General features: G+C 41.7%; 11 protein-coding genes across 23 annotated transcripts; 5 read left to right on the plus strand and 6 right to left on the minus strand.

Annotated features, from left to right (window-relative positions):
- Positions 1–6,688: 6,688 nt before the first annotated feature.
- Positions 6,689–74,006, minus strand: rgs12b (regulator of G protein signaling 12b). 3 transcript variants are annotated; one of them, XM_080442919.1, is made up of 19 exons: positions 73,887–74,006; positions 69,636–70,952; positions 68,946–69,185; positions 67,492–68,481; positions 56,596–56,715; positions 31,643–31,664; positions 25,240–25,409; positions 22,340–22,432; positions 21,000–21,143; positions 19,990–20,172; positions 18,914–19,064; positions 18,495–18,589; positions 16,960–17,178; positions 15,550–15,623; positions 15,068–15,194; positions 14,399–14,495; positions 14,104–14,171; positions 10,191–10,356; positions 6,689–9,785 (listed from the first exon to the last, which is right to left on the minus strand). In XM_080442919.1, exons 2-19 carry the CDS (start codon positions 70,671–70,673, stop codon positions 9,202–9,204), a joined length of 4,581 nt encoding a protein of 1,526 aa, XP_080299045.1. In that variant the 5' UTR covers positions 70,674–70,952; positions 73,887–74,006; the 3' UTR covers positions 6,689–9,201. The 3 variants fall into 3 exon arrangements, with proteins under 3 accessions (XP_080299045.1, XP_080299046.1, XP_080299047.1); XM_080442920.1 differs by lacking the exon at positions 73,887–74,006 and adding an exon at positions 72,386–72,445; XM_080442921.1 differs by lacking the exon at positions 10,191–10,356 and having other exon boundaries at positions 9,587–9,785.
- On the plus strand, positions 23,377–24,591 carry LOC308106027 (tyrosine-protein kinase yes-like; the record flags this gene model as incomplete). Its single annotated transcript, XM_080457023.1, has 1 exon — positions 23,377–24,591. One exon carries the CDS (start codon positions 23,377–23,379, stop codon positions 24,589–24,591), a length of 1,215 nt encoding a protein of 404 aa, XP_080313149.1.
- A 3,985-nt stretch (positions 74,007–77,991) lies between the features above and the next one.
- On the minus strand, positions 77,992–124,299 carry htt (huntingtin). 7 transcript variants are annotated; one of them, XM_080416802.1, is made up of 67 exons: positions 123,892–124,299; positions 120,869–120,952; positions 120,039–120,159; positions 119,823–119,882; positions 119,611–119,690; positions 119,282–119,420; positions 118,791–118,932; positions 116,794–116,972; positions 115,355–115,559; positions 113,601–113,648; positions 113,378–113,455; positions 112,853–113,244; positions 110,301–110,424; positions 109,777–109,892; positions 109,410–109,521; positions 108,476–108,613; positions 107,285–107,443; positions 106,769–106,866; positions 105,891–106,030; positions 105,705–105,768; positions 105,424–105,524; positions 105,042–105,188; positions 103,868–103,988; positions 103,590–103,735; positions 102,988–103,169; positions 101,841–102,064; positions 101,298–101,424; positions 101,078–101,205; positions 100,679–100,789; positions 99,340–99,417; positions 98,592–98,815; positions 98,350–98,428; positions 97,689–97,850; positions 97,532–97,587; positions 97,266–97,414; positions 96,557–96,693; positions 96,313–96,429; positions 95,964–96,086; positions 95,598–95,854; positions 95,063–95,205; positions 94,481–94,709; positions 94,240–94,381; positions 93,502–93,684; positions 93,099–93,275; positions 92,873–92,949; positions 92,383–92,521; positions 92,059–92,181; positions 91,648–91,855; positions 91,353–91,498; positions 89,397–89,574; positions 89,086–89,193; positions 88,609–88,790; positions 88,063–88,189; positions 87,717–87,820; positions 86,860–87,014; positions 86,508–86,647; positions 86,167–86,252; positions 85,820–85,950; positions 85,572–85,704; positions 85,272–85,427; positions 84,571–84,761; positions 83,397–83,511; positions 83,080–83,293; positions 81,356–81,467; positions 80,884–81,046; positions 80,183–80,343; positions 77,992–79,808 (listed from the first exon to the last, which is right to left on the minus strand). In XM_080416802.1, exons 1-67 carry the CDS (start codon positions 123,987–123,989, stop codon positions 79,595–79,597), a joined length of 9,483 nt encoding a protein of 3,160 aa, XP_080272928.1. In that variant the 5' UTR covers positions 123,990–124,299; the 3' UTR covers positions 77,992–79,594. The 7 variants fall into 7 exon arrangements, with proteins under 7 accessions (XP_080272928.1, XP_080272923.1, XP_080272926.1 ...); XM_080416797.1 differs by having other exon boundaries at positions 81,356–81,572; XM_080416800.1 differs by having other exon boundaries at positions 120,039–120,171.
- A 3,653-nt stretch (positions 124,300–127,952) lies between these two features.
- On the minus strand, positions 127,953–184,245 carry grk4 (G protein-coupled receptor kinase 4). 2 transcript variants are annotated; one of them, XM_080416289.1, is made up of 16 exons: positions 183,921–184,245; positions 165,318–165,413; positions 157,555–157,667; positions 155,731–155,808; positions 155,097–155,197; positions 145,038–145,130; positions 144,365–144,428; positions 143,348–143,488; positions 140,209–140,399; positions 137,601–137,638; positions 136,254–136,343; positions 134,906–135,114; positions 133,147–133,284; positions 132,132–132,269; positions 130,502–130,679; positions 127,953–129,076 (listed from the first exon to the last, which is right to left on the minus strand). In XM_080416289.1, exons 1-15 carry the CDS (start codon positions 183,970–183,972, stop codon positions 130,503–130,505), a joined length of 1,719 nt encoding a protein of 572 aa, XP_080272415.1. In that variant the 5' UTR covers positions 183,973–184,245; the 3' UTR covers positions 127,953–129,076; position 130,502. The 2 variants fall into 2 exon arrangements, with proteins under 2 accessions (XP_080272415.1, XP_080272414.1); XM_080416288.1 differs by having other exon boundaries at positions 130,548–130,679; positions 183,921–184,244.
- A 2,967-nt stretch (positions 184,246–187,212) lies between these two features.
- Positions 187,213–201,368, plus strand: LOC308075079 (target of Myb1 membrane trafficking protein). Of its 2 annotated transcripts, none has more exons than XM_080414692.1 (15): positions 187,213–187,400; positions 188,884–188,968; positions 189,589–189,667; positions 189,764–189,913; positions 192,054–192,188; positions 192,899–193,048; positions 195,312–195,428; positions 195,633–195,766; positions 195,904–195,946; positions 196,252–196,387; positions 197,917–197,989; positions 198,557–198,632; positions 199,224–199,277; positions 199,382–199,424; positions 199,633–201,368. In XM_080414692.1, exons 1-15 carry the CDS (start codon positions 187,328–187,330, stop codon positions 199,776–199,778), a joined length of 1,494 nt encoding a protein of 497 aa, XP_080270818.1. In that variant the 5' UTR covers positions 187,213–187,327; the 3' UTR covers positions 199,779–201,368. The 2 variants fall into 2 exon arrangements, with proteins under 2 accessions (XP_080270818.1, XP_080270819.1); XM_080414693.1 differs by having other exon boundaries at positions 196,255–196,387.
- Positions 201,369–202,340: 972 nt separating this feature from the next.
- LOC308095226 (noggin-2-like) lies at positions 202,341–203,197 on the plus strand (the record flags this gene model as incomplete). Its single annotated transcript, XM_080442202.1, has 2 exons — positions 202,341–203,076; positions 203,178–203,197. The coding sequence occupies 2 exons, from the start codon at positions 202,341–202,343 to the stop codon at positions 203,195–203,197; spliced, it is 756 nt and encodes a 251-aa protein (XP_080298328.1).
- A 2,587-nt stretch (positions 203,198–205,784) lies between these two features.
- get3 (guided entry of tail-anchored proteins factor 3, ATPase) lies at positions 205,785–211,855 on the plus strand. The gene is made up of 7 exons (XM_080450639.1): positions 205,785–205,946; positions 207,141–207,288; positions 207,671–207,819; positions 209,011–209,161; positions 209,438–209,545; positions 210,431–210,628; positions 211,139–211,855. Exons 1-7 carry the CDS (start codon positions 205,804–205,806, stop codon positions 211,265–211,267), a joined length of 1,026 nt encoding a protein of 341 aa, XP_080306765.1. The 5' UTR covers positions 205,785–205,803; the 3' UTR covers positions 211,268–211,855.
- A 19,782-nt stretch (positions 211,856–231,637) lies between these two features.
- On the minus strand, positions 231,638–235,546 carry ptger1a (prostaglandin E receptor 1a (subtype EP1)). The gene is made up of 3 exons (XM_080420118.1): positions 235,317–235,546; positions 233,606–234,516; positions 231,638–232,135 (listed from the first exon to the last, which is right to left on the minus strand). Exons 2-3 carry the CDS (start codon positions 234,473–234,475, stop codon positions 231,860–231,862), a joined length of 1,146 nt encoding a protein of 381 aa, XP_080276244.1. The 5' UTR covers positions 234,476–234,516; positions 235,317–235,546; the 3' UTR covers positions 231,638–231,859.
- A 33,284-nt stretch (positions 235,547–268,830) lies between these two features.
- wiza (WIZ zinc finger a) lies at positions 268,831–280,082 on the minus strand. Its single transcript, XM_080452954.1, has 9 exons — positions 279,997–280,082; positions 279,413–279,466; positions 278,422–278,904; positions 277,152–277,964; positions 276,508–276,846; positions 275,920–276,143; positions 275,538–275,739; positions 274,506–274,653; positions 268,831–270,165 (listed from the first exon to the last, which is right to left on the minus strand). Exons 2-9 carry the CDS (start codon positions 279,420–279,422, stop codon positions 270,009–270,011), a joined length of 2,376 nt encoding a protein of 791 aa, XP_080309080.1. The 5' UTR covers positions 279,423–279,466; positions 279,997–280,082; the 3' UTR covers positions 268,831–270,008.
- Positions 280,083–280,863: 781 nt separating this feature from the next.
- On the plus strand, positions 280,864–284,442 carry prdx2 (peroxiredoxin 2). The gene is made up of 6 exons (XM_080450176.1): positions 280,864–280,999; positions 281,988–282,108; positions 282,311–282,464; positions 283,093–283,215; positions 283,666–283,796; positions 284,034–284,442. The coding sequence occupies exons 2-6, from the start codon at positions 282,006–282,008 to the stop codon at positions 284,114–284,116; spliced, it is 594 nt and encodes a 197-aa protein (XP_080306302.1). The 5' UTR covers positions 280,864–280,999; positions 281,988–282,005; the 3' UTR covers positions 284,117–284,442.
- Positions 284,443–285,652: 1,210 nt separating this feature from the next.
- LOC308105124 (transcription factor JunB-like) lies at positions 285,653–287,368 on the minus strand. Of its 3 annotated transcripts, none has more exons than XM_080455757.1 (2): positions 287,229–287,365; positions 285,653–286,993 (listed from the first exon to the last, which is right to left on the minus strand). In XM_080455757.1, exon 2 carries the CDS (start codon positions 286,953–286,955, stop codon positions 286,065–286,067), a length of 891 nt encoding a protein of 296 aa, XP_080311883.1. In that variant the 5' UTR covers positions 286,956–286,993; positions 287,229–287,365; the 3' UTR covers positions 285,653–286,064. The 3 variants fall into 3 exon arrangements, with proteins under 3 accessions (XP_080311883.1, XP_080311884.1, XP_080311882.1); XM_080455758.1 differs by having other exon boundaries at positions 287,233–287,361; XM_080455756.1 differs by having other exon boundaries at positions 285,653–287,368.
- Between the last annotated feature and the right edge of the window lie 990 nt (positions 287,369–288,358).

Here is a 288,358-nt window from a genome sequence, read left to right on the forward strand (position 1 = left end):
CTGTCATTTTAAGATTTCTTTGGCTATTCAAAAATAGTAGATATACAAGCTCATAGTGTGGCATCGAGTGCCGCGCTGAGCTTGTAGATCTGCTATGACATTTTGTGCAAATCTTTGAATATGTATTTTTAAAGCGAACATTTGTAAAATATTTATTTCCAGGGATCCCCAGAAGCAAAGATTTGAGTTACAAATGTTCGCTTTAAAAGTATATATTCAAAGATAAGCACAAAATCTTCAAAATAAAAAAAAAATATTAATAGCCAAAGAAATCTAAAATGACACAGATGCATTACCGGTCTTAATGGGTTCAAATATATATATATATATTTGAAATCTTGTTTGAAATTGCCAAACCTGCCCTACCGATGAGGTCACTGGTAGGCAAGTTCCTGAACTGTCCACAGCTCTCGACTGAGACACAGACTGAATAGACAAATGGTGCCAACCTATGAACATAGGTTGAAAATGGGTGTGGTCCTTTACATATAGGCAAGTCCAGGAGAGGTCCTCTGTGGGTCCTTAATCTAAGGCAGTGTTGAACATTTCTAGATGACTGTAGAGAATGTGAGGTCTCAAAGTGGGGTCCAGGGACTCTCAAGGTTCCTACTGAAATGAACCTTTACAAGTATAACTCTGACAGTATACAAATGGAACCAAATGGACCTGTTTAACACTGTCAGAGTTAAGGGGGTCCTTGAATTGTAAAAGTTAGATTTTTAATTAAGTAATGCAGATGTTTAACAATGATTTAACTCTTGAGATCGTAAAATGAAACCAAATGGACCCGTAAGGGTTTTACGCTCTCAAGAGTTAAAGATCTATAAGGGTCCATTTGGTTACCAACGCTCCATCATTTAGCTGGGGACCACCTGGAACCCCCTCAAGGACCACTGGTGGTCCCCGGACCACTGGTTGAGAACCGTGAAGGCAATCAGCGGGTGCAGGAGAACGACTCTGCCTTAGACAAGGGAGGTAAAGATTCTAAAGATGGCGTTTTTTCAAACGAAGGTCGCCTTACACTTGCTCCGGTCAATTTGACCTTTGCCTAGTCCTTTGCCCTGGTCCCCGCCCTGCTCAGACCGCCCCTTGGCGGCGACCAGGGAGGGCAGGTCCGACACCTGGTACACCGCCGACCTCATCCTGCTGCCGCGGCAACGCAGTTCAGAGGCCACGCCCTCCCACTTCCTGTCCAGTTCCGAATCGCGAGATTCCCCCCGCAGGGCTTTCCCAGAATCCTCCGGGTCGGAGATGACTCCGATTTTGTCCAGGTCCAGGGCTTGGCTGCGGGCCGCGCGGTTGAAGCGGGAGGTAGGGGACTTTGACTTGCGCCGCCGCGACTGTGGCGGAGGGCGTGGGGGCGGGGCAGGAGGCGGGGGGAGAGACGTGGGCTTGGAGGGCGGCGTTCTTCTGTTGGGCATTCTGAAGCTGCCTCCTCTCTCCCGCCCTCTCCTGTCTCTGTTGTTGCCTCTACCTGGGAAACAAGAGGCTGCTTTAACATAAAAAGAGACGGACAATAACAAGACCTTCACCGTCACCGCAAACAGATGATAATCACACAATAGGAGCATCCATCAGATGCACAAAAAAACACATGCTAATGCACTGCAGATGAAAACGACTGATGGATGTCTATCTGACGAATTACTATAATTCAGTCCATTTACTGGAATTCATTATTTTTACTGGGAAGAGGTCCTCGTCTCCTACTGTGACTGAGTGTGTGCATGTGTGCATGCGGTGTGCACGAGCGCACTTTTGTGTGTGCCTAATTTATACTATACATCGTATGACCACAACAGATTTTTTAGCTCATTTTATTTTCGGCAAGTAATGACGAAGTTGGCTATAAATTGGATTAAGCTTATATATTCCCATTGTTTCACTTTTAGTCTGATATCACAGCTTCAGCCAACTGAACAGTTGGCACCAACTGTTCTGAGGTCACTGGCACATCAACAACTCACTGATTTGTGTTCAGGCACAGACAGTCAGGCACCACACACAGACACATTGACACACACACACGTGCACACATCCGCGCGTGCACACACAGACAGCTGGGTGGCAGCAGTAGACAAAGTGGATGTGACAGATATTCCCGTGCAGGCTGCTGGGTATGACATCATGGGAAAGTGGCTTTAATGGTGCTCTGTGTGTGTGTGTGTGTGTGTGTGTGTGTGTGTGTGTGTGTGTGTGTGTGTGTGTGTGTGTGTGTGTGTGTGTACTACAGGGTGAGGTGGAGGACTGTGCTCCCGTTATTAATGTAGGCTGCCATCTACTGGATGAGTGAGAACCAGGGTACAGCAACAGATAAGAGGGACAGATAAATAGAAGAGAGAAATGCTAGGGATCACCATAATACAGAATCAACCTAAATATTGTACCAGCTATTCTGATCTCAGTGATTTTTCGCAAATGAATAATGTTTTCAGTCTAACCTGAATCCGGGAGGGCTAAAAGACTTAAAATAAAAGAGGGGGGTTTCTCCCCATCTTTTATTCTTACAGATAGATTCATTCCTTTAGTTTTTTCTACTCTCTGCACCTTTCAGTTGGTTCCTTCTCTGGCCAACAGATGGCGCCATTTGAGATGAGAAATGAAAAACCGTGATAATGGAAGATGTACAATTTCCTCAACATTAACCCGTCAAAACCAGGAAAGCAAGAAATCCGTGCCATTTTATATTTTAGCGTTGGCTATTCAAAAATAGCAGATATACAAGCTCGCAGCGCGGCACAAAGCGATGCGAGCTTGTATATCTGCAATTTTTGAACATTTTCGAAAAATCTTGAAAGTGTAAGAACTACTGAAGGCAAAAGAAGGCATTTTTAGAATCGGCCTCAGGTCTTAATGGATTTTAACCCATTAAAACCGGGAAAGCATCGGTGTCACAATTATTCAAAAATAGCAGATCTACAAGCTCATAGCGCGTCACTTCATGCGCTATGAGCTTGTAGATCTGCAATTTTTTAAAATTCTTGAACATTTGTGAAAATCTTTGAATATATAAAAGTTTGAGCACCACTGAAACAGCAACATAGGTTTTTCAGAAAACTGTTAGGATTTAGAAGACATGTGTAGAATCGGCCTCAGGTCTTAATGCATGAGCTCCTTTCAGTGTTGTAGCCCTCCCATGTCTATTTGGGAACATACACTGAGTTAAATGACTACAGCACTGAGACAATGAGTCATGTTTCCCTCCAATACCAGAACAAAGAGCATATGAAGAGTTAAACCACTTAAACCCTATGTACTTAGTTGACAGGGCTCTCCCAGGGGTTAGTCTCACCAAGCCAGACGATCAGAGATCTCAGCCTACTGATAAGTCTGGGGAAATATAAATGCATTACATGGGCTTGCTGCGGACGCCGGAGAAAACCAGCAGTAAACAAACCTACGGCCGCTGCATTGAAAGCCAATCCTGATACCATCCAGTGGTGGAAGAAGTACTCACATTTTGTACTTATAAGTAAAAGTATCAATGCCACAATGTAGAAATACTCTGTTACAAGTAAAAGTACCAGTATGCAAAATGTACTTGAGTAAAAGTACAACAGTATTGGCATCAAAATTATAATTACGAACTAAAAGTAAAAGTACTCATTATGCACAATGACATGCCTCCTGCAGGGATGGTAGGCTAGCTTATGTGTATTGTGTACAGTGGTGGAAAAAGTACTCAAATTCTTTACTTAAGTAAAAGTACCAATACTGCAAAATAAAAATACTCTGTTACAAGTAAAAGTCCAGAATTAAAAATTTACTTGAGTAAAAGTACAAAAGTATTGGCATCAAAATGTACTTAAAGTACCAAAAGTAAAAGTACTAAAATGTTTGAAAATAGCAGATCTACAAGCTCACACTCGCGACGCGTTGTGAGCTTGTAGATCGGCTATTTTCAAATAGCCTATGTATAAAACAGGGCTAAAGTGGTTAATGTATGTTTCATAATATCATAATTTATATCTGAAAAGTAACTAGTAACTAGTAACTAATGTTCTCAAATAATAGTGGAGTAAAAGTACAATATTTGCCTCTGAGATGTAGTGGAGTAGAAGTAAAAGTATTGGAAATTGGAAATACTCAAGTAAAGTACAAATACCTCAAAATTGTACTTAAGTACAGTACTTAAGTAAATGTACTTAGTTACTTTCCACCACTGATTGTGTATATATGTGTGTTAGTGTACATGTGTACTGTATATATTGTACAGCAGTGGTGTAAAGTAACTAAGTACATGTACTCAAGTACTATACTTAAGTACAATTTTGAGGTATTTTTTACTTTACTGGACTATTTCCAATAATTTTACTTTTACTCCACTACATCTCAGAGACAAACATTGTACTTTTTACTCCACTACAATTATTTGAAAACTTTAGTTAGTTACTTCGTAGATTTTAATTATTATTACAAAGTATACATCAGCCCCATTTAAACTTCTACAAGCTCACAACGCGTCTCGATGCGATGCGTAAAAATGCGTTGAGTTTGCAGATCTGCTATTTTCAAAAGATGTTAATACATTTTATACATACGATACTTTGTGAAACGCGACAGTCTGCATAATGAGTACTTTTACTTTTGATACTTTATTTTGATGCCATTACTTTTGTACTTTTACTCTGTACTTTGTACTTTTAAGTACATTTTGATTACCAGACTTTTACTTGTAACAGTGTTTCTGCATTGCAGTATTGATTAAATAAATGTAGTACTTCTTTCATCACTGCTGTACAGTATGTGGTAGTGTTTGTGTACAGTACATGTACAGCATAGTAAGTAAGTATGTGTGTGTGTTAGTGTACATGAGTGTATTCAGTAGATGTGTTAGTACTGTAGGACAGAGACAGAGCTGTTCACTGAGCCGTGAACAGTTCCATCATGAATTTCATCACTCAAGTTCCCCTGCTCTTACACCACGCTGTAAAATGCTACGTGTAAAATCAGAGTGCACAAATTAAACCAAATTGATAAATTAACAGAGGGCTTTACTGTGCACCCAAAACCAGACTCTAGACAAGTTTTTGCACAGAAACATTCATTTAAAATGTTTCCTCTCTCTCAAACACATACATACAGATTGTCATTGAACATAGTCAGTAAGTTATTGCTGTTGTCATATCATTCCTGAGGGAAATCACAGACATGGATTTATCCTAGAGAAAACCACTTAATATAATTGTGTAATTACAGTTAATACACACATACAGTACCATGTGAATGTGTGTGTTTGTTTATGTGTGCTGTAAGGAAAAGATGGAAATGAGCTATGCTGAACTGCTTTCTGGCTTCATAACACTGTGTGTGTGTGTGTGTGTGTGTGTGTGTGTGTGTGTGTGTGTGTGTGTGTGTGTGTGTGTGTGTGTGTGTGTGTGTGTGTGTGTAAACAGAGCGTTCTTGTGTTTTTGGGCTACCAATAAGCCCAGTATGACAGCTTGCCTAACTAGGCGTTGCACAGAGGGGAGACCATGCATAGCTAATGGCCCAGTCCCCTCAAAGCCTTTCTACTCCCACACAAAAGACTGGTTCTGCATATGGGTAACACACACACACACACACACACACACACACACACACAGTGAGAGAGAATTAAAAGAGGTGACAGGGAAGTCCAGCTAGAGGAATATCAAGTGAGCTAGCATATGCGGCAGAAAAACAACACAATATGCAAAACAAATTACGGTAAACAAAAACACAAAACCATTCAAACTATTTGGCAAAAATAAATTCGTATCTAGAATCGATTCTGGAATCAACTTGAAAATGTTATATGCCATTGAGTGTTTTTTAAGGTACTGTACTTACTGTAAAGGGGCAATAGACAACATTCAGCCACTAGATGTCGCACTTTTACAACACCTGTCGCACAAGGTTCGCAATTTCCAAGTCACATCCATAGACCCCTTACCAGACCACTTCCCACTGATATCACTCAGGCATGCGCACGCAGGCAGGTTGCAAAAGAACCCGACCGCTCATAAGACACAGTTCAGAGGAAGGCTTAGGATGTTTACTGTAACTTTCAACACACTCCATGGGTTCTGTTGTGTGTAAGCGATTCAAAACCCTGCCTCCAGTCTCTGCGATTATCCGTGATACGCACGGAGGAAGCGCTCATCGGCACGCGACTGCTCACCCAGTGGGCACTCGCTCATGAGCCTCAGGCTGCACAGGATGTTGAGTGAATCAAAATGAGTGATCCTCAAAACAGGTTTGGGAATCTGTTGGCAATCGCTTACATGCAACCCGCATGTGCAGTCTCAATGTTAATAAATGTGGAGTACAACGAGTTACAAATGGATGAATGCAGTGTGAGAATTTTACTGTGTATCACGTTCATAACAGTGGGGATACGCTTATACAGACACTGTCACAAATCGAAATATGATATGTCATGATCATATCATATTTAGATTTTTTATACGGTGTAAAAACACCATTATCCAAGTACGGGGAGATTTCAAATATGAAAAGAGTTTTGAAATGAAGATCTGAAGATAGATACAGTACATACTAATAGTTTATAATTGACCCATACTTGTACCAACATTCTTTATTTCCCTTTATGTGAACATAGCCTATACTAACTGATCCTAGTTCAACACCACTAAACTGCATAGAAAATGAAGTGAATGCAGATAAATGACAAGAGGAAATTCTACAATGACAAAAAAGGAGTCTGTTCACATGAGGCTCTACAGAGTGACTTACACCTCTAGAACATTTATTAGATCTATTTACAGATAGTACAGTCAATCTTTAACTGAACAGAATATATGGCAACTCTCAAAGTGAAGAAACATCGTGACTGAGATGCAATTCAACAATGGCTACAGTAAAACGGTGCGTTCCAAAATAAGTTGACTATATACAAATTAATACTTTTCATCGAAACAGTATAATAAAAAAAAGAAGAGTCGTGGGATAAATTAATGTTTTCTTTGTAATATATTACACAACAAATTTACATTTTGATTTGTTAGTCCGGTTCTCTTTGTCGAGGCATCGTAAGGATGAGCAGTTTCGATGCATTGTTGAATTGCTAAAGACTGAAAAAGAGATACCTAACGAGAAGCTTAAAGGTTAGAATGTGATAGAATGTAATTAACAGTGTTGCAGTAAGGCTAAGGAGATTTCTCCATTAAGAAGGAACTGGACGGAGGATTGTCTGAGATGAATGGCACCAGACCAAGCCCTGTTGTGTTGTGCTGTGCAGAAAGGTGCAGAAAAGAGTCAAATAAATGTGGAGGGATGGACCAACATAGGCCTTGGCGATAGGGGTAATTGAATCCACCATCAACGATAGTTGGCATATGTGATAAATCATCCAAGAATTAATGTGGGGGGGAAAACCATTGATGCAAAGCTAATTCATCTTTGCAACATCCTATCTCAATTTGTTCATGACAGTGTTCCTTATGCTGCACGGCTGAGCAGACAAGTTGAAAAACTAAAATATAATTTCGGGATGAGCTAAAAAAAAATGTCCCCAAACTAATGTAGGTTTATTTTTTTCGTAACTGTACAGCAGGGCCACATTCTGTCTGTCAGCAGTGTGTGGGTGAATCACATATTATACACTTAACACCGATTAATCTGTCACACTTAGGCGAGCGTCCAGTGATCAAAACTTCTTCTGAAGCATGCCTTAAACAAAATGCTTTATAGTAAAAAAGCTGTGAATAGTCGATGACGCTTTTCTTTGTGTGTGCTTGTCTAAAATGTGCACGTGTGTGTGTGTGTGTGTGTGTGTGTGTGTGTGTGTGTGTGTGTGTGTGTGTGTACACGCTACGCACGATACATACGCGCCACGCGTGATATACATTTTTATAAATATCGCCCAGCCCACACCAATGTGCACATTTAACTGGACGTACATTTCAAAGTCTGTGCAGAAAGGTCTGCTGTGTGTGGAGACATTGTGCATGTCTATGCATGTGTGGTTTTATGCGAGTGATTGCAAGCGCATGCAATGTATTTCTGTTTTAACCGCTGACATGAGAAATGCCTGAGGCAAGAACACAATAGTGAAAACAAAAAAGTTCTGCCCTCAGGTGACTGAAGGGCGTGTGTGTGTGTGTGTGTGTGTGTGTGTGTGTGTGTGTGTGTGTGTGTGTGTGTGTGTGTGTGTGTGTGTGTGTGTGTGTGTGTGTGTGTGTGTGTGTGTGTGTGTGTGTGTCTGTACGCGCCCGCGAGAGAGCCAGAAGCAGCATGGAAACATGGGTCACTTGGTTCAAAATCTGTAGCAAGCTAAAATTATACATTTACACCCCTAAGCAGAATCCACTAAAAAGCGCACTAATGTGGCTTTAGAACCCAAGGTAAAATTCCATGACGTTTTAGGATTGGAAAAGCTTGTGACTGTTGGAGAGTCTATGAAAACCTAATTGTCTGTAGCACAGAACAGGGCTGAGTTCAAAGAACAAGACAAAAAATAATAATAAGGGGAAGGGGGGGATCAAATATAGGTCATGTACAAAGAAATCTCTTTTTATAATTGACTAAAGTGCATTTTTAGGTTCTGTACACTAGGGACAAAGGAGGGAGTTTGTTTGAACTGATCTTCAGAAACTCACCAACTAGTTTTGAGCTAGTCTGAAGAAAAAAAACACAAATCCACAGCAAGTTCACTTCAGAGTTCACACAGAAACAGAGCACACCAGGAAGGGTACGAAATATTCAGTTTTAGTTTAACTAACACTGAGGATTTCACTGCATCTTTGAATGCATCCTTTCCCTCCTGCCTTTGTGTCATATATCTTAACAAGCTAACACTTTACGCCTGTTTCCCAGTTAGTCTCTAAGACATGTGCCTATTAGAAATGTGGCTATGCCGAGCGTTGGACAAACCTTCGTTAGTCTGTTGAGCTCCACTGGAAAACATAGCCAGCATTTGTTGAAAGTGATACCTAATACTATAATGTGATCACCAGTATAAAACTAGAAATATGATTTCGGTTGAAATGCAAACAAGTTAAGCTTTAGAGAGCAGGATGCAGTCTGGGAGCCGCTGAACAGGAACACAGACCAGGGTCTGCCCTGAGCCCTCAGGGAAAAGGGGACTTCACACTGACTTTTGCCCAATTTATTGGGTTTCCCCATCGCCTTTTTTCTACCCACGAGTGACTCAGGGAGAAGAGCTTAATACAGTATGGCCACGTGGATGCAGGAGGGAAAGGTGATGAAGTTCAGAGTTCACACAGGGGAAGTACCTGAGTTGGGCCAGCCATGGCATGCTTGCTGTTGCTGAGGTTTGGACGGAAGGGGCGAGGGAGTGACATAGGTGAGGCTGGGGCTGTTAATGTCTCCCTCTCCCACCAGAGTTAAATCAGACAGGGTGTCCTCCTGCAGCATCCTGTCTGAGTCCTGGGGGAGGCCGCGCTGGGACGGGTCGATGGGGGAAAGAGCGCCAGGGAACGGGGGAGGGGGCCTGGCTCTCCTGCACCCTCCCCCCCCACCGCCGCCCAGCGGAGAGTCCAAGCTCTGTGATAGGTGGCCTGCGCTGAGCGAGTGGGAGTGGCTTCCCCCTCCTCGGTCGTTGTCGTTTTCCTTGCTGTTGCCCCGGCGACTGTTGCTCGGGAAGCCGCCGCTGCCAGCCTTGCAGGAGGTGGGGGTGGAGGACGTTGGTTCGGGGTCATAGGGAGAAGGACCAGCCTGGTTCGTTGCCACCGGCGATGTCAGGCGCAGGAATTCTGGGAGCTGTAAATCGCTCTTGTTTAGCAAACCTCGCTGGTCGTCTGCTCGCTTGCTCTGAGCTTTGGATATGAGGTTGAAGAACTCTGCAGGTGAACATGCATACATATGCACACATACACACACACACACACACACACAAATATACACACAAACAGCATTTGCACAAGTGCAATATGCACACATGCACGCACACACATAAACAAATGAATAATTTGACAAAAACAAATCTGACTGCTACAATTCTACGTCAGAGCATGCAGAAGAATAGGGTGTGCATAAATCAGTTAGGACAAATCAAAGCTACATTCAGTGTGAGAGTGGGTGACTTGTGCTACATGTAGCTAGCTAGCACTGAAAGCATTGGTGCTGCTTCTGCAATACTGCAGACAGGCAAACAGGGTTAGTGTGGCCACAGCGGCCCAGCTACAGGTCTACAGGAAGAAGAGGATCACACAAGAGAAAAGAGAGGGAAGGCGTTTGTTCTTTACCTTCAGCTTCGTCTATATTAATCTTTTTCTGCTTTCTCTTTTCCGGCGCCTTATGGAGAGAGACAGAATGGTTGGGTAAGGGCTGAGCACTCTTGTCTGGGCCGGAGCCAGCCTTGCCGTTCTCCCCACGGGGGTGAGCCGAGCCGGCTTTCTCAGATGGCCCGTCCTGAAGGCCACAAGGAGAGCGGAGCGGGACGTTAAGACCCTGGCGGTCAAGGGTCATGATGTTCTTGGTATGGGGGACAGGTTATGACGAGGCATTTTATGACAATGCTTGGCTGGGTGTCCTTGTGAGAATTTTGTATAGAGTATTATGCTGATGTGGGTGCAGGTGAAACATGTGATTGTAGTGCATATGAAGGACTCGGGTTGTCTTTTTCTGGTTTAAGTCACAAATATAGGATCCAGCGAGCATCATGGTTACATCAAGATAGCGCTAGCAAAACCTTTCTTGCGTTTATATGTTGGGTAATTGATTTAATTTGAGGCACTTCATAACTACTAGCCCCGTCTGTGAAGCCACCCATTGCTGTAGCTCGGGACTCGGTCACATAGCATTGCCACCCAGACCTGGGCGAATAGGGGCATTTTTAACTATTTTCCAACATTGCATCGCAAATTTGAAGGTACTGACATGGTCCTAGGAATGTAAAATTCCTGGAAGCGTGCTCCCCATCAGCAGTAGTGTCCAGGCACTGATGAAGAGCTTGCTTCTGTGTTTTTATTTTGGAAATCTGGCACAGGCTTTCCCGAGCTACAGTGACGGGGCAAGGTCAAAGATGGGGCTACTATGAGACTAGAAAAGTTTTCCTAGATGCTGGAGATACTGTAATGCTCATAAAAGGTTTTTATTTTCAATACAAAATGTTCCAGAATATGAATAGCATTCCTTAATGGTAATGTTTGGCAAATGACCATGATATTACATGGGATAATGCACTCAGAGGTGTCTGGTTATTGAAAGGTAATGGTCTACACAAAACTCGAATCTGCCTCAACCGATTGGAGTTTGCAAACTCACTGGCCCTCATTTATCAACGCAGCGTATAAACCGGCTTATATTTTTCCATATATTCGGCGTACACCAACGTCAAAGTCACATTTATCAACGGATCCTACACAGCCAATCCTGGCGTACATCAGGTCGGAGCTTTGATAAATCTCACGTCTGAAAACGAGCGTCATTTAAATAACACGCCCTTAAATATTCTCAAAACGCCCCGATTTTACGACATGAAGAAGAATCAGAATACGACCAAAGACATCAAAAGCCAATAAGAAAGAGTTTCCCCCGATCGCCTCGCCGCCTGTCAAGTCACACACACACACACACACACACGCACACGCACACGCCTCACCTCTCTCTCTCTCTCTCTCACACACTCACACACACACACACACACACACACACACACACGCCCAACTGTGTCTTTCATGTAATCCGTAGCGGTACAATCTTTGTCACGTAGGCTTGTAGCCTACATGAATGACATATTATGATACCAATCACATCGCCATGAATGGAATACGTTTGTATATTAATTTATTTAACCCATACCGAGCAGTGCACAAGCAGTCATGTAGGATATTCCCCGTGAGACTCGGACGGGCGGCAGTCATTCCGCGGCAGTGATTCCGCCACGTTAATAAGAGATTGGAGCGTCGGGTTTATATCGTTAACCCAGCAAGGTTGTAGTCTTCATAACTCTCTATGACATAACTCCCTAACATAGGACAAGCTACTGTAAGTTTGTACACCTCACTGTCCATGAAAAGATCGTCGGGAGTCCCGAAAATGCGCTCGCAGAAGCGCTGTATATTTTGAAAATAGCAGATCTACAAGCTCACAACGAGTGGCGATGCGACCCGTTTTTGAGCTTAGATCTGCTATTTTAACATAGCCAATGCAACTGAATGACTGTTAAAGCAGTTTGTATAAATTAATTTATAAAATGTTATATTTTCACAGGGATTATTTATTAGTGTAGATATACATTTAGGAGTGGATTATGTGTCCAGATGCCTGTCAGACAGTCAGACAATGCTGCTCCGCATGTCTGGAATGGAATAAACGGGCGCAGCCAACGTCAACAACTGGTCTCGACCAGACGTGAGATTTCAGCTTACGGTAGGATGAAGCCCAAGTCAGGATATATTGATAAATGCCGAAAGGTGCGGTGATCTCGCCGTACGCCCATTATTTGGGCTGCACCGCGTTGATAAATGAGGGCCACTGTGTTTTTCACTTCCACCAGTCAAGAATTTGTAAAATGTGATAGGAATCTCGTTTGTGGACGGAAAGGAGAGGGAGTGAACTGTTATAATGAGAACAAATAATTACGATGGGAATGGGGGAGGGGGGAGGGGGGCGGGGGGCGGGTTTAACAAGGACCACCTTTCGTTTTGATGTTGTGAAGGACAAACTCAATCTAGAACTAGAAAAAGTGCTCCTCGGAGCACAGGTCTCCGCCAGGTCAGGTAGGTTATTGTGGGCCAGCAATGTTTGGAATTCGCCAACCAGATTTTTTAAAAATCTGTCAGATCCGTCTTGATCACATGACTATAGAGATAATGTGTACTGATTTGCATGATGTTTGAACAAAATCTGTAGGAGTAATATAATTTGTGTTTAGCAAAAATCGGCCTCCTAGTGGCGCTATAACAGGGTGATGTGAAAAATTTGGCGCAGAGGTTTTGCTCTGGCATCCAGGGAGTGTGTATGCACAGTTTCACGTCGATCGGGCCAACGGTGCCGGAGATTAGCTGCTCACAGACGGACGGACAGACAGGGTGCAAAACATAGTCTTGGCCACACCTTCGGCCTGGCGGAGACAACAATGATGATGGTTCATGTTAAGTGAACGATAGTGAAACATACTGGCTGGATTTTACTCATCCAATCAAAAGAGATCAAAGAGATGTCATTCAATTTCACTGAAATATATCACAACTAGCATTTGTTTTTCGATAAAACACTAAAATCCTCAGTGTCAAAGTATCCCTTTGTAACTCAGTGTGTACAAATGTAACCAAATGGACCTGTAAGGGTCCATTTAGTTACATTTCTACACTCTCAGAGTTAAATTAACACTGATGACGTCATACTAAGTGTAGACATAAGGGAAAATAAATGTTCCAATCCATTCAGACAATGAAAACATCCACCAATGAAGGTTGACAGCAACAGCACACTGTCCCTGATAAAGCCTAATTATACTGCATTGAGTATGAATTAGGCTGAAAGACTGACACCACAACACCACAGACGACCACATTAACCTCCAACCACACTATAACCCCCAAAGTGGGAAATGACACCATTTTAGGCAAATCCGTTTAGATTCAACAGACATGTCAAAGCCTTTACAGATGGCCGTTAAGAACCCCACTGATAAGGAATCAAATTCCCACAGCATTCCAAAAGGTCTACCACCACCAGCTGACTTCCATTTATCCAGATACATAAAAGGAGGGCTTTTGGAAGTTGGGAGACCCAGCAAAGACTCTCCCTCGCTGGGCTTGTACCCCCGGCAGTGTGGGGGTTGTTAGGGAGGAAAAACCAAGAAACCAGAGAGGAAAGTTAACATTGCTCTCAGCCACAGGCAGATCACAGTAACAGAACATTAGGAACACTTGGGAGAGTGTGACAGGACTGTTGGCCAGCGCTGGCGTTGCACACATACACAATCACACAAAGTCCAGTCCCACCCCAAGACAAACATCATACAGTACATGGGTGCACAGTGATTTAAACACATGGCAAAGAGACATGGGTGACTGAAGACAAGGCAAAAGAGACACTTAGTAGTAGCGTGACATCATCCACCAGCAAGTACATACATTCGGTGAGTGGTGGAACATTCCAGAGTCATGACAAACAGGAAGTGCAGTGCGAAGTGGGTTAAGGTCTTACTGTTGCTGATTGGCTCCTGCTCGTAGAGGCGGGGTTATGACTCTTGGACGGGGTGACTTTCTGTTTGTCTGTTGGAGGAAGCACAGGGAAATGCATGTGATGACCCACTGATGACAGCTAATCAATGTTATTGCTAAGAAACATAATACTCATTGGTGATACGGCAGTATCCCAGCCAAGTTTCAAACTGGGATTTATATTTAATATCCTCAGGTGTGTTAATCATGTCTAATTATCAGCCACCATTGAAATAAGTAGTGTTTTAAAATTTATTTTGTGTGTGTGTGCGCCTTACCTTTTCCAGAAATGTGGTCTGCTATGTCTAATACTACTCTGAGCCCATCCAGGTTTGATATAGGAAGACCCAGATCTAGTGGTTCTGATTCTCCACTCTGCAACACACACACACACACACACACACACACACACACACACACACACACACACACACACACGATTAATATTAGAACAATTATAACTACTGTAAGTCCCTTTCCCATTGGCAAAGAAACACACCAACACCAGGCTTTTGTCTTTAGAGAGAAAGGTTACAATCAGCATTCATTGCTGGGAGAAAGGACTCTGCAGTAGTCCCCGCCGGACTAATGAACTCCTCACTGTACATACACTGACTTTTTATTGTTTATTTATTAGTACCTATGCTGCTACCAACATCTATGCATTCTATCGCTCTTTTTGCATTGGATTGATGCCATCACGATAATTCCGTATAAAACACTTGTGTTCAAAGACAAAATAAAATCATCCATCATATTGGCTTCAGGTCTGATCGGCAGTGATGGAAACATGACACCGAGGTAGACATGCTAATTTTCCACAAAAAAATTGGGTTTATGCACATTTAAAACCCCTGCATATAAGCGCAAATTTTGGTGGAGAAAGGGTATTGAACCCTCCTCTTTCACAAACACACTTAAAGACATTCAAAGGGAGGCGGACATACGATGCGTGCCACAAGGTCAGGCAGGTGCAGGCCATATTTGGCCACCACAGGCCGAAGAACTTCAGTCACTGGCTTGGTGGGTTTGGCCTTCAGACCCACTGAACGGTTGATAGGAACCAGGTCCAGTCTGGGAAGGAGCGGGGAGAACATATAATACAATGAGCCTTTACTCCCACCAGTCTTGGAAGCAGTCAGTGGATGGGGGCCATTTTGATTCATAGGTTTAATTTACTTGCAGATATATGCATCTCTCAGGAATAGACATGCTATCTTTTTCAGTTTAAAAATAGCTCCGATGTGGATCCAGTCATGCCATAAATTATGAAAAGAATTATACAGTTGTGACATTTCACTTCTGTCTGTCTGTTTGCTTTCCGCATAAAGAGAAGGATTAATAGTTTACAATAAAAGCTAGTACAAATACCTAAACTGACACAGAATATCTATAATATCAAGCTGACAATAACTTCATGTCATTGTACCTGAAGAGAGTGCGCTTCTCCAGTCTGAGATCCCGAGAACACAGAGTCATACAGTCCTGATCCAGAACCAGGGGCTGAGGGGGGAGAGAGAGAGAGAGAGAGATTGGATTAATGTCAGCCAGTCATCTAGTGTATTCCCTGCAGCACCTACAGTATTTAATGGCACCGACTCTTGATGTACATACTGTATACAGTACAGTAAAGATTTGTACCCTTATGTAACATGATGCAACAATAAAGAAACCTTGATCCTTGAGTATACACATACAGTAAATGCATGCCTGCAGCCATTGAGTTATATGAAAGGGGTGTGTGTGTGTGTGTGTGTGTGTGTGTGTGTGTGTGTGTGTGTGTGTGTGTGTGTGTGTGTGAGAGAGAGAGACTGACTGTGTGTGTGACTGTGTGTGGGAGAGAGAAAGAGAGAGAGACCGTGTATCAGTGGCGCCGGCGCCTGTTTAATTAAAGGACACATGTCTCCCCCCACTATTCAGTCCAGCCAAAAAAAATATAATTAAAAAATAATAATAATAATAATGTTTTTTTCCTTTTTTTTTTAAATAAATAATAGAATCAGTCCAGTCCCCCGCACCTCGCGACCACCGCGAGGCGAACCGAACCGAATTAACCGAAATAACCAAATTATCCCCCCCAAAAATCAACAAACCCACCCGAAATAACCCGTACGGTCCACATGCACGCGCGCTTCGCGTGCGTGCATGTGTCCCTGATGTGTCCCCCCAGGTCATATTCCATTCCGGCCAGGGGCGTCACAGGGGGGGGTGTAAGTGGGACTGAGTTACTAGGCCCCCCCCCAAAAAAATAATAATAATATATATATATTCTTTTTTGGTATTTTTTAAAGAAAGAAAATCATAGGGGGGCCCACAGTGAATCTTTGTCCCCAGGGCCCAGAATTTGGTGCTACGCCCCTGATTCCGGCGCCTCTGCCATGTATTTGTGTACTGGACGTGGACAACTGGGCATAAGAAAGCATCTCTGTGTGTCGTGTGACTGTGAGCCAGTGATATTGAAAAGTGTGTCCGTTACAGAACACATTTCAGTGCTGTATATTTAATCCCCCAGTGTGTTGCAGCATAACTTGGTGTAAATGCAGGCTCATGCGGTATCAAAAGAACAACGTCAATCAATGGTATAGAAAAATATCCCATAAGGTTTTAGCACTGTATTAACCGCGTTGTGACATGTTGTGAGCTTGCAGATCGGCTATTTTCGAAAAAGGATAGTATAGACTCCTGTAGGAGCTTGATCAACGAAGGATATAGGGATTTAAGTGGTTAACTCAGGGCCTGATGCAGTACAGTCAACATGCTTCCAATAACTTGCCACCTGGGCTAATGACATTCATGTGCAATCTACTTCCAGGGTGGAACATCCATCTTTGTGCTCTACCTTCTCCCCTCCGACCAGGAAGAGGTCCACGGCTGCCAGGTTGATGCAGAGTTTCTCGCAGAGGCCAAGCAGGAGGTCTCTGATGGACACCCCCGCCCGCAGCGGCACAGAGCAGCACGAGCCGTCCGGGAGGTTGATGTTACACTGCCTCAGGGGGGTGCTGCCACCGCTGCCACGGTCCGCCGCCGCCGAGGCGGTGCTGCGGGACTGGGGGTCTCCCTGCGGGGAGGAACGATGGACGGCAGGAGAAGAGAAGAGGGAGGAAATAAAGGATGTTAAAATATGGGTTTGAGAGAAGAAAGAATTAATCCATTAAGACCTGAGGTCGATTCTACAAATGCCTAGTAGATCAGTAGTTCTCACACAAGATTTTTCAAAAGAAAATCAAAAATAGCAGATGTACAAGCTCGCAGTGCGACACCAAGTGACGCGCTAAAATCGCGCTAAAATCTAAAACGACACAGATGCTTTACCGCTTTTAATGGGTTAAGAGAGATGAGGTGAAGAAAACCGAGAGGGACAGCTGTGAGGGGAGAACCGGTCTGATTGTACCGCGTGCTGACTCGGTATATCGACCATAGTGGTCGTTATTCAGAGTCAGCTAAACAAGAACCTGACCTTTAAGACCTTTATGGTCATCTTGACATGCTGGAGGCGATTCCAGCACCATTCCTCATGTTATGAAAGGGAGGATGAGCGTGGCGATACAGAAAAGTGGAAAGGGATGACGGTGGACAAGAGCAGGTTGTGTTATAGCAGTAATAAAGAAGGAAGCCATCTGCCGTGACAGATGTGTTTGTTTAAGTAGACCCATGACGCTAGCCTGACACTCAGCCTTGAATTTCCATTTCGTTTCACTTCATTATTCAGTCTTTAAGTGCTCCCATTGCAGCCGTTTCCCCGAGATGGCCATTGCCGAAGAGGGAGTCCACAATGATTAGTTCATCCCCCATAACTCACTGGTTCTCAACGTCCGGTCTGGGGATCACCAGCGGTCCAAATGGACCCTTATGGGTACGTCCAAGTCCAAGTCCAGACCTAGTTTTTAAATGTTTATTAGTTTAAAACATTTCAATGGGTTTGCTAGTTTAGCTATTTTGTATTTATTTATTTTTTATAAGTTTTATTTTTATTTATTGTAATATGGGGTACTCGGGCAAGATTCCAAAAGCTCAGAATATAGCTCATCTACAAGCTGAAAACGTGTCGCATCACGATGTGTCGTGACTCGTGAGCTTGTAGATCTATTTTCTCTATTTTTGAAGAACTTTTACAGCTTTTCACAACAGAGCTTAGAACTGGCACAGATAAATGACTCATGTATGAAATATTGACAAAGACTAAAACTAAGGCCATTTTCTCTGATGATTTCAGTTCGTTTTAGTTTGTTTTGTAAACACAAAATACAGTTGGTTATCTTTTCTGTAAAACCTAATTTTTATTTGTATTTCTGTTAACAACTGTCAATTCTAGATTTGGTTATTTCGTTAGTTTTAGTATAGTATTTAACTCTAAAAACCCTGGTTCACACTGACCTCGTTCTTCCCTGACCCTGGCGTCCCCAGCTCCAGACTGGCTCCAGAAGACAGGGAACCCTGGGATTCCCGGCGGCCATTGCTGCCCGAGAAATCTGACCACAAAAAAAGAAAAAGAAGTAGCTCATTAGCATTGTGTGGACTGAAATGGCCCAGCTGCTAAGCTTACGAAGACAGAATTTTAAAGGGTTTAAATTCCACAATGCTACAAAATCATTCAATTTTCCAAGGTATCAAAAAAGACACCTAGTAGCATCTAATGGGATATTATTTAATAGGCAAATCTTTATAGGATAATTTCAGTTCTGACTTTCAGTTCTGACTCAACTCTGCAATTTTATTGTTTGAGAATGGTGGAATTAAAACCCTTTCTTTGAAGAAAATCGTGCAATGCTCAAAACCGAGAATTTATAACTGACTGTAGTTGAAATCGGCCAGGTCTCGTTTCTTGGGGCCTTTGCCAAAGCTCCTGTTGCGGGACCAGGAAAAGAACATGCCCTTCTTCCTGTCCCCGGAGTCATCCCGGCACTCATTGTCCAGAGAACGACCTGACTTGGTCTTCTTGTCCTCCTACAAAACATACAGGCACAAACATGAAGGGAACACAGCTGCAATAAAAATGGATTTGTTTGCTGCCAAAGGCAGTTAGGAAGTTTGTGTTCAACTAAGAGATAAAAATGACAAGATGCAGCACACACTCCAGTGTGTGCATATGAGGGTGTAGTGTGCGTGTGTGTGTGGGGCTGTGTGTGTGTGTGTGTGTGTGTGTGTGTGTGTGTGTGTGTGTGTGTGTGTGTGTGTGTGTGTGTGTGTGAGAGACACGCAAGCACACCCACACACACAAACAGCCGTATGCTATCAGATGTGGCGTCTTTTGTCGAACGTAAAGACTCTAAATGAATGGTTGTATATAATCAGGGTGATCCATTACTTTTACAACAAATAGCTGGAGCTTTATGTTGCTTATATTTAAGAACAGTAAGAATTATCACCTGTGTGATAGCCTGTGTCTCACTGCTGACGCAAAAACAACTTTGATGAAGAGCAGTTGCATTCCTGATCACCCTGTTCTTGTAATAACTGGCACATGTATTCAAATCTGCACATGTTCATTTACAGTAGCTATTTTAACTCTGCCACCCTATTCTATTCTTTTGGGGAATACATTTTTATTTGGACCAATCTGTATGGTAGAATATGTTATATAATAGAACTAACACAACTGAGGTGGTTGTACTTGGTCAACCTGCTGTTTTATTGAGAAATGTAGATCCTGTGGTAGTGTAGGACCACTACCGGTTAACATAGTACGAAGGTCAAAATTCTACAGCACTTCTTCCCTGAGTAATTAAGTGTGTGGTAACAATGTCAGCACGTACGCGGGGGACCCAGGTTCGAATCTTGGGTAGGACATGAAAACAGTTAACTGTGAGTGTGAAAAATGTAGGGTCCATCTGGGTCCATTTCTTACAAAATTGGGATTTTGCCGTTTTACCTTCTTGGGCGTGGAGAGGTTGGATCGGTCAGAGCCTGTGGTACTGTGTTTGGAGGTGGGGCTGCTGGGGACGTGGTAGGGGTCCGGCAGGGGCCGACCCTCCACCTCCGCCAGCATACACTCCTGATAGAGCAGAGACTTGAGAAACCGTGTGTAGCTGTCAAACTTCATCAGGTTGAAGATCTGGAGAAGCAGCGGGTGAGGACCAGGAGTGAAAGGGGGGAAGGAAGGAAGGAAGGAAGTACAAGGTTCAGAAAGAATCCAAAAACTCAATGTTGATCTTCACAGTTCCGTATGTATTAGGTGTTAATCTGGTGACAATGGCGCCACAAGATCTCAGCAAAGTCAGCAAGATTCTAAGAAAGCCTCTGTGTGTGTGTGTGCGTGTGTGCGTGTGCGTGTGCGTGTGTGTGTGTGTTTTTGTGGAACTGCTGCTCTGACAGTATTGTGACCCTTTTTTATAATAATATTTTTTGTTGTCATTTCTGCTTTATTTCCGATAACAGTGAGAGAGAGACATGGATGACATGCAGCAAAGAGCCTCGGGTCAGAAAGAATCAAACCTGGGTCAGCTGCATGAAGGATTATAGCATTATTTAAGTGGTATGCGCTGACTTGTGGATCGCCCCAGACTTGTGACTCTTATCAGAGTTTGAACATTTGAGCTGCTGCAATCAATGCAGCTATTCAGCCAGTAAACAAACCAATCCCCTCACACCACAAATAAACAAAAATGTATCTACAGTATGCAGCCATTCTGAGCCGTCATGCCATTCGAGATGATACTGCAGATACATGGGAGACATCACACCGTGTCAACAACTAGAGTGTTGAGATATAACTGCATCTTGAGTCGGATTTAGAACACCATCATATATCAACACTTGTTGATGTTGAGTGATTGTTCATCACTAACTTAATTCTAGCATGTACGTGTGTGCCTGTTTGTATGTTTGATGGTTGTGCGTGCATGCATCTGTGCGTGTGTGGGTGTGTGCGCTCCATGCCACCTGCAGCTGTTGTTCCTTGAACATATCAGGGCGGGGGGCGTTCAAAATGTCATCAGCCAGCTGCGCCTGGCTGTCGATGTTGACTGGTGTTGTGGCCTTGCTGGACAGGAAACTGTTGTAGATCTCCCTGGCACGTTGAGACAACTGGAAGAACAGATAACAGAGGGAGAGAGAGAGAAAGAGAGAGAGGGGAGGGAGAGGGGGGGGGGGGAGATGGAGAGAGGTCAAGAGAGGGATGTGGAGACGAGACAAGTATGAAAGAGAGTTGGACGTGCAGAAAGACAAAGGAGACGGCGATCGGAGGATGAAAGAGAGAGAAGAAAATGAGACAAAAACATATGAGAGCGAAAGATGAAGGGGTTGTTCTATCATCTGTATAGCACCTGGAGTCAGATTCATGCATCTATGCCAAACAATGTGATTGGCCTCTGTAGTACAGTATGTGTATGTAATTACAGTCAAATCTGCAATGTTTCATAGTTAAATTAACACCAGATTGTGTGTGTGTGTGTGTGTGTGTGTGTGTGTGTGTGTGTGTGTGTGTGTGTGTGTGTGTGTGTGTGTGTGTGTGTGTGTGTGTGTGTGTGTGTGTGTGTGTGTGTGTGTGTGTGTGTATATAAGGTATTATGTTTAATACAATCCTCAATTTCTCGCAAAACTTAACATTTTATTGTGCTTCGTCCTCCGTTTCATCAGTTGGGTATCGTTTTAAAGGTTGGCTTACTCCTTGTAAATGTCGCCACAAAATAGCTAGTTAACAACTTAAGCCCCATTTCAAAAATAGCAAACATAGCCGATCGACAAGATCACAACGCGTCACAACATGTAAGCAAGTAGATCTACTACTTTGGATTGTTTTTAAAGAAAAAAGCAGGCCGACCTTTTAACCCTTTAATACCTGGAATGCATATGTGTCACTTTAGATTTCTTTGGCTATTCAAAAATAGCAGATATACAAGCTCATAGCGCGGCACCGAGTGCCGCGCTATGAGCTTGTAGATCTGCTATTTTTGAAAAATCGTGATTTCTTTTTTTCTTTTCTTTTTTTAACTTTTAGGATTTAGAAAACATTTTTAAGAATCGCCTCAGGTCTCAATGGGTTAAAAAAAGAAAATTCTGCTTTTTTTAAGTTTATCACCTATGATGACATGCCCAAAACTGGGGACACCAGAGTTAAAGTGGGTAATTAATGGTAGGTGGTGGCAGACTGGTGGCGAGTGACTGTTGAGCAGAGAGCTGCGATGGAGAGTAGCTGATGTCAGAACGGAAAATGTAGCTGCATTTGGCGCAGTTGGCGGGTGTTAATTAGAGACCCTGGTCCACCGTACTGTAGGTGTTACCTGTTTCTTGTCATTCTCCGGGACATGGCTGAAGAACTCACAGGCCTGCCAGAACACTATGTTCTCTTCACTGAACTCTTTCTTCAGAAACTCCTGCGGCACAAACACACACACACACACACAAGACAAAAACAAAAAAAAAGAGAAAAGGATCAGAGAAGAATATATGAGACAAAAATAGAATAGACCCTGATATACAAGGACCCAGTTGAGAGATAAATTAGAATAGAAGCAGCACATACTTTATTTTTATTTTTTGACTTGTTTTCATTTTTCATTGCAATGGTGTCTTATTTGTCTGTATTGTCCTTTGTTTTAATGGTACAAGGAGATACCAGGGTTGTGGCTCTTTCGGAGCGGGAACTTTGGGGGGGTGGGAGGGGTAACATACATTCACTGTTTTTTTTTGTATGCCCTTTATTATAGACCTGTATGTGAAAATATAAAATAAAAAAACCTTGAACAATTGTGTTCGCATCGAAGTCCGACAAAGCCGGATGCATGCGGTAGATTCGAATCCACAACCTCCGTTGTGGTGGGCAGGGACTTTACCACTGCGCCACCCGAAAGCCCACTTTTGTAGTATAATTTGTTGGGTTTCTTTGACGTAGTAATGTTCTCATTATTTGGTCTCATTTGTTTGTTTTTCATTTTAGAGTTATTAAAAGGTCTTCTTAACATTATGGTGATATGGTCACGAAAAACAAACAAACATGAGAACGAATGATCAAGATGATCAACTCATCATCCAATAATCCAATCATCAATCAGTTTACAATGACAATGACCATTGTCTTTGTGGCACTGATGAAGCTAACACACCTACACTCACAGACTGTGGGGGGAGCTTCATTTGTTTAGGGTTTGCTCTTTAAAGAGCAACTTTGAATTCCCTGATAGTCATTCATTCCCGGGGCCAGTCCACGACACATCTCTCTGAAGCCAGTTGGTGTGCTAACGTTCTCTGTGGCCTTGAAGTACAAGGATCTATCTGTCTGTCGTTCAAAAAAGGAGACCGCTTGCAGATCATCAACAAAATGGCGGTAAATGACTTTGCTGTGAAGCTGATGGTGGAGAAGCTCATCATCAATCTCATGAGTGGCGACAACATTGTACCCCCTGATGACTCCCTCCAGACAGAAAAGTGGTTCTTTGGCAAAATGAGCCGTAAGGAGGCTGAGAGGCTGCTGCTGAGTGACGGGAACCAACAAGGCACTTTCCTGGTCCGAGAAAGTGAAAAAGCTGAAGGTGCCTACTCCCTCTTCATCAGACACTGGGACGATACCAAAAGAGACCATGTGAGCCAGCTACAGATCCGTAGGATCGGTGCAAGCGGGGGTTACTTCATCACGTCCAGGAAGTTTGGCTCACTGCAGGAGCTGATCACATACTATACAGAGCACATAAGCACAACGGTGCCCAGGCTGACCACAGTGTGTCCCACGGCCATCCCTGAGACCCTCAGTGCCTTGAAGATCCCCCGTGACTCCCTCCGCCTGGAGTCCATAGTGGCCGAGGGCCACTTTGGAGTGGTCTATAAGGGCACATGGAATGGCAGCACTGAGGTGGCCATAAAGAAGATGAAACCGGGCAGCATGTCGTCGGAGGCCTTCCTCCTGGAGGCTCAGATCATGATGAGACTCAGACACGACAACCTGGTGCCTCTGCTGGCTGTGGTCTCTGAGGAGCCCATCTACATAGTCACACCGTTCATGACCAGAGGAAGTTTACTGGACTTTGTCAAAGGGACCTCCCTTAACGCTCCCATGATGGTCCAAATGGCTGCACAGATTGCAGACGGTATGGCTTTCATCGAAAGGATGAATTACATCCACAGGGACCTGAGAGCCGCCAATGTCCTGGTGAGTGACGACTTGGTGTGCAAGATCGCAGACTTTGGCCTGGCCAGGCTGATAGAGAACAATGAGTACATGGCCAGAGAAGGTGCTATGTTTCCCATTAAGTGGACTGCACCAGAGGCCCTTCTGGAGTCACGATTCACCATAAAGTCAGACGTTTGGTCTTTTGGCATTCTGCTCACTGAGATTGCTACCAAAGGGGAAACCCCCTATCCAGGCTGGACCATCGGACGGATGATGAGGCAGCTGGAGCGAGGATACCGTATGCCGCGCCCCGAGGGCTGCCCCGACTCCCTGTACCACATGATGCTGCTGTGCTGGATGCAGGAGCCGGAGGACAGGCCCACTTTTGAGCACATACGGTCCAACTTAAGGGCCGCAGAAGAGAAGTAAAGCCCAGTACATGCTGACCCTTCCGACGTCCCGAAGGGAGGTGATATGAATACAAATATAGGCTCTATGCAACAGCAGCCATATTGGAAAGAAGATGAAGGCTCTGTTCCATTCTGAGAAAAATAAATGAGTTCAAAACAGTTTACTGTGATTTAGTTTTTTATGTTGATTAATTTTCTTTGTTTACTGTGGATATTTCCTGCATACTTACAGAGGTGCATTTATTTTGTGTGGATATATTTGATGCTGCCAAGTAATGCAGATGTTTTAATTACCAATGCACATTTGAAAGCATTTTTGGTTCAAATAATGACAATGACAATGACAATGTTTGAAAAAATAAAATAAAAAAAAGAATAGAAGCAGCACAATTCATTCTGGTGTCAGATAAACAAAACACAAACTAGATCACAGCCAGCACTGCAGAATATAAGAATGATAGAATGGGTCAGGTAATCAGGTCAGATCCTGTAATTGAAATGGAATAACCCCCTAGGCAACATTTTGTTCAGTACCATCAACATAAAATGCACAGCAAGCATTATTGTCTAGAATGTGTCTAGTATGGAGCATATGTATGGATCGTCTGTTTGTTTGTGTGTGTGTGCGTGCGTGCGCATGAGTGCCTGCCGATTGCAATCATCGTACCGAGAAGTAGCGCACTCCCACAGGGTCCTGCAGCAGCCTCTCGAAGCAGACGGCCCAGCTGGCCACCCTGCGCTCCGTGTGCCGCCGGTGGCTCTGGACGCTGGGCAGGCTGGCATTACTGTTCAGACTGTTGTCACTGCCACAGCCCTGCAGTTCCACACTGTTCAGCTCTGCACAGGGGGATCACACACACACACAGGATCAGATTAATTAGTATCCGTGTGTCCATGTTATCATGGTTGGACGGACAGACAGACGGACAGACAGACAGACAGACAGACAGACAGACAGACAGACAGACAGACAGACAGACAGACAGACAGACAGACAGACAGACAGACAGACAGACAGACAGACAGACAGAGTAGTGGAAGAAGCACTCTGATCATTTTACTTAAGTAAAAGTAGCAATACCACTAACATAGAAATACTCTGTAACAAGTAAAAGGATACTCTGTAACAAGTAAAAGGCCTGTATATAAAATGTTACGCCAAAAGTATTGGCATCAAAACATTCTTGCAGTACAAAAGTACTCAAACTTTTTCGACAAACAGAGATACTACTGTACTACTGTAGAGCACCACACACAATAATCCTCAGTGTTCATTTAACTCTGGGTGTACAAATGTACATTTGTACACTCTCTGAGTTACAAATGGATACATTAATGGATAAATTAACACAGGCTGAGCTGCTGGTCAGGTGTCAATCGTACACGGCCGTTTAAATATATATACATCATATTGAAGCCCTTCATGTACGCAACTACCAAAAACGAACAGCCGTTATGATTGTGTTTCAGCAGCTGAATGAGCTCTTTAAGAATCAACTCGTTCACAGCGATGGCTTCAGATTAAAAGCTGACGTGCAAAGAAAAGGGCATATTTTAAAATGAGCTGATCACATTTCAGATGCAAAATGTTTAAAGTAATGGACAGTACAGTATACAGTTTTTTTTAAAGATTCAGAGTTCAATACTCCAGAAAGTACTCTAATACTCTGTCAGTCTAGGATAATAGTAATAACGACCTTCATTGTCTTCCATTATAAACTTATTAAGTTTTTGTCTTTTTGTGAGTTTATCCCCAGGCACAGTAATAATAATATGTTAAACCAACAGAGCATTCCAGTGTTATTTAGCATAGCCAGTGTTAGCTTGTAGTATTATAGATGGCTCTTTGTAGCCTCAAACATGATGAATATCCAAAACAAAGAAAACAGACAATTTTACTAAACAATGTATTCTGTAATACAGCCCAGTGTCGGAAATTATGACAAATTCCAAATATATTTAAATCCAGGCAAAGATAAGTTTAAGAACTCCCATTCATGTCAACACAGTCCATTGTGAAAGTCATTTTCCAGAGCTTAACTACTTGTGGGAGAATGTATATGATGGTGTGGGTCCCATTCGTCTCTTATAATCCTAGCTGTTGGTTAACTGGGAGAAGAATGGCTGTCAGCACCAAAGATCAATCACATTGATCAGCATAGCACATCATGAAGATAAACACTAGTATGAGACATATTAACCATTTTAGTTTTCCTGAAGGTGAATGAACACAATGGGACGGGTGGTCTTAAAAGCAAGCCATTTTGAGGAGGCATTTTCTGTCAAGGTGTGTGTTTTGTAGCCCATGTACAGCCATCTTGGAAAGGTTATTTTGCTTGGGGGTGTTTTGTTACCTGCAGAGTTCAGTGACAGTATGCCCTCGAAGAACAGCCTACACAACAGCTATGGAAGTACAGTACAGTGCCACAACACAAGTGAAATATGATGAGATAAGCTGGTTCTCCATGTCAATATACTGCCCAGCCAATCACTTAAACCATTACTTAATTCACCGGGGTCGCCCAGGGAACTATACTTGGTCCTCTCCTTTTTTCCCAGCTACATCAAATCTCTTTACCGAAAATAGCTTATCTATGAGCTCCCAACATGACGCAATGTGCAAAGCAATGCAAGCTATTTTCAGTGATTGTTTGCATCAGAATAGGGACAACAATAAGGTTCATTTGGTTAAATCAACCATTAACAATGCTGGCTAGTTCGTACAGGAGCTACAATGCTGTCTCATATTGCAGATAATCAGAGCAAGTTTATGTGCAACAATTCTGCCATTATCAAACGTTTTAGCCCTACTACTACTGTATGTCCTCACAGACACCATGTAAAGTTTAAACCATGTATCCATAAACAAAACCGCATGCGACATAATTCAACCAAAGAGGCAAACAAGATAATCCCATCAATGCCACCCGGACAGCTGATAGTCACCTGTTCTGTTGGTCGATCTACTCGTGTAGCAGCTCAACAGCATTATCTTTCAGCATCAATCCATTGACAATAGGTCAACTTCGAGATGAGATACATTTTCGTCATTCAAAAACAGGGAAGACACAAAATGCCTCTAGCTGCACCCTGCACTGCAGACTACTGAGGACTGTAAGCAGACAGCAGTAAAGAAGGTCTGTGTCTCTGTCTTACCTGGATAGAGCTGGTAGGAGCCTGTATGATGCCAACGGGGCAGATAGCGCATCCTCAGAGGGAACCAGGCCCCTCCATCCATACTCTCTCACCCAGGACCCCCCTCACTATCTCACTCACGCCACGGGAGGGCACAGACCCCGACAGGGCGCACACACACATACACACACATCCAGCTGACAGCATCAAAGAGAGGAAGAGAAACACGGCGAACAAGAAGAGGGAGAGAGCAGCCGTCGGCAAGGAGAAGCTTCCTGACAAGAGGAGAGCGTGGCTTCATGTGCATGCACGTACATTCACACATAGATGTGCACGCACGTACATTCACACAAGATGTGCACACTTCAACAAGCATCCAAATGGGTAAGTGATACAGGCAAACACAGGGCTCCGATTGGTGAATAATTTAAAGCACAGGTAGGGGGGAACTAAAACCGCTTTGTGTGCGTGCGTGCGCGTGCGCAAATACACACACAGACCTGGTAAAGTATTGATGAGGGTCTTGTAAAGGGAAGGCCACTACTGAAACTAATGAGGCCTGCCGGCCACATACCGCTACCCTGACACACACACACAAACACTAGTGGACTTTTGACATTTCCACCTACAAAATGAATACCCTAACCTTAAGTCCAAACCTTAAACATCAGAAATATAAATTTAGCTATTATTGTATCCGTAATTCCAATTCAAAACTTAGCTGTAAAGGAGTAGTTCACCCCCAAAAAATTACTTATTTTCTATCAATTACACACCCCATGAAGCCTTGAATTCATGGAGATTTTTTGGTTTTTCTCTTTGCTCCGGAGGTCAAATTATTGACTCAGGAATGCGACAAAAACAAAAACAAATCCCTGAATTGAAGGCTTCATGGGGTGTGTAATTGATAGAAAATAAGCCAATATTTTGGGTGAACTACTCCTTATAACCTGTGACTAGCTTTAACCCTAAAATAGCCCATTGGAAAGTGAGGTCCAACAGAATGTCCTCACTTTCCAGGTTTTTCATGATCTTTCTACACTTGTGGGGACATCTGGCCCTCACAAAGATAGAAGCAACGGTGTGCACACACAGACAACACACACACAAACTGACTGTAAGGGGTGTAAGGACTGCTTGGGTGGCACAGGTGTGAACTAAGTATCTGTCCACCACAGGTCTAGAGGCTCAAATTCACCGCAGTGCATCCGGCTTGGCCAAGCATTTATATAACACAATTGGCTGTGGTTGGGGAGAGAAGCCGGGCAGGGAGGGTGAGTTTTGTTGATGCCGTAGTAGTGACTCCTATGGCTTGGGTGGCACCTATGAGCAGGGGGTGTTGAACTGTTTTTAATATATTTTGACACTTGCTTTGGCAATGTAAACGTATGCTTTCTCATGCCAATAAAGCTCCTTTGAATTGAATTGAAATTGAATGGGAGTATGACGGAGGCGCTACATCCTGCCGATGGAGACTCCTCACTGGCAGTTGAACCAGAAAAGTGTGGGGAGGGTTAATTGGTGTAATGACAAAATTTTAAAAAAAAAGTATTGGTTACTCTAAATAAAAAATAGAAATAAGCATTAGATTCTTCGTCACCTGCTGCATTTCGTTTCTTTACGTCTTATTTGCGGCAGCCTTGTGAGAATTTTACAAACTAATAAACAGCCCCAAAAGTGTCCCATCATAAAATCCAGATTTTATTCAATACTGAACTTCAGAAAGGGATCTTTGATATCAAATAAAGAGGTCCCGCACACTGTCTGGAACTTGCAAAAAGGGTCCTTCCTGGCTGTCCTACGCACCTGTCACTAACCTTTGAGGTGTGCATCAGCCTTCTTTTAAAAGTTAATACTGGACTTAATAGATACGGTCACAGTCAAATTCACTCGAAAAGTGTAAAAATTGGTACATTTTCCAGAGTTGAATTCTACTGTGTTTACGTGGGTTGTATAGTAAGTAACAGTTAAAAACTGACACCACTCAAGCTGGAGAATGCAGAGGTGCCACATTTTGTGCGTAAAGTTTATGCTTCAGAGGAAAAAAAGTGTTGTGTGACATTTGTGTTTGTCGAGTGACACTTTTTTGCCAAAGCATAAATTAGCCTTAAGTGGCCATAAACACCAAAGTGCTTTGTAGTCCACAACAACCCTTTTCTCTTGTACGGCCCCGGGCCCCAAATCCACAGGGGCTCTGATGCGTTTGGCAGACGTTAAAGCAACACTTGTGCTTTCTTACTTCAGAGAGTCCTTTTGCTAACGTTAGCACATGGTAATTGAGACACATGGAGAGGGGAAGTGGTAAGCTACTGTGTGTTGGCAAAGCTCTATGTGGAAAAACCTGAACACACACCTTTCTTAAGTGTACCGCACAGACAGGGTTAGCAGACATGCTTCTTGTTGTTTTTAGCATACTGTAGCTCTGCTGTCGGGCAGAAACCAGCCATGTCCAAAATATAAACTTTTCAGAATATGAAAAAAACAACATGTTTTTTTACTGCCTCATCAAAGTCGGTATGGTGACTTTATACATTGTCAGATACTTGAATGTGTCCTTATATTATCATCACTTTACCCAAATACAGCTCAAGTGGAGTCGTATGTGTTTTTTCCATCATTGATTAGAATAACGAAGTCGGACAGAAAAGAAATCCACATTAATGGTCAAAAACCTCCTACTGTATCTCCAAAGTTGGAGTTAATTGGTTTGACCGACAGTTTTGAGGATCCAATGGAGTTAAGAGGTTTAGTCAGAAGTGCTTTTTAATACTTTTTATTGGTTCAATATTTGTAAAACCCACACACAAGGGTGTTCAATAGCACTGATTTATGAAAAAATAAAGGTTGAAAAATTGAGATTCTGCCCCACAGTGACGATAGGCACTAATGGCAAGGAGACAGCATACAAAGTAAAATCTTGAGTGTTCATTTACATTTTTAGTTAGATATGCCCTGATATTGAGAAACAGTTAACAGTTTATGTAAAATGGAATAGCACAGAAAAAAATAAAATAGATCAAGATAGACACGTATCAGGCAGACACAGATCATCAGTGCTGGAGTAGTCAGTAGAATACCTATGTTATCAGTCAGAACTGCAGCAGAGGCGTTGTTAAATTAAATGAGGACAGTCTTGCTGCTTTATACTGCCCTGTTTTTACTCGACTCTTAAAAACAGCACCTCTAGCTTTGGCTTGCCAGTGCAAAATTCCAGACTGCCACTGCAGCTAATATGTTAAAACCATATGGGACCAGCTTTGTTTAGCAGCTCGCCAGCGGTACTACGTCGTACCGCTTGCCAGTGTTATGACGGGTGGGGCTGAGGTTGAGCAAGTAGAACCTGACTGTCCGTCTGTTTAAGTGAATTTAGCCGGTTAAAGCAGCCAGACAATAATAGGGTGTCGATCTTGACAATGTCAACGACAGTGACACAACATTTACAGAAGAACAAGGCAGCTGGGGTCTGACACAGTAATCTAAACATATAGTCCTGACTATAAACTCTGTTTGAAACAGATACCGGAAACAAAAGGCAAATGATAAATGTGTCAATTGATTATGCTCAAAAGGGGAGTCTTTTGTCAGCTTTTTAGGCATGTGAAGGTGGTTTCGTACATACATACAGTATAATTGTAACTTTACAAGAAGCAAAACACAATGAAAAGGAACCTGGATGTTGTGTTCCAACTGGACTTCTGACAACGGAAACGGGGACAAATGTACACTGTATGTATCAGCCTCTGTAATGATCAGGGGACAATAAAAAGAAAGGAAAAACTAAAGTAAAGACAAGATGTCTGTCCTTACTGCAGTCAAGTGATAGCCAAGGATAAACTAATAAACTAATGTACAAGCCGGAAAAGAGAAGTGTTTCCTAGACCGGAGATAAAACGGTCATGTCAGTGAAAAATAAAATGTGAAAGATATCTACTCACCTCCATCGGATACTGCAGCGGACTGTAAGAGAACACAGAGAGACATGGGTCAGGATCTGCCCTCATCACATAGATAACACACACACACACACACCAGAGCTATGTGGCCATATGGACACAAACCTCGTCCACTCAAACACATTCATAACAATAGAAACCATAAGTGTTAGCGTGGGTGGATGGAATCATCTGTGAACTGGCTTTGCTTGCTCTGCAAGGATGCCTCTGGAAGGCGGTGTGTGTGTGTGTGTGTGTGTGTGTGTGTGTGTGTGTGTGTGTGTGTGTGTGTGTGTGTGTGTGTGTGTGTGTGTGTGTGTGTGTGTGTGTGTGTGTGTGTGTGTGTGTGTGTGTGTGTGTGTGTGTGTGTAAACCCCAAACCCTTCCTTGAAGATATAATATTTGCTCACACAACAGGGTAGGATTAACACACACAGTCTTCAATGCATCACTCGTCACAACATGTTCACACTCATTTTTCACTCGCTCTTCACTCACTCACTCTCACTCACCTATTTGCACCCACTAACTCTCTCTTGCTCCCTACACACACACTCAGAGGTGCTTTGGCCCAGACATGCTGAGCTGGGATTACAGTAGATGATAACATGAGTAGTCTAGCCTAATGCAGCTATTGTAAAACAGCTCTATAGAGGTTATTTTCTACCTTAGACCATACATGGGTGGAGGAGACATAATCAAAGTGAAGAGTGAAGCGATTAGGTGAGAGACAGTTGGACTGTTGGAGATTAAATACAATAATTTGTATTTGAGTCATATGAAATTGGTTCAAGCATGATGTGTACAAATGTAACGAAACAAAATGACATGTGAGGCTACATACTCTAAGTGATCAAAGAGTAGTAGTGCACATCCAACCTCTTGAAGGCAGGTGTTGGCCCCGAGGTGAACTAAGATCAAAGAATAAAAATTCTACAGTGTGCTACAGTGTGCGAGCCACATATTGTAACTCCCTTTGACAGTTCTTTTATTTTGTTTTGCAGTTGCAGAAAGTGCTGTTCCCATTCTCTTCTTCAGACTCAAGGTACACATGTACACTCGGAGGTACAAATGGATAAATTAACAGTGAGGATTTTACTGTGTGTACTGCAACATAGAAGCCTGTTAAAACGAGACATGGATGCACGCGGACAACACCACAGGGAAATGCCATTGGTTGCTTGTGTCTGGTGTGTGGTAAAGTTGCTAAATTCTCCGCCTTCACCTCTGCAGAAATGCACGGATGCACACATTATGAACACACAAAATGCTTTGCATAGCCAACCTCAACACAACGCTCAAAATGCACACACACAAACACTTTATACTTCGTTGACCGGAGTCTTTTTCCCCTCTAAACCGAATCTCTTTGCCGAAAATAAATAACCAATCTACAAGCTCACAAAGCCTTGTGACCAGATGTGAGCTTGTAGATCTGTATTTTTTGCAGAATGTTTACCATTTTTTACCAAATGTTCACCTATTATAGGGACAATAGCATTAATTTGGTTAAGATGATCTTTACTCATTTTCATGCTATATTCTAAATCCTGACTCTAGTATTTATATAACAATAGTGCATGCATTTATAGGAAACAGGCAAAGATTGGGATCATTCTAAATCAAATCAGGGAATTGGGCTCTCTTCAAAAGTCAAAAACCTTGACATTTCTGAACTTGAACCAGACGTTTCACATCACATTTTGAAACGCTGAAGAGTTAGACAATTGTTCTCCTCAGCTGAACTGAACTGTCCCGGCTACATCCCAAAGCCCCCGTGCTCACTGGAATTATGTGGCCAGGCCGGCACGTCTCTGGTAGGCTACAGGTTGGCACCATGGTGCGAAGGGGGATTTGACATGAGTTTGCAACAGTTGGTTTGGTTGTGGTCTTAACCACTACAGAGAACAAGAGAACACCCCTACACACACACACACACACATTACCATATGGAAACTGTAGTTAGCACTGGACCACTCTTTCCTCTCGTCATACACATTTCAACAGCATTATGTCTTCCCTGACATGCTATAGGAGTGTGTGTGTGTGCGTGCGTGTGTGTGTGTGTGTGTGTGTGTGTGTGTGTGTGTGTGTGTGCGTGTGTGCGTGTGCGCGCGTGCATGCGTATATATGATACTTTGCATGAGAGCAGCATATGCAATCATGTGGTCAACATCTGTTAGAGGTACCCTTTGTGTGTAAGTATGCGTTCTTTTGCTTGTGCAAAAGCATGTGCGAGTGTGCGTGTGTGCGTGTGTGTGTGTGTGTGTGTGTGTGTGTGTGTCACCCCCATCCCCGTGTGATCACTTCCAGACCTCATCTGTGGTGGAGTGGTTTGGTCCCGGGGCTGGGGGGCCCCCAGTCCCCTGTCTTCCCTCTCTTTTCTCTCTCTCAGCCCATTTCCCCTCACTATGTATTCCTATTTCCCCCTTTTGCTGGGCCCCTTCCTCCCAAACTCTTCATCTGTCCATCTCTCCTCCGACTTCCTTCGTGTATCCTCCTTTCTCACCATCACACATTCCCAGTGATGCAAAGTAATGTACCTTTACTCAAGTACCGTACTACTTCCGTAAATACAAGGTTGAGGTACTTTCACTTTACTTGATTGTGTACTTTTTTCAATGCTTTATACTTCTACTCCACTACCCTTCAGAGGCAAATATTGTACTTTTTACTCCACTACAATTAGTTGAAAACTTTAGTTGCAAGTAACTTTGCAGATTTAGAGTACTACAAAACATACATTCACCAGTTAAGCCCTATTTTATACTTTGTCTATTCAAAAATAGCCGATCTACAAGCTCACAACACGTGGTGAGATTGTAGTTCTAGTATTTTCAAAAAGGTTTTGACAAATGTTGAAAAACGTTAGCTCTTTTTACTTTGGTACTTTAACGCTTTTGCACTAGAGTAAAAAATTGAACGCAGGACTGTTACTTGTACAGTATTCTATATTGTGGTATTGCTACTTTTACTTTGGTAAAACATCTGCGTACTTCTCCCACCACCGCTCCTTTCTCACCATCACACATTCCATCCATCTCATTACAAGTCCTTCTCTCCCTGTCCATCCATCTGTTAATCCTTTGCTTCAGTATTCCCTCTCTCATTCATTCCAGCGGCGTCCTGGCAGATCCTGGTCATTCCTGACAGCCCACAGAGGAATGAGTGGGGTTTTCCAAACCTTCCCTCCGTTCCACCACAAGCCTTTCTGCCCCGAACATCCATTACACTATAGTCACATTAAAGAAGTCATACTGAATATTAATGTGGTAGTATCATTCATATTAAAGACACAATATGACCGTCAAGTCCATTCACGCCGTGGCCTACTGTAAAAGTAGCCCAAAGGTGAAAGACAGCCTTTCTTCATAACTTCCTCGAGCCAAAGGTAGTAGAACAAGTCAGTGGATTCTAGTCTGTGTGAATGAGAAGGCAAGTACTATACTTATCAAGCTACTAGATAGATATTCAACATTTGTCACATTATGTGCAGTGAAATGTTGGGGCGGCATATTCCATCCTGTGCTACAAATGTCCAAAATCTATAACAACAAACAAGGCATACTACTAGTAGGCAATGAGGCATTAAGGTTATAAAACAATAGGTAATACTTTACTTAAAAGGTCGGGTCTAGAAATGCATTGTAATCGCATTTATAATACGTTATAATGCACTTATAAAGGCTTCATGACACTCATCATTTCTTTATGTATAAAGACACTTCATAACTGACTATGTTTGGTACTTATACTGTCATGTGCTATTCCGCTGAACTTATAATAAATTATGACCAGCACTTATAATACTTCATTAACCTTGTTATAAGTTATGCATAATTATTAACATTTATAATGAGTGTTATGAAGCCTTATAAGTGAATTGTAATGCATTATAAATGTGATTATAATGCATTATAGACCCGATCACGATTTAAGTGAAGTGTTACCATACAGTATAACTAATACAATATAACTGTATCTTCCCTGGGTTACTTAGGTAGGATATATAAATATTGCAGCCAAAGGAAAATATACAGAATATAAATTGGAGAATAAATTAGGAGCCGGTTTATGTTCACCTATTTTCACAGAATGTTCGCCTATCATGACATACCCAGAATAGGGACACTAAGGTTCAATCAGTGGTGGAAAAAGTAATCAAATGTTTTACTCAAGTAAAAGTATCAATACTGCAATGTAGAAATACTCTGTTACAAGTAAAAGTCTGGAATAAAAAAATTACTTGAGTAAAAGTACAAAAGTATTGGTATCAAAATGTACTTAAAGTACAAAAGTAGAAAGTACTCATTCTGCAGAATGTCCCATTTCACAAGTTTTCAAATGTATAAAACTAGAGGTTCGGGCCGCTGCGCGGCACTCCCGTCTCGACACTGCGCGGGGCTCCCGTCTAGTAGCCTCGGCCGCACATCGGAGACGGAGACAGAGCGTGTTGACGTTCATTGCAACACGGGTGTTTGTGTCGACACACAAATGGAAAGCGAAACCAAACTGCAGCATGCAAACCGAAAGCGACGCGAAACCTAACTTGTTGGAGAGGCAGACAGACAAACGGCTTGGAGACGCAGACAGCCACGCATGCGCAGACCTAACTTGTTGGAGACCCAGACACGCAAACAGCTTGGAGACGCAGACACACAGCCACACATGCACGCAACTCTCCATTGTATATTAGGATGTATAAAACTCAGAGAATGCATTGTGAGCTTGTAGATCGGCTATTTGCAAATGGCCGAAATGTATAAAGGGCTGGGTAATGTATGTTTGGTAATAATAATCAAAATCTACAAAGTAACTAGTAACTAAAGTTTTCAAATAATTGTTGAAGTACAATATTTGTCTCTGAGATGTAGTGGAGTAGAAGTAAAAGTACAGAACATTTGAAATACTCGAGTAAAGTAAAGAATACCTCAAAATTGTACTTAAGTACAGTACTTGAGTAAATGTACTTAGTTACTTTACACCACTAGGTTCAAGTGGTTAACCCTTGTTTGAATTGCAAAGTTTCACAATTACATAACAGTGAAACATAAAATCATTTTCTATCATGTTCGATTGATTGTGGAGCCCTAGTAGCAGTAGTATGTGTGTGTGCATGTGTGTGCTCTTGCCAATAACGCAACCAATAATATTATTGTGCCTGTGAGTGTCGATGACGAGACGGAACTAGTTTTAAACAGAGATTTGTGGGGAACTTTGGGTGTGGCTTCACAGTGAGGATCGTTAGCTTAAACATGTCGTACTGTGCGTTTATCTACGACAGGTCGGAACGTGTTTACCTACCGACACCATCGACCTGTGAATGTTGCGTTCTCAGGTCCATGTGAAATGTCACACACTGGCCACACGGACGGCCTGTTTACGTTGGAGTTTATGAGAGGCTGTCTATGACTGTGTGTGTGTGTGTGTGTGTGTGTGTGTGTGTGTGTGTGTGTGTGTGTGTGTGTGTGTGTGTGTGTGGTGGCACACTAGTAAAATCCTAATTTGTTCATTTAACTCTCCTAACATTTGGCTGCATTTGTACACTCTCTGAGTTACACATGGGTAAATTAACACTGACGATTTTACTGTGTATGTATGTGCAGATCATGCAGGTACGTCATTAACTGTAATGGGCTCTGCATCATTTGTTATGAAGTGTGGAATGGGTGGTTAAAATGAAAGCTAAACACGGTACAATTTACAACCCCGCTCTCTCCCGGTTATCATAACATTAATACTTTAAAAGCCATGGAAGTCTCGTAAACTTTCCTAAATTGTTCCTGATGCATGCATGTGTGTGCTCACATGTCTGCACGGTGGTGTGTGTATTCCTGGAAAAGGACATTGTGTGTGAGAAGATGTGACACAGAGCAGGCACTGACACTTAGCAGGGTCAGTATGAAATGTCTATCGGAGAGAGATGCTGCTGTCAGGGATGGCATACTCGTGCTCTCCATCTCTCCCACACACACACACACACACACACACACACACACACAAAGACAACTCTGTTAACACGATGGGAACCTATTCCTGGCTCCTTCACAAGAGCTGTAACTGCCACATTTGGTAAGGAATGAGATTCTAGACTCAACTGTGTGTCTGTGTTCATTATTAACCGGAAGATGACTGAACAGGTAGAAATGATTATGCAGAACCTACAGGGATGTGACCTACGTTTATTAAAACTACAGTGACTCCAGGAGGCCACGCCTATGACTGAACAACTGACGTACACATACTCACTGTCCTTACAAGGTGGCTCACACTTGGCTGCAGTGATTTCTCAACTGTGAGCGCATACGCACGCACGCACGCACACATGCGGCCAGCTGAGGAGGAAGCTGTTGCGCCAGCAGTCTAGATGTGTGCGTGCTGACGTGTTTACTTTTAAATGTGAGGTGAATAGTGGCTTCTATTGACCAGACCAGAGTCACTCCTGGGCAGGCCTGGCAACTCTGAAAAACATTTGGCTCAGTCCCGGGGAGGAAAACGGATTCAGTTCAAATAATATCAAAGTTTCTTCTGTGTAAATAAAATAAAGCTCTGCATGTCTCATTTAAAGTGATGATGTCCCATACCGTGGTGGGATACAGTTTTTTTTACACTCTGCTTTCTACAAGCCATTGCAACAAAAAACCTTCCTGACTTCTGAAGAAAAAAAAGCTTGGAGACTTAAAGGAATTCGACTTCATATCCCTGTGATGTCATCAGGTTGCCCAATTTATGGTTGGTTGCGCGCCATGTCGTACATCGAAAATAGCAGATCTACAAGCTCACAAGGCGTCATGTATAAATCACCCTTTAAAATCAATAAGCACCTTGGATAAAAGAATGGAATGCAGACTTCTATTTGTTCCACCACAGCCCGGAGCTATATGGGGGGCCAGTGGGTGAAAGCTGGTGACAAATGTGTGTTTGCCTTGGCTGATTGCCAGAAACACACCACAGCAAGGAGGAGAGGAGGGAATAGCCATACCATCTGATAAAACACTTCTGAACACGCACCCACAGTTACACATCATTTCAAATAAATCGACACTAAACTCAGACACTGTAGCAAACAAATTCGACTAACAGACAAATGTTTTCATTGTTATGTCTGTCTCTCTCCTTTCCAGACTCTTTCACATTCTGACCCACACACTCACACACACACGGAGACCCCGAGATGATGTAAAAACCATCTGACTCACAAAGAAAGAAAAAGAAGAAAGAAAGAAAAAAGAAAAGTACAGTAAGAACAGCTCCTGGCTCTTCCTGTGGTTTTGTTTTGTCTCTTGTCTAGCCCCCCACTCAAGCCCTAAATGCTTAGACATGAGGGGAAACAGCCTGAAGACATCACCACCTCCTTTTGTTTCATTATCCTTCTAATGCTTGATACTGTATATACAGTGTGGTTGCTCTCCGTGTTGCACACTGAAAATATCTGATCTATAAGCTCACAACGTGTTGCAGCACGATGCTTCGTGAGCTTGTAGATAGGATATTTTCAGCGCACGAAACTGGCATGCAACTAAGTATAAACCACCCTAAGTGCCTTCTTCTTACAAAAAAACATCCATACAAGAAAAGTATTTTTCTGTTCCTGTCAAAAACGGCCTGTATTCTCTGCATCAATTCTATCACTTAGTTCCTCCTCATTTGTCTTTCCATCCATCCATCCATCACTCTCTGTGGTCTCCCGTCACTTTCTCTCTTGTGCGGTAAGAATGCAATCTACTCTTTCTCCCCGTGTACCCTTTGCTGTAGATATTAACACACACCCTGCTCTCCCCTCTTCTTTCCCATCTTTTCACCTCTTCCCCAGGTATTTGGAAGGTACACAGACAAATCCTGAGTTACTTTTAATGGAAAGTTTAGCGTTGCCCATCTTCTATTCTACTCTCTTATCTTCTCTAAGAAGGATGCAGACCCTGTTCATTACGCCCCGTAGGAAAGCTTCTACTGTATGTATGTGTGTATGTATGTGTGTATAGTGCTACTCACTGTGTTGAAGTTCCACACCCGCTTGAAGGAGAGCCTTTTCCGTAAGCTCATCCTGTGCTCCTCTCAAAGAGGACACCAGTGTCTGCTCAGCCTACATACCTGACACGCTCACACACCTAAACTGCTTCCTTGGAAAATGACTAAGATTCATACACACACACTTGGCTTATAAAACATTCAAATGCCTCTACCTAGACAAACACACACCGGTCAAATGACACACTCTGAAACAGTGTGCTCCAGTTTTCAGAAATAACCAAAAAGTTAATAAAAACACAGACACACCTACTGGTAACTTTCTATGCAATGCAGAACTCCCAAATGAACTCACACTCTCTCACACACACACACTGTCTGAAACGCTCCCTCACACACAAACACTCACACACACACACACACACACACACACACACAGCTGACACCACTGACTAGGAAGTTCCATTCTCCAGCACACGCACACAGCTCCGTTTCCATAGTGACACGCCCCCACCAGGAAGCAGTTGGAGAGGAGGGGCGGGGACAAAGTTCAAGCTGCCAATCACAGAACAGCCCTGAACTTAACTTCACCGACCTCCCCCTCTCCTCCACCCATCATGCTGCTCCTACTGTACATTAAAAATGTTATTTCTGAAAAGTCCCCCCCCCTCTTTACTTTACTCTTTAATTTCAAGCACCCCCCTAACACCAAATGGTTCCATTTGTAACAGACCTGTAAGGGTGCTTTTAGAACCCCCTCAAGGAACACTGAGGGTCCTTGGAACCCACTTTGAGAACCACTGCTCCAAGTATCATGTTCAACCCAGATTTGGCACAAACAAGGGAATGAACTCTTTCTCCTGCTATACAACAAAAATGTGGAATGCCCTACCTAAAGGAGTGTAAAACCCTACTCACTTTCAAAACTGTCCTAAAGAATCACCTTCAGGAGGCTGCAATTCCAAAAGTCTTAACCCCCCCCCCCCTCCTCCTAAAACTGTCTATTGTACATATTTCTTGTTTTTCATACCAGTAACCTGTAAGCTGATTGTATGACGTTCTGCATAGTAGTGTATATTTTTATGTCTTCTTAAATGTCATCATGATTTGAGTGCACGGGGATCTCATTTTAAATAAGCCAAGTGCTTTTATGAGTGATCCAGTTTAGAGGACCTTGTATTGTGAATTGTACTTCCATGTACTGTTACCATGTCTTTCTAAATAAAGTATTCAATCAATCAAAGTATAAACAAATGAAAAAATATGTCCAACATATTTAAGTGTCTGTATGTATGGAGTGATACTGATCTTGATCATATTATGATCAAATTATAAAAGGTAGAGATACTAGAGAATAGGTCAAAACTAAATCTGGCGTAATGCATCAACCTAATGAGATAAGGGTTGAGGACATTTTCTCGGGTTTGTTAAAAGTTTATTAGAAGCAATGGACAACTGTAGCGTGCCTTGCACACGGATGCATGTGACACGGGTCCAGTGTGTGTGCGCGCACACACACACACACACACACACACACACACACACACACACACACACACAAAGGCTGCAATTGAATTTGTACAGTCTTTAGTCTAAAGCCCTAATTTCCTGTTGAAGTAAAAAGAAAGTCTTTCTTCTACCTCAACTCTCTGGTTCAATGACTTCTTTTTCACCTGCAGTGAGTCAATCACAACCTGGTAGACAAAATACATAAATGACTCAGAGAGTGTGTGTGTGTGGGGGGGGGGGGGTATGAGTGCGTGCGTGCGTGCGTGCGTGCGTGCGTGTGTGCGTCCACATAGTCTTTTGTTCTACACAATGCTATTCTCCTACTGTACTAATGTTATGAAATCATTACCAAAACCTCAGTTCAGTAGTTATGAATGTCCAGTCTCTTTCTCTCTGGATCTATGTGACAGCCAGATGTTATTACTCAACACCAGGCTGGTCCAGACAATGGAATATTGTCAGTGTTATCAAAATATAAAAAAAATATAAAATACTACAAAAACAGTCCACTTCTTTTGCTTTTTGCTTTGCTTTCTTTGAGAACTCTTTCATTTTAGGATGTGAAGCATGCCAAAGGCACCTTCCCTCTAGACCCTGAAAATATATGAAGTAAAATAATCAAATCATGCAGACCTCAGGAATCATGAGAGCGGCGTGGCTCCAATGTGGATCTCAGACTTCATGTAGCCTGTGACATCGGCCATCTACTGTATGAGCGTCAGTTGTCTATGACAGAACTACGATGTATGACTCCAAGTTTTCAGCACGATCGGGGCCCCATTGACTTCATCATAAAATTCAAGTGAAATATCTCAAAAAGTGGGCTCTAACATGTGTGAAAGAAATTGCGCCATGCACAAATTCAAGCCACCCAAGTGCCTAAAGCAGCAAAGCAACGCCAAAACATCTTTCAGGGAATGGTGTCTTTATTTTGTTTTCTGTGAACAGAGTTGCTGTGATTTGGTTTCATCTGTTCAGTCTGGTTTGTTAGCGTTTCCCTTTTAGAAGTGGGGTCTTCCTGGGTCTTCTGTCATGGGAGCCCATTTTCATTCAGACAGAGACAGATGGTGCAACTTGAAAACTGTTGACTGTTGTTTTCCTTGGTTGTTTTTCCGACCACTTCAACAATCTTTCAGCACAAATCTTGTGCCAATCCTCTTGCAACCGCGTCCACAGATGTTGGCTACAATCCCAAACAATCCTTAAACATCTTAATAATAGTGCTATAATTATATAGCGATTATGTGCATTACATTCACCCATTCTCTCACACATTCACACACCGATGGGCGGAGGAAACCATACATGGCACCAACCTGCTCATCAGGAGCAGTTAGGGGTTAAGTGACTACTTTTGCCAGGTTCTCCTGTCATTATAAATTAGGTAACTTTCACCCTGTTGGCATGGGGCTTCTATAAATATGTCCAATGGACACCACCTGTGTTCTGAGTTTGTGTTGTCTGTATCAGTGGAGGAGAGGACAACTAAGTATGACCTATCCACACAAGGAGAATGGGACATCATGACCATCACAGGGTGTTTTTGATTGATTGATTGATTTGATTAATTGATTACTTTATTAACAGTTTTCAAAAGAAAGCACAGAAAGTACAGTTCAATACAAAGGGATGCTAAAAGGATTAAACCCAAGAAAGCTCTATGGCTTGTTTCCATTGGGGTCCTGTTTAAGTTATAATTGTGAAAATAGCCGATCTACAAGCTCACAACGCATCTGCGTTGTAAGCTTGTAGATCTGCAATTTTCGCTGTGCGATACTGGCATGCAATCAAGTATACCTCAGGGTTAAGGAGAAGAGAAGCACAAAGCCAACAGAAGAGTGTCATCTCTCTCACCAGTCTAATTCCTGTGGTCTAGACAGTTGAGCTTAGCTCGGTGTGTGTGTGCGTGTGCGTGTCTCTCTTTCTCTCTCTCTGCTGGCTCAGGGTTTCCAGAGACAGTAAAACATTCAAGAACAAATCTTTCTCTAGGGGGATCTGATGACAGCACAATTCCAGGCCTACGCACACATCCATGCATGCGAACAAAACACACACACACACACACACACACACACACACACACACACACACACACACACACACACACACACACACACACACACACACACACACACACACACACACACACACACACACACACACACACACACACACACACACACACACACACACACACATCCTCTATACCCCACCAGACAGCATTTTGTTATAGGCAGCTGGATTCTCTATTTCAGAGCTTCTGAATGAAACATGCTTCAGAGTGACAATGATTAATATCCAGCTGCTTGGAAGATAGAGGGAATGGTGATGTACTGAAGCTGACTGGATGGAAGAGACAGCAAGGTAGAGACAGAGAATGGCATTCCCTTTACCTTTGAAAACTAAAGAACAAATGGAATACACAGAGAACCGTGAATGCTTCCAGCAGTTTTATGAATACATTTACATTTTAATCAAGACTAACTGCTTTAACTTCCAGCAGTTTTTTGAATAAATAAAATAAATCAATTAAAGAACGACTGCTTCAACTTCCAGCAGTTTTCTGAATTAATTAAAAATGTAATTAAAAGAAAACATGACAGATGTGCATTTCTGTTACAGGGAGTTCACCCAACACCCACACCCATATATATCCTACACAACAGTGCCCTCTACTGTCAAAGAGATGAAGAGGAGAGGCAACAGAACAGAAGGCTAAAGTTTTTTCGATTCATTTTTTTATGAATTCCTGATGTTGTGAGAGACACAGTTTACATCATTAGCGTCACCATTGATCTAGAATTAAATCAGCCAATTAGCCTCATCGTCGGTCGCTAATGGGTCTGAAATCTATCAGCAGGGTTCTCTGCCCAGCAGGCAAACGGATACACAGGTCACCAGCTGAGGGTAGACCTTACTTAACTAGCACTCAAACGTGCATGCACTGCAGTGCACACACACTCCATATGCATTAATTCAGCTTGTTACGATCCCGTCTAGGGGAAATGAAAGGACTGTGACATAAGGTTGACAAGTGAATTGTTGTTTTATTAATGACCTTGTTTTGGTTTACTAAATATAAATAAATATACGCTGCTGATGTTGTTTTCATCGCTTTCTTCTTCCACACACACACACACACACACACACACACACACACACACACACACACACACACACACACACACACACACACACACACACACACACACACACACACACACACACACACACACACACACACACACACACACACACACACCTTCCTCCTTTCATTACAATTACTTCTTTTATACCTCTACTATGGTATTGCTGCTTCATTTTGCAACGTTTCAATTTAATTCTTGAATTATTTTGTTAATATTTCATGACTAATATTGTTGTCAAATTTTATTTGGTATTAGTAAGTAAAAAAAGTTAAGTTTATAGCGTCATAGGAGTGATAACAAATGTTATTGGAGGCTATTTTGCACGGATATGAATACAGGTGTGCCTCGACTTGCCCTTTGCTGTGCCTTGGGCACCAAACATTTGAGAACCACTACTGTACACAGACCTGTTAGTTTATATTGAAGAAATGTGTGAGACAAGGGCCAAAAACAATTAGCAAATACTTGAATGGTTCATTAACCCATTAAAACCGGGAAAGCATCTGTCATTTTAGATTTTAGCCGTATGTTATGTTATTATTATTAAATATTCAAAAATAGCAGATATACAAACACATAGCAGCTTTATGATCGCTATAGCTATATGATCGCTATAGCTATTTTTTTTAAATTGTGAACATTTGTGCAAATCTTTTAATATATATTTTTAAAGCGAAACTTTTTAACTCAATCTGGGGGTCCCTGGAACAACATGTTTTGAGATGCAGGTCCAAATACATATCATTTTGGGGGTCCTTGACATGTAAAAGTTTGAGAATCGGCCTCAGGTCTTAATGGGTTAATAGCTTGTGGAGTTTGCCAGATACAGCTGGAGCCAGGTGGCTCACAGGAAGATCAAAGCAAAGTATGTAGTAACTCTACTGTTTGGGTGATTTATCTGACACTTTCTGAATAGTTCTGGCGGGACCGTACCTATGTTCCCTGGGTCCTATGTTCCCCGCTTTCCTAGGGAGAGCGGGGAATATAGGACCTAACCTAAACCTAACCCTAACCTTAGTGGGGAACATAGAACCCGGGGAACATAGGGATGACCCCGTTCTGGAACCGTTCTGGCTTGGTAAACCCTACAAACCTGGCCCTCAAAGGTGATTACAACAAGCGAACCACTTGAACCCTCTATACTTGTTAAACTTGACTTGTCTTTTTTCCTCTACATCAAATCCCTTCGCCCGTGTGTGAGGTGGTAGAGCGTCTATTTTCGGCGAACGTCCCCCCACAGAACAGGGTGCTAGGGTTCAAGTAGTTAAGAATTCTTTGCAGCCACCGTTTGAGCTGCGAGGGCCTGGTTGTGACTGTTCTCCTGAGGCATTTCATGAAGAAACACTTTCTTGACGCTATCTGATCATCTGACCCTCCAAACACACTCTTCCCCCTGGAGATACCACGAGGACTTCACACACGCACACAAAACCCACGCGCACACATGCCCGCAGACACACATGCACCCATTTGCATACACACACACACACACATGAAGAAATGTCTGTACAGGATATGGCATGTATTGTTGTTATGAATTTGAGTGTGTGTTGGTTCCTCTTATTCTATCTGGGTATGTTCTCTGTGTGAATGCATTGGTGGTGCATTATGCATGTTTGCGCCTTACATTTTATGTATGCCTTGTGCATCTGTGTGTGTGTGTGTGTGTGTGTGTGTGTGTGTGTGTGTGTGTGTGTGTGTGTGTGTGTGTGTGTGTGTGTGTGTGTGTGTGTGTGTGTGTGTGTGTGTGTGTTGGGGGGAGGTCCGGGGTCAGAGTGCTAGTGGGGCGTTCTCTGCCCTTATTTCTCACTGATGTGTTTAGTGAAACAATGTCCTATGCTACTCCGCACCACAGTGACACACACACATGCTCAACTACTGTACAGACCTGTTGGAATGTATACCATAATGAAAAACACGGCTGGGCAGCACAATAACCTGACATACTGTAACATGCTACTGCTTAGTAGTGGCATAAATACACTTCTGTTAAGTGATCTATAAAAGTAAAACTACCATTGTTTCAATTAAACGTGGCTAATGATTATGATTACTAGCGTAATCACGTAATGTGACAGGAGCTCACTGTGCCCAGAATGATTTATGTAAACAGCCCACATAATGTGTGAGGCTTACAATTGTCAGTACACACAATAGCATCAAAGCTACAGCATCATCATATTGGAAACTCAAACTACATGAGGCGTTCTTCAAAGAGCTCCTTGTAGAGACCCAGACTGGATCATGTCATTATGCTCAGGAACAAAAGTAGGGATGGGGATCGTTAATTTTAATAGATTTTGGTCACCTTATCGATCCTTCTTATCGGTCCAATTCCTATTTCCTAATAGATCCCACCAACAATCCTTTTCTATTATTGATAGCAAATTGGTGCTAATCGTGGCCACTATCACTTTCATTTCCGCAGACAATCAAATGTAGAGCGTGTTGACTTCAACTGATGCACAACACTCAAGCGATATGCGCATGCAAGCCATTAAATTCATGTTACTTGTTTTTACTGGTCAAAAGTCAAAAGCTTTATTAGAACGGCATGACTCGCTTCTCGAGACTTGAGCTCTCCAAAACCTTATTGATTTCCAATTCTCAATAACTTCGGAATCGATTCCGTGATAGAATCGGTTCTCGATCCCTATCCCTAAACAAAAGACAACTCAAACAATCAACAGGTTGCCTCTCCAATCAAAAGGGAAATACAAAAGCCTCTGATTGGCTCATGCTCGCCACATGAAATGTGCCTTGTTTAATAGCCATCCCCACGAGCCTCAATCAACTTAATAGAGGACTATAAGAGCCGTTACAGGTAGTGTTGGACAGATGGATTATTTGCCTTATATTTGAGATTGACCACTTACAGTAAGCCCTATAAACAATAAAAAATAAATAGCCGATATACCACACGCTGTAAAATGTCAAGTGTTCATTTAACCTGAGCGAGAACAAATGGAACCAAATGAACTTATTAGGATACACTTTGAGTTAAATTAACACATCGTTATGAGACAGCCAGAAGGGAGCGATCAGCTGAAACTGGTCGACCACAGCATTCCTTTACATGACCATACAGGCACCGTCCACAGTGGAGTGGAGGCACATGTGTATTGTGCGCGCACACGCACACGCACACACACACACACACACACACACACACACAGACACACACACACACATTACTCACTCCTTCAGTGGTTGTTTCAGAATCCACGCTCAAAGTTTGCTGCTCCATGAAGGGAGAGACAAGTAATCCTCAGTACTGCATGTGAGAGCACTGTCAAAACAGAGCCACCAACTGCTTAATGCGCGTGTGTGTCTGTGTCTATGTGCGCGTGTGTGTGTCGTAGAGAGAAAGCTTGATGATAGTGAGGGCTCCACACTGTTCCACAATGTCACTGTTGCTGCTGCTAGATTCTCCTCGTCTCTCCCTCTCTCTCTCTCTCTCTCTCTCTCTTATCCCCCTCCTCTTCCCTCTCTATCGTCTCCCTTGCCCTGCCTCTCCGCTAGCTCGCCCCCTCCTCTCGTCTCCTCTCTATCTCTAGAACACTTGCTCTTACTTGCGCTCCGTTTTTTTTTCCCACCCACCCTGGTGTCATTTCTATTCCTCCCACACGGCTGTAGGATGAAACACACACAAACGCAGAGGCATGACTCTCTACAGAGGGCAGACCCTGGGCACTAAGGAACACACACAATCCATGTGGAGTGAATGTGCTGCTGTCCATTCTGGTCTGTCATCTAATTAGTATGCCTTAAGCAAGTGTTTGGAGAGCAAACTGAGATTTGAGCAGATGGGTCGTCTTTTACTTTGTTGGGTGGCAGGCATTTAAAGGAGTAGTTCAGCCAAAAAATGATCAATTACACACCCCATGAAGCCTTGAATTCATGGAGATTTTAGTTTTTTGTCCCATTCCTGAGCCAATAATTTGATGACTGGCGGAGTCACTCTATTGAGACTCTCCTACCGGAGACATTGGCATCTTTCCGCCGGTCATCAAATTATTGGCTTAGGAATGTGACAAAAACTAAAAATCGCCATGAATTCAAGGCTTCATGGGGTGTGTAATTGATAGAAAATACGATTTTTTTGGGGGGGGTGAACTACTCCTTTTAGGGTGAAATCTATGGCAGCGCTAAAGCAGCATAGCACAGGGAAATACATTCTTCAAAGCCAGCACCAGAAAACCTATTCTTCATATTCAATAGTAGGCCCAACCAGCCCAGGTAATTGTTTTCATTCAGTCCCTCGGCTAACTGTTCAACAAGCATTCTTTCATGCCTGAAACTAATGAGATTGAGTGCTGCAGGAGAAACCATGATGATGGTTGATTCCATTATGATGGCGGAACCATCCTCGCATGGACCTCTCTGTACATGCTGAAATTTCTGAATGTTCCATGAAAGTCACTCTGAGGTGAGTTGGAACTTAAAGTCGATTTTCGGGGATGTGGAATTTCAGCAGCATAATGTGACTGAGAATCTTGCCATGGTGTGTATTTGTGCGTGTTCTGTCCAATACCCGTGGACTAGGAGAAAGACACGTCGTCTCTATGGGGATGATGATACAGTATTAGAACTCTCTCGCTCAAAACGAACAGTCTAATGTGCACACATACACAAGCATGTGATGGTCGGACATGTCTGTTCATGTATTGTGCATGTACACACACGCGGACATACACACAGCACACATAGACAGACACCAGATTTGTGGATAGTAGACAGTCATCTATACTACAATCCGCAAACTGGCTGTACCAGGGAACGAACTGGGAAATTGTCAGTTTGTCTGTTTGTCAGTTGCATGTTAGGTTTCGCTTTTGGTTTGCATGATGCAGTTAGGTTTCGCTTTCGGTTTGCATGCTGCAGTTAGGTTTCGCTTTCGTTTTGCGCATTGCCAAATCATGTGCGAGAAACAAGCACCGGTGTTGCAAGGAACGTCTACACGCTCTTCTGTCTCCGTCTCCGATGTGCGGGCCAGGCTACTAGACGGCCCGACCTTCTAGTACTGTACATAGCAGTATAAATCAGGGGTAGGCAACCTTAGGCACGGGTGCCAACATTGGAACAGGGGAGGGATATCACTGGCACCCTGGCGTAAGTGTGAGAGAGGTTTTTTATTTTCTTTTAAAGAAAAAAAAAAAGTCCCCTCACATCTGTATGCAAATTACATCCTGCACATCATTTTACATTCATTCAAAATCCTAACTCTGACTGGGGAGGGAGTCTGGGAGTCTAATGGTCATTACATCCTGATGTGAAAGAAAATATTTCTAAATAAGAAGAAACAAAATAAACGGGTTGTTATGTATATGGACAATCCAAATATTTTATTTTGATGTGGTGTCATAATCAAACTTAATGTTGATATGGGACACTGACTATGAAGAAAATAAAACGAGGCACTTCATGTCAAAAAGGTTGCTGACCCCTGGTATAAATACTCAAATAAACATACAGTATAAATATATACTATAATTAACCACTTGAACTCTGGCATCTTGTGTAATTGTACTGCTGTACTGTTTGTAATTTGTTAAAGTATTCAATCAATCAATCTCTATTCTGGTGGGAACATTTGCCGAAAAGAGCAGCTATTGTCAGCGAAGAGGATTTTGTGTATTGGGAAGAAAGCCGACTCTGGTCAACTAAGTATCAGTTCGCTAAGAATAAAGGGTCTAAATGGTTAAAAGTAAACTGATCCTGGTTTTGACTATTTCAAAATCACATTTATAGATTACTACCCGGGCATTCATCACTGCCCAATCTTACCCAACCGAGGGCAGGTGCTCAAGGTTGAATAAGAGGGGCAACAACAAAATCCAGGCGATACATTAGTTTATCACACATACTCATAGTCTTATTTATTCTCAAAAGACAATTGTTCTATGATTGACCTTTGCAACCCAACTGCCGGTAACCACTTTAACCCTGGCATCCCTATTTTGGGCAAATATTTAAATTTGATTTTTATTTGATTTTGAGCAAAAATAGCAGATCTACAGGCTCTTTGAGCCAATTGTGAGCTATTCTCGCCCATTTGTTGTACAAAGTATATAGGGTAAGTGGTAAATCATCTCTTCGGGCAGGCTATCATTCCCACCACGTTTCATGAAAATCCGCCCATCCATTCTCGATTTTGACCTTGACTTTTTCAACCGAAACGTTAATCAATACACAGACAGACAGGACCGATGACAATACCCTGCCACACAGGCTGCAGGAAGGGTAATATATGCAGCTGACTGCTGGTGGGGTTAAATCAACATAAGGGTCAGAAACAGTCTGAACAAGCCTGTGAAGAAGGCAGCTCTAGTTATAGAAGGAAGTTAGTACAAGGAAGATCATATGGAAAACCCCTCCCAGCCCCTCCAGAAGGAAATAATGGAGCGGCTGAGTACTCACGGCATATGCAAATTCAGCCTCCCACCACGGAGGATCAATGGACTCGTTCAGTCCTGCGTGCCTGTAGCCATGAAGCTGTACAATGACGGTTGCTCCACTACCAAGGATTCCACCCAGTCTGCGGACTAATTAATGACCATTGTGACTGTGCCTTTTTTCTGTTTTCATGTTGTTATGACTGGGATTTACTTTGCCTCGTGCAGTTTGGGCTTGTGATTAGCATGCTCTAAATGAATGAATCAGTGCATTCACAATTGTCTATGTATTCTGTAACTGATTTTGTCACTTGGAAGAACAACGCTTTCCAAGAATAAGCAAGCGTTATATCCACCAAAATGTAAGATCATGAACCCAATCCAGGTCATCCAACTCAACGACTGGCTTCAACTTGGCCTTTCTCGTTCGTGAATGGTCCAATTTCTGCATTTAGCCTAATTGTAAGTAACATTTGAACACAGCATTGTGGTAGAGAAGGGTGTGTCCAATATTATTTTCAGTCAATACGGTTAATATGTTTAGAACCAAGGGACTCAAGTTAATAGGCAATTTGGCACTCTTAGTTAAAGGTAGGGTAAGTGATATTTTTTGGTTAAAACAAAAAGTATTTTGTTAAAAGGTTAAAGCACTATATTCTGATAGTAATCATTGCTATAGAGTGTTTGTTCAGTAACAGGAGTCTCCCCGTCTCTCCAGCTCTTTAATAAACAGAAAATACATTTTTCGGTAGGTGTCAATCTCAGCCAATCAGGAGAAAGTACCCATTTTTAAGCTTCATTTTTATAGTGTTCCAGTTCAATTTTTTTCTGCTCATTTCTTTGTGTCATCACTTCAAATTTCACTTGTTTAATCTATATCCTGACTGAGTTCTCTATCCTGATTGGATAAAATTGAAAATGAAACTGAAACTGAAACGAAAATCTATTTTGTGTTTAATAAAGAGCTGGAGAGACAAGGAGACTCCTTTTACTGAACAAACACTCTATAGCAATGAGTACTATCAGAATATAGAGCTATTTAACACTTATTTTAACCAAAGAAAATCACTTACCCTACCTTTAAGACATGAAGAAGCAGAATACGGCCAAGAAAGATCAACTTCTCCGACGTGGAAATTTCCCCATCAATCATCTGTGTCCTCCTCACGCACAACTATTTGCATATACAGCACACACTGACACACACCCATACCTCACAAAGACACAAATAGAAGAAAAATATGACAGCAAAAATTCAATACGTGTCATAGGAAGTCAGAACAATACATTCTGGGGGGGGGGGGGTCACTGACATGTCAACAGCGCCAGAGATGGTAATAAATAACTAACGCCTAGCCATCAATGACACTTTAAAAGATATATCCTAAATTAAAGGAGAGATCCGGACATTTTAAGTGTTATCTTTGATGTGTCGCTAATCACTCACCATCATTGAAAGGGACGTTGAGTTATTTCAGAGAGTCCCGTGTCGTCATTTTTTCGACCCCCTCCGTTGGCATAATGGGAGCCTGTGTAAGAGTGAAAATCGTCTATTATAACCGATGTAAAGTTAGTATTTTCTCTACTACTGCTCATTGTGGACTCTCATGATACTCAAACATGCACTGAAAGTCGCGCATGAGTTATCGTTCGTGCAGAACTAGACGCTGGTTGCTTACTTCTTCCACAGAACCTGGCGTCTGTGGAAGAAGTAAGCAACCAAGCATCATATCGTTCTGCATTAACGATAGCTCGTTCGCGACATTCAGTGCACGTTTGAGTATCATGAGAGTCCACAATGAGGTGGACTGTTGCATCGGTTATAATAGACGATTTTCACTCTTACACGGGCTCCAATTATGCCAACGGAGGGGGTCGAAAAAATTACGACACGGGACTCTCTGAAATAACTCAACGTCCCTTTCAATGATGGTGAGTGATAAGCGACACATCAAAGATAACACTTAAAATGGGCGGATCTCTCCTTTAAATGAGAGCCTGAAATGTGCATTACATAAATTACAAATATTTGTGTTGTCTGTTAAGCGTAGGCCTAACATAGCCAACTTGCCAACATCCAATCAATTACACCCCTGTTGACGCAATAATATTATCGTAGTATTGTGCAGAACCCCACAGCCACAGGCCAGAATAATGTCTGACACTTTCCCCTTGGTGTGGCATGTACAGTGGAGTGGAGTCGACACCCCCATCCATGCAGTGGAGCCTGACGGCAGCATTCCATCGTGGTGGGCCGTGTGTGTGTGTGTGTGTTTTGGCACAACCTGCACTCCTGTTGCACAGTTTGCCGGTGGGATTATCAGGTGTTCCCTGAGGCCAGTTTCAGGAGAGCTTTTGTTTTTGTTTTTGTCAAGTTGTCCCTGTTTATGTATGCATGGATGTATTTGTTGTATTGTTCTGTCTATTGTACTCTGTATTTTTGTGATAAGGACCCTCTCAAAAACGAGATGATACATTTCAAGGGGTTATCCTTTCAATAAAGGTACTATATGTGCATTATGTTTAGATGCCTGTAATATTTTGCTTATTATGACATGCCTAGAAAGTAATAATAAGTTAGGTAATATGATACTCCCAATAAGACTTCATATTGACACTCACACACACACACACACACACACACACACACACACAGGGGGGCAGATATGCCCGCTTTGCTTACCCTTCCTGTTGTCACAAGACAGTGTGTGGGTGTGCACAAGACGAGTGGTTTTGTGTTACGACCAAGCTTTCCAAATCAGACACATCACAAGACGAGTAGCAAGCCGCCACTTAGCCTCAAGCATGCAGATTGCAGAGTGGTGATACAGCTAAGATGGCATCTATAAGGGAACCAGTAGCTAACAAGATGGCAGTATGACCACTAAAGGTTGGGATCCGGAGGAACCTGAGGAATCGGAGGAACCGGATTTGGTTGGAACAGTTTCTGGAACCGGTTCTGATCACACTGTCAGAGCTGGCATGTGGATTTCACATCGGCTATACAGTCACAATACCGGTGCTTCTCAAACTTTTACATTTCAGGGCCCACCATAACTCTGATGTGTGTACAAATGGAACCAAATGGACCTGTAACCTCTTAGGGTCCATTTGGAACCCCCTATAGGAAAGGCCTATAACCCTTTAAGACCTGAGGCGATTCTTAAAAATGTTTTCCAAATCCAAACAGTTTTTTGAAAAAAAATCGAAACATATTTTTTTCAAGATTTCTCAAAAATAGCAGATCTACAAGCTCATAGCGCGGCACTCTGTGCCGCGCTATGAGCTTGTATATCTGCTATTTTTGAATAGCCAAAGAAATCTAAAGTGACACATATGCGTTCCAGGTCTCAAAGGCCTTTCAATAATAGACATATTGATAGTATACAGTAGACTGACAGGAAATGGGGAGATTGGGAGTGACACGCAGCAAAGGTTGCCGGGATCGGGATTCGAACCCACGACACCCTCATTAGCAGCCTAGGTGCCCTGGACCGCTACGCCAGCCGCCCCGGCCCGGGAACCATTAAGGAATCGGACCGTTAAGAGGTATTCGTTAAGGAACCGGAATCGTTAGAATCCTAAAAGGATCCCAACCCTAATGACCACAGACCGTAGGAGTGCAGTGCACCCTGATTGCAAGATAATTATAGCTTCTGCGTGTGCATACGTTAGTGTGCTTCAGAGCAGTAATTAGTTATGTGTATGTGTGAGGCCTCCCTCACTAACGAGTGGAATGTCAGCTCGTTGCTCATCAGAGCTCATTAGAAACACTTCCACCACCACCCCACACCCCTCTCTCTCTCTCACTGACACACACACACACACACACACACACACACACACACACACAAAGACCTCTCTGTTTGAAGACATCACTGCATGTGCAGCAAGAGAAAGGGGCCTAATGACCGGAAGAAAATGGTAGGGGGTAGACTCCCTGCCATGGGATGTATGGCAATGAGAGGGTAACATCCCCATGTATTAAACACACAAACTGTACATACACAAATAGGCAGGTGTTTTTGTCCTTTACATGCTGTGACTCTTAAAGGACCACACACGGTTGGTCAACCAAAATCACAACACATACAAATCCCATTTCTGTTGTTCTGTGGGTTTCTCTAAGCTCTGGTCCATAGCGTTAGGAGTTCTCGTTAACGCTATGTTACTTTTCAGCCGTTGCCCGCACACCCCCGGTAGTGCAGCCTCTTGTCTCTAGTAAAAAATGTAAATACACTTTCGCTGCTCACCAAAACAAAGACGGTTTTAGCTTACTTTCCTTTCCTAGATTTCTCTGTGGTATTCAACCATGGAAAACCAATGGTTATGTGATACAGGAAATTCTGTGTTTTCTGCGTTTAGTATCTATATATGTAATGTAATGTAAAATGTAATATATATCTATAACATGTACCATGTGAAACAGTATGCCATCTATATCTATATATCTATATATCTCTGCTTTGCGGCATGGTAGGGACATTACTTTTAAGTACTGAACTTTGCTTTTGGGGAACTTAATCTAGACATTTTTGCAATAGTGTCAAAAGTTAGAAAATCGAACTTTTGACACTATTGTGAGGCGCAAGTTGAAATATGGATATATAAGGTTTCTGCTTTAGTTATTAAACAAATGGAATGGATTTCATATACAACCAAAATGCTAGGCTTACAGTACGTATGGAATGAACTGACAAAGACTAAAACTAAGGACATTTTTAGTTTTCATTAGTTTTGTAAACACTCAATACAATTTCATTTAATTATCGTTTTTTCATAAAAGCCTTTTTTTCAGTTAACTAAACAAATGTTTTCCTAGTTTTAGTTATTTTGTTAGTATTAGAGTGAACTATAATAGCCTTGAGACTTACACATAAATAAACTGTTGACCTGTATTTCCCCAGCTCCTAAACACTACAGTGAATACAACACGCTGTCACTGTGTTAGAATCCTGGCTCCTTCCCATTCTGAAGCAGCGGTGTGGAATCTGCTTATCTGCTGTGTGCGCGCCCTGGTAGCCTCTAAACAGCGGAAACATTTAGCCTGGGTCTGATCTCTATCACATGAGGACAGAGGAGACAAACCAACTAGTACTGTAAGTAAACTGCAGGGCCGTGCGGGCATAGTGTGTCCTGCCAGAAGCCATGACCAGCACAATGGACACTACATGTCTCACAGTCACCGCAGAATTTCACTGAATGTAACCACGTTATTTAACCACTTAAAACCCTCTAGTCATAGTGAAACAGACCTGAGTTGTAACTGTACTTGGACCAGCCCCCCCCCCATCTACACCAAATCTCTTCACCAATATTAAAAGTAGCAAATATAGGCAATCTACAAGCTCAGTTGTGAACTTAACCACTCAGACAGCCAGTCAGCCAATCAGCTTTCAGGACACTCACTACAAGCTTTCGACAGCCGCTCGGTGAGACTGATGCGTACGGTTACCACGGTGACGAGAGAGGAGGGCTCTGCGCTTCACGTGTCACCTGTGGATGTATGATGTGCGGCTGGCGGCTATTATTAGAACTGGAGGGTATGGGGCACGTGTCACTTAAATGTGCTATCAGACTGTGCTGAGCAAGGTTAGAATCTGGTGTGTGTGTGTGTGTGTGTGTGTGTGTGTGTGTGTGTGTGTGTGTGTGTGGACTTGTTGCTACACTTGTGAGGGCCAAGTGTCCCCAAAAGTATAGAAGAATGTGATATTCTTTACCCCTTTTTTTGCCAATGGGTTCCCAGATTGGGGTTGGAGTTATGCCTGATTTATACTTAGTTGCATGCCAGTGTCATGCATCAAAAATAGCAGATCTATAAGCTCTACTAAAAATCGCCATTCTAAAATGTTTATAGTAATGCGTGTGTGTGTGTGTGTGTGTGTGTGTGTGTGTGTGTGTGTGTGTGTGTGTGTGTGTGTGTGTGTTTTCCTACCTCCAGGTCGTCCAGGGAACGGGCCAGGCTGAGGCGCTTGGATCGACCAAAGGAGCGTCTGGCTGAAGAGCGCTGGGGGATGGGTGGGAACCCCATGGTCAGTCCACGAAACCGGCCTCCCTATGGGGGGGGGGGGGGGGACAGGGGACATACATGTTCACATACACCTGCTGATACAATACATACTGCATGCATGCACAATTCTGTTTTCAACCATAAACAGAGACATGCATGTTAGAGACATACCCGTAATTTCCGGACTATAAGCCGCTACTTTTTTCCCATGCTTTGAACCCTGCGGCCTATACAACGGTGCGGCTAATCTATGGATTTTTACAGCTAACGGCCACTAGGTGACCTTCTAAATCTAAGGATTTTACACCTGCGGCATATAGTCCAGTGCGTCTTGTATATGTACACATTTGGGTTTTTCCCTAAATTTGTCTGGTGCGGCTTATATTCAGGTGCGCTTTATAGTCCGGAAATTACGGTACTGGTAACTGGCCTTAGCTAATATAGAGTTGGGCCACGGGCACTACTCCATACTCCAAGTGATGTAGTTAGCATGGGTTAACCACTCTGGGGTCCCTATTTTGGGCATGTCATTGTAAGTGAACATTTTAAAATCATTTCTAAAAATTTCTATTTTCAATCTGTTCAAAAAGAGCAAATTTGTATATTGTCCATTTCATCAGCTATGTTTTGTCATACAACGAAATATACAGTATAGGGCTTAAGTAGCTTAATGCATACACAAATCCTGTGTATGTGAAAAATGTACTGTAAATGAAATAAACAAACAAATGAACAATAAGAGGATGTTTAAGTATTCACGTATAACAAGTTGGATCAGGGTTCCAAGGCTGAGCTAACCGGAAGTGTGGGCAACTACACATTATGGGAACCCTGGCAATTTGTTCCTAAATGTACAAAAGAATATACGGTATGCATGCTTTGGGAAATGGTGTGAAATTTTGAACATTTAAGGCCTATTATTTCTACAATTGCTACAAAACATGTGGATAGCCAGTCATTATGGGCATAAACAATAACATATAGGTTTGATAATGACGTACAGTGCAAGTTCAAATCATATATATACACACGTTACATGATTTCAGACCATTTTTCAAAGCATAAGTGTATTCTTTATATTTGTACTGGGGGGGGGGGGGGGGGGGGGTAGCCATCCAGGAACGCATAACTGTGTCATTTTAGATTTTTAGCTATAACCATTATTTTATACTTTGGGCTTTTATTAATTTTTTATCGTTAAAGTTTGTGCAAATCTTTGAATATATATATATTTTTAAAGCGAACATTTCTAACTCAAATCTTTGCTTCTGGGGAATCTACAAATGTCTTCAAAATCCTATGCTTATGTCGCTATAATATCGGTGGTTCTCAAAAAAAAAATCATGTGAAGGACCACCGAAAATCCCCCCCCCCCATCTCAAAATATTTTGTTCCAGGGACCCCCAGAAGCAAAGACTTTTTTTCAAAGATTTGCACAAATGTTCACGATTTTTATTAAAAAAATAGCAGATCTACAAGCTCATAGCGCTATGGGCTTGTATATAAAAGAAAATAAATAAAAAAATGACACAGATGCGTTCTTGGATTGAACGGGTTAAAAAGCAGGATCCTTGCTGAACTTTAGCGGTCCTGGCCAGTGCTGGTGGCTCAGTGTGTGCTGCTGAATGTTAAAGTGGTGGCATTCAACCAGTCAGTCCCCTGCTGATAGGAATAGATCTGTGTGCAGCTTGGCAGAGCACTTCCGTCTTTCTACAGCTCATGACTTTTTCATATCATCGCCGTCGGTCAGAAACCTTGTATATCAGGCATGTAACGATGCACTCAACTCACCATACGATTCGAATCACGATACTAGGATACAAAATGATTTTCCATACAAATGACGGATTTTTTTGGTGTGTTATTTCTCTTACACAAATCCAGTGTTTTCTTTTATTTTTATTTACAACACTGTGTTGTCTCTTATCCTCTTTTCAATACAGTAGCAAATGACTGAAAACTCTAAACAATTCTCTCACAAAGATCCTGTATTTTCTTCTCCTTTTTGTTTACGTTTGCATCACGATAAATGTATTAAATCAATTTAAATTGTCACCAGTTTGAATGGTTGACATGGTTTAAATGGATTTACGATAAATCGTTACATGCCTATTGTATATCCAAAATTGTTTCAGTAGTTTTCAGGAAATGGGGGGGAAAAACAGAACCCTGTGTTCCAATTGGATCCATTGTAGATAATATTTAGTCACAAGCTCATGTCATTTCTTTTCATTGGTTCAATATGTATAAAACGCACAGATACACACGTTCTTTCAAAAACAAATTGACGCATTGTGAGCTTGTAGATCACTACTTTTGCGCGTCACTCTTGTACAACATAAGTAGGGCTTTAAGTTACCAAGAAACATCAAAAGTTGAAATATTGGAGACACAAGGTTTCTGGCCGACAGCGAGAGATATGCTTCTTTTCCCACTCAAATGTTACATTCCACATAATGGTAGGCAAAGGCATTTACTGTACGATCCTGTAATTTTGAGTGAGAAGGCTCAATTGAAAAAAAATTATAGTCTTTGAAAATACATACTTTTTGTCATGTGGTGACAAGTATAAATTAAGCTCATCTCTACAGTATAGAGTGCTATCGTAAGCACCCACACATGCATAAGCAAACACACTTCCAGTGACCAATCAGTTTACTACCAGCATGCAAAGAATTGACTGATGGTGATGAATTGATCAGTTCCTAACAGAAAGCAAATAGGATTACTAAAATTAGCAAAACATTGGAATTGATCAACAAAGCAGTTTATCATGCTTGGGTCAAACAAAGCGTACTTAGTACCTTACCCCAGTGGTTCTCAAAGTGGTTCCAAATGGACCCTTACAGTAAATGGAACCAAATGGATGAATAAGGATCTATTTGGTTCCATTTGTAAACTCTAAGAGTTATATGGTGTCCTTGAAATTAAAGTTTGAGAACCACTGCCGTAACCAATGCAGTTTATTCCCCACCATTAATACACTCAACTTAATGCCCACCATTTATTACAGTATAAAGTCAGCCCAGCATGAGAAAATATGAGCTCAAGATTTATGGTCCAACGTCATTCACAGTGTAATTATGCTGACCTGCACTGAACAGCAGAGAAGGAAACAAAGGTGAGCTTTGAAACACCTTGACAGAACATGCAACTCATGTGGAGTGATTGAAAACGAGTGCTTCCAAACATTATGGCTGCACAGAGTTTATTGACAGAACGTTGCTCATAACATGACAACGGTGGATTTGTTTCAAACAAAGTCTACTGACAAAGAGGATAACCCAAGCTGTTCGTACAACTGCTATATTGGTGAGTTTATCGTCATTCAATACAATCAGATGGGACTTTTCTGTTTCATGAATTTAATGGAGCTTGTTGTAACTTAAAATGCAGATAGCATCCAAGTAGCTTATGTCTAAGAACTTTCCATAATAACCTGGAACTTTCCATAACCTGGGAAGTTCTGTGATGTTTTTTGTTGTTGTTTAGGGTTAGTTTCCAATATAACCAGAACAGGGAAGGTACTTTAGGAATCAAACAAACTAAAAAGCTATTTTAGAAAACATTTGAAAGTACAAGTTCTGAGTTTATGGGTTCCCAGAGCCCTCTAGCTACCTCCTGAGCAGGGCTCACATTAGATTCTGAGAAGATTATTATCAAACTAAAAAGCTATTTTAGAAAACATTTGAAAGTACAATTTCTGAGTTTATGGGTTCCCAGAGCCCTCTAGCTACCGCCTGAGCAGGGCCAACATTAGATTCTGAGAAGAACATTATCTGAAACAGAGCCATAGTGTATGGAAACAAATCCCGAACCTGTGAAATACTTTAAATGACACGGTTCACTTAGTTCTTATAGTGGAAAAGCCATTGAGCTTCACTCATCAACAACCTCTTGTCCCTTTTCTATGCATCAAAATAAACAGTTGTGTGGTTTCTTACATTCTGGCGTATGGATTAACGCTCCATTAGAAGATGCCACAGTTAAGTCAACACCACTAGAATGCTGGGTAAATAATAATCAATGCTGATTGGCTCCAGAGGCCCAGATATGTGTATCTAATTGGCTGACAAGGACCAGGTGCTGCAGGCATTTCATCAGGAGAGGGCCAGCAGTGTTGCCTGGATACAGAATTGAATGTGTGTGTGTGTGTGTGTGTGTGTGTGTGTGTAGGCTTACTTGTATTACTATACTTAGGAGGAACAAATGTCCTCAGCTTTAGGGTTAGGGTTAAAAATGCATTCAAACCGCATTCATAAAATCACCATCATAAAATGTTCATGTCCTCCGGTGTTGGAAAAAGTACTCAAAAGTAAAAGTATCAATACTGTAATGTATTCTACAATGTAATCTACAAGTAAAAGTCTGGAATAAAAAATGTACTTGAGTAAAAGTACAAAAGTATTGGTATCAAAATGTACTTAAAGTGCCAAAAGTAGAAAGTACTCATTATGCAGAATGTCAATTTTCAAATGTATAAAAATTCATTTGAAAATAGTGGAGTGGAGTAAAGTGGAGTAAAAGTATAATATTTGCCTCTGAGATGTAGTGGAGTAGAAGTTAAAGTACTGAAAATTGGAAATACTCCAGTTAAGTGTAAAATACCTCATAATTGTACTTAACTACAGTACTTGAGTAAATATACTTAGTTACTTTACATCACTGGTGTGTGTGTGTGTGTGTGTGTGTGTGTGTGTGTGTGTGTGTGTGTGTGTGTGTGTGTGTGTGTGTGTGTGTGTGTGTGTGTGTGTGTGTGTGTGTGTGTGTGTGTGTGTGTGTGTGTGTGTGTGTGTGTGTGTGTGTGTGTGTGTGTGTGTGTGTGTGTGTGTGTGTAACTAACTGGGAAAACTCAGCTTGTCTGAGTCAGGGGGGCATGTAATACGCACTACAACCAGGACCACCTCCATTCATCTAACTACGTCTTGCCACTTGGTACAGATGTGGCTGGTCAAGAGAGTGAGGTTGACCCTGTGCAAATATATACAGTACATACTCTGGAATTCTGAAATTCAAGTTCTCTGCGCAAGTTAACCACTTTGGCAAAAATAGCACACCTAAAAAGTCACAACATGTCACACAAGCCTACACGATGTGAGCTTGTAGATCGGCTATTTTTCGCCAATAGATAGAAAGGAGCGGACCTAGTATAGAACCCAGGGGGAACCCGGTGAAAAATGAGGAAAAGTTGCATTTCACTTTATTGTATCAACTATAAGAGAGAATGTATACAAAGAGGTTTCACTCTCTCAACTGTCATCTACCCCATAACAGACAGTTGTTGTTAGATTAGACAAGTATTGGGACAAATATTTTCAAATTGGTGTCCAAGGCCTAATACGTATCAATTTAGGGGTCCTTGACATGAAAATGTTTAAGAATAACTGAACTACGTATAAACGCATCTCACGAGGAGAAAAGCCTGATAAAGAACGACAGCTGAAAGTGTCTATATGTAATTCCCCCGGCCGGAAGCAGTATTTTTTTTGACTCGCAACATGGTTTTCATGCCCGGGTAATGTAAAAAAGATCTGCACAACATCAACTTAACTTCCTTGGGCGGTACCTCATGTGCTTCTTAGCCCCTTTCAGTAGCTGTTCTCGCCAGGCTTAAGCACAAGTCATGGCATATTACCACCATCGTTTATCAGAGTCCTGTGGTGATGGGTGAGTAACGAAGCAGCAGGCACGGACATGCTGGAGGCTGTATCCACAAACATGTACAGATTGCAGATGACTGAGGATATCGGTCGTTCCCTCACTGGACCGAACCAGCAGCACCCTGAGCAGCAGATTTGAACTGGAAACGCATATGAAGGTGTCAGATGTGTAATCCCCGCATCCCTACCCTGCTTGCTAAGGCACAGCTCAGATGGACTGGCCTTTTGATCACAATGCCCTGCACGCGCTCGGGTGGCGCAGTGGTAAAGTCCCTACCCACCACCACAGAGGTTGTGGGTTCGAACTAATGGGTAAAAAATATAATTGGCTATTCTAAATGAAGAAAAAAAAAGGATGCCCTGCACAAGACTGCTGAGAAATGGCAAGTGAGTATAAGGTGGCTCCAAAGATGCTCGGAAACCCTCCTTGAAGAGCTTTGGAATTGACCTGAAAATCTGGGAACCCCTCCCTAGCTGATGACCAACGTGCTTGGAGAAGGAAGGTCCAGGAAGGTGCTGTTCTCTGTGAGATTGATTGAAAGCTTTATTTATTCTCAAAAAGAGCATTGAGGTTTACGAATCAAGAATCTTACTCACATATACCTTTATGTTATGTTACGTAATGTAACAATCTTGAATCAATGTGGCATACAGTAAGACAAACAAAGGGATCGTTAAGGGACGCTGGGGATTTGGATTAGACCAGAAAAGTCCAAGTGTTGATGTCAGTCAGCTGTGCTAGGCTGTCTGGGTGTGGCTGCATCAGAGCTGGGTCAGAGAGGCTTGTGGAAGACAAGATCTGACTAGAAAATAGAGCACTCTCTGCACTTATCTGCACAGTTGATCTCACTCTCTCTCTCTCTCTCTCTCACTCTCACACACACACACACACACACTGTTTGACTTCCACTATTTTGTTGTCTCTCCACAGAGAAGACGCATACTTCCTGTTTAAGAGACAACACAGCTGTCTGCCATGGAAAAAGAAAACAAGCAGTGGTGGAAAGTGACTAAGTACGTGTACTCATTCAAGTACTGTACTTAAGTACAGTTTTGAGGTACTTTTACTTTACTTGAGTATTTCCATTGTTGATACTTCATACTTCTTCTCCACTACATCTCAGAGGCAAATATTGTACTTTTTAATCCACTACAATCATTTGACAGCTGTAGTTACTAGTTACTTAGCAGATTTAGATTACTAATAAAAAAACATATCGTATCATAACGTAACCATTATTTTATACTTGGGCTATTAAAAAATAGCCTCACAACAAGAAAAAAATAACAAGCTCACAACGCGCCACAAGTGACGTGTTGTGAGCTAGTGAGCTTGTACATTTTTGAAACATTTTGACAAACTTGAGTACTTTCACTTTTGGTACTTTAAGTATCTTTTGATGGCCAAACGTTGTACTTTTACTAAAGTAAAAGTTTGAATACAGGCCTTTTACTTGTGACAGACAGAGTATGTTTATATTGTGGTATTGCTACTTTTGCGTAAGTAAAACATCTGAGTAGTTCTTACACCACTGAAAACAAGCATGAATACGGTATGTTAAAGCCCAGGGTGTAGTGGTGTTACCATTCAGCCTTTGCATGACCCGCTGCAGTTCCTCACGACTGTCCTGAATTTGGCAGTGTATGCCATTAAAAAACAGCACAAGGCAGTTATCACTTGCAAAACACCTACATCATAGCATCTGTGCCTGAGAGCTTCGTCTGTGCCTGAGAGCTTCCAAGAGATTAGTTAAACCTTATGTGCACAGTCGGCTTAAAACACGCACGGGATCTTGCATCTACAAGGCTGATCATAACTAGATGAATTGGTTTATTGCTTTGTAATTATTAACATTTTAAGGCAGTTAATTTCTGAATTCAAATTAATTTTGTCTGGGTTTTAGATAGTGAAACAGTGCCACCTTGTGGCAAACATCAACACAAAAGTAAAGATTTTAGGCTACAATAAGATCAAATCAGCACAAATACTTCAAAAGTGACAGTAGTAATAAATTAATCGATGAAACTAAGACAACCATACAGTATATCAATACACCAATGCTACAACAACTTCTGTCAAACCAAATTCAGCTTCTTCTCTGGACTGAACTTCAGCCCACTTTTAACTGTGACAAATCCTAGAATCACAGCCACAACCAGTCAGCTTCAAGGCTCAAGTGTCTCCAGTCTGAGAACATTGCTCAGAGAGGGTAACATCCATCTTCCTGTCTATGACAGCCACCCTGTCCCCTTTCTGCCTTGGTGGACACTTCCTCTAATTGTCCCCCCGGGGGTCTCTGACACCGGGTCCACAAATACCCTTCTGGGAGAACAACAATTTCATACAATCAAAGGAACAAGAGAAGTTATTCCCACACAGTGTTCAATATCTAGAAGGTAAGAAAGGGGACTTCCAAAGATGTGTGTCTGACAATCCATTATTTCACTTCAGGGCCCACTTGAAAAACTCTAAAGCGTTCGTAGGCCACCCATGTGACCACTTGCTGTGTTAAAGAGGTGGTTTTTCATGTGTCTATGAGGTTGATAGAACTTCATTAAGCCCCCTGGTGGTGTTTTTATGGTGTTTTATGTCTTCTCTGACTATTTTGAGTTTCTTCCTGGAGGCTGAAACCTTGAGGGTCAAACGTGCCAATAGAAAAACAGCACTTTAATGACACAGTAAAATGATACCCTCCCCCTCATTATCATAACACAACAGGTGTGGGCATGAGGAGGAGGAGGGACTAGGACAGGTGGGTGGTGCTAAGGTGGTGGAGGAGGTGCTAAGGTGAGAACCAGGTATACTTAACACATTGACCGCCGGGCCCGTAGTTCTACGGGCCGTTAAATCCAACGGTTAAGCGCCGATCCCGTAGCCTACGGGCTGTGGTGCTTTTTCCTTTTTTTCAATTTTTTTTCTTTTTTTCAATTTTCTAGGGGGACCATTTTCAGTGTAACACCACCCGAAGTCGACCGGAAGTGCGATCCCGTTTTTTGTTTCCCGTCGGCCTCCATTCTAAGTCGTACACAAAAAGCCCTGTAAACCTATGTAGATTTTCATCCTCGCATTTCCCATGTTAACATAAACTGTCAGAACTCAAACATGGCGGCTCCGTTTGACACGCGGTCTCGACGAGTAGACACAAGGACATGTGCACGTTGTTTACAAACAGTGGATCGGGCAATCTAAAGGATTTTAACGGGGCCTATGGCGACCTGAAAAAAACAAAAAACAACAATAAAACCTTGGCACTGGTGAGTACATTATGAGATTAGCCCTTGGCGGTGGATGTGTTAACAGGCTGTTCATAACTCCTGAACCGTCACACATGCTATCAAAATTATGGCCACTGAAGAACCTCCAACCAAAATGTGCCTGACTATAACACTATAACAAGCCACTTCACATTAACACCAATAACTCTTAAGAGTTAAGTAGCTCATACACAAATCTATACACAGTCCATGCCTGACTACAATGTCCTTCATATATCATTTTCTACTAAACACACTTTTTGCTACTACTCGTACAGATTTTCAACACTAGCGCAAATCAACATATTGTGTCTGTGCAATAAATTCATACAATGCTGGCCCACCATAAACTACCTGGCCTGGCGGAGACCTCCTAGTTGTTCCTATGTTTCGTTATCAAAATGAAACAAAAAGTCAAGTTTTTTTTTCTTTTTTTACTTATTTTTAAAATATGAATCTTATATTACCATTACAATCTTAGTGTTTTGCCAATTATTTTGGGGCCCACTTGGAATACCCTCAAGGCCCACCAGTGGGCCGTGACCCAAAGGTTGGGAATAGCTGGACTAGCCTTTAAATAAAAAGTGGGCATGATTGTGAGAGAACGATGGACAAAAACCCAGCAGGAATCTTGTCAGGGAGTGTGTGTGGTATATAATAGACTCATACAGGTTGGTGTGACACAGCAAATCAATCTCAGTGTCCCCAATGGCTATGTCCACTTAATCACTGATATTCCCTCTGTGTCACCTCCATTTTAGTTGTCTGTCAGAACTGCGATTCCCAAAATTCTGTTCAAAATAACATAGAAAAACAACATGTAAGTGCCGCGGCAAAATGAACACTGCAGGATACGAGCGCTCAGGTTATTTTGGAACGCAACAACTATGTTTTCAGAAACCGTATATTGACGTTAAAATAGATAAATAAATACATTTCCGGTACATTACTGGTGCCTGCATCACTTTGGCATGAATGTTGGACGGTAGACTAAAAAAGTGTATAGAGAAGTTGTCACAAAAAAATCCAAGCTCCCTCACACATTATTATTATGATTATTATTAACAGTTAAATACGTAATAGTGGATAAATGATTCCTTTCACCAGACAAACTAGTCTACAAACTGGTCTACTGTTGTAGGACTACTGTAGGATTATTGTAAGACTCAGGTGTGTGTTCATTACTGAGAGAAACAGATGGTTTTCACCGCAGACAGATGTCCTGCAAATGAATAATACATGCTTTGATAGTTGATACCGGAGTAGAGTGGATAAATGACTCATCCTCCATGTACTTGCAGTCTACAATAGGAGCTATCAATGTGCTTTGGGTCATTACACAGTACATCAAATTGGTTTCAGCTACATTTTATGTCTCCTCACAAATTTCAACACTATTGAAAAAGTAACTGACTGATTGAGTGACTGAATGAGAAAGTACAAGGCCCTAAGGAGCTAAATTAGATTATGTCTGAGAGCACATGGACGAACACAGATGAATTTATGGCTGCAATAAACGGGAGGCTTGGATACACAATGGAGAGTAATTTTCCACCACAGGAGCGTGTGACAGGGGCTGCAGCCTGCCATTGGGGATTCTCATCTCGGGGTTAGTTTTAACACTCGCCTTCCACAAGTTGACAGTCCCAGAAACTAGCTTAGCATAAGACAGCAGAACATACACCACTGTGTGGAGAGCATGTCTAGTTTTCTCACTGAGGTCAAAACGAGAATTCAAACTATTTGGAGTAAAGTTAGTAGAAACACAGGAAGACATCTGCTAGATTCAAATTACTTAAAAAATAAGAATCAAAATGTAATCAGAAAAATAACCTTGTTGAGAAGCATGGAACAGAACAGCCAATCCATCCATTCACACATTTGCACCACTCGCTCTCAGTCGTACCTTTTTCTCCCCGTCTTTGGCGCTCCCTCGCTTCTTCTCCCTGCCCCCTCTCTCTGTCCCTGACCTCTCCCTCTCCCCGATGCCAAACAGCTTCTTGGCCCACTCATCCTTCTGCTTCTGCACAGCCAGCCTGTGGGTGTGGGAGTGTGGAGGCGGAGGCTGGCTCCCACCAGGTGGTGGCAGGTGGTCGCCGGGGGCCAGAGGGGCCCGGTAGCGGTCGGCCGGGATCTTGTTCATGGGCGGGGGCAGGGTGCTGCAGTTAGCCGAGGACCATCCGTCGGTGGACTCGGCGTAGGACTCCTGGTCACTGCTCGCCCCGTGCACGTTGTGATGGTGCTGCTGACGCCAGTCTCTCAACACATGGACGGGCAGCCAGCGATGCTGCTCCACTCCTCCTCCTCCTCCTCCTCCTCCACCTCTCTTTTCTCCTCCTCCCACTGCTCCTCCCCTTTTCCCCGGTGGGTATTGGTGTGGGTGGGGCCCTCGGGAGTGCCGGCCGGGCCCATCGGAGAGAGAGGGATGAGGCAAGGGGAGAGGGTGGGGGAGGTCGGCCAGAGGCGGATCGTGGCGGTAGTGGCCGTTTCTCAGAGCTGGCGGAGGAGGGGGAGGCGGGAGGTGGGAGGCGGGGGCTCCTTGACTGGGGCTCCAGGCCTGCTGGGAGGGAGGAGGGCTGTCCCAGTGGCGTGGGCCAGGGTTGTGGTTAGGTCCTCCGAGGTCCACTAACAGCACCCTGTTGCTCTTCTCCTCTGGCAGGAAGTTACCTATCCCGCTGTCACTGTTGCTGCTGGTGCTGTGGTTCTGCTGGGCATCGTTGTCTGGGTCATGGAAGGCTCGGGCCCGGACCCCCTCAATGTTCTCTCCCATGTCCCGGTAGAGGACAGAGACAAACTGGAGAAGGGGCTGGGATGTCGGGGGGAACTCCAGACAGCCACCTGTGTCTGGGTCAGGGGTACACTCGAAGCCAAACCTCGTGGCCACACCCAAATGGACCTGAGGAAATGATAGTGGTGATGGAAATGTTATCAAATATGTAATTCTTCTCTAAATTGTTCCCGTCTTTGCTTCCGTTCCTCTGTGTGTGTGTGTGTGTGTGTGTGTGTGTGTGTGTGTGTGCGTGTGCGTGTGCGTGTGCGTGTGCGTGTGCGTGTGCGCGTGCGTGCGTGCGTGCGTGCGTGCGTGCGTGCGTGCGTGCGTGGGCGACATAGCGATGATTCATGTATGATGTCATTAAAGGACTAGACCACTTTGGTACAGGTTTGGGTTGTTTAGTTAAAAATATTAAGTAGTATCAATTTTCTATGGAGCAATTATTATTGATTTCTTGCCCACCTTTGGAGTTATATCATGGCAAGGTAACTACACAACCCAAACCTCTACCAAAGTGGTCTAGCCCTCTAACATAATTTCATACCAAATTAAATAAATGTCTCATGCACATGACATTTTAGTCACACCTGGTGGTGACAGAGGTCAGGATCTACGATGAACACATGACAGGAAGTTCTCAAACTGCTCTCTTCCTCTCGCCCATTGTTGTAGTGATGCTCGTCGTGGTCATCTGTGGCCTGCATGGTGACCAATCCGAAGAAGCGTCGGTCATCAGGGCAACAGGCACTGAAGGCTAATTTCTCTGCGGGATAGGTGGCTAGTACCTGACCTCTGTCGCTGCAGAGACGCACACTGTCATGCATCACCTGTGGGGAGTGATCAGGTGTTATAACTTGGTAGCAAAGAATATGATGCCGCATTCACTACTAGAGGGCCATTAAAAACAATAATATGACAGCTTTCAGTGTTGATATGCACTTGTTGTATCACAAGTTTACCGTGTTTAGTACCATTACAGTAAAATAAAGTAATAATATAAAATGTTTATTTTTTTATATTTATTTAAATTTTTCTTTTATAATATAATATAATATAATATACGACCAAGACAAGCATTCACATTTTAAAGTGAAGTTGGACATGGCACATATACTACTGTAAATTCACTAAACTGAATATTCGATAACTAAAATTGCATTTGATAAATCTTCTCTCGATCGTTTATTCGCTCGAGAGAAAACTGACTGTGCTCTTAGTCTCCTACATGACACAATGCATGGTTTTAAAAGGAAAACTGGTAGATTCGTTAACTATACCTTCATGAGGACCAATGAGTGGATCTTTTGCTCGGCCCGGAGACGTCGCATGCTGCCTCTGATGGCTTGCACACTGTCACTTTCCAAGCTGGTCCCTGTGGAGGCCAGCTCAATGGATCCAAGATAGCCTACTATCATGCCCACATTGAGGATGCCTTCGCTGGGGTCCAGAGCCGGCTCGTGACATTCCCTTATCTCCACCTCATGTTCATCGTGGTGGTGGAGATGGAGTTGGTGGAAGTCAGAGTCCAGGAAGACTGAGTCGTCGTTCAGAACTCGGGCCATCTCCTCTTCGGACAGCAGGTTGGGATTACTCCTGGAGCGGGAGTGTTTCCGATATAGAGGGAACTCCGGTTCAGACAGTGGACGATGTTTAGATGAGGAAGTCGCCACAGCCCTCTCTTTGTCAGAGCTGCTGGAGGATTGGCTGGAGTTCTCAAAGATCATGTTGAAGATTCCTCCAGACTGCATCTCTGCCACCACCTTCTCAGCGCGGTTGATACCCATCTGCTTAGGGTCCAGTTTGGGTTTATACCAAGCGCCACGGGACAATTTGCTATTGTTGCTGTTGACGCCACCATCATGAAACCCGCCCAGCTCTTCGTCGCTGGAGCAAGAGTCGAGATAAGACGGTGCCATCGTGCCGCTGCTATGGTGACGGTTGCCGGCGGCACGGTGGTGGTGCCTTCGGTGACGTTCGCCTTCGGCAATGACTAATCTCAAGACGCCGGAGCAGCGGCCGATCAATTTAACCACATCCTCATGCGAGGCCTTGGAGACGTTGATGTCGTTGACTGAGAGGATGTGGTCGCCCGAACGCAAACCAACATAGTCTGCAGGGCTCCCTTTCAGTATGCAGCTGAGGACACAGGGGCTTTGGCCAGAGAGCGTAAAGCCATACCCCGTTCTCCCCCTTGCCACCTCCACAGCCCTGATACGCCCCTGCTGGGTGGAGGAGGACGGAGGAGGCTGGTGTAAGGCCAGACTGCTTCCACCACCGGCACGTGCCTTGGAGGATGCATCTCGTTGTCTGAGCATTGTTCAAGCAAGCTTTCCCTTTCTCTTATCTATTGATGCAGAGAGATTGCAGTCAGTTGCTTCAGTGTACATCAGCAGGCACTGCCAAAGCACGTACACAGGGACATATTCAATGTGTCTCCTCTTCTCATGCTGTTCTGTGTGTCAAGGTGCTATGAAAAGCCGTGCAGAGGGCCTAAATGTGACAGAGGAGTGAGAGCATGGCCTCAGTTCTGGCGTTGCTCTGCTATCGTTCCCATCCATATGCAGCGCTCTTCCCCTGTTTTAATGCCATGATACCTGTAGCACAACCACACAAAGAGACAAAATACACTGTCAAATCGTGAGTGATAGTTTAACTCTTGAGAGGGAACAAGTGTAAACCAAACTGGATAAATGAACACTGCAGCTTTTACCGTGTAGAACTGTTACCCTCATATTATAGCTGTCTGTGTCTCTGCCTGGCATACTTTGTCTTCCCCTTCTATAATGTTGCATTATATTAACCACTTAAACCCCAGCATCGATATTGTGGGGAAAGCTTTCGCTGAAAATGTGAAAACAGAAAAGATACTAGTATTGAGCCCTGAGGGACTCTGGTTACCCATATAGGGTTTAAGTGTCATTTTATTTACATGCATGAAAAAAAAACATTAATTCTGTTGGCATTTGGCAATGAAAGTCATCAGATTTCGATCATGTTGTGCACCTTAAATGAAGCCACACCTGAATATGGTGGTGACAAGGTAACCGGAAGACTCGCCCCAAAACACGCTCGCCCCCATTTTTTTTCACGGACCAGCGGTTCTTTTATAAGGTTAAGTCTAGGCATAGTTTACCGGCCGCACTCATCCAATGTCACTTCGACTACGCAGCACCTCATGGTACCATAGCACCACAAAGCCCTTCAAAACAAGGCTCCAGACATCCCAAAACAAACTGGTCAGGCTAGGCTACTGCTTGGCCTTACATCTTCAACTCATTTAACCCCTGCTCACTTTGCTAGGGTGGGGTGGCTCAGGGTAGAGGACAGAGTACAGCAACTTGCAATGGGCCTGGTCTACTCGTTTATGTGATGTTTTAGCATAGTATTGTATATTAGTCTGTCGTTAAATGTTTCGATGAATTGAGTACAAAGGACCCCAATGGAAACAAGCCATTGTGCTTTCTTGGGTTTAAAATCCTCTTAACAGACCTCGTATTGAACTGTACTTCCCTGTGCTTATCTTTGCAACCTGTTAATAAAGTATTCAATCAATCAATCAACAGGTTACGTTTAGGAATACCAGCTGAATACCGCCGGATTTGCCCCGGGGCGACTGTGTTTTGGGGCGAGCGTTTAAACACCTGAGCGTGGGCGGGGTGCTACAGGTGAGAGGTAGAAGCATGCGGGGGACAGACACACTGGTACGTTGAAACACAAGACTTCAACTTCTGTATTCACCTACTACAGCCGCTACAGTATGTCTGCTCTGCTTTATTTAGCGTTCTAAACAAAGGCCATCATGTTCATCATGCACTGAACATGGTCAAACTAACTTGAACTCAGACTGGATGATGCGTTACGTTAGCCAATGGCAAGTTTGCTAACAGGGCTAATAATGGCTGTTTAACTAACATCGAGGACATTTCGGCTTAGGTTAAATACATCTACATTAATAACGGTACATTCGTCCGCAAAAAAACAAAGTCATTGCACGGCTTATTCTGGAACTTTTACAACAGTTACAAACTTTTTTTTCCTTCATATCCGTGACTTCTTGTTCAAAAAGCGCATCCACCCGTGCTTATTTTAACGCCTAGTCCCGCCCCCCATTTTTCCAGAATATTGGAATGTCGTAGCGTAACCATGACGACGACGGTGTACACAGACGTCCATGTCCAGTGTTGCCATGTCCATTTATTATAAGCTACTGTGGGCTTGTTTTTGTGTAAAGTTGCTTATAAATATTGGGGGTTGCAGTTTTTTGGGCTTGTTTCTTAAGTGTAGTTGCTTATTTGGGCTTGTTTCCTAAATGTTGTTTAAACATTTTCAAGTCAAGGACCCCCAAATTAATATGTATTTGTCTGCACGGACCCCCATCTGAAAACATTTTATGCCAGGGACCCGCATAGAAGATTTGTTTGATAATAGCAGATCTACAAGCTCACAACGCATCGCTATGTGAGCTTGTAGATCCGCTATTTTCAAATAGATAACGTATGTGTTTAAAGGGCGAAGCTCGCTTCTTCTGGGCGTGTATTCATAGAGCCATGTTGCTTGTTTCTCTCTCAAAACCTGGCAACACTGGCCATGTCCCTGTCATTGGCTTTCCGCGCTGTCAGTCACGCATTGAACGAGCTTGCCGAGAGAAATTGATAAAAGTTAGATTGAGAAATCACAGATAAAGTAGAACAGCTGCATAAGAACTACTTAACACACAGGTGTCAAAACTAAACATCACACGCACAGTCTCGTACAGTGTTAGATGTTAAAGTGTATATTATATTATATTAAAGCAGGACACACGCATGAATGTGTCTGTATTTGATCTCCAAGCAACAGCTAGGAAGGACCAGCTGGCTAACGGTATATGATTCTGAGCAACGTTGCCAGGTTTTGCGAGAGAAAAGCGCAACCAGGTGTAGGAAAACAAGCCCAAAAGAAGCAGCCACATGAGCACTTTAAACCTAATTTATATACATCGGCTATTTGAAAATAGCCAATCTACAAGCTCACAACGCCTCGTGATGCAGTGAACTTGTAGATCTACTATTTTCAAAAAACATCTGGGGGGGGGGGGTGGAAAATGTAGAATATTTTTTGGAAACATTTTAACAACATACAGCACAAAACTTGTATGGGGGGTCCCTACAGTATTTTGTGCCAGCTGGCACAACATATTTCAGATGGGGTCCTTGGATAATTACATATTAATTTGAGGTGTCCTTGACATGAAAATATTTTAGAAACACTGGTTTATACAACATTAGGAAACAAGCCCAAAATAAGCAACTTAACTTTAGAAAGAAGCCCAAAAAACCCGCAACCCGCAACTAACCAATATTCACGAGCAACTTTACAGAAAAACAAGCCCATGGTCGCTTATAATAAGCCAACATGGCAACACTGAGTCTGAGTTGTAAAGCCAAGGAAAAAAGGTGGCTGCAGGTCTTTTCTTTTTATGTTCTAAAACAAAGATGTTTGGTTTGGTATTAATGAGTTTATTTAGTGCGAGTTTTAAAATAACTTACTTCCCCCCACAGTGTCCAATGATGAATGATTGCTCAGGCAAATCCCATAGTTTTGTAGCTAAGGTTTTAGGAAGGTATAAACTCTGGGACGATGGGTAAACAAAAGAAAAGACTGCACCATCTGGCGAAGTAGAGGAGGAGGACTAGGAGGAGGAGGAGGTGTGTTTAGAGTGATGTGGGAGGGGAGGGGGACCAGTGTGTAAAGTAACTAAGTACATGTACTCAGTTACTGTACTTATAACTACACTTTTTTTTACTTTACTGGAGTGTTTTCAATTTTCAATTATTTTGCTTACTGACTCCACTATCTCAGAGACAAATATTGTACTTCTACTCCACTACAACTATTTGAAAACTTTAGTTACTTTGTAGATTTTGATTATTATTACAAAACATACGTTAACCACTTCAAACCTATTTAAACTTTGGCTATTTTCAAAAGATTTTTTAAATATATTTTAGACATGACAACTTGTGAAACGGCCATTCAGATGAGTACATTTACTTTTGGTACTTTAAGTATATTTAGATGCCCATACGTTTTTACTTTTACTCAAGTACATTTTGACTACCGGACTTTTTTGTAACTGAGTATTTCTACATTGCCGTATTGATACTTTTACTTAAGTAAAAAATGTGAGTACTTTTTCCACCACTGAGGGGGACACAAGGCGATAGTGCTCAGGGAAAACTCAACCAGAGGCAAGAACATCTAATGGACAACTCCAAGGTATCTAGATTCTTAACTAAAAACGAGGGGATGGCCCATGGGGGGGACACTGACACAACATATTATTTTGTTCACAATCCCATGATCTCTCTCGCTCTCTCTCGCTCTCTCTCTCTCTCTCTCTGTGTGTGTGTGTGTGTGTGTGTGTGTGTGTGTGTGTGTGTGTGTGTGTGTGTGTGTGTGTGTGTGTGTGTGTGTGTGTGTGTGTGTGTGTGTGTGTGTGTGTGTGTGTGTGTGTGTGTGTGTGTGTGTGTGTACACACTGAAATACCTACCAACCACTTGGCAGTTGGCACATGCCATCTCTGCATGTGGGTGCAATTGCAAAACAATTGCTTTGATATTTGGCAGCTTAGGGCATGTCCATCTTAAGAGATGTGTGTGCGAGGACTACAAATTGTTGGACTGGCTAAAAAGAAGGGCAAAACAATTAATGAAATATTGTTCTGCGTCTGCCATTATTGGCAGTCACTTTATATGGAAAAGACAGCTGTCATCTATACCCATAACTGTATGGTAGGCTGTTTGTGTCTAGCGTATTTATACAACTGATCATGATCTTGCTTTGCTTTTTTTTCTCCATGTTTTATGTCTTAAACTGAAAATCCAAATAAAGAAATTAAAATGTGTGTGAGTGAGTGAGTGAGTGAGAGAGAGATGTGGGACCTACCTGATAAGTGGACACTTCTTGACCCTGGTTCTCCAGGGTGAATCGGTCAACAAACTAAGGTCTTCTTTACCCTGGTTCTTCAGGGTGTGTCAGTGTACAAACCAAGGTCTTCTTGATCCTGGTTCTCCAGAGTCCAGAAAGACATCAATCAACGACTGCACCCTGTCCCCTTAAACACAACAGCAGAGAAACAGATGGTCAATCTCTGCAATTCATTTAATTATTTTCAAATACGTGATTGAATCAATAAAACTCAAGTCTGCTGCATTTACTCTCCCTTTGAGCTTTCTTTAATGTGATTACGTTTTTATGATAGGTGGAGATGGAACAGCTTCCAGCTCACGAATGTTAGTGACAAATAATGCAGACTGTAATTCATCCTCAAAAAAGTTATTAGAGTTCACACTGCTTCATGAGCCATATGAGCAGTTTGGTAATAATAGCAATAATGTAGTTTAATCATATAATACACACTACTCTTCATGAGTATGAGGCAGTAACATAAATTGTAGGCTTGCCAACATGAACAATGTGCGGCCTGAACCTTTTGTTCAACAGAAGATTTACAACGTATTGGCATAGTGTGTGAGCTCTGCCCTTCTAGATCATCCTATATTAAAATTGGTTAATGGGAGGGCGGGCCAGCCAGCCGGTGGGCGGACCATGGCCACATAACTCTGACATAACCATAAACAAACAAGTTACGCCCATATATAGGCAGGACCATAGCCACTTCACCTTGACTCAACAAACCTGATACGCCCATATATAGGCAGGACCACGGCCACGTCACTATGACTCAGACATAATCATAAACAAACCCAATACGCCCATATATAGGCATGTCACTGTGACTCAGCCATAACCATAAACAAACGGTGGTGCGGCGTAGTGTGAGGGCAGTTATACATACTGTAACAGCATTGGCTATAATCATAGCCCACTAATGGAGTTAAACTGTATTATTATAGTATTTGTTTATGGTATATTCTGTAAATCTTTTCCCATCACACAGCTAGACAAACTAATGTACAGTATAGGTGGCAGTCAGTTGCTCAATGTACAATGATGGACTTATGTAATGGGGTTACAAAACATTATACAAGATGACATCAATTCCAAGGTAATATCTTTAAATACTTTATTCATTTCTATAACATACCATATCAAGAGGTTAACCTCATTAAAATATTGTCATTGAATTAAATACACAATCTTCATTTTCTCACAGGTGACCATGAAAAATGTCCTAGAATGTCCTCTGATTTGGGGTCTTGACTGGTTGTAGCAATACAACTAGGTTATTGTAATTATATAGTTTTATCATAGCCTCCTCTGAAATAGAATCATTGGCTATTTCAAAGTGTTTCACAATGATTGCTAAGGCATGTCGCTTATGTAAAGTTCTTGGCTCGGGAAAAGCTAGCAAAGTATCCATTTGATTGATCAAGTTATTTTGGGACAAAATAAATCAAAGAATTATTTTTCTTTTGGCCCAAATGAATAACTTGTTCAAACGAGAACATGACTTTCATATACTGTACCTGTACAGTATAATGATCTACAGTGTCTTTCAGGGCAACAGTTGGAACTGAATAAGGATAGTCTTTAAAAGAACCACGCTAAACCCATCTGACCTTCACCTACATCCTCCTCCAACCCCCATCTTCCACAATCCTCAAAAGAATTCTGGGTAATCTTATTACCACAACAGGGGCTCTGTGGACAGTGTTTTCCTCTACTCTTGTCTGGATAAGATTATTATAGACAAAAGTCAAACAATCTAAAAAAGAAGCAAAAACTGTATTTTTGAATGTCTAAGAGGCAAGAAAAATACAGAACACTTTTTTTTATCAACTTCTCACAAAACTAAATCCTGGTACTGGAAAGTGTTTGTGTTCAGCTGCTGACTGGGACCAAAAAGCCTCAACTAATCTGGCACAGTGGCCGTTTTAGGGAGGGTTCCCATTGGAATTTTCCTCTTATGATTTCAATAATCTGCAGACTGCTAAGCACCAGGGGGGCTAATAATTTATGTGAATAATACCATGAACAAATTAAAACAAGCACATTGTCTTCAGTGTTTGAGAGTGGAATGTGTCACAGAAACCTTTGTAGTTCCATGAAGGAGATTTTGGGCATCAGAAAACAAAAAGTCGCTCAATACCAACGTGAAAGTGCTAGATATATTCAATATTCTGTAATAAGGAAATGGTTGATGGCATATTCATGATTCTTAAACTGACAGGGGCATTTAAAGCTTTTAAAACAATAGACAAAGAAAACTGTTGTCACGTGGCTTTGCTAGCTACAGCTCCCACCTGTTTGATTTGTCAAAGCTGCTCTTGGTCACTATAAGGTTACAAGAGTCCCTTTGGATTGTGTTGCATTCCTAAATTTCAGCTATCATTGGAATCATTGGCCTGTCAACGGTGACCATAGAAATACAATACTAAGGACTACGAAAGGACAGAGCAGTGATTCAGCATGCTTCAGTAAGCTTCAAAGTACAGGACATATTCAGTCTTTATCCAAGGCGAGTGTGTGTAAGAGTGTGTACACAGTAAGGAAGTCTACCGCACTGCCAGGCAACAAGGATAAATCTTGAATGAATTGTGACCAGCTCATTGCTTTCTGACCACGTTGTCGTCTATATGGATCCAGTGTTTGTGTTTGTGTGGAAACAGATACTCGAGAAAAATGGCATCACATTATCTCACCATCTTATTGAATTTCTCCTTTTTACACAGTTTTTATCTTGTCATGCACCATGGCTTTTTGTATTACTTTACAATTATACGTTTACTCTTTTTACAAGATATACGAATGTACTCCATTAAAAGATGACTGTAAATTACTTCCAGTCTTATTACAACAATAATCATCATTAATGACATCTTACATCCTGAGAATTAAAGAAATTACAACAAATGGTATACCGATGCATTAGAGATCATAGCTAAGATTCTGAGAACAAAGGACTAGACAGATAAGCTACATCGTAATAAACACATTTATCGCTACGGGGGGAGGGACATTGTATTTTTATCTTGAAATGTTTAACAACCCCTTTGCATAATATTGATGATTAAAATAGAAACAGAAAATGAACATTGTAGTAATTGACAAGAATATCAAATTAAAATATATGGTATTTTTCCATAATAGTTTTGCTCCCGTCATTACTGTTGATTTCCCAATGAGGTGTTCCACTGAGCTTTCTCCTGAGCCTCATGGTGGGACTGTCTAATCCTTTGTTCCCTCCTCCTAGCATCTTGAATAGGTCACTGCACACAGAGAGATACAAGAATCATGCTCAGAGTCAGAACAGGTGCAAACATGTTGCCCTGTCTGCAGTGACGGTTACAATCGCAGCTTTTTGATGTTCCCATATGAACATGGAGGAAAAAAAAATACTATGGCTATTTAGTTTAGAGATCCTTTTACTCCAAAAGACACATAAAACATATCTTGCTTCTCTCTCACTCTGTTTTTTCTATCACATTTGTGTCAGAGAGTAATTTAAATAAAAAGAAAACAACTAGTCAGTGACAACATCAAGCAAGCATTTCAGGCTCTATGTCACCAGTGTCAGCCTTTTGTCAGTTATTTTAATCAGATCTTTTGCCCTCCATAACAAATCACACTGAAAATAGATGTATCTGAACTTTAAATATAGTAAATACTTTAGCATTTTCAGTTTTGTTGTCGTCCCCCCCCCCCCACTTCATTTAAATCACAATGCTCAAGCAAGTCCTCACGAGAAAATATACAAATCCAGTTTCTTTATACGATTAATATTATTTATCTATGTTGGTCAAGGTGCTGGGTAGGAGGAATTATTCAGCGTGCTGTTGTCCATCTCAAGGAATGGTCCTTGGTGAGAAGGTGGGTGCAGGCAAGGAGCCAGTGTATTTCATAGTGCTGAGAGACATTCACTCACTCTCTTCTCTTTATCATACATCCTAACATCTCTAACATGGATTCCTACTTCCCACCATGTCAGTTTCTTCGCCCTCATTGTGACAGTGAGTTCACCAGGGTTAAGTTCAGCAGTTTGTATCATGACTTCATGTCAACATAATGGAGGTGGTAGTGGGTGCCTACAGTGGATCATTTTGACAAAACATTCGGGCCATAACCTCCATCTCACTTAGAGTTGGAAGGTGTGCATGTGTGTCTGTAATGTCTGTTCCTAGCATAGACTATCCCTCCCTCCAAATACATCCATGCCCTCTCCCCCATTCTCATGTTGCCTCCCTCAATGTCCATCTCCAACTACCTCTGTCTGTGACTCTATACATCCCTTCTAGAGCGAGGTGTCCTGGTGAATAGACTGCAGGCAGCCCAGTAGCTGGTAGTAGGGGCTGCCCGGTGCAGCCACAGTCTCAAAGACCGACTGAAAGGCCCTGCGGTCCAGCTCTTCGTCGATCTGGTGCCGGTAGAAATCCATGGCCACCAGGCAGAACAGGTTAACGTCCACCACCTCACTGCGACCCATCCGGCTGATCACGTGGGGCAACCTGGGTGCAGGGAGGGTTAAGGACCACAGACCAATGAAGAGAGAGATCATTTACATGTATACCACAGCACCAAAACAATTACAGACCTCCTACAGCAACTACACCTTGCTCTGACTGGCCGAGACTTCTGTCACACATTATTAAAATACGTTACTGTAGCTACATTTAATCAGTTAAGGGGAATAATGGACATTCTCATAACCGACTTGCTCCCAGTGCATTATTTCTTAAATACATAAACCAAACATACTTTAACACACACCAGTCTCCGCCTCATTCACACTCACACCCAACACCCATTCCAACAAACACTAGTGCGCGCGCACACACACACACACACACACACACCATCGATATCACAGGACTAAGGATACAGGGCTGAGATCCACTGGGACGTGGAAGCTGAGACAAAGAAACAGGACAGACTCCACATAGCCATGGCCACAGGCGTCCTCTGGGTGAAGTTAGACAGGGACAGCAGCACCCAGTCACGCACCATAGACGACTGACCTGTGGCATGAAGAGTCTGGAACACCTGGCCAAAGAAAAGAAGCAGTAAGAATAGGAGGGGGAACAAATAATATATTAATAAAAAAAATATTAATGTTTTATAGTGACTTTTATAGTCACTAGCCACATATCTTTGAGCCACATTAGTATGACTATGACTAGTCATACTAACATTAAATGCTTGTCATTTAAAAATCTGAGAAAAACGGCAGAGAAATCTGTGGCCATCTCTTCAATGTTGTCTTGGCAACCTTTTGTCTGTTCAAACAATAGAGCTCCCTAAAGCAGTTAACACAGAGGCGACCCAGTAACTGTTTACCAAGATTAGCTCCAATTAGAATTCTGTATACCGTTTGCTTAGAGACGGAATTGATGGTCAAAATCTCTTCAGGGGAGACAGAGTAACCATATAAATGATGTTTATTTGGATTAGGCCTCAGACAAAGGATACCTCGAATCATGAATTCCTGAGCTTTGCATAACATGGATTAAAATGCACAGGAGATGTAAAACAATTGAGACATTTTTGTTTTGCACCGGTATTGACTCATGTCCTGCTGCTGACCTTGTAGACGACGGTGGCCATGAATTGTGGGTAAGGTTGCTGATTGGACAGGAACTCTCCAATGACCTTGTTCATGACGTCCTGCGGAGGGAAGAAGTCATCCAGGAACTGGGGCAGGATCCTGGATACCACACGCGCTTCACTGGGCAAACCTTTACGGATTCTGTCAAAGAAAATTGGAAATACCCAAATGAAAAATGATGAGAGAAAAAAAAAGAATGCAATAAGTTGTTGGCAAATAAATAAATAAAAATTTAGTTGCGGCACCAATGAATTGATTGCTGCTCAATCCACAAACCAATGTTGGTAGGTAGCGTAACTGAGAGGAGAGGAGAGAGCTGCAATGTAACAAAATAAGTTACAACTGCACAACTGTGTGCATGTAGCTATGTACGAGCAAGAAATTCATTAATTGATTTTGTGTGTGTATGTGTCTGTGCATGTCCTGCTTGTGTTCAGTGTGTTGGCATACCTGTCAAAGAGCACAGAGACCCTCTCCATTGCGACAATGACCGACTCACTGTCAGGGGCCTGGGAGTCAGAGTGGGCGGCGGGGCGCCCAGCAGGGCTGGCCTTCTCCTTGCCTGAGGAGAAACCAACAGGATCTGCTGTGACGCCCACCGCCTCCGCTACAGCACAGCCAACCTCACCTCTAACCCCTGTCACCTCTGAAACACACGCAACCACCGCTGGTAGGACGAGAGGGGACCAGTTAAAACGAGTGGGGGGAAGGGGGGGTGGGGTAGAGTGGGGATTCAATTGAACGATGGCAAGATGTCAGATTAATTCAGAGCCCAGTCCGATTTAGTGTTTGAAATCCTTAGCAAATACTTAAATCGGAGAATGATTGGTAGAAGTCTCATTATAAGGCTTTCAAGTCAAGAGTCAATCACCCACTTCAAGTATTTGAAATTATTTCAAATGCTGTGTGACCTGGTTTGTCAACTGAACGGCCTGTTGCTAGAACGCAATGTGCTTTAGTTAGCTTGCTCTGAGGACAGACAGGTCTTGCTATAAAGCACAGAAGGTTCTTAAAGATGGAGAACGTCAGGCATGGGTTTGCATTTCCAAGGGCCCCGTTTTGACCTAGAACTTGGCTTCTAGCTCTTGTCCATTGAGAAGAGGTTGTTACTTAGCATGTTAGAAGAAGGGCAGGGATATGCTAACAGTAGCTAGCGTTAGTAAGGGGAGACGTAGGGTTAGAGGTAGATACCATCTGAGGTACAATAAAGGTACAATGTAATGCAAGCAGGATGAGGGTAGCTAGCATTCATGGATGATGTTACCCCAAGTATTATCATTAATAGGTTGGCTGGTGCTTTGGTACATTAAACACAGATGTATTGAAAGCTTGTCCCCAGTATTAAGTCAGGACATGGTTCACATTATCTACATGCAGGTACATTAACTATTAATGAGCAACAGGTGTGGAGCTGGTTAACAACTGTAAGACTATTAGTTCCTACGCTAATGACTCAAGTTCTGTTCTAGTGGTGTCCAACACGTGAAATGATTATAACGCTCATCTTGTGCAAATACTGGTGTAAAGTTGGCTTACTTCTATTGTGAAAATGTATATTCTGTCAACTTTTTTTTATTTCAAAGAACCCCAATTTGCTATACATTAGGCCACCCCCATTTGAAAATGGGACCCTAATCTAAAAACATTTTTTATTGTTAGACATAATTTGGTCTGATATAGTCTGTCATTTGGTCCAGAATTCCTTTACTGTATATGCAGCGTAGGTATAGAGGTAACAGTGAAACTATCCCATTATTGTAATGTTCTCTAGGTACATTTACTTAACTAGGGAGCCCCTGGAACCCCCTCAAGGACCCCTGGGGGCCACATCGGGGCCCACTAGTCACTGTGCATGCCAGTGTGAATAAGCTTCAAGTAGTACTTGCTGCAAAAGTGCATAGAATAGGCTCAGCATAAACGCAACACAATACACACTCCTTACAAGCAGTACATTTATCACCGCACATGCAGGTCAGTTAGCTTAGCTACGAGCGGTATTGCATGCTTGGGTGAATAGCTGCGAAAAGCATGTGGCCATGCCGGTGAAAGTAGCCAGGCAATTTAACTTTTATCCAAGTGTGCAGTACCATGCAGGTAAGTTAGCCAGTGTTAGCAGAGGATGCTACAATGAGTTTGCAGTGGGATTTAGATACATTTTTAGCAGTGGCACTTACCAGTGTACATGCAGGTAAGCATGAGTCCCAGGGCAGCCATGGCTCTGTGTGGAGAGGGCATGTTGACACGGTCCACGCTGAGTTTGACCAGCGCCTCGCTGTCCACGCGGGACAGCTGCTCTGACAGCAGGAGGCGCTCCAGGCCCCGCAGCACACAGTGGTAAATGACGGAGGGAGTGGCGTCCTCACTCGCAGACACCATCACACCACACGTCTAAGGACAGACAGACGAGAGAGCAGGAGAAAGGAGAAAAGTGAATTTCCTTTTTTTTGTTTTACATGCCACGGAAGGCCAAAGACACACAGAGGGTGCTCACCTGTATGACTCCTGCAGTAAATTCAGCACCCACATCCATAGGGTAGTTTTCCATCATGTAGAAGGCAACTGCGCATATCACCAGCACATGTTGCTGGTTATGGAGGTTCACACAGCTAATGTTACAGGACCCAGAAAGAGTACAGAAACACACACACACACAGTGAATGCAATGCACATACGTAAAGGATAGCACCTAGTGGGAAGCCATGGCATTGCACTTTGTCCTTTTCCAGTTTTTCCATCTAATTAAAAAGGATGAACCCAATTAATTTAGAGACACATCGACAAAGCAGGGGGTTGAAGGGTGACATTTAACAGGAGTGCTCCCCTAGAGTTGTTCCATCATGAAATCAGCTCATTAACACATTGCATGCCAGTCGCGTAGATCTACGCGAACCTATTTAAAGCCGCAGCGTGCCAGTCGCGTAGATCTACGCGAACCGCCGATTCCCATGTTAAGTGCCCCAGGTGCACTTTCCGAATTTTTTTGATCCATTTCCGTTTCCGGTTTCCGGTCGGAAACGGAATTATTCGGGTTCCGTTTTTTTCGATCGTATCCGCTTCCTGTCTGGGATCCTGTTTAAAACTCGATTTTCTCTGGTTGTTGTTTTTCTCCTCGCTGATCACTGTTTACCGTTGATCGGCTGTAGCTTCAAGATGGCGGCACGGATTTGGAAACTGTTTTCGCTCGCCGTTTCTCACGGATCCGCTGTGTGTTTAGAACCAAATGAACGCGCACTTTTAACTTATTTAGCGAGGTCTGTGGCGACATGAAAAAAACTAAAAAACAACAATAAAACGCTGGCACTGGTGAGTACATTATGAGATTAAACTCTGGCATGGAATGTGTTAAACAACGAAATGACAACGAAATTGTGTGTGTGTGTGTGTGTGCATGCATGTGTGCCAGGGTTATTATAGTTAACTAAAAGTAACTAGAATTGAAAAAACGTTTTAGTTAACTGAAAGAAAAAAAAGCTTTACAAAAAATATATAACTAACTGAATATGTATTGTGTTTATAAAACCCTAAACCTCGGGCTGCCTGCAACGCACGCACCTAGTATGAAGTCGGTTGGTCAGATGTTTCTCGAGGTTCGTGAACTACAGACGGACACACACTTGGTGCGTGTGTGCGAGGACAGGAATAAGCATGGGCTGTAATGTACTCACTGAGCGATGGCCCTGAGGTTTGACAGTAGGTACTCGGAAACGGTGGGTATGAGTTGCTTGGCCGTGTCGTCCAGCAGGTCGCACTCCAGCACATACAGCACACCGTGCAGTGCCCCCATGCGGCTGGGCAGGTGGGTGCTGCGTAGGGTGCTCTCCAACAGTCGGCACACAGGCTCCGCTATCGCTTTGTCCTGCCAATGTTGTTTGTATTGACATTGAGTGTTTTAACCAACATGATCTCAAAAGGACAGAAACTTTCACAGGTAAATCATGGTCATCAACAATCATGGTTAGACAAGGACATACAGTATAAGTGTGCGCACGCGCACACACAGGCGCTCACACACACACACACACACACTAGGGCATTCACCGAATAGTCGAATATTCGAATATCAAACCGACTATTCGACTATCAAACCACTACTTTTTTTTTTTTTTTTTGGCTTTTCTACAGCAGACACGCAGCTGTGAGCTCTGGTGTGACGTCAACTCGCATTCCTTGAGTCGAGTCATCAATGCCATTGAAAACAAAAATAATAATAATAAAAAAAATATATATATTTTATTTTTTATAATCAAATCGATTAATCGAATATTCGAATACTTATAGGTCGAATAATTCGAATGCTAAAAATCACTATTTGTGAATGCCCTAACACACACACACACACACACAGTAGGTAATCAACGTTCCTCACCATGCCCAGAACAGAAGCAGCCTTGCAGATGGCAGGGACCAAGTACTGGTTGAGGATCTCGTCCTCAGGCGGGTGGAGTTTCTGCAGCTCCATGAGGGTGGAGAACATCATGTCAAACTGGTTCCTCTCTGTGAACAGGTCCGACACCGCCAGCAGCTACACCACACGAGGAAGGAGCAGGACCAAGAGAGATCAGTGAAGGATAGAGGAGACTGATGCGATTTAACAATTTGTTATATTAAAGCATCAGATCTTTTGGGTCTCAGCTGAATAAGTTTGGTAACCAATGTCCTAGCTCACCGATCGGACCACCTCACTGATGAGCACCACGGGGGTCCTCCTGTTACTGGGGGTACCAGGGATCAACCACTGGCTGTAGAGCTCCAGAAGGAACTGGGAACATGAGTGGATGTCCACACCAGCACGGTGCTTCCTGTTACGATGTACAAGAAAGGACATTTGAGGATGGAAGTAGGTGTGTGTATTAATGCTAGGGAGTTGGGCCTAAAGGAATGTATGGTTGGAGTGTGTGTGTGTGTGTCTGAGACCTGGAATTGATAGGGGAGGTGGGTGGGGAGGTCGGAGCCGGAGTATCTGCCTCATCTTCCTCATCTTCACCCCATTCTTCCTCCCTTAGAGGAGTGATGTTGTTGCCTAGCCACACAGAGTGGATGGATACCTGCAGATAGACCGAACATTTAGCCTTCTCCAATTCAAATTCTATTGGCAGCATAATAACCTCCAACCTCCTTTAACCTGCAATTTCCATTTCATTTTGATCAAGGATTATGTAAAGAAAGATCTCAGGTGCCGGAATAACTGGTGTCTGAACTGGTGGCCGTCCTCTAGTTTTTATATAGCTCTATAGTTCTACCCGTCTCCCTCCATATCTCACCTGTCCCAGTTTGTAGTCCATGTTGCCCAGCTCTCGCTCTGTGTTGATTTGAAGTAGCAGCTTCTCATGACTTATCAGAGTACCAGCTGAAACAGAAACACAGTATTAACCACTTAGGCCATATTTTATACTTAGTTGTACGACTGTCGCGTGGGGAAAAAAAGAGCTGATCTACAAGTTCACAACATGAGCTTGTAGCTAATTTCACTAACCACTTAAGCTAACCATGAATTGCCCATAATGGCATGCCCAATATAGAGATGTCAGGATGAAAGTGGTTAAAGATGAAATAGAAGTGGTGAGGAGCAGTGATGCAGTGCTACAGTATGTGTTGGGTTTACCAGGCGAGGCTGCAGCCAGTGAGGGGACGGGGTCCCAGGCATGGTAGGGGTGGTGTGTGTGAACGTTGTCTCTCTTGGACACCAGGGCCTGGATCTCCCGCTCCACCTCACCTCTGATCACCGACAGCTTCCTGCCAAACCTGGACAACAACAAGAACAAAATTATGGGGAGCACTAGGGAAACCTATTACAAAACAGTCTGGCCGTCTTGTTAGAAAATAACTGCGGCTAACAAAAAAAAGGCATTAGAATTTTGAAAATCTTCCAAGCATCTGGAAGCTGCACACACTAAAATGGGGTTTGTTACTCGATATGCATGTGTGTGTGTGTGTGTGTGTGTGGGTGTGCCAACCGTGTGTCCAGGGCCTTCAGGCTCTTGTTGCGGGGCTGCTGTTCCAGACAGCTGACTGCAGGGTTTCCAGCAGTGGGCAGGGTCATGGCACTCAGCACCAGGCTGGTGATGGCCTGCACTGCCAACACATTCAACTGGGTATGCTCCAAGTCCTCCTGGGGAAACACAAGCATTAAGCAGAAAAAGGTTAAGTAGACGGAGTGAAGGACAGAAATGCAGGGCTTAATCCAGTAAATCCACACACGGGCAACAACAACATACGGCCCGAGGGGCAGACCGGGCCCTTTGACCATCTCAATCCGGCCTGCAAAGTCCTCAAACAAAAACAAAATGACCCCCTAGAAATTCTAAAAGGGAGAATTGTTTGAAAAATGTTGGACAAACTATTACAGCACTGAAAGTTGTTCAGTGTCACCAACATATGTTACTCCATATATCTCTATGTAACAGGCCTTTGGGGGTTCATATTAGTATATTAGCATGAATTTCAGCCACCGATTACAGATCATTTCTTAAGAAGTCAATGCAAGGTTATTTTGGCCAACACAGGTCACTTCCAATGAGTGGTTTTACTTGATATTTTGCTTCACCCACGTACATCGTAGACTGTAGCTAGGTAAACTAGTTGTGATGTTCCCGGTTGGGACATCACAACGAGGAGAAATTCTGAATGCCATGTTTATATGCTGTTATTTCATCATACAAAAGCAGAGGCGAGGAGGAGCTGTTTTCGCAGCACTTGGAACTGCAAATCTGACAGCAAAACCCAACCTAAGAAGACCAGACCAATCTTGTTTGCCCTAAAACCTTCACTTAAATACCTGACAGTCATAGCCTTTCATTGTCTGTGCACATACCTCCTGCTGTGTCTCTTCCTCCTGGTCTATAGCGATGGGTTGGGTGACCAGCACCCCCAGTAAAGTTGCCCAGGTCTCCTCAAACTGAGTCCTGCTGCTCCAGCCTGAATACACAGCACAGGTTCCAGTTCAATTCCCCATCAAATAGAGCACATGGGCATTTCACAAACTGATGACACAGCAGTGTGTCTAAAACACACACAGCTGGGTTATATAAAGTACAGAGGTAGTATATTTGTATTGCCCTTTATTCTAAATCATTGGCCTTAATGAACTAGACACCAATGAATATACACCATGAAATAAATTAATTTGTGTGTGTGCGCGTGTGTTTGTGTGCTTGTACCCAGTGTGTTGACGCGGTAGAGGAACTCTCTAAAAACATCTTTCTCCTGGAGAAAGTCGACAGGGATCTCAGGCAGTGTTGTACCAAACTCTCCTCCTGGCTGAGGGGACCAGCCCAGCTTCCAAACCTACAGCACACAAACACAAAACAGTTTTAACTGAGTGCATATAAAAGGCTGTATGAATAAACAGATTGGTCTCTCTAACACTCTACACATTGTGAACAAATAGTGAATGGACTGCATTTATATAGCGCTTTTCTAGTCTTTCTGACCTGCTCATTGGGAGCATTTAGGGGTTCAAGTGTCTGGTTCAAGGACACTTCGACATGCAACCAGCTCAGGAGGAGCCGGGAATCGAACTCGGAACCTTCCGATTCCAAGACGGCCGCTCTACCTCCAACAAGAGCTTGTGACTCAATTATAACTATATATGAACACTTTTTATCGTTTCCTGAAAAGTTATGGTTTTGGACATACAAGGTTTCCACCCGACAGCGACAATGTACAGTATCTGCCCATGCACACACACACACACACACACTGACCAGTGGAGGTACTCGAGTATAGCTGTTGACCAGGGGCAGTCGGGAAAGACTGATGACGATGTTGCGCAGTGTTGGTGTGAGGAAGGCAGGGATTGCACTGTTCCTATGGTGACCCAGCATCAGGACACTCTGCAGGCCCTCCACCAGCTCTGCCATGATTTCACACGCACGCTGGATACACACTGCAACACACACACACAACTCAAAAACATTGCAAACACGCAATCAGTCACAATGCACTGCTTTATCACCAAACACAAGAGTGGTGGTACTCTATTCCTGCATTGCTTACAGGACAAAAAAATTTACTTAGAAATGCTAGGGAAAACATTCTCTCAGTAGAAATGAATGAGTCTGTTTGAGGAAGAGAAAATAAAAGATAAACCATGCACATTCTCATTCAGTCCCTGGACCCTACTTTGAGTTCTTTCTTCTGTACTGTAGAATAAATTGCTTTCTTTTGAGTTAAGTGCTTACTGTCAGCGCGTGGCGAGTCCACCTGGTCCTCATCAGAGTCTCTCTCCACCTCCATCTTCTTCTTCTTCTTCTCTGGATGCAGCAGCTGGTCTCCAGGACTCACAGCCACTGGGGCACACAAAGTCACGCACAGAGGATTGAAGTTAAACACAGCGTGTCCACACACTCTGGAGGATTACTAATGCAGCATTCCTAGTCGACAAACCACAATACATCACAGAGGGCCGCACATGCAGTCGTGCACACGCACACATACAGTAGGGCAGTAGTTTAAGGTTTGCAAACATTGATGTAAATGGCAGCCCACTGACCTGCAGTAATGATGAGGCGCAGACAGTGGATGAGGGAGCAGGTGTGTGTGGTGTACTGCGGCATGGAGAGCTTGTTCCAGACACAGGTCTGCTGCAGGGCCAGGCAGAGACAGGAGAGGGCCCACTGGATGTCCACACTGAGGGGCAACGAGTCCTGGAGCAGACGCCACACCACCACCTGGGCAATCACACAGCAGAGTAAAACTATGGCCAAAAAACAGATCATTTTGATTTCATTCCAGCGTTTCAAGTATGTTTTAGCTTTTATGGTCCATGCCGTTGTTGTACATATACTGTAACAGTGTTTCGCAACGGTAGTGAAAATCACTGATCTACAAGCTCAGAACGCATTACGAAGCAAAGTGTTGCGAGTGTAGTGGCAAGATCCTATGGCGAGAGAAACATATGCAGGGGTGAGATCCTATGTAAGACTAGAGGCCTTCTCTAGTGCATGATATTGAGTAAAAGTACTTCTACACGAAGAGTAGATGGTGAAACATCTACTCTAAGTTCAGCAAATATTCAGCGCCACTAGGGCAAGGGTCTGAAGTCCATTTCTGGGAAAAACCCGGGACGGGAGCCATAGAAGGTCCCATAAGAGGGTGATAGCAAGTATACAAATCAAATATTGTCATGATCAAGAATGATATCAGACCAATGAACTCTTATTTCACGGAATCAATATCATGTCAGAGCGAACTCTTAAATTCTCGGAAATGAGGTAATTTACATGGAAGATGTTGTTGTGTGCCTGATAGGGTGACCAGACATGGATCAGGAAGGAGGGGGCCCGACCAAAGGGATTAAGACAGATAAGAGGGTATAAATGCTGAGGAGAGATATAATTAGACAGAATTGAACGGAGATGAGCTTGTGAGCATTGCCTGCTACTGCTATGCTGTTTGTAACCTGACTGCACGTAAATTGATTGAAGATCCACCTCGACTTGTGTCCTTCCATCCATATACCTGGTGAAAGAGTATCCCAACTCTACAGGTATTCACTTCACTAGCTTGTAGATCTGCTATTTTTGAGAGATTTCCAAAGTGAAAAGTCTGTGTGGGATTTATAAATATTTAACCTATGAAAAGTATTAACAAGAGCATGTGACTAATAACTACAAAGGATCCATTGGAACACAGATTACTTTGTCCATTTCCAGAACAGTAATGGTTTTGGACATACAGTACAAGGTTTATGCTGTAAGACTTACACTGTAAGTTAATTTGCATCTTTGGTTATGGCCTTCATCAACAAGTTGATTATTATAATAACCACTACACTGTCAACACTGTTGGCAGTAGTCAAAATAGTGTAGGATGTTTTTTTGTTTTTGTACTTCATTATTATACTTTTCTTTTTATAATGCAGTGGCAATATATCTACATCAGATATGCAGCTGCGGGCCCTGATGTTGGGTAATTGGTTTGCGATATATTTATAATAATACATTTATGGGTAATTGTTGTAAAAAGAAAAATCATAGTTGTCATACATGACAATGTGCTGTTAGTGTGGAGTGCTACAGCAGACTTGTAAAAAACATGGCTCTAGCCTCAATGTTGCTGGTGAGATTACTACAGTAGTTTCATAAGTTATACAAAATTGATCTTGTATTTCAAACAGTTTGAGGATGTAGAAAAGAGTCCCACTTTCCTTGCAAGACAGCAGTCTTTCTGTTACTGCAGTCAAACCATGAGTCAAACAGTATTGTATCTCTGTACATCAGACAACAGTCCAATCAGATCGCTGCTTCATTTATAAACAACCTTTTTGAGCCAATCGATGACTACACTAGTTAAACCATTACTTGTTGCATTTGAGATTTTCTTTTATGAGAGTTGATCGTTGTTATCGGATTAAAAAAGATATATCTACTCCGACTAGTCGCCTACTTTTTGGGAGTAGTTAACGACTACTAAAATTCAATAGCCGTGAATGCCCTGGTTGTGGTACCTCAGTGGCAGTGCAAGTGAAGGTAGTGATGAGGTGTTCCTTATCAGATGGGATGTGTAGCGAGGAAGGCAGCTGACCAACATTCAGCAGATACTGGGACAGAGCCCTGCACAATGACAGTACCCTGTGGAAGAAACCCGCCTCCCCTGGAACGCACACACACACACACAATTTGAATGTGCAACTCACACAAGAATTTGCACAAATTGTATCGGAAAGCATGACATTGCAATTTCATCTGAGCAGTTAATAAAGTCTGCATTCCACATTTTAATTTACCCCCTCCTCTCCTTACCGTAGACTTCAGCCAGTTTGTCCCAGTAGGGCTCAGGCTGGGCCGGGGGCAGAAAGGACTGGTGTGGGACCGGGAGTGATCCAGTGACCTCCGCGAGCTGATCCAAAGTCACCTGCAAGGCCGTTTCCAAAAGCAACGAGCCCTGACCTCGTATTAACCGCTGCACCCCCATACTGAGGCACGGACACAACAGGCCCAGATTGAACTCCTGGGACAATGTGATTAAAATAAATATGTTTTAGCTTTACAAGTAGAGGAGAAACATGCAAGGCAACCAGATGTGCAAGGGAGTCATTATGTTTTATATGTGCATAAATTAAAACATACTGTACGTGTGTGTGTGTGTGTGTGTGTGTGTGTGTGTGTGTGTGTGTGTGTGTGTGTGTGTGTGTGTGTGTGTGTGTGCATTACCTTGCAGCTCATGATGCTTGAGAGGTCAGAGGGATGTAGTTTGGTCAGGAGTTCTGTTGTCTCAAAGAGAGCGCCGTCACCACTGAGACAGCTCTGAGACTTCACCAGAGCTACATACCATTCCTGGAGAAGATATGAACATGAATGCATACATACATACATACTTCAAGGATACGGTCCCATTGACTTATTTCTCAAAGCCCTAACCTCAATTTCACATGTTCCCAATGCTAACTTAACTCTAAGCCCAACCTTAAAAGTCCTAGTATAAGCATTTTCTCTTGCAATTTCACTTTTCCACTCTGCATCGGTCTTTCCCCTCACCTTATCAGCAACGACCAGTTCAGGCGCAGGCGGTGGGTTACCATCCAGGGGGTGTGATGTCACAGGAGCGGTTGGGCTGCTGGTCTCTTTGGCAACAGTGGCTCTGAACCTGTCCAGCAGGGAGTAGAACCTTTGATGCCTGGAATAGAAAGAAATAATGACAGGATATGACATAAGCATTAAACTTCTGGATAACAGGCAGTGTTGAAAAGGCATCTGTGGTGTATAGTTGGCCTCGTTTCAGCCCGTTTGTTTTGGTGTTTTCGGCACCCTCTAGTGAATAAAATAAAAAACAAACAGAAAGGGCATGAGAGATGAAAAGCAGGAACCATGATAATGCTCAGAAGACTTTTTCAGGTGAGTTATAAAACTAGCAAATAAACTCATGAATATGATACTACATAAACTACATATATATCATGTTAAATTAAGCCACAATTAATAGTAATAGTCACACTGTGACAGGCGATATCTTGATGTTAAATGTTACCTCTGAGCCAGGCCACTGGTTTGTAGGTACTCCTGGATCCTGTCCAATTCCTCCACGGGCAACTGGGCTATACTGTTCTGGAGGAGCAAGAGAGAGACAGAAATGTAGGTCAGTAATACATTACATTTAAACAGAAAGCCAAGAAAACAGTCCTAACACAGCATCTGTTTAACACAGATATACTCTTACAGCTGTATTTACTGTATAAATATTAAAGTAAACAAACCTGTAGTGTTTCAGCCAACAGCATCTCCACCCTGCGACAGGCCAGTGTGTCCACCATGCGCGCCAGCACCCTAAAGGGAGTACCGAGTAGCTTGTCCACATATAACATCAACAGAGAGCCAGACTGACTGAGATGGATGCCTTCCAGACACTGCAGGGTCTTCTTTAACATGGTGGGCTATGAAGGAAGGAAGGGAGGGGATAGCAAAGGAGTAAGAGAGAGATGGAGAGAGCGAGGGAGAGACGTGAGTAGATAATGATGTGGAAGGAGTGAGGTGGAACAAAGAGATTAAAGTTAGATTAGAATTAGAAAGATCCTGAGTGTTACGGTAAGATGCTTGAAATGTGAGTGATAGACAGAGAGATGCACTCTCGCAGAAACAGTCCCAGGATTGTATTCTTACAGTAGTCACAGTAGTGTCACATCGGGACTGGATGGCCTGGATGAAGAGGCCGCTGGCGGCCGAGTTGCGGTGCACCGCACTAATGAAGTCCTGTACCGGAGGCTCATGGGAAAGGCTGATGAGGTCACGGATGTGGTTGACAATGAGCCAGGTCAAGTGCTCGGAGTCGTGGAGGTTCTGACACTGCAGGAATGAATGGGGATTCAAAATTAAAAACATGATGTTCATAGCTAAAATAAACTACATGATTATTGCTCTCGAAGGGAGAATGAATTCACTATGTAACATTTTAATAAAGCTTGCTCATCCTAACCCATTTTCAATTGAAGCCAGCGACATGAAAATGCAAATTGGCCTCCACACACACATGAAAAGGGTCTTTGCGTACTTAGAAAAGCGCAATATACATTCCAGGTATTATTATTATCAGCTACAAAAAGACATTGAGCTGACTTCAACCTTTTCAGCACTCCAATGACGTGGTGAAGTGTCAATTAATCATATGATTTTGTTTTACCATTTCCACTCCCCTTCTCTCTCCCTAGAATTTCTGCTTTCAATGGGGGAAAAACAAATTCTTGCCGTCAGCCTGTTCTTTTTAACCCAAGCCTTTATATTGCCCTTTCTATTTTTCTCGCTTGTCGCTCCCACAGATGAACGAATGCTCGATCACATCAAAGGCCACGTTGAGCAACACTTCAAAAGTGACCGTTAATAAACACATTTCCAGGGTCTCACCACATAGTCGCAGAAGAGAATAAGAGCTCCCCTGCGTACAATCTCTCTGTTGACTATGGCCAGCCGAGACTCAGGCTTCTCCTCCTCGCCTTCCCCCGAGGAGTGGGGGCTCAGCAGCTTGGTACTTGACAGACTGAATCTCCTGGAGGAGAGAAGGGTGAAGAGTGATAAGAACCAGAAAGGGAGGCTGAAATGTAAATATTGTGAATGTGTGCGTGTTTCTCACTATCCCCATCCTTACTTGGGTGTCTGGTGCACCTCAGCCCACCAGGAGTAGTTGGTATAGTTGATGATGAGGAGGACTTGGCACCAGAGCAGGACCAGAGAAGGGTGGGTGGTTGTCAGACACTGCACCAAGGCATTCAGGCCCTCCAGGGGGTAGAAGGAGCCAGCCTCTGAGCCAGGCTGGCCAGCGGGCCCCTCGGCCATAAGTAGCCGACTGGCTGCAGCAGTGATCCTACGGAACATTCCTGAAGGGAAGAGAGGAATTAGACAGAGGGAGGGACAGTTCATACTGGATTAATATGCTCATACTTTTTTTTCCTTTTACCACGTTAACCCTGCCATCCCTATTTTGGGCATGGGTGAATATTGTTTTGTTAGTTTGTTTATTTGTTTTTAAATTGAGCTTAAGGGAAAACACATCATACAGTAAGGTCTCATTGGGTATTTATCAAATAATTGTATGGCACTAGTTTTTTTTAAATGAGATATCCAGAATCTAAAATATAAAAAAGTTCTGAAAAATGAATGGAAATTGTGGTTCATTTTCAAGAATGGTAAGTAACATTACCACTTCTTAGCTGATGAAATGATTACTCACCACTCTTGAAGATGTGTATGAGACACATGAGCAATGTGCCCAGCTGCTGGCAGTAGAAGGTATGCTGCTGTTCTGTCATGTCAACTTTGACCTGTCTAGAGGAGACATCGTCTAACAACACTCCTACCAGTTGCAAAAGAAACCTGAAGGCAGGGACATAGAGGGGTTAAGGAGACAAAAAAAAGGGACAAAGTTAGGGAGGAGCATTATGTGATAATAGCAGTGTATAATATGATTCACTTTGAAGAGAAAGAGGTAGAAAGGCAGAGAGAAGAGAGAGTAGATAAGAGAAATTGAGGGAAGGACCAAGCAGACAAAATGGTCTTTGAATTCTTCATAATTCTGAAAAAAGTATCCACAAGTTTCCTAGGCTGTGTGTGGGCATCACTTCCTGTCGATTTGATCCAATGTAATCCAATGAAATCCAATGATATCGACAGGAAATGATGCCCACACAGCCTAGGAAACTTGTGGATAGGAAAAAAAAGAATACCCTGACAGTGCTCATTTCAACACCACCACCAGCAGCACTCACCTGGCGAATGTCTCCTCGGGCGGGGTACGTGGCGTCTCACCATTGGTCTCCTGGTTGCCGAGGGTAGCCGGGGGAGGTTCCAGGGGGGAGGGGTTCTGCTGACGCAGGCCGCGGATGTTGTGGCAGGAGAGGAGGTGAGGGGAGAGAGACAGCTCGTGGACCCGGGATAGGACGATGTCCTCGGTGGACTGGGAGATAAGAACCCTGAGCACGGCCAGGATGCCCGACACCCACAGCTGGACTGTCCCCACAGATAACTGGCGAAGAAGAGGTTGTTGTTGTTTTTTTGGCAAATTTTCATGTTTACATTGTAATAGAGACCCAATGTTATTTTGTAGAAACTGACCAAGTGTGTGTTTGTCTCACCATGGTGGCCGGGGTAGTGAACATACTCTTGAGCAGCATGTCAACAGGCCTGAGAGAGGAGGGGGCCACGGTCTCGAATAGAGTGTTTAAAACTCCCAATGCTTCAGGAGAATCTAGGTGCATCTGTGGAGATGCAACACACATTTTCTTACAGGAAGCCGTTAAGAACAGGAACAACATTAATTATACGCAATATCTCCATGCTTTAATGAGAAATACAGAAACGGCAGGGGGAGCCATCATTTACATTAGAAATGAATGGGTATCGCATGACATAAAACCATGAACTCAGAAAAGCCATGGAATCACAGTGTCTCGCATCATTAAAATGTCATATACATGCCATCACCTGCTGCTTTGCGATCATGGGCAGTATAACATCAGCTATCTGTCTGGATAGTCTCTTCCACTTGTCCTCATTCTCTTTGTGACACTGCTGCAGGACTAGGATGAACATCTCCAACACCTGCACTCCACATAAACACACACAAAGGTCAATCATTAAAGTACCAGTAGGTCAGGTGAAAACAATTCCCAGTATGACTATGGAGTTGATGACAGGGTAGAAAGTGTGTGTGTGTGTGTGTACATACCTGATGGTACTGAATCAGTCTCAGTAGCATAGAGACCACCACCTCTTTCTGTGTGTCCAGCTCCTTCCCTGCGTCTGCCTTGTTGCAGCCCCTCAACACAAACAGGTCGTGGACGATTGGCTGCAGGGCTGGGATGGCTACAGAGGGAGACAGCAAACCATTAGGGCTGTAACTATTGATTATGTTCTTAGGCGTTATTCTATCGATTACTTTTTTGATTAACCAAGAAGCATGGTCATATATACAGTAGGAATTTCACAGTGGCCATGGCCATCGTTGCCCCTCAGTTTGGCCGTGTGCCCCTCGAAAAGTTACATTAGCCTTGATGCCCCGCCTGCACTGTCCCAGTTTATTTCACCATTTTCTCCTCTGTGGTATTTTCCTGTCGATATGTATTTGTGACACCAGTTGTCGGCCATTAAGATTCAAAATTCTTCTAAATCAAGTGAAACGCTGCACATATAACCAATGGTAGGTAGAATGATGTCTAGAGCCCCTTTAAGACTAGACAGTAATTCTTAACTGGATGGCTGGATTGACAATGACAACAATTGGTAATTGGAAAAAAAAATCATTAAGTCATTTTTTTCTGTTGGTTAATTGCAGTTTTCTTGAGAAACCCCATTTCTTTGCCACTGCAGAGAAATTATATGCACAGGTGTCTTTTTTTCCAGTGTGTCGAACTGCGTGTTGCTTGTGTTGCTCTCACCATGTGTGACAGCCTTCCTGCCGCTGGCCATGATGCCATCACACAGCTGGATGATCTTGGGGATGCTGATGATCTGCTTGGAGTGGTAGCGTTCATACGACAACAGCACCAGGAAGAAGAATATGCTGGGAACAATGGCCTCCGAATCCCTGCAGGGAACAGGCATCCATGATTAGTGATTACACATGTTCACTGTCATGACACAGAAAGGCCTAGCAGACATCCAGTTCCTCCCTACTGGCTTCAGAGAAATGAAAATAACTGACCTGAACTGACCAACTTCAATGTATTCAAACTGCTTGAGCACAAAACCTATGAAGACCTGAAACAAAAAGGCATGTGTTGTAGTAGAGTGAGTAAAACAGGTCACAGAAATGGTTGGTTATGTGTACTGTACGTACTTTATGTGTGTTTATGTTTCACCTGGTCTGAGTCCAGTAAGCAGTAGTTGACACGGAGCTGTACCAGCTGGGCTAGCAGATCCAGGACCTGTCTCTGCAGGGCCACAGAGGTGCTGGTGGTGTACTGCTTCAGAGCCTTGATCACCAGCGGCTCAAACAGACGGATGTGGTTGTGGATGGCATTCTGAGGGGGGGGAAAAAAAGGTTTAAGTGACACTTCACTTCATCAACTGAACCACTGGGAGAGAAAAATGTCATGTTTTCTCTGAATTCTAATTTAGGTGGTTCTAAACAGAATACAGTTTGCAGTCTTCAAATACGGAATGACTCAGCATTTTTAAGATATCCAGGGATTATTTCCCACATAGGCTTTTTGATTTATGCAGCAAATAAGGTCTGTGGTTAACATAAGCCAAAATGTCATGTTTTGTTCTACAGCATTTAGTTCTCATGTGCTTTATTTGTAAACTTATATTAAGAGCATGATTGTGTTTTTAAAAAAAATGAAATTATGTGACATGTGACACGTCAATTATTTCCAAAATTATCCAAAAACATATCAAAATTACATTGTAAATTGTAAATCTGCCGTGGGAACCAATGGCAGAAGTAGCAGAGTTGGCCTACAGAAAGACATCATCACTGGAACACAATTTGAAAAAGAGAGATTAATATGATCTTACCTTGTCTCCTCTGTGACGCGTCACATTGGTAATACTGGACCTCAGTTGGTTGGACACTTTCTGCATCACATCAAACCATCTGGAAGAAGAAAAAGAGCACAGTCAGTGATTATTTGTGTGTGTGTGTGTGTGTGTGTGTGTGTGTGTGTGTGTGTGTGTGTGTGTGTGTGTGTGTGTGTGTGTGTGTGTGTGTGTGTGTGTGTGTGTGTGTGTCTGCTCTTCAAGTCACTACCACCACCCACCCAGAGGTGTCCTGCTCCTGTTCGGCCTGCACCATGTTGCGGAGGCTGGCATCTGCCAGGGCTTGGGTAAAATGCGTGTAGGGAGCCATGAAGCAGTAGTGGTAGAGGCCTGGTCGTAAGCTGGACGAGCCCAAGCGGAGGGCTTTACCCTGGGAGCGGCTAGGCCCACTCAGGGCCCCCTCATACTGGGATGCCAGATTGGTGCCAAACAGGGTCTTCAACAGCTAAAAAAAAAGAGAACCAAATACGGCAGAAATGAAGTTAGAGAGAACGCAGGCATGAGTAAGCGAACACTGTGCACAGTTCTATGTACAGTATACATTGAAAACAGGTCTCCCTATCAATTCTACCGGTATGATTTTCTGGCCTAATTTTGGATTTACTCAACGTAAGACACAATCAAACAAGCCAGTCCCTTTCGTATCTTATCCATGCATAATCCTTCTAATTAAGTTCTTCCAATTAATTCCAAATATGCCTTTTCTCTATACATTGCTTTATCTCTTTACACAGCATCATATCAGCAATAGAGATGAGTGTAACATCATGTATGGTACCATCGCACAGGGAACCCAACGCCTTTAAAGGCCCTGTCGGCAGGAACCATAATCACTCTGTGTGGAGTCATATTGGTTCCTGCACACTGCTCAGTGCTGGAACCATAGGAGGACTGCCACACACAACCACGTCATTACACACACAAACACACATACACACACACACACGGCAAACCGTGCATATCACTGACCTGTTGTACACAGACGGTGGACATGGTTGGTTCTCTGGAAAAACAGGCCTTGAGGTAGCCCAGGATCTCTTCCACACACTGACACAAAATAGATTATACAGTACCAGTCAATTTAATCACTAGAATGAATTCATTCCCTTCAATTCAAGCAATACACCGTTTTGTCATTGTCAGGCGGAAACCTTGTTACGTTTCAGGAAATGGGAAGAAATAACCTGTGTTCCAATGGATCCAGTGTAGTTGTATTTAGTCACAAGCTCTTGTTAATACTTTTCATTGGTTAAATATTTATAAAACCCACAAAGAGACTTAAGCACTTTAAAGGAGTAATTCACCCAAGAGTCTCCGGTAGGAAACTTAATGCGACAAAAACAAAAACTAGAAAATGTGCTCCTCGGAGCACAGGTCTCCGCCAGTACTGTTCCTGATTAATCCTGTCTTACCTATTTATATTACATATTGTCACGTGTCACTTGACCAATGTTAGCTTGGCTGATGGAAGCTCACTTCAAAAAATATAAATGATTTTTCAACATCATGTATGGTACCATCGCACAGGGAATCCAACGCCTTTAAAGGCCCTGTTGGCAGGAACCATAATCACTCTGTGTGGAGTCATATTGGTTCCTGCACACTGCTCAGTGCTGGAACCATAGGAAGACTGCCAGACAACCATGTCATTACACACACAAACACACATACACAAAAAATATAAATGATTTTTTGAAGTGACACACCTATTTATAGGTTTTTATTTCGTCATGCGTCTCGCTAGCCAATCAAAAGCATTGGTGACATCATATTGTCACGTGTCACGCGAAGCTTGACCAATGTTAGCTTGGCTGAGACGGGGGACACACGGAAGGACAAGAACGAAAACATACTCTCCACCTCTGGCGGAGACAATAATCTCCATGAATTCAAGGCTTCATGGGGTGTGTAATTGATAGAAAATAAGCAAAATTTTTTGTGTGAACTATTCTTTTAAACCTGGCATCCCTATTTTGGGCATGTCAATGTAAGTGAAAATATTTAACATTTTCAATCTACAAGCTCACAAGCTTGTATATCATCTAGTTTTGCTACGTTTGTGCGACGCTGTCATACAAAGAAATATAATACAGGGCATTCATTTATGGAACAATATGGAAATATGGAGATACAATGTTTCTGCCCAATATTGACGATTTGCTGCCGTCCACACACCCATTTTATCAATCCATTCAACCACATTCCCACCCACTTACACAAATCATTTTGGCCATTCATTCCTCTACTTATATAAACTATCACTTGGATAAATGAGTGCTTAGAAGAAGACTAATCAGATTAGCATTACCTTGCCAATATCATGGAGTGTAGCCAGCTCCAGTAGCTGAGACAGCACATCTAGAGTGGAGCGCAGGAAGCTTCCAAACTTCTCCTGGTTGCTGTGGAGGTCCAGTGTCACCTAAGGGACACAAAACACACAGCAAATAACAATAAATATATAACAACAACAATAATAATAATAAATCTATCTATAAATTGTATGATAGACACACAGAGCCCCTAGGAGCCACGCCGTAGAAACACATTAACCACATGAACCTTTGTGTCCTGATTCTGGGCATGTCATAACAGGGGAAAGTTAGCTAAATCTACAAGTGTAGTTCGGCAATTCTGGCTATCTGACATACAACAAAGTAAATTGGGTTTAAGTGGTCAAACTATATCCACATGTAGTATGAGTTCTGACCTTGTAGTTGGTGTGAGTGGCTTTGAGGACATCGTAAAGCTTGAGGTAAGGGGGCAGATGGTAGAAGCTGCCCAGGGTGGTAGACTTGTTGATGGCCGTGGAGCCCGTGCTGCTGTCTGCTGGCCTGCCTGCTCACACAAAAAGACACGTCACATCTGAAATCATCCAGAATCAATGTTTCTGAAGGTTTCTCCAAATGTGAGTGCATGTGCACACAAACCTGCGTTGGCCTCGTTGCCCTTCTTTGGGCTCATGGGAACAGCACTGGGCTCGACGATCTCCTTTTCCTTGCCTTTCCTGCGAATGGGACTGAGGGATGGGGTGTTGGCCAGTGAAGGCAGGGTGGCCTAGAGGAGAGAGAACCTCACATTAAACTCAACACTAGGACCCTCTTCTTCTTAGCAGATATGCAAGCTCATAGCGCATTACTTCGTGCCACGCTACAAGATCTTGTAGATCTGCTATATTATTTTATTTATTAATTTGTGCAAATCTTTGAAAATAAATATTCTTTTAAAGCAAACATTTTTAACTCAAATCTTTGCTTCTGGGGGCCCCTGGAACAAAATATTTTGAGATGGGAGTCAGGGGTCCTTGACATGGAAAGGTTTCAGAACCACTGACCTAGAAACATATGTTTTTCAGAAAACTGTTAGGATTTAGAAGACATTTATAGAATCGGTCTTAATGGGTTAATCAGCGATAAAAACAACAGCACACTTGGTAAACGCCCCAAAACCTTTACTAGTGCATTATTTTTTACCTTGACAGCTGGCCCAGGTGGGGTTTCATCCAGAACATGAGCACAAATGTTGAGGATCTTGAGCAGGTGGGAGAACAGCTGCTCCACCATGGCCACTAGGGAGCGCTCTGACAGGGCTGCCCAGGGCTCTTCTGTCTTAACCGGGACTCCTGCTGTGTTAGCGTTGCTACCACTGCCTTCCTCCTCTCCAGCCCAGGGGCTGCGTAAGCAGTGAGGGGCCGTAGCTGAGGGCAGAGTAACATCAGGTTAATAGGACAGGGTAGCAATATTCATTTATTTTGCCCTCGTTAACCACTTGAACCCTAGCATTCCCTATTCTGGGAATGCTAGAATAGAGTAAAATAGCCGATCAACAAGCTCACAACACGTTGCAACACGTCACGTTGTGAGTTTGTACACCGGCTACTTTTGGTGAAGAGATTTGGTGTGTGTGTGTGTGGAGTGCTGAACCAACTTTGCTCGAGTTTACTATTTTTCAATTTGTAAACTATTTTTGTAAATTTGTTTTATGATATTCTGCATAGTAGTGTATATCTGTCTGTCATTTAATGTCACTATGAATTGAGTACATAAGGACCCCATTTGAAACAACCCATTAGGCTTTCATGGGCTTTTTAATCCTATGGGGGGAGTAGGACCGAGGAGGCGCTACGTCTTCCTGACGGGGGCTCCTCACTGGCAGATGCGCCAGTAGGATGCAACAACAGAGACAACACACAGAAATGTGTGTGGGGACTGGGGAGGAATCAATTGGCATAACGACTCAAATTGGGGAGAAAAGGGTGTAAATGTCATGGACATGTGTTGTATGACCAAGCTCTGCACCATGGGCGACCGTCGACCGGGCATTCTGGTCCACACCTGTGGAATGCCCTCCCCGACCATTTGAGAGCCCCACAATCTACCAATGCTTTTAAAAATAGACTCAAAACATACCTTTTTAACAAAGCTCTTGCTTAGACTGTTTTTCTTAAGTCTTTTACTCTATGCCTTAATTCGTTTAACATCTACTTTTTACCCCAAGAAGGGTCTTGTTGTTTCCGAAGGTTTTGTGTTTTGGTCTTGCCTTCGTTATTTTTATGCCATTGTTTTTAAACACTGTAGCACTAAAAGTGCGATAATATTTTTTAAAATTATTATTGCTTACCAGCGAGCATGTTTCCAGCCAGCAGTAGGGCGTCCTGGTGTGCAGACAGGTCCAGAGGGAACCAGGCAGAGGAGAGCAGGGACAGCACCATGTTGGCCATGCCCACCGTCAGAGTTCTCCTCTCACTGTCTGCTGCTGTAGAGGTGGAGGTGGAGACCGGAGCACTGCTGGGCTGAGACAGACTGGAAGACACCAGACAGGAGGGGCAGATGAAACGGAGAGAGAGAATTTCATAAATAAGAGAGAAGGGATGAGGGAAACGCATGTTGAAATAAATTAATGTGCAACCAGGTCTGTGTATTTAATGCAGTGGCTCTCAAAGTGGGGTACAAGGAAGCCCCAGAGGTCTTTGAGGGGGATGGAGGGGGACGCTATATCACTGCTATTTTTGAAAAATGTAGATAAATACTGTATCGACAAGTGGGGGTCCCTGGCACAAAATCTTTTTTCAAAAGGTCTGTGGCCAAATACAAATCAATTTGGGGGTCCTTGACATGAAAATGTTTGAGAACCACTTATTTAATGTGTTTGAGAACCACTTATTTAATGTATTTGTGCAAGGGTGTGTGTGTGTGTGTGTGTGTGCGCACGTGCGCATGTACCTGAGGGTCCTGCCCCTACTGCGGTTGATGCTGGAGCGTGAAGAATAAGCAGAACTGGAGCTGACATAACCACAGTGCCAGCCTGCGCTCCAGGTGCATGCTGGGAAGGTGGAGGTCAGGAGGCACAGTGCCTCACAGCAGCCAAACTACAGACAGACAGACGCGCACACACAGGGATTTATATTATCCATCATATAAAGTGAAGTACACAAAATCCAATGAAATACATTAACCATAGACCTACATATAAAATGTGTATGATTGTGTGTGTTGCTCACTGTTAGGGCTCTGGAGGTAGAGGAGGTGAGGGCGTGGGAGATGGCAGCGATGACTCTGGACAAGTTGTTCTCTATGGTAACGTCAGACACACTGTGGGAAAAACTGTAGCCTCGGTATGTCCTGACATACACGCACACACACACACAGAGAGAGAGAACAGACTTCGTTAGTCTCTGGTGGTCTTTTTATGTATTTCTATTTATTTTCTAATTTTTATAACATTCTTTTTACCCCTTTTTCGTTATGCCGATTAATTCCTCCCCACACATATTTGTGTGTGTTGTCACTGCTGTTGTATCCTACTAACTCACCTGCCAGTGAGGAGCCCCCACCAGGATGTAGAGCCTTCGGTTCTACTCCTCCTGCCCAACACTCCCTGCTGACAGGTACCGCCCTAATCTCTCAAGAACAGATTCTGCACTGCGTTGGAATCTGTCGGTGAGGTTCGTCATAACAAGTGCGCATGGGCGTGCCTTCAGATCAGGAAGCGGGCCGCGCTTTACCCAATCAAATGTAGTGGGCGGGATTCATGTGTCCGTCTATCCTTCCCCCCTCGAAACAAACCGAAACTAATTTAACAATAGCGTCCGCGGAGCAGACAAAACCACGGAAAGATATTCACATTTTAACTTACTCTTTCATCATAGAAACAAGTGGGCTTATAACCAAAACGATCCATGTTCTCTGGGAGAAGTGGTGTTAGTGTTCCGTGTAGAAATATTGTTAGTGGGAATGAAAACATAGTCGCACCAACCGGAAGTGATGCGCTGAAGGCATAACACAAACACCGGTTTCCTAGCGCTCTGGTGTTACGTCGACTTCCTCCCAGAGCCAACAGACATAGAACAAACAGCAGAGGGCGCTGTTTTTCATTTTCAGTTGGCGATGGGTTCCCAGATTGGTACCGCCCTAACCCGCAGGATTACACGCAGTGATATCACTCCCCGTCCGGCTTCCCACCCCCCAACCAGGGCCAATTGTGTTCATACAGACGCTTGACAAAGCCGGACGGATTCGAAACCCACAACCTCTGTTGTGGTGGTGGGCAGGCACTTTACCATTGAGCCACCCAAACGCCGTCATTCTACATTTCTTTTCATCCATTTCTCATGTGTGTGTGAGAGTATATTCAACCATGTGACAGTATGTACTTGTGCATCTGTCTGTATGTACCTGGTAATGGTGCTGACAGTGAACTGGGAGGGTGGCTGTGTCTCATGCATCAACAGCTGCAGGTACACAGAGCTCTGGTCCCTGGCAATAGCAACCACCGGATCAGCCTGGCCCTGGTCACAGTCATAGAACAACCGGGAAACCAGCCTGAAGAGGGGAGGAACAAGATGTGTCAGATAACCTTGCTAGGTGATATATCCTACCAACTTGTATCTGGAGTATGAAATGTGCCGAGAGAGAATTAATTTGAATGATCGATTGATTGATTGAATACTTTATTAACAAGTTTGAAGACAATACAGCAGTACAGTAACAAAATGATGCAAAAAAGGATAACAACTTGTTTCCATTGTGGCCCATAATGTGTGCAGAGGTGTAGTACCTGCTGACGGCAGAGGCCGCCACATGCCGCACTCTGGGGTCGTCGTCGCCCAACAGGTTGATGACCACGCCATTCAGCACCCTGTCCTGTAGACACAGCCGCTGGGCAGAAGAGAAAGGGGAAACCAGGTTAGAGAAACACAGACAGGGACATACAGACAAGCTGCTAGTCATGTACCGTCCTGTGGACAAAAAACTGACGGCACACCAAATGATCTCCATACTCATTTATAGGCCTTATAATTAAATAGAATATACTAGAGATAGAATGAGAGTTGTTACCCCTGTGTAGTGATGAGTTCCTTTGTGTAAGCTTTCAGTTTTCCTCTCCAGGAAATTCACTAACCTGGAGATGAAGAATGAAAAAATAACATTACAATACTATTAAAACAAATAAAACAAATAATGATAGCATGTGATACCAGATCACACTTGGCTTTATATTCCCAGAATGTAGAACTGTCTCACCGGAAGTCCATCTCAGCCAGGGTCTCCAGGAGCTCCGTCCTAACCAGCCAATAGGAGCAGTCCCTCAGGGCCAGAAGGTCAATCAGCAGTTGTAAGCCCAGTTCACTCAGAGTACTGCTGCACACTGTCATGATGCAGTGCTGAAATATACACACACCACATACACTGTCATGATGCAGTGCTGAAATACACACACCACATACACTGTCATGATGCAGTGCTGAAATACACACACCACATACACTGTCATGATGCAGTGCTGAAATACACACACACACCACATACACTGTCATGATGCAGTGCTGAAATACACACACCACATACACTGTCATGATGCAGTGCTGAAATATACACACACCACATACTGTACACTGTCATGATGCAGTGCTGAAATACACACACCACATACACTGTCATGATGCAGTGCTGAAATACACACACACTGTCATGATGCAGTGCTGAAATACACACACCACATACACGGACGGTCATGATGCAGTGCTGAAATGCGAGCACACACACACACACACACTACGTCATGATGCAGTGCTGAAATACACACACCACATACACGGTCATGATGCAGTGCTGAAATACGCACACACACACACGCACGCACGCACACACACACGCGCAGTCATGATGCAGTGCTAAAATACGCGTGCACACACACACTGTCATCAGGAAATACACACAGTCACACACAATCATGATAAAGTGTTGAAATACACACACACACCACATACACTGTCATGATGCAGTGCTGAAAAATACAGACAACAGATACTGTCCATTGAAATCTCAGAAGAATCACTCTCTACCACACATGCCATGTAGATGCATGCATGCACATACACACACACATGCCTGCCTCTTACCCTGACTGCAGAGCAAGCCATCTTGCAGGTGACTGAGGACTCGTCTTTTAGAGTCATATGTAGCAAAGGCATCAAGTCCACCAGGGACAGAGGGTTACCTGCAGGACAGAGGGACGAGGATGGAGAGGAGAGGAAAAGGGAAAAGAAGAAGAAATTAGTTATGGTTTTATTTGTATGTGAATTTACACTTTACAATAGACGGGTTCATTTCGGTATTTAATATTGTCTCAGTTTAACCACTTAAAGCCTCTATATTTAGTAAACTAATACTAGTTGACTGGGGTCGGCTTTGTACTTTCACTTTACATTTTTTTATTTTGGTCATCAGTTCACTATACAAACAATATACTCCATTCGCATCGTACTTTTCCGTCAACACCAAATCTCTAGAAAATAGCGGATCTACAAGCTGAACACGAGTTGCCATGCGTTGTGAATGTTCCCCCCAGAAAAGGATACTAGGGTTCAAGTGGTTAAAACAATAACACACACACACATAGAGCACACACTACTGACCTGTTGCGCTCTGCACACTGGCCAGCCAGTTGTGTATGTTATAGCGTGTTTTGGTGACTGCAGCTTGGATAATGGCTCCACAGAGGATGGCAGTGGCTCCTCTGATCTGAGGGTCCCCGTGTTGCACGAGGCACAACACATCACTGATATACTGCTGCTCTGCAAGGAGACAGAGGAGAGACACAGGGTGAGCAACAGGGCTGGGGCGGAGACACGTTTATGTGGATTTGTATACAACTAAGCTACTGTATAAGTCTTTGTCTCCATGTCTACAAATATGCTATCAATCTTATTCTCTATGTCTAAAAATATCATGTGTAACTGTTATACAATACATACGGGTGGGAAATAAACACAAGTCACTAGACAAAATATTGTCAAATTTGGCTGTTGTTCCGTTTTATTTATTCTGACCAGCCGCCATGCTTGAAAACCAGACATAATTCACACATCCTCTTCTACTTGTAAAAACAAAGAGGATAGAGAATTCTGGTACTTATTGTTGACTTTGACCACATGTTTCGTCCAGTTATGTAGGCACCTTTGCTGTCACAGCCCCTAAACTGTGGAACAGCATAACCCCTCCACTAAATCCTTTAAGTCCAGGCTCAATACTCTTATTCACTAACATTTTAATTCTCCTGATGTAGCCGATTCTTTGTTTCGTTTTTCTTGATGACTCCCTGTGTTTTTACTGGTTTTATCGCTAATTGTTTATTTGTGCCTTTAAGCTGTATGTTTTGTTTAATCGGATAGTACAGTGAGTGACAGGAAACATGGAGAGAGACAGGGAATGCTACGCAGCAAAGGTTGTCGGGCTCGGGAATCGAATTAGAGCCTATTGGCGCCCATTTATAAATGAATTTGACTTGACTTAAACGTGTGTGTGTGTGTGTGTGTGTGTGTGTGTGTGTGTGTGTGTGTGTGTGTGTGTGTGTGTGTGTGTGTGTATTTTTATGTGTGTGTATGTGTGTCCATGTCTTCAAGGTTAGGCGTGCTCAACTACAAACAAACTGTAGTCTTTGAACTCTGCCGGGTGTACATTCCAAGCAATACTGACATGGAAGAAGAAAAAAAAACGCACTCACAAGTAGACCAATAGTTTGTTTCTGCGACTGCTGCTGCATGTAAAATCCTCTAAAAAGACATCTACTCGTGAGTGTGGTTGTTTTTTGATAGGCGAGTCCATACCCTCTGCAGGGATTCCGTCCAGCGGTTCCAAGTACAGGGAGTTGAAGAAGGCTTCAGGGTGCAGCGCTGCCGCAGCCCCAATGCAGCTGACCGCCAGGGCCTTTACGCTCACACGAACCTCCTTGTCGGGGATCAAACCTGGAGAAAACATTAGCAACATAAAACATTACGCTGCTAGGATGAATGTGAAGGCCAAAGACGAGAAGTTGCTAATCAGTTAGTAAACTGCAGAGCAGACCTATGTTTAACCCATTCATACCGGGAAAGCATCCGTGTCATTTTAGATTTTTGGGTTGGCTATTCAAAACAGCAGATATATAAGCTCACAGCGCGTCACTTTGTGCCGCGCTGATTTCTTTTTTTTGGGGGGGGGGGGGGGGGATCTTGAAATAACTACTGGTTTAGAATCAGCCTCAGTCTTAATGGGTTAAGTTCTATGGCGTTACTTATATGATGACGATCTTGGCAATGACAATTTTATTAACTCGAGGATTGAAGCAAAACATACAAATCTCACGACTGAAAATATTGGTCAGGACAAGTTCCAATCCATGATTCGTGAAATGGCATGAAATGACCCCCCCCACACTAGCACTCTGTTTCCTTAACTACTAGTGGCACAATATGTAAAATGATGATGTTTCAGTATTATCATTCTAAACATACTATGCTCTTGTTGTTCTACATACAGCCAACAAGTTGTCGAAAAATCATAGATTGAGACTTTAAATCGCTTTTATGAATTAAAAGACCATTTGTGTTTTATGGAAGATGCTATTGAACATGTATTCTATTGCTAATTCAAATACTCTTTAAAGCTAAAATAAAATATTAGGAGTGATTTTCACATGGCCTCTATGAAATCCAAATGGCAGAAATCCATCTCCACGACAGAGAACTTTAACCCATGACTAACTGCTTCTTTCACACTCACCATTCTTCTGTCCCGTCAGAAGGAAGGAGGCAGCAAGAAGCCGTACGCAGTGCACCAGTGGCTCCGCCCCCTGGTCCGTATAGTGGCCTATTGGACCCTTTATTCTTGACGGCTAAGAGACAGACGGCACGGTTAGCCAATCAGATATGAGATATATGGTGAAGGGTGCATGTATATAGTGCCTAATCCAAAGCGCTTTACAATGTGCATTACATTCACCCATTCTCACACACATTCACACAGGCACCAACCTGCTCATCGGGAGCAGTTAGGGGTTCAGTGTCTTGCTCAAGGACACTTAGACATTAACAGTGTGTGTGTGTGTGTGTGTGTGTGTGTGTGTGTGTGTGTGTGTGTGTGTGTGTACCTTATTGTCTGGTTCAGGTTCAGTAGGTTCTTCCTTTGGTATGAAGCGGTCCACACTGCTGTCTGAAGCCTGCCTGTTGTGACCTCGACCTTCCAGGAGATGAGGCTTGCTTAAAGCTATAGATACACACACACAATGCGGTTACAGTAAAAGTAATGAATATGTAAAGGCTAATGTGCTCTGCCGTGCACAGAGGTATAATCATTCCTGTCGGGTGGAAACCTTGTATGTCCAAAACTGACACTGAAAGAGATCTCCATACTGTATATGGGCATGATTATTGGTCGGATCGGCGGTGCGATGTAGGTGTGAGGGCCGCATAGCGCCCCAAACTCTAGATGTGAGGGCCGCTACGCCTCTAGTTTATAAAACCCACAGACACACTTAACCACTTTCACTTACTTTTTTTAAATAGCAACTTTTGCGTGCCACTGTAGTTAGTATACCAAAGTATGATATTCCTTTAAAGATATATATAAAAAGCCCAACAGCAACGATATACTGTATGTGTGAATACAACATACCCAGTGCTGACTGTGAGAAGGGTTCTGGGCGTTCTTCAGAGGAAGGTGGCGCTCCCTCATCTTCCTCATCCTGCAGTGTTCCAATCTGCATCCCCGAGTACTGGCTCTCACTGCCATCCAACACCTTCAGCGTGTAAAACAGAGACAGGGGGGGGCAATCGATGTAGTTCAGTGCTCTAAGATCACTAACTAGAATAGGAACTCTGAGTTACTCTGAGTGTATGTCAGAGACAGTGCTTCTCTCTAAACACACTGTTGGATCATGCTCGGGTCAACGCAACACAGAACAAACCAACTTCATAGAGGATTAAGCACAGCCTTGAGGCCTCTATGGTAATGGTTGCCACACTCCCTGATACGTTAAAGGCAGAATAAAGGTTAAGCTTTTGATCTAGACATGCTTTCCTGTCTCAATTCAATTTAATTGTATATTTTATTTGTACAACAAGCGTTCTCCGATTAGCATTAGTGTAACTAATGAATGCTACAAAGGAAAACTGGTTCTGCTAGAACTACACTTTTTATAGTATTTATGTTTTCGCCCTAAGAGGTCTGCCCTCAGCTAACAGACCTGATGTCCCTTTTCAGCTTTAACTAGAGCAGTGGTTCTCAACCTTTTCTGGATCAGAGCCCGCTAGTGTGTTCGCGGCTTACCCATCTGACCACTTAGGCAGCAGATATTTCAGAGCATGATTATTTTAATGATCAATCGATTGGCTGTGTTCTAGCTTGGATCAATGGAAGCTAGAAGCTAGAAGAAAACAAATTTCTCCTACAAGGTTTTAAGGAAAAAATACCATGACATTATATTATCATCAAATTCTCAGTAATTTGCCAGTTCTCTGAGAGCCCACTTGAAATATCCTCACTGCCCATCAGTGGGCCCCGGACCACAGATTGAGACTCGCTGAATTAAAGCAAATTCTGTCTGCCTCCAGGAACAAGGGAAGTGGAAACCAGGAATCTACAGAGACATGTGAAAGTCATATGGCCATCATGCTTCTCCTTTCAACTCTTCACTGCAAGCCAGTCACATGGGATGTTGGGGTTGCTTGTGTTTCCTGAGATATTTCTGGAATGTAAAATATCTTAACTTTGGAAGAAAATGACAAAACATCAAGGAAAAAAATGAATTGAAAATACTGGGAAATATTTGACTTTACAATGGTTTTATTCAAGTGTATTATCCTGTATTGATGGAAAGTATGTTACGCATTTAATATTATTTGTAATGATTTAAGCATTTAATTAAAACCTCCCCAATAAATACTGGACTTGGATGCATTTAACCACTTAAACCCTATGTACTTCGGTGACTGGGGTCACCCAGGGGTCCGTACTTGGCCCCCTCCTTTTGTCCTTCAACACCAAGTCTCTTTGCTGAAAATAGCCGATCTACAAACTCACAACGCGCTGCGACACGCTGTGAGCTTGTAGATTGGCTTTTTACAACGTATGTCCGCCTATTTTTGTTGAATGTTCACCTATTACGACATGCCCAGAATAGGGACGCTAGGGTTCATGTGGTTAAGAGGATGCAACAATACAAAATAACTATAAAGTGTGCCACTGCAGTCTAAAACAGGCACCCTGTTATTACATGATGTATGACGGAAATATACATCAAGTACTTAGAACTAGAATAAGGCCATTGTAAAAGGTTTCTGGATACTGACTGACATATTAAGAAAGTCAGCAGGAGTGGACGGTAAGCAAGGGATAATTCCGTGCACGGGTTCGACGAACAAGCGGAACGAAACGAGAAGGAATGAAAAAGGATCCACAGACAAGCAAACCCCTCCCACTTGGTCAAAAGTGTCCAATCGGCTGACCTTGTCGCTAGTGTTAGATGAGGAAGTGGCATAGAAGGAGGAAGAGGAGGAGAAAGAGGAAGAGGAAGAAGAGGAGGTGTAGACGGAAGAGTCACTTTCTGTGGCATCGGGCCCCTCGGTGGAAGTCGGTGAGGGTGGGGACGGCTCGATGACCCGCGCCAACGGAGAGCGCGACTGCGACGGAAGGGGGATATGGGAGAGGGGGCAAGACCATGGTGGTAGAATGAGCAGAACGGACAAACACATTTGAAAAGCAAAGGACCTTCGAAGGCAGCAAATTAAAGTAAAATTCCCCCCTGCCTCTCAGGTAAAACCAATGTCCTTTTGGAGGAAAAATCATGTAACACACACACAAACACATTATCCTTTTTATGTATTTTAACTAAAATAATTCAGCAAAATAAACTTGATCTTCTCATTCCTTGAAATATCCAAGTGCACCATTTGATTTTTATATTTTCTTTACTTTTTGTCCATTCTGCTAATTCTAATTCTATGAATTATAGCACCATCCGAAAAGCAGGTACTAGGTCAGGGACAATTGTCAAAAGTTATAAGAATCCATGGTTATTAAATCTTTATATATCCAGGGATCACTTGCCCACCCACACACAAATACACACACACACACACACAGGCCAAAACTCTTTGAACTGTATTGATGAGCCTAAACATATGTTCACCCTCTCTTACTCGGACACCCAACACACTCGTACTGACCAGCTCTGCCACGTCTGAAGGGGTGACGGCTGAGTCCGGACCCTCCGTGGTGGTCTGGGAGGAGTCACTGGGTGGGAGCGAGGGGTCGTTTGTACCTAGCAGCACCCCTGCCTCTGCTAAGGGCCCACCCTCCGGTGTGGCATTCTCTGGTGTGGTGTAGTCCGCCGTCTCCGGGGTAACGTTGGCCCCGCCGCTGGAGCTTCGACTGAGCATGTCCTCGTCGTTGGGTGACTCTGGCGTGTCGGACGCAGACGTACCACCGCCACCCTGCTCTGACGAGGCACTGATGTCCACAGAGTCACCAGGCTGCAGGGTATGCTGGGAGGAGCGTGGCTGCTCAGTGATGATGTCCACCTGGGCAGTAGACGAACCCTCAGTCCCCACTACTGACGCTAAGGGAGAGGGAACCACACACTTTTAATTAAAAAACCTGTCCCCATGTCTATCACTGCACATTATGAGGCTGATTTCAGTATATAATGGACTATCATGGATGGATTAAGTCATTCATCCAATTTGTCTCACCTGCGAAGGCTCCAGTGGTCACCTCTGGCCTCTCAGCATCATCCTCTAGTACATCCTCCTCCCCAGACAAAATCTTACCTGGGACAAAACAAGGCTTGAAGGTTAACTTCAGTAACACATCAGCATGCACACGCTAATGTTAGTGGGCGAGAGTTAGAAAGGAGGAGAGATTGAAACAATAGTTATGCTGTGCAGAGGAGGAGACCACGGAGAGCATAGTCACCTTTCTGCTTCCTGAGGATGAGTGGACTGCAGGAAGACCCTCCCCCAGCTGAGAGTGGCAGGAAAGGGTAAGAAGAAACGGGTAGTGAGGAAGAGGAAAGCAGCAAAAGCTCTCATGGGAAAGACGAATCCATCCCAAAGAAATTCAGGATAGGGGTTAGTGAGCAAAGAAAATGCTGAAAAGCATAAACCTTGGGCTGTGTCCCAAATAGCATGTACTGTACTACATAATCAAAATGGATAGTACTGGGTAGTACAATCACACTTTAGCGACATCCCATAGAGTGAGCTGCTTGCTCACTCTACCCACTGTTTCAAATGAGTTGCTCCAGATTTCTAATCGGTGGAGCAAGATTGGAGGGCTGGCCACGCAAGACTTGGTATTAAACCACACAAAATCTTAGGAAAGACCCACATCTAGTGGCCAGCAGGGATACTACACATATATGTTCCCATTTGCGTACTGTATATGAAACACTAGGCTGATTTTGTAGTTTGTTTTCCAATTCAGGTAAAAAAAATTACAGCAGATTAAAAACTCATTGGTCTGATTGACACTAAACAGGGAGGTGACATGCTTTTATTTATTTTTGTCACAATTTTCTGTCACAACGTTTCCCCACGTGCATAGTCCCTATCACTGCTAACCTCTCAAGTTGGTCATGTGGGAGGGTGTAGACAACCTCGTATCTCGTCTGATAGACATGAAGCCACCTACTGTTTCTTTTCACCTGACAGTTAGGTGTTTCACCGGGAGGCCCTGTGATTCCGCCAGACCAGTTCAGTCTAGGTGCCCCACCACAGAGACTGAATTGATCAGCTGTCTCAGCACAGAGACTAAATGTCATATTAAACATTTAAAGTAAGAGCGCAATTGATCTGTAATACGCTGTATTTTGTTGCTGCACTTAAATATAGAATAAGTGTGAACCCATAGTTATATTGTACTTTTATTGTATCACTATTAAGATATTTACCATAACTATTGAGGTATGACATTTTTGAGCGGTGTAAACCGCTCCTATAAGAGGGTTTAGCACCCATCCGTGGCGAAAGTTTTTCTTTCCGTCGTGAAAATGTGTCTTTCGCTGTGACGCCATGCTGTGGAAAACACGCCCATAGGCTAAGCTCTGCAGGACGTGCCGTGATTGGCTAGCGAGACACATGATGAAATTAACTTCAAACTTCGCAGACGCGCTGTGATTGGCTAGCGAGACGCATGATGAAATTAATAATAATGTAAAAAATGTAAGCACGTCACTTCGCAGGACGTGCTGTGATTGGCTACCGAGATGCATGATGAAATCAATAACTCATAAATAGCACCGCTCACTTCACACTGGGTGTGATTTTTTCCATATTGTGCAGACCCAGCATGTGCAGGCACGTGCACCCACTTCCACCCACCCACATCCAGTAACACCTAGACTTTTGTCTCAGTAGCACCTAGACCTGCCGGAAACCCTGAAGACGTGCCACATGCGGAGGAATACGCTATCCCTCTCAGATACGCTCCCGATTGAACAGTCAGACCAACCTGTAGGACTCGCAAGTGCAGTGACAAAGATCTCTCTCCCCTACTAGCTTCCTACCCGTGAACACAACCGATTGTGTTTGTTGGAGTGCCTGACATGCAGGAGCTTTACCCCTGCGCCAGGCGGGGACCCAGGTGACATGTTTTTTTAATCACCAACATTATTATCCACTGCTGACCAGGAAGCTGCGCTCTTTGAGAGATTGACTTTGACAAATTACCGATGAGGTCCAATATGCTGCCAGAGCGGGCACGACTCTCTGCATCCTGGCGGAACACGGTGGCATGTGGAATACTGCCCACTGTGATGAGCATGTGCAGAAGCTCTGGGGGTGGAGTCCTAAACGCCTGCTGTAGAAGCTCTAGAGCAGCCGTGACCACGTTGTGATCCCGGTGCTGCGTGTAGTGGAGGGTCAGCTCATATACCTGCAATCATGCACACACATACAAAACAGAGGAGAAAGTGTATAAAGCCTGAAACAGACTTGATGTACACAAATACTACAAGTTATGCATAGTTGATTTTCATGCGTTGTTGCGTTCTAAATTGCGTGTCATTCGTAGCGCATGACCATGCAATGCATACATGACCTGCAGTCTCAAGGGTTGCTGAGCGACACACACAGTTGACACCAAAGAAAGTTAGACCATAAAAGATGAATAAATTACTTGCTGCTGGATCATGTTGGTTTTATTCTTTATGGCATGCTTTTCCATTGTTGTTGGTGTTTATGTTATTTGCTGCTGGATCAAGTTTATTCTCTATTCGCTTATATGTCTCTGTAATGGTAATCTCTCAAGAAAGACGAAGAAAAAAAGAAATTCAATTTTTTTCCCCAAATGGGTTCCCAGATTTCTGAAATGGTAATGGACTGTCCGTAGCCTATTAACACATTCCCTGACATTGACAGAGATCTCTGTCATTTAAAATCCACCCGTTCACCGCCATTGACAGAGATCTCCGTAAAAAAAAATCTGTTTTTCACACAGAACCAGGAGATAACACGATCCAAAAATGTACTGCTCCATTCACTTCCTGGTTAAAGTATTTGGGAAATATTCTGTATCTCGGCTCCTGTGTTTTACTATGTATTTTTGGCGAAACATGCTATTTTCAACTGGGTATAACAAGCGAACGGGAGGTCGCGATGAAATTTTTTTTTCACGGAAGCACAGTGAAAGCCTCCGTGATTAGCAACCATCAGGGGATCGATCGTACTGGAGATAAATATTCTGTGGTTCTTGAAAGATTAGTCAGAATGCTTAGAAATGCTGGCAGAAGCAACAGCCTGGCAAGCTAAAACCCCTGGCAGTGAATGTGTTAAGAAGAGCTATTTTGTCGGTGGCACGTGTAGTCATGTTTAATAAAACTACACCAAGTTTACCTCTCTTAGCAGCGTATGTGACGTGTGTTTTCTGTCTGTGTTGCATGAGACAGCTCAAGTGAGCATGCATCAGTGAGCTGCTCACTGCACGCATCAGAGAAAGCGCATGTCAGAGAGAGATTAAATTAATTGGTTGTCGGGTTTCGGGTAGGGCTCTGGCTAATAAATTGCAGACCCTGCTGGGGCCGGGCCGGGTTCAAACACCACAGACTGGGCACGGGTTGGAGTTCTGGGCCCACGCAGGGCTCTAGTACACATAATTTCTCTCAGTGTACCTGCAGTAGCTGTTCGGGGGTGGGCTGCACATCAGCCTCTTTCCTCATAACTCCAAAGCTGCCTTTGAGACTGGTGGTGTTGACCTGCTGCTGCAGTAGAGGCATCAGGTAGCGCAGTGTTAACAGCACTCCAAGGATCAGGTGGCTGGGGTGCTCCTCATCCACTGGCACCAACAGACCTAGCAAAGGGATGGACAGAAGGTGTGAATCAAGTGTCCGAGCTGACGGCGAGGGACAGGAAATCAGGATGTATGACTACAGTGTGTGTGTTGGGTCTCCTTGTGCATCTGTAATTGCAGTGGGTGAAAACTGGTTGTCTCAAAAAGGTGACACTTTCTTTTCTTTTTGACAGAAAACAAAGAGAATTATGAAGGTGTGACATAAGTATATCCAATAACTGTTTAGCTGCTAGATAGTGCAGGAGATACTATCTCCTCGGACAATAGGATGTAAACTAGCTGTCCAGGACATGGGATCTAAAAGCCAGGGCACACACTTTTCACAGACTTCAATGATTTAGAGCCGACAAATTGTTTGATCTGCTCGTATTCTGATAATGTTTATTGCGAAATTCAATTGATAAATGGCAAGAACTAAGGGTAATGTTTTACACAACAGTTTACTGAGAGGTATTTCACTTGGTGCCTTGGTCCGTGCATGTGTGTGTGTGTGTGTGTGTGTGTGTGTGATGCATCTCTAAAAACAGTGATCGAAGCTACTGAAGGATTCATTCAGACTATTACAGGTTTGTTTTATCTAAAAATATATATATTTATTTTAATGGATAAAACCTACTCCCCCCACTGTAGTCCTCGTTATTTTTCCAAAATTGCACCCACGTTATAAACATTTGAGCACGTGATATACACTTACAAATTAAATAATGGTTTGATTGATCTTTATTTACACAATCCTGCAATGTGTTGTGCGTCATGGCAGGATGCATGGGAAATGCATGTCAAACAGCTCAATTTCTAAGCATGAACAGTCTCCAATAAAACATGCCAACTGAGCAATAAGCTAAACATACTGCTACCGAAATGACACTTGAGGAGCATTCCCATTCTAAAGTCGAACCTGATCGATTCCTCCGTCCTCACATCTCCTCCTCACCTCCTTCCGCGGTGGACTAATTGGTGCGTTTGGCAGCTAGAAAAGCTACAACAACCAAGCATTACCAGCTACACTGTCACTGACGTAATCAAGCCTGCGCCTGTGTGGGAGCAATGAGCGAGACAACTAAGAAGGAAAATATAAAGGCTTGGGTTAAAAAGAACAGGTAACTGGCAGTGACAGATTTTTTTTTTTCTCCATTACAAGCAAACTGGCTTGTCTTCGTCATTCACTTTAATTCCCAAATATCACCATATTTCTCTTTGTGCCCCCAGTTTATCAATGAGTTGGGGTGTTGTTGGCACAACTGCCATCTCTTATTTCTCAAAACGACATGGGAAAGTTGTCTGCTCTTTTCACACATTTCTTTGTATTTTATTTAGAGAAGCCAATAATTTTTTACCCCCTTTTTCTCCCCAATTTTAGTCGTTATGCCAATTAATTCCTCCCCACACACACATCTTCTGTGTTGTCACTACTGTTGTGTCCTACTGACTCACCTGCCAGTGATGAGGCCCCACAGGTGCCACCCCAGCCCGTAGGAATACATGCAGTGACAAATATCACCCTCCCCGCCGGCTTCCCTCCCCCCTTACCTAATTATTATTACATTTTTTGCAGATCTTCACGTGGATGACATAATTATTTTGAGGTAAAATGGCAAGTTTTGTGCCAAAAGGTGACAAGTTTGCACCCCTGGTAATTGAACATGTACAAGCAACAGTAGATTAGTGTGTAGTGTGTACACCAACAAGATTAGTCTAGATGTAGGTGCATAGTATCTGCAATAGCACTGTGTGTTTGTGTGTGTGTGTGTGTGTGTGTGTGTGTGTGTGTGTGTGTGTGTGTGTGTGTGTGTGTGTGTGCATGGGTGTGTGTCGTACCCAGCAGTACATTAAGCAGCCAAGTATAGAAGTAGGTGCTGCGTCTGGAGTGTTGACACACGCTGACGGCTGAGCTGGCAGCTGTCCGTCTGATGGTGGGGGAGCTGGACTTCAGGCTGGCTACCAATGACTTCAACAGCACCTGAGACACATAACATTCAATAAGCATTTAGTTTCCAAGATAGCTTTCAAGCTTCGGGACACGTAGTGATATCCTGTAGATCTACTATTTTCGGCATACAACTAAGTATAAATTAAAGATATAATATTATATAGAGGGGGTAAAAAAAAAAGGTATATAAGGTATCTAACTGGAGCATCCTCTAGAATTGTGTTGCATGAACAACTTAGGTCTGGAAAGAGATTAATTTCATTTTAGTGAGGGCAAATCCAAAAATAATAATACAAAGATTTAGGAGTTAATTTATCATGCAATGTAACCTATTAGTATTACATAACAGGTGTGTAGCTGTGTGTGCATTTGACTGCACCTTGATCTCGCCATCATTGGCAAAGTGCCCCAGGGCAGACATGATCTTGGGCATGGCTGCAGCCAGAGTCTCTTGTACCGACTCCTCCTGCCGCTTGGTGATTCTGGTTAGGCACGGCAACAGGTTAACCAAGTAGGGCCTGGAGAAAAGGACAGGGTGGAGCAAAGGGATGGAAACGCCATGTGTGGAGATGGAATAAAAGAGAAGAGAGAGAGAGAACGACTGTGACAATACTGCTACTGCAATGCAACACACCGAAAACCCAACAAACAACAAATAAAAACAAATTAACAGTTATATTCCAGTGGAATGTGCATGTGTATTTATACCTGCATTTCTGTGGTCTGATGAGGTGGGCAAGCTCTGCAAACCTCCAAAGAGCTGCCCTCAGACTCCGAGAGGCACCATTCTGCCAACGATACACATACACATCATCAACCTACTTCACCAGCTAGCAAACACCATGCATAGGGCACTTACACGTTCACAATGCACATGGGAATAACCCCAGAATATGCTGTGATATTCATTGTGAACATACCTTTTTAATCTCTTTGTACAGCTCCAGCTGTAGTCTAGGCAGGTTGGAGTCCATCAATGCCTGTAGACAGATGAATTCACAAATCCTTGTTTCAGAATTGTATACCATATTACATAAAACCTGTGCATTAGTCAAATCAATGATTGACAAGTGCAAATTGAAAGACACAAAAAGGCTGAATTGATTTAATATTATATTATTATGGGTCCTCCTCACTTTGATGATTTTGTTCAGGCACTCATCAGCCACCATCCGCACATCTGATTCGGTGTCATCACTACAGAGCAGGAACATCTCCATGGCGATCCCCAGGAGTTTCTGGAACTCAGGAGACGTTCTGATCCCAGAACCATAGTAACAAAAGCAAAGGGAGAAGAGTCATTACGCACAGGCATACCCATAATGACAAACAAAAACACAAACACAGTATAACAATCCCGATTAGACCAAGAGTAGCTAGCATGTTCAAATAGATTTGGTGGGACAGGATGAGTCATTGTGGCATTTTATTGATGTTTATGGACATTGTATGGTAGTTACTATGGCTACAGTCAGTGGACCAGAGAGTGAGCCTGCAGGCTAATTAAGAAGACGCAAACTACAGAATAGAGGCCCAGGCTTGCAGTTGCAGTTTACAGTAATTATGTTCATTGTTCATGGAATGGGAAGTATGATGGCGAGAAGTGTGTGTGTGTGACAATGTTAGTCAACAACACTGAGGTCATTGATCATGTGTTTGTAGAGCTCAACCAGGAACTGTATGTGAAACAGACTGAAATGTTTTGATGAATGAAATGGAATAATATATAATATAACCGACAGTGATCATCTTCAGCAGTGAACTTCAAGGCTGTCCTCCGAATGAACCCTGGTATGTACAATTTGTTGTGTGGTTCCATCTGGACCTTGACTAAAGACTTTATATGACACAATCAGCCCCTTTCAAACAGGGTACCTAATTACCATCAGTAAAACAAGCTGGACCAGATACAGAAATCTGTGGCCTACCATCAAAATGCTTATAGCTCATATACTGCCAGGCCTACCTCAAAGACTGAGCCACAATGTTCTCACATATTGTCAGGCAGTGGGTCACTCTGTCCTTCTTTGTGGACGCCTGCTCCTTTTTCCTGTGGAAAGACAGAGGTAGGGAACATGAGGAGAATTGAAAGCAGGAAAGGAAGGCCAGCTTTAATTTCAATCCAAAGCAGAAGTTTACCTCAAAGACACAAGCTCTGATCTCACAATGACTCAAGAAAGGCTAGATAATCTCAAGATAATAAATACTTCTTGCCATTGGCAGAGATAGCCCGTCCAACTAATTTTGTATACGTAAGTAAGTGTATATTTCAGTAGATCTCAGTGTACATTTTCTAACCTCATTCACTGTAATTTATGTTGAAATGGTGTGGAAAGCAGTAGCACTCTACGAGACTTTATATTTGCTTGGTATAGGTGAATCACCCTTTTGAAAATCACTACACTAAAAAACAGTTTTAATACACATAATAGTTCCTTACAAGTGCTGCATTTCGAACTCGAATTTGAGCTTGAATGTGGCTTTTAATATAGTGAGTTACAGCTGAGCTAATGTTGACTAACAATTTCAGGTGCATTCTATAATGTATAGTGAATCTGGACAATGTGAACAAACAGATATCTCACAAATAAAGCAATCTTGGGAAACATGATCGAGGATTATGTAAACTATGGAGGATGATGTTGAAAATAGACAATGAATGGCATGTAGTAACACTGGCATGGTCCTTTATTACTGCCGATACTTTGTCCTTCTGTACAATGCAATGAGAGGTAAACTGAATCTGTAACGGGTGAATGCAGATCTACATTATTATCTTCAGCTCATCAGATTAAAGTGCCATTAATCTCAACCTGTGTATAATATATGAAGAGGTCAAGGATTCCATCTAGGGATGAGTGAGATTCTGGGTGATAAAAACCATCTTTGACATGCACAGGACGTGGGAGTTTTGACAGCTTTACAGGGAATGTGGCAAGTGGGAGCATGCCTCTGGATTATCGGGTCAACCAGAGATTTTTTTCCATGGCAAGACCAATGTGACACAATAATTGTTTTATAGAACAAGCCAGGGATAAGTCCAGGGCTAAATCATGTTAGTAGTCATTCTGCGCAACTGGTGAAATGGCGACCTGAGAGGCTGTGCGATAATTTTCTACATATAAACATGCCTTTCTTCACTTGCCCTGGCTAAAGGGAATTATAAAAGGACCAAGAGTGATATTTAGTAACGCCTTTCGTTGATTATTGATAACTCCTATGGCTGGTGGTATGACAGGTAGCTGACCAATTAGTGCAAGCAAATCTGTGTTCTAATGGCACCATAAGTGACCTCGCTGTAGAACAAACATGGCCGCCAGCTAAACTGATAAAAACGTCTTTGTGACTAAATAAAGCTATGGGTATGTGATGTGATAAACAAATTACTGCATTCATAACCATATGTAACAGAGTGGCTTAGAGCCTCTGCCTGAAGACTATAAAACTAAGCCAAATATCTCCCCCGGTCAAAGCTAGTGGTTAAAATATTTGGTTTAGAGTCCATTAAATCTATGTGTACTGTACATGCATAGACTCCAAACGGGCATAAGAAATCTAATGGACTAATAATTGTGCTGGGTATTTCCTGTGGTTGCGTTGGTCATATGGTTGGATCATATCATGGTGTAAAGATAATTCCTGTGACTAAATATCTTTCAGAAAACAGCTGTCTGCACAAACTAAATCAGTGTGACACGTCCTATGTAAAGAGACTGGTGCTCTGCAGGGAATTTGAGCTATTCCCTTCAGATCAGTTTAATGAACCCCTGGAATTCTTAGTCTTAGTCTCTTATACCATAAGTTTGTCTTATTTGTTTCTGCAGTATATTTTATTTATTATGACTGTGTCTTACACCTTCATGCAAACCAAATTTCCCAGTTAGGAAAAAATGTATCATTATAGAATATTATGCATTTCACTTGAACACACCGCCACTATTACCATCACAGAGACTACCAACAATGACTACCAGTACCAGTTCAGACGAAAGGGAAGAAGCAGAGTAATGGTACCTAACCTCGTGTAAGGGATGGTTTAAGATGGGCTGGAGGAGGGGCCAGGCAAAACTAAGATGCTGTTGCCTTTAGAGTCTATCGATTGAACCTAAACCAGGCTACTGTTCCAACACTACTGTGGAGGGCCATCTGTTTAATCGTTTCCCCTAATCAACAATATAACCCAAGGCCAGAGATAAATCGAGTCTGTGAAGTGTTAATGAAGCTTGTGTACAGGACAGCTACTTTGGCAGGTGCATGCGCATTTCGCCAGGCAACGTTTGCTCCGTTAGTTAGAAATGAACGTAATTAGTCAGGTGAGGGTATACTGTATGTATAAAATGCATACACATCTCTAACCTGATGAGTAGTATATAATAATCAGATGTATTGCATTTGCCATGACTACTAGCTTGCACTTAGCTTAGCTTCCTTCAAGTTGGTTGGTTGGTAGCAGTGTTGCCATGTCCACTTATAAGCGACTGGGCTTCTTTTTCTGTGAAGTTCATTATTGGTAGATGCGGGTGCGGATTTTGGGGCTCGTTTCTAAAGTGTAGTTGCTTATTTGGCCCTGCTTCACAATTTTTTAAATAATTTTAACCAGTGGTTCTCAGATATTTTCATGTCCTGGTGGATGTATTTGTCCCTTAACACACATCTGAAAAATAATTTGAGCCCCGTACCAGATTTGTGTTGAAATCTTCCACATTTTATTCCTAGATTTTTGGAAAATAGCAGATCTACAAGCTCACAACGCGTCGGCTATGTTCAATGTATACAGTATATAGGTTTAAAGTGCTCACAATGGCCTAATGCCCTATAGTTGCTTCTTTTGGGCTTGTTTTCCTAGACCTGGTTGCTTATTTCTCTCGCAAACTTTGGCAACGCTGGTAGGTAGGCTGGTAAACCAAACAGCCCCTGACAGACAGTATAATAACCCGGGGCGCTACAGCTATTAACCAACTAGCTGTGGACCACAGTGTGCTGACTTACTGTTTCTGAACCAGCTCCTCGGCAGTTGGCGGTCCCTGTTGTTGCTGGAATGACTTGAGAGACTCGAAGGCCTTCATCAATTTCTCCATGGTGGCCATTTTAGCAGCCAGTCAGTCGCTAGCTTGGCTAGCTTTAGCTGGCTACTATTTACAATTAGGGCTAGCTAGCCTAGCACGGTGGCGACAGAATAACAAGCAAGCAGACTGGGAAGGGATGTGAGCGGCGGGCAGCGCGACGAGAGTGCTGCCACTACTCGCGACAGCTACTGGCAACGCTCCACCTTCAGGGTTTTTAGTGCGGGACAAGCTCCTTATTGCTTCACAGTAGAATCCGTTAATGAATGGGACGCTGCTTGATGAAAAGCCATCTTCTTTGGATGTACGTTCGTTGTTGTTGCCCTGACAAATCTCACCAAGGAAGTGGGAGATGTGACAGTTTGACAGGGGGGGCGGGGTACGCGACAGCAGTGGCCAATCACGAGGAGAATCTTCGCTGACGGACAAGGGGGAAAAAAAGAACCAATCGGGAGGCGGCCGAGCGAGGCTGGGGGAGGGGCGGGGAGTCAAAGCACAAAAGTATTGGTATAAAAATGTAGTTAAAGTACCAAAAGTAGAAAGCACTAATTATGTGGAATGTCCCATTTTATTTTTTCCCCCCCCAAATGTATAAAAGTATTTTGAAAAAAGCAGATCTACAAGCTCACAATGCCTGAAATGTAGGACTGAATTGGTTACGCGACAGCAGTGGCCAATCACGCGGAGAGTTTTCCCTGACGGACAGTAAAAAAAAGAACCAATCAGGAGGCGGTGAGCGAGGCTGGGGGAGGGGCGGAGGGGGTTGTTTTTGAGAGTCACGGGGTTGCTGCCTGGCTGCTGAGAATGCGTGCAGCCTCTTCTCTGTCTGATGCCTGATGAGAACATGAAGATGTGTAGTGTCTTGTGTACTGTGTGTACCTGCTGCTAATGTAGGCTGCTGTTCTCAGAGTTATCATCTCGTCATGTGAGCAATGTCTTGGGACAATGTTATAATTATGAAAAAATAACTATTCTCTCATGAAGCCTACCACACACACATACACACACACACAAGATTGACATAATACAGTATACAAGGGTGGGTGGTGGGAGAAGAGGAAAGAATTTACTCAAATCTGTATACCGGTAGGCTACTGTACCGCAGGCAGCCCGAATGAATTTAAATTTCCCAGTCTATAAAATCCACTATAGAGGAAAGGATATACAGTACAGTATTGAGGACCATTATTAGGATGCAACCCCATATCCAGCCACCAGCAAGTGTAATTATTGGTTCAGTTGGGATCAAATAGCCCCCCACCCCACACACACACACACACACACACACACACACACACAGATTTATAAACACCAAATGCAAAAAGAGACAAAAAGACGTTTTTTTTATACAAACGGCAGTGTATTATTTCATAATTACAAATGTCAGATATGGTACAACAACCAGTGATACAACTTGTACAAGAATTACAATGACTGCAGTGGTTGAACGACATGACTGTACAAATAAAAAAAAGAAGAAAATAAAGAAGTCAAAGAATACCAAGTTAGAATACCAAGAAAATACATCAGTCCTTCCTTCCCTCCAGGAAAATATCATTGATCTGATCTGACAAGTCTGGACTGATGAAAGCGAAGCACCGGTTAGCTTGCAATGATATATCGGTAGTTATTATCTCACACCGGTAGATTCAGTGATATACAATCCAGAACAGACATCTCTCTGCCTATTAAATACCTCTGGTGAGTGACAACCCAGTTTTGTTTAGGGTTGTGTGCGTGCGTGCGTGCGTGTGCGTGCGTTGGGGCACCATCACTATCACTACTTTAAATGAAGGCAGGAGGGAAGGAGATACTTGTATTCAAACAGGACAGTCAGCTGGTCATCTTGTCATTTATAAAGTTATATCCTCAGATACCAGTGTGATATGTTGGCACTAGAAGATCATCACTTACATATACAAGGAACCTGAAGTTTTACAAACCAATACATGCTTGAATAATAAAACATATGTATTTTTTTTTCCTTTTCTTTCTTTTCTTTTTAAACAGGCAATACAATGCACTTAGTGCAGACATTCAAAAAAATTGAGCTGTTTCCTTTTTAAGTGTAGGACGTCTATCAGAATGGAAGGAAGGACAGAGGTTGAAAACAAAAATGTTTGAGTGTCAGGATGTAACAGATGATAATTGGCACATATAATAAAGGCTGTCAGTCTTTTGTTAAGTTCTTTAGGGAAGGACAAACAAATAATATAATTTGTTTGTTTAATCGTGCTTTTGGTATCATTGGCAAAAGGGTAAAAGACACATCCTAGTCATTGTCAAAATACACCTTAGTGCAATGAAACTAAACATTTCTTTACTGCTATATGGATGGTAAACACCTTTTCCTTGTGTACCATTGTGTGTGTACAGTAGTGTGTGTGTGTGTGTGTGTGTGTGTGTGTGTGTGTGTGTGTGTGAGAGAGATAAAAAGCTTAGGTACATGTTAGAAATACATAATTTACAAGGTTTTTGAGGCTAACAGCTAAAAAGGCTAAAATCTACATCCGCAAGAGAAATTGGCTTTGAAATGTGCCTGAGAGAAAACAAAAACAAAAAAATATATATACTGTATATGTTTATAACAAGACACTTAGAAACTCAAGTGATGACAAGCCAACCACTGGAGCTTGATGCACTATGACAATCCTGATCTGACAAATGGAATGTACTGTAAGGGACAAGGATTCCACAACCACCCAAGTCATCTTTTGAAAACTATTAGAAATTTTGAGATCTACAACTGTACCATTTCAAATTAGTGTGGTGATGAGTTTATAAAAAAGGAATTCAAGCGCCTATGCAACAACTGTTATATGATCAAATGTGGTCATTACTGTTTTCCATTGTGCACAGAAATTCTGAAAAATCTGCATAGTCAAATTTGATCAGTTTAGTTGAACTTGAACCCTTACTGAGAAAATTAGTGTGGCTATTTTAGATTTAGATTTGTATTATAATTCTATATGACAAATTTACTTAATCAATAGTTGTTTATGGATTATAGATACAGTATAATATGCACACATAAAGCCATCAGATCCAGGTCTGGTTTTCACAGCATTAAAACAGGAGTGGGCGGGGGCAGGTAAGGATAAATTATACCTTTGTCTCATCAGAAAAATTGTCAAAATGGCTTAAGATGCATCTGAACTGCAAATATAGACATAGTACATAATATTGATCATAACTAACTGTGACATGATTTATCATAATGAAACATACAGCTAATTAACTTGACCACGACTGGTTGACCTGGAAGGAACTGACTCCCATTGTGTGTTATGAAAGTGCACACAAAATGTTATTCTACAAGTTGTTGCGTTTTCCTGGACATATGTAATGGTTATCTGTACAGGCTGGAGTTGTATCATTTTTCTTGTATCGCATCCTCCACATTACGAACACAAGTAATTCCTATGGAAGTGCAACAGATGGAATTTTGGTGGAATATAGGAATAGGAATGATTCTTCTTTTTAACCACTTAGAACATTTCAATATTGTTTTGAAATTATTTAGAAAATAGCCAAACTTCTAGCTCACAACACTCGTGGGCTCGTAGATCTGCAATTTTCTAAAATGATATATATATATTTTTTAACATTCTCACCTATAATGATAAATAGGGGTTAAAGTGGTTAATTATTGGATTCGACAAGTGGGGTAAGGACTGATAGGCACTGTGCTATCTATAATCAACAGGCAAAAGGTGCACTAGGTAAACCAAATCTAGATGTTTCTTTACTCATTCTGAACGTTGAAGCTAGTTGGATATGAACGCAATATGTTGTGTAAGTCAAGCCTGCTTCAACTGCAAGACAGATCTCAGATATGGCTTCATCGTCACTGTCCTCACCATCCTTATTTAACTGACGTTCACAGTCAACTCTCTTACTTCTGACAACTTACAATATGGACTGCAAGTTACTGTAATAGGGCTGTTCATCTGAAAGGATTTCTGTATTACACATGCAATCTTTTCACACACAAAAAAAGAGGCTCGAGTAGAGACTACTAGGATTTGACCAAGACATCTGGTAAATGAATTAGCATTAGATGTCCCTTGTGAGTGAATATCATAACACACATGTACTAAACAATTGTGCCCCCCAAAGGACACACTAACAGCCATCAAAATGTGAATTAGTCTTCTGCACCCCTTCAAGCCTAAAAATGACTAAATAGGGGTGGCAGGAATGCTCACTGTCACTGCATGCATCATGAAATGATCATTTTGCTTATGCCAATATCCACACACAGCAGCCTAATATCAACATCAGCCATCCATAGAGTACATACCCTTCCAGTCCAACCTGCCTATGGGATAAGGGGAGGGAGAGGGATTATCGTGGTGCAGACGTCCAAACCAACCACTTGTGTCAATCGACCTAAGGGTGTAGGTCAGGGGAACAAACGGATAGGTTTAAGCAGCATGGCATAAACATGGAAACCTTAGATTGGATACAGACCCACCCCTCAATTCACTTGGAATCCATGCCTTTCATTCAGATTTACTTAGGATACTATGGGTGTAGGAGGGGTAGTTTGGAACAAGGTGAACTTGATGTGCTAAAAACACGTCACATTGGCCAAATCAATAACAACAAACGTACAGCACATACAAAACAAAGGCCATATGCTACATAGAGAAATAAAATAAAAAAAAGACTACTGGTACTGTGCTTCTGGAGGGGGGGACTAGGAAAAACAAAAACAAAAAAACTCCTCGATACACATTTTCCATATTCATTCAAAAAGAAAAAGGAAATTAAAAAAACTGTTATGTATGCATTCAAGTGGTACTTTTATGGCTTTTTGTACAATACAACCTTTAGTGAAAATATACATCTAGACATAATTCAAGTACAAATGTACAAAATCTTTAAACTCATACTTTTTTCTTTAATTATAATACACTTTTTAATACAGCTCATAAATACAGGTCAACATTCATCGAGTTCGTAAGATTTGCGCTCGGGTGGAGTTGTTGGTAGAGGTCGGCGGCAGGGGTGGGGTGGCGGTGGGGGCGGGAGGAGGGAGGGGGAGTGGTTTAAAGTCGTGAGGGCTCTCCATTCTCATCGTCACTGTAGCCACTCTTAAAACAAACCTGGAAAGAGCCAAAGGTCTTATTATTACAAATATCTGCACATCGTCATTAATTTTCAACTGACAATCATATCTTTCCAACAGTTGCTACACTTAAGCCCATCATTGTATGATGGATAGCAAAAGTTGCCCATCTACAAGCTCACAACGCATTTCAATGAGACGCGCTATGAGCTTGTAGATTGACTATTTTCGAACATTTTGATGACATTTAATTGTCATTAAATGTCCAAAATAGGGACGCCGGATTGAAAGAGGTAAAAGGAGAAAAAAAAGAAAGTATGCTAATACTGTTGAGCGTGAATTCTTCCTTTAAGGTGTATTTTAGGCATTTTGTGTGCTTTATTTCAAACAGAAGAGCGTAGAGAGACAGGAAACCAAGGACAAAGAGAGAAGAGACATGCGCGACAAGGCAGGGGTCAGATTGGAGATTGTGTCCTCACTCTCCAAGGAGCATATGGTCTGTACACTAACAGGCTGAGCCACCAGACATCCTAAATACCTAATTTTAAACAGGAAACTCAGATGTACAACCTCACAACGTGTTGACACCTTAGGAATTTTCAAATAGCCAAAGTATATACTGTAAGTTTACAGTGGTTAAACTGATTTATTAACTAATTGTGCTGGGGACCCCCTGGAACCCCTTCAAGTGCCCCTGGGGTACCACATTGAGAACCACTGCAGAGGGTTCACAATCACCCGTTAGTTGATACAGACCATAATGGAGAGTTGATCCATATCCTTTTACCAGCATGTTTTTATAATTTGCCTAATTAGCCACTTAAACCCTATATACATAGACTGTGGTCCCCCAGGGCTCCTTTTTTTCCTTCTACACCAAATCTCTTCGCCAAAGATAGACGATCTACAAGCTCACAACATGGCCAGTGGTGAGCTTATATATCTGTTATTTTTGCCGCATGTTTGCCCATTATGACATGCCAAGAATATAGTAGACACTAGGATTCAAGTGGTTAAAGCCAAAAACAATGAGGATCCAACTGGCTATTGAGTTTCCCTGTGGCCACAACCCTCCATTATTCGACCCTGCTTCTTTACAGTGCATTTCCTCCCCCTTCAACCCACTATTGCCAAGGTAACGTGAGAATAAATACAGAAAGGAAAAATCTAAAGGAATAAACAAGGGATTGAGATTCTCAAGCCCCCAGGGGCGCAGGATGGGGGGAAAGAAAGAAAGCCATTGTCCTAAATTATCTTAAGCACCGTGTATACTTGGGAAGAGATAATTGGACATGAAAGCATGACCAGTCATATCCTGTTGCTTCTTCCTCACATGATCCTTGCAAGTTCACTGAGGACGAGGAGCAATGGCCTGTGGGGTGGATTTTGAATGATGCCTAGAAAAGAAAAGGAGAAAAAAAAAGAAAAGAAAAAAGGAAGAAGGAAGAAAGAAAGAAAGTACCTTAGCCCCCACCCCCTCGGACAGTAGCTGGAGTGCTAGCACTTGCCTCTCTTCTGAAGAGGCGGTAGAAGAAACCTCTCTTTGGAGGAGGGTTAGGTCGGTTCACATCCAGGTCAGAGCACAGTGTCCCATCCGTCTCGTAGACATTGATTTCTTTTAAGCACTCCATCTCGATCATCTACAGAGGGGGGAGATGCCAAGTTAACCACTTAAGCCCAATTTATACGTAAATAGTCGATCTACAAGCTCACACGTTGTGAGCTTGTAGATCGGCTATTTTTTTAGGGATGAAAAGGAACGTAGCCTATGATGGCATGCCCAAAATAGAGATGGCAGACTGAAAGTAGTTAAGGAAGCCATGCCATACCAGTCACTGTGACAGCTAACTTACTGTATCCGCAACTAATAGAATAATAAACTTTACCACCCATCACAGAGGTTGCTGCTATTTGTTAACCCATTTAGGCCTTCTAAATCCTGACCAACGTTTTTTTTTTTTTTTTAAAGATCAACAACTACACACAGAGGTGGTCCCGGCTTCGAAGGTATAACAACGAAAAGGTGTTCCAGGTCTAAATGGGTTTGAATATATTATGGCTGACTATTTGGTAGTGGGTTCTATCCAGATAGAATGTCAGGCTGGCATTTGGGTAAGACTCCGTCCCCTTAACCACATGAACCGTAGCGTCCCGATTCTGGAAATTCTGTCATAATAGGCGAACATTCAGTAGAAATAGCGGCTCCACAAGCTCACGTGTCCCAGCGCAACGCATTATAAGCTTGTAAATCGGCTATTTATGGAGAAGAGATTTTCAGTAGAGGTCAAAATGGCACAGTAAAAAAGTTAGACTAGTGTGTGTCTTGTACGCATTGAGCTCATCAAACCATTAAGTGTTTCTGTACCGAGTGGACCTCTGACATGGACCTACAGCACACTACTACTAGTTACAGCTACTACCTTTAAACACGTTTGAAATATCGGGCTTTTTGTATACCATTTTGAATAGTTTTGGGAAAAATGCTGCTAATTGTCCCAAAATTAACTGCAAAATCCTGAAGGTTTGCTGCTATTTGTTTCAAAAAGCTTTATACCAAGCTACCTTTGCCAATGTAACTTTCTAACAGCAAATGAACATTTAGTGGTCATGTGAGCCAGTGTTTCCAGTTGCAATGTTACATAGCTTTGTTTACACAATGCTGTACCTCCTCCAACTGTACTGTACATACTGTACTTTCCCCATGTTGTTTATAATAGTTTTTATGTTTTTGACATTATGCTTTGGCAATGTAAACGTATGTTTTATCATGCCAATAAAGTTCCTTTGAATTGAATCATTTATCTAGAGAACTGCCTGTAGGCAGATGACTGAAGGCTTGAACATCGATCATGAGCACTGTTATACAGTAAGTGTTGTTATGACAACGGTTTAGGCGTTTGCAGCCGATAAAGATGATGTTACACTAAGATAAATAACATCATCACCCATCTATGTTTACATGTTAATGTGAGGGGAGGGTCCATGCCATTCATTTCTCCACATGTAACCATTTCCAATGCTGCAGCAACACATTGCATTGTCTCGCTGCTGAACTGAGGTATGACATCATCTGTCTGCGCTGCATGCAGTACCTCATTCTGCCAGGGGATGGAGACACTGCCTGTGACAAACTTGTGGTAGAAGTCATCATCGGTGGTGTCAAGGTTCACCCCTTTGACGGTGGAGAACTGCTCAATGTCCAGGACGTCTTTACAGTACACCGCCCGGGGCTGAGCGAGACAGAGAGAGAGATACACGCAGTGAGAGAGATTAAACAAAGGAACGAGAAATGTGAGGCAGAAAACAGTGACATGTCTACTTTGAGGGGGAAAAGTTAAAATCAAACAAAACCCTAAATACAGTATAATTTGAATAATAAAGATTCACACTCCTATACCGTCTTTTGTGCACTGCATAGTTCAGCATATGCCCACCTAAATAACCCACAATAAGAAATCTAGATAATCTCTTGCTTTCTTCTATTGCTTTAACCTCTTGGTCCGGTCTCATCTCCGGTCCGGTCTCATCGTCTATTTATAGCGTGACAAATGTCATGTTTTTCTTCGAAAAGCCTTATTATCCTGGAGAGAGAATGTGTAGCACCCGGAATTCGAACCCGGGTCTCCTGCATGGAATGCCAACATCTTAACCGCTGGACTAAAGGGATATTCCCATAGCCCGGGGGAGATATTAGAGTTTTAGGTCATCAGGCTGAGGCTGTGAGCCACTCTACTACACATGTAAGAGGAGCAGACCACGAGGGACTCTGGGAGACAGTGGTAGCTAGCTTCCACTGTGAGTGTTTATTTGTGGCAATGGTATTTCCTGTATGCTTATTTTGAGCTTTCAGGGGAATATGAACAGTGAATGTGGTGATAAGATCCAATATCAAGATGTTTTTTCTACCAAAAACCGCAATATCAATATTTTGACAATAATATCGTATTGTGATGATAATATATATTTTTGTATATATTCTTTAAGAAAAAAGTATAAGATGGGTAGTAAATAACACTTCTCAGATGATATCTAGCCTCAATATATTGCAGAGCCCTACTTGTATGTGCTATACCGTGTGTGCCATGTGTAAACTGTGCTGATGCTTACGTCAGGACTGAAGGGAGGGTCCAGCATAGATGCCTCCAGCCTTTTGAAGTTGATGTTTCTGAATATGGGGTGCTGCTTCACCTCGACTCCCCCACGACCCTGGCACCCCAGCCGCTCTTTGGGGTCCTTGGACAGCAGCTGACCCACAGGAAGAGGAAGTGAAGAGAACTGTGTTATGATTTCCCGAATTGTTCTTTCTTTTGTTTCTCAACTTGAGTGTTACCCCCAACCGGTCAACATGGATACAAATATTTTCCTTGATCCACTTCCAATTTGTTTAAAAACAGAGCTGCAGTAGTTCTATATCAGCCTCACCTCAGTAAATCCTAAAACACAGCAACATACGCACAGACAGCGTAGGCTTATGTGATGTTGGTTAACTCACTGACAGTTTTATCGCTAGTATAATCCTCCCATCTCAGAGTGGATACAAAAGTGCATGTACATACAAACACATACACACGCACACACACACACGTACACCGTCCACACATAATCCTCGTTGTGTGTAAGTCTGACCCGCCATGATGGCATAAGGACGGATACAGATCATCACACGTATATGCACACACACAGGCAGAGCTTAAATCACAGCACTGACACAGTAAGAATAACAGAGCACCATCGCTGTCTCCACCAGAGCTTCTGGATAATGTGATCAGCACCCCATCTACAGAGGCCTTGTGGAGTCCCTCGGGAGGAGTGCCATTTTTATTGGTTCACTTTTCAGCGGGCATACTGACTGCGTCTGTTGTCAACCAAGCGGTGGTGTTGTTCATAACACTTCCCTGACTCCTGCTTACTTTCTCTCATTTGCTCTTGTGTTCTTCTTTCCTTCTCCTTTTGTAATTCCCCCCTCTTTCTCTAGTTCCTGCAGTCCCATAATTGTTTATAATTCACCACAGGCTTCAAAAGCCAAATCTCATTCTCACTCTCTCCTCTTGACAGCTCAGATCACTTGCCTATTTTGGTCTGTGGTGATTTCCATCTAGCTGATAAAAGGGCAGACACCTCTCTCTCTCCTTATTATGTTTCTTCCAATTCCTCCTTACACCCTTGTTCGCCCAACTGACCCCCCACTCCCTGTTCTTCCTCTCCCTCTCTCCTTGGGGAGTCTTTTGACTCTGCTGAACCTGAGGTCAGAATGTTCCACAGCGTCACACAAATAAATGTCCCCTCCCCCTCTCCTCAGAACCGAAGCAAAACAGTAGTTCCCTCTTTTAGAGAGAATACGTCAGGGGCTGGGGTTTAGTGAGACTGTAGGGGAGAGAAAGGCACAGAGAAAAAGAGACATACAGAACTCTTCTCAGGCCAAGTACGGTAGATAAATACACCTAACCTAATCCAGGTATGGTGCACTAGTACACTAAGGCCCTGTTCAGACTGGCAGACTCCAATCTAGATAGGATATCAGATTTGGGCTGCCTGTCTGAACAGGGCCTTAGGACAACCACTGCACACAACTCATAGAAAACGGGCAATGAAGGGTTATTCATTGCTGCCAACAATTTTATACTACTAGTACTGACCTAAATAAAGGGACATGCGTCACAAAGCATAAATACTTCAAATCCTCCCTTTGAAGTTGTCCGTAGCCTCCGAATGATTGTTCAAAGCCCTCTGTCTCTGAATCTGTCTCCCTTCAGGTCAGCATTTACATATTTTTTTCCGAGTGCACACTTGCCCCTGATTGTCACACAATGCGTCAAAGTGACTGTAATTCTTTAACGCCTCTCCTGGCTCATCACTCATTTCTCACCTGTCTGCAGATGTCCTTCGCTTCTTCTGAGAACTTATCGGAGTACTCCTCCGGGTCCTCGCGCACTCGCCTGTCCACCTCCTCCCTCTTGACGCGCTCCTTGCGTTTGCGGAAAGGCGACTGGCCTTGAATCATCTCAAAGACCAGGCAGCCCAGCCCCCACCAGTCCGGACTGAAGTTGTAGCTCTCATTCTGGATGACCTCAGGAGCTTGAGGGAGTCACCGAGGGATGGAAAGAGGGTCAGATGTAGGAGGTGATTAAAGGAAGGAGGTAGAGAAAGAAAAACAATGATTACTTCAAAAAGCAGAATGGAAAACTGGGCTTTCATTCTGGATCGACTCAGAGGGAGAGAGAGAGGGCAGCATCTAAAGAAATGTGCTGATATTCTATCTTTTCTCAAGTATTATTTTTTGACCTAGTACCTATTGACATTTTATTTGGATGCATGTGCATTCTCTTGGACTGCATAGAAAGTTACACACGAGAATGCAGCCGGGGAGAGAGCAGTATGGATAGACAGCAAAGGTTGTGTTCAAAGTAGGGCTGCACGAGTCTTGCTAAAAGGTGAATCACGATTTTCCTCCCAAAAAATAGAGATCACGATCTCACACACACAACGCTTCAATAAAATACATTTATTGGATTCTTAGATGCGAGTAAAAATGTGTTGAGACGCTTGCTGTCTGTCTAGACAGGCTTTAAACTACCAATAGTGCTGGACTTAAAACAGAACACAGTATATCAAAGTGCTGGTCTCTTCTTTTCACGGGCCAATTGTGTTCGTGTAGACGCTCGACAAAGCCGGATGCCCCACGGTGGATTCGAACCCACAACCTCCGTGGTGGTGGGCAGTGACTTTACCACAGCGCCACCCGAGCGCCCCGTTATCTCTTCTAACAAAAATAACTTGTTCATTTTCTTATTATTATTTTAGAAAACTCAAAAGTGATTCATTTAAATGCTGCTAAACATTAATAACAGTAAACGTATTTTTTTGGACAGCCAACTACTGTAAAGTTTATTGGCCAAGAACACCAGCCTATCAATATTTTGAGGCATAAGTTTAAATTTATATTTAGTCTAGTATAACTGCGTTGCTCGCCGAAAGTAACAGATTTAAAAGCTCACAACACGTTGCAATGCGACACAACGTGAACTTGTAGGTCTGTTAGTTTCAGCAAGCGACGTTATCACATAGATGTATGTATCGGTATTTTAATGTTTTTTTTTATTACGCAGCCCTATTTGAAAGAAAAAATCTAAATGTCTCACATAAGAAAGGAGGTGAATGGCAATTAGCAGAAAGGGAAGTGGAGCTGCATAGGTTTAATTGCATCCATGTCTTACCCATGTAACCAACAGTCCCAACTCGCCCTCGTATCGTCTCCCCATCAGGGATCTGAACTGCCAGGCCCAGGTCTGAGATCCGGATGTGTCCTATAGCACAAGAGACATTTTTACCAGCCATAATTAATGGCTTGCGTCAACCATTGGGTCACGTCATAATAGGCAAATATTTGGCGAAACTAGGCCAACATTCTGCAAAAATAGGTGAACATTCAGTGAAAATAGCTGATCTACGAGCTCAGAATGTGTGCCGTTGCTACGCGTTTAAGAAAAACAACTTCATGTTGATTTTGCTATTTGTATCCTTGCTTCCTTCCTCTTTAAAAAATAAAATTGCCCAACATCGATGTTGGGTCGACAGTGGATGTCACAAACATAACATGCACTGATGTCAGACACAACAGAAACCGTTCCCTAACAATGCTGATTTGCGCATGTGGCCCCTGCCCATATACAGAGTTAGCCATGAACAAATATGGAGTCCAGGCTAGACTATGAATTCAGTACTATGACGTCATATTGAACACATTTGCGGATTTATCCATATTTTTGGTACTCAGTACTATGACGTCATATTGAACACATTTGCGGATTTATCCATCTTTTTGGTACAACCGCTGATCTGACCGACTTACCACTCTGCACTTCCCTCCCTTGGGTCATCGGCAATACGCACAGCGAGTTTGAAGTCGATCAGTCATGTCTCCATACATGCCCATACATGGGCATATCAGTCGGATCGGCGGTTCTGGACAATCGGATCTTCATATATGCCCATATACAGTAATATGCCCCTATACCTGGCGAAATACTCATACATTTTGGTTGGATCAGCGGTGTGACCTAGATGTGAGGGTCGGGTTAGTGACCTGAACTCTAGATGTGAGCTGTCGCATAGTGGCCCCAAACCTCTAGTTAGAAAGAAGACCCGAAATGGGTCCTCGGATACAGATCCTCAAATACTAAAATCAACAGGAAGTTGGCAGTTTTCTTTAGGCAGAATCTGCTTTGTTTGCCTTTATTTATGAGCTAAATAGTGACCTTGAGACCTTTCACTGTGCAATGTAAGTCAATGAGGACACAAAGTTTGTATTTATGTCTAATCAACGGAGCAATTGAACAAGATATCTCCCCAATATTTGGAGTTACATCACGGCAAGGTAACTACACAACCCAAAAACTCACTGCGCTTTAACCAGTCACCACACAGCCTCCCAAAAGAGAAGACTGATAAATGGAGGAGTTATGTTTTGGACAGAAAACCAGGGACTACACAATGCTGATGTTGAGTCAAAACTCAAAACCTGGACCTGAGTGGAACAGTGAGAGAGCAGGTCTGGAACTTACCACGATCATCCAGAAGGATGTTTTCAGGTTTCAAATCCCTGGAAAACAAGAAAAAAAAGATTCTCCATGATGATTTTTCTTTTTTATTCAAACAGAACCTTTATGATTTTGAAAAATGTGAAATAACGTTGACGCTGCCAAACGGCAGTTACACCACAGGAAACTTTATGGTGATTAACACTAACGTCAGCAGAGATGGTGTTGGCAAATGGAAGAAATCAATCAATGTGGCTAAACACAGGGGGCTTAAATAGAAAACACAGGCATGCCTCACACATTTTATTTTTGAGGACAAGGAGACAAGTGCCCTTTATGTAAAACAAATACATAGAATAAGAAATAAAAAATTAAAAAGGGTTTCTCTTTGTTTCTCCTTTTCCCCAGAATATTTCAAAAAGTTTAAATTTCAATAGCTAAGGACCACACCATCAATTAAATGCAAATAAGAATATATGTTTAACGCCATTGACGTGTTTCACGCGTTTTACCGCAATGGCGCAACGTGCCAATGACGTGTTTGACGTGTTTTTGAAAAAAAAAACGTTCAGAACCCAAGATATCATTATCTGAAGATTTGCAGCTCCATCCACTCCTTGTTTAACTTATAACTGAAAAAGGCTGTATCTCGCTTCCTAAGCACTTTTTTTTTACTTTGAAAAAATCTCTGGCACTGGGACAACATAGACAGAAATAATTCTGGCACTCAGTGAGTTAACAGTGGTGAGTGTGATAAGTATATAAACGTAACGTTACAGGGAGGGCACATCGGCTGAGGTGTGAGGAATGTTTCACCTAAGGAACCACCAGAGCTTCTGGGTTCAGCAGACCCCCACACATCTTCCTATGGAACAGGCTCTGTGTTTAACTGTAGTTCTCGGCTTCCAGAAGGTGGTACACGTTTACGGTTTCGGTTCAGTTCCCCATAGCTTCATTTGATTGGTTCGGCAGCAGATTTGAACCAGGTGTCATGTGCGTTTCCAGTTCAAATCTTCTGAGCCAATCAAACAAAGCTATGGGGAACTGAACCGGAACAGGAAACTGGTATGCCACCTTCTGGAAACCCAAAACTACAGTTATGCACATAGCCTAAGACATGTGACACTTCACTGCGGGAAGCTATCATAGCTGTAGCGTCAATTCGTAAAGAGTGATCCGGGTTCATACTGTATATGGCGAGAACCTGGGGAAGGTTGGAGTGTAATCAATATCAGGTTGCCACATGGCCAAAAGAGTTTGTGAATGGGAGGCATACTGAGATTTTCTCATTCGTAGGTAAAGGACTCTGTAGGGTAGGTGATGGCTGATTTAGGCAGTCACACTTGGCCTGAGTCAAACTAATTGGACTCAGAGCCACGTGTGTGTGACTAGACACCTGTTTGGCCGAGCCAATCGATGCACACAGTATAATCAGCCATGTTTTTTTTTTTTGAGAGAGAAGGAAGTGAGGCACTCTCCCGAGATAACAGATGGGCCCAAAAACGCAAGGATGGCAAGATGGATTGGAATTCGATAGACTGGGAGGTAATTCAAGACACTGTATGAAACAGCTAAACGCAAGCAGAAACATTTATTACAGGGTATGTGCCACATGGGGAGAGGAATAACCTGAACAGAGTGTGCTGATACAGCAGGAAAGTAGATTGGCAGTTAAAGATTGGGTAAAGATGCCTGATGTGGAAGTCATCTGATGAGTAATGACGACTGGGTGTGTGTGTTGTGGGAGAAAAGTCGTTTAGAAAGTAACTGCTTCAACCTTTGTTAATAACGTCGACGACTGCTAGGTTGTTTGAGTAAGTTAAGATTTATTTATTTATTCTGGTAGTGAATGAGTTAATTTATTTTCTTTGACCATTGATTCCCCCAGTGGAGGGCAGCGATGACGATGGGACAAATTAATTTGCATCTAATCTTTCATCAGACGCAACGGAAAATAAGTCACGGCACGTGTGGAAATGCATTCCATCAAACTTTTAGCTGCATTTTTCCTCCCAGTGCGCAGGAAGACGTTTTAGGATGTTTACGGTGATCTCGCCCACTTGAAATATGTACTCTGTTGTTTCCGTTGTGTGTAAACATAATAGCTATTCTCAAACCAGTCGTCCTCAAAACCCTGCCTCCAGGGTTTGGGAATCTATTGGGAATTGATTACATGCAACTGGAAAATCCAGTCTCAATGTTTGTAAACAAATAATTGGTCTATAGGACTAACGTAGACCTATAGGACAGGAAGGGGAGTGTTTAAGGTGTGGTCCTGCTCCTAAACATCTGCAAATATAGCTCATATAAAAGAGATTTTAAAAGATATTTAGGGGAAAATCTAATTAATATGTTGTGACTTGTGACCCTTACAAACTTACTAAAACAAATAGCTTCTCGGCATCAACTTTTGGCCATCAAGCACAGAATTTACTATTTTTTTAAATAAATGTTCTTGTCCCCCAAATTGAACTTGACCCTATGCTCATGGGACTAATAACATCACTTAGAAAGACGTCTATAGAAAAAAAACTTGCCATGAAATGTTTGACTTCATCAATATTGTTGCCTAAACTGCCTACAGTGCTCTCAAGATACCACTCCCACTGCGGGTCAAGTAAGTAAGTCAAACCTGTAGACTATCCTCTCGCGGTGCAGGTCCTCCAGACCACAGCAGATCTCCGCTGCGTAGAAGATGGCCCTCTGTTCATCGAAGCCCGAGTTGCCCATGTTGTATATGTGGAACTTGAGGTCGCCGCCGTTCATAATGGTCAGCACCAGGCACAGCGCATCCTTGGTCTCATAGGCATAAGCTAGACTAACCTGGGGTGAGGGGGGGGTGTCAGGGGAGGTGCGGGGAGGAGACAGAGGCAGGAAGGAAGCGGTGCAGAGGAGGAGATGTGCAACGGTCAGGAGACACGGTGGCCCACAAGTGTGCAATTGTTTCATGTAATATTCCCGACAATCCCATTATACCCCAAAAGCAAAATGCAAAGAATGTACACAAAGCGTCAGGGAGAAGGAGAAACGGATGGATCACAAACACTGAAACACAGAAACTTCATTTCCAGCCCTCCCACCATTACCTCCTGTCCTCTCTCTCTAATCCTACCATCTATCTCTCTCCTAGACCTCTTTCCCACCCACCCGCCTCCCGGCCTTTCCCCTGCAGGTCAATGACACACAGAGTGTAGTGTGTGTGTGTGTGTGTGTGTGTGTGTGTGTGTGTGTGTGTGTGTGTGTGTGTGTGTACTGTCAGGGGGGATGTTGCTACCATCAGGAAAAATCCCAGCTGGTTTTGGCTATGTGCACACCAAAGTGACCCAAGACGGGATGGGAAAGTTCTTAGGATGACAGAGATAACCCCCCCAAACACACACAAACACACACACAAAGTATGCATGCATATAAGCAAACATAAAATCCTATAGTGTGTAGTGTACACAAGTAAACAAATGCACCCACACACAATATATCCACAGAGGCAGCGTACACGCATAAACCACAGTTATGCAGTCGTTCTGCAGTAATGAACATTCCCATTGGAAATGAGAGTAGGCAACTGTCTCTGTGCCACAGGGCAAGGTGGTTCCTGCCCCAGTGTAAGCTCCTGGATACAACAGGACAGGGTCACCCTGCCCTGACACACACTCACTCACTCACGCTCAAGGCCAAGATTTGCAAAGTATCCCTATGGCCTTTTAATGGGAACACGCACACATGCGCACACACACTCAAACCAAAACACAAACATATACTCCACAGGCATATCCTCCCACACTCGGAGTACACCCAGTAATCAGCAGCAAGGGGGAAATACGGACTTTCAGAACATACTGACTCAGATTCAGTATGCATTGATTGGGAAGAAAATCCTTTTGCAAAGAGGAGAAGAGAAGGGATAGATCGTTAGATATTAGAGAGAGAGAGAGAGAGAGTGGGAGACAGAGATAGATAAATACATAGAGAGACAGAGAGAGAGGGGTTTGAGAGAGTACTTGACTCTTCTCCTTGCTACTGCTGTTTGGGCAGCGTTGCTTGGCAACAGAGCTGCTCTCATAGGCAGAGGCAAATGAAGAGCCATCGCTTCTGCCTGCAGCTGTAACACATGCGTGCTTGCATGAACACACACACACACACAGCAACATGCTAATCCCAGGTGACATGAGCTGCATGTCTGACGTTCTGTAAAAAGCATATTTCAGGTTCTGAGTGTGCGTGTGTGTGTGTGTGTTTTAGCAATGAGTCACTCAAAACAAGGACTCGTAACGTAGCTCATGCTACATCAGACGATGAGTACTTCAACACCTCATACACAGTCAAACCCAGAGTGTTATTTTAACTCTGAGAATGTACAAATGGACCCGTGAGGATGCATTTTTACACTCTCAGAGCTAAATTAACACTGAGGTTTTGATGGTGTACCACACAAAAACTCAGCTTCAGCTTCAAATAGAGTATGTCTGTTCTGGTCTGTTCTGTTCTGTTCCCACTAACTAGAGTAGGTGTCAGTTTCACGCTGTTCTATGAAGGTAAATGACTAACATGTCACACAATGTTCTTTTTAGTCTAGCAGGAGACCTGCATACACACATCACACAGACCCCACACATCAGGAATTAACATGCTAACCCAAATAGCCACTCCTCAATGTGTTCCAAGAATGTTAAACAAATACTTGCTGTAATTTACTTGTCTTTGGTACAATAATTTTCTTTGGAACAAAACGCAGAGCCAAAGCTAAGTTTCCCTTTTCCTGCCTGAGTACCTGAGAGCCTTTGTACATCCAACAAGGATAAAATGAAAACAGACAAACACCTCATGTGTACTCCCCAACTGCAGAGCGTTTGAGCATTTACGCAAAGAAAAAACACATAGTCAAGCTGGGATTAAAAGAAGGTTCATCCATCTCAATTTACACAAGTGTGACAGACGGAGAGTAGGGCGGGCAACAATAAATCAGAAACACACACATTACACTGCAGGCATACACGGTCAATGGCAACAAGAGTGAAATTGGTTGCTTTTGGGGTCAAATATCTGTATTGGTTGGAAGAATTGGTTTATGAGATTATTGTCCAGACTATTCATGTTTGTGCAAGAAAATCAGGTTATACATTTAACATTTATTTAAGATGAGTATTAATCAAGGGACAAATCAACTTGCTTTCTGGTCAAATGTCCCTTATGTGCAATTACATTCTTGTATAGCATGGAATAAATACGTAAATGGCTAACTGCCTGCCTAAAAAACCTCTGCCTTCATACCACTATGGCTCAATTTATAGAGAAGCCGATAGAGAAATTAGCCAAGAGCAACCCCACTGCTGAGAGCTTTAGGTACAGTGGTAGCAGGGTAATCATTTTTGGCTGACACACCGGCACAGGGCCTGGATACTGAGTAAGTCATGCGTATATACTGTATACAGTATACTGTATATACTGTATACAGTGTAGTATATACAGTATACAGTATATAACAACTTTTGTTTTTTTACATGTTTTAAATTGTGAAGTAAAAAAATATATTCCATCTATACTTTTGCCTTTAGCTTTGGAAAACTGTTGGTTTATAGCAACAGAAATACATTTCAATAGATTTGCCACTTGATATAAACTCCCAACAAATGGACAGTAATATAGGAATGCTGACATGTGTATGCGTGCAAGCACAAGCATACTCTCTCTCTCACACACACACACACACACACACACACACACACACACACACTTATGTTTAAAGGATTGAATAAGAAAAAGGTAGTACTTACTACAAAACTACTGTTAACTTTTTCTAAAATGCGTTTTTCGTTTAGTGCCATTGCTTCACCTTTTCTTTTCTTCACTCGTTTCTTTTCCAGCTTTTTACAGGCGTACATCTTACCAGTGGCACGTACTTGGCAGGCACAAACCTGGGGAAAACGGAACAGGTAAACAGCCACGTGTTACACAAATGCACACGCTGCAATACACACTTTAAAACTACAGCCTGCATGAAACATGGTTACTTATTTTTTACGTTTCTTGGCATAAAATGTTAAAACTTTGTCTAACTATGTCTCTATATTCATGAACATTTTTAACAAAAAACATATACCCATTGAAAGTCAATATGATAACTCCACGTTTAACACATTAGCAAGCTGTCCTTCATCTTTCTTCTATCCTATATCATTAATATATCGTCGTTGTCGGGTGGAAACCGTCCAAAACCGCTACATTTCAGGAAATGTAAAAAAGAACCTGTGTTCCAATGGATCCAATGTAGTTATTATTTAGTCACAAGCTCTTGTTAATTGGTTCAATATTTATAAAACCCGCAGTCACGCTTAACCACTTTCAAAATAACAAAAATAGCAGATCTTCAAGCTAACTTGTGTGCTTGTGGCTATTCTTGCTACTTTTGTGTGACACTGTAGTATGACGAAGTGGGGCATTTATTTATGTCAAAAGTTGAAATATTGAGATATGAGGTTTCTGCCCCGACAGTGACGATACATCTCTTCAGTTCTTTTCAACTTTCCACAGTACTTGTCCGCTATCGATTCTCATGCCAGTGAAAGGAAAATATAATAGAAAATGACACGAAAACGACATATAAATGGTTTTTCATTGATTGATTTGTGTCATGGAGCGAAATTAACTATCAGTTAAGCTGAAGCTAAAGCCATGTCTCAGATGTTTTGTGCACCTTGATCGCATTTTAATTTGGATGGAAACGAAACAAAAATAAAAACACCCTCAACAGCAATGTGTACACAACTTTACTTGGGTGCAAAGACACTCACCTCACCAAATCCACCTTTTCCTAGTACTCTATAATGTCTGAAGGTATTTTTGGTTACTGGTTGCCTAGAAGAAGAGACAAAGGAAAGAAAGAGAGGATAAAGAAGGATGAGGTCAGAGAAAGAAAAATAAAGTAGTGTGAGAGAGAGGAAAAAAGACGGGTTATGTCATTCTCTCAGGCTGTGTGATGTTGCAGACAGAATAATGTTGCAATACATTATTAATCTACACTGATGGCTGCTGTTTTTTCCCTGTTTCAGTTACCAGCCACTACGCAAAACATCATCAATTATTAACCACTCTAAAACAGAAACATTGATTGGTACGGTAGCATTGCCTTTGTTTTATTGGTGCAAATATGCAAGAGAAGTACACAGCCTCCTGCTTCCAGTCTAGATCCCCTGGGTACATCATTCAACTTTTGCGTTATTATAGTTAATGTGAAAGAGTATAAGAAACAACATTGCCGTCCTTCCACATACTGAACAAGTTATGATGGGAAATTGCTGTCGTTATCATAGAACCGTGTCAGGCGAATTCTGCTGTGCTCAATTTTCAGCTTGCCAATAGGTATTAAACATGCAGGCCAAGGGCTGGCAGGGGCAATTAAACGGAATGGCTCATACTGTGTATGTTCATGTTAGTCCAATGGTGTGGCTAGCAATGGGTACCCACCTCTCCAGCCACTTCCACTGCAGGAAGCGAGAGAAATACATGGTATCTTGGTAGGAGGAGAAGGGAGCACCGCTCAGATGCTCACGTACTATCCTGCACAGAGGGAGGGAGACACAACATTGTTTTAATGACACCATACTGTAGGTCAGATGTTCAGGTAACAGCCCTAAACACACAGAAGCTCCATTGCACTTCGACAGGTTTCTGCCAGATCCTGCAGACATACGGACGGACGGAGAGACGGACAGACAGATGTCTCTCCCCAGGGAGGCATAACTCGCTGTAACCTTTCCACAAGCTCCCTTCATTAGAAACAGACACATCCTCTGCATCTGACTGCCCCCTAAATCATTGTGTGTGAGTGTGTGTGTGTGTGTGTGTGTGTGTGTGTGTGTGTGTGTGTGTGTGTGTGTCTAGAGCTCAAAACACATTCTCAATGGAAAGATGGAAAGAACTTCGTGTCAATACTTCACCGTGAAATATGAAAAATGCCTTTCAATGAGAACATTCCATTCGATTGAACCGGGAAACCAAGGGTTCTGGGAAACCGGTCTTTAAAAGGCAGGAGGGTAAAAGTGGAAAACTTCTAATCTCACCTTAACAGAAGAGTCTGTGTCTCTGTGTGTATGTGTGTTGGGGGGGAGGCATTGCATGATCAGGTGATCTACTTTACTATCCTTCATTTTCTTCACTAAACGACACACTCACACACACACTTAATCACCCAACAATCTCCATGCCAGTAACATTCCTGCCCTGGGGCAGGAAGGGGGCGAGGTCCTTTGACTTTCACTTATGATGACATCAAAGAGCAGTTCTGGGATGATGGGCCCGGGGGGTGGGGGGGGGGGGGGGGGGAAGGTCACCTTTCTGACATCTTCTGACCCCTAAGTCACCCATAATTCCATTGAGCGTTGTTAGAACCTGTCTGTGTATGAAACAAAACTACTGGCCACACCTTGTTCCTTGTTTAAACCACAGGTGTTGAACTTAATTTGGATCAGTGGTAGATAAATTACCTGAAAGCCATACTTGAATAAAAGATGAGATATTTGACTAGAAAATGACGGGTAAAAGTGAAAGTCACTCATTAGAAGAACACCACTTCAGTAAAAGACTAAGTTTCTCACATTATCGTCTGTACTCAAGTATAAAAGAAAAAGTAAATGCCATTAATCCAAACAAACAAATCAACCAGATGTTTATCCCCCGTCTCTGAGCTTTATGAAGTTTATTCTGTATGGTACAGTGTTACAGATGAAAGCGTTCAAATGAACAAAAGCGCAGTGTTGATGAGCCATTGCCTTAATGTTTAAATGCGGGACATTTGATTCACCAGCAGCATACAAAGAAGACACTTCACCCCTTACTTCAGTGAATTTGACCAGATCTCTTCTTGGAACCAATAACGTACTGACCAGGCTGGATAAGCTGACAGCGCTAGCATACTACTTTCTTTTCAAAGAAAATTGTGTACTTGGTGGGGGCTTGGGGAAATTTAATGGGATAAAATGTTCAACGTTCAATGTTTTATTTTCTTAAAAATGATAATGGATTAAGAGCAGACACAAAAATATATGTTTAAAGTACTTAACTCATTGAGTGCGTCTTTTGACGGCCGTTTTCAGTGTGCCATTAGTGCCAATGACGTCTTTTGACGTCACCTTTTTTTTCTTTTTTTTTTTAACACATCGACCGCCAGAGGTTAATCTCATAATGTACTCACCAGTGCCAAGGTGTTTTTGTTGTTTTTTTGTTTTTTTCATGTCGCCATAGATCTTGTTAAAATCCTTAAGATTGAGCTCTACACGGTCTGTTTACATCCGCGAGATCTCCCTGTATCTCCCAGTGAAGATCGCGTGTCAAACGGGGCATCCATGTTGTAGTTAGAGCGGATTACGTTAAACAGTGAAATGCGAGGAGAAAAAACTACAGGAAGAGAATTGAGTTTCAGTTTCGTCTGTAGAATGGGAGCGGGCGTAATCGTCAAAACCGGATCCCAAATAATTCTATTTCCGGTCATCAAACCGGAAACGGAAGTGGATCAAAAAAAATCCGAAAGTGAACCCGGAAGTGAATAGCGCGAAAAGACCGTGGACCGTAGGGCTACGGTCTCGGCGCTTAACAGTTGGATTTAACGGACCGTAGGACTACGTTCTTGGCGGTTAATGTGTTAATCTCAAAGGAACTAGGAGAAAACGATTTTCAAAAAGTTAATGCTCCATCCACTTCAATGTTAAAATGTAAACGGAGAAAAAAAAATCTCCGTTTGATCCATAATGCCTGTGGCATATGGAATGGATCAACAAGCTTGAAATAAGCCTGGCAGTGAATGAGTTAAAAGTACGGGAATCCCTATTTGTAACTATACCTTTCGTGACGGGAACCCCTATTGGGGTTGTTGTTGCTATGTACAGTATATAGCAACATACATTTGTTGTAATTTCTAGGAAAACGTAGGTCAGGATTTAGACGGCGTTTTTAGAATCGGCCTCAGGGTCTAAATGGGTTAAAGGAATAAAGTAATTTTACTTTTACACAATGTGAATATTATCTGTATCTGTAGGGGTAATGCATTAAAATATATATTTAGACTCGTAAATGTGCCTTTTAAAAGGCTATAATTTCTGTCCACGAATATGACTAGAAAGCAGAGAAAGAAATAAAAGCTCATTTTTACTTTGTTAGCCTCAAGGAAGTCTACAGTCTACACTACGTAACTCTCATTAGAGCCATGAGTCTCATACTTCAAGGCCTGGTTTTATGTTTTATGTTTTTGTGTGTTTGAGAGAGAAAGAGAGAGACCCCTCAAGCCTGCAGAACCATTTTTTTTCTTTGACCAAAGACATATCTGAGAATGCTTTTAAAAGATTGTCCCTTTTAACAGTAGCAACAGGCTAGACTATACAAATAATTAAATAGAGCCCTGTGGGACTTTCATAGATCAAATCAGCAATCGCTAATCTCTGTGACACTTATGAGTTAAATTTAAATTATGTGGCTTTGTGAGGCGCCCGGGTGACGCAGGGCTAAAGTTCTTCCCACCAACACCATGGAGACTGGGGTTTGATTCCTCCATGGTGCCTTTAGCTTGGCCGGGCATCCCCCAAGGAACACAATCGGCCATGTTCATGGTTGGGAAGCTAGCAGGGGAGGGTGCCCTAGTGACTCCAACATGTTGAAGTGCCTGTTCAGGGGGCAGGACTGTGAGGGAAAGAGTTTTCCTCCACATGCACCAGGCTGAAAAGAAGTGGCTGGCAACGTCATGTGTATCGGAGGAGACGTGTGGTTGTGTACACCGTCCTCAGACCAACAGAAGGGGTTGGCAGTGAGAGGGATGAGTATACTGTACATGGATGGAATTGGCATAAAATATTTAAATTGGGGAGAAAAATGAAAAGAACAAAAACTATTGATCAGCAAAGTTATAATTCCATAACTTTGCAATGAATATAAGTGTGATAAACAAAGAGTGTATCTAAGCGTAATTGTATCTAGTAGTAGTTGTAGTGTCTGAAGCAAAGTTACATAACAAAACAAACAAAATCTATATATCATATTGTAATTTGTATCTGTAACTTTCATTAACAACTCTTTGACTGCCGTCGACGTGTTAATCGAGTCAATTGCTACTTTGTCCACTTGGCCGTCGACGCGTTACACGCGCGTTTGTAATTATTGTTATTTTAGAGAAGATCACGGTCTAATCTTGAATCCGAAGGGAGCAGTAAAACTGTAGCACAAACGGATACGGAAATAATGGATATAACGTCATTGCCGTTCCCGTCGACTCCACGTTTGTCGTTTTTTTTCTTTCGCCTGTATCTCTGTTCTTTTTTTTGTGTCCATTTTTCCGAGGAGACGAGTGTTTCCAACGCCCTGTAGCGAAGGGGACACTAGCTCCGGATTCAATGTTTTGCATCCGGAGCAATAGTCAGAGACTCCTGCTCCGGAAACAAACAGTGAATCGATCGATAAATATGGATCTAAACTTTTATGACAACTTTAAAACTACTAAAAACACGAAAATCGCTGGCAGTCAAAGAGTTCATGTATTTGATACACTTTCTAGCCCATGTGGCTCAGTAGTATTTTACCCCTGTATTGTAATAAACTAAGCATAAACTATTAGGCACTTTTAACAGTGATCTGGATGGTTTAGTCTTGCTGAAATTGCATTTGTGCCACTTTAGTCCTGTCCTCTTACTTACCTCGTACTTTTCAAACTATTACTTGTAAAGTTGCGAAGTTAGAAGATATCAATTCAATTATTTGACGTGTATAGGATATAACAGGTAATGGATTGATTCAAGTCTCACCCCCACCGATTGACCCAATAAGTGACATTTGTCCCTCTATCCATGGGCTACATGGGAAAACAATAACAAACATGACATAGCTGTCAAGGATCTTCTCAGACATGGCTCTGAACCACCAGAGGACTTCAGTGTGATGTAAAAGATGGCCCCTGATATATTGTGGGAAAGGGGTCCAGAAACTCAGAGGCCGGCTGCTGCACCGCCTGGAGTTGAGCATCAGACAGACACCACTGTGAGCAGAAATAAACACAGCTACAATATGGCTTTTGTTGGAAACAGAGAAAGAGAAGGGGGGACAGAGACAGTGGGGGGAAAAAAAGAACAGGAGAGACAAATCATCCCAAGACCTTTGTGGAGACTGGGGACAGACAAAGCACAGAGAGAAACAAACGTACAACACATTTGCTGTTTGTGAGACACGACAGCATTATGTTCACCGCTAACAGAATTCAATTAACCCATTAAGACCTGAGGCGATTCTTAAAAATGTTTTCTAAATCCTAACAGTTTTTGGAAAAAAATCTTGGAAAAAAAAAATCACGATTTTTCAAAAATAGCAGATCTACAAGCTCATAGCGCGGCACTCGGTGCCGCGCTATGAGCTTGTATATCTGCTATTTTTGAATAGCCTAAAGAAATCTAAAAGTGACACAGATGCGTTCCAGGTATTAATGGGTTAATCAGCTAGGGATGAAATTTGTCTGTGTGTTTCTGCCAGAAGTCACATTTCCACATGCAGTCCCATGCTTTCCTACATGTTTTTTCCTCTAAAAAGAAAATGGGATTGAGGTCCGTATTCCATATCGGAATAAGAATCATTAAAATTCTGTGTGGGCATTTAAATAACAGGGATAGTGGAAGGAGTGACAGCCAAACTGGAACAGGGGATTCCATTCAAAAACATCTTGATGGGTGTATTGGCGATGCACAAACACGCGCCTGTGTGTTGTTCTCTGTTTGTGCATGTTGCACACTACCCCCCCCCCTCCTTACTTCTTTTCCACATCTCCACATTTTTCCAGTTTTCTCACTCTCATACTGAAAAATCTGTTTCCCACATTCCATTACTTTGTGCACTACCCATCCCTCCCTCTCTCTCTCTCTCTCTCTCTCTCTTTCTCTCTCTCTTTCTCATCCCAACTCTGACGTCTCTCTGTTTATCTCTCATCTCCCTTTCATTTAAAAGGTCTCTCACATGTTTTTGCCACTCTCCACCAATCCAGTTGAGTTAAGCTGGTAGCATACTTCAAAATAAGTCACTTTTTTCCTTTTCGGCTTGCCAAAACCAAATACGTTTAACAAGACTAAATTGTTTTATAGTTGATGCGATCCAGCCCACTGTACACAGTGCTAGAATGGTTATTTTGCCACCTGGATCTCCACTCTTTGTTGAATGGGTATGTCTGGGAATCAAAAAGGTCCCCGGTTCGCCCACCCAGACCCGGTCTATGTGTCAAAGTTTCCCTGAGCAAGACACTTAATCCCCCCATTAATAGCGCCCACTGCTCCAAAAAGTACCAACACACCAGGCTGACGTCGGCATTGATGTGTTGGAAAGCGTGCGTGTCCAAAAATCTGTTGTGGTGTAGGTGGTGTGTACACGGACGTGGCGGGGCGTCAGTTGTAGTGAGGCGTCGCTCGCCGACCGAGCCAGCTCAGTCGGTTGTCAGACATCGATAGCAGCGGGGAGGTGGAGAGGGCGGTAGAGAGGGGGTTGGAACTCTCTGGTTGGCTGTTTAGCCGTGCAAGGAGGGCGGTGGGGGGCCTTTCACAAACACAATGGAGGTAGTAGTCGCGGTAAATGTATTTTGTCTATATAACGAATACAACAGATAGACTGTATAGTAGCTATATCGCTAAAGTGCACTGCATGTGCATGAGAGCCTTTTCTTCCATGCACAGTAAAATCCTTAAACTAAGAAGGGTTACATTTTGAGAATTTTGTGGGAAATGCACTGCATCGTGTATTTACTTGAAAACCTGTTATTTTCACTGAGGTCGTACGATAAAGTATACATTTGGCTAATAGACCATGATTTGAGAGGCCAAAGAGAGCGGGTTGAAGGGTGTGTGTGTGTGTGCGTGTTTGTTGGTATGCACGTGCACGAGTGTCTCGGCTATACTAACCACAACCACTGATGATTCCCAGCATGTCAGTCAAACAGTAGACTGGAGGAGCCAGCCCTATCGAAGGTCTTGAAGGGCGGATCCAAAGCCTTGCGCTCGGTACCAGCGCCGCTTCCTATTGCTTCACCAATCTATCCGACTGCTTCTATCTATGAGATCACAGCAGAGTCTGACATTGTCAAAAACGATTCTCCCTCTCCTTCAGAGACCTTCCCTTGCAGATTCTGGTATTCCGCAGAAAGAGTCCAGGGACAGAGGCTGGCCCTAACATTCCCAAAACCAATCCGCACTCCGCCTTTCTGTGGCTGAACAGAGTTTCACATGAAATTCGGCTTTTATCCAGGCTGAGGGATTGTGGGTAAACTCTGTACTCAGTGAGAGGGCACGGCCCTGGTCAAGGGGTTGCTGGGTTTTGCTGAGCCACCGAAGTGGGTTGCACACAATGGAAAACACACAACAGCCACGGGATTTATATGATTACCAGCAAATGGCTGGTACATATTGTCCAACTTTAATCAGAGTTAAATATATATAATATATATCTATATATACACACACACACACAGTATACAGTATGTATCTGTATAACACTATGTATCTGTTTATTCATTTAAGTAGGCAATTATTTCTTCCCCTTTTTTCCCTCAATGTGGCCAATTAATTCCTCCCACTGCTTGCCACTGCTTTTGTACCCTATACTGGCTCACCTGCCAGTGAGCAGCCCTACCAAGACAACGTAGGGCCTCCACCCTACCGCTCCCGTTCAAAACTGCCTGCTGACAGGCGCCGCCCCAGCCTGTAGGAATACATGCAGTGACAAATACCATACCAACCTTCCCCACCCAGCTCTTTCTGCACTAAAGGATGTTTCTAACTCATGATTATTCATCATGATTGTAGCATCTCCCAATGAGGCGTGAGAGTAACATGAGGTCCCTTGTTTTGGTAGCAAATGTAAACTGATGGAGAACAAGCAACTACTTGCCATTTGTGTGTGTGTGTGTGTGTGTGTGTGTGTGTGTGTGTGTGTGTGTGTGTGTGTGTGTGTGTGTGTGTTTTATTTGATTGCATTACTATTCTTGCTATGAAGCTATATAGCTATATGCCAATATATCCCAATATATAGACAGAATCCAAGTGATATTAAACTCAACACCATATGCACCGATCACTGTGGACAGCAACTCTCTCGATTATGTCGAGGAGTTTACATATTTGGGAAGTCTCCTGAGCATGAGCAAGGACAATGCATGCAGCCAGGACATCAGTATAAGACTCGGGAGAGCTCGCCTCGCAGCACATTTGCAAGACCATCTGGAAATCCAAACAGTACATGCTCAAAAACCAAGATCCCACTGTTTAAAAGTAATCTGAAGTCAGTTCTGATGTGTGGCTCAGAATTCTCGCGAGTGCTTGAGAGTGACATGAAAAAGGATCAATGCATTCCACAATGGATGTCTCCGGAAGATATGTCACATCTTTTGGCGAGAAAAGATCTCCAATGAGGACCATGTACAAAAAGACAAACTGTCGCAATGTGATGCTGGAAATTAAACATCGACTGCTCAGATGGCTTAGACATGTCCTCAGAATGGACCAGGACCGCATTCCTAAAGTAGCCTTGAGAGATGGACCCCACCTGGAAAGAGGAAACAAGGGAAACCAAAAACAACCTGGCAGAGAACTGTGACCTCAGAACTGGAAACTGCAAACTTGGGGCGAGGCACAGCATGCTGCACAGGGTAGAGCCAGATCAAAGCAGATAGTCAGAGCTTTTTTTTTAAATATTTATGTTGTTTTGTTTTTGTTCTTCAATTTACGGTAATCTGACTTTTATTATTACTTATTATTTTGAATATTTTATTATTACCATTGTAATATCTACAATGTTCTGTGCCCATAGCACACCAATGGGCAAGTCAAAATCTCAAGGCACGCCTGTATTCATAATGAAAATAGTCATTCTACAGCTCACAATGCATCACATCATGAAGTGTTGTGAGCTTGTTGATCGGATTTTTTATTTATTTGTGAAGAAATAAAGTTAATTAAATAATAAATGTAATTGTCAATGCAATTTATATTATAATATGCGTGTAATGACATACCCCAAATATGGACACCAGTTTGAAAGTGGTTAAAATATATTTTTAAAGAATAGAATTAGCCTCTGTATTGAGAAATGAGTGCCATACATTACTCACATAGTACATTTTAACACATTGACTGCCAAGATATTAAACATAGTTTTCTATCCCCATGCCAGCGTAATGACCTTAAATCAACGATCGTTTTGAAACGCCGTGGAAGATACATTGTGTAAAAAAAAGACACGAAAAAAAGTTCCTGTGAGTAGGCGGAGGGATCTGTGAATCCACAGGGACAATAACGTTCCAACTGCGATCCGCCATTTTGGGGCTTTGGTCCGCTGAAAACGGGTGGTTTTCAATGCAAAAAAAAGAAACTGGAGTTACAGCTGTTTTTCTGAAAATGGAAGCGGATGGCTTCCTGTTTTTTTGGAAGGACGTCACATCCGACTGCTTCTTCTCTGAGTGACGATCGATCATTCCAAAGCTGTGTTAGTTCGCCCCTTGTGGAATTTTCTAAAAATAAAAGTTTTTTGGAAAGAACGCATCAATGCAATCTTGACTCTCAAATTCATAATATTTTCTCTAGTTGTATATATTGCAATAATAGTGTATGGTTGTCACAAAATCCTAACGCACACCTGGACTTGTCTGATGGCACACTGTCTGGGAACTGGGAACCACTGAGTAACCCTTGAGACCTACTTTTCCACTGCTATACTTGTTGCCCATGTTTATACTGGGGAAAAGAAGACGCACTAAAAAACCCTGGAGGAGAGGACACTTGTTGGGTCATGGACAATATGGGTTGACGTTCTTCAGCGAGAATTGACAGCTTATTTTCTGTCTATGACTATCGCACACACGAAAGACTGGCGAAGAAATCAAACTGCGTTGCGTGTGCATGCGTGCATGTGGGTGCATGGATGTGTGAAATATAAAAAATGCATGGCAGGTAATAATCCCTAGGCTGTTTGTTTCTCCTGGCTGTCAGAGCAGGAAGCACAAACACCTGCAAGTGTGCGTGCCCGTGCCTGTGTGTGTGTGTGTGTGTGTGTGTGTGTGTGTGTGTGTAAGTAATGGGGGAACACTGAGGCAGCTGTTGTTCTCATGCCAGCCATCCGGATGCCCTCGCTGCCCAGTGCTCCCATTGCATTCGCCCATTGCATGTGTGCGAGTTTATGTGTGTGTGTGTGTGTGTGTGTTTGTGTTTGAGAGAGAGAGTGTTGTGTATGATTCTGCACTCCAGGTGTCAGCTGCCTCATCATCATTACTGTGACAGGGTAAGCTATGTGCAACACACAAGTAAAAGAAAACTGTTCCACTGAGAGGGACAAACTACAAACATAAATACCACAACAGGACCCATATGTTTCTGCACAGTAAAATCATCAGTGTTAATTTTTTTATTCTGAGAGTGTGACTCAAATGGACTTTAAATTAACCTAAAGTCACTCAGGACGAAACCATTGCGTGCGTGTGTGCGTGCGTGCATGCATGCGTGAGTGAAGTGCAGGTCGTCTTACGTCTTGCAGTCATTGAAGAGCTCCTTGCAGGGACTCTGCTCCAACTTCTCCCGGCATCCGACCACCACATCCTGAGGTATGTCTGGCAGATGGGCTGCCGACTAGAGGACCAGAGAGGGAGAGAAACAGTATGTGTGTGTGTGTGTGTGTGGGGGGGGGGGGGTGCTGATTAGTCGAAGGTGAGCAGAAATAGCGGGTTCACTGACCCGCCGTGGATATATTAGTTAGAACAAGATTGAGCTAACAGTAGTTTTGTGTTTCTAAGTGTGTTATTTATTCAGTTTGGGAAATCATGATCTCTATTTAGCTCATTAGTTAAAATTGGCTGTTTGCCTCAACAGGGACTAGTTAAGGTCTCAGTCACACCCCATGTATTTCCAGAGAAACTGAAGTTTTTATTTTGAGCCAATAGCCCCACAATATTGAAAACATTTTGATAACGTATTTTTTTGTTAACCGTTGTATAATCATAATAGTACACTTGAAAGTGTGCTTTACCGTCATTATTGGCACTTCAGTGATGCATACGGAACACTGACCAGACCACTGTCATGCCAATAATGACAGAAAAGCACACCCTGTAATATTGTTTAGTTCAGAAAAGCACACCCTGTAATATTGTTTAGTGTCTCACCCCGTTATTGAAGTATGTGTCTAAAACATTCAGTCCATAGTCCCTCCTCTTCTCATCAGGGGCTAGTTGGTACACTGCCTGTGAACAGAGGGCCCAGAGACTGTTAACCACTGCACACACACACACACACACACACACACACAGGGAAGCTGCTCATTTAGCCACTGTCCACAATAAAACATAGTCAGAGAGTTGGGCAGCAGAACCAGGAAAGAAGTGAGAAAAGTCAGACTTGACCCATTAAGACCTGAGGATGATTCTACAAATGTCTTCTAAATCCTAACAGTTTTCTGAAAAACTCATGTTGCTATAATAGTGGTGCTGATGTCAAGGGAAGGGACCCCCAAAATTATATGTAGTTGGCTGCCGACCCCCCCCCCCCATCTCAAAATATGTTGTTCCAGGGACCTCCAGAAGCAAAGATTTGAATTAAAAGTTTTTTTTTAATATACATAATTAATTAAGTTGATGAAGAAACACTCTATACATGATTACTATCAGAATATATAGCTATTTAACAAAACAATATCACTTACCCTACCCTTTAAAGATGAGTAAAGGCAGACAATCAGACAGCAGAAATAATGTCTGCACCAAAGCAATAACGCCTATGGCAATCAAATTATCCATTAATTGGTCAACAGAATTTTTTTGAAATTCCAGTAATTTATGCTTAGTGACGTATCACGTAAAAATCTGAAATACATGCTAGGGACAACTTGTAAATGCTTGTCTTTGTTTTAACTGCTGGGTAAATATATTAAGCCATTTCAAGATGTCCATTTTGGGTTGTGATAACTTGCATTTACTATCATTTTGTATGTTATGTTATTATGTTGTAATATTGTGATTAGATGTCTATATTACTCAAATGGACTACTCGCATAATGACAAAATAATCATCAGATTAATTGATAATGAAAATAGCCATAGTTGCAGCACTAAACTCCATCTTGTCAAGAAAGATCACCATGTTCATCTGTTGCCTCTGTCACCTGCCTGGCTGACTCTGTATATTTCACACCGACGTACCATCATTAAAGATTGTGATTTTTAGTCAAATATGGCCAAGAGTTTGTACATTGTCTGAAGCATGACTGCCTTGTGGTGTGCTTTGTTAGAAAATATCCCTGGCGGAGGAGGAATGGGCCTAAGCTGCACTACCACACATCACTGCCAAAGCATGAACGAACGGCCCAAGTCAAGTACTGAAAGGTTTCCTTTGCGCATTTATGTGCATATATGAGAGAATGAGAGTGAGGCTGTGTGTGTGTGTGTGTGTGTGTGTGCGCCGTCCTGGCTCTAGTGCGACTAATGTAGGTTCTTATTAAATAAGCATGACCCCCTCCCCTGTTTTCCTTTCTTGGACACCTCCAGGGGCCTTGACACAAGCCTGGGCCTGTGTTTGCTGTCTCACTCAGGGGATCTGCCTATGACGTGGGCTTGACCTCATGGAGAGAGTGCACGGAGGAAGGGGAGGGGTCGGTTCACTGACAGCCTGTCCAAATCCCTGTTCACCCGGCCCCCACCGACACACCACTCTCCCCCGCTGCCAAGACCAGGCAATCGACCAAAAGCCTGTTCTCCTCTCCCTCCACCCCCCCTGGGCCCCTCACGGCCCCCCCATCCAAGCTCTGCAGGCCCAGACATGGGCTTGTCCCGTGGTGGGGGTGGGCAACAGAGAGATAGAGATAGAGAGAGAAAAGGGAGAGGTGAACGAGGACAGCAGAAAATTAAGACATTGCGGCAATGCGATTAAGTGTGAAAGTCCGGATATGAGAGAGAGAGAGAGATACTGAAGATGTAAACTCAATGTAATCTTACCACAGCGTCCATAAACTCAATGCAGCGCTTCAGCTCTGGCCTGGTGTCACAGTACTGGCGGAACAGCAGCCGACCGATTGGCTGCCTCTCACATAGACTGGTGTAGTCCCTCTCTTGAGAGGAAAAATGACGATAGAGAGAGAGAGACAGACAGAGTTAATATCGAACATGTATTTTAAATCTGAATTGCATTAATCCATTTGTTCATTTATTTGGACAAGAATGTGTGAGAGAACAGTCACAGTAGCCTACAGTACAACAACACCACCACTACCACCACACACACACTGAACCTGTGTGAACGGGTTTTTCATGCATGCTCCCAGTGTGCATACAATATGTGTGGCTCTTTATTGCAGCTGGCCCACAGGCTATTAGAACTGTGTCTGTTTGGAGTCATGTTTCCTACAAATGAGGAAGAAGACCCAGGACATGTTCCATCAGTGGTTGACAGCAAGATCTCTCCCACTCCCTCTTTCTCCCTGTCTGCCTTGATTTTTGGCCAATAATCATATCTATCTCTCAACAATCTTGTGTTTTTGCCTCCGAGGGCACAACCTCCTTTTTCATGTTAAACTCTGGTTTGTCTCCTCCCCTTTTCAGCCCACTCCATCCGCATGCTCCTGTGTATATTCCTACTGACAACTTTATCACATGTTTAAGGCAGTAGCGCCGACAGATAAACCTACGCATCTATTTTTTTCTTTGGTTCTGCAATACTGTTATTTTTCTCATTTCTGGATCGTTTCCACCCAGTTCTAGCCCCTACATTGAATTTAGATGTACCCAGAAGTTTCGGTAGGAAAACATGTCCGATTGTCTGGCTACGCGAGACTACTCAACATACGAGTCTGACTCAGTGTTCCAGATTCACCCCCAAAGCGTACTGGGCAACTGTGGCCCGCCAATTTAGCTCTTGCCCCACCTAGCTGCTGAAAGACGGAGGAGAGAAAAAATAAAACTGCTCCGCCGACAACAATAGATACATTGGCAGCGCCTCTATTGACTGCCCCTTGCGTATCAATCAAAAACAACCATTCACACCTTTTACCAACTGTTACAAAAGATGCCGACTCGTGCCGAGTGTCAACAGTGTGAATTAACATAAGGAATGACCCTGGCTGGATGCATATCAATGGTCCATTGTGTGACCTGTTAAGTCCTGTCTGTAGGTGTAGGCATAGGCTACTGTCAATTAAATTACAGAGGTGACGTCTGCAAGATAAATGTATATGACAACAACACTTAAAGCTTATTTCAATCAGCGTGTGCACGTGCACTTGACATAGCGCTCCACTAGTTAAAAATTCCAAAGTATACCACTGGATACATCGACCGGTGGGGGGACATGCATGTTTTCTTGGGTCTGGGTGAAGTTGTGGTCTTCCACAGGCTCTGTCTCTTGGTTTCTGGGTTGTACTGGAAGAGTCTTAGGGTTACCCGCCCTAGCCCTAACCCTGCCATACCGACACTCAAGTCTGTATGGCAAAATAATAATAATAATGCCTTGCATTTCAATAGGGCTTCACACTGGTGCAGTGCTCGGGCCCTAACAATAATTATAATAATAATAATAATCTAGAAAAGTGTGCTAGCCGGGTTGGCTACGCAAGTCAATCATAGCCAATCGGAAACGAAATATGAATAATCCGATTGATACATCCACAGAATCCAGGAGGAAATGTGATTGTACGACATACGGTTCAAGAGTAATAGGTCAAAATGTGAAGCGACCTGTTATACCACCATGAGGGCGATTCGGAAAATTGGGGTGGCTGTTCTTCCCTGGCCTACTAGGAGTGTGCATGTAAGCTTTCACATACATGAAATATCATTGTTCACAGTTCACACAAGGAAACAATGTAGACCATAAAACTTCAATTGCTTTCTTGATGCTGGATCACAACGTAACTTGACTTTATTCTTTACGGCTTGCTTATGCTTCTCTGTAAGGGTAGACAGTTGGGAACTTGGTAGCCTATTAATGTGATCATTTTTGTTGGTGTCACTTGTAGGTTATGTTTATACAACTACAACAAGTTGACCTCTCTTAGTAGTGTATGTGACGTGTGTCTTCTGTCTGTGTTTGCATGCATGTATCAGACAGCACGAGTGAGCGAGCATCAGAGAAAGATGAGAGTCAGAGAGAGATTAAATACATTTGGTGTCTGGCCTCGGGTTGGGCTCATAAGGTTTGGGCTAAGCCGAACACCTCGGGTCAGGGTCGGATTCGGACGGTTCCGTGCAGGGCTAATAATATGTCCCCACAAAGTAGACCATCTGTATGCCATTGCCAATCCCTGCTCACCTCACTTTGCTAACCTCATGTCACATGAGTTTAGCTCATGTGCACACCACAACATTGGTGCTTTATTCACAATTACAGCGAAGCCACGCCAGGTGTGAGTGTTAGGATTATTTCAACATGGATTTGTTGTTTTTAATGAGGAAAGAAATTGTGTGCATTCCCTGGACAGTGAGTTTATTCTTTCTGTCCCTTCAGATCTTAACGCATTACACTGGACAGGTAGTCAAGTACCTAGCAACATCACATAAGTGCCACCTAAAATAAGCACCACTGCGTTGTGATTCAGTCCGGTAGATAATGGTCGTATAGGAACCAGTGGCACAGGTTTCTGTACCCAACCTTAATTGCGTGGCAAATCAACCCACTTCCCCTGATTTAGTTGTGATTTGTCACAAAACAATATAGTGGTTGGCTACTACTGCCTTACACAACATATTTAGCTTATGATCTGACAATTAGTGGTGTGTCCACCAGCAGATTTGCAACAACTGTTCTGAAACTTAATGTGATTTCAAGTCCAGCTTCAGATAACTGTGTTTTTGTTTTGTTAAAACGGTCATCTAGAAGTCTTGTTATTGAAAAGAACCTTAAGTCTAGCAGGTGAGCAGAAATCTGGAAACAACCGGTAGTTACTTTGGCATGGCTCTGAGTGAGAGTGTGTGTGTGTACGTGCGCACGCGCGCACACGCGCATGCACGTGCGTGTCCGACTCCACCCGAGCTCTAAATCATTTGAATACGAGTGTGGAGGCCAGCATTCCTCCAATGAAAAATTTCCTCTTTGCGTAAGAGAACTCTCATAGTCCCATAGTCACGAAGAAAAACAACTCTGAAAGAAGAGAAAAAACAAGCGAGAGAGAGAGAAAGAGAGAGAGAGAGAGAGATGGGTTTGCTCCAGGAACGAGAGAAAAGAAAAATGGGAAAGAAACATCAGTATAAAGCGGGAAGAGCAAGGTAGGGGTGAAAGAGGTAGTTTTTTTGATGAGAGATGGTAGTAATCTTTGTACTACAAACTGTTCTGATATCAGAACTTAATTAAAACAGAAATGTAGGCCAAAACTGAGCAGGTTTGAGTGAATGACCCACTAAATGTGCTTATCTGTGAGCATGTGTAATAAACTAAGAGAGAGAGAAAGAATTAGAGAAAGAGAGTGTGTGTGTGTGTGTGTGTGTGTGTGTGTGTGTGTGCGTGTGCAATTGTGCATGTGCGTGTGCGTGTGTTGAATACATGTTTCATTGAGACATGAAGATTGGCCAAAAACCTTTGCTGCTACGCAACACAAGAGCTACAAGACTTAATCCAAATATACACTGTAAAGTCCTTAGTATAAATGTAACTCTAGAGTGTAAAGTGGCCATTTTTACCCTGAGTTCAATTAACACTGAGGATTGTTCTGCTTTCAGAAGCATGGTGAATGAGCCAACATCAGCCCAGAGAACAAAAGCAACAGTGCCCATGTATGTACTAGATGGTTATCATTTACTGCAGAAGAAGGGAGGAGAGAGAGAGAGAGAGACACACAGAGAGAGAGGGTGATTAGTCTAAGGCTAGCAGACAGAGTGGCTACAGGCTCCATAATGTAATCTGGGGTTCCTAGAAGTACTGGACTTGTCAAGGCTAAGGTCAAATGCCTGACATTATCAAGACACAACAAAGCCACTCTCTACTACTGTATGGCTTTAGTCAGCCTACGTCATGTGTGTATCTGTGTTCCAAGTACAAGAATGGGGATTATTTTGATCCAACGCAATACGCAATCTGTGCAATATTTAGGTATATCTTCCTCAACAGCTGTTGACTCTCTCATACACTGTACACCCACCCACATATACAAACACATCAAATCTATTCCAACAGGTATATTATACCTAGGAAGAGCACATCCAATTCTTAATTTCTATACCACTACATTAGCAGCTAGAGTAGACTAAAAAGCCCTAATGCTACCCCAACGATTCATCCTGCAATCTGAATATTAGATTATTAGTTTGTATTGAAAAGGTGCAGCAAGTGATTTTCTTTTGTTAAAATAAGTTAAATAACTGTATATTCTGATAGTAATCATTGCCATATAGTGTTTGTTCAGTAACAGGGGTCTCACTGTCTCTCCAGCTCTCCAGTAAACAGAAAATGCATTTTCAGGTCGGGATATCAATTTTATCCAATCAGGAGAGAGAAAGGGTACAGGATAAACAAGTGAATTGGAAGTGATGACGCTAAGAAATGAGCAGATGAAATTGGAACTGGAACACTGTAAAATTGAAGCTGATAAATGGGTACACTCTCCTGATTGGATGAAACTGGTAAGTGGTAACCCACCTGAAAATGTAACTTCTGTTTATTAAAGAGCTGGAGAGACGGGTAGACCCCTGTTAATGAACAAACACTCTGTAGCAATGGTTACTATCAGAATATAGGGCTTTAACATTTTAACAAAGTACTTTTTGTTTTGAATATAGGGCTTTAACTTTTTAACAAAGTACTTTTTGTTTTGAATATAGGGCTTTAACTTTTTAACAAAGTACTTTTTGTTTTAAAAAACAAACAAAAAAATTTACCCTACCTTTGAAGATTACATTTTGGACTGAGGATAGCACAAGGTCACATGGGGTCACTCAAATGTTTAGGGTTCATCCTGAGCAAGTGTCATGGCAATCTGACCATTGGATTTTGAGATATTGTGTGGACATTTTGCCCTATGGGTGGCGCTAGATGAAAGGTTATGGGGTCACCAAGACTCCATGACTTCAAATCAATATCACGATTACGTAAAATGTTTGCCTCGATCACGTTTAATGAACGATTATTTAGACCCTCCAGAAAAACGCGGGCAAAAATCCTTGATTAAGCGGGCTAAAACTCTTGATTATGCGGTCTAAAATCCTTGATTTTGCGATGAAATATGCGTTTTTTTTGCAATTTTATGAGGTGAAATATTATATTAGCCCTCGTTGCGAAATATGCGGAAAGTTGTGAAATATGCGATATGCGAAAAGTTGCAAAAAATTCAAAATTATGTGAAAAGTTGCGAAATATGCGATGCGAAGCACATATTATGCGATGCGATGTGCATATTATGCGATGCGCATATTATGCGATGCGATGCAGCCTTTTTGAAAAAACGTTAGCCCCGCATAATTATGCACCATTTTGATGATTATGCGGTAAATTCTGCGATCGCATAATCGCATTTTTCGAATAATTAAAAACAAAAATATGTAATGAAAATAGGAGATCTACAAGCTCACTTTCTGCATGAAGGTGCACGGCAAACTCCATAGCTATTAAGCCAGTACTTTACAAGATATATCTTATTTGGTAGTAAAGTGTTGGACAGACCGACCGACTGACTGCTAGCAGGGTGAAAGGTCTACAGTATCTATTTTAATGTGCGAGAATCACAATACTTTACACTTCAGGTGACATTTAAAAGCTTCCGTTAACCCGGTCTACTTTTGCCGGATAATTACTCTAACATTTAGCTCTGCCAGCCCAGTACCATAAAATGTATGTGTTCTATAAGAAATGGATAATGAGAGCTAACTATACAACAAGGACCACAGGCCTACACTGCTACGTCAGAGTTAGTTTTACTGAGAGTAAAAAATGTACCCGTAACACCGTAACGGGTGTATGTTTACACTCTAGTTAAACTAACACTCAGGATTTCACTCTGTTCAGCGATTATGAGGCACCGCTGGAGTGAGTCCATACCGATATCTACACCTCCATCATCCTGTCCGTGTCCTCATTCCTCCCATTCTCTCCCTCCCTCTCTCTCTCTCCCCCCGTTTCTCCCGCTCCCTCTTTCCATAACTCTGCTGCTCTTTACAGTATGTGGCTCTGAAGTGGTGGAAAGAGGGAGGGAGGAACAGAGATAGAAAGACGGATGGACAGAGATACAAACAGAAAGAGGAGGGAGGCAGAGAGAGAGAGTATGTGGGGGAGGCTTCCACCGCAATCTACTGGCAGAGACAGGCATGACGCACAATCACACACAGGCACTTATGCATGCACGCGCGGTCGCGCGCACACACACACTTACACACACACACACACGCACACACGTACAACACACACACACACACACACACACACACACACACACACACACACACACACACACAAGAGCACTGATGCAGGGCGTCCATAGGGCTTCTCGACCGTGGCATTCAGAGAACCAAGGGGAGGGGAGGGGTGATAAGGGCCCAGTGCAGCACAACACTTGTCTGGGCCACACAGAGAGCAGCGTCCCCTGCTTTCAGACCCAGCCTGGATTTAATGATGGAATGCATGAACCCATGCTGATATAGAAGATAGGAATCGGACCTGAACGAGGTGTACTTTGATGAATCGGTACAGTATTTGACCTCTGATACAACCAACTGTATCCATTTATCTACCATTCTACCCATAGTAATGCCCTTAACGCTAACCCTCACCTCAACCCTGTTCACCCAAGTTGTTGTAAACGATCATTGTTCATTCGTTATACTGATGTTCCGAACTCAAAAGGTTCAGACATTTATTTAATTATTTTCTGGCTCGCGACTGCCTCGTCTTGGAGGTGCAAACACAGGTATCAGCATTGAGTTTGTGAGACGGATCGAATAAAATAATATAATTTTTATGTCCTAGCGCAAAATTATGGCCTAAGAATCGTGGTGGGACCTGCAACATGAATAATGTTGGACTACTTTCACCTGGAAACTGAGAGGAGGCCTAAAGACCACGTTACACTATATGCTGATACAATCCCCACCTTGTCTTACACACATCGCCTTATCGCAGCAAGCTGTATTGCAAGGTTCATGAACTACATTGTCAGAATGCTAAGCAGATGTGACAACAAATTGTTTCACGACAGCCATTTTGAGTTTGGATGTTTCTCCCAATGTCACCGCTCGACTGTTATTTTACAGGCTGAACAACCGTGCTTGGTATTGCGTATTGGCAGGTCAGTATTCAATGACTCCAATGGGTATCCAAGGTAACGAAATGTGGATTGACTACATATGTGGAAGACAGTGTGTTGAAGTGCTGATGGTATAGGCATTCTTTGTGTGCACAGTAAAAGCCTCCGTGTTCATTTATCCAGTTTGTAACTCTGAGCGTGTACACCCTTGTGGGTCCATTTGGTTACATTTGTACAATCTCAGAGTTAATGTAATACACAGAGTAGATTTTACAGTGTACCTTGCATGCCACACACGCACACACACACACACACACACACACAAAACTACAAGCCTTGTGAATGCTAGGGTGTGCAAACAGACACCCTGAGTCAGACAAGGACACACACACACACACACACACACACTTTCCTGTCCCCTCCCTGTAGCTGTGGGTGGAGACGGGTAGAAACAGGAAGGAAGTCCAATCTGAACTTCCTCCATGAGTCAGTCCCACCCCAACGACACAGCCATCATCTATCTTTCTCCTCTTCTCTTACCAACAGTGCGGCGGAGCTCCTCACACTGGCTGATGTGGGGAAGTTTTAACATCTCCTTCCATTTCTTACTGCGACCATTTCTCTTCCCTCCTCCACCTGAGGGCAAGAGTCAAAGTGAGAAAGAGAGAGAAAGAAAGAAAGAAAGAAAGAGAGAGGGGCAGAGAAAGAAACAGGCAGATGTTTAATCAAGTCATTGTTTTAACATTACACTTAAGCGTCTTGGACCATTTAAACCGATGCCCTTCTCAACACAAGAACAAGACTTGGAGCTGTGTGTGTGTGTGTGTGTGTGTGTGTGTGTGTGTGTGTGTGTGTGTGTGTGTGTGTGTGTGTGTGTGTGTGTGTGTGTGTGTGTTGCATTGTCCAGATGCAGTAACAGCTGGTTCATCTCACCAGTTGCCTCTGTGCTTCATGGACCATGTGATGAGATGTGTTGATGGCTTCAAAGATCAAGTGGCACACATGCTCACGCACCCAAACACATAATCTGTATACAAAGTGTGGTGCCAGGTAGGGGTGCAACATTTAATCGAACAAATAGTTTATTGATTATCAAGAAAAAATAACGAAATATATAATAAAGAACTACGGTAACTTTTCTATTGATTGAAAAGGTAATCAATATAACGGCCGTTAAGAAAGTAATCGATAGCCCCTACGCCTGCGGTAGAGCTGATGACCTTGATGTGATGGTGGTGCACAGAGGAGAACAACCCCTTCACGTATAACGCTGATCAGCTGCTACACAGTAAAATCCTCAGGGTCAGTGGCGTAATTTGCATAGGGTTGGTGGGTTATGTGAACCCATACACAGGACTTCCACCACAAGGGGGCCCTCCAGGAGGGTATTCATCAGTTCATTAAATGAATGAATGTTTTTAATACATAAAAATAGCCGCCCATATTACATATAAGGCATTATGTTTTATTATTTCCAATATATTGTGTATAGTATTATATATCCCCATAATATTCATATTATTTCCGCAACCCGCATTGACGAGAATCCATTCCTTCTACCGGGAAGCAACAGTGATTTCATTCACATTCACAAGTCGAAAATGGGGAAACAAATGTAATCGGAAGCTCAAAACAAAAACATAATGAGGGATACAAGAGCTATCCGTGCCCGAAGCGGGACAGAGGAAAACTGGACCCGATCCGAAACGGACCGAGGATAATTCGAATGCATTTAACCTGGTCAGAACGGGTCTCTAGACCCATACTGGACCCGATGCTCAAGTACCTTGTACATTCAAATTGTTAGTCAGAACTATTTTATTCTTCTGTTGGCACCAACTAAGGTTAGCTGGACTGCCATGATGTGTTGCTTAAATATAGAAAAGGTCATTGTAGTGATCCCCGTGGGGAATTGGGCTACTTCTCTGCATGTGACCCATCCTATTAGGAGCCAGGGTGCGCACAGGAAGCAATTAGGGGTTCAGTGTCTTGCTCAGGGACACCTTCACATGAAGCCTGGAGAAGCCAGGGATTGAACCAAGAACCTTCCAATTCCCAGACAGCCGTTCTACCTCATGAGCCACTACTACCCCGATTTCATTTCAATCATTCAAGCAAACATCTTTAATGGCCACACGACCAAGGTCGTGGACTTTGCTTTTGGTACAGAATCATGGGTAAGTTGGTCAATTAATTAGGGCTGGGCACTTAACCAGAAAGGTATCGAAACAGATATTTAGAACCAATAACCAACTTAATCTTGCTCATGTAGATTAATTGAATAATCAACAATATTTTTTTGAACAGATCATTTATAATCGACTAAATTGATTAATCTGATTAACTACTGATTAACCATGTATTATACTTTGTAGTACTATGCTGGCATACACAAATTGAGAAAATAGCTGATCTACAAGCTCACAACGCGTCACGATGCTACATGTTGTCAGCTTGTAGATCAGCTATTTTCTCTTTTTTTATCGTTCATTAATCGTTAGAGGCAAAAGTTTGAAATAATTGTGATATTGGTTCTCATCAATGTCAGCAACATAGGCAGATATTAACATTACAATTGGAACTGAACATCACAGTAGACAACAGACAGATGCCACAGGATGTTTCAGAAATAGCCTAACATTTACAAGATTAAGAGTTTTCAGTGCAGGAACAAAAGCAGTGTTCAGAGTCCTTATTGCATTTGTGGAAAAGCTGTTGGTGAGCATGAGCAAGGTGAGAGAGGTTAGAGATGATATTATTCTCTTGCGTTTGTGCGTTGGTAAAACAGGGATTCAACTGATGGGAGGTGGGTGCTAATAATGTTGGATAATCTTCGACCATGCGCTGCAGTTTTTTGGCATGACAGTCCGAGCTGCTGTACAAAAGTGTTGTGGATGACGTACATGCTCTCAATGATGCCTGTGTAGAACTGAGAAGCCTACTGTCTCTTCTTAATCTGTTGATAATCAAGAAGATGCTCCAGTTAATAATAAAATTGAGTACGAAGAAATGGTAAGTCGAGTGGAAGAAAGAATTTGTGTGGCTGGAATGCGGCAAGCGATGTGACGTACTGTCAAGCATGTCAGTTTCCATGACAGACAGACACACCACAAATTCTTTATTTACATAGAGCAACTCTATTGGAAAATAACGCAGCCGGAGCTGTAACGTTCTAAATGACCATTTCCTTTTTTAACGCAATGCAAGATTGTATTTTGGTAGTGAAACACGTCTGTTAACCACTTAAATCCCGACATCCATATTCGGGGAAAACGTTCGCAGAAAATAGCAGATCTACAAGCTTACAACACGTCGTCGTTAAGCTTGCCGATTGGCTATTTTCAGCAAAGATATTTAATGTAGAGTAAGTGGTTAATTCTACACAATGTGATACCCTGTGCATAAAATGTTTCTCCAATTTTGGCAAAAAAATATCATTTTGTCCATAAGATTCATTGGCTTGGTGGTTAGAGTGTCCAGTGCATATTCGCCCCTTGCTTGTCGGTACGGTAAATGAGGTCGGGTCACATTTGTTATTTTAAGCTCTGTCTGCAAAGAAATCCCATATGAGACAAGACAGTAAAGAATTGAATTATAGTTAGTGACTAGCTGATACTGAACTCGTGTGCATGTTTGGGGTGGACCCCGCTGTTGTGGTCCAGCCTAAAAGGAACAGGGGGGATATCCTCTGTTGTGAAGCTCAGAAGCTGCCCTGGCGATGACATGTGACAACAGTGACACAAAACATACATCTGCAGAGCAATACATCCATAACAACCATTCAAACTTTCTCGATTACAATTATCATTTTCTGTTTATAGTCCTACCTGCTTAAAGGAAGCCTGGTAAAGTTCATCCTTGGCTGTGTTCATACTCAGAATTTTGATTTCATTATTTGTCCTATGGCGTGATAATTCTTTGACAGTGTGGGCCAGTGGCCTGTACAAATTTACTTTTGTAAACAAAATTATGATCATAATCATTGGCACATATTATTTAATCACAGGTACAAGTACAGAGGTATAAACAAGTAGCAACTTGTGTTACTAAGACAACTGAAAGGAATAAAATAATAAGCCTGGCCTTCGAGAGGTGGCACCATGGAAACTGAAAGGCATGTCGATGGACCAGTTCTAGAGCCGTCAGGATCACACACACACACACACACATTACCCACCTTGCGAATACAAATATATACAGATTGGCAGTTTGAATAAAATGGTCCACTAAATGGCATACGTGAGCATTTGGAGCACATTTTGGATTATTTACATCCAATGGTCTTGTTTTACGATTGTCTGTGTTTAGTTTTGTGTGTGGTTTGTCTGTTTGGTTATTGTATTTTCCTTCCAAACGTGTCATTTTATTGTCCGTTTGTTTTGAGAGAATAAAAAAGGAAGCATGTCGAGTTTGATGCCATGTATGACTGAATGTAAAAATGAGAAAAAAACGTAGAAACAAGATCCAATGGTCTGTGTTCAATGAATAGCATAACATGTGAGGGTAAATGATAAAATTACATTCTCACATGACACAGTCTGATTATAAAGGTTGAGGTTGAGTTGACCTCGCTATTAAAAGTAATTTCGCTGGTGGAAAACGTCAAGACACACTTTGGCCAACTACACAGAATGACAGATGATTATGGCCAAATTTACTGAACACAAAAATAACAAAATGTCAAGATCCCTTTCAGGGAGACTGATAATATTATAAGCAGGAAATGAAAGTGTCCAGCCATGTACTGCCAATAAACCTTGGATGTGAAGAGGCGTATATAGTGTCCTCAGACAAGAGGGTGAGAAACATCACATAAAGTCAGGCCAGATGGAGAATAATAGCACCCTCCCTTTAGATGACAGATGGGGCAACGTGAAAGAAATTATGGCAAGCTATAGAAGGCAAGTGTGTGTGCTGCTGCGTGTGTGTGTGTGTGTGTGCCAGTCAGATCTGGCTGGGCCACCCCACCCTGTTTAATGTCACTGACGTCAAAGCCATGTGCACAGGGCCTTAATGCGGACGGGACGGAGCGAGTATTTATTTAACTTTGGTTCCCCCCCCTGAGAAAGTGGGGCCCTCCATAAACACTGATTTCAGAACAGTTCCACTCATCCGCAGCTGTGCTAAAACGAACATGTACATCATTACAATGACTGATTCCAGAACAGAATCTGGTTATGCATCCCAGCAGCTTTATTTCAAACTGGTCTTGAAGCAGCTGCAGTCTTCCAGGGCACCGTTAGGAAAAACACAGCTGCTGGAGTCACTGATCTCAAATCAGCAAGCAATTTGTCCATAAGCATGGCAAAGCAAGCAGTGGCAACAGAACTGCTTTCAGTGCAACAACTTTGGAATTGTGTGTGTGTGTGTGTGTGTGTGTGTGTGTGTGTGTGTGTGTGTGTGTGTGTGTGTGTGTGTGTGTGTGTGTGTGTGTGTGTGTGTGTGTGTGTGTGTGTATACAGTATTTCGGGCTAAATATCGAATATGCTTTTTATGGCGTGGCTCCTATGGGGCGAGCAGTCTAGAAGTGTGTCTGTCTGTGTGTCAGTCCAGGGCTAATACTGCAAACAATTTTACCCGATCAGGAAAAAAGATGGTTGTGCATGCTACCAGTAGGTTGTTTTGTACGTATGAGATTGTCAATAAAAAAATAGGCTACCGTTTGGCCACTTTTTATAAATTATATTTTATACTGGAAGTCTATGGGGATCAGTTTCGGCTGAAACTTTGCCCAGATATGGAGATGACTGATTTCTTTAGTCTTACATGTATGTGTCGAAGGATGTAGGATGGATGTAACGCGAATGTCATTCCCAACCATGAATGAATGAACACCTCCTTTATTTCTCCATCAATAGAACTGCTCATTTCACAACATAATTAAGTTACAAGAGACAAAGCTTTGCACCTACTTAAGAAGAACCCAATATGATCTCGCCAAACTCATGCTAAGATTTCTTGAAGTAAAAAAAACGAAATTCATGCCAATAGGCTTCAGGTACTTTTATGCACCATTTACAGTATGAATGTACATACATACAAGTTCCACTGTGGAATTTGCATTATTTTTTTATTTTTTTACAACTTTATTTTACAGTTTTTATGTTACATACACGTATATACACGTACAAATGTATAGCATTTTATACAAAAAAGAGATCGTGTTGATATAACATAGGAATTTGCATTTCTAGTCCAACATGTATTTTGCATACCAACGCATACTCCCTGTTTACAAGACTGGTTAGACTTACAGATAAATACATCGAGAGTCATAAGGAGAGAAAGAGTTCACTGAATTTCTTCATGTGGTCTCTTTTTGTGAGAGTCTGCAGGGAGCTGCACTGAATCATGAGCGCTTTAATGAAGGCACACACATGGGCCTATTCTCTCCCCCTCTCTGTCCCTCCCTTTCTCCGTCATCAGTTAGTGTTTTCACAAGCTCTGGATTTGTGTGGGCCAAATAAGACCCAATGCTATCCCCACACGCGCTCTCCTCTCTCCCCATCCTCCCTTCCTCTTCTTTTCATCCCAAGGATGAGAAGGAGAGAGACAAGACCAGAGGTCACTCAGCTTCTATAGTGATGGGCTGGTACCCTGCTGTCATTATATGGGCCCTATTTTAACGTCGGAACTTTGCACCCTGGCGCATGGTTAACTTACACCAATTTTGCACGTGTATATATAAATAACAATACGTATTAAGAAATTGCCTCAGTCATCAAACCTTAATTTTTTTTATCGACAAACAGCTAAAATATTGATTCAGATCATTTTATTGCAAAACACTGTTATTCTATGAGAAGACCGTTTTGGAATGTAAATCCCATGGCTGCAACTTCCCGGACGACGTAAGGTTGTTAATTTTTCCCTGTGTAAAACCTTTGCAAGGCAGCACCATTGCCAGCAATAAAACAGTTGTACCTTTGTAGCGTGGTAATAAAGTACGCTGAGCTGTTTAGTGCTGTAGACGCCACGATGAGGACCCGGATGTAAACAAGGGTGCGTGCACGATGGTCAAGGGTCCCGACTGTTGCCTGGAACAATAACATTTCTAACGCAATACGCCATTGCAGAGTGATCGCCCATTGAAAATGGCTCGTTTCCACCACGGTAAAAAGATATGGAGATATGAGGCTTTTTCTCAAGATTCTACAATGGCAGAGGACGGGAGGTAGGTTTTTTGGACAGGATCCGTCCTTTCCATTTTAAAGGGTCCGTGGATGACTCCAAAGTTGCGTTAGAGGGCCCCATGTGGATTTTGTTTTTAATAAATTGGATTAAACAGTTATAGCCGTTTATGGTCAAAGGACGCACAATCGCACATACCACTTTTCTAGCGATGAAATCAGTGTCCTTGTGCATGAAGTATAAGCACACAAGCTTAAGATCTATGAGAGCAGCCTCAATAATGTGATACTATAATTATCTTAGGAGACACGGGGGAAACAAAAGTTCTATTCTCACTGAAACATTGAAACGAGAGTTGTCCAAACTCAGTGCATGACCGTTACTGAGGTGAGAATCATTGTAGCATAATGTCTCATGTCCATTCCAACATCTTCACACAAAGTTAAAAAGTACATACGTGGAAAAAAATTAGGAGGTACTTCTGTGGCCTAATAGCAGCGTGCACAAGAAATGTGGTCACTGATCGGTCCAACGGTTCGTTAGATTAGCTCCGCACAGACAAGACAAGACAGACACACACGGCCCTGTCAAAGATGGCTAGTATCTTGCCAAACAATAGATCAGAATCAATTGCAGAGGGCATGTTAAAAAACTTTACTTTTTTATTATTATCAACTTCCAAAGGTACTAAAAGGTGAGCTTGGAGCAAGTGGATCCTTTGTAGACATTTTTTTGTCAGAACAAGTGATGTATTCATTGAAATCTGTTTAGTTATTGGATACAGCTGCCAACCATCTCAGTCAATGGTGACAGAGTTAACAAAACTTTTTATGTGCTCGTATTTCAGTAATGCAAGCTAAACTAAACCATTTTTATTTGTAAAAATTAAGTTTATTTAAGTTTATAAAAGTCGATTGACTATGGGTAATGCTTCACACAATTTACCAACTGGCCTGCCAACGAGGCATTAGTGAGTTATCTCATCAAAATTGAATCATATTTACACAGCAAGAACTCTATAACTATGTCTCACATGAAGTGTTATAATCAATGTACGGACAACAATTTAAGGATTTAAATTTAGAAAAATCAATGTCATGGTAAACGGCTGTTTACTATTTTGACAGACAATAGTAATTGCTGTGATGATAATAACATAATTGACTGTGATCATTATGGCCACAAGGATCATACAATGAAAATTTGACACTACAGTCTACTCCATGTCTAGTGGGACACAATCCACACCCTGCAGCTGGGGCATATGTGGAGGCTCTGACCACTGCCACATTCTCCAAGCACAATGAGGCATAACCTTAATGGTAGGAAATGAGAGCGGGTCACACATAGTTTAGGCCTATTGTAATGCATGCACACATGCACACATAGGCACTATGACGTCGGGCTGTGATAAACGAGCACCCTGTTGCTGTCGCAGGCCTTCTTCTATACAGTATGGTTGGCTGGAGAGCACCCAGATAAGAAAAACATTAGCTGCAAGTATCTGTATTGCCTATTCAAAGCAATAGCCTGGTGTTTGCACAAGGTAATCCATCTGTATACCGACATTGCAAGACACACATCAGCTGAGAGAGAGAGGGAGACAGAGAAAGAGAGAGACAAAAACACTAAAAGCCAGAGAACACATGTACTGTCCTCCTCCTAACCTCTCTCTCTCTCTCTCTCTGTCTTGCTCTCTCATGCCATTAACTTATTCCTCAGCCCTTTTCTTCTTACAAATTATCCTAATATACTTTGTCACACAAAAAAAAAAGAAATCAGTACCCATCTCATAAGAGACAGTAGGTTGAGTATTAGCAGTTAGTATTAAGTAGCAAGAGTAAAGAAGATCCATAGACTACCAACAGGTAGTCTAAGTAAAACAAATTGTATAAACTACAGTATTTGCCTGAAGGAGAGATAGAATATACCGTAACTTTTTGGTACTTTTGTCGGCCCAGTGAATATAGTGCAATATATACTGGCAATAATCAGTCCTGTTTTTCTGTTGAAAGCAACAGTTCAAATCTTTCAACATCGTCTCATCAAACACTGTGTGTCTGATCTTGTCCTCACATAAAGAGAGACATGACTAGGAAATGATGATACACTAACTCAAGCAGTAAGGAGGGTTCTGATTGGATGATGAAGTATCACGAATATATCACATCATCACAGATTTCAGAGCTATTCCACTCCAAGGTCACCTGACACTTCACATATTAACTAACTAAGCACATTCACCTCAAATGAAATGACATGATACAATTTACAGTATATACACCTTCTTGATTCAATATCCATTTATACCATAGTGCCCAATTTTATATGTACACTACTCCTAGTATCGCACTGACATATTTTTGTCTATGAGGTTTCTGGCAACAGACACTCTTTAGTGGACAAAGTATGTTCTACCTCTCTCTCTATGAATTGTAACAACCAGGTGGCAATAAACACTGAAGAGATAGATTTAAATTATTATATAGCTTTGTAACTCCTAGGGTCCTCAGTGTCATATGCAGTAAGATAGAAAATGTTGAAGTACAAGAAGTGCCGAAAAGAACTTCGGCAAGGTAAATGGTTTGTTCTTTTTCTCTGCAATTACATCATTTTGTTCTTACAACGTTGCCAAACTTAGTTTCCGCATGGTGTTGCTCACCGCAACACCATGGTGTTGCTCACCGCAAATAACTGATTTTCAGTGAGTGACAAAGTATATATTAGGCTTCACTCGCTTCTACCACCATCCACACAACACACTTTTCTTCTCATGAAGTTTGTCCAATGCCCATGAATATCACACCATTATTTCTCTACAGGGTGCCGAGTGTATCATGTACAAAACGTGGATGTTACAACATGAACAGTGATATCGAAACACCCAAACCCATATTACGGATGTGAGGCCTCACATGAGGAAATGCATGCATTCTTGCGACTGTTTGCACCAGCAGCTTTTTCAGAGCACATTTGTCACTCACAGAAAGCAGCCAATGTGAAAATGTGTCAGTATCAGCATTCACATAAATGATTACTGATCTATATTGTCTCTGTATCAACAGAATGTGTCATAGACAGAATGTGGAAAGAAAAGTTTACAGATTATTTTCCATTCCATTATCATGGTTGGTAGGATGATATAATTTCAGTAGCTTTTTGAAACGGCAAGCAAGCTCTGCCTTCTGACTTTCGGTGAAGTAGGTTATCATATTCTAATCAAACTGTGCATGTCAGAAACAATCAAGCTATCATAGAAACAGGACATCAATCTAATCTTTAAATCAGAGCTCATCTAAATGAAACATCTCTCAGACTAATTTAGGTTAATGAAAGAAAGAACGTGGCTCATTTAGGCTAACCACAGCTGACAAGGTAGACCACACATCATATTCATTTCAGAATTAGTTCTGTTTTGGTTTACAGTAGGCTGGCATTCCGTCGATAGTGTAAAGGACTTACTAAAAGGTCCCAGTTCTAAACGAGATTTCATGGCCATATAGTCTGTGATAGAGAGTAGCAATTAGAATTGCCGCAGGTCTCGGTTAAGCGCATCTGAAATGGATGAACCTGTATTTTGGACCTGTGAGGTGAGGACCATCAGCTTATTATTTTTCATATTAAACTCTTTGACCTTCGGTTTTAAAGTGAGACATGTGTTGTAATACACATATTGTTAGTTTTCGCATATTGAATGAGCCAATCTCAAGTACACCATGGAGGTTTTCTTTAGCGAGGTAAAACACAAACAAAAGCCATGACGTTGGAAGTGGAACGTCATGTAGTGCTGCACGATTAATCGAAAAAAGATCGTGATCTCGATTCAGACACCTATGCGATCTCGATTTTAAATTATGACGATTTTTTTTTCAATAAAAAAAAAAAAAAAAAAAGTTTTTTTTTTGTTTTGTTTTTTTGCCATATATTTTTATATTTACAAGAGAATTGTGTGAGAATCGTGTGAGAATCGTGATCTCAATTCTTATGGAGGAAAATCGTGATTCTCATTTTAGCAAGAATCGTGCAGCCCTAACGCCCTAGTGGATGTTTGTGATCATTATCGGTGGGGAGTGGGGACAGTAAGCTGATGAATATTATCTTACAGTCCCCACCTTCTTCTGGTTGTTTATGCGGTTTGCTAAAAGAAATGTAAATATCATTTTTTTTGTTATGAGACGTTATGCCCCGGTCACTACTACACACGAGATGTTCCTTTCTTACTGCTGCCAAGTTTAAAATAAGAATTGACCACATTCAATATCAGAGGCAACCACATTTTTGTTTTTGAACGGAGAGAGGATTTTTGTTAACAATTCATCTATAAATCGATGAATTGCCGTTAAGAATTTACTCGATGAAATGTATCGATTTTCAATTAATTGAAAAAAATATATATATTTTTTAAATGTTTTGGGGGAAAACCAATTTTTTGGGGTTAGTGAAAGTTACAGGTGTGTGTGATATCAAATGTGAGCTTACCGTAATCACAGTAATCCTTAATCATATTCCATCATATTCAAGGGCTTTTGGAGAGAAATGAGACAGACTCCATAGCATTGCAGAGGGGAGGTGTGTGTCCAGCTGATGCTCGTTGATGCTCGTTAATGTTATATAAATCAAGGCAATTATGTATTGCCCAGTAATTAATAATAAATTAAATTAATATTATCACGTAATCGATTCATCGATCGATAAGGTTATCAACTATCAATTAATCGATCATTTGCATCCCTATGTCCAACCAATCAAAAGGAACCAATGGGCGCGAGGAGTGGCGGGACCACAAGCGGGACTTGACAAAGGGTCAATTCAGTTGGCCGCAACGTCTCAAAAACAGAACACCAAAGAGCGCCTCACTAAATGCAGCATTATGCAATGAGGAAGTATGCAGGGACACTGAGTGAAACAAAGCAAGCGCTCCCCCGTAACCAAACACCACTGTGTGTAGTATCAACGAGGTAGTCATCAACGAGGAAGTGACTGCCTTGTTGTTTTTGTCTGTGCATTTGGTGGGTATACTCTTGGATTACCGGTACCTATTATTCTGGAGGATCAAACACATGTGCAATTCATAGGACATGGAATACCAAATGAGTGCAAATAGAGCAAAGAAAATGGTAATGTAATGCTACTTTAGGGATGTTTTTGGAGGAAGAAAAATACTTGTCATGTACATTTATTTATCAGAAAGATTATTCTGAGAATTTTAAACCACATTGTGTGGAATTAAATCGTTAATCACAATTATTTGTATGACAATTAATCTTCAACAAACATTTCATGATCAGCCCTACACCATAGGCACACGAATGCACAAGCACTCACACGTGCATTCCTGCAGTCTGCCATGGTGTTTTGCAAGACCTTTCCTTCTTGCCCCCCCATCTCTATGTTCCAGATGATTCCATAAAATCCAACAAAGACAGGCTTGAAAACCGACCCTTGTTTTCACAATGTCTTCAGGGAGAGAGAGGGGGAGGGAACAGAAAGAGAGAGAGAGAGAGAGAGAGAGAGAGAGAGAGAGAGAGAGAGAGAGAGAGAGAGAGAGAGAGAGAGAGAGAGAGAGAGAGAGAGAGAGAGAGAGAGAGAGAGAGAGAGAGAGAGAAAGTCCAAGAAAGGTGGGACAGAAAGGGAGAATATCCAGTCAGAAATATTGAGACTGAGACTCTAAACATTAGCAAGATATTGACTGAGCATGTTTAAGATGACAAATACTAAAAGCTTGATTATCTTGATTATTAACAGCTTTCTCTCAGACACTGGGCCTGATGGTTATTCATGACCACACTGAATGGGACAGGAACTCAGGAACACCGCATTCCAGCATGGAGGCCATGAGTGTGGAACACAAAGCACATCACGGTACACCTTGAGGGGTATCTGCGATTAGATGACACATTCAACAACTCATACTTGAAATATTGCATCACTGATGGAGCTTGTATAAAGTTTTGGTGATCGAAACGGTGATCTGATCTCTGCAAAACAGTAGGAGCAAACAAGAGTGTGCAGACTACTATTTCAATGCATAACAATGTCATCAAAATAGTGAGACATTTCAAGGCAGCCTAGCAAGTGTATTTAACCCAAAACTTATTATAGTACAAATTATACATACACCCGCACACTATATAGATATACCTAGAGTAGATAGACAAATTCTCCAATAGTGTTTTGTTCAGTTTGGAGTAAAAGAAACATCTTTATTTGAAATACAAGTCAAAACCTCATAAATACAGTAAATAAAGTTAAAAGAGGCACACAGCTGCCTTCGTGAAGAAATTGCATTTTTAACAACAGGCAGCTGGAACAGCATCACTATCATGTTAACACAATGTTAAAAATCCCTCTTCATGCTGAGTCATCTTTCCTACATGGGCTAAAATACGTATATATATCGTTAGCCAGAATAGCCACTAAGCTAGTGTCGCTACTAATGGTAGAGATGTGTACGTAACACATTGCATCTCATTCTCTTGTCATAGCCCATTTGTGGGTGTAATAACAGTAAAATGGGAACCACATCACTGGGCAGTCACAAAGCAATGTGTTTTATGAGCCTCAGCTGGAGGAAACACCCCAGAGTGATGACAACAAGCGTTAGCCGAGCTATGACCACAAAACTAATAAAGCTGCACTGGCTAACGTCACAGGCAAACTCTCTCACAAGTGAAAAAACCTCCTAGCTTACAGTCAGTGTAGAGGACGTTGTCGTTAACAAAAGGTTAAAGGTTAGTGTGTTCACGTGTCAAACACTAATTAATAAAATAATCAGTGGAGCCTATTGGGAAGTGGAAATGATTCACTATTGTTTGTTTTTAACAGAGTGAGCTATGGACAGTCCACATTCCTTCCTTTTTATTTAGACAGTGTGAATAATGGGCCATGAAGAAAAGTGGAAATACAGGAGACAACACTCGGTAAGAATCTAGGCCAGCTGTGGTACATATGGAACCACTATTACCCCATATTCAGTATACTGTTGTTTGCCTAGTTTATGAGTCTCCATTTGCATAAAAATGCCAAAATTATTTGCATGTAGTATGTGGGCAGACTGGGCACTTGAGAGAAACAATTTTCATGTCTCTGACGCATGCAAATGTTCAATAGAGGTGAATACCACAGAGGTTAAAAATCCACATCATTCCCATGGCATTGGACAGTTTACTCAACTTAGAACTTGTACAAGTCTCTGACAAAGCTTGTAACCAAAGACACTGTTCCATCGATAACACACAACGTAGAATTTCCTTAATGAGTATTTGAATGGGATACCGATTTTATAGAGAAATCAAATAATTAAACCGTGTAAAGAAGAGGGATGCGGTGTGGCACGCACAAAACACCATGGTTGTAATTTTACTTAGCATGTGTTGATTAAAGGAGGAGTTCACCCAAAAAATGACTTATTTTCTATCAATTACACAACCCATGAAGCCTTGATTTCATAGATTTATTTTTGTTTTTGTGGCATTCCTAAGACAATAATTTGATGACCGTGTGTATTTCCGGTAGGAGACACAAATAATCTACTTTGTGTCTCCTACCGGATACATTAGCCGGTAGGAGACGGGAATCAAATTATTAGTTTAGGAATGCGACAAAAACAAAAAATAATCCATGGATTCAAAGCTTCATAGGGTGTGCAATTGATAGAAAATAAGTCATTTTTTGAGTGAACTCCTCCTTTAATTGATTTTACGGAATTAGCATGTGTTGATTAATTGATTTTACACCTACCGTATGTAAGGGGTAAACAGGTCTTCCTGAAAGATTTATAGTATAGACATATGCAACGGTTAAAATATGTATACTAATGTCAGATTAGGATGGTTAAAATGATATTGTCCAACTGTTATCTATATTATTCAAACTTACATTCAATTGAATTTAGCTATTGATGTCAGGATGATGACCTACAAGGTACCTTTGATGCTACACTGATACGATACGATAATACTTTATTGTCAGCTTACTAGGGCTGTTTCCGACTCAGGATTTATCTAGTCAAATCAGAGTCAGGAGTTTAATTTTAATTTAAATAGAAAATAGGTCTTTATGACCTTATTGGAGTATTCAATTGCAAGTGTTTCAGAAACTTTCAGTGAGCACATTACATAGTGAAGTGCAACAGAGCCATATTTAAAAGCAATGAATCCGTTAACTACTTATTTTAATTGACAACAATCCTGTGTAGGACTACATACAGTTTGGAGCGCAACGCTACTGTATCAAAGAGATATGTTGTAGATCTAGTAGTCGCTGGTGCAAGACAAAATAAATAACAGAAAAGACCGAAATGTTGTGTACCTGATAATTGCACAGTCTACTCTACTACTTTAGCCAGCATGAGATAATTAACACCGCTCACCTAATGCTGCAGAGGTTCAAAGAGTTTAACACACTTCCAAACGGTGTACATTGTTTAAGTCACAGGAGCATGGTTTTCATATCATAAATATGAACTTTAGCCAAAATCTTGCGTGTAATCCACGTGATTTCTTGTTTACTATTGAAAAGCATCATAGCAGCTTAGCTTAACAGAAGAAGTATTTCCTCTCAAAATGAGAGCCTCACGTAATATGATTTAGTCAACTTAGGAAGTAGATGGACTAAATTAGAAGTACATGACACACCAGCGCTCCGCAACATATAGCCTACTAGTAAATGATGTAAAAAGAATTGACAAAAAAAAAAAAAAGACTCCTCAAATCAAATAATTTGCGTCGACTGAGGGGGTCTCGAATGACTATGCGAATCGTCGACAGGGGACAGGCCTACAGCTCACACTGAAATGTGTCTTGCGACCCATGCATACCATGTATGCAACACATACACATAAAACAAAAAATTACATACATAAAAACATGAAGACAAGAGCAATGTCCACCGCTCAGCCTACCACTGCCCAAACTCCTGATTAAGCCTCAAAGTCGACCGATGGACAAAGGACTTCTTCAGTCTGACCTTATTGTATGATAAAGAAGGCCTTATGGTCAACTAGTATACAGCCACAATGAAACCAAATGTGTCATATTCCCAGCATATTTGACAATCCACATAGCAGGCAACAAGTTACAGATATTTATTCTATGTAGTGTTTAGGAAAACAATACAAGACAAACCACATTGATATCTTATCGTGAAATACTGTAAGATCTTTCATGCACATTTTTGTTCCCATACCCAGGACTGATGGGCCTGTCTGCTGTTTATAACGCCCATTGCCCGGAGGGACTGTGCTGGAAATGCTAGTTGGTTGTCTACTCTACAATATTAAATAAAGCGGAATATATGTACATATACATAGCTAAATAGATTACATACAGGAGGAGAGGTTGTCCTGCGGTTTGCGCATCAAGGAAGTAGATTGACATGACGTCACGTGACAAGTACAATTGCTATGGAAATGGTAAACGCTCTCTGCTAGTCACTTTGACGTGGACTGTCCAGTTATGGAATGTTGCAAAACAACAGCTTTGGGATTCTGTTGCAAGTGGTTGCAGGTTTGAACTCATCTCGTCGCAAATCTCTGATCTGAACTACCTTTCACAATCACCTAAGAACAAAACCTTTTGTTTCTCACTTTAAAAAGACTGTACTAGTGAATGAATGTCCTCAACAAACTGAGCTTGCCTGCAGCAGAGGAAAAATATATTTCAAAACTGAAATCCACTAAATTCCTCTTTAGGACTGGCTTAAATTAACATGTGAAAATACATAAAGACGGCTCTCAAACAATAAAACCACATCCCTCAATGTGTCATTTCAAACTTTAAAAGCAGGGCACACCCTGTCACAATATTTATCCTTGGCCATCATGTGTTGCCTCAACCTGAACCTCAACAACTCATGTGCTAATCACTGCCATGTTACCAGTGTGGAAAGTATTTTCTAGGTACCAAGTGAGGTACTGTACTACCAGGGTGACCTCATTTAAATCAACTGGTAGTCTGAGCGCAGCAATGTGCATGCTTGGCCCACCATGGTTTGAGCAGGTTCTTTGATGCCATATGGAATTAAGGTGACTAGCTGTAAAAGAAGCCCAAATCCTAGCTTCTGATCGTGAGCAAGTATTTCTGATGTAAAGGTGGTGTCTGAGTGGATGTCTTGCATGGTTGAGACAGGGGTTATGTCCCATCTGCAGCATATGCTACCATCACTTCAATGCCATTCTGGAAAACCTCAGGAACAGCAAAGACACTGGAAAGGCCTATAATAAATTCCAAGGTGTTCAATGTGTGTGTTCTTTTCATGATCAGAGAACTATTAACTCGTTTAATTTATGTACCATATAACACTTTGGCTAGGGACGTTTTATGTTCATTATGCAAGTTACCTGTACCAAACTCATCTCCTTGTGGCATGCATGCAGTTGTTTCTGAAAACTTTACATGGACAGCTTGTGTTGCTACAGTATGTCCACGTCTATGCAGGCAGCTAAATTGACTTTTATTAAGGGACGTTTTAAGACTACTAACTACAAACGGGAAAGGATACTATATTGGGGAAATACAACCTTTCAAAGTGTGAATGTACAATAAAATCATGTAAGTACAAAACAACAGTGCCATGCAACAAGAATACAAGTGAACCTCTGTCTAATCAAAGTCAGACAGAGACCTTGACAAAATCTTTAAAAAAAAAATCAATTCACAAGCATAGAATAATCTATCATATCCCATCGATGTTTAGACCGAAACAGTGACGTTTCTATGCGAATCACGGCAGGGGAGGCCTATGCGTACAGATACTGTAGATACCCGACATTCAGAACAGCGATTCTGGGCTTGCCATGCACCTAATTTGAAAGAATGCTATGCCGTCAAACTAAATTAATCACACATTGCACAATATCCCCCGATTCGTGAGATTTTGATCTCGATCGCAACTATTCGCCAAAAAAAGAGGGGGAAAAGAAAGAAAATACGGAATCTAAACCGTTGACCAGCAGCAATCACTTTCAAGCACCTTTTATCCCTTTGCTTGCTGATAACAATGTTGCGCCTCCACCCACTCACTGGCAACAAAGTATCCTCTGCTCTATGCCTTCGTGCTCATATTGTCAAAACGACATTTCCCTCCAGATGAGATGAGAGCCCGGGACTGGAGTGGCTTCTCTTTCCCCAGGTAGAGGAAGCGGGATTGGGGTGGATAGTGTGTGCGATCATACGCGTCCAGAGCTAATGCGCGTACAGCACCATGTTTGCAGGGATCGTAAAAGGCCTCTCAGTCGCCCCCCACTCCCACAAGAATGAAACCCATTCCCAAAGCGACACATACTCTACATTGTTACAGGTCTCTTTCTCTGGCCTGCTGGCAGTGCAGAGGAATTCATGAATCTGCGTCAAATAATGTGACACGTTCCTTTTTCTCCCCTTAGCAACATGGCTACACTCCGTATTAGGATGTATAAATTCTAACCACACTGACGCTTACAGTGACAGATAGAGAGAAACCTGTGTAAGGAGGATACCACGGCACTTCAGCCCCTGCGTAGCTAGGCTAGATGTTCAACTTGATATTATCTGTAATCGACAAATGTCAGTAGAGCTGCGTGTTATCGGTGTAAAGATCCTGAATGGCTCGACTGTTTTCATGGGGGGAAAATAACTGCTTGACATATGCTAATGCAAACTGTCATCATTACGCGATGTTGCACACACTCATCAGTTAGGCCGTACGTGTTGTAGCCTTTACTAGTTCTATACGATTAGTATACAAACAGCTGTTTTCAACGCTAAGCTGTGTTCACCCAGAGGAAACCCACTGCGTAGGGAAGGCAAGTCGAGGGATGAGAGAGAGAGAGACAGACAGACAGACAGGAGAGTGGCAGAGAGAGAGAGAGAAATGAGAGTGGCAGAGAGAGAGAGACAGACAGACAGACAGACGAGAAAGGCAGAGAGAGAGAGAGAGAGAATAATCCAAGGATGGCAACCAAAAGCTAGTCTCATGTAGGTCTGCCCTCTCCTCTCCTCTGTGTGTTAGTGTCATGGAGTTGACTGGTCTTACCTTCTCTTGCCTTGAGGAGAACCGTGTTGGCCACGATATTTTCTATCTCCATTGTCAGAATGTGGAACCCCAGCAGTCGCGATACATTTCACTCGGTGGCGGAAAAAGAGGATTTTATACAACTTGCCAACGGTGGTAAATATATCCAACGCGCGCTAGGTGAATTCTGCACTGGCGCATAGTATATTTCAATAGTGGTCGTCGTTCAACTCCATTGCTGGGTGTTTTAGAAAAGGCAACCTATGGAGCTATATGACTACGAGAGCTTGTTAGCATTCACAGCCTGCCTCCCTTTCCTTAGCCCTGCTTCCTTCCTGCTTCGGCTTCGCTCGCGCCCTCCTCCTCGCCCCTCCTCCTAACGCCTCCTCCTCGCCCCCGTCCGCACAACGAACGAACGAGCGAGCAGAGAGGAGGAGGGATCAACCTACCTACAACCAATGCAACTGCGCGCGCAAACACGCATACGCATTCTGCGTTTAGGTATGCGCAGCTATGTCATTATCTCCGCCAGGCCAGAACGGCCAGGAATCATGTTTTCGCTCCAATGATGAGTGGGTGGGTGAGTGAGTCAAGTCTGTCCGTCTGTCTGTGAACAGCTAACCTTTCGTCACCTGCTTTTCCACGCGGAGGAAAGCCTGGTATTCGTTCCAAACTGGCCCGTGTGATCCAGTTTAGAAAAAAGGAAAAAAAGAAATGTGTTCCCGGTGGTGCGGTTGGCATTGCATTGTTTTTTTCCCCCACATAATATGAATCAATTAGTTTAGTCTCGCTAGTCGTGCTACGAGTTAGAATAAAAGATGGACATACCAAACGATTATTACACCAAAAGAAACAAAGCGATTATACCAAACTAAACACATTATAAACTATAGGGGAATCATTTTGGAGGTGCACAGCGCTGGAGGTTCTGGTCGTGGGTTCCGGGCCGCCTTATGACGTAAAGTTATTTCCATTACTGCCCCAAAATGTATTTGAATAATGTCAATGTATGTTGCTGAAATGTGATTTTCTCCACCGAATTAGGCACAAATGCTCTAGTGACTGAGTCATGTGAGAACACAATGACTATCAAACAGAGTTTTGATACACTACACCGTTTGGCAGTAATTGCCTTCACAAATTTGTGGGTGGGCCTATTTCTTAGAAAAAACACTATCAACATCTATTGGAATCATATTTTGAGGGATCTCTATAAAGCGCACCTCCAAAACCACTTTCACTTCTTTCAATAGGGGGCACCACAAACGCAACCAGTTGCATAATTTGTCATACAACCTAATTCCCCCACAGTTTCCTAGTGTCCTAATGATTGTACCCCACCACTGACACAGTCCTCCTGGTGCACCGCAACCAGGCTGACAGAGATCTGCACTCAGAGGAGCACACGTTTTGAGTTTATTACATGTGTCAGTCTTGAAGTGTTTTCTGTTGGACTATTTGCCTGATTTAGTTTTCTCTGGTTGTGACAAAATTACCTGATTATGGACTATGTAAAGTTAGTACTAATTGTCTGCTATGGTATTTGCTTTGTAGCTCCCCGATTAGGCCATATGCATGAAATACTTTGGTGCGTTTAATATTTCATTGAATGGGATATCTTTCATGTAAGCATGATATGGGCCAACGACAAGAGCCATAAACTCTTTCATTCTACAGTAATCCCAGATCAAAGTGCAAACATGTTTTTACATGACAGAGTGGCAAGAGCCATTAAACTAATTTGTTCTGTAAATACGCATCATTTTAGATCTGTGTTTGAGGGCAAACCAACCAGACTGAAAAAGCATAGCAGGTCTTATGTATTTCAAATATTTTAATAATAAAATGGTATCAATTAACTATTGTATTACTGAAACCAATTAGTATGGGTAAACATCAATATTTGTTACTACTTATATTGTATAATTTGCCACACTGTAGTCAGACACAATGGAAACAACCCCTCAGGGTTTTTTGTGTTATCCTTTTAGCATTATTGTATAACTGTAGCTGTACTTTTTTCAAACTGTTAATAAAGTATTCAATCAATAAAATTTTCCTCACTATATGGCTGCATCTGCACAGTTTCCTAGACTTAATATAATATTAAGTCTATAACTTAATAATAGCATTTGTAGAGAAAATATTTTCATGACAAATGATGTTGACGATAAGTTACGCACTATTCAGCAGCAATTTAATACATAGTATATCATTGTGGGGAGGGTATTCTTTTTTGTCAAAAACATTGTCCAAGTTCCTTGACATTGTTGGAGGACGATTAGTGAGTATTGTGCTTCCACCTAGTGCTAATATTATGAAACTGCAAGCAAGGCATGGGGGGGGGTACAACCTTGAGTAAAGGCAAATATCCTATTAATTCTGAAATGTAGTACATTGCCTATTATTACAAATAGAATTGGGTGGTTTAGTCAACATTAGTATACAACATTCACAAATCTGTGATGTTATTACCGTGTGTGTGATATGTAGGTCTACATATGCTGTAGGCCTATAGTCCAAGACAAGTCCATCTGAATGTAAGTTCTGCAATGTGCCACAGGCAAGTGCTCTTTATTCTGATCAACAGTGTCAGTCAATGATAAATGGTAAAGGGATGATATATATTGGGATACAGGTCCAGTGAGCACCAGGTATTTCTGGGCACCACTGCTGTTTTTTACAAAATGTAAAAAATAAATAAAGAATAAATATATGCTTTGGAAAATGGTTGGATAGAATGTAAAGCATATGATTTGAGCATGCACGGTACATCATTATCAGACCTATATACCCATCAATTTCTTATATCCCTGAAATGACTGGATATCTGCAGGTTTTGCAGCAATTTGTAACAATTGAAGAAGTAGTGGGCCTTAAATGTAATTACTAAATATTATGTATTTGGCCCCTCATGTATAAAAGAAATGTAAATATAAAATCAAGTTTCCTAAGGTTCTGGGTCTGGGCAAATACAGTAATTTAAATCAAAGTGTTTTGGGCTTTAGTCTACACCTTAAGAAGATAAGATTGTATGCACAAATTAGTCTTATAAATGGGCATTGTGCAATTTTATTTAAAAAACATCTTAATTTTTGTTTAGTTTGTATTGCGTTTAGTAACGTTTATAGATGCATTTTTCTACAAATGTAACACATCTATTAATCTGTTTTCACACAGCGACTACTAATAACAAACAAGGCAGGGGTGAGCCTGTGGTATGCACTCTGCGGCCTTTATCGGTCATCATCCGCTATTTCCTGGGCTTGGATCTTTCACGTGACCATGAAAACGCAGTGCGCCTGTATCTATTCTGTAGAGGAAATATCGCGTTGTGGACACTTGTTGAAAAGAAGTTTCAACAGTGACTGTGTGTGTGTGAGTGTGTGTGTTTTTCATCTGTCATCTGTGATCTGTCATCTCCGAAGATGTTTTCACTCGGGGATAAAATTGAGTTCTTTATAGGGAGCCCCTTTTCAACGCCTGTCGGTCAGAGAATTGGTGAGTTTGAAATAACCCAGCGGTTGTGCGCTGCTCGTTTTTTTTATGTAATGTTACGCCTATAAAATACAATTATTATGATATATTTTTTAATGACCGTAATTATTCTAATGTAAACTGTTTGAATTATGCAATAGACGACGCGGTTTTTGGTGGATTTGTTTAAAAACGTGCATGATGCCATGATCAACAATTTTGACATATCTGAAAGTACGTGTTTGTAACCAATAAAAGGAGAGAGGTGGGTCTAAATTCTGGCGATCTTTAATTTGATTCGGTGTTTGGTTCTAAGTGACACCTCTGTTGACGAATCTAGTGTTAAAAGGGATACTGTATAACTTCCTCAAACAGCTTTGTGCCTTCACTTGTAAACTGTATCCTACACACCCATACGGATGTAATAGCTGTAGTCTATTATACTATAACCTATACAGATGTAAGCAGGCTGTATTCTATACCCATACAGATGTAACTTTACTGTAAACTGTAGCCTACACCCATACAGATGTAGGCTACCTTTACTGTAAACTGTAGCCTACACCCATACAGATGTAGGCTACCTTTACTGTAAACTGTAGCCTACACCCATACAGAAGTTTATTTACTGCCAAGTGTAACCTACACCCATACAGATGAGATGTGCCTTCACTGTAGCCTACATCCAATCCATACAGATGTGCCTTCACTTTAACCTATCTTTACTATAAACTGTAAATGACAGTGGGTTTTATCCCCCAACCAATGTGCAGCATTTTCAGTAGTTGGGCTATTCATATGACAAGTTGCTTTAGTTTACAGTAGTATCGATAAGGCATTTAATGCGATGGTGACGACAGAAGCCTGGTCTATTGTAACCAGATGATGATGCTTATTCGGGCTAAAATGGCCTCTTGAGCAGTCAAATTATGCTGCTAGACACTATTCTTGCATCTCAAATATATCCCTTCCTCTGCACACTTTCTATCACACATTAATGCCATAAATGCTTCAGCTACCTCTAAGCCCATCAGCCCAATGTGAACAGAAGCAGCTGACAGTCACATGAAACAGTTGTGAAGCAAAAAGAAGGGAGGGGGTAAAAGGGATTGAGAGGCAGAGGTGAGAGTGTGTAGGGGGGAAGGGAATAGTACAGAGAGGAAAGGAATGAAGGAGATTTGGAGAATTATGAGCAGCACACGTGATACCAGAAAGCTGGCTTTTGCCACTGAGTTGTATGAAGGAAAATGCTTGTTTGGCCTTCATAGTAGCCTAGCCTATGTCTTGTGGTGTATAAGCCTCAAGTCTCAACTTGTTCACACTTCACTGTTACTGCGGTGCTGTCATAACCCATCTCAGATAGCCACCATATGATGTTATGCGTTTATATTTAAGAAGCGTCTCCTTTTTTTCTCTTTCTTCCTCTTTTCTGTTATATTATATCGGCTCTGTTTTTACCCTTTGATATATGTCTGCTTGTTGAATTTCATAACATTTGTGTTTACAGAGAGAGCAACCAATGCTCTTCTGCAGTCTGAAGACTGGGGTCTTAACATGGAGATCTGTGACATCATCAATGAGACAGATGAGGGGTAGGCATGGCACAATTGGCATCAGATTTGTATGTTATGAGTTATGATTTGTCAGTTTCACTACCGTTACAGACTACATTGTACAGTAGCATCTGAGATTGTCCTGCGTGGCCTCTGTGATATTTGATGATATCTTCATTCTCCAAACCAGCCTTCATCAGCTACAGTAGCTGCAAACTGTCGCCATCTGGTGTCTTTTCATTTTCATTACTATGAAACATAAATTACAATTTAAAAAAATGTGTGTTATATTCTGTTGAGTGTTTTCTGTTGAACTATTGTTGTGACTAAATTACCTGATAATGGATTATTCTAATGTCAAGTTACAACCTTGTCCGCCATGGAATTGGCTTTATAGCTCCCTGATTAAGGCTACCGTATGCAATGCATGACATAGTGTGGATTTCGATATCTTTCATGTAAGCATGATATTGGCCAAAAATATAATTATTTTGCTAGAAAGGAGACGTTAATTCTACGGTGATCCCAGATCAAATTGCAGACATGTTTTTACATGATTGTGTCCAAGAGTAATCCGCACACTCAGTGTTTCCTGTGGAATTATTGGTGACTTGATTTGAGTAATATACAGAAGTCGTTTTTTCTTCTTTTTTTTCCAGACCCAGAGATGCAATCAAAGCTATAAAGAAGAGAATTGTGGATAACAAGAACTTCAGAGAGATCATGCTTTCTCTTACAGTGAGTAATGGTTTGTCAGATTATTGGGTTTCAGGCTGTACATAATGAAGGTTCCATTGAATTCCATTTGCATCTTTCTTATTCATTGATTGATAGGTTCTAGAGACTTGTGTGAAGAACTGTGGCCACCGGTTCCATGTTCTGGTGGCATCCCAGGAGTTTGTTGAAGGGGTTCTGGTCCGATCGATCCTGCCCAAGTACAACCCCCCTACAGCTCTCCATGAGAGGGTTCTCAGCCTAATACAGGTGGGTGAACATTACCATAGCTCTTTACAACTCAGCAGTGGTTCTCAAACATTTTCATGTCAAGGACCCCCAAATTTATATGTATTTGCCCACGGACCTTGCCATTTGAAAATATTTTGTGCCAGGGACCCCCATAAGAGATTTTGTCAACATTTGTCAATATTTATTATTCTGTTGTGTAGCGCCCAGGATCACTTTGTGAGCATGGGGATCTCATCTTAAACAAGCTCAGTGCTTAATGAGTCTCCCAGTTTAGTCGACCTTGTATTGTGAATTTGTACTTCCATGTACTGATGTTCTCATGTCTTACTAAATAAAGTACATCAATCAATCAATCAAAAACTTAGCACCGGGTGAGAAATAATGGTTACAAAAAAAAAAAAAAAAAAAATATATATATATTCTGGGGAAAATAACTTATAGCCGAAAAATGAAAAAAATAAATAAAAATGAAATAGAGCTTAAGTATGACTGTTCCTCATTTTGCTGGGGACCCCCTCTCAAGAACCCCTGGGGGGGTCCACAGAAAAAACTTGAGAAGCACTGCTACCTGTATATACAGTATGGCTCAAAAGCTCTTACACTTGCTGTCTCTCATGTGTGTTCACAACTTTGCAACTTTCCCTATACTGTAGTTATGATGTAGGGTTGTAACAGACAGAACTATTAATCAATTATTAATTAAAATATAATCGATAATTTTATAAAATAATTGAGAGCCATATTTAAAATAAATTGAATCAAATGCTTGATGGTCATGATTTACCAGGAGCCTGGATGGCTTGGTTTCAGGCTTAAAATAATTGATAGAAATATTTTTGGAAATCTCTATGGGAAAAATGTAAGGGTTTTGTAGCACCATAAAATGGCGATCTGCTATTTTCGCTATTTTTACCAGCTTGCAAGCTGGTCTAAGAAGAGACTGACCTACTAGTCTTCCATGTGTTCGACATATTCACCACACACACACACACACACACACACACACACACACACACACACACACACACACACACACACACACACACACACACACACAGAGAGAGAGAAAAAAGAAAGCAAGCTGGTATTCATGTCTTGTTGAAAATACTTTAGTGCTAGTCCATACCCAGGGACGTGAGCACTCAGGTGAAAGTAGCCTGTTAGTACTAGGCCACCACTGGGGCTTTATGGGTCAGGATTTTAAATGTAGTGTCCTGACTGTCTGTCCCCCTTTTACTCCACTACAATTATTTGAAAACTTTAGTTACTACTTTCTAGATTTTGAATATTATTAGAAAACGTACATTAACCACTTCAATCTTATATAATATTGTACTTTGGCTATAGCCGATCTACAAGCTCACAACACGTTGCATCGTGAGCTTGTAGATCTGCTATTTTCAAAAGATTTTTACTTTTGGTTCTTTAAGTATATTTGATGCCTATACTTTTGTACTTTTATTTGTAACAGTACTTCTACATTGTGGTATTAATACTTTTACTTAAGTTAAAGGATCTACACCATGAATTTAAAAAAAATAAATAATATTTAATATCATATTGTTTATGTCCCTCAAACCTTTTTCAAAAGGTTTGAGCCTAAATCAAGCCTCAGATATACTCATTCCAACTAACTTCTCTCTGTCTTATAAAGCACTTTCACCTGCAATACCACATTGTCCTGTTTGGTACGGGGCGGTATTGAGCCAGTTTGTATGCATGTTATCTCCTGGTTCTGTGTGGAAAAAGTAAAAAAAGAAAATAAGAAAAAAATAAAATATTTTATTTTTAACTGAAAAATGGGAGGGATTGTACCCTGACGTGACGTGACGTCACGTCAGGGTGCAATTCCTCCCGTTTTTCAGTTCCAACCAACAAAAAAAAAAAACGCGACGTCACGTCAGGGTGCAAATCAGTTTGGCCTGTTTTGAGACCAATTTACAGAAAACCACAGATTTGCTGTGAAAGGCTGAGTGTTCAAACTGGTGTATTTTTGGGGATAGAAGAGAGGTAGGGGAGACCGAAAACACACAAAAAAGAAGAAAAAATTAGAATTCATGGTGTAGTCCCTTTAAAAATGTCAGTACTTCCTCCACCACTGCATGATATTCTCTCTATGATCTATCTCTTTCTTTCTGTATGTCTCTGTCACACTCAGTCATGGGCTGATGCATTCCGTAGTTCGTCCTCTCTGTCAGGGGTTGTGTCTGTATACGAGGACCTGAGGCGGCGAGGCCTGGAGTTCCCCATGACAGACCTTGATGCTCTCTCCCCCATCCACACTCCAAACAGAGTGAGTCTGTCTGCTGCCTAGGGGCTGGGCAATTAACCCAACATATATCAAAACCGATATTTAGAACCAATAACCAACTTATAATCGAGAAGCAAGTTCAAATATATATATATATGGCCTGGACTGCTGGGGTAGTGGTCCATAGTAGCACCTAGGCTACTATGTAGCCTGACAGTGTGGCGCGGGTTCGTGTACCGGTCCCGACGGCCTTTGCTGCTGCATCTCTCTCTCCCCATTTCCTGTCAGCCTACTGTCCTATCCATATTAAAGGCATATAAATCCCCCCCCCAAAATAATGTATATATATATATATATATATATATATATATATATATATATATATATATATATATATATATATATATATATATATATATAAAATAAAGTCTTATATCAACATGAAACACATTGATTTTTTTTATTATGACTAATTATACCATCACGTAACCCTGTATTATACTTCTACAAGCTCACAACATGTCTCATCGCAATGTGTTGTGAGCCTGTAGATTGGCCATTTTTGCTACTTTTGCACCACACTGTCATACGACAAATTCATTTTAGACAAAAACATAAAAAAGATGAGATACGGAGATACAAGGTTTCCGACTGCGATATACATACACAGTTTAACATTTAGTAGACGTTCTCATCTTACATCCATGCGTGTACACATTTCACAGTAACCTATAAGCGTCTTCATCTTGCAGAGCATTCCAGAAAACGTCTCTGCTGAAACAGCCCCTACAACTGTCCCTCTGCACCAGCCCCAGCAACAAGCCCCTCCTCCTGCTTCTGCTCAGAGGACTTTGTCCCCGGTCGAGCCCAGTGAGGGGCCCGTCTCCATCACTGCTGAGCAGGTACTTACTGCAGAGAAAAAACTCTCTCTCAGCCAGTTATTTCATACAAGGTTTCTTTGGTAGACTGTTTTTGCACCCTCAGTCAGGTCCGGAGAAGCACTAATGTTTTAAAACAACCTTGACAGGGGTATAATTTGGCAGGTGTGCAGCAATCATTTCCCTCTGAAGTCATGACAGCAGAAACATCAGATGGTTGGTCTGTGGACATCCAAATTGTGTCAAAAGAGGATCCCAGTACAGGCAGGAGACGGGAACGGTGCAGATGTTTACTTTTGGTTCTATAATGGTAGTCTTCAGCATTAGGGAATACGGTCAAATAGGCTGAAAAGAGGTTGTTGAACTAGCTCTCAACTGTAGGAATGTCTCATTCTTACAACCCATGTCTTTTAGTAGTGTAGTCCCTGTCACTGCTAGTTTCTAGAGACTCACACAATTTTCAAATGCTTCCGCCTAATACTTTGTCCAACAGAAGCTCTGAAAATGTCCGTAAATAGTCACGTAAATAAATCCTACTGTAAATCAAATTAGGTGAAGTATATCTAGGTTGCTGCTTAGCAGAAATGGAAATTCTAAGCTATTTTAAAATATATTTTCGTTAACTAAAATGACAAACAGGTGATAGCTTTCGTTGCCAGTTTTATTTACAGATCTTATGTAGCATTCGAAGATTGTAGGATAGTTGTCTGGCTTGAGAGAGTATGTCACTGCTACAGTAACCTCTACATTTGGTCATGTGGGAGGCTGCCAGCCGCTTCTTTTCACCTGATAGTGAGGAGTTTTACAGATAGTAATGAGAGGATCACGCTATCTGATCTAGTTCTTCTACATGCTGATCAAGCGCCCTCTGAACAGGCAACCTGACCAACCTGTTGGAGTCACTAGTGCAGCAACAGAGAGATCGCCCTCCCCGCCCGGCTTACCTCCAGCGAACACGGCCAATTGTGTTTGTTGGAACGCCAAGCCAAGATGGAGACACCACGGAGGATTGAAAACCCTAGATCCCCTTAGGTGGTGGGAAGGAACTTTACCCTTGCGCTACACGATTCACAAGTTCCCCTGAGTTAGGATTTTGATTCAATTTAGAAGGACATGCATAGATATTCAGTATAGAAATGTCTTCAACAAACCTGTCTGAATATAATCTTTGATGTTCTTTGGATGTTGGATAAAAAAAATAAAAGTCACTGTATTTTTCTGCTTTTAAGCTGTAATGTGGTCTGCGTCGTCTTAGGGAGTACAACTAAACCTGTGCCACACAGTCAGTGCAGACATCCTTGAGCAATGGCTCAATAACTCTTAAAATGTAGTGCCTTATACTGTAAGTCTAGACATAATGATCTCCTATGGATTGATCAAGTTACTGCATTACACCAGAGAACTGCTGTCTGCTCTGTTATTTCTAATCAAAACCTTACCATGCCAATACACAAACAGTGAGAACATTTGCCTGTTTTTGTGGCATGGCTAGCTGTGTGTGTGTGTGTGTGTGTGTGTGTGTGTGTGTGTGTGTGTGTGTGTGTGTGTGTGTGTGTGTGTGTGTGTGTGTGTGTGTGTGTGTGTGTGTGTGTGTGTGTGTGTGTGTGTGTGTGTGTGTGTGTGTGTGTGTGTGTGTGTGTGTGTGTGTGCAGTGTGTGTGGTCTGTTTTTAATTTTACAGATGTTTCATACTTTTTGAAATATTTAACCAGAATTCTATTATGGAAGTCAAGGGGCTCTGATTAGGCTGATGCTGACCTTGGCCAAAGTTAGAGTCATATGTCATAGATATATCATTGATAACTGACGTCATAGATTACTGCCGTCACAAGCTGGCCACATTAAGTACGAGATACACATTGTTTATGCAACATTTTGTTTATACAGATCACAGATGAGTCAGTTAGAGAACCAATCCAAAAAACACATTCACATCAGTCTTAATAATAACTAAAGAACAATATTTATTTTATTCCAGGAATTCATCATGGCTGCTGTCACAGTGAACACCGACATTGTCCAGTTTTGTTTTTCTTTTTGATGGTGTGCATAAATCCTGTCTAATTTCTCTAACAATTTGGCAAGCGTCACACTTTTAGTGGATGCACTACTAAGCTAAATCCATCAATCTTAAAAAGCATTTTAAACAGCCCTCCGTTTCCAAACACACAAACAATGCACACATACTTACAGTATGACGGCGCACTGTACTATTGCTGCTGATTCTTGTCATTCTTCTTGAATGTGTATTTTATGTTGGCTGTTTTTTTTTATGTTTCTGTTGCCAGGAGCAGAAACTGAGAGGTGATCTGGAACTGGTGAAGTGTAACCTGACAGTGATGACTGACATGTTGAACCAGCTCACACCTGGAGGCAGCCAACAGGAGGACAAAGAGCTTCTACAGGTGTGTGTGTACAGTACGTGCGTGCATGCTATGTCCTTAAAATCATGTGATCTTGGAACACAACCTTGATTGCAGAATTTCGCATATATTATATTATTATTAGTTTCAAGTAAAAAAAATTGATAAATGTATACTTAAATATAAAGTATAAATTAGGCATTAGAGAGGCCTCCTCATCTACCTTTGATCCTTCTGTCAAAGCAGCAGTTGTATTCGGTGTGTAAGAGCATGCAGAGCAGAGTGGTGGAGCTAATCCCTAGGTTGTTGGATGAGAGACTGATCGGAGAGCTGCTGATGGTCAATGACGACCTCAATAATACCTTCATCCGCTATGAGAGGTTTGATCTTTTCTTTCTTGCAACATGTTTTTGTATAAATTCCCAGGTGGGAATTTAAATATACTCGCATGAGGTATGTGTTATCTTAATCTTGTTTAATTTCACACTTGATATTTCTGCACAACATTGTGTTTTAGATTTGAGAGGCTTACTAAGGCACAGAGCACAGCCACAGAACAGGTGAGAAAAGTCATATTTCACTTATCTTTGAGTTTACATTTATATCATGTTGCTTTCATGGGTCACAAAGGGAAACTAAATTCAAGTGAATAACGTACTGACGCACAAGCACACACTTGCTCTGTGTGTGTATGTGCGTGCGTGCGTGCGTGCGTGCGTGCGTGCGTGCGTGCGTGCGTGCGTGCGTGCGTGCGTGCGTGCGTGCGTGCGTGCGTGCGTGCGTGCGTGCGTGCGTGCGTGCGTGCGTGCGTGCGTGCGTGCGTGTGTGTGCTTCTATAATTTTATGTCTATCCATCTATCTCCAACAGGACCCTGTCAGTAGCCCTAAGCTCATTGACCTCACTCCCAGCCTTCAGACTCTCAGCCAACCAGCTGTCATCAGTACAACCTGCCAGCCCACAGTTAGCCTACCCGCCAATCAGCGGCAGGAAGCCAAACACAGTGAGTAACTGTTTTACATCTGCGTTACCATGCAGAGTAATTGTCTCCGCCAGGCCGAAGGCATGGCCGAGGCTATGTTTTGCACCCTGTCCATCCGTCCGTCCGTCCGTCCGTCCGTCCGTCCATCCGTCTGTAAACAGCTAATATCCGGCACCCTTGGTTTGATCGCAGCGAAACTGTGCACACACTCCCTGGATGCCAGAGCAGAACCTCTGCCCCACATTTTTCACATGGGCCTGTTATAGCGCCACTAGGAGGCAGATTTTTGCAAAACTATTTTTTTGACAGTACTCCTACAGATTTTGTCCAAACATCATCATCAACAATCGGTGCACAGTATCTCTATAGACATTAAACAAAATGGGTCTTTAAGATTTTTCATATACCATCCTGATTGGCTAAGATTGGCTTCCAAAGTTGGCAGGAGTGCTCTGTTTTGAACAAAATGCCTCAAATCATGAACACACGTGCAATTTCGGTGACATTGTGCACGCACATTCCCACCAGGCCGAGGAAGAAATGCCACTTGAAAATGTTCAAATCAGCCTCATGTCGCGCTATAACAGTGCGGGAGCGGGGGGGTCGGAACAACACAGACTTCTGTCCAACAACGGGCAGCAGCCAGCGACAGACAGACAGAAACATCAATGTCATTACAGACAGACAGCAGCCTACAAGAGCAGCCGCCTGTAAAGTTAAACAGTCATTCTGGGAATGTGTTCCACTGCTGTTTGAATGATTTCCTACAGTGGACGTCTATTAATCAACTACGGTTTCCTTTTATAAACCGAAAATGACTTACCTGGATTTAATAGAATAGCGAAAAGCGATCCTTTCTCCCTTAATGTATGGCTTTTATGGCAACCAGCAACATTGGATAATGATAGGCCTACACAAATTTATTCCAAACATCACGCAAATCGGTACACATTATCTCTATAGTCAAGTGATCAGGACAGATCCGTCAGATTTTTCATATTCGCCTGATGGGTGAATTTCGAACATTGCTGGACCACAATAACCTACCTACCTGACCTGGCGCAGACCCGTGCTCTTTCTAGTTGTTGCTCTTTCTTCACTTAGTGGTATGCACAATAGGGGAGCAACAGCTAATCAATTATAAAAAATATATATGTATCAATGAATTCTTAAAAAATATTGATTTGAATAACAATCGATTTTGGGGGGTATTTTAGATCTAGATCTGTAAGCTCAGAACGCATCGCAATGTGACACGTTCTGAGCTTGTAGATCGGCTATTTTCACTAATCACTACTGTATAAAATATGTATTAAGTCGTTTTAGTTGATTGTAAAAACTCAATTAGAAATATTTTTTGTGTTGAAAAAAATAAATGATAAGATTATTAAAAAAATGCGCTTCAAGATTATGTGATTAATCAAAAAAGTTATCGATAGAATATTAGCTAAGAAAATAATCGATAGTTGCAGCCCTACAGAACAAAGCATTAAAAAAGCTATGGATCATCATCACATTTTAAGATATGATCGTCTCCCGTCTTCCAACAGGTGTGGCCGATGAAGAGGAGTTTGACATGTTCGCACAGACGAGGAGCAGCTCCCTGGCTGAGCAGAGAAAAAGGTGTGAATAACGGCAACCGTCACCAGAAACCCATGTGTGCTGTGAGACTATGATGATAGTTCATGCTGCTCACGCAGTCAGTGGTGGAAAGTAACTAATTACATTTACCCAAGTACTGTACTTAAGTACAATTTTGAGGTAGTTTTGCTTTACTTGAGTATTTCCAATTTTCAATACTTTTACTTCTACTATACGAGGCAAATATTGTACTTTTACTCCACTACAATTATTTGGAAACTTTAGTTACTGGCTATTTAAACTTTGGCTAATTGAAAATAGCCGATCTACAAGCTTGTATTGCTATTTCCAAAAGATTTTAATACATTTTATACCTAATGATACCTTGTGAAACAGGACATTCTGCATAATTAGTACTTTTACTTTTGGTTCTTTAAGTATATTTTGATGCCAATACTTTTGTACTTTTACTCAAGTACATTTTGATAACCAGAGTTTTTCTTGTAACATAGTATTTCTACATTGCAGTATTGATACTTTAACTTAAGTTAATAAAAAATGTTTACTTTTTCCAACACTGTTCACGCTGTATGTTTTATCTGGTTCCAGCGTACGGTATGAGGACCCTGGAGCGGTGGAGGGCCTAGCTGGGGCCCTAGACACCAGGTTACAGGTCACTGGAGCGGTGGGTCCTACAAATAGACACAACTAGGCTAGTGCACAAGAGCAGTGGTTCTCAACCTTTTCAGGCCGCGACCCCCCAAAATAATCATATTTGAAGTATTACATTTAGTAAGTTGAAGTATTACATTTAGTTTGACGCGTGTTGCGAGGCGTTGTGAGCTTGTAGATCAGCTTTTTCCAAAATGTTTGCCTCTTTCTTATATTATTTCATTATTTGACAATTTGGCCAACATTTGTCATTTTTATAGTATAGTTTGTTGATTACTTTTGATGCAGTAATGGTATTTTCATTTTGTAATCTGGGGATCCCCCCCCCCCTCACTTGGGGTCCGCTCTCGATCAATCTTTATTTTCCCCCTTATATCTCTTTCATTCAGACTTTGAAAAGTATCTAGATGACATGGCGAACATTGCAGTTGCCCCACCGTGCCCCCACTCACATCTAGACCACTATCACAATCCCACAGGTTGAGAACCACTGGGCTAGAGCTAAATGTTCCCACGGAGTAAAGATTAAATACTTTTGTTTTAGTGACACAAAGTCTAACACGTCTTTGCTCTTCTTCCTTACTGTCATCTCTTGTTCTCTTAGATGCCACCAGCCTCTACGTTGGAGGATATTGACAGATGGTTATCTTCAGATATGGTGAGACATTACATTTCCACCCATGTATAATGGTGAATATTTAGAATATAAGCTTTTGGATGTATGGTGAGTGTAATCTACATGGTTTGCTGTGTTTGAAATAGCAAGATGACCAGTCTGCAGTAAGTGAAGGTGTGACCAGTGAAGGTAAGTAGTACTTGTCCAAGTCTTTCTATCACTGTCACTTAAGTGCAAGCTACAGTACAGACTGAATATATTGTAGTTATTTCTATTCTATTCTCTCTCTCTCTCTCCTCTCTCCTCTCTTTCAATTTACAATTGACTGTTTAGGCATTTAGCAGATGCTCACTCTCTCTCAATCTTTATTTCCCCCAAATCTATCTCTTTCATTCAGACTTTGACAAGTTTCTAGATGACAGGGCGAACATTGCAGACCATAGTAGCCGTACACCCCCCACCATGCCCCCACTCACATCTAGACCACCAGCACAATCAACTCGGCAACAAGAAAAGTCACATGACCAGTTGTTTTCTCTCTGAAACTGGAGCCACACAAAAGCATTGAACTTTCAGGTCAGAGTACAGATGACACGCACAAATCACGACACATGCACATGTTGTGTTATGTCAGATTTGTACAAATGTCCCATTTGAATTCTTGTTTCTGCTCATGTACTCAATGACATTCTGAAGTTTTGTTGTATTTTCTTTTTCTGTGCACTGTACCATGCTACTTTTATATTTTGTTTAATATAATTACAGATATACAGATGTATTGCTCTTTAAAGCATGTACATACTGAATTTGGTCAAAACCTGACTGCAATAATAATAATAATAATAATAAATATAGCTGCTAGCACTAGCAGCAATACGGGGGCCAAGAAATGCAATATGCAAAACGCAATAAGCACAATAATCATACATAGAAATATAATAGGCTGAACTTGAGAGAAAGAAGACCATGCCAATAACAAATGGGCTTTGGAAACAGCTGAGCAGAGTTCTGAGGGACTGTGGATATCATAATGTATCTCTTTATTATGCTGCTTATAATGGCAGATTTCAAACTTGTCTTAACTCTTTGACTGCCACGAAATAACACATCGTTTGCCACGCCACTGCCAGCGATTTTCGAGTGTTTTTACTAAACTCGGTCTTTCGACCTTCCTCAGAGTCCTCATGACTCTGAGGAAGGTCGAAAGACCGGAACGTCAGTCTATCTGTTTTACCTGCACCGAAATAAATAAAAGGCCTGAACTGTCCGTGTTGCTCCAGCGTTCTCTCTTCTGCATATGTTGTCCCTACTCCTGTGACGCACCAGACTGGCCGTTTAAGGCTTGAGGCGCAACGGTAGAGTCCCTTTGACACATTTGTTCCTCATGATGGAGACGCATATATGAGCTATGCCTGTACAAAGTGCATTTTTCAATTGATTGCTATAGTGCCACCCTTTGGCCAATGGTTTTGTGTCTTCGCCGTTTGGCTTAGCACTCTACCATATTGCAGAGTTTCGTAAAAAGCGACTGCACAGTTAGGCCAGAACTGTGGAAAGCGTCGGAAGAAGAATAAAACCAACAAAAACACCCCATAATTCTGACACAAACCAACTCATTACACAAATACCTAATTTCCAAGCTATTCCAGCTGTTTTGTAATATTAAAGCTGCACTATGTAACTTTCGTCTTCTACCCCGGATTTGAACCCGTTTGTCTGCGCAAGTCCTGATTTTGTTTTACCATTGAGCTAATAGAGCCTGCCTGCTTGCTCAGAGGATAAATTGAATCTTGACCATCAGGTCCAAATTTGTGTCAGATCCTGTATCTAAGTGAGACATGAACTTCAATAGATGAGCAGGGAGACCAAATACAACCACCCCAATGATATAAGTTATATTGTATTAACAATCTCTACCATGCAGATTGGACAAAATTGCATTTTATTTTATCTTTATTTTTACAGTGCCGCTTTAACTTCTTTATGTGAAATATATTTATAAAACTTATTATGACGATTTAAACAAAGCTGGTATTTGTACAAATGTTTACAAGTGCTCATTGGAAATCTGTTTGACATGTGCAAAGCATGGCTTTGAAGGGGAGGTAGAAGGAGATCATTTCTTGTAGCCTTGAATAAATCTACCGTTGCGCTGACATACAAATGTTTAGTCTGGACTCACAGTTATTATTCAGACTGATGTGAATGTGTTTTTGGATTGTTCTCTGACTCATCTTGGGTCTGTATGCACAGAATGAGAATGTTCAGTACTGAAGATATTGACACACTGACACAGCTCAGCCAGATAGACATCACATTATGTACTCTGTCTCTTATTGTCTCCACCAGGCCAGATGGCTGAAGGTCTGAGAATATGTTTTCGCTCCTGTCTGTCTCTGTCTCTGTCTGTCTGTCTGTCTGTCTGTCTGTCTGTCTGTCTGTCTGTCTGTCTGTCTGTCTGTCCATGAACAGCTAATCTCGACACAGTTAAACCAATCAGCGTGAAACGTTGCACTCTCACTCCCAGTAGGACAAGGAAGAACCTGTGCCCAAAATTCTAATCTGCCTCATGGTGGCACTAATGCCTTTGGTAGATCACAGGTAATCAACTTATGTTTACATTAAGGAAGTTACATTTATTACAGAGTAACAAGACAAGATACAACAGGTTTTGACCAGTGTTCAATCAAATGACAGGAAAATGTTCTCACATCCTGCCAAACTTCGTCCTTGGGTATTGGCGTGGTAATGTTTTGACTTTGAAATAATGGCAGTCCTCTGTTCTGCAGTGCCTTGATTTAGCCATAGGAGATAATATGTCTATCGTTTGTCTGATAAGGCACTAACTTTGGTGTGTTATTGTGGCAGTGCTCAAGGATATCTGCACCGACTGTCTGGCACATGTATACTTACTCCCCAAGACGCAGACCACCTCACAGCTCATAAGCAGAAAAATACAGTGTATTTTATCCTAACATCCGAAGAACACCAAAGATAATGTTCAGGCAGGTTTGGTTGAAGAGCTTTCTGTACTGGATGTGTATGTCTGTCCTCCTAAATGGAATCATAGTTTTTGCTTCAAATAACCTACCTCAGGAGGAGCTAATGCTGAATGAGACTATTGTTGGGACCCAACAAGACACGGCTTTGAATGTGGCGTTCCTGCAATTGAGAGCCAGTTTAACCACCTCTTTGCAGCCTATTCAACCATATTCCTGGTCTTTAAGCTATGAAGACTACCATTACACACCCAAACCCAAACACTTGCGCCGTTCCCGTCTCCTGCGTGTTCTGGGATCCTCTTTTGACCCATTTTGGATGTCCATAGACCAACCACCTGATGTTTCTGGGGTCTTGACTTCAGAGGTAAGACATGATGGTGCTCACCCTGTGCCTCACGCCAACACACAAGCTGCACACCTGCCAAACTATACCACTGTCAAGGATGGGTTAAACATCAGTGCTTCTCCGGACCTGACTGAGAGTGCCACAGTCTACCAAAGGAAACTAGAAAAAGAAGCAGAGGATTTTGACCTTAGTTCTCTACCCTCAGATACTGCCCGTTTGGTCAGAGACTTTTTGGTGCTCAGGAGCACATGCAGACTCCGCCACCAGTGGGTCGATTTGGGTCCAGTTTTTTGGCCACGATGGCTGCGTCATACTGACTGTGAGAAACCAAATGGGTCACGAAGCTGTTCCTTTCCCAATGGGATGGCTTGTGTGAGGGCTCAGACAACACAGCTAAAGATTTTGGCATGGCACTGCTGGGGAAGCGAAGACGGAGGTGGTGGATTGAGGAGGACCGCTGTTGGCCCTGATAGCAGCACTGAGATGGGAGCAGGTGAAGTGATTAGAAAGTGTATGTGGAGACAAGTGCAATATCCTGTAGTTACAGCATGTAAATGTTCATGTAAATAACTGTTTGCACTGTTTGTGGCTCAGGGTCTTTGGAACTGGCATGAAAAATTGTTTCCATATGCATGCCTGTCTTGTTGATGCCGTTCAATTGATGTTGCTGCTGAGTGCTGATGTTTAAAGTTTGTCTTCATTGGTTTTTATTCACTATCTTATATTATACAATATAAATGTATAATGCTCAGTTAGAATAGCCCATAGAATTTGATACAAGTTAAATGTCTTTGTTGTACAAGTGGTAATCATGGAATGGATAACATAAAAAATATTAATTGGTTTGTGTTCATTATCTTCTCAAATATAAATGTATAATGCTCAGTTAGAATAGCCCATAGAATTCGATACCTGTTACATTTCTTTGTTGTACAAGGGGTAAGCATGGAATGGATAACTTAAAATATCATGGATCTCAATGCTCATCTTTTAATACCCCCACCCTATGTTGATTTTTAACATGCTGGAACACAGAAAATAGTAAATAAAATTAAGGTCAGTTCTGGGCATTAGAATAAAAAAAATCTAATGCCCAGAACGTCTCCCCTTTGGTCAACAATATGCATGTTTCTGAGGTTCTGAGCCCACATTCCATTCACATTCACAGATATGGAGCAAATCAGTCAATCGTGATTCGTGGTTAGTCAGTGCCACTAGATCCTATGATGCCATCTGGTGTACTGTGTAATGCATGACCACTTCCAACACCACCAACAAATAAAGATCTGAGAGACGTTGATGCCCCTGCCCTGTTTCTGAGTTCAGTCATAAATTCACCTGGCTACCATCAGACTGTTGAACAAGCGCTGAGCCTGTTCTGACACCACAGGCGTGTTGTCTGCTCTTTGTTCTGTCTGTGAATACTGTGTGTAGACTATATGACACATACATTATATGCTGGCATGGCTGTTATTATATCTGCTGCTTTTTAACTGCCTCATTTTATTGGTATTTTTCACCTTACATATCTTCTGTTTCCTAGGCTGTGTGTTTTCCACTTCCTGTCGATTTGATCCAATGAAATCCAATGAAACTGGTCAGATGACCAATGATATGCAATGAAATCGACAGGAAGTGGAAAACACACAGCCTAGGAAACAGGTGAATACCTGCTGCTATTTTAAATGCCTCATCTCATCCCACTGCCATTTTAACCATGCACATTATTACACTACCCATATTGCTATCTGGACAGTTTTATTTTTTCTTCTATGTATTTCTTCATCTATCTTTTTTCCACATTTCTTAAAACTGCAATGATGGAGCTTGTGTGACAAATAATTCCACCTTTTGTAAACCATAAAATCTGTAAACCTGTGATCATAAATTGAGTTGAGTTGATCATGCACTTCACTGTTTACTCTCATTATCTTCTTAGCCTATGAAATACATTATCCCAGGGGTCCTTGAGGGTGGTTCCAAGGGGATCCCCAGCAAAATGAGGAACAGTTCAAACGCTTCTAGTCTATTGGAAAATATCTAGTTGTGAGCTTGTAGATCTAGAATCAATGTGGGAGTCTTTATGAAAATGTTTGACAAGCACTGCTCTGGCATCACATTCCTGGTTTTCCTCCGAGGTGGGAAGTCTGGTGGCGCGAGGTTACATTCCTGGAGAAAAGGATAATTCTAATAGCTCCATAAAGAACCTCTCACTCCGCTATACAGCTCCGAGATGAGGTTCTATGTCGTTACCTTCCAGAATCGGGTGAACGTCCGCCAAGGCTCCGCTGTTTACCCTTTTGTACTGTATATGTTGTATCCCAAAACTAATGGTAGATTCCAAGCCGTACGGATGTTTAAAGTTTGGTTCGGCGCATAACATTTTAGGAACGGAGCGAAACTATCCGTTTAAATCGCTTATTTAGTCAGCCTGTGGCCATGTTTCCCATTCAACCCGGAAAACCCCCCTACGTCCGCTGCCAGTACTGCTCCCGGTTTGGCTACAATGGGAAACATGGCCACAGGCTGACTAAATAAGCGATTTAAACGGGTAGTTTCGCTCCGTTCCTAAAATTTTATGCGCCGAACCAAACTTTAAACATCCGTGCGGCTTGGAATCTACCATTAGTTTTGGGATACAACATATACAAAAGGGTAAACAGCGGAGCCTTGGCGGACGTTCACCCGATTCTGGAAGGTAACGACATAGAACCTCATCTCGGAGCTGTATAGCGGAGTGAGAGGTTCTTTATGGAGCTAAATTCTAACAGCATCATTGGTACAGCCTTCCTCTTCTCCTTCCTCTTCCCCTCCACGGTGGATCAGCTGGTGTTGGTACGATCCACCTCCAGTGTTGCCAAATTCTGCGAGAGAAATAAGCAACCAGGTCTATGAAAACAAGCCCAAAAGAAGCGACTAGGCTACGGCCTACGGCTATTTGAAAATAGCCGATCTACACGCTCACAATGCGTCACGATGCGATGCGTTGTGAGCTTGTAGATCTGCAATTATTATTCTTTTTAATTAATTGAATAAATTGGGGTCCTTGACATGAAAATGTTTAAGAACCATTGGTTTAAACAATATTAGGAAACAAGCCCAAATAAGCAACTACACTTTAGAAACAAGCTCGACTTTACAGAAAAAATAAGCCCAAAGTCGCTTACAATATGCGGACATGGCAACGCTGTCCACCTCACCACCTGACCCTACAGACAAGATGGCAGCCTCAGTGGAAGACGAATTCGAAGATGCACCCGATGTCGAACCCTTAGAACCAACCCTGAAGAACATCATTGAGCAGAGGTCTTTGAAATGGATCTTTGTGGGTGGCAAGGGCGGTGTTGGTAAAACCACATGTAGGTGAGTTGAGAGAAACCCTGCTTGTCCACGTCATGGCATTCTCACGTTTCAACGCTAGCTAGTTTAGCACAGTACAACTGACGTTCATGTTAACTTGATTTCTATTAGCCACGAGGACTTAATATTTCTTGTTTTATTCACTTAACGTTGATACCCAACGGTATATTTGCAATAATATGGGGAGTTTGCTAAGTTGGCAGCTTTAAATTACGTCTAAAATGTGGTGCTTAGAATTGAATGCGACTAGCCAGCATATGCTATTTGGCTAACAACGTTAGCACTTTTAATCTAGATGAGATTGTCGGCTGGGTCCATATACATTTGGGGCACAACTGACATCTTGATCGCCATCCTTCTTGCCCGTTACCAGCTTTTAATATTTTATAGAAAGTGATTTTGTATCGCACTGTCATAAGCTGGCAAGGAATGGACAACTATAGTTGCCTGCTGCAAACAAAGTTAGTTAGCAGGTTAGCAGCATTTGAATCAGTATATACAATCTATGACCTACTAAATACTCATTTGTGTAGGTGAATAGTCATTAGTTGGTTGATATTAGTCCACTTGTTGCTGTCAACAATGAACTTCTACAGAAGGGGTTCTCAACCTGTGGGTCGGGAGGGACCCCCAGGGGGATCCCCCACAATATTTTTTTTTGGGGGGGGTTGGTCCCATATGACAGTGTAGTGACAATTTAAGGACTTTTCAGACCTTTATAAAAACTCTTTGAAAAAAAGAAGGAAAATAAAAAAGACCATTACTGCATCAAAAGTAATCAACAAACTATACTATAAAAACTGGTCAAACATTGGCCAAAGTGTCAAATAATATAAGAAAGAGGCAACACTTTTGAAAATAACAGATCTACTGTGGCGTTGTGAGCTTGTAGATCTACTATTTTCACAATATTTATCTGTGGAACTTTAGATCTGCTATTTTCACAATATTTATCTGTGAAATTAGTCATACAACATGTAATGCCTCAACTCCTTCATTCCAAGTGCTTGTCAGGGTGGAGGGTCCCCAGTTCAAATATAATTATTTTGGGGGGTCCCCAGTTCAAATATAATTATGTTGGGGGGTCCCCATTTCAAATATGATTATTTGGCGGGGGGGGGTAAAAGGTTGAGAACCACTGTTCTACATTATGTATGAAGTACCCAGAATTAAACATTTACCCCATTTCCCTTCTAGCTGTAGTTTGGCTGTCCAGCTGGCTATAGTGCGAGAGAGTGTGCTCATCATCTCCACAGACCCCGCACATAACATCTCTGATGCTTTTGACCAGAAGTTTTCTAAGGTTCCCACTAAGGTCAAGGGCTATGAAAACCTTTTTGCCATGGTAAGTGACCCAGCTTGTAGAGAAGGGTGTCAGCATCCGTGTTTGTTTTTGCATAATGTTGCATGAAATAGATACAACTCTTTGCATGCTTGTTTCACCCCGTTTGTGTGTCATCCTTCTGTTGTAGAGGACATTTGTCAACTACCGGTTACAGTCACATGTCATTAACCGCTACCTGTGTTCATTTTTATTGAAAGAATTCACTCGGTCCTCAGTACAGATCTACTGGTCGTCATTATATACCTCACTGAATTGCCCAGGGGTCTTTGGCTTGCAATGAACCGAAGCCATTCTATTTGTAATACTGTGTGTGTGTGTGTGTGTGTGTGTGTGTGTGTGTGTGTGTGTGTGTGTGTGTGTGTGTGTATGTGTACGTACACAGGAGATTGATCCTAGCCTGGGTGTGGCAGAGCTGCCAGATGAGTTCTTTGAGGAAGACAACATGCTGAGCATGGGAAAGAAGATGATGCAGGAAGCCATGAGCGCCTTCCCTGGCATTGATGAGGCCATGAGCTATGCAGAGGTCATGAGGTTAGCTGATGCCGATCAAATCTGTGTTAATCAATCTTAAAACAAACATAGCTGCACCCACATCGCCCACTGCTCCTGATACTTAAGCTGGACTCACACATCATTTTTTTAATCTTAAATGATTTTGAAATCTGGCAGCATCACACACTACAAGAGACTTATAAGATTCTTTATCAGATAATCATAAACATGCACACACTAAACAATTTAAAAATAATAAGGTATCACACACTACAGGATTCTATTCAGATCATCTGGCTTGCACGAGGATCTGAATGGAATAGCATTTTAACCCATTAACTGCCAGAGGTATTTTCATATTTTTTTAGCCAGTGCCAGAGTTTTTCATTGAAAAAAATAAAGTACTCAGGAGCCGAGATACAGAATTTTTAAGTTTTAAGTTAACAAGGAAGTGGATAGGAGTCTAGATCTTTGAACAATCATATCTCCTTGGTCTTTGGTCAAATTGGAAAATTTCACGTAGATCTACGCGATTGGCACGTGGCGGCTTTAAATAGGTTCGCGTAGATCTACGTGATTGGCAGTGAATCAGTTAATTGACTGATTACCTGATTGAAATTGTGATTGACCAAGATATTATAATTATTAGCATAATTAGTATTATTTTGATATTAAATAAAGTAACACAACATTACAATACCTACATCTTCAACCATTAAAATCATAGATAAAGTTTTTTTTATAAGCACACTGGCGATTGTGGTAAATCAATTCAGTGTTTTCTTCCGACAGCCAGCTGCCCTCCTGAGCTGCACCTCGCAATAAACACACACACAGAGAAATGCACACAAGGGCCTGTTGCCTGATTTGTGCTTCATCTTACCACGGTGTATTGCAGGTAACAGAGCTGATCTACAAGCTCACAACGTGTCTCATCCACGGCACTTGTTGTCTTGTATATCGCCTATGTTATCTGCTCGACGACACCATCGTGCGACGAAGAATAAAGCGGGCTTGAGCTTGCTGCGCCCCCCACACCCGATACTCGGGAGGGTTGTTTCTGACCCAAAATCACCCCCATTATCTAGTAGTCTGAGACTAGCTTTAGAATGCCCAGAGGATTTATGTCTGTGTGTTCCGATTGAACCACCGTGTTGAGGTATATTTCTTAATACTAACCAGTTTATCCTAGCCCCACATGATTTGACCTATACTTTTTCTTTGCATCAGGTTAGTGAAAGGCATGAACTTCTCAGTGGTGGTGTTTGACACTGCCCCTACTGGCCACACGCTGCGGCTGCTCAACTTCCCCACCATCGTAGAGCGAGGTCTGGGTCGACTCATGCAGATTAAAAATCAGATTAGCCCTTTCATCTCTCAGGTGAGACACACAGGCAAAGTACTTTCTGTTATGTTTCTTTCTCATTAATTATGTTTCTTTCCTTTTGCTCTTTTACACTTTAATATACATAATGAAATAATATGTAATATAAAGAAGTAATAAATTCAACATGTGTTTTCTTGTTGGTTTGTACTTTGCTGCTTAGATGTCTTCCTGCAGTGCAACTATGTAGCAATTGTTTAGTGATGATTGGATTCCTACACCTAACCTCTCTTTATCTGTTGTTTTTTATTCTGTCTGTCTTTATCTTTACAGATGTGTAATATGCTGGGTCTGGGGGATATGAACGCAGACCAGCTCGCCTCTAAGCTAGAAGAGACCCTGCCTGTCATCCGCTCAGTCAGTGAGCAGTTCAAAGACCCTGTAAGACAATTATTATAGGGTTATAAGACTTATAAGAGCACCATGCTGTCGCTGATTGAAATAACTAAATATGTAGGCATATTAATTATTAACCCACAATGTACATATATAATATTTCCTTTCCTGCTCTTATGACTTTATATTGTTAGTGCAAATCATTGTACAGAAAATATTTTCACAGGTTTGTTCCTTCTTTATTTACAAAGTTTTGGTGGTTGGAACATAGGAAGTAATGCTCAAACCCCATTTAGTATTTTTTTTCTGAAAAAGCTAAACAAAAAAAAACTAAACTCTGCAGCAGTTCACGTAACTCAAACTGGCCTGCGATCTCCCCCATGGGAGATCTCCCCCTGGATAGCTACTGTATCTGAGAAAGCGTTTGTGTCCTGTGTCCATTTCCTCACAATGTTGCCCAAAAACAAAAGCAGGTTAAGGGCATATGCCTTGATGTGGTTGATCATTTTTTCATGTTCGCCTGATTCAGGTGAGTTGGACTAGTTAAACCAGAGACCGATGCATTGTAAAAGTAAGAATGAAACATTTAAAAACGTCTGGGTCTTTATTATCTCACATGAATTAACTTATCCCTTGCCAGATTCATATTTAGATCTTAGTTGGAAACTGCCATAATGTCATTCATGTAAAAAAAAAAAACACACGGCACAGTGTTCACTCTTGCTTTCCGCAAAGACTTGGCCTGCAATGTTGTAGGTCCCAAGCCAGACATAAATGCGGAAACGAGATTGCCGCCACTCAAGTCGGTGCACGGTCGTGCACGACACCAAAATCAAATATACCCACACATCGCCTGCAAATCTTGTATATCTGAACGGGGCTTTATGCATGTTTTGATATGTCCTCCTTCCCTTACCTATTGTCCATCAGGAGCAGACCACCTTCATCTGTGTATGCATCGCTGAATTCCTGTCACTGTACGAGACCGAGCGGTTGATCCAGGAGCTGGCCAAGTGCCAAATTGACACACACAACATCATTGTCAACCAGCTGGTTTTCCCTGATGGAGATAAACCGTGCCGGATGTGTGAGGCCCGCCATAAAATTCAGTCGAAATATTTAGATCAGGTATGCAATGGTTTTTGTTAGTTTGAGTGTGTGTTGTACGCTATTTATCTTGTGCTTAATTATTGACTAAACACAAAGAGAGAGATTAATCTAACATTGCTGATTTCAATTGGCACGTTTTTTGGGGCAGTACAGTTTACAGGCACCCATCCCAGCAGTATGCTGGTGGTGAGACAGTCAAAATAACAATGGGCACATTACAATGCTCCACATCAGTCAGTTCTTTAACCACATTAACCCTGGCGACCATAGTTAAGGCTTGTCATTACATCTTAAAATAAGAAATGAAAAACATTTTTTTTTTTTTGAAAAATAGTGAAACACAATCTCACAAGTTATGTAGATCTGTGTTTTATCTATTGTCGTCTGTTTTCTTTGATTGTTGCACCTACAGTAGTATCAGTTCCTACTGAGGCCAGCCAGTACTAAAAAGGCATCTACTAATTGTAACGCAAAGAACTTTGTTTAAAAGTCATCATCAATTAAATATATTTAAATGTCTCTCTACAGATGGAGGATCTGTACGAAGATTTCCACATTATAAAGTTACCGTTGCTGCCCCACGAGGTACGAGGCGCAGAAAAGGTCAACACCTTTTCTCAGCAACTTCTGGAACCATTCAGCCCCCCCAACAAGTGATTTCATTACATGCTGGAAACCCATCACTCCACTCAACCACAGTCTGAACTCGCCTCCTTCAAGCCCCTTCAACCAGCCTCACCAATTGCAGTAACTGCCTCAACATCATCACCCCGTCTTCTCCTTCACCCAAAGTAGATAACTCTTTACTGCTCCTGCAAGACACACATTCTATCGATGGATGGAGAAAAATAAATCAACACACACACACACATGCAGTTATGAACACACAGACAAACACAACCTATTCACAATTCACACTTTTTTTTTTCGTATTTTGCATATCATTTACTCCGTATCTACCATGAAAAGTGTACTAATAACCACCCTCTTAAAGCATTTAACTTTTTTTCTCTGAAAAACTCTACATACTCCTCCCTCTTACTCGAACTCCAGCCTCTAATGTACAAAGTCGTGGTGTGCCCACTGCAGTGGTGCAGTGTATTCCCAGAAAAAAAACTGCTTTCCCTTGGGTTGATGTTTTTTGTTTTATGGGGGTTTTGTTTTTTTGCTGTGGGGAATTGTTTTGGGGCTCTCTGTTCTGATTGGACCTCTGTTGTTGCAAAGTAAAGACGATCATGAAACGGATATGGCCAATTATGAGAAATATTCTCTATACTTGTGTATTTTCAGGGGAAGGGATTGTGAAATTCAGAGCAGTAGTGCATCCCCATTTAAAGTGCTAAGTTGTAGGGTGTGATGACAGGAAAAGAGACAGATCTTACTGTGGTGTGGAATATACGTACCATGGGATCTGTAGGCATATTTTCCTAACCGCCATCTGACAAATATGATTGCAGTAAAGGCTACAGGAGCATAATGCAATGTCTCTATGTATGTACACTATTATTACTACTATTTGGTTGTGGCCCTTTCAATCAATATTAGCCCTATCATCTGCTCTTTATAACACATGTTAAGCACTGTCTACTATGGCATTTAGTACCATATGTCATCTCCATGTGATAATGGTGTAAATATAATCAAAATTACAATATCACCCAGATTTAGTCTATTTATTGATCAAATGCAATGTGAACACTTTTGTGTTTAGGCAGGAAAGTCTAGATATTGCAGCCTTTGGTGATATAACTTCTCAAAATGCAGTTTTATCTGTAATCCATCCTCCTAGTGGATTACAGTATTTGTAAACGATATGAAGTGCTACTCCTTTCTCGCCCTTTCCTTTAGTGTCCATCCTGTATTTAACTGAGGACTCTGGGAACACTATAGCAAGATACATTAGCCTTATTTAGTGAATTGTAAACAATTAATGATAACTGAATGTTGCTTGATCTAATGTACAAAATATATTAAAAAGGCTGGCGAGTCAGTCACTAAAGTTTGGCTTTACTCATTCAAAGTTTAATTCTGATTTGCTCGCCTGATGCTTTCTGTGCACACCAATATTTCCCATAGCACAGTGGTTGCCATTATTCCCAAGGATTCTTATTCCCAAACAAAATGATGGATGAAACCTTCAGGTGGTGGAAAGGATTATTTCCCTGTCATTGAATGCTTTTGGATTATGAGATTTTCTATAATTTTAATAAGTTATGTTCGAAGTGTTACAAAATAAAATTTAAAAATGCCTCTCTTGTGTGCATCTGTGCATGTTTTGAGTTGACAATAACTAATTTAGCCATCTCCACAAATTTGCTTTGAGGCAAACGGGTGTTACTGCATGGTGACTACAAATAAGCAAAGCAGAAAAGACATGCTGCTCTCGGCTCCTCCATGAGACTGGAGAATGAAATGGAGAAAGTGTAAGTCCGAAAATGACCTGTGGGAGGCAGCAATATGCAAATGTGTGTCTTGTCTGCAGAAAGTTTATGGGATCATGCGTTCATTTACTAATAACTTGTTAGCTCAGCTGCATGTGAGAAGATTACATTACTGGCGTTATAGTTTAGGATCATGTTGATGAGAAACCTTATGGGCAACTCATCATACGCATTTAAATGACAATGGATTTTTTTTCACATGAAAGAGTTCATGAATTTGTCATGAATAATGCCATAATCTGCTGGTGGAAAACGTGAGCTGAGCTGACATAACTGAAAACGGAAAAAAAAACAGTTCATGGTGTAGGAATTCAAATAGGATTGAAATTGAATGTCTGACTTGGTGTCTGCGTGGGCGTGGCTACTGTAGGCTTAGATGTTCTCGTTGGTTTTGAATGGTTCATAAAGCAGTAGTTAAATGATAGATAGTTAGGAACCAAATGGACCCATATGGGACCCTTATGAGTATACAAATGGAACCAAATGTACACTCAGAGTTAAATTAACATTGATTGTATAATATAAATTGGGGTCCCAGAGATAGAAATGCCATTAAATGGGGGTCCGTAGCGTAATGCATGTCAAACGGGTCCTTGAAATTAAAATGGTTGAAAATCACTGCTAGAGCCGTAAAAATCTTCTCTTATGGGGGCCTTGAAATATCTTTTCAAATGGGGGTCCGCGGGCGAATAAGTGTGAATTTGGGGCTCCTTGACATGACAAAAAGTTTGAGAACCGCTGTCATAAAGCAACGAATGACGTAGGTCGTAGGACCAAAATATTTCATGAACTTGTGCTACATCACGAACCACCCAGAACCGATCAATGCCTCTAAATTGGACAGCTTCCAAATGGACAATCATACTGTTTTGTGCTACTGCACTGTTTAGAATCAACTACGGGTAGGCTACATGGACTGTCCTAGAAAGAAATTCTGTGTTTTGTACTAGGCCTACTTGTTTTTATGGCTTTGTTGTTGTTGGGAGATGATGTCATTTTCCCTGAGATAGCAGACAGTCGGCTCTCGGCTGGCGCAGACCGAGTGGATATGTATGTATTGGTGGATGGATGGAGCTGGATGTCCAGTCTCCAGTCTAATGACGGACAGAAGCAGGCGTACAGCCTAATGGACGAACGGAGGAGCTGAAGCTTAGGAATGCATCGCTGAAGCTGACCGGCATAAGGATGTCACATTCAGGAATCGACGTGTGCATCAATCCACTTTACAGCCAGCTGATTGATTGTCGGTGAGTCATTTACATGTCTGCAGATAGGACTTCACACAAGTTTATGGGCTAAACTTGTAGAACAACAAAGATACATATGTCAGATTGCATACTCCATGTAGCTAATATACAACCGATATTTAAGCAATATTACACGCGAGGGAGTGCTGTTATGCAGCTTATTAACAAGCCCATTCTCCAGGACATGGCTCCAAACTAGAAAAGCAAGGATTATTAATCTTGTCATCTTCACAAAGCTTCAATGGAGAAATGACTTGCAGACATTGATGTATCCTAATCTGTTGCCAGTTTGGACACCTGTTTGGAATGCGTAATGACAGACGACGTCGATTTCCTAAACTTGGCACCTGCCACCCAGTGCCACTGAAAGTGCCACTAAAAGCTCTGCTGCCAGCCTACCAGTGCCACCATAACGCCTCTGATCAATGCATTTAATCCCTCACTAGTAGACTGCTACATGTACTCAACGGCTCCCATGGTGCACTATAACTGTATGGAATTATAATAAGTAAAATGTAGGTGTCTGAGTGTAGGGTTGTGTCTTGGTCTGCAGTGGGCAAATCAACCCAGAGAGGGTGTGTTGCAAGAACTATAAACTTGGACTGTCTGGCTCTGGTTCAGAATTCTCCACCTGCGGTTATGTAAAGCAGTGGTTCTCAACCTGTGAGTCGGGATCCCCAGGGGGGATTTTGGGGGGTCCCCAGATGACAGTAAAGTGACAATTTAAGGGCTTTTAAGACCTTTTTAATGCCTAAGAAAAAAAAAAAAAAAAGCATTACTGCTACAAAAGTAATCAACAAACTATACTATAAAAACTGGTCAAACATAGGTCAAATGGTCAAATAATATAAGAAAGAGGCAATAAAAATGAAAATAGCCGTAGATCGGCTATTTTCACAATATTTATCTGTGGAATCAGGATGGGGTCCCCAGTTCAAATATGATTATTTTGGGGGGTCGCGGCCTTAATAGGTTGAGTACCACTGATGTATAGTCCTACCTACTAGCCACATCTTTGACCTCACCCATCAGGCTGTCCCAGGTCAGTGGTTATTGGGTAGAGCAGGCCACCTTGAGCAAAGTGTGTGTTAGAGAGTAATAAGATCCACCTTTCATCACATTAGTATTCTGACAGGTGAACAAAAGAAAGGGGGCGTGTCCATTATGTAAAACAAAAGAAAGGGGCGTGGTCTAATTATGTAAACCAAAATAAAGGGGCGTGGCCTATCGGCTGGGGGGGGAGTGGTTAGCGTGGGAAAAAAGGTGTGGTTAGCGTGGGGGTGGCTAGCGTGGGGAAAAAAAGGGTGGTGGGGGCTATTGTGGGGGAAAAGGGTGGGTAATGGTGGGAAATTTGAATGGATTAATGTTTACCAGTGGTTATAATAGAGGAGTGGAGGTATTCTCGGTAAACCGCGTGGAGATGAATCATTCGGGACGTATCACCAGAGCTTCTTCGACATTGCAAAGGAATATTGAGCAAAATTGTTGTCTTCCAGGGATTTTTATGATCTTACTTTATTTATTTGTTTATGTATTTACTTTGATGTTATAACTTGAAATTGCTTTCAACTGTCTGTGGAGCGTTATACGTGTTATGGTTTCAATGCCATTAAAAATATAGAACACAGACCGTCTAGTAAACAAATCCTTTTAACCTTTCTTCATGCCTACAACACTTTGCCTGTTCACTTTAGAATCTGGCTAGAATCTAACCCTTCTAGTAAAAACAATTTTTTTATATGTCGTATGATATTTGCATTTCACAAGAAACATGGACATAATGCTAGCTTGTGACTGTTAAAAATTTGTTTTCACGTTAAACATGTATGCGGTTAGAATATAGTTTTTTCATTGGAAATGCCCTAAACCTGAGGATAATGTAAAATGCTAACCATATTCAATTTACAATATATTCACCAAAACAATCCAACATATTAACATGTTGACATTAAAAACGGTTGTACAGCGTTTGACATTAGATCATTAAACCGTAAACATTTATTCATATATCATAATAACTATAGTTGGGTTCCGATTCCGGGGATAAGTTTGAGAGGACTTCTCCCTGTATTCTTTGGACAAAAAAGGGGTGGTTAGCGTGGGGAAAAAAAAGGGTGGTGGGGGTGGCTAGCGTGGGAAAAAAGGGTGGTGGGGGTGGCTAGCGTGGGGTTTATAGGAACCAGCGTGGGGGAAAAGGGTGGTGGGGGCTAGTGTGGGGAAAAAGGGTGGGTAATGGTGGGAAATTTGAATGGATTAATGTTTACACATGAATTATTAATGTTTACCGATGGTTATAATAGAGGGGTGGAGGGATTCTCGGGTAAACCGCGTGGAGATGAATCATTCGGGACGTATCACCAGAGCTTCTTCGACATTGCAAAGGAATATTGAGCAAAATTGTTGTCTTCCAGGGATTTTTATGATCTTACTTTATTTATTTGTTTATGTATTTACTTTGATGTTATAACTAGAAATTGCTTTCAACTGTCTGTGGAGCGTTATACGTGTTATGGTTTCAATGCCATTAAAAATATAGAACACAGACCGTCTAGTAAACAAATCCTTTTAACCTTTCTTCATGCCTATACAACACTTTGCCTGTTCACTTTAGAATCTGGCTAGAATCTAACCCTTCTAGTAAAAAAATTTTTTTATATGTCGTATGATATTTCTATTTCACAAGAAACATGGACATAATGCTAGCTTGTGACTGTTAAAAATGTGTTTTCACGTTGAACATGTATGCGGTTAGAATATAGTTTTTTCATTGAAAATGCCCTAAACCTGAGGATAATGTAAAATGCTAACCATATTCAATTTGCAATATATTCACCAAAACAATCCAATATATGAACATGTTGACATTAAAAACGGTTGTACAGCGTTTGACATTAGATCATTAAACAGTAAACATTTATTCATATATCATAATAACTATAGTTGGGTTCCGATTCCGGGGATAAGTTTGAGAGGACTTCTCCCTGTATTCTTTGGACAAAAGCTATTCAGGAACTCATTGTTGAGATTGACTGGACAATAGACAACTATTGAAAGGAAGGGGGGAAAAGGGGGAGAGGGAGGGCTTTTGATAATGATAATTTTGAAAATATTGTAGGCTACTCCTCACCAGAGAAGGAAAAAACTTTTATAGCATCAATGATCTTATAGTGTGTGATGTTAGATTATGACCGTTAAAAATACGTGTTCATGTTAAACATGTAGAGTAACCTAGAATATTGTTTTTTAATTGAAAATGCCCTCACTCACTATGCTCATGTTACACACCCCAGGGGTGTGGCTTAGGAAACTATATTTATACTTATATTGTTTAAACTGATTTGCAGGTTCACCTGAATAAACAGGGTAAACGGTAGACAGAGTCAGTTTCGCTGTTGTTATTGTTGTTCTTTCTCGCTTCCTTGTGCATCTCATTTATTAACACGTATGCAGGTTATTTCAACAATTACTTAATTTACTGTTCTTTCTTTGTTTTAAAGAGTTTCAGCTACTGTATTCAATATTCTCACATTCATAAAATAACAATAAACCCATCTGTTCTTTTTTCTTACACATATTAATCAAAATCCTTTCCCCTCTTCACGGCTTCAACACACTGGATTATACTCTTTGGCTTACACCAATAATATGTTTAGAATTAATTATTTTTGACATATCATGTCACTGTGAACTTATTACATAAACATCATGAAATCAATCAGAAGTCACTTACTTCTAAATATTGACCCAAAAGGTTCATACTGCATTTCAGCAGCTATTCAGGAACTCATTGTTGAGATTGACTGGACAATAGAGAACTAATATTGAAAGGAAGAGGGCAAAAGGGGGAGAGGGAGGGCTTTTGATCTCAAGTGCTGAAGTTAAAACATGTAAACAAATAGCTCATTTTGGAATAGAAATGAAGGCATGCTGAAAGTAGGCTACTGTAATTTAATCAGAAACTTACAACATACATAGGAGCAAAAAACAAGCATTGCAGTTATTTTAAAACTAGAGGTTATCCCCCCGTGATTCCCGTCCTCAGCTTCCATAACCTCGTCGTCTTTTTCATCTTCCATACCCTCGTCCTCTTCGTCCTCTTCGTCTTTTTCATCTTCCTCTTCATCTTTTTCCTCTCCCTCTTTTTCCTCATCATCTTCCTCTTTTTCACCAGCGTTTTCCTCATCCGTATCCGTCACTACGACAAGTCCTTCTACAGTAGTAGAGTCTGAATCATACGCTTCGGCATACCTAGCCGCAACTCCTTCTACAGAGTCTGAATCATACATTTCGGCATGCCTAGCCAGCTCAAAAGCTCGTTCTTTTGCCATGAGAGCGAGATCATCTAGCCATTCTTTAACCACACCCATGCGAGACAAAACTTCGATTGCAATTTGCTCTTCGGGTTTAGAATCCGTTAAGAACGATGAAGAAGTCGATGCGTCGATGGAAGGGTGATCCGCAGGAAGTCTTGTCAAAACCATTTCCAATCGACGGCTACCCGTAGTCTCGATAGGGGGATCCGCAGGAAGCCTTGTCGAAGAAGCTCTGGTGATACGTCCGGAATGATTCATCTCCACGCGGTTTACAGAGAATCCCTCCACCCCTCTATTATAACCATCTGTAATCATAAATAATTCATGTGTAAACAATAATCCATTCAAATTTCCCACCTTTTTTTCCCCACACTAGCCCCCACCACCCTTTTTTTTCCCACGCTAGCCACCCCCACCATCCTTTTTCCCCACGCTAACCACTCCCCCTTTTCCCACGCTAACCACTCCCCCCAGCCGATAGGCCACGCCCTATATTTTACCACATAGTAATGTTTGGTGTCTGGTTTCTGTTTTGATTTATTGTTGTGTGTAACATATGTGTGTAAAATATATCTTCATGTTTCTTGTCAAACTAAAATATCAAACACATATCATTTTTTTTATCATAGCAGTTTAGATTCTAATGTGAACAAAGTGTTGTAGGTGTGAAGAAAATGTTAGAAGTCATGTAATGCTTGCTGAAAACGAAGAGTTAGTTTAATTCATGATATAGCAATAATAATAATAATAGAAGCGGTCAGCTTCTGTAGAGGTAGCCAATTGTCTAACAACCAACTTGTTTGTCTAACAACCAACTTGAGTATACCCTCATATTTCTAAAATGTTTATTCCTCTTAAATGCTTCAATTTATGTCCGCTTTCAAAGTTACAATTTAACTCACCTACGTATTTTCTCACACATTGTCAGCATTCTCTAACTAAGTTCACAAAATAGTATGTGTATATCTGAAAATGTATCAATATTTGTTTATTAATAGATATTTATGATTACCATTTACGCTGTAGCAGCCATTGAACAATATTATTAGTTGAACTTTTCAATTCTGGTCTTACAGGTTCTAGTATGCACAGTATATAGTGTAGATACTCTGTTATATGGCTTTATGTTGATTTTACACTTTTTTCTTTTTTACACACTAATGGTTTTCCATGAGGATATCAAAATATTTAGCTACGCATTAACGCTGCCTTACCCATTTAACTATACAGTTGTTAAGCTTTCTTTAAGCAAATACCTTTATTAGGAGGTAATTCTACGCCTAGTTTTAGACTAACAGATGTACTAACTAATGCTATTAGTGTAATAGTGTCTAGCTATTAGACAATATTTCCTTTTTACCAACATGCCATGTTGTTGTTGTCGTCAATAGTTTTGGTTGAGATTTGTTCACAAACAGTATATGATTTGTGTGCAGACAAACTCTAGCTATAGTTTTTGGACTAAAATGTATATATATATATATCTTCAAATACATTATTGAATGCTTATAGCTTATACCACTGTTTAATAAACAAACATATCGCGTTGTGTTATTGTGTTATGCAATATTACTATTGCATAATAGTAACTATGAAGGAAATGCATTTATGCTATAGTCAATGCTACCTATAACTACCATTATCTACTTAGCTTTGCACAAATCACCAAAATCTGTAACAACAAATAACCGTAATGTTAACGAATTAACACAATCTTTAATTGAAATGTACGATCATAAGAACAAACTAGCTATTAAATGCAAAGTTAAAAAGGATAGTCTTCCATAAGATGTATGAAGTGGATCATAATTTTTCAGCTTGTATTCAAAGATGTCCCAAACAACTGTTTGAGCCATGCAAATTGCTCAATGTGTAAAGATGTTAAACGACGATAACATATACGGCTTTACATTTTAGAATGAAATGTATAATAATAACATATATATATATATATCCTCCTCTCTAACCGTTACGTTTTTTCAAAGGTTTCTTTCCCTAAGTTGCAATGTGGCATAGCCGTTTACACATTACCGTGTTCAGTATAACCGAACGACAACCTTTACTAAAATGTGATACTTGCTTTGGGGGTGTAAATATATATAATCTCTTAATATATAATATAAATATAATCTCACCCATTTTCTCAATCTACCCTTTGGGCTGATTTTAATTGATTTTAATTAATTATTTAAATGTAATTGAGTTAAATTAAATGAACTGCATGGGGTTTGGTCTGAACTAAATTAATAATATACTCATTTTTCCTGGGTAATATATACCATTTGAAGTGTACAAAACAATGTTTTTGTTAAAGTTAATTTCTATGACACTTATTATTCATCTTGTTTGATGAATTGTGTTGCTAAGGAAACATTAAATGTACCAAAAACAACCTTTGAAATGATATATTTGCACAAAACTATCCCTGTAAAATTATTGTACCTATACAGTCTGTGGCATTTGCGGTCAATACTATTCAGACTGCCTACAACACATGATCTGTTTTTGTGAAATAGTTGTAGATTATAGATGAGTGTTATCTGTGTAAGTGAGAAAAACATACGTTAACATTGCCAAAGCAACAGTATTCAGCTATAGGCCCCAAACGAGTATCGAAGAAATTATGATTAACTGGCTATTGAACTAATGTAGTCCGGTGAACACTTCATTAGTAAAATTGTGTTTTGTTTTTATGCTTTGGATGTCTTGTGTTTTGTGCGGCTGTATTGGTATTGTGCATGGTGTTGATGCTGGGGTGATGATGGGTGGAGTTATGCATTTCTGTTGAATATGTGCGTTTGATTTGCTATTGGGCAGCTGCGTTGATTACGGGTATAGTTTGTTGTTGGATCTGCATAGCCGTGTTGAAAAAAATTCAACACATTTTTGTTGATGTTGGTTGTTGTTTAGTCCTGTTGCTGTGTATTTGTTTGGTTTTAACATTGTATGGAAAATACAGATAGAAGGGGGGAAATCTGTGTAAAATCACTGTACAGACTGTTGCATTTGCAGTATAACACAAGACCTGTATTGTAATAAAAGATTGTCTCTTCAGTAAACTGTCAAAAATGTAAACCTTATTGAGTTATACTGTAAGGCCCAATATATTACATATCTATATACAAACTAAATATCATGTAATCTTTCCAGGTATCTTCCAGGAAGCAATTTACTTCTCTAGAATTAAGGGATAGTCTTCAAATGGAATTCACCATCTTAACGCGAGGACTCCCAAACTTAACCCAAAATAAAATGTAGCATAAAAGTAAGTAATAAACTGTACCAACGTTTTAATATCAATTTGGTTTGCCTTAAATAAAGGTTAAAAAGGTGTAAAAGACTTTGATTTGAAATGTCAAACGGGTAAAATAAGGTTTTGTTTGGGGAATTGTTATGGCAATATTGGACTGTTAAATATTGATCTATCATTTCATGATTGTATGCATATCATGAGATTACATTTGCTCCACACCAACTGATGTGTGTGGCAAGGGTAGTAACCCTAACTCACTGGGGAGATTGGGGGACATGCTGTGTGGACAAAGAACTGGTTTGCCCTGGCCAGGAGGGGGGTATGACACAGGGGGGGGGGTATGACACCCTAAAGACTAATCATTGTGTATATTCCTGCACTATACCTGCATCCAGTGATCTTGGTACATAGAAATTGATCTATTGAAGATTCTGACTTTCAAATGTACATATTTTTTGTTTTGATTGTATTTCTGTATTGTTGTATTGTGCTTTCTGCTTTGGCAATGTAAACGTATGTTTTCTCATGCCAATAAAGCCCTTTGAATTGAATTGAATTGAATTGAATTGAATTGAATTGACAACTCCTTTGTGTCAATTCCTGCTTAGAAATTAGGATACAAAGTGACTGAGAGACAGAGGCAGGGAGATCTTTGGGAGGAGATTGGCTGAGTGAGAGGACATGCGAGGCTGAAGCCTTGTGAGGGGAATATTGCAGTTGACTGGCTCGATACTCTAATTAATTCTAAAATAAAGTTGGACTTATATGCATTCATATTTTGTATGGACAATACATTATTTCCATAACAATATATAATAAATTGAATACGGTTAGCACTTTACATATCATCAGGTTCACACAAAGTGTATCCATGTTTTAGCTATAGTTAGTTTAACAATAATCATTTTTAATAAAGCAAAATCATTTTATCCGCTTCTCTTATACCCCTGTAGTACCAACACATGCCCCCCCTGGGTACAAAATAATATGTAACCTTCCCGGTATCTTACATCAATACACAAGTCCTTTGCTAGTGATTCAATAAAAGTGTTTTTCCTTCTCTGGTGAGGAGTAGCCTACAATATTTTAAGGAATACGTTGTATAAGGAATACTCAATGACTCTCAAAGTTAAGGACTCTAGAACTTAAGAACCTCTAGTTTTAAAATGCTTGTTTTTGCTCCTATGTTGTAAGTTTCTGATTAAATTACAGTAGCCTACTTTCAGCATGCCTTCATTTCTATTCCAAAATTAGCTATTTGTTTACATGTTTTAACTTCAGCACTTGAGATCAAAAGCCCTCCCTCTCCCCCTTTTGCCCTCTTCCTTTCAATATTAGTTCTCTATTGTCCAGTCAATCTCAACAATGAGTTCCTGAATAGCTGCTGAAATGCAGTATGAACCTTTTTAGTCAATATTTAGAAGTATTGAGTTCTGATTGATTTCATGATGTTTATGTAATAAGTTCACAGTGACATGATATGTCAAAAATAATTAATTCTAAACATATTATTGGTGTAAGCCAAAGAGTATAATCCAGTGTGTTGAAGCCGTGAAGAGGGGAAAGGATTTTGATTAATATGTGTTAGAAAAAAGAACAGATGGGTTTATTGTTATTTTATGAATGTGAGAATATTGAATACAGTAGCTGAAACTCTTTAAAACAAAGAAAGAACAGTAAATTAAGTAATTGTTGAAATAACCTGCATACGTGTTAATAAATGAGATGCACAAGGAAGCGAGAAAGAACAACAATAACAACAGCGAAACTGACTCTGTCTACCGTTTACCCTGTTTATTCAGGTGAACCTGCAAATCAGTTTAAACAATATAAGTATAAATATAGTTTCCTAAGCCACACCCCTGGGGTGTGTAACATGAGCATAGTGAGTGAGGGCATTTTCAATTAAAAAACAATATTCTAGGTTACTCTACATGTTTAACATGAACACGTATTTTTAACGGTCATAATCTAACATTACACACTATAAGATCATTGATGCTATAAAAGTTTTTTCCTTCTCTGGTGAGGAGTAGCCTACAATATTTTCAAAATTATCATATCAAAAGCCCTCCCTCTCCCCCTTTTCCCCCCTTCCTTTCAATAGTTGTCTATTGTCCAGTCAATCTCAACAATGAGTTCCTGAATAGCTGCTCAGCTTTTGTCCAAAGAATACAGGGAGAAGTCCTCTCAAACTTATCCCCGGAATCGGAACCCAACTATAGTTATTATGATATATGAATAAATGTTTACTGTTTAATGATCTAATGTCAAACGCTGTACAACCGTTTTTAATGTCAACATGTTCATATGTTGGATTGTTTTGGTGAATATATTGTAAATTGAATATGGTTAGCATTTTACATTATCCTCAGGTTTAGGGCATTTTCAATGAAAAAACTATATTCTAACCGCATACATGTTCAACGTGAAAACACATTTTTAACAGTCACAAGCTAGCATTATGTCCATGTTTCTTGTGAAATAGAAATATCATACGACATATAAAAAAATGTTTTTACTAGAAGGGTTAGATTCTAGCCAGATTCTAAAGTGAACAGGCAAAGTGTTGTAGGCATGAAGAAAGGTTAAAAGGATTTGTTTACTAGACGGTCTGTGTTCTATATTTTTAATGGCATTGAAACCATAACACGTATAACGCTCCACAGACAGTTGAAAGCAATTTCTAGTTATAACATCAAAGTAAATACATAAACAAATAAATAAAGTAAGATCATAAAAATCCCTGGAAGACAACAATTTTGCTCAATATTCCTTTGCAATGTCGAAGAAGCTCTGGTGATACGTCCCGAATGATTCATCTCCACGCGGTTTACCCGAGAATCCCTCCACCCCTCTATTATAACCATCGGTAAACATTAATAATTCATGTGTAAACATTAATCCATTCAAATTTCCCACCATTACCCACCCTTTTTCCCCACACTAGCCCCCACCACCCTTTTCCCCCACGCTGGTTCCTATAAACCCCACGCTAGCCACCCCCACCACCCTTTTTTCCCACGCTAGCCACCCCCACCACCCTTTTTTTTCCCCACGCTAACCACCCCTTTTTTGTCCAAAGAATACAGGGAGAAGTCCTCTCAAACTTATCCCCGGAATCGGAACCCAACTATAGTTATTATGATATATGAATAAATGTTTACGGTTTAATGATCTAATGTCAAACGCTGTACAACCGTTTTTAATGTCAACATGTTAATATGTTGGATTGTTTTGGTGAATATATTGTAAATTGAATATGGTTAGCATTGTACATTATCCTCAGGTTTAGGGCATTTCCAATGAAAAAACTATATTCTAACCGCATACATGTTTAACGTGAATTTTTTTTTTTAACAGTCACAAGCTAGCATTATGTCCATGTTTCTTGTGAAATACAAATATCATACGACATATAAAAAAAATGTTTTTACTAGAAGGGTTAGATTCTAGCCAGATTCTAAAGTGAACAGGCAAAGTGTTGTAGGCATGAAGAAAGGTTAAAAGGATTTGTTTACTAGACGGTCTGTGTTCTATATTTTTAATGGCATTGAAACCATAACACGTATAAAGCTCCACAGACAGTTGAAAGCAATTTCAAGTTATAACATCAAAGTAAATACATAAACAAATAAATAAAGTCAGATCATAAAAATCCCTGGAAGACAACAATTTTGCTCAATATTCCTTTGCAATGTCGAAGAAGCTCTGGTGATACGTCCCGAATGATTCATCTCCACGCGGTTTACCGAGAATACCTCCACTCCTCTATTATAACCACTGGTAAACATTAATCCATTCAAATTTCCCACCATTACCCACCCTTTTACCCCACAATAGCCCCCACCACCCTTTTTTTCCCCACGCTAGCCACCCCCACGCTAACCACACCTTTTTTCCCACGCTAACCACTCCCCCCCAGCCGATAGGCCACGCCCCTTTATTTTGGTTTACATAATTAGACCACGCCCCTTTCTTTTGTTTTACATAATGGACACGCCCCCTTTCTTTTGTTCACCTGTCAGAATACTAATGTGATGAAAGGTGGATCTTATTACTCTCTGATATCACACTTTAATTTCTTCCATGTTTAATGGTCTATATTTCAATTCAATTTAGGAATTTAATGTAATTGAGCCCTAAAGATTCAGTAACTTATACAAATTACAAGTACACAAGAGTAAAATTCTTTGGTTTTGGTTCCTCAACATTGTAACAAAAAATAAGGATAATAAAGTGTGTACACTCTAGCTAGAAGGTGCTGTGTTCATGGGTCCTACTTCAAAATATGATTTGTATATATATATAGTATATATACACATTGTATACTGTATATATTACACGTGGATATGGATATATATATATATATATATATATATATATATATATATATATATATATATATATATATATATATATATATATATATATATATATATATCCATATCCATATCCACGTGTAATATATACAGTATACAATGTGTATACATACTATATATATACAGATATACAGTACTCCCAACCCCCCAAATTACATCAGTCTGTAGTGTGTGACAATTCAGTTGAAGTAATCCTCTGTGTAAAGCAGCGGGCCTGGGAGAACAAGATGACGCATAGGCAGTATCATGCAACAGGTTCACAAGGTTTATTACACACAGAGTGTACACAGCAATTTGAGACACATTCACAGCGTTTATTACACACACAGTATACACAGCAATTTGAGCCACATTCACAAAGTTTATTACACACAGTGTACACAGCAATTTGAGCCACATTCTGTGTTGTTTTGAATGTATTGTATCATCAGGCGCTGCTCCTCAACTCAGTTGGAGCCATCGGGAACTTTGTGATTCTGATGTGCATGTTGGCTGGCTGTTCTTCTAAACCTTCAATGAGGTGGCGCGACCACGAGGGCCATGTCCTCCCTACTGAAATGACCATCGGCGATGACGGGGATGGACTCTACACCAGCATGTGCAAGTCAGCGGTGGAGAAGACAGCCATCAACACTTTATCACGTGAAGTAGAGCAGTATGACGTCGAAAAGAATCCCCGGAAAGAATCCTATGAGGTCCCTGGTGAGACTGGTTGGTTGGCTTTAAGAAGTGAATTGAATATGTATGTATGTATGTATGTATGTATGTATGTATGTATGTATGTATGTATGTATGTATGTATGTATGTATGTATGTATGTATGTATGTATGTATGTATGTATGTATGTATGTATGTATGTATGTATATATGTATATATGTATGTATGTATGTATGTATGTATGTATGTATGTATGTATTATCCCATACTCAAAGTCAGAGCTGTATTTTGTCCTAGCAAAATGCCAACAGTTTTTTGTGAGCCACATAATTGTTCATCATTCATTGATTATAATACTTTGGGGTTGAATTACTGAAAATGTCAAAAGTAATTAGAAACGTCATGTCCCAGTGGTATCAATCATTGAGGATTTAGACCATGCTGTGTTTTCATTTTCATAATTTCACTGAAAAGCATGGCAGTAATGAAAAGACATACTTAAAGAGTGTATGCAAGACATTAGGATACATTTGACATTCTGTGCAGAACAATTTAGTGAAATGTACCTTAAATAAGTAGTGGAGTCTTTTTAGAGCTTGTTTTACATTTTCACCAAAGTGAATCATCAGAGTAAAACTTCTATTTTATGATCTCTGAGTTTCTGTACTTAATATATATGTTTTGTTTTAGATGAATTCTTTTCAACAGAGTGCCCTGGAGAAGACACTGGGAAGTGGATTGGTGTAGGTCTGGCAATTGGCATACCACTTGGAGTCTTTTTGCTGTGGTACTGTGCTACTTTTGATTGATTTATGTGAGTTAGTTGATATCATCATAATTATTTTAACTTACCCCAAAGTCATGCCTTCTCTGCAGCTAGAAATTCACTTCTCTCATTCAATTCAATAGAGTCCACCTCATCCATTCAATGCAATTTTAGTGGCACACAATAAACAGTGGTCGACAGTTACGTGTATGATCTCAGAGAACTGCAGCCACGCATCCTGCCCCAACTTTTATCTCCTTCCTTCTCCAGAAACATAATGTATTATCACATAAAGGTCCTTACACACCAGGAGAGTGACGAATAAACAATCCAAAAATGTGCCAGAAAATAATTCATATCAAACAATTAATTTGATGATGTCTCATTCATACAGGTTGATGCTTTTAATCGTGATGAAAAATCGGCCTAGTTTCGAAACATAATTAAGCCGCTTTTTCATTTGCTCATGACATAAACAGCAGTTTAAATTAATGCTAATTAATTGCATGAAATAAATGCTCCCGGCGTGTAAGGACCATAACTCTACTAACATTTTTGTTCAGCACTGTACTTGACACATTCTAAAGCCTGGTGTTGATTTATTTTGACAGGTGACAACCCGATCTGAATCCTAAATAATAAAGAAGAACCAAGAGTGTGGTTGGCCAGAATGTACCAAAAAAGAAAGTGTACTCCTCACAGAAGTGGCTGGAATAATGTTCAGGCACTCTGTATGGTCACTCTTCTGGTGAAGAGTGCTGCTAATAAGGCCTGATGTACCCCAGCCATAAATATGATGGCTGGGGTAAAGGTTGGGGTCGGTTTAGACATCGAGTGGGCATATAAACAATGGCAGTAAGATAGGGAAGGGGCCAGGAGGCATGAAGTAACTGCAAAAGTCTAGAGGCCTAAAGCATAGGGTTTCAGCTGTTGAAAAAGGGAGTGAGGGGTGGAGACATGAGTAGTACATTAAATATGCCCCTTTTGTGCATGCATGCAAGTATAAGTGTGTTCATTTGTATTTGATTGACAGGTCATCATGAGTGATTTATGACCCCTGACATTCGACAGGGCTCACATGATTTATGAGTGGGTCATAACACCCACCACCCCTCCCCATTCCTCCTGTCACTTCCTCAGACCACAGACCCCACACCGTTCCTCAGACCATCATACCCCCCCCTCTCACCTTCAGTCCCACATATTGTGGTAAACGTCTTTAGTTTAATATATATTGTATTATTCTCTCTTAATACGTGTGTATTGTATCAGAAACATATGTAAGCATGGTTTCCCCATAATGATTGTCATTAATATTACTGGTTCCTCTCTGCTATGGATTGCACTGATTATACAGTAAGTCAAGTATGATTTCAAGATTTGTCTCAAATGTAACCCTCCCTTTTGAATAAAATGATAGAACGATGTCTGTGCGTCTCTTCTTCTTCACTATCAAGCTATGTAGAAGAACCTAGCACAAAGTGCACAGAAAGTGCTCTCAGAATTCCCAAGTCCTGCTTCACACTGTTGATTTGGCAAGTGGGTTTGGAATGGTTAACTAGATCACAGAAGAAGGCATTGAATCAAGAGTTGAATCACATTCAGAATACATTTTTGCATGAATAATTGCAATGACAATTACAGTGGGGGAAATTGATTCAGACAAAACAAGCTTGTGGGGTCCATTTCCTGCAGCCCACCCCCCCCCCCCCCCCCAGCACTTCACAGAGACTAAATAGATTTCAGTAACATTTTAATGATAGGCATTAGAACATGTAGAAAGGAGAAGTTAGTGCTCAACTGAATGAGAGCATGTTAGCGGCCCCAAGTGGCAGCGAAAGGCAACTGTTTTCATACTCCTCCTGACCCCTAAAATGTATTTATTAATCTGGGCCTGGGGTGATGGCTGATGGGCTGATCTTACACATTTTTAATTGCATATGTGATTCAGATTTTTGCTTAAAATCTTGCATAGTGCAGCCGTGAGAAACCACAAGCAGCTTTTTTTCTGTTTGTGTGTCCTAGTCCCAGTATGTTGCTACCTACTGACTCTTATTTGAATCCTTTGCATCTTTTTTCTTCTGTATCTGCCCTGTGTTTAGATGCTGTTCTGCCTTTAACACCTGAATTTCCCCTGTGGGATCAGTAACTATATACATGTTTGTGCTGCCCTCTAGTGTCTGTCTACCCTTATCATATGCACCCACACGTGCACAATTAGCTTGCTTCTATGTACTGTACAGTATGATTACTGCCAGTGCCACAAGGTACACACTTCTCTGTGATGGTAAAGTGGTCAGATGAAACCAGTAACCAGTGCCACTGTAACAATAAAGCTATGTTAATATTTTTCTTTAAATGCTGAGGGCCCAGGGGAGGAACCTGCACATACAGTATTTATATTGAGCTAGCTCAAGAGCTGGTTTTCCAATTCCAACAGAACACCTTGAAGGGGAAAACGTTGCTGAGGGCCTAGCCCCGCCTATAACCTCCCCCTCCTCTGGCTAATGAGGGCCCAGCATTGGTATACTAAATTGTGGACCCACTATGGGATCAATGTGAGACAAAAGGCCTTAGGCCACCCTTCCCACAGAATAGTCTACCCACATTACTACCTGCAGCTTGTATGCAGGGTGGCAGGGAACTAAACCCAGCTACCGGTAATAATAACTGTATTTCCTTGGACCTTTCTGTGAAGCTCCATGCCTGGTGTCCTGGTGTGGTCCTAACACTTAGCTGTGTTGCTGAGTAGTGGAAACTAGAAAGGAGCGCTCAGTGCACTGCCTGACACAGTAACATAAAACTGCGTCTCTCCATCTCGGTGTCTCTGTGTCTGGGTGGTGTGCACGCATATATGTGAGTGTCACAGATGTGCAGGTTATGTTGTCAGTGTCACGCTTAATATGTTGATATTAATCAGTCGTGGGCTTTGACGGAATGTCGTCTTGTGTCCAATGTACAAAATATTTGAGGATTGAGTTCCCTGGCCTCGCTCTGTACAATGCATGTTTACTATAGTATTTTCTTATAATTTAGCAACACATTCTAGAAAACATCCATCTTTTTTTCTCAGTCAAGTCACTAAATATAGACAGATAGGATAAATAGATAGATAGAATAGAATAGAAATCTAATGAAAGAACAGAAAATGTTATAGCTTTTAGATTGTGACATTCAATTATTTTTTATTTACATTCAGTTCATAGCCTCATAAAATTGAGGGTTCAAGTAATAAGTTAGCATTATTGAATTTACAATAATACACAAGTCTTTACGTGGTGTTAAGTCAGGGAAAAGTCTACTTTGAGGCAGCTTAATAAAATGTATGAATTCCACAATATTGGAACAGCAACATTCCAGAATACAATCGGCTGAATATTACCGTAGGTTTTTCAATGGATTTTACCTTCCTGGATAACCCTGGATTTTCCATTCAGCATTTATGCTATCATTGCACAATTTTTTCCACATTTGTCAAACCTCAAAATGAGGAATACAAGATGGTTGCGTTACGTTATCGCTCAACAATATGTTCTAGGATTATTGATTATTGGCTGAAAACATGTATTTGCACAATAATCCATCTTTCCTCCTCTGTAGATGAACTTGATAATGAATTTGAAATGACATTTCCTCAAAGTAAACACCCGTAAAAACAATGTTTAAAAATGTTATAATTGATGCTTTGCAGAAGCATATAGCTCAGAAGCTATTGATTTAGGCAGACTTTCATGGGTATTGTATGCTTCCTATTTCATTTACATATTGTAGCCTACATCTGCTAGTCCAAGTGAAGACATAAAATAAGGAATGGTCACTTATTGTAGGCAAACATTAGAAAATATATATATTAAAAAAATATGTGCAATATCACAGTATGAAATAACTTTGATTCATGAGCTCAGAGGATCAAATCCGTTGTAAGCTTTAAAACACTCATATGCAATCTAGTGTTCAAGATGAATGGAAAGAGAAAACAAAGGTCTATTATGGACATATCTGATGTCAAATTCTGTAAGTTGTGCCTGCTCTGTATTTACACATAGACACACTCACTGCATCTTGAGATGTCTTTGCTCATTCACCTTCATGCTGCCACATAGCCACATTCTCTATAGTTTTAATATCCAAAGGACTTCTTGACTTCTAGGACCTGGCTGGAGGCAAGAAAATCCAGAGGAGACATTCTCAGCTCAGATTGTTTTTGACTGTGCCCTTCCCTGAGCTGTGAAAGGAGGTGGGGTCCCAGCGCCGTAAGACGCTGTCCTTCAGGGTTCCTTGGCGCTTTGTGATGAGGTAGATCTTGCGAAGGACAGCACGACGCAGCAAGATGTAGACCCAGGGGTCAAGGATCTGGTTCCAGGATGCCAGCCTCACGCCCATCACCATCAGGGTTTTGTAGGTGGACAGGTCATCCCCAATGGAACCTCTATAGGATCTTATCACTGACATCAGGCCAAAGATCTGTAAACAAAGAGACAGCACAGGCACTTAGCATCATCATGTTAGAAACACTGGGTTCAGCCATCAAATCAATACCAACCTGCACATTTTGCAAACTTTAATTAAAAAGAGTAAGTTATGGCAGTGTCACCAGGCTGCCCTTTAAATAAACCCATTACAGAAAATAGGAAACACTAAAATCACAGGCAGCTTCAAAATCAAAGGGACCTCCTTACAATACAGTAGCTATTCATTAACCCTATACACTAACCATGAAAATAGTCACACTAACACTGACCATGGGTATATTTTACCCGATATAATAAATTCCATAAATATATTTCTCATCGAAATATATTAAAGTACAACAATACATGGCAAATTGAGGTACTCCTCTTTGATATTTCACCAAAAAAATGAAAACAAATATCTCATGGGGGAACCCTATAAAAAAGCAGCAAAATCTGTGAAAAAATGTGGGTATCATAAAAGAAATATTCCTTAAAAAAAAATGGAGCTGGGAACTTTTCCTTTGGTCCACCCATTCCTGGGACATGTGAGCCTTGTCCAGTTAAGTTACAGTCTAATTGCATCAGCTGATCATTGTGGGAGTGTGGGATTTTTTTTACCCTCTATCACTATACCATGGGTGAAATTCACCCGAAGACCACCCTGTAGAAAAAACAGGGATGGGGCAGGGAAACAAACCTACCTTCTATGAAAATCACATAATTACAATTGTTCGGGTGAAATTCACCCATGGTTAGTGTTCTAGGGTTAAGCCTCTCAGAATACTAATGCAGGATCAGTGTACTGTTCTTTACTATACTACTCACCTACTAAATGTGACATAAAATTTGTTCATATTGCATTGCTGATGTTGCAGCACCTCCTTCGATGGCTATTTTGTATTGAATAACTACTCAAGTTGCAAGCGACAGTGTGTGTGTGTGTGTGTGTGTGTGTGTGTGTGTGTGTGTGTGTGTGTGTGTGTGTGTGTGTGTGTGTGTGTATACTTTTAGATGGGGGGTCCGTGAACAAGTACATACTCATTTGGTGTGCCTGCATGCGTGCGTGAGAGAGAGAGTGTGTGCGTGTGCGTGTGCGTGTGCGTGTGCGTGTGCGTGTGCGTGTGCGTGTGCGTGTGCGCGTGCGTGCGTGCGTGCGAGAGAGAATGTGTGTGTGTGTGTGTATGTATACATATATATGTACAGTATATCAGTTTATAGGAACAGTACACTCAACTGCAACTTGCCTGCTTAATATGTAGTCCATGCTCCATGCTCATACAATATAGGGTATATAGTATAGTACTGGCATCCAATAAGCCCTCAGAGGGCCAGTGTGTCATGAAGGCTATAATTTACAACGTTACAACTTCAGCACTTAGTATTCTCTAAGCACTCTTATCCAGCATGACTAACAAATAGGACAATAAAGAAAATGCTCCATTCTGTACTGTGTTTGTGCTTTATATAGGGAGCTGCTCACCAGCAGAGGGCTCCAACAGATACAGGAGGTGACCATGATTCCCACCAGCTGAGCCACCATCTCTATGTCGTGAGACTTGGCCGAGTGGTGGCTGCCAGGCTGTCTCCTGAGCCGGGCCATCACCAATGTCAGTCCACTGATGGTGTTGCACACCAACGCCACGGCCAGAGACGCCAGGCCCAGTCCGGAGAAAAGCACCACGAATGCCACATCCGCCTCCTGGGTGTCCTCTAGCACCTTGATGAAGCACCAAGTCCCTGGGTACTGATAGGTGTAGGAGCCCAGCTGGAAGCAAGGCAGCATTGCCACACAGAGGGCCATCAGCCAGATGACGGACAGGGAGATCTTTGTTCGCGTGGTGGTGACCAGAGATGAGTGCAGCAGCGGCTGTGTAACACCAAGACAGCGTTCAGCAGCCATGGCACAGCCCAGGAAAAGTGGGCATAGGCCAAAGAATACCATGCTCCCACCTAGGAACTGGCACATAGCGTCAGCTGTGTCATACGCCTCCGGAGACACCCCTCCAGAGAGGTAGAGTGTGAGGACCAGCGCCCCGAGGATCACATGTCCGGTGAAGTCAGTGGCCACCAGTGAACTCGCAAATAGGAGGAAGGTGGCTTTGGAGCGTCTGCGCTGGAGAGAGTAGGCGTTTGCCAGGATGACAAGGGCCACGATATTAGAGATGATGCCCAGAGTCATGGACAGCATGGCCGCAATGGGTTCACTGGAGGTGGGCTGTTCCGACGTGAGGTTCCCCTGTAGAGACAGGCCCTCCATGGCCACGACAGCCTTCACCTCTCCTTGGCTGTGGTTTGAGAACGGTGGGAGGTGATAGGGGGCCGAGGAGTTGTAGTGGCTCATCGCTAACATAGTTGTAGCTTGAAGGTTATAAGGCCCATGGCACAGAGAGCCTGCAGGAGAAAGAGTATAGGCCAATAAATGTAGACATTGAATATCTGACTCATTATTTAAACGAGTCATTGTTTAAATGAGTCAGATATGGTTGATGTTGAGATTAAATGGAATAATGTTTAGGAAACCGTAAATAAGAACTATAGGCCTAATATTGATATTCTATTGAGACCTACAGTATTTTTTCCTACAGTAGCCTAAATGTTCAGAATGTTTTCCCAAAAATTCACAGACCACAAATTATCCTCGAAAACCTCCCTTTAAACCTGACACAAAGCCCATTCACCCCATGAACCTTGTTAAGTATGACTAGAGAGCCAAGGACAAGTTATGACAGTTCTGTTGAGACCTCAGACACATTCCTCAAGCCTAGTGGGATCTGATGGTGTTTACAAACAGGCTGTTGATGCAAATAAACTGAGAATGGTGATATCTCGTTTATATTTTTGATTTATTATTATCTATTTATTTCTTAAATTCTTAATTGCACGAGATTGCAACGGATGGAATCAACTCCTTCACCAAAGTAGCCTATGTCAAGCAGGCTTGATGGCTCCAGCCTCCAATATAATGATTGATTATATTGATCATATCAAATGTTTCTACATTGATCCTTTCAAGGACGGTATTCAATCACAAATAGCATTTCAAAAGTTATGTTAAAACTGACCATACAATTAAAGTGAAACTTCTCATCTATTTTTGATAAGTGACAGATTGCTTTAATTTCGTTTCGTCACCGGCTAGATCGTTGTAGTTTACCTTTCATTTAGATAATAAACAAATAGGCTAAACTCACCAATACATGGGGTAGAAATCCATTCAGTTAAGAAAGATGTTCAAAAGAAATGTTACGAAAATGATATTCCTTCACAAAGAGATAATCCAGAAATAATCCATTACAGACGTAACAATTTCACCGAATCCCTCAACAAATTGGTGAACATGATCGACAATCATGTTTCCATTTGGTGATGGAGATGGCAATAACTCTCCAGTCCAGTTAACCTTTAAATTGATAACGTTCGTTTAAAATGATCCATGGCTACTAAGTGCTAGATTGTATATCAGCGAGATAAAGTGCAGAGATTTCTGCAACACGCTACTAGTGTACTAACCCACGGCTCTCCTTTCGCACACCACGCTTATATATAGCGCGTCTCTTCACGCAGCCGTTATGGGCGTCTCCGCATGGATTGAGTCAAGTTCACGTCTTGTCTTATTTCAAAAATATGTTTTGTGACATATTTGTTTGTTGCAACTTAGTCTGGTAGTCCTGTTTGTCTCCATGTTCAGATACATAATTATTATATATTATAATATAATATATGATATTATCATATATTATATATTATATTGATATTTATTTGTCTACTTTAACCTTGCTACTACATCTACTCACAAACTATATCCTCAAATATAGGCTATATTTAGCACACATTTCAATTAAAGTGATATATATATATATTTTTTTTTTTAAATAAATGTTACGTAAATAGCTCAAGTAGCCTATTGCAATGTCTCTCCAGCTCTTTAATAAACAGAAAATGCATTTTCAGGTCGGGATACCAATTGTATCCAGGGCAACCTGGCAGAGCACTCACATAGGATACAGATCAAACTAGTGAAATTGGAAGTGATGACAAAGAAATGAGCAGACAAAATCTTTACTGCAACACTATACAATTTAAGCTGATATGGGTACTCTCTCCTGATTGGCTGAAATTGGCAACCTAACTGAAAGTGTATTTTCTATTAAAGAGCTGGAGAGACAGGGAGCCCCCTGTTACTGAACAAACACTCTATATGATTACTTTCAGAATGTAGAGCTTTAACCTTTTAACAAAAAAAACTCTCTCTAAGTTTTAACAAAAGAATATCACCTTTACGTTTATTATAAAACTCAGGTAGGCCTAACCAGTTTTATTCAGTGATTAAGTTGAGGAATGATCAGTTGGTATCTTGAAATTGAGTTTGTATTTAGTTTTTGGTAAATGTTTTTGCTGTCGAGATTGCAAGAGCCTGGTATCAATCAATGTATTCATGCTTTCACCTTCAGCGCCTAGCTACAGTACACCTATATTGCATAAGGTTGTGCTCAAAATAGCCATAGAGGTATCAGCTTAGCTCCAGTAAATGTTGTGGTCTTATCAGACTGTTGCTGAGGCAGTTAACTCCAACTGATGTTCTCTGCAACTTCTATTCCCTGAATGACCGCCCAAGAAGCAACTTAGACCGGACAGGCACTTAGCCATCAACATTATATTTAGATGTACTGTATGAAATGCTTAAAAGCCTTAATCACCATTCTAAAATCCTCACTGTAGGTAGTGGAGGTTGTTGTTATTGTGGTGGTGTATGTTGTGAAGAGCTGTGTCGGTGTCCTATAATACTATCAATAACACAGTTGTTTTCTTTGAATCATGCATACTTTTTTATTATTATACAGCGGCTACATATTACAGCTCAATGCCATTGAATGTAAAAATAGACATTCTTCAAGGTCTCTGAGGTAAAATCAGCTTTTTGACTGACATTTCAAAATGGTAAAAAAAACTGTAAGGAGGAAGAATGTCTCAGGCCTGCACCTCAACTTTTGGTTCCTCTACTACTGCTCACTGGAGACAGGTGCACATGTTTATTTTAATCGAATCAGGGTCTGGCAACCCTGGCTGGACACACAGGACTGTGGTCTGGAGGCACAATAAGTACTTGTACAGGCAGCCAGGGTACCAAGTAAAATCTGTATTGTTAATTTAACTCTGAGAGTGTAAAATGGACCCTTATGAGTACTGTGTGGACATATGGTGAAAGTAGGATGAATGAGGGAAACCCAAAGCCGGAAGGTTTTAGAGAGGTTGGCGTCATAGGTCTTTGAAGTGATAGTCTGACTGAGACTGTGTGGTCTTTTCCTGACCACTCCGTTTGGACTTCTACTCAGTGAAGACTGCCAATATGTTAAAAACTCACCCTCTCACAAAGGGAAGCTTTGTAGTGCATTGACAAAAGCGGGACACAAACTACATCTGTTAAAGATGAGGTTAGCGATGGTGTGGAAAATAATAAACCTTTACGACTTTTTCAAGAGAAACACTCTGTGAGGAGGAGTGAACATGGATTCACTTAAAAGAACTGAAAAAATCGATGTGGGAAGTGGGGTATTGTATCGCCGTCCCTCTCGTCTGACTTATTAAAAACTATTTGAGCGGAGCACTCTCCAAATTTGCTCCCCTTGAATTCTTTTAATGTGGTAACGGTGGACAGAACCGACAATGACAGCTACAGCCAAACATAGAAAATGTCTCAAGCGTATGTGCGGATTATCAGTGCTGACAGGACCTATCTTTGATTTCAAAGCCCTCAGAGGGATTTTTGTTTTCTGATAATGTAGACAGAACTTGCGTGACCACCTCATCCACTGAAAAAACTGCCTCAACCCTCAACAAATCCCAAGGGCACCTCAATGTTGCCCTTATTGATGTTGTGTTGGTATTGTTTTTGTGAGTTTGTTTTTACATCTAAGTGTGCATCTACATTTCTATAACACTGTTCAGACTAACAACAGTCCAACAGTCAAGTTTTTGGACTCCATGAACATTTTTCCTTCAACCTACTCTGAAAGGAGACCCCCACACCCCCATTTCTTCATAATTTGCTCTAACAAATGGTGCCATTTGGCCCCTGTAACCCTTTGGCCCTTCCAACACCAAGTCTGGGGTTTGAGACCTCTGCTATACCCCCCCCCCCCTCACTGACCACAAAGTGATCTTGAGAAACACTCGCTGTTCCTCTTGTCTGAATTTAACCTGATGATATTTGAAGTGCTCTCAAATGGAGGGGCTCTTAAAGTGGTGTTGGGGGCTCCAAAGTTGCCTGAGATCTCTATCTATTCATAAGGATGGAATGTAATACTTAATAAAAGCAGAGGGAAGCGTTGGTCAAAGCTTACCAAAGGTATTTAGCATTTACATGTCTTACTCTGCTTGTCCAACCCCACCCGCCTCTCCTCTCTTACACACACCTACGTATACACACACACACACACACACACACACACACACACACACACACACACACACACACACACATGCTCTGGCCTCAAACCGATTTGTCCTTCATTCAACATAAACAGTCCAAAACAGTATATCACTAATTCGTCCAGGTGATATGAAACTATTTCACCTCTGTCAGTCTTATTTTTATAATAACCTACAGGGCAGGATGTGTAGTTTGCCAAAAAACTATGTTAATCTTTCAAACGTGAAAAATGGTTGACCCTCAGGCGAGGATACATTTTTCTTTTGCTCCTCTAATAATGGTTCAGTTTGCCAAACCATCCACATTCACAATTACAATGTGTTATTTTGAATCAAACTGTGGAAGATCACACTAAATTATTGAGTGAGACTAAAACAACCACGGAATACATTCTCCTGTGACATTTTAACGAGAAGTTGGCTATCATAACCATCTGTCTGTCAAGCTACTTCAGAGTCAACAGAATGAGGGGAAAAAGAAAGAAACTGCATGTGGATGTGAGAGTAGAGGTATGGGGTGTATCACTGACTTAATTTTGGGTAAAGTGAGGTATGCATGTATGTAGAGTGATGATGGGCAGGTACATGAACATAATATGTGTAGGCATACAGTATATATCCATTGATATCAATTGTATATCTTTCAATAACTTACAATCGCAGCATACCTCAACTTGTATGGTTGATTATACTGTACCATTACATGGCATTTGGAACACTGAAATTGAACAGGATCGGTGGACTTGGATTGTGAAGTTGGTCAATTTAGTGTTTTCTTAAGTAAATGGAAATCTGTAATGCATGTTATGAATGATATTATTAACTAACTATAATAACAGTAACAAGTAAAAGCACAATCCTTTATGGTGGTAAATCCATTTTACATGAAAGCAGATGTGCAGGAAGACATCCCTAACTTTATGAGGTTACCCTGTGTTGACACAGCCACCCATTTACTGGGGCAATTGTGTACTTCACTGAACAGAACAACAGCTGTTCTAGACAGCAGTTTTAAACATAATGGCAGAATTGACCTGTTCAGTTACCCCTTCCACAATGACACAGAGTATCTCGTAATAAAAACAAAGGCTTGGCACAGAGTTTAGAGGAACGGTCACAGAATACTTTGCGTTTGTTCTGAGACCGTGTGTTTAAGTAGACTTCACTGTAGCTTACCAAACCCAAACATTGTCTCTCACCGGTGCTGAAAGTGTCCTACAGGCATTGTGCTTTTGTCAAAACTATGTGCACAGAGAATGTGTTACTGTATTAGACAAACCATGATGTGATTATTTGATAATATGTTTTGGTTATAGATCCTGTCTATACCTGAGTCTAAATAAAGATTTTATTTGGACTCGGGTAGTTCCACTGTGCAGGTGCTATGAATTAAAAAAAGACAGACAGACAGACAGACAGACATTCTGGCTTTGTCGAACGTCTATACAAACACAATTGGCCCGTGTTCGGGGGAGGGAAGCCGGGCAGGGAGGGTGATATAGGTCACTGCTCGTATTCCTACGGGCTGGGGCGGCACCTGTCAGCAGGGAGTGTTGGGCGGGAGGAGTAGGATGAAGGCTCTTAAGTCCTCTCGGCGCGTCTCCTCACTGGCAGGTGAGTCCGTAGGATACAACAGCAGTAACAACACACAATGTGTGTGGAGAGGAATTAATTGGCATAATGACTAAACACACACACACACACACACACGCACACGCACACGCACACACACACACACACACACACACACACACACACACACACACACACACACACACACACACACACACACACACACACACACACACAGACCCTCTTGTAGACGGCTACCCTACTGCAGAGCCAAAACATATACACACTGCCATATTTACAAGTTACATACTTACCGTAGGTATTACTGACCTCTTAGAAGGGCAAGGGTCACATTGTTCCACTGTTAAAAATCCTGGCCACATGGTATGGCAACAACTCATTATTCTTTACTCTCTCACCACTCCTCAGTTATCCGCCTGCATGTGAAATGAGGCCTACTGTATAGGCAAAGCACAGTCTGGTCAAAGATTCAGGATATGTGGTCTGGGTCTGGAAGATAGCTTAGCTTCTCCAGCATAAATCTCAGACCATCCTGTTGGAACCAGTCCTTCATCCGTGAGTTCAGAGGGATTTTTCATTGTGAGCCTTTACCACTGGAGTGGAGATCAGAAATTAGCGGTGCTAAATGGTGCTGTGCACACTGGAATGTGTGTGTGTGTGTGTGTGTGTGTGTGTGTGTGTGTGTGTGTGTGTGTGTGTGTGTGTGTGTGTGTGTGTGTGTGTGTGTGTGTGTGTGTGTGTGTGTGTGTGTGTGTGTGTGTGTGTGTGTGTGTGTGTGTGTGTGTGTGTGTGTGTGTGTGTGTGTGTGTGTTTGTGTGTGTGTGTGTGTGTGTGTGTGTGTGTGTGTGTGTGTGTGTGTGTGCTTGGGCACAAGCACTATCTCCATGTCTGTGGGAGATACTGTACATACTCTTGAATGAACAGTGTCTGTGTTCATTCAAGAACTGACTTGTTCACCACACATACTATAAGCATGATTTTGAGGTTCTGGCCCATTGTTCAGATGAAAAACAAAGCATTTAGTGAGGTATCACATTTGCTCTGTCTTTACATCTATTGATTTTGATCAGGAAATCTTTAATCAATAAATAATAACACATCAGCATGATGGAGGTACATTCATGGCAGTTATTAAATAGGGTGGGATTGTGCAGCAATTCTGCTTCAAGGATATTAGGGCAGAGAGCTTTATAATAATATTCAACAGCCAGGAGTAACACGAATGACCCCTTAGCAGTGCTCGTTTTTGCTGCATCAGCCTCCTTCACACAAGTGAGAGATTTATAACTTAATTTTGTATCATGCGTTTGAAAACAGCCAGTATAGTACCAGTCAAGTGGTGAGTGACATTATTATGACTTCTTACATTTTTTTCCACATACAGTATAGGAGTGTCAATGAACCTTTCAAGGATGCATTTAATATCCTCATTCACATTTTCCACCACTCCTTGGATTTGAACCATCAACCTAGCAGTCTCAAGCTTGACTCTGCAGCTCTTCAACTGACACTTCCCAAAGCTGGCTTAATAACGGAGCAAAATGCTTGTACTGTAATTGTACCCCTGGTGGAGTGCGAATACACTATATTACAGAAACCTAAAAGTTTTTTATGTGTCCATAAAAGCCATCCTCCTCTTAATTACCCTGGCAGGGTTTGTTTGTTTGTTTGTTTGTTTGTGCATGTGTTTATTCAATTGTTAGCGGGAACAGAGGGACACATTTCATGTAACTTGAAGGGAATTATCTGCCCTGAAGAGATGATTACAGTACATTTGCTACTTTTTAATGGAGCATTTCCAAAAAGTGATGCTTATTTACAGAATACTCTGGAGTCGTGAATTGTGTACAAATCTAGAGGGAATTGCCCAAAAACATTGACGCTGTTAAATTTATTTCTGATGAATGATTTAAGATTAGCAAATAATTCCAAAAGAGGGTCGTTTCCATTTTTGGTTGACATTATCAGATCATACTTTGCCCATATGGCCTGTTTGAAAGCTTTACTTTTGGACGTATTTCCAAATGTTTTATGAAGTTTGCTAGTTCTTTATATTGCAGACTAAACTGATGACAGTTTTCCATATCTGGGTTTAATGGGCTAAATCAGTTCAAACACAGGGGCCAATACTGTCTCTGGTGTCCAAGCCAAACCAAACCCATTCTGTGCCCTAGACAAACACAACATTTTGGAATCCACGAGAACACTCTGGTTGTCTCCAACTGTGTTTAATGTACACACATATGGCTTGGCTTGAGATACTTGCTCTGGTTTTGCATTTTGTAGCACCTCAAACCAGTTTGTACTTTGTTGTATGACGGTGTTGTGCACCAGAAATAGCCAATCTAAGCTCACAATGGCGTTGCATCCATGATGCGTTGTGAGCTTTTTCCAATGCCATCATGCAGATCTGGAAGGTAAGAATTGCAAATGCACACATGAATTCTGAATTTGAAGAAAGGGATTTTTTTTGTGGTTCTTGAAATATGTGAGGTCAGCATTCCAATTCCAGGGCCAGTCCAAGGATAGGCTGTAAAAATATATTTGTGGTGCATCAACACTTTTTTTTCCCAGTTGAAAATACGTCAATTTAGTAAAGAAAGTAGGAACCTGTCGACAGGGTCATGCTATTAAGTATAAATTAGCCATTAATCTTTTCCAGCTCAGTAGTACAAAGATAGAAAAGAAGAAAAGAAAGAATTACTCAAAATATTCAGCTACAAGGTGCACTTTGAAGCATGAGACAATGCAACACCATCTATCAGAGGCCAAATGCTTAACTGCTTTTGCAGATTTAAGAAGCAATAAAACTGAAACAATCACCTCCTTGTGGTGACAAATGAAAAGACCTGTCAATATACACAGAAGGGCGGAAGCAATTAGAGTTGGTCAGCAGCATTGCAAGATTTATGGACTATAGGCAACTATTCACGTCAGCACAGAGTGTACCGGCCAGTGGTGGACGGAAGAAATAGGAGGAACAAGGAGGAGTCTGACTGCCGTGGACTGTGGTGAACAATGGGGAATGACTGCAGTCAGTCAAACATATATCATATTTATATTTAACCACTTTCAAGCAGCGGCTCTACTTCGAGTCTCTCTCTGCCTTAGCTTCTTACCCCTAGGGAGATGCCAGCCAGGCAGCCACCCTCCTGAGAAAACTCACTTCAGCCACTTGTAGGCCCATCCACGATCTGATATTGCTCTGTCGGTTCTCTCTTATATGCAGAGTTCTCTCTTATATGCAGGCCTAAGATCTGTCTTGAATTCCATTATTAAAAGAAATCCCTCAAAATCTGGTTTCAATTTAGGATACACTTCTGCCTTAACCAGGCAGGTGGCCTCCTTCCACTGCTCAATCTTTTCCCACCATCCCAAACCAATGCAACATTCCAAACGTGGCATAGTGATGGAAAGGACAGGTCTTCTTTAGAGTGCTCTTTGTTAACAATATTTACTTCATTTGAAACACGTACTGCAAAAGGACCACAACGTTCTGAAAACACATTATTTTCAGGTGCCTACAGTTCCACAGCTTTGCCATGAAATATTTTCCGTTTACCCTTTTGCCAGATACAAATGTGATCGACAACATAATGGCTCGGGAACTCTATTTGCAAGGTAGTATTTCTAAAATCTACGCTGTGATTTAGCACATCAATCAGCCCTCACAGGACAACACAAAATGAGTCTTGGAGCGGGATTTAGATGTTGAGATCCAGGAGGAACTAAGCCTGGAAGGCATTAAGACGTCCTCCATGGCTGTTTCTCAACACATTATGAATAAACTTGCATCCTTGTGAAGAACATCCTCATCAAGTTATCTTGAGGAAAACGTTCTCTCGGTTTTGAATTGGCTTGCATCTGCGAAATGCATTCTGGGATATTTGGCTGTCTAAAGGAGGAGTTTGTTCAACAGCTTGGGACACAGTTGGTTAAAGAGTCTAGGAGCATTTTCCAGGGTGTTAGGGACATTTCTTGAGTCTCTAAATCTAGTTAGCAGGTTGGCCATGAGATAAAGACACAATCCAGGGTCTATTTCAAGATATTGTTTGATTGTTTTCTTTTGATTATAAAAAAAATGTGTTTATATAAGCCATTTCTGTTCCCAGACAAAAAAGCCTCCGGGCTTAGTATTCGTTTTGGGATCATTAACGGGTTGCACGGCCCAATTCTTTTTGCCCCTGTTTCTAGGATAGTTACGGTAATGTTTGGGCTGGGTGGCCTCTGAGTGGAGAGGGCCAATCCTTCAGTAGCACCGGCCCACAGAGCAGAGAGACATTACATGATTGGCCCACTGGCTTGTCTGGCCCCCAATCACTGGCTACATTGGCCCAGGAGTTTCACCCAAACATATAACAGCTGATCTACAAGCCCACAACGCGTCGCTGCCTCGACGCGTTGTGGGCTTCTAGATCTTCTATGTTCGGTGCGAGACACCATTGTGTGACGAAACATAAATAAAGGCATGCTCTGTCGGCACACTTGGCAGAGAGAGAGAGAGAGAGAGAGAGAGAGAGAGAGAGAGAGAGAAACAGCCCTAATCTGATTTATTATTGATTGATTGATTGATGATTGGAGGGATGCTTTTCAGTAAAAGTTGTGGTATTAAGGGTATGTGCGTTTGTATGTGCCTCGAAAGAGCGGGCGGTAGAGTATCTGCGCGCCGGTTGTGATGGGCGGTCTGGGCCAAAATGTCAGGGGCGAATTTATGTCCCAGTCCAGCCCTGCCTAGAAGTCATAGATTTCTCTCTAATGAAGACAAATGTAATCTGACCTCTGAAACCACATTTCTAATCCAAAGTAAAAACTTAGAATGCAGTTATAGACCTGCTTGAGGGCTGGAAGGCAGCAGATCACAGGTGCTGCCAATATTATGCACAGCCACACCTCTGAAAATCAGTGTCAGAGCCATCTGCCTCCCACCAACCAGCCTTAAACATGAACAATTGACCGTATTCATACTTGGTGGGTCAATTGCACGCGTGTGTGCGTGTGTCTGCGTGTGCGCATGCCGCATGCGTGCGTGCGTGCGTGCGTGCGTGCTTGCGTGTGTCCACTACCAGACTATAAGTCATACTTGCTATACTTGACTATAAGAAATCTCAGATTGTCCCAAATAGAAGACAAATGTGTTACAATGTTCAACTCAGTCTCAGTAAAATGCGCTTGATGCTCTCATATCACTGGTATGTTCTGTCAACAGTTCTGTGGGTGCACTAAAACAAGAATGCTTCACTATTATCTCATAATTATCTCAATTTTATGCAATTCTGTGGCCATCTCAAAGAAATATTCCAGCTACAATCTCTTGAATATATACACACAGACATGTGTACAGTATGTTGTTTGTGACTAATGTTTTAGCTAGATATTGATGTGGTAATACTCTTGAATTCCTGTAATTTACAAAAGATAATCTGAGCTGACAATGCAGTAGTAACTTGGACTCTCATACCATTTCCTTCTTGAAATAACTACTTTACAATTATCGTCACTATTATTTCCACTGCAAACTCTTTTTGTGAGCAGCAATTCTCCTCAAGATCATCCATTTGTTAATGAATGATCATTCATTTGTCAAACATCAACACAGCAGTAGCGCTTGCTAATCATGAATTTGACAGAGCTATCATCTCAATTTATGTAGTGATTTCTGAAAATGTTTTTACAGAGACTCTGATTAAAGGTTAGATTAACTTCACTTGCAGTATTGCAGTATTCTATAAACCATAGGCCTACTTCAGTTGACAAGGGTCCCCCATTGGTCTACACTTGGGGCTCTATTCAGAGCCAGATTTGAACAAACCACTAATTAGGGATTTCGGACTAGGCAAGAGGCGTTTCCCCGCAAAATTCGGTATTCTATGGCACCCCCCTCACCCGCCAAACACCTGAGCTACCCGTTACATTATGCATAGGTGTGGTTTGGGCGTTACAATGATAAAACCAATCATCGTGCCAGAAGCCATTGCCTTTAAGAGAAGACTGCGCTAGCCGTCATCCCGATCCAATATATGCTCTAGCCTATCTACCTGTCTGCACTGTTGCCTGGTCTGATTATTATAAGCCACATTGGGCTTGTTTTCCTTCTTTTTTTTTTTTTTATCCAAATACATTTTTATATTAATTTGTAGCCTATTGTGTTCACAATAAGCTTGTCATATTAGTCAGATCCGGAATAGTATATGAAAGCCATTTAAAATATGTATACTATTGGTACACACTGGCTGCTCCCAAATAATTAATTACATCATGTTGCGACAACGCTCCTACGTGGTACACAGACAAACAGTAGCACATGGGTATAATAAATTGGACAGTTTTAGGAAAGGTCTATAGCCTATGTACTCACGTTGGCTGTTATCGTTCTATTTCCACCGTTCTAATGGATTCCAGGGGTGTGTAAACATCTCTGAAGTTGCTCCATAGTTTCCTCTGAAGTGACGCAAAGTTAACTTACATCCATATTGTCCCCGTTATCTTTCATCATCCACCTTTGTTCAGTAATCCCGAACAGAGCTAAACTTTAAGTTTACATCAATCAAAGCCTCTCAAACCCAGACACATTGCTGCGATGCGTATGTGCGTCGCCTACCCAAAATAACAGACATACAAGCTATCAACGGCGCTGCGTCATGTCGTGTCGACAGTTACAGATCTGTTATTTTGGGCAGCATACAATGAGGCGCGCGCGCGCCACGGAGTAGCCTATCACTAAACCAAAAACATTACATTACGTGGTCAACAACATACTAGACATGTAACTTGCTTGGAGCTTTTAATGCAGTGGTTCTCAACCTGTGGGTCGAGACCACAATGGAGCACCCAACGCCTGGCGAGCTTGTAGATCTGCTATTTTCACAATATTTATCTGTGGAACCGAGTCAAACAAAATGGGGGGGTCCCCAGTTCAAATATGGTTATTTTGGGGGGTCATGAACGTAGCGTTTGCATGGGAGGCGTTGTGAGCTTGTAGATCTGCTATTTTCAAATAGCTGATGTATATGTTAGAGTGCTCATGTGGCCCATAGTCGCTTGACTCGCTTCTTTTGGGCTGGTTTTCCTAGACCTGGTTGCTTGTTGTTTTTCCTCACAACACTGGCACTGATGATAACTAGACGGCAGCCGTCATAGAATCAAAATGACCCCGCTGGGAGTGGTGGTGGCGTTTGTGGTAGAGTGACCATGGGTTTGTATGAAGAGAGATAGCGCATTTGCGGTAGAGTGAGCATCGGTTTATATGAAGAGAGAGAGCACATTTGCGGTAGAGTGAGCATGGGGTTGTATAGAGAGAGATAGCGCATATGCGGTAGAGTGAGCATGGGGTTGTATAGAGAGAGATACCGCATATGCGGTAGAGTGAGCATCGGTTTATATGAAGAGAGAGAGCACATTTGCGGTAGAGTGAGCATGGGGTTGTATAGAGAGAGATAGCGCATATGCGGTAGAGTGAGCATGGGGTTGTACAAAGAGAGAGAGGCATTTGCGGTAGAGTGAGCGAGCATGGGTTTGTATAAAGAAAGAGCGCATTTCACACACAGATCATTCATATATTACCAAGATTTAATGAGAAATAAGGCTTCTTTAGAAAAATGACTGACGGGCTGGGCTGGGTCTAATTTGTCAATTATTAGTCGAGCCGGGCTGAAATATTTAGGGGATATGAAAGCTCTAGTTAGTAGTTTGAAGTGCTCATGTGGCCTTAGAGTTGCTTCTTTTTGTTTTCATAGACCTGCGGACTGCGTTGCTTATTTCTCTCCAAGGCTGGCAACACGGCTCATGGTCCAACGCACAAAGCCATTGTAGTGTCTGTGTGCACTTGACGGGTGATTTTATAAACCAGCGGGTGCTTCTAGAATCCACTATCCCCCGTCCCCAAGCCGTACCCATGTGTGTCTGTAGAATTGCAATGTGGGGGATATAGCAACAACACGCCCACGGGCACACCTCCACGCGCAAATAACGGCGTCGGCATAATGGTGACGGGTAGAGCAGGTGCTAGAATAACCTATTGGGGCGGCGCAGGTCCATTATCCCGATTTAACGGGGAATTTTTGGCCTGAGAATGGGGCCCTTGGTGCCCTCCTTTTTTCCCTGTTACCCTTTTTGCCGATCTAAGCTCACAACGCAAAGAAAAATAAATAAAAACAACTGAATAATAATAATACAAGCTCCCAACGCCACGGTGTGTTGTGAGCTTGTAGTTCTGCTATTTTGTCTGAGTGCTTGCCTATATGACATGCCTAGAATAGGGACACTAGGGTTCATGTGATTACAGGGTGCAGTTAGGGAAATGCCTGCACCCTGGGATGTACTGTAGGTGACATCATGATGGATGATGGAGGTTTACAACTCAAGATGAGGACATATAACTCCCATTCTCTCAACCTTGAAACTACTGTAACTTTCAAGTGTTTGTATGAACACTTGCAGTGGTGGAAGAAGTACTCAGATTTTTTTTACTTAAAAGTAGCAATACCACAATGTAGAAATAGGAAAAGTCCTGTACTCAAAATGTTACTTGAGTAAAAGTATAAAAGTATTGGCACCAAAATATGCTTAAAAAAATGTGCTTGAAAATAGTCGATCTACAAGCTTCACAACACATCGCGATTCGACGAATTAATAATCTAAATCTAATGTAATCTAAATCTAGAAAGTAACTTGTAATACAGTTTTTAGATAAAATGTAGTGAAGAAGAAGTATCGGAAAATGGAAATACTCAAGTAAAGTAAAAGTACATCAACATTAGACTTTCAGTACTTGAGTAAATGTACGTAGTTACGTTCCACCACTGGACACTTGTGAACGTGTTCAGAATAGCTCCTCCAAAGATACATTTACTACTGCTGTGAGACAGGAAAAGGAGTGTTCCCACCCACTGCTTTTAATAATGGTGTTGATATTTGGCATGCTGTGCTTATCTCAAGTTTAAGCATGTCCTTTCACAGCAGGCAGCACAGACACAAGCTAATAGAAATGTTTTTTATTAGGTAATTTGTCAATTTGTTACTGAACAAAATCTATGATGTTGAAGGTAATATATATATATTTTTTAAACATGTCTGTTACACTTAGGCCTATTTGAGTGCAATAAGTCAGTTATGTTGCCGGTCAGATCATGTTTACTGGCACAGCAACAGATTCAGCCTAAATGACACAGTGACATAACATATTTTAATTGACACGCAGATGCACAGCATTAGATAAATAATCATGTCTGTGTCCTATCTGAAACATTTGTTTATCAATAATAAAATATGGTCAATTCGATTACAGTTGTAGAATTACAGTTGCAGCCTCCGCAGCTGGATGTGCAAATGTGAAACCTTGTTCACCTGAAAACTTAGAACAGACCTCTCTTTAAGCTTCATGTAGCGCATCACACATGCAGAGAGGTGAGAATGCAGGGTCAACAGTACTGTTTCATCGCTGGAGATGGTGCACAGTAAAAAGTGTTAAAATGTTCCCATTTGTAACTATGAGTGTACAACATTTTACCAAATGGACCAGAGTTGAATTAATGCTCACGATTTTACAGTGTGGGAGTTGAAGTCTTCCAAGGGTTCTTTATTATGTATTGCATTTGTATATCTATTTCACTCTGTCTTTGATGTAATAAAAACAGCTGGGTTTGGGTATACAGGCTTCACAAACTATCGTTCAGTATGACGCTCTGTCCTGGAGCTCTAAAGACCCCATACTGGATCAAAGCTTAATAATCACTGTGCTTTTGATCTCAGACACCACCGATGTTCAGTGTGTACACATTTATGCAATGAGAATGGATTAACATCTCTCTTCAGTTTGGAATTTCATTGTTAGTAAACAATGGTTATAGTTCATCATTTGAGTGGTATTTACAGAATGTTAATTATACAATAACATTCACATTAGTGTGAATGTTAATGTATAATTAACATTAACATTAACATAATTAATTCATAGGCTACAATTATTCTCATGCACAGAGTCTGCACAGTCAGCCACTAAATGTCTGATAAATGTTTGTTTGGCCTGATCTTACATTGCTTCTCAAACCTGACAGAAATGAGAGTTGCATAAGGAGCAGTTGTTCCCAGCAGAGGGAAAACGCCTTGCATTATTATCAAGATGAGTGCTTTCCTCAGTGCAGAAGTTAGACATGGTTGCTCAAGGTTTTCCAGTTGGAACATTGTGGAACCTTCAAGCATGATGAAACATATTAAATTTTACTACGGTTTGGCTCTGATGCATTTGTCAGCGATTTCAAATAATCTTTTATTTTATTTCTGTATTTTAAAACACAGCTGTGTAACATTAAGCTACCTCAATCTTGCAGATCTCACAAAAAAAATCAATTAACATGAATATAATTTACAATTATACTGTACAGTATTGTTACAGCACAAACACACACAAGCATAGTACAGTCAACCACACACCCATGTATGTACTGTATGTGCATGCATTGCACACACTGTATGTATGTACATACGTACGTACGTATACGTACCCCACCGTACGTAGCCCACACTACGTACGTACGTACGTACGTACGTACGTACGTACGTACGTACGTACATACATACATACATACATACATACATACATACATACATACATACATACATACTGTATACATTGTAATTCACCCACAAATCATTATTTTCACAAAATACCACCCAAGCATTTCTTTCATACCTCAAGGTTGTGGAGACTGGTGAACTTGCTGCAGTGTTTAGCAACTAGTACAACTTCAATGTAGGTGGTCTCTGGAACCATCTGCCAAATGACCACAATACATATTGTACAAATGTTTGGAACAAATAAAAAGCTGAGGCTCATTTGCTGTAACTGTTCTGTAAGGTGGACAAAAACATAAAGTTAATAGTGCAACACCAATTTCTGTGTGTGTGTGTGTGTGTGTGTGTGTGTGTGTGTGTGTGTGTGTGTGTGTGTGTGTGTGTGTGTGTGTGTGTGTGTGTGTGTGTGTGTGTGTTGGCACACGTACGCGCATGTGTGTACATGTGTGCGTGCGTGTGTGTGTGTGTGTGTGTGTGTGTGCATGCATGCGTGCGTGCATGCGTGTGTGTGTGTGTGTGTGTGTGTGTGTGTGTGTGTGTGTGTGTGTGTGTGTGTGTGTGTGTGTGTGTGTGTGTGTGTGTGTGTGTGTGTGTGTGCGTGTGCATTTGATTGTGTGTGTGCACATATATGTACTGTATGTGCATAATATATTGTACATATGTGTGTCTTTTGTGGGTGTTACGACCAAGTTGCAAGATGCCAGTTCATTCCTTGGCATCCAGAGACATTGCAAGCCTAAACCACCTGTTTGGCCGGGTTGCCTGGCAGCACAACAGAATAGATGTCCACCACAACACAACCAGACTGCTATCCATTCATCATTATATCCATGGCCACATGGATGGCCACAAGCACATTAGAAGAAGTGCTATGCATGGTGCTATGGTGATATAGTGCAATACTGAGGCTGCTCTTTCACAGTAGCAGATGGTAGTAGGAGAAAGTATAAATAATGAAATAGAAGCCTGGATTAAAACATAAGAAAACAATGGACCAATGGAACACACTATATGCTTTTTCATTAGCTTTACTATAAAACATTTTGCTTAATTCAGTGATAGTTACTCAAATTGCGTGATAAGCTACTGAATAAACAGATCCACATCTGGAATTACCCAAAGACCTATAAGCCATGTGCTATGTGACATATGTTTGAGAAAAGCACAGTTTTTGTAAATAATGATGATAATGATGACGATGATGGTTGTTTAAAGCATTAAAGAGAAACATCTGGAACAAATAATAATTGTTTGAAGCTTCAGTATATGGCAAAAAAGTGAAATTTCTCACATTTCATACATAGTAGGTGCAGGTGTCATTGATAAAGTCAAAATATGATGGTTTTGCATGGTCCCCAGAAATGTTTTCCACAATGATGTCATAATATCATTTTACAAGCTGCGAAAGTTGGTGACTTTCTAACTTTCTAGAATCCCCAAACCCTGAAGAAGACAAATGGCATATATCATGTCATTGTATTGTAAAACAAACCCTGACAAGGGAAAAGACCAAACAGATGTCAAAACCAAATAGTTTTATATTCACACTGTATGCCAAGGAGGAATTTTACCGACGTCATCACTTTTTTCCTGATCACTTTCCATAGCTTATCACTGTGGCACAGACAATATCTGAGTGGTGGAAAAAGTACTAATTTTTTACTTAAGTAAAAGTATCAATACTGCAATGTAGAAATACTCGGTTACAAGTAAAAGTCTGGAATAAAAAATAGACTTGAGGCCTGGGCCGCTGGCGTATCCAGGCACCTAGGCTCAATGTAGCCTGACAGCGTGTTGCGAGTTCGACTCCCTATCCGGGCTGCCTTTGCTCCATGTCACTCCCCATCTCTCCCCAAAATAGCAGATCTACAAGCCCACAATGTGTCGCATCGTGACACATTGTGAGCTTGTAGATCCACTATTTAGAAATGGCCAAAATGTATATAGGGCTACTGTATGTATGTATGTTACTGTATGTTTTGTAATAATAATCTAAATCTGCAAAGTAACTAGTAACTAAAGTTTTCTATTAATTGTAGTGGAGTAAATTTGCCTTTGAGATGTAGTGAAGTAGAAGTTAAAGTACAGAAATTTGGAAATACTCCAGTAAAGTAAAAATACCTCAAAATTGTACTTAAGTACAGTACTTGAGTAAATGTACTTAGTTACTTTACACCACTGAATCTGGTTGGATTTTCTTGAGCACATAAACATTGGGCGGGACTAGTTAATATTCAGTATGATATGTTTTTTTTAATGTTTTTATGATATATTGACCATGTATGTACATATCAAACTTCAACTGTAATATCATTATTGACTGAGCTGCAGCATCCTTCTGCCCTAAACCCTGTCAGTTGGCGACAGGCTTCTACTCAGCTGTCAAACGCTGAACGAACAAACATGGCGCAGCGGAAAAGTGTTGCAGAGGAACACTAAATCCTTAACAGAAACCCATAAATCACTTCAGGAATTCATTTCAAACTTCTGAACACTTTATTTCTAAAGGCAAGCCAGGAGATGAAAAGAGTGAGTGTCTTTGATTACTGAAAAGATTGTAGATCACACTGGTGACTATTGGAGCGCTAACTGCATCGGACACACCCAGTGAGGTAGTACATTTTAACCACGTAAGCCGAATTCAAACTGGAGAAGAAGTAGGCAATATTGAGTTTACACTCAGGTGAACCACACCAGTCTGAGCTGGGCATGCCAGCCATGTGTTTACATGCAGGAGCCATGTATTCACATGGATTACCATTCACCTTGATCGCTGAAACATTTGCTGGAGAGGAGAATGGCTTGATACAGCAAGGACTGGGGCTGGTGTGTGGCTGTGAAAGTCTCACTGTGACACCTTTAAAGCATTACATTGACCTGCTCACCTGTCATAATTTTTTAATAATAAAAAACAGAATTAATATGCATATTTCCATATGGAAATTGTCTGGTTGGCGTTGGAAAATCCACCTGACAGACCAAGTCTATTGAACTGGCTTGAAGTGAGATTTGGTGAACTTTTTTGTTGTTAATAAAGGCCTTTATTTTCAATTGTATACGAATGAAGAAACAGTCCGTATCACAGTATTACACAAACCCACTCAAAGAGATTTGGTAAACTTTTTATTTTTTGTAATATGCAGCTGCACAACATTACAGTAGGATGCTGCCAGACTGACCTATCTAGGGTTATTCTTCTTAAACCTTTGCTCATTTGATCTCCATCTTCTGGCTTTCACCTTTATGACATGTCCAGCCGATTGAAATATGGAGTGTAAACTCAGAAAAACATGCTCACTCACACATCTATGAAGGCATGGCAGCAGAATACGATCACCCTCCATGTGATGAGAATATCTACTTAAGTTGTACAGGAAAGTACGATGTAAGGAAGTCCATCATTTTCAGGTGGACTATGTTTGGGATTAGCTGAGAAATAGTTAGAATGAGGTTGGGATGTGTAGCAGGTAATAAAGTAATAAAGTATAATAATATATTTTATTTAAAGAGGTGGTGCCATGGTTTTGCACTTTTTCTGTTTTTCATGTGTCTATGAGGTTGAAAGAACTTCATTAAGCCCCCTGGTGGTGTTTTTATGGTGTTTTATATCTGCTCTGACTATTTTGAGTTTCTACCTGGAGGCTGAAACCTTGAGGGTCAAACGTGCCAATAGAATAACAGCGCTTTAGTGAGTAAAACATACCCTCCCCCTCATTATCATAACACAACAGGTGTGGGCATGAGGAGGAGGAGGGACTAGGACAGGTGGGTGGTGCTAAGGTGGTGGAGGAGGTGCTAAGGTGAGAACCAGGTATACTTAATGAACTGGAGGCGTGTCCACATAAAAACATAATTTTAGCAATTTCTGTACACTTTTTTGAAAAAAATCTTCCTCCTAGTATAACCATAATACCTGATTTTTTTTAACATATTCCATAAATGAAAAGGAGCAGTTAGAAGATAAATCTGATTTATACCTGCCCCTTTCTACCATTAAAATCATCAAATATCCTACCAACCAGTACATCACCATGATTCATCGAAACTAATACAGACAGTTACAAACAACAAAGGCAACAACAGCAATGAAGTATACAGATAAAAAATAATACATTATAAAATACAAATAAAATATAAAAAATATAAAACTACACATTTGAATCTAAACTAAACTAAAATAAACAGGTGGGTTTTCATTTAACCACATAAACCGACATGACAGGGGAGGGTAGAGTAGATAGGCATCAGAGGAACCTAGTAGCTGTGCCTTTTTGAAAATAATGTGTTACTCCTGCTCCTTGTTTGTACACTTGTTATTTTCTTGCAAGGATTTATTTTTATTAAATCTTCCCATGTCATGTCAGTAAGTTCAGACTCAGGGAGTGGGTGTTTCAAAGCTAAGGTCTGTTATGCTTCCTTGTTGTCGGGTGTTACTGGCACATTGTCCTTTGTCCCTCACAACAAGCATGATTTCATTTCCATGGAAGACTCTTTCTCAGTCACAACGATAGACCTACCGTAATCCATCACCCTTCAGGGACTTTAACCGCTTCAAACAGATGAAATATCTGTCCCTAAGGATACAGAGAGAAAGAGAAAGAGAAAGAGAAAGAGAAAGAGAGAGAGAGAGAGAGAGAGAGAGAGAGAGAGAGAGAGAAAGAGACCAGGGCAATAGTGCTGGACATTATGAAAATGTGCAGCTTGTTTGCTGCGTGCTTTTCATCAAAATCATCTGACATAACTTGGAGAGACTGTCTGATCTTGCTCTCCTGCTGCGATGTTCCAGGGTGGATGTGTTTTTCTTTTAAGTACTCCTAGTAGGATGCATGTTTTTACTTCTCAGTTTTACTTCTCACTTTGAGACACACTTGTCTCAAATTGACCAGTGTCTTGAATACCTAATGGTAAGATTTAAACCTGTGCCACCTGTGTTTGAGATACGTATATAGTGAACGAGATATAGGCCTCAGCATGCAATACAAAGCCCATGGTCCTACCATGCTGTCTTAACCTCCAGACATGGCAGGTGGTAAGGACGCAGATGTATGAACTGCATTGATATCCCACTGTCATCAAGGAGACAGAGACATCTATTGGATGACCGCCAACACATTCTAAATAAAGAACATCATAGATATGACTGATGGATAGAAGGTAATAGGAGAGAGATACAAACAGAGATGAGAATGGAAGGGAGGGGGGGGGGGGTACATACTAAGAGATAGGCTGGCAAACAGATAAAAGTAATACTATAAATAAGACAGATGCTAGAATGACAGATCGACAGACAAGCAGCCCACAAAGTCCTGTACTCAAAATCAGGAGTGTTAATTTAACCCTGATAGAGTAAAAATGGACCCTTCGGCGTACAGTAAATACATACTCAGAGGCGTTTATGGTGGCAACGAAGCAGTCAACTTGAACTTGTAAACTTTGCCACCTGCTACTCTTGTTTCTTCCATAGTTCAACTGGACTCCTGCCTTGTCTCAGATTGATCTGTTTCTCTCCCATAATCATTAAAGCAGGCTGGGAATAATTCTGCCAATAACTCTGACATCAGTAAGTAAACCAAATCTATCATTAACGGGCCATTACTGTCCACCCCCAGCCCCCAGTGGCATTGGCTATTATTTATCTAGTAGCTGATGATAACAGGATATTGATAACATGGCAGCACTGTGAGCTCTCCCATGGAGCCTCCCAGCACTGTGAATTACGTTCGTTTCCCCATTCCCTGACAGATTACAAATACACTGTGCATGATTTGTTTGGTAGCATGCACTGTGCTAATGAGGTCTATGAAAAAAAGAAATGAGAGATTCCAACTGGTGAGAATATGTCATTCTATATTGTTAAAATCTATGTAAATACAAAATATAGCCATATATCAGGAAGTCTCCTGAGGATAAACTAACTTGTGTTGTGTAAGAATGATCTTCCAGTGATGAAAGATCAAAGAATGAGCAAGACATTCTCAAACAACATGAGTCAACCGCTGTTCAGGAGCCAAATTTAGGCCTCTGTTCCCTCTCCTGGATCAAGAGCTGGGAGCCATTTGGATTAGCCTGCACGCTGTGTTTGTTATCCTGGGTGTCAACATAAACAACTGTAAAAATAATCACTTAGAGCATTGGGAGAATTTGGTCACTTACCAATATAACATCTTTTTGGATCCATATTTGGAGCTACACTCTGCTACTGAGCATCGCCGAACCATGGAGGCGTCATGTGTTTATGTGACACAATGAAGAGTCACACAATTTATGTTCAGACTCCTAACGTATACTTCCACGGTTAAGGCTTTAGCTTGTGATGACTGCTGTCTAACGTCTAATAGAAAACTCATGATAGAAAATAGAATGTGCATGCATGTGCATAAGTGCAACATATTTTCTTCCCTATTATTAAAGATGAAATCTACATTCAATTGACCATTGTAATGTTGTTCTCAATCTGATAAATTGCGGCTTAAGTGAAGTTTGAGTTATATTTTAATGGGGATATTTAAAAAAAAATACACATGTTCCAAATACACATCTACAGTATACACACTCACACATGTTTTGGCACATACTCACATATGTTTTGGCCTCATATGCACGTTCCGCATTGCATGCTCATTATTCATCTTGGATATGGGACTTCTTGTCAGACTACACGTTTCTGTATTATATCTACACTTGACTTGACATTTTCGGGAATTATCCTGTGGCGAGAGTAGAGCACAACATTGCTGAGTGATAAAGGGAAAGCTAATGTGTCATCCCCCACCCCCCTTACTCTAAAAGACATCTTTCCTGGAACATGTTTGCATGAAGTTGACTCAGATTGTAGTTGAGTAGAGTTGAATTGAGTTGTACAGTATATGCATGGAGGAAGAAAATAGATGTAAATTTGAGGCTACATCAGTTGCATGCAATGTGATCTGGGATATGTCACAGTAGACCTATCTACGAAAGTAAATAGATGGATAGTCATCTGCTGCTTGCAGATTTAAATCCAAATACAATATTTTTGTACCACCAGTGAACCAACTCTAAACATCACTCGTTTGTACTTTTGTGAGCCTGTGGTTGACATGTTAGTCTATCCAAGCAAACCTTCACATATTCGGTTGCCTGTGCAGCAGACAGCAAACTTTGAAGTGCTAAAAATTAATAACTTTTCAATGCTAACATGTATAAAGAGGAATACACAACCAGTACCCAGATGGTATCTATATTTCACAATCCTCTTTTAGTGTGTCCGACATGAATATGTCCTTGTGTACGCATGTGGCTTGCCATCTATGATATCCTGCTCACATTTTATTAGTTTTCCTCTCGTTCCAACTGGCTGCTAACATTATTTAGTCATATTCATAGGATCTCATTTGTCCCAGAATGATTTGCTACAGAAATAAGAGACCTCTTAATCGGTCAGTCATATAAAATTCAAACGTATTCACAGACCCAGCAAGAAATGGGTCTTAATTGTGGGAAGAGGATAAATCTAGCCTGGTAGAAAAAAACACTCATTCAGGTTGAGCCAGTTCTTGGAATTGTGGATGAAACATCCATCTTCTATGGCTTACACCTGACAGAGGAGTGGTACACCCACTTGCACTGGGTTGGAGCCGCGTATATTTGGCCCCGGCTCTCCCCTATAATGGTCCTAGTTATCTGTCTGTGTCATGTCACTGCCAGCCAGCCAGTTACAAACCGCCAGCAGGTCATCTGCTTTCCATTGAGACATGGATAAGCTGCTCTGTCGGTGTCATCGAATCTGTCCCAGTTAAAAATGGCTCATGTAAGGTTATATGGTGTTGGGAAGGGAGTAAAGTAGTAAGTAAAAAAACAACAACTGGGATGAAGATTTTGAGATGTTTTTTAGCTTGGTTGTAGCGCATATTTCCCATGTTCATCTGATATCTCAGCTGATTAATTTAAAACGTAGAGAAACATGTATAAAAAACTACTGGCAGCGTCAACAGAGCAAAGCATAAAAATAGCAGCATCCATGTGCTTGGACAAAGACAGATTTTGGTTTTGAATTGTTCTTCTGTGAGACAGCCTGAGAGGACAAACTTATGTCAGGATATCATCTTCATGATCCCACTCCATCCTGTGTTTCCTTCAGCTGCTGAAACATAATAGCCGCACTGGGGGCTATTTATATCATAGCAACTAATCTAAGAATTTCTGTTTTGGTCATTTGTAGAATCCCAGTATTACCCCATGCAGGTAAACTGTCCTTCACAACTACAGTAAGGCCTATGATATCCAGGAATGCACCTGTTTTTCTCAGGGCCATACACACATGAGAAAAGAACAGTATTTACAGTTTTCCTTATTTTTTTTATTGATTTTGTTTGCTGAACTCTACTCTCTTTGCTAACTACAGATGAACTATTATTGGACCATGCAGTACAAATCAGTGTGATTGCAGAAAAACAAAAACGTTTTTTTTTGGTAACCACTTGAACCCCAGCATCGACGCGACACATTGTGAGCTTGTAGATCGGCTATTTTTTGGTGTAGACGGAAAAAAGTGGTCCAAGTACAGTTGTAACTCAGGTCCGTTTTACTAAGAATAGAGGGTTTAAGTGGTTAAATAATTCATAAAACCAAAATAAACTAGAAAAAGTGCTCCTCGGAGCACAGGTCTCCGCCAGGTCAGGTAGGTTATTGTGGGCCAACAATGTTCGGAATTTGCCAATCAGGATGGAATATGAGAAATCGGACAGAACCATCTTGATCACTTGACTATAGAGATAATGGGTACCGATTTGCATGATGATTGGACAACATTTGTAGGAGTAATACAACAAAGAAAAGTTTTGAAAAAATCGGCCTCCTGGTGGCGCTATAATAGGGCAATGTTAAAGGGTGGCATTAGTTCTTCAACTTGTGTTTTACATAAGTCGGCCTCTTGGTGGCGCTATAAAAGGCAAATGTGAAAAATGCAGGGCGGATGTTTTTCCTTGGCCTCTAGGGAGTGTGCGTGAAAAGTTTCACGCAGATCGGTGCAGTTAAAAACACAAATCAGCCTTTTATAGCGCCACCATGAGGCTGATGTGAAAAATGGCAGGTGGCATTTCTTCCTCGGCCTAGTGGGAATGTGTTTGTGAAATTTCACGGAAATCACAAGCTGCGTTCATGATTTGAGGCATTTTGTTCAAAACGGACCAATCCTGCAAATTTTGGAAGGCAACCTTAGCCAATGAGGATGGAATATGGGGAATGGGACAGATCCGTGTTGATCACATGACTATAGAGATACTGTGTACCGATTTGCATGACGTTTGGATAAAATCTGTAGGAGTAATGTAAAAAAATGGGTTTTGAACAAATTGGCCTCCAGGTGGCGCTATAACGGACCCATGTGAAAAATTTGAGGCAGAGGTTCTGAATTGGCATCCAGGGAGTGTGTGTGCACAGTTTCGGAGCGACCGGGCCAACGGTGCCGGAGATTTGGTGGTAACACACAGACAGGACACACGGACGAACGGACACACACACGGACACACGGACGGACGGACGGACAGGGGCGAAAACATACTCTCTCGCCATGCCTTTCGGCCTGGCGGAGACAATAACTGAAAAGATCTTGAATGAAATGACCAGTGAAGAGAGTTCCCCATCACAGCAATGCCAAGTGATTAACAGAGTGCATTCTTATCTGTATCAGCAGGGCACGTAATGATGAGAGTTGGCTACTGTGCATGTAGGGTGTAGACTTGATTGATTGATTGAATACTTTAACAGTTTGCAGATTGTGCAGAGGTACGGTTTACAAAGATTGTTAAAAGGATAACACTTAAAGCCCTAGGGGCTTGTTTCCATTGTAGTCCTGTGTATTCAATTCATTAAGTTCATTAAGACTACTTAATCCTCTTTGATTTCTCCACAAAGAGCAGGTTCTGGAAATATTCCAGGTGCATTCAAAACATTAGACCCTATAGGCCACCTCGCCAATCAATCTCATCCATTTAACAGACTCACAAGTCGTTTTAGGGTGATAACAATTAGAGAGTAAAAAAATGCATTGCAGAACCAATCCAAAGTCTTTAGGATGGCCCTTCATATTAGGGCCTTGACATGATTGGTTTCCAGAGCAGTTGGTGTAGGTTTCAGTAGATGGAGATCTAATTTTCCTAATTAATGCTAAGAAAAGTCAAAGTGAGTCATCAGTAAGTAGGCTTTTTTCCCCTCTCCCGGTGGAGAGAGGTTATTGCAACAATATCCGAATTACAATGAAGAGCCAATCCGGTGCGTCGCCTGCCTCAAATAACTTTATCAACATTTCTCAATGGTAGGGTAGGGAGGGAGACCACCTCAAACCACTGCAGATGCATGTACTTCTTATATTAATATACTCTACCAAACAGATTGGTTAGAATAACCAATCTGTTTTCCTTTTATTCAGGAAAATAAGTCCTGGATTAATTTGTGCTCTGTATAAATACTCTGTATACTCTGTATTTATACTAAATTACTGTGGCTTTATCCTCTCCTGGCAGGTCTGATGTTCTTGTGTGGCTGCAGTGACATGTCCTGATGAAGATCTGATTGATCGAAACGTTGACGACGCAATAATACAGCAGAGCCTTTCAGCATTACCAGTGTGCAGACTCTACTTCCTTTTGTGTGCTGCTTGTCTTGCACCTGGGCCACGGATATGCATGCACTACCTTCCTCTTGTGTGGCTGCGGACCATGACTGTAGTTATTAAATACATTTGAAATAAAAGAGCATACCAAACAAGGCATGGAGGAAATGTTTTGGGGTGAATAGACTACATTAATAATTACATTTTCATGTTAAAGTGGTTAGACTCAAGAAATAATTTTCATATAGCAGATTTCCAACACAAACCGAACTTCCCATAGTCCAGCTACAGCGACTGCACCATTTTCACTCTGGACAGGACAGGCCTATGCTTGGGCTTGGTTAAACATTGTATTTCCCCTCTGATCCATTCATCATAACATGACATGATGCACATTATGTGCCTTAAGTTCCAACAATTCCTCAATTTCACATAGTTTTCCTGGCAGGAGAGTTGAGATGGAAAAAGGACATAATAGTTTTTCTTCAGATGGTAGGGATGATACTAAAATAAGTGAGAGTGTAAAAATGGATCCAATACTCAGGGTAATAACACTCAGGAGTTTTGCTGTGGAACACACGTCTGACCTGGTTTGTTCTCTATTGGCAAAGCAGGTCTATTATAATTACAGGAAATAAAGGAAATGTGCCACGTGTGGTTTTATTGTTAGTGTGACAGACGAGGTGTCTGCTTGGCAGTTTTTTGACATGGTTACATGTGAGGTAGGCTATGCTGAGCATTGTTGATAGGGTATGTAGCTGCTGAATGATGGGGGATTTTCTCAAATGTTGCAAGGTGTTTTCTGTAAAAGCGCGGGGGGATCTTGTATTGTTTATTTATATCACTCAGTTAGGAAGGAAGTGACTAATATAACTATCTATAACTATTTTTAGTCAACTTAATATTGTACCTCATTGCTTGCAGTGTTATTCATTTCCAGCTTTGTTTCCTACATTATGATTGATATAATTTATGACGTTAGCCCATGTTATCAAGACCAACTTATATAAAATAGTTGGTAGAGCATAAAATAGAATTAACCATAGAAGCATTATTAATCTCTTCAATGATAAAAAGCACAGATTGTGCTTGTGTGCATAACAAGTGACATTTGAGTCCCTGGGGTCTTATGACAGTGAGGAATGCATGTTAGTCTGGCCTGTGAGTCTCTCCCTTCACTGGAGTCCCCCTTTAATACCTTAAGCAGAGAGTCACAGGTCCCCGGAGACCTGTCTTTGATGTCTGACTTCCAGTCAAGTACTGGCATACCTCATGTACTGGCAAGTCCTTTAGAACATGTCTGCTAGGTTGTCCTAAATAGCAAACCATCTGGGTATGTGGACACAATTGTTGACCGTACTTACACGGTGGCCATTTTGTTCTTACGTCACACTCGGGGGCAGGAAACCCCACCCTTTCGCAGTACAGTTACCCTGAAGAACTCCCAGTAATAGCTGCACAGTACACAGAGTGCAACATACGGGAATTGTAATTTAATTAACTGTAATTCAGCTTCATGGTGACACTTACAGTTCTGTTTGAGGTTGCACAATTCTCCTTTCACTTTCACTGCAACTTTGTTTGGTAAGAGCTTACATGCTGTTATTCCACACTGCTCTGTTCTATCCACCACCCCCCCCCACAGCTTGACGGTTGCAGGTTGCGTGTCTTTTCACACTCCATCTAGTTGCAACAAAACAGATTGCCAGGGTTGAGTTCAGTCTGTCTGACCTGCTGTCTGACCATGTCACCCAACTATACATTACGCACAAGTAGACACAGTCACACAGAGATATAGTACATATTATAGCTGGATACACTCCCATTGGCAGACACCCACGCTCAGATGTCAGTGAGCACTCATTTCGCGTGCGCACACACACACACACACACACTCACACTCACACACACACACACACACACACACACACACACACACACACACACACACACACACACACACACACACACACACACAAACACACACTTGCGTGCATACAGCAGATGTGTAATTAGCTAACATTCAACCAGATAAACTCAGACACACAGGGCTGGGGCCAATAACTATCACAGAGCGTGAGAGATCATCAAAACAAGATCAGATATTTTTTCTTCTCCGAGCAGACAGTTCTGAATTCCTTAAGTAGCTCTATTTTGTTGGCCTGTCTGTCGTGGGCCATAAATAGCCATAGTCAAAATTACTGGAACAATCACTGTTATACATTTATGAAAAAAAGACTTGAAAAGAAAGGTGTCTGATAAACGGGACAGTAAGGATAAACTATTACATTCCACAGGACACTTTGGCCGAAAATTACAAACAAATCATTTCATGATGCTGAAAATATTAGCCAACTTAGTAACAGTGTGAAGACAATAGAGTAACATAAGAATGTCAGGAACTCATGGAAGTGTCCTTTAAAGGATCCCTGGTTAATAAGCCTTATATGCCTTAATACATTATACTTGCCCTCTATAACAAAATGAATAAATTAAAACCACCTTAAATATTCGAATTATTTTAGAAATAGTTTATCTTTTACTCAAGCGGGACAATACCATAGTCAATATATAGTGGCAAGTTGATGATGTAATTTGTCCATGTGTGGTTCAGCCATATGGAATTTATGGAATGCATGTGCAAACAAACAAAAAAACTACACAATACTTCCTATGGTTAATATGAGCATCAAATCAATATTTTAAATGTTTTTTTGCACATGCATTCCATACATTCCATAGGGCTGGACCACACATGGACAAATGACATCATCAACTTGCGACGGGCATTGTCCCCCTTGAAGAGATTAACTATTTCTAAAATAAATAAAATATTTAAGGTGTTTTAATTTTTTAATTTTAGTTATAGAGGGCAATTATAATGTATTAAGGCATATAAGGCTTATTAACCAGGGATCCTTTTAAAGTTGTTTTTTTTATTCAGATCGGTGTTGCCTGTGCCTATCTGAATAAGAGCCTACCTGCACCCAGACCATTACTTGTGACTGTGTTGTGCTCACATTCTTTCAAGTAAGATATCTGATAAGCCTTCCTGGTCACCTGACCAGCCTCTGAACTACTAATTTGCATCACCAGCACATCTCTCTGGGCAGCGCTTGGCTCTCACCTTGCGGTGTCCAGTGTCACTAAAGGCTGCAAAACGAGACCTCGGAACAGAACAGGAAACTTGAGCAGGCAAGGGCATTCTGGTGACCAAGTCAAGACCTCATGCCTTTGAAATGACTGGACAGCAAAGTGCTGAATCGTGATTCAGCACTTTGAACTGTCTGAACTCTGAAGCTTACACGCAGGAAGGAATTCCTTTTTTGAACATTGTTGATATAGTATGTTACAAACTGAACAGATGACTTTCTTTCTGGCAATAAATAAATAAATAATATTACACAAATACACATTTACCTAGTTCTGATCAAACAAGTCTGAGTGGTTGTGTCAAGCATAATAATAATAATAAAAATACGTGAAATGAATATAGCGCTTTTCGAAGTACTCAAAGTTGCTTTACATGTGTGTGTGGGACCAGGGGTAAAAACTTTATTAGGAAAAGCTTTGTTAGGAAAAAACGAAATAAAATAAATATTAAAAGCAATAAAACAGTAAAAACAAGAGTTGAGATCAATGTCAACTGGGAAAAGCTATTCTAAACAGGTGGGTTCCTGCAGGGCGGTTTTGAAGGAAGGCAGGATGTGTTTGGGTAGTGCATTCTAGAGGGAGGGGGACAGCCACAGAGAAAGCTGTGTCGCCACAGGTTCGGAGCCTGGTCATGGGGACTTCAAGGAGGCCGGCATCACTGGACCTGGAGGGAACGGGACGGGACATGCAGCTGGAGGAGGTCAGAGAGGTACTGTAAGGGGAGCCAGGTTGTGGAGTGCCTTGTAGGTGGTGAGCAGCATTTTAAAATGGATTATTTGTTTGACAGGCAGCCAGTGGAGGTCGTGGAGGACTGGTGTGATATGGTGTCTGGACCGGGTACTCGTGAGCAGGCGGGCAGCTGAGTTTTGAACATATTGGAATTTATTGAGAGCTTTGGAGGTGGTGCCATGCAGAATTCTGAGCATAGAAAGAAAGAAATTAAGAAAGAATGAAAGAATGAAATTAAGATGGAAGGAAAGAAAGAAAGAAAGAAAGAAAGAAAGATGTTACTTTATAACCCCAGCCCCTCGCATACTCAGTATCCAACACCCACTATTTAGGGACAAAAATATCAACATCCACACATCAAGTAAGGAAAAGTACAGATGAAAAGATGCCAGCGTTACGCAGTCTGAGAGAATCTGCCCAGAAAGATGACTGATTGCAAAGCCACAAGCTTGTGAGAAAACTCCATTCTCTGCCAAACCCAGGCCCAAAGCATGTTATAAATCTAACTGGAGACATGTTGGAGAATTCAGTTTGAGAAACTGAGGAAAGCAAGAATCCTTCCAAAGTTGTCCAAAAGCTTAATTTGACCTTTCTCTTCCATCACTATCATCCAGACTCTCGACTTTGTACAATATCAACACACATCTCACCTTGTCTTTAGGAACAAGGGAGAAAAACAGAGAAGACATTACATGTTATTTTCAAAAACTAAGGGATCGACAGTGTGTTGAGGCAGTCTGGAAAAAACACATATATTTTTAAAGGACGCAGTTGTTGCCTGGATATCATCAAGAGACGAAGGCTTTTTTTTTTTTAAGCATTTGCTGAAAATAGCCCTGCTGACTGCGTTAATACAGTATGTTTCCAGATATTGCAATCAATTACTAGGCCATCAGACTAGTAAGCTGCTGCTGGTGGGTGGACAGAGTCTGGGCAGTTTCTAAAGCCACCTCAGCGACCTCCCCTGCTCAACGTGCATAACATCTTTGATCAACACCATAGCAGGTTGTGTTGCACCCTGCAGTGGAAGTCAGGATGAGATATTTGCGTTGGATGTTGGTGTAGTGATCTAATCGTCACTGGAACATTACAGGTCTCCATTCCTGTCTTGGTGTCTCCAGTACACTCTCAATTCATGCATAATGGGGAAGTCAGTCAGTGCAGTTTCTTTGCAGGGAAATTATCCAAGATGAAGCCTTGTCAGTATAAAACCCCAAAATGATCATGACGGATATTCCAAATCCCACAGATTTGGAAGGAGAAGAAAGACGTGGTCCTAGTTTGGGCTCTTACTTCCATGAGAGGGATTACTTGGAAAGCAGCCCTTGTTGTTATAACGTCCGTGAGATATCACTGGCTCTGAACTCATCCCTCTTTTGTTTGGTGCCTTGCTCCTCCAATGACTTTATCTTGGCATTCAGGAAGACAGTCAGCCTTGAGGATGTCACTCCAGTTGCTAAAAACAGATAGAACTGTATGGAGACAACATGACAAAAGGCAAACAATACACTCACTGGTCCTCTCCCCAAACATATACAGAACAGTCCACAACACATATCAACCAACCACGGTCAAAGTACCATAATTAAACTGTTATCAAGACCGATTGGTGGTCATTACTGTGTCTCAGTCCAGGATCACATATGGCCTATTGTGGTGAATTATTCTAGTTATATGAAGTCAGTGTAGATTATACCCTTTGGGTTGGAGGTGATGTATAAATTAGAATCAGAACAGAGACTTTAGACAGAATGATGTCATGATTGTACAACGTTTTTAATAGACAGATTGTCATGCTGTATGGAGATATACAGGCACTGGACTCTTTTTCCATCAATTTCTCCATTCAAGAGCTGTCCTGTGTTTATCTATTTTGAAAAGAATGTGTTTGTGCTGTTTCTCCACATGAATGAAAAGAGTGGGAGGAATGATGTGGTAAACGCACCATGCAATGTACTGTATACATCAATCCAATCTCACCTGCATTATCTATCAAATATTATAATTTGTACAATTTCTTACAGTTTTAGTTGTCTTAGCTTTCACAAGGCTAGTATCAGAAAGTCCCCATCTATTTGGTGTGTGGAACGAGGCAAGATCCACGTGCTGTGGCTGTGAATTAAATCACTCCGTAGTGAGCACCGACCCCACACTCTCCAATCTCTTTTCTCTGGGATCAGGGGAGTTATTAAATCTAACCTAATTTATGAATCGGCTTTTACGAGTGCAGCTCATATAGACCCGTCAAGTGACCACACATTCTTCATACTGGCAGTAAGAGTAATGACCACCCTATCAATTCAAGGGGGGCTCGCTGGCAAGTCAGAAGTCACCCTATGGATGCCTAGAGTGCTATAGCAATATCTAACAGGTATCTGTTATATAGACACTGTATATTATGGATATGAATATAAGATAGGTAATTGGAATCCTCCAAGGGATTCCTGCTTAAGTCAGAATCTAGCATGGAAAGAGGTAATTGCAATCCTCCAAGGGATTCCTGCTTAAGTCAGAATCTAGCATGGAAAGATTGTTAAACCAACTGAGTTTTCAGAGGAATGGATAGAGATGTTTCAAATTCAGGAATGAGCCAAGCAATGAAAGTATTCCGGGATTACTGGCACCACCTGAACAGAAGCAATCTGCGAACGGAACAGAGATCTGATGGACAAAGTGAGTGTATCCATTGGATACGGTCTGGTCATGGGCAAGCTCTCTGAGCTGTCATTCAGCAGAGTATTGTTCGGACATTCCACGGACAGAAGGAATTACACATGAGCGTCTGACTTTAATATCTTTGACTCAGCTTAAGACACAACAACGATAAGGTTTCAAGCGAGATAAGTAAAGTGAACATTCGGGTTTTCCATTTCTGTCCAGAAACGCTCCCAGAGCTTTGCGAGGAAACCGCTGATGGTTTTAAACGTGTCTCTGACCTTGTAACACACAAACCGTGGTGGTAAAAGTAACTGAAAGCCACACTCTAAGCCACACACTAAAAGCAGAGATATCTTACAAGAAAATGAAACTAGTCAAAGTAACCCATTAGAATCCCACTTGAGTAAAAGTCTTAAAAGTATTGTTAATTATCTGAGATTAAATGTATCTAAGTATCAAAAGTAAAAGATAATACTGCTAATAAAAATAAAAACAGCAAGACTTCTGTCTCTTTGAGCTTTACGACGTTTATCGTCTTACAGATAAGTGCTCAAATGAAGATAAATGCATGAATTGCATTTAAGAATCCCTCCTTGCCTCAATATATTTGCAGATAATAGTTTCTCTTAGATATGGCCATAGGTGATCATTTTCCTTGTTAGCAGTAACACACTGACCAAGCAGAACATGCTGACAGCTTAAATAACTTGCACACCGTTTCAAAGGGATTTTTCCCATCCTATATTAAAATTGCCTACAGGGTGGGTGGACCGATAGTGAATTATATATATATATATATATATATATATATATATATATATATATATGGTTATGTCTGAGTCATAGTGGCCGTGGAGGCCCACTGACCGACCGACTGCATTACCCATTTTTAATATAGGATGTAACTCTCTGGTAACATTGTTAATTAAAAACGTTAAAATAAATACTCATCCTGACATAAAGAAGTCAAATAGTATTTTTTTTTATTATTTAAAAAAAGAAATGACAAAAAAAAACACACAAACTAACAAAGTGAAATGGCCATACATGACATATACGTTCATAAGTTACCAAGCAATCTGCACAAAAGTCAAACAGTTGGGAGATTATTTCATGTAGACGATAGGGCCATTCCCTAATTAGCTTTTCCAAATGTATAAATCAATTCAATGATGCATTTCATGTGGAACGTACAAAGCCATTTATCTATTCTATTTTCTTTTTAAATAAAAGCACATGGAATGTACAAATTCCAAACCTTGAGGAAGATACAAGAACAGACCTGAGCTATTTGATCATCAAAAACATAATGTACTTAAACATTAAAAAAAGTAAAATTCAGACTGTTAATTTAACTTGCAGTTATATTTACACTCTGGATTTAGCTGTGTATGGATGTGGGCTGAATGTTTTCACTACATCATGGTACCCTAACCCCTATTTTTCTTGCCAATCTAAGTTTCTTCACAATTTTGTTAAATAGCTCAAGTAGCCCATCTAGTGGTCATAGGGGAAATCTATTTCATTATGTCAGTTGAGCTCTACACAGAAAGGAAAAGCGAAGGTACAGAAATAAATTGCCTGGAAATAAATTGTTCATTTTACCTACGTTTTCACAGTCCTTATTCTGAACTCTTTACAGTTTCAAAATATGTATACATTATTTAAGATGGATCCAGTGTCACATTATTGTCTACTGACATCCTGTTATTTAACCCATACTTCAGCAATTTAGGTTACACACAAGACTGCAATCTTTTTTCAAATACATTTGAAAAAATAAAAAAACCCAGCAAGACACATGTGACCTGGTGTAAGTTAGATGGATTAACCATTTAAGCCCTACATATTTCATCATACAACGAGTAGTGTAAATATCCAATCTACAGTACAAGCTCAATGCGTCGCACGCACCGTAGATCAGGTTTTATTTTTATTTATTTTGAGGTTGAAAGTGGTTAAAACTGGCATTTTTGCTGGCAAGGCACTGAATTAAATCCCCCAGTTCACTGTGATCTGACCTCCAGAAAACAAGGAACTTATGTACAGGTACTGTGAGCACCCTCCACACAGAAAAGGTGCTGATGTAAAGACACATGACCGTACATGTATGTGTGGTGATGAGGCTGGGGTTCCCTGACTTAGAGAAAATGGAAGTAAACTAGACAGCTACTGGACCAACAAGAGCGGGAGCAGCTGCTGGTGTAGGAAGGGGTGAGGCTTTTCCTCTGTAACCCAGCGACAGGATGTGTTTCTGCAGGTGTCTGATCCAATCCCCCTGAACGGACAGAGGGCCCTGAAACACCTCCTCACAAAACCTGAGGAACAGACACAAGAGAGCAGTGTAAACCCAATGGATAAAAAGACATGATAACTGCTTTGCTATAGATGCCTTGGTAGCTAAACCAGTTAAAGCCTTCAGCATGGTTCTTCAGAATGAGTTAAGAACTTAAGCCCTATATACTTCAACCATGTTTAAAATGGATTCTTATTTTTGCCCAAAACAGAGATGCCAGGGTTATTACTGTGTTTTAAGCCTCTTTTCCACTGCACCACAGAACAGCTCTGAATCTCAGTACGACTGATAATAGTTCCAATCGCATTTCCATCATTAGTCCAACCACGTAGGACAGCCAAGTTATTCATACCTTTCCCCAATGGCTAAACTCGAAGGTGGCCAAGAAACTGTCTATCATAGAGAGGGCTGGGATCATAAACTGTAAGTAGTCGTAAAAGGTCATTTTGGTGGCAGTGATGTGACCTTCAGCATTATCGCACCATTGCTCAACCACCAAAGACGACAGAGAAATCGGTTTACGCCATTTACTAAAAAGGTGCATTTATATAGCACCTTTACCCAAAGCGCTTTACAATGTGCATTACTGCACATGCACCCATTCACACAACGACAAAGACACCATGGTACCAACCTGCTCATCGGAAGCAAGTAGGGCGTAAGTGTCTTGCTCAAGGACACTTCGACACTAACCCAGGGGGAGCTAGGGATTAAACTGGGAACCTTCCGATTAAAGCGGACACTCTACCTCCTGAAGGGACTTTCCCATACAGTTACAGTATATAATACTATAACTCTATACTTTTATACAGAAACATGACAGCACACTATGATCTATCTCCATTGTCACTACAAACATTAAAGGTTCTATGACATTATTTTTTTTAAATATTTTTTATGTTTTTTGGGGGGTTTTATGACCTCAATTACACCAAAAAAATCGGAACTTTGAACATTAAGTGGATTTTCTGTGGTCGGGGGTTTTCTGAATAATTAGGCTGAAAAGTAATCTGGCCTTGGGCAGTGAAGTCACAGGCCATTAATCCCGCCCACTCTCCGCCTCGCCCCTCCCCTCCCCTATTCTTTCCTTTTGGGGGGGGGGGGGGGGGGCGGAGGCGATGATTGACAGGCAAAATCCCTCAACAGCGACACCCACAGGCAAAGATTTCTTTTTTCAATGCAGTTGAAAAGGCTTTAGAAATGTGAGAGAAAAAATCCTGTCATGGATCACTGGAGTGGAATTTTTACCCGCTTAGCGAAAGCTGCGGGTCTATGAAGAGGCAGACCTACGACTCATCATTCGACAAATTTGCATTCGACAGATTCATTTGCATTCGACAGATTTGTTCGACAGATTTGCGTCATTGGCTGTCGTTTAAGCCAATGGGATACTTTCCCATACTCTGAACGGGCGGCCTCGTCCTCCCAAGCTATGGGACTATGCAGTCCTCCGAGCGCTAGCCGAATTTGGCTAATAGTTAGCTTGTATGATGTTACTAACTAACTGTTTTTAGCCAAGCGCGCTAATGTCCGCTCCCCATTAGTTATCGACGCAATTCGCGTTATTACTCTCGTAATTTTCATGTATTGTACATCCCAAAATAAAATTTATTAACCATGTTATGGTGCTGTAATGACTTTATATTTTCTCAACATAATACCGTCTTTCACACACGGGCCTTGGAAAAGAGGATCACTTCCGCCATTTTCTTCTTCGTTGGTCTAAACAATGACACGGTTGCCAGATTTTGAGAGAAAAATAAGCAACCAGGTCAATGAAAACAAGCCCAAAGACTTAAGTGACTATTAGGCTACATGAGCACTTTAAACCTATATGCATCGGCTATTTGATAATAGACGACTTGGCAATAGCCGATCTACAAGCTCACAACAAAATAATAACAAATAACAAGCAACTACCTACATTTACAAGCAACTTCACAGAAAACAAGGTCGCTTGTAATTAGTATACATGGCAACACTAGTACTTTTCCCACCACTGTTGCTGTTTTTAACATGACTGCCCTGTTTACAAATGAATGCATACACACTACAACCAAGGTTACTGTAGCAACATTTTTCATAAAGGTATGACGCTAAAATCAGCTGCATTTTATCAGAAAAAGCAGATCTACAAGCTCACAACGCATCGCCGCCTTGTAAGCTTGTAGATCTGCTATTTTTTATTATGACGTTTTATTGAATACTTCATTTACAAAAGACATTAATGAAACCAAATGGACCCATTTGGGTTTTTCTTTCATGTAAGCCAGTAGTGAAAAGGGCAAACTTGCAGTTATGCATTACAACTCAAGCCTAGCTGTTTCAAACAGTGAAATCAAAAGACAAGTTGTGAGCTTCACTTTTATAAAGGGTTAGGGTTACATTGCAGTATTGATACTTTTACTTAAGTAAAACATTACAGTACTTTTTCCACCACTGTTGATGTTTTTAACATGACTGCCCTTACGCTACCTGTATTCTATGGACTCACTTCGTTTATTGTGAAAATAGTTTATTTCTTTCATACATAAATGAATACTAACTGGTCACCACCGGTCTTTTGTCCAGGAACAATGCATACAACACTATCAACCAGTCCTCCTGGGTGTGTGTGTGTGTGTGTCTTCATTTTTGTTGTTCATACATTTCTAAGTGAAACACTGTAGTTTTGACTTGGGTAAGGGTAGGCTACATTATGAAGTAACTATATCAGCTGGTGAAAATAGCAGATCTAGATTGTAGATCAATTATTTTCACTATCATTGATATTGTGTACACACACACACACACACACACACACACACACACTTTATATTGGTAGCCAACCAATGAACCTCTGTGGAGTTATTTTTGTTGCATTCGAATGGCTGAGATTTCATTTTAATGACAACTTTTACATTTTGTGCTGCAGATTGGGGCAAAAATAGCCTGCCGCAAGCGGGTATATTATGACTGTCATTTCTTGTTTGTTAACTTTTTATACACGTTTGAAGGACCATGACAAAGACTTTTAATGGGTGGTAAAACTGAATGTCATGAAACCTTTAAAGGATATGTTTCAGAATGTCCGCAGCTCAATTTGATTGATTGAAACATCGGCTGAACTCCTGCATGAAACACAACTTCAAGCAATCCCCTCAACAATAATGAAGATTTTGTAATCTGACTACCCCACAGATTTATGGAAAACTGATCAAATAGGAAGAATGTTGTCACAGTCACACACAACATTCTTCGGTGTGTTTTTGTTTACCTTGACAGGAAGAATGGAAGGACGTTAACCACAATGCACACACTGTCAAATCCACAGTATTCATTCCTCCATTTGCATCCACTTAAATTAACAATGAGTATTTCACTGTGCAGTCAGTTTGAGTTACAATGGCCATCATTTATGAAACAAACATATGACAGAAAACTGGCCGTATGGTTATTTCCATGCAATGCTTGGCATTTATCAATCTATCATCAATTTGATGTGAGCATAGCCTACGATCAAATCTCACGCCAAGTTTCAACTTGTATACGCAAATGTTTGAGTCAGCAGTTGGAGAATATGACAGGCATCTAGGCACATACGTGGACTATGTGTCACCGTGGCCAAATACACACATGGGCCACTGTAGAGCTGCTGCATCAGGCTTAAGGGGATCAGGATCAGGCTATGTCTTGGTTCAGTGGGGGGGACGAAAAAGTATGCAACATTGTTCTGGCCTGTTCTGCACAATATTGTGCGGCATAACAGGGTGCCATTGGCCAGCACAGCACAGCACAGATGGCTATACAAAGGAGACAGGATCTCATTAATCGCATCTAAATACAGGAAACAATGCAAAATGTTTAATAAAATAAAATAAATATGTGATGCACGTTTCAGGTTATCGTTTATCTCTTTTCAAGTGTTGTTGATGGATAGAAGTGAGTTATTTACTGTATCTCCGCCGCTGTTGACCATATCAGTGACCTTTTTCCCCCAAAACGCATTTATCGGACTTCTTTAATGCCACTTTTTAGTTGATTCGATTGGACTTATATTAGAGACGTTAGAATATCGATCTCTACATGGGAGAAGTTTCTCTTCTTGGCCATATTCCAGTTTTACATGTCAAGTCTAGGGCGAGGCTTCAAACTGATATATTTTTGGGCATATTAAAATGAAGATTGTTCTCAACTGCCACATTTCAATGCCAGACCATTCTTATGCTGTAACAAATACAACCCGTTTGATGAATCACACGTGAACCCTGTCATAAGATGATCTCTACAGATCTGCCCTACTTTCAATTGATAAATGAGGGTCACTATGTTTTCATTACACCAACATAATAGGAGGTTTAATATGCGTGTCCATGGACTGACCTGCATTTGAGGGAGTAAACTTTGCCCACCAGCTTAACCAGAGGTGTACGTGGGGGCCGAGGCAGCAGAGCAGGGATGTTCCCAGACCGTGATGGTTGCTGCGAGTTTTCTTCCTCTGTAGTCATTGAGCTTTTTTGGGGCCAAAAACCTGAAACACAATCAGAAAGTGTTGGGATTTGGTGCTTGGAAATTAAGCAAAAAAAGAAACAAAAAAACTCCATACCAAAACATTTGCACAAAAAACAATGCACATGTAAAAGACCTTTATCTATTTTAAACTACACTTGTTTCTATACATCTAATGTGTGCTTCACTATGCAACATGACAAAGCAACCATGATGTCAACACGGTTAACGTTTGCTTATGATTTGTACCTTTATTACGATTCATGTCATTATAATCATTAGTATTATTGTCATCACCTGGGCGGGTGAGCCGTGTAATCTTTTAATTGTGTGCGTTTGACACAGTCACACCCTCCAATCTCTGTGCACCTGCAATCCCTGTTGCAAATCGCACAGCAGCAGCGTTTCACCATTGCGTTATTATGGTATTGCTATTCTTTTTGTCAATGTTGCTGATTATCGTGTAGATTATTGACATTCACTTATATCGTATGAATGGGATCGTGTCCTAGTCAATGGTGCTTAGCAACGGTTGCTACGCTAGCATTGGACAATCGCTAGGGATGGGTATTGGCAACAATCTCACGATACGATACGTATCACGATACTTGGGTCACGATACGATTATATCGCGATACGCATCACGATACTTGGGTCGTATCACGATATTGGGATATATTGCGATATATTGCGATATATACATATATCACAACTACATATTGTTTATATATACACTACATATTGAGTAGCTGCAGATAGGTTCTTTGAATGTTTTTCATAAAGCCTGTATCCGATATCGATACAGTATCGCGAAATAAAATATCGCGATATATCGTGATATCGATAATATTGCCCATCCCTAACAATCGCTATTGTGGGATGGGGCTTGGCGAACTGATGTCTCACCCGTTGAGGAGCGAACGCTGAGGTCAGTACAGGCAGCCCTTGCCTGCATGTGGCTTCTAGCTGCGTGAGGTCGTTCCTGGGTTGCTTTGGATGAATCTCCATTGAACAAATACACCCTCTGCACAGACTGCCGCCCCAAAGGATTCCAAGACACATAGTCTGAGTCTGTTGAAGGAGCAGGAGAAAGGGCAGATTTCTGGGTCTAGAAGAGAAATGGATGTAGATTAGAGTTCACGTTGGTTACATAAATACTAATGTCAGGTAAAATGTCAACGACACAGGATTAAATTGTTTTAGGGCATCATTCCCAGGTAGGAATGGAATAACTTCTGACTTGGTTTATGTACTAATCTTATTTGATGCTACTGAGGAAGATGACAACCTTCTTGATAAAGAGGTCTCCTGTTTGGTAGCGTCGGGTGATCTCAGCCACTTTCGCCGGCTCCTTTTGGATGAATGCACTGAGGAGTTCAATGGGTGAGCCCTTCGTTCCATCTGCCTTCCATTCAGTCGCACCCAGCTGCCTGAGGTGGGCTCGTGCATGGCTGGCCAGGGCCTTTCGGTTGTCAAAATCAAATCCACACAGCTCACATGAGGCGACAGACACTATGGAGGGAGATATTCAGATTAAGATTTCTTTCATATAAGTTTTTTGACATAGGTATCATGTTCACTGTAAATAGTTCACTGTAAATGGATCTCTATGGCAGTAAGTAAATAGACAGCGACATCGGTTTTCCAAATGTATTTTGTTATTTTCAGTTGGCTAGGGCTTCAATAAAATCTTGATGATTCATGCATATTCTAGCTGTTCCTGTACATAGGTGCTTCAAGCTTAAATCAAGTGAAAAGGATTGATGTAGAAAAACATCTATGTGACGCTACTTCCCCACACTAGAAATGGACACAATAACTGGATAAAATTCATGGTGCTACACAGTGGTGCTTTAAAGTGGTGTAGATGCCTTACCAGCCTGCGTGGAGCCACTCTTGCCGGGTGTCAACTTCTCTTTCAGGGAGAAATCCAGGGGTGAGTTGTAGTGTTTGTTTGGAGGATCCTGGAGCATATGTCGGTCCAGGGAACGTTTGGGACCTTGAGGAAACCACATGGGCAAACCCGAGGCAGAACGTCCACTGGACGCAGACTCCTTTTTTACCTCCACCATGACATCTCTAAGGAGGTCAATGGGTGATTCATTGACTGACCAGGAGATGCCAAGCTGGCGCAGATGGGCACGAACGTGGCATGATAGGGCCTTACGGCTGTCAAAGAGCTGGCTGCAGACCTCACACTGGACTACTGGGATGGCTGTGGATTATTTAAAGAATAATGGGTTGGGGGGGTTCAAAAGAAGAAGAAGGATAGGAGAATGCAAGGAGGCAAATACATTTAAAAATAAATAATAAATATATCTAAAAAGGTATCTGATGTTATTTGCCTGTTTGAAGTCAATCAGAGCTACTCAATCACAACAACAAGAACTTAAATAGGTCAAACAAGCGGTTGTCTTCAAGGATTATATAATGTGTCATAGTATCAAACAATGACAGATAGATAACATACAGTACTTTACTACCACTACATCACATTTGAGTTCTGGCTACCTGGTTTACCTGTATGGGAGCGCTCTGCAATAACAGCTGGACTGGACAGCTTCTGTGCAGGAGAGCTGCTGTTACTGTATCGCTCTGGTGAAATAGGAAAAAACATCTCCATAGCCTCATGCTTGGGCTTCCTACTGAGTGGGTCCACTGCTAGCCGAAAGCCTTTCTTAGCCTTGGGGGCCCGGCTGGCAGATGAAGGAGGGGACTGAGTGGATCTTGCTGTGGTTGGGGAGAATGTTGGAGACAGAGATAGAGAAGGGGAGAATGGGGAGGGAGCTGAGATGGAGCTGGCGGTATTGTTTGTTTCAAGGGGCCGTATGCCTGCTAGGACACCACTGCTGACCAGCTCCTGCACAGTTTCAATAGCAGAACCTTTCTCCAGCAGGTGAGACACCCCTATCTGCCGCAGATGAGACCGTGAGTGGCTTCCCAGCCCTTTACGGTTCTCAAACTCCTCTCCGCACAGAATACAGGTATACTCCTCTGAAGTTCTGGCTCGTTTGCTGGGAGGTGCCAGGAGAAACTCAGAAGATGGAGATCCTTTGAACGTGGGTGTGGTGGACAGAGCAGAGGGGCGTTTGGTGGTAGACTTGACAGGGGAATGATGGAGGTTGAAAGGCTCCTGCTGAGTGCTAGTGCCGGGCTTGAGATCCTCTGCCTTGATTATCTCGTAAAGGAGCTCGATGGGGCTCTTACCGTCTCCACTCTCGGTTACTCCTATCTGGCGTAGATGAGCCCGGGCATGGCTGGACAGACCTTTGCGTGTCTCATACCAGGCGCCACACAGCTGGCACACATGCGCTTCATCCTTGGAATTAGAGGCTACACAAATACAATAGAGGGGGAAAGCAGGGTGGGGTGAGAAATGTCCAATAAAGAAAAACAGTGTCATTTATTTATGTTATTAATCTAGAATTTGTGCACTTGTAATTATATGTTAATAATTAGTCAATAGACAGAAACTTAATCATATAACATTTTAGTATTCCAATAATAAGTTTAGTGATGCATCATCCAAGAATTTCTAATAATATGTGCTTACTATTTCACCAAAATGTTAATGCTTTGTCTTGTTTCCATTTTAAAGATGGATTTTAAAAGGTAAGTGCTGGGTTAACAAATTCAAGAGGTCTGTTTGGATTCACCTCAACTTTGATGATTGCAGATTAAACAAAATAATGGTTGACAGAGTAATTGACTGCGAAAATAATTGTTAGTTGCAGCCTTATCGTTTATTGCTTCATTCAACATAACTTTCCAAATGTATGTTCAGGTATACCTAGGGTAAGAGGGGCATCAGTCTCCTGTGGTGCCCAGAGTGGTTTGGTCACAGGCTCGGCGGGTCCAACGGAGGTCGAGTTGCTGCGGTCACTTATTTTGATGTCAGCTCCCCTTTGTGGAGAGAACAATGAGGCAGCATACTCTTTAAAGCCAGGTGGAGATACCCGAGAGGCTGTCTTTTGTGAGACTGTCATGACTTTACTCCATGCTTTGGAGGAAGAACCCTTAGTCACAGGAAGCATTGTGGACTCCTTTTTGGCTGCTTTTTGGGGCAGGATCTGTACAGGTGCAGGGGAGGCCGATTCGAGGTTGGACAGAGAGACATCTTTCTCTTCGATGATCTTGTAGAGCAGCTCTATGGGTGCTCCACTGCTTTCTGACATACTCACACCAAGCTGCCGCAGATGTAGGCGTGCATGGCTGGAGAGCCCTCGCCGTGTCTCAAAGTAGGTCCCACATACCTCACATATGACCGGAGTTCCTGTGGGAGGAATGTGGAGAAAATCTTAGTGTGACAGCTTAAACACCCTAACCCTGAAAAAAATAGTTTTGTGACATTCCCAGAATCTCATTATTCAAGCTTTTGATGATTCTTTCACCAGTTCACCAACCCTGACTGGCAACAAAGGTGGGTGGTGTTAAAGTGAAAAGAATATAACTCAAACACAGTTTGAGTTATGTGTGTGGGATGAAAGGAAAGCGTTTTGGTTTCTGTACCCATTTAATGTCAACTTACTCCAAGTGAAAATTCTTAAATTCTGTGCATTATCATCATGATGCATGCTCGAGAATTAATTCGAGATTAATTGATACCTGTACAATACACTGGTGGTAAAATGTGGATTAAAATCGATCCAGACAAATGTTTAGATATTTAGGCTATGGAAATGAAGAGAATGAGACCAACACTGCATAAGTGTACATGCATTTTGAGATTGACAAGCCGTGCTAGACATGAACATAAAATAACAATAAAAAGTTCCTCTTACCAGAGTCCATGTCTCTTGTGTGCTTGTGCTCCAAAATTGAGAATGATCTCTGAGCTAGAGGTGAAGAACATAAGATAATTGGTGAATATCAAACATCAGGTGTCAAAGATAAAGCTAATGACGTTAGCATGTTAATTTAGACCCCCCCCCCCCCATTATAATTTTTTCCCCCAGATGTGGGTCTGCAGAGAAATACATTAATTTGGGCGTCCTTGACAATCATGCAAATGTTTGAGAATTGGTTTAAACAATAAAAAGATGTGGAGCAAGCCCAAGAAACTACACTTTAAAAACAAGCCCAAAAAACGCAGCCCGCAACTTTACCAATATTTACAAACAACTTTACAGAGAAACAAGCCCGTACGTTGCTTATAATAAGCACACATGGCAACACTGGTTCCCAGTTCCCACCATTGTTTTTTGAGACCTTCAGCTGTAGCTAGCTTATTAGCTACACGCTAGCACGAGCGTGACTGATGGTGATATAGCGGTGCCTACAGACAACAAAGCACCCATGAATGACACGTTCTATTGACAACTGAATCAGCATTTAAAGATCATGTTCATATATTTTACTCACTTACCTAACGTTCAATATTGTGTGCGGGCGGCCTAATCAAACATAACACTGAACACAAACACAATCACCATCATACAGCGACGCGCCCCGGGAGCGTGCACACGCACTCAACTTCAAAATAAAAGTTTTGATTTAAATTCGCAGTTAAGGGATATTTATCTAAGTTTTTGATTGACACATTAAATACGTAATTATATAACTTGGTACTACCAATTAAAATGATTTGCAATAAACTGCTGCCAAAACGTACAACACGATTCGCGGTAGAGATGTTTGACTTGAACTTTTATTTTGAAATGAACTGTTTTAACTTCCAGGGTGTCGCGCGCGGAAAGTAGCCGATCTACAAGCTCACACGGCGTAGAGGACGCAACGTGCCGTGAGCTTGTAGGTCAGCTATTTCCGGCACGCGACACCGTCGTTCGGCGAAGGGCTTCTGGAAGATCCTCTCCAGCGTTGCCATGTCCGCTTATTATAAGCGACTTTGGCCTTATTTTTCCTGTAAAGTTGCTTGTAAATATTGGTGGCTGCGTTTTTGGGGTCTTGTTTCTAATGTGTAGTTGCTTATTTGAGCTTGTTTCCTAATGTTGTTCAAACTAATGGTTCTCAAACATTGTCATGTGAAGGACCCCTAGCCTGGTAAACCTTTCCGGAGGGAGGGTTTACCAGGCTAAAGGACCCCCGAATTCATCTGTATTTGTCTGCAGACTGAAAATATTATGTGCCAGTGACCCGTGTACCAGATTTGTGTTGTTAAAATATTCCACATTTGTCGATTTCTTTGAAAATAGCCAATGTATGGTAATGGTTTAAAGCGCTCATGTGGCCGCTCATGTGTCGCTTCTTTTGCGCTTGTTTTCTGGTTACTTGTTTCTCTCGCAAAACCTGGCGATCCTCTGATCCTACTTCTTGCAGCGGTCTTTTCTCCCCGGTCTCTTCCACTCATTCTGCAAGCAGAGCTCCTCTCCGTCCCCACATCTCTCCATTTGACCCGCAGAACACGCACTGTAAGTGAAATGTGTAGCTTTTGCCGTCTTTATTCACGTTTTCAGGCGAATTGTGCGTGTAAAATGTATTTACTTTATAGACCCGAATCCCCTGTGTTGTTCTTTAGGAGAGAGTTTAAAACAAAGGACCCTGGCTATGCTAGCCAGACAGACAGTGTGGGTCACTTCATCCCCTCCTTCGTGGACTTGCGGCCTCTTTCTGGCTTATTGTTCTTTGTCCCTGATTTTGTCGAGAATGTTGATCATAACGACAATTTGTTTTACTATTTGTCAAAATATGCAGTCATTAGATTTGCATACTAACAATGTATTATTCTAGGTCGCCTACGTTTTAATCATTGATTTCTGCGTGGATGTAACGTTACTCAAAACGATCAAATCAATAAATACAATTATGCAGCAAAATATTAACGACTGCAATGGATAGTTTACTGTTGCATTAACTCACGTACGTACTTTGGTATTAATTTTGTCAATAGATGGCGGTAATGTCAAACAATGTCTTAAAGTAGGCCCACTGTCGTTGATGAAAACCATTAGCCGTCATGATGCTTGTGAAAGAGAGCAGTGATTAAAATATTAAATGAGCTAAACTGAAAACTTCTGCAATGGTGCGGCATCATCATCACCAGTATTTCTATTGGTTATATATGATCATCCTGCTTGGTTATATAAGCCTCTTAAATAACTATTGTGCACTGAACAACTGACATGCATGTGACTTTGTTTTACCCATGGTTTAACTCGTTGATCCAGCTTCCACCCACGATCACTAAAGAGTTATGAAACTTGGGAGAACAGTGAAACCTTTGAGTAGTTGCCTGAGACTTTTTAGTTACTGTTTGGCCTTTTCTATTTGTGTGACCTAATGATATTGCGGCTGGCAGAGATTGAAAAGGAGCCTCAGACCCCACACCTCTAGATTAGTGCTCCTTTGCATATTATGGCATCAGACATCTTCAGTTGATATTCTTTCTGCTTCCCTCAGTGAGCTGCCGACACCACCATGTCTGCTGGAAATGCTAAGATTGGCCAGCCTGCCCCCAACTTCAAAGCCACCGCTGTGGTTGATGGGCAGTTTAAAGACATCCAGCTATCCGACTACAAAGGTAATAGACTTAACATGAGCGATGTCTTACTGGAAAAGCACACTTTTAAATGGTTCCTTGGTTTCTAGGTCTGTCATTTCTTTGCACATATACACTGTTTTTGAATGGTAGACATGACGGAGTTAAAATGCAGTCTATAAATGCAGGTATAACAAATGGATTGTCCACAATGAACATCTGCCAACTCCTCTGTGTTATCCAGGGAAATATGTGATATTTTTCTTCTACCCCCTGGACTTCACCTTTGTGTGCCCCACCGAGATTGTGGCTTTCAGCGACCGGGCAGAGGAATTCCGTAAGCTTGGCTGTGAGGTCATTGCTGCCTCCACAGACTCTCACTTCTCTCACCTGGCCTGGTGAGCATTGATTATTATAATTATCAGACCCATTACAGTAGCGCGCCATGCCGTTCCACACCACGCCGCGCCATGCCGATCATGCATTTCCATTGGCGAATGAGGATGATTTAAGAGTCAGAACTTAATTGGTTTGGTTTGCATCTTTTTCCAGAGGAATTTGGTTAATTTGATAACCATTATAGGCTTTACTGTACATGCACATTTATTTTGAAATTGTACAAATATATTGAAAAATTGGACAAATGTCTCAACCGTTGGGTTACTATAATAAAATGTTTAATTGAACTATAAGACATGTTGGCAGGTTTTAAACAACCCACCCCAGCTTATCTCGTCTGACTCTGCTGATCTGTATAGTGGTGATAAGTTCTTTGGCACTTATGCTGAGAAGAACCAACTGTCAGTCACATGACTCTGTCCAACTTGCTTTCTACAAAGAATCATAATCCAAGAAATTAAAGGCTTTCAAGTGCAATATGAGTGACCTGTTCTAAATGTTACTCTTTATGTACCGTTTATAGTATATAGATTATGAATTTGAATGTTATTTATAGATCTTTTGAGATTTACACTTTGAGGTGAAATGGTTGTGCTGTCATAAGAATTGAGCAATTGTTTATTGTAGGATCAACACACCAAGGAAAGAGGGTGGTTTGGGTCCCATGAACATTCCCTTGGTAGCAGATCTCACCCAGTCCATCTCTAGAGATTATGGTGTGCTCAAGGAGGATGAAGGCATCGCATACAGGTGTGTTTGTGTGTGGGTGGTAGGTTTGGATTTATATTGTTTGACTATATAATTTCACCTTAGTCCACAGTTTAACGTTGGTCTGTGAATTTGTTATGGATGCTTTTAAAACCTGAAAATGTTCATCACAGAACTATATCCTTATCCAGTATGTATAGTATTCCTCACAATTAGGGGAAATGTGTAAAGAAGTAGGCTTTTATAATTGCTGAACTGAAACTTAAGCGCATGTAGGCTTGCTTGAACAAAGATCTCAATTTGTTTCATAAGATAAGCTTCATGCTGCCTACCAATAATACTTGCCACATGTCTTGTCTATGGGGTTTGACCTGATTTCCCTGTTTGATAACATGATTGATGCACAGTTTATACACACACACACACACACACTCACACGCGTGATTGACCACTTTTGCTTAGGACTTAAACGTGTACATTTGTCCCTGTTAGGGGTCTGTTTGTGATTGATGACAAGGGCGTCCTGAGACAGATCACCATCAATGACTTGCCTGTTGGCCGCTCGGTGGATGAAACCCTGCGTCTGGTCCAGGCCTTCCAACACACTGACAAATTTGGAGAGGGTAAATATATTGAACAAACTATTTAGTCATACAGAAAGAACACAGAATTCAACTGTAACTCTGCCTTCAATACAGAGTGGCTGGTCAGCCAGAGTAGCATTATAATATAACAAGACCATGTGTCATGAGTTTCAATGCTGATGTTTATTCACACATGAACTGTGTCCTTGTGGGTGTGTATGTCAAGTCTAAGTTTCACTGAATGTGGTCGATTTTGTCCCTTCTCCCTCCCCACAGTGTGCCCCGCTGGCTGGAAACCAGGTAGTGATACCATTGTCCCTGATGTCCAGAAGAGCAAATCATTCTTCTCTAAGCAGTAAAGTGACACTTTTCCCAGTTGACTTCCTAGCCGTAGCACTTAACCCTCAGATGAGAAGTTTTCCTGTTGGGCAGTTTCTTTTTGGTGTCCAATGTCAACTCAACAAAATTCTGAAAGTTGTGTAATTACACAAACCCACTTCGTATGACATGTTCCTGGTTGATCTGCCTCATAGTCCTAAGCACTGAAAGTACATTTGCTTCTGATTATTTTGTACTTTGTTCTGTTACTTAATCAGTCAGCCGTCTCATTTAAAGCAATGGAAAGTATTGACATGTTGGCAGTGTTTTGTGTCAAAGAAATAAAGCAAAGTGGAAATACTTGTTATTTGATTGTGTTGCGTTTGGTCATTCAACAGTTCTACATATGAACACTAGGTGTCACCATTGCACTTCTACATGTTGCCAAGTCCATTTATTGTTCAGAGTGTAAATTGAACATTTTGGGTGTGTGGTGAAGAAGATCTTGAGAGAGGAATCTTGGTTCTCTGTTCAATTTGGAGTATGTCTTATGCCAGTTGTTTCCAAACTGCCATGTTACACCCAAATGTCACAGGCCAGATGTGGAAAACGCATTTAGTAGCTGGGTATGATTGGGTACGGAACTGAACGGAAGTGTTCTATACTGAAAGGGGCTTGTTGTACATTTCCTTGTGCTGCTTTTATTTTAGCTTCAGTGACAGTGTTTTTGTGTTAGCTTATGATGGTGAAATTATGGATGCCAGTTTGGGAAACTTTTTATATACCTAATTGTACCTGTAAACATTGAATGTGTATTGGTCTTAGGACACTGCCTGGATTCAACAAAGGGGAATAACATTTATCCAGACCCAATTGGTCCATTTTTATTGTATGGGTGGGTTGTTTAAACTATATAGCTACTTTGGATATAATTGAATTGTTTAGTCCACAGCACTTGTCACATTTGTATCCAATAGAAGTTCAAATATATTTATCAGTTGGGACAATCTTGTATGATACACATTTATAAGTTATACTTAAATTATGCGCTATAACCTTTTTCAACTAGCGTTCGCATGGGCTGTTATGGGAAATTGAGAGCTGAGTGGGGAAACTCCCCATCTGATAAACCACTCATTGACAAACCTTTTCACATTCACACACACACACACACACACACACACACACACACGCACACACCCAGACCGCGACGTTTCTGTCGGGCAATGTAGGTGGGAGTTCCCGGAAACCTTTTTGTGGATTGTGACGTTTAACAGAGAAGTTGGCCATATATAGACATACGTAAGTGCGTCAATAGGAAAACATTCCCCATCGGCATGTCAGCGTCACGCTAGGCTATTGCTATGAACTGATATAGCTTGCTAGGCTATACCTTATTCTAAAGTGCCAGGTCCATAATTTTGTTCAGAAATGTGTTTGGTTGTGTTGTCTGACAAACAATCCAACCGAAATATCCCATAACTATATGATACTATCACCGTAATCCAGGTTCTCTAACGGACGTATCTTATTTCTATAGACTACTAATGATATATGTAAGAAAATCGACAAAACTCCACATTTTTCTTAATTGTATTTACTTAAATATTTACTGTACAAGTAAAAAAAGACAAGACAGGCTCAGCCTGATGAACAGTTGAACACAAATAACTTACAGTGGAATGCATCACAAACAATGGCAGTTGACAAAGTAAATTGTAAACAGGCAAAGCCAGAGAGGTGACTTTATAGAGATTCAAACGAGTAAAAAAAAAAAAATGCCCGAAGTGTTTCAGTCTTGTGTGCTTTTATGATTTCGTCGGCTTATGTTATGTTTACAGAAAACATACTTAATCTCGTCCTTTTACAAACGTATTTCCAACATGAAACACATCGTCTCTAAAAAGTCTTGTGTTGTCAGTGCATTTTACTTTTTTGACCAGCTGTCCGTACATTGTCCAGTGTTTTTTTTCAAAGTGCATTGTCTCGTTAATAGGACTTAACGTTGGGTGCCAACATGAGCTGACAGCCACTGGTGACATGTGTCATGACTTTCTGTTTGAGCTGGGCCACCTGCTCGCGGAGGACAGAAGCCGTATTTGACAGCCCCACGTTATCCGTCTTCAGGACCTTCACCTTGTCCTCCAGCCGGGAGATACGCTCCAGTTTGCGCTTCCGACACTTTGTCGCGGCGAGCCGGTTCCTCAAACGTTTGCGCTCCGTTTTAATCTGCTCCTGGTGCTCCATGTCGATGGGCGACATCGGCGGACAGTCGCTGTCACTGCTCTGCATGTCGGGAACTGTCTGGGGCTCCTCTTTCATGACGCCGAAGCGCTGTGCGTGGAGGCCAGCTCCGGGTAGCGAGTGCTGGAAGTGATGGGAGCCGTGCGCGATAGCTTGGGGATGTTGGTGATACTGGTGAGGCAGGTAGCTGATGGTGGTGGACGGGTAGGAGGCTGCGGAGGACATGGTAGTGTTCGAGGTGCAGCTGCCCAGTGTGGTGTACTCGAGGGGCTCGTGATGCATGGATGAACCGAACACCACCGGCACAGAAGGGCCCGGGCAGGACACGCCGCCTGTACCGATGGACACGTTCGGCGGGGCCATCTGGTTCATCTTGTGGAGGTCGTCCAGCGCTTTAACGAAGCCGTCAGCGAAGCCCTCCTGCTCATCTGTGATGCCCCGACTGTAGAGATACTGGGCAGGGGTCGGTGTAGTGATGACTCCGTTGCTGTTCTGGATGATCAGTCGCTCCAGTTCAGGAGAAGCGAGCTTTAGCGAGCCCAGGTCTGCCGTTCCCACTGTATAGAATTCACCATCGGCGCGTAGCTGTGACTTGAGATTTGAATTCCGATATGAATCCGCGAAGTTCAAGTTCATGTTCTGCTTTAGGAGTTTGTAGTCTGGCAGGGCAGCGCCTGAATGGCCATAAGCAGAGAGAAACGAGTCGTCATAAAAAGGCTGTTCCATTATTGTGGACATATTTCAAAGCAAACAGTCAAATACAAGTGGTGCGCAGCAATGTTGCCTGGACACCGATCGCCCCAATTGTTTCTCTTTTACAGCACCAAGTCCCGCTGTATTATTTATGCTGACGATCAAAATTACCAAAAACAAAGCAAAACTTCCAAAAATAGTGGAACTGTACTGTACCAACTTGTGTAGTTGTGTTCCTTTAGCGGGTGTCCGGCGACTATTTCTGATGTTTTGATTCCACTCCCTGTGTTGCTGTGTTTCCTTTGCGTTCTGAATTAAAAGTTTGACTTGTTCCTCGTTTATATTCGTGTGTGTCAGTGCTGTCGCACTGTGAGCTCCGTGGTATTTATAGGTCTTGTTCTTCGGTTCTTCCACACGCTGGCCAACCTGTAGTCTAGCAGCTGATTGGTTGCTTCCTTACAGCCCGCCCCGGGATGTTAGCTTCTTGATGACGTTGTTGCCAGGAACAAGGACAGTAAACACGATCATTGTTAGAGAGAAAACTATGTGGTTAATGACAGCATGCACTCAATATTAAGCGAATAGCCTGAATACGCTCTAAAACAGTGGTTCTCAACCTGTGGGTCGGGATCCCCAGGGGGGGTCCCCACATTATTTTGGGGGGTCCCCAGATGACAGTAAAGTGACAATTTATGGACTTTTAGACCTTTATAATACCTCAAAATGAAAAAAGTCCTTCACTGCATCGAAAGTAATCAACAAACTATATTACACTAAACATTGGTGACATTCTCAAATAACATAAGAAAGAGGCAAACATTAAAATAGCCGATCTACAAGCCAACAATGCCTCGCCCTGGTAGGCGTTGTGAGCTTGTAGATCTGCTATTTTCACAATATTTATCCTTGGAACAGAGTCAAACTAAATGTAATGCCTCAACTCCTACAATTCCAAGTGCCTGTCAGGGTGGGGGGGGGGGGTCCCCGGTTCAAATATGATTATTTTGGGGGGTCACTCACGGCCTGAAAAGGTTGAGAACCACTGCTCTAAAACACAAGGCTTTTCTTAAAGACCCCACCGTTATGACGGAACGGAAAGCTTAAAGTGAAAACCCCTTGTCATTTCGGTTTCAAGTTGAGCCTATACAATGTCCAATTGATAAGGATATGCTGGCGAATCATGCGATCGAAATCGATATCAGTCATTCCATATATGGGTATTCCTGCCGCGCCAGTTCCTCCCTGTGAGATGCGGGAAGCCAATCCCATTTTGGACGGTGTCCAAAAGTGAAGCCTCCGGGATGTGGGTGGAGGAGGAGGACTGGAGGAGGAGGCATATTGTTCCA

This window comes from Gymnoscopelus braueri (genome assembly GCF_963280865.1).
Source record: "Gymnoscopelus braueri genome assembly, chromosome: 2".
In the NCBI taxonomy this organism is placed as follows: Eukaryota; Metazoa; Chordata; class Actinopteri; order Myctophiformes; family Myctophidae; genus Gymnoscopelus; species Gymnoscopelus braueri.

What these genes read in the sequence shown, in the direction of transcription:
- rgs12b (XM_080442919.1), bottom strand. Translation starts at nt 70,673, where the DNA reads ATGCTCAGACAACGAGATGCATCCTCCAAGGCACGTGCCGGTGGTGGA. An exon ending in CTGACCTCTGTCACCACCAG is followed by an intron (nt 68,482 to 68,945) that starts GTGTGACTAAAA and finishes TCATTTCCTCAG; the next exon opens with GTCCATTTGGGTGTGGCCAC. An exon ending in CGGAGAATGACAAGAAACAG is followed by an intron (nt 21,144 to 22,339) that starts GTAACACCTACA and finishes CTGTTCTTCCAG; the next exon opens with TTGTCTCAACGTGCCAGGGA.
- htt (XM_080416796.1), bottom strand. Translation starts at nt 123,989, where the DNA reads ATGGCCACCATGGAGAAATTGATGAAGGCCTTCGAGTCTCTCAAGTCA. An exon ending in TGTACAAAGAGATTAAAAAG is followed by an intron (nt 119,691 to 119,822) that starts GTATGTTCACAA and finishes TATCGTTGGCAG; the next exon opens with AATGGTGCCTCTCGGAGTCT. An exon ending in AGGAAGAGACACAGCAGGAG is followed by an intron (nt 87,015 to 87,716) that starts GTATGTGCACAG and finishes GTGTTTCCCCAG; the next exon opens with GAGGACTTGGAGCATACCCA.
- grk4 (XM_080416288.1), bottom strand. Translation starts at nt 183,972, where the DNA reads ATGGAGATAGAAAATATCGTGGCCAACACGGTTCTCCTCAAGGCAAGA. An exon ending in TCTCCTCAAGGCAAGAGAAG is followed by an intron (nt 165,414 to 183,920) that starts GTAAGACCAGTC and finishes TCTTGCCCTCAG; the next exon opens with GTGGAGGAGGGAAGAGAAAT. An exon ending in GGAGCTCCGCCGCACTGTTG is followed by an intron (nt 157,668 to 165,317) that starts GTAAGAGAAGAG and finishes TTTCCTCTCAAG; the next exon opens with AGAGGGACTACACCAGTCTA.
- LOC308075079 (XM_080414692.1), top strand. Translation starts at nt 187,328, where the DNA reads ATGTTTTCACTCGGGGATAAAATTGAGTTCTTTATAGGGAGCCCCTTT. An exon ending in TCTCCATCACTGCTGAGCAG is followed by an intron (nt 193,049 to 195,311) that starts GTACTTACTGCA and finishes TTCTGTTGCCAG; the next exon opens with GAGCAGAAACTGAGAGGTGA. An exon ending in AGGACAAAGAGCTTCTACAG is followed by an intron (nt 195,429 to 195,632) that starts GTGTGTGTGTAC and finishes CTGTCAAAGCAG; the next exon opens with CAGTTGTATTCGGTGTGTAA.
- get3 (XM_080450639.1), top strand. Translation starts at nt 205,804, where the DNA reads ATGGCAGCCTCAGTGGAAGACGAATTCGAAGATGCACCCGATGTCGAA. An exon ending in AGCTATGCAGAGGTCATGAG is followed by an intron (nt 207,820 to 209,010) that starts GTTAGCTGATGC and finishes TCTTTGCATCAG; the next exon opens with GTTAGTGAAAGGCATGAACT. An exon ending in GTGAGCAGTTCAAAGACCCT is followed by an intron (nt 209,546 to 210,430) that starts GTAAGACAATTA and finishes ATTGTCCATCAG; the next exon opens with GAGCAGACCACCTTCATCTG.
- ptger1a (XM_080420118.1), bottom strand. Translation starts at nt 234,475, where the DNA reads ATGTTAGCGATGAGCCACTACAACTCCTCGGCCCCCTATCACCTCCCA. An exon ending in TCTGTTGGAGCCCTCTGCTG is followed by an intron (nt 232,136 to 233,605) that starts GTGAGCAGCTCC and finishes CTTTGTTTACAG; the next exon opens with ATCTTTGGCCTGATGTCAGT.
- wiza (XM_080452954.1), bottom strand. An exon ending in TGATGCCCCTCTTACCCTAG is followed by an intron (nt 277,965 to 278,421) that starts GTATACCTGAAC and finishes GTATTTGTGTAG; the next exon opens with CCTCTAATTCCAAGGATGAA. An exon ending in GAGTGGCTCCACGCAGGCTG is followed by an intron (nt 276,144 to 276,507) that starts GTAAGGCATCTA and finishes CTCCCTCCATAG; the next exon opens with TGTCTGTCGCCTCATGTGAG.
- prdx2 (XM_080450176.1), top strand. Translation starts at nt 282,006, where the DNA reads ATGTCTGCTGGAAATGCTAAGATTGGCCAGCCTGCCCCCAACTTCAAA. An exon ending in CACTTCTCTCACCTGGCCTG is followed by an intron (nt 282,465 to 283,092) that starts GTGAGCATTGAT and finishes TGTTTATTGTAG; the next exon opens with GATCAACACACCAAGGAAAG. An exon ending in CACTGACAAATTTGGAGAGG is followed by an intron (nt 283,797 to 284,033) that starts GTAAATATATTG and finishes CCCTCCCCACAG; the next exon opens with TGTGCCCCGCTGGCTGGAAA.
- LOC308105124 (XM_080455756.1), bottom strand. Translation starts at nt 287,057, where the DNA reads ATGTCCACAATAATGGAACAGCCTTTTTATGACGACTCGTTTCTCTCT.